Raw genomic sequence first — 247224 nt, forward strand, 5'->3', positions numbered from 1 at the left:
AATCAAATTAATTTACTCTAATCATTCATCAGAATAGTTAGATTCATATTACACTTTAAGTGTTATAAGACGTTTTCATTATGTAACCTTTGGCTTAAATGTCTAACTGCATCAGGTTCCCTTCACTGATGGAGATTGATTCTTTTGTGTGGGATGGAGCTGGTGAGAACTTGGGAGAAGAAAGACCCTACTTTTCTGACTTCCACCTTGGAGAGAGAGAACATGTGGTTTTATCATCTCTTCAGATCTGTGAAAAACTCAGAGAAGAAACTCACATGAACAGCAGCTGGCAACCTTGATCATATCTTTATCTCCAATTTATTACACTATGAGCATCATGTAATTTCCCTTGGGGTGAGATCTGAAACTCACTTTATTGAACTGGGTGACCTCATTCTTAATGAGAGAACTCATTTACTCTGTATATTGTCTGGCTTTTTTTAAAGTTACCATTTATGTATATTTTCTCTGATTTCTGTTTGCTATTGATTTGGAGAAATGAATTTATTTTCTATTCACTACATGTGTTCATTGTGAAATTGGCATCTGGTGGGAAGGGAGTCAAGCCTTGAATATAAAGCGTGGAGTACTCTTTCACTACTAAGGGATGGAGATCCAGAGCACAGCTTGAACCTAAAAATTATTTTCCCTAGTCTAACAATATTTAAGGAAGTAGACAGATGAAGTTCTAGCTTAGTACCCTCTTTCTCAGAGGACAGCAGAATGTCAGGTCTCTGGCCCTAACCTCCTGCTTTTTTTTTCTGTCAAGAATTAAAGTCTCCCTTGGAGAAATGTAGTGCAGGAAGAGATATCTATTCTTGCTTCCCTTGGAAACACACCTAAACAGACCTATGTGGATAACCTACATGGCAACAACCACATCACACCCACAATCCTTCCATTCACTAAAACGCTGTGAAGTAGGTAGTAAAGTATTAAGACCATTTTAGAAATGCAGAAATAGAAGCTCAGGGAAGTATGGCTTGGTTCAAGCAAGCTATTAAGTGCTATAGAAGACAATATAGTCCATTCATTACAAATTCTGCCTTCTTAGAGAAATTCAATTTACACAAGTTCTCCTGCCTTCTTCCTCAGATACTCTAACTTTCTAGTTCTTCAGCCTACTCAGTTTCCATGACCTGCCCCTCCATCCACCTCAGCTCTACACAGAGATATCCTTGATTTTGCTGTTATCCATCTATTCCTTTATAAATCATAATCTTTTATCATTCCATGTTTTCCTGTCTTAGTGCTCCTAAAACTGGTTTTCATCCTGACCATGACTTTCAAAAACTCCACCCTTTATTTCTTTTTTATTTTATTTTCATTTATTTATTTCTTTATTTTTTAAAGCCTTACCCTACATCTTGGAATCAATACTATGTTTTGGTTCTATAACCTCCTCCAGTTACATATTAATATTTTCATGGGTGGACACCTGAGGAGATTGGAAACTGAGGGGAAATGGATAGAGGAGAGAAAGAGAGGTTGAGAGAGAGAGAGAGAGAAAGAGAGAGGGACAGACAGACAGACAGACAGAGAGTAAGCACCTGTGACAAAGGAATAAAGTCTCAGAGACAAGGAATTAAAAATATAGGCCCCTCTGATGGAATTGAGAGAGGGTTCTACATGTGTCACCTAACTTTTATTGGAGAGTTTAGGAATGTGGAGGGGGAGGTAGCTAATGAACATGTGACATGGCATAGCTTTTAACATTGGCTCAATTGACAATCACGTAATCAAAGAGGAAGAGGTTAATCAAATATGTGACTTGGTAAGGAATGTGGTCTAACAAGGTGGGAGCTTGGACCCCGTGGCAAATAATGTCCTGCTTAGGAATTCTTTTGTCCTTTGGACTGAAGATTTGGAAATACAATAATCATGACCATGAGTCTGGTGTATGAACACATAAGATACAATATCAATACACCAATAATACTTTCAAGATGCTAATATACTTGGTATGCTTACAGGTTCCAAGGCAGAAGAGTGCCAAGGGCTAGGCAATGGGGGTTAAGTGACTTGCCCAGGGTCACACAGCTGGGAAGTGTCTGAGGTCAGATTTGAACCAAGGACCTTCCATCTCTAGGCCTGTGCTCTCTATCCACTGAACTACCCAGTTGCCCCCAAGGAAAGGGAAAAGCCTACAGCATCCAGTATTCCTAGGTGGTTTCCCATCCAAGTACTAACCAGGCCTGACCCTGCTTAGCTTCTGAAATCAGACAAGATCAGGCGCATTCAGGGTGGTATGGCCATAGACCCTTCATTTTTTTCATAAGCCCTAACTACAGCATGCTCCCCACCCTCCATGGCAACCCCTTGGTAAATTAAGTTCCATTCTACATGGTCCTTAGCTACATAATCCCTTGTCCCCCATCCTATCACTTATTATAGTTTACCTGAACCTAATCTGTGATTGCTTCCACCATCCACCTCCCTCCCTCCTCCTATTCATATGCTGCTGAAGGGAAAATCATGAAACTGTTGATTGAGTCCACTGCAAATTTATACCATATAGTCTCAATAGGCCTTCATCACAGCAAGGCAATCATTTTATCCTCCCTTATTAATCTGCTATTCCATTCATTTCAAAGGCTGTTCAAAAGCTTTTAATACCTCAAAACTTCTTTATTTCTTCTCTCATAAAATTGAGATCATTCACTGAGAGACTCCTCATCTACCCTCTTCTTCATCTTGAATATCTCAGACATTTTACACCACTATGTCCTCCTTCAACTGTCTCACCCAGAAAGAGGTGACCCTCCGTTCCAAAGCAAACCTTTCAATATGCATTTTTGATCTCATTTTTTTCACTTGAATTTTCCAGCTTATTGTCCCTCTATCATGCTCACTAATCTTTAATTTCTCCTTATCTACCGGTTCATTTTTTGCAGCCTATATATATATATATATATATATATATATATATATATATATATATATATATGTCCACATCTCCCCCATCCTTAAAAAAAGCCTTACTTTATCCATTTATCTATCTCTGCTAATTTTACTTCTTTATTTCTCCTCTTTCCCCCGGCTAAACTCCTTGAGAAAGCTACCTATAATCAGTGTCTCCACTTCCCTTCTTCTAAAACTTTTATAGTCTGGTTTCTGGCTTATTTATTCAAAATTGAAATAGCTTTCTCCAAAGTTATGAAAGAATCACCAAGTCTAAGGACATTTTTTCAGTTTTTATACTTCTTAACCCTTCCGTAGTCTTTAATACTATGACCTCTCCTACTGAATGTTCCCTCTTCTTTAGGTTTCTGTGACACTGTTAAATTTCTCTTCCAGCTGTCCTGATCCCAACATCTTAAAGTTTGTAACCCATCAAAGAGACCACTTTAGTGCTTCTCAAGGGAGTAGGTTGGCTTTCTTGGAGACCTTTAGTTCTCAATCTCATGGTAGAGTTATAATTCTAGAGGACTGTGGGACCTTTTGGTCAGCGGAGTATAACAGAAGAGTCAGATGTTTGATTTCTGATCAACTCTCTTTTCTTTCCCACTTTACTTTCTTAATTTTTTTTTTTACCAATTACATGTAATAACAAATTTCCACATAAGTTTTCTGAAGTTATATGATCCCATTTCCCTGCCTTCCTCCAGGACCCAGGGTAACAATTTGCCTTTGTTTTCTAATCTGTAAAATGGGGATAATGATAGCACCTACTTTATAGGATTGTTGTGAAAATTGAAATTATAACCTTTTTCAGTTATCATCTACAACTTGATGTTAAAGTCTTTGATAACAAATTCATCCAATGCAAATCTATGCTTCCATACCATTCTAGGTGTTTGTGTCTGTCATAGTTATGAAGTTGGAGTTTTATGCTACAAGTTTAGGAGTTTGCTCATTGTTGAATTATTTGTTCTTCTGCTGGAGTATTTTCTTTTCTACCTAAGACTAGTCTTCTTTCTCATAAGGTTTTGTGTAGTATGTTACCCTACAGAACTTCAACTAATCTTGGTTTCACTGTTAGAGCATGAATGGCATTTGTTATGTTTTTGAAGTTAGAGAATAGAAGCAAAATTGTATATATATCTCTCCTCCTCCAGTTCTTAATATGTTCCATGATATCTATCTTCCCATTCAAAATCTGTATCTGTACAAGCCATGTAATTCAACTTCTCTATAAAGTCATCTTCATTATCAATCCCTAATCTTGCATAAAGTTCTTCTAATGGTATGCAACTTGTTCTGTGCCCAAAGAATATCTCATCATTATAATCTTGATAAGATTTTGATTGTACTGGTTTCAGGTATTCAATTTTCTCACTTGTGTCTCACATATCCCCTTCATCTACCTCTTCATAAAGCTTATAAAACTGGTAAGGCATTTGTTCTAAATCATCTTGATCCATTATTATTACACCCTCTGGTATTCCTTCTGATTCTGTATCTGAATCAGATGAATCCTGAATTTGAATCACTGAATCCAATCACTATGTTATTCTTTGGATTTTGTTCAATGCCATGTAAACTCATGTCAGATTTTGCTAACTCTGGCTTTGTGTGTTGATCTAAGACTATGTCACTAGCCTTTATATTTCCTAAATCAGTTTCTGATTGTTTCTCACTACTGAGCTTTGGGTTTTCATTTTGAATTGGTAAACTTGATGGTATGGAGTTAGCTTCTTCTTACAAATATTCTATATTGTTACTAATCATAGGAATTACTCTATCACCAGTCTGAGGTTTATGTTCATCTTCACTCTCTTTTGACTGTGTAGAGATAGAAATGTCTCCCTCTAAGTTATTATTTTCTTCAGGGAATAAGTTCAGTACATCTGCATGTTCCCCTGCATCATCAATAGGATGTGTGCCTTCATTTTTTCCTACAGTACTACATACATATGTCTCTGGCTGTGTAGCTAAGGTGTTTATAGTTGCTAAGTCATTGTTCTTTTTTTCTTTTCTTTTCTACCCTCTGACAGCTATACATATGAATCAGTTAATCCTTTTTGATTCTAATAATTTCCTATGCCATCTGCATTTGAGGTTGAAAGTACAATATCCTCAACTACATTGGAACATGAATTTAAATCATAGTTGTTGCTTATCTCACATAAGTTTATTTGGCCATATTACCCTCTGCCATTTAGAATGTTGGCTTCAAGTCTGCCATTTGAATCCTTGGTAGTTCTTTCAGTTACTAAAACTTCCATTCCATTCCTGTTCTCAAATTCAACTGTCATGTCACCTCTATTACTTTGAATAAAATTATTGTTTTCAAATGTAATGTCAGCTCCATTTTCAGTTAATTTTATATTTTCTAAACCAAGCATTGCTGGATGGAAGGTTTCAGCTTCTGTATTCAAATTAGATTTTTTTTCTAAGGGTATCTTAGCCACAAAACTATAGGAAGAATTAACTGAGTATGGTGGGATGCCATGCAATTCTGTGAATGATTTCAAAGCATTGATATCTCTAGCAACAGTAACCTGTAGGGAATTGAAATTTTGTTTCTCTGTATCTTTCACTAACTCTTGCTTGAGTTCTTGTGACTTTGTCTTTCTTTTATTTCTACAAAATTCAATCCCTTGGCCCAATCTACATAAAAAAAAGTTCTCTAATAATGATTTGACTTCATTTGCACTTTTTTCTTGTGTGGTTACTATACACCCTTTTTCAAAGTCTCTTATCTCAGATGCTATTTGAGAAATTATTTCTTTTATTTCTCCATCTATCTCTCTTACTCGTTTCTGCCTTTCTCTTGATTTATTGCATGTACTATCATTCCCATACTCACTTTCTTGCACTAATCTTTCATTGTTTCTCATCTTTTTCTTCCTAATTTTTACATCAGCCTCCATTTCACTATCTCTTCTATCTCCATGTGTCACACTATATACCTTATAGACCTGGCTTCAAAATTCTTTCCTAACCATGTCTGAATACTTAGGTTTGGCTCCAGAATTAATGGCATGTTGCATTTCTTGCAAATCATTTGCTTGATTACTGGTTTTTAGCTTGCAATGAAAACAGCAATTGGCATTTTGTTTTTTGTATTTATTCTGTGTAGTCTTGTTGTCATTGACTTCATATTTCTTCTTCAAAAAACAATTTTTTATAAGGTGTACTTTCTTATGGCAAAAAAAAGCATTGCCTAGTCTCTCTAGTTTCTCTCTGCACTGATTTGGGTTTTGTGTAACTAGATTCTGTGTAAGTCCTAACTGTGTTGAGTTTCTTGATTTCTTCTATCTCCTTTTCTCTAAGATTTTTCTCTGTAATCTCTAATTTATCTTTTAAGTCTTGCATTTGTTTGTTTTGTTCTGAATGATCATCATGGAGATAACTAGCTGTTTCACGTAGTTCAATGAGACTGACTGTGTCATATTTAGGGAAATAATACTTAAAGAAGTTCTTTAAATGAGGTGTGTAGTCCCTCAAAAACTGTTTATGAACTTGACTAAAAGACTCTTCATTATTAGCTTCTAGACCCAATATTGATTTTGCTATTTCTGAGAGACTATCACACAACTAGAAAGAGTCTAAGGCCAAATTTCAACCCAGGACCTCTCATCCCTAGACTTGGAGCTCTATGCACTGAGCCACCTAGCTGTTCCTAAATGTTGAAAATATTTTAACATAACATACTTTCATGATAAATATTTTTGAAAACAAAATGCTTTGATGAGAAGAGGCATTGTTTTACATTTTTGGAAATCTGTCTAATATCTGACTAGATTCTCATGTCTGTTTCTGCATTTAATTTGTTTTGCTATTTTCTTTTAGTTGAAGTATACAAAGAAAATCTAGCTTTATGGGTTAAGAAAGGAGTATTAAAAAAAACAAACCCTAACCTTAGTCTTAGAATCAATACTGTGCATTAGTTCCAAGGCAGAAGAGTGGTAAGGGCTAGACAATAGAGGGTAAGTGACTTGCCCAGATTCATACAGCTGGGAAGTGTCTGAGGCCAGATTTTAACCTAGGACCTCCCATCTCTAGGCCTGGCTCTCAATCCACTGAGCTACCCAGCTGCTCCCAAGAAAGCAGTATTTTAATAAACTTTTCTCTTTTTGTTTTTTTTTTTTAACTCTTACTTTCCCAAGGCAGAAGAGTGGTAAGGACTAGGCAATGGGGGTTAAGTGACGAGTCCAGGGCAACATGACTAGAAAGTTTTACTTAGTTCATTTTCTATAAAGTGTATGCCAAATATCCAGATATGTATAGCTATAGTTTGTTTGACATAAAAAAAAATGATGTTCTTTGAAAAAGTAGCTAATTCAGCCTGTATGTAAAAAAATAATAACACCCCCCCCCCAATTACATGAGTTCTTTTACTTGGTATAATCATCACAATTCAATATGAAGCAAAAAGTTTTAGGTGGATTTCCCATTTTGACATACAAAGTATTAAAAATTATGCATGTTATAAGGTATATATTCAATAGAATTAATAACTTTCATTGCTTTATTAAGGACAGTCTTACATGAATCTGGATTTTTTTTTAATTGCAAGCATAGGTAAGTGAGTAATACAGTAATTACTGATACAATTTAATGCCACTCCTTTGATTCATGCTAAGGCACCAGGAGTTAGAATCACCATTGCTTTTGTAACAAAAGTGCAAATGTCAATAAATTTGTTCCCAAATAAAGCAAGGAATTAAAAAATGTATCATACTTCTGACTATTTTTACGCCACTTCCACTTGTTACTAAGTATTCACACAAAATAAGATGTTTGATGATGATACTGGTGATGCCACAAAAATAAAGTAAAACTCTAAGTCCAGCTATGTATGTAGATTTGTCCAATTTTAAGGCAAACTTTTATTTCTGCAGATGAGATGATTTTTGAAGCTAAGTCTTTAATTCATTGGTCATCTGGAAAACTTGAATTTACATTTATGAGAGAATGGGAATGAAAAAGGCAAATAACATTTCAGTATTACAAAAATAGTTTTGACCTAGTAGCTCCCCTGAATACATCATAGAGAATTTCAGAGAAGCATCCTCTGATCATATGTTGAGATACTGCTCTAACTCATGATCAATTTCTATAAGGGTTTGAGGTTAGAATGAAATGTGGTACTCAGATATCATTCAACAGTTTAACAAAAAGATATTTACTCAGACATATGAGGAGAAGGATATTTAACAAGGATACATTAGCATGAGCCTTGAGTAGTGACCTTCTTTGTTTCCATATGGAGACAAATCTTGTTAATATTCATTCACTCCCATGGCCATGGAACATACACTAAGTTTGAAGAGTCAAAATTTCATATAAATGCCTTTATATGCCAATGAAACTACTTCAACATAGCTTTAGTTGATATAGGCAGGAAGTTGCATCCAGGAAGTTGCAGCTTGAGTCTTGCTCCATTCCCTGGATCTTAAATGTCTCACTTTGTCACTTTTAGGAAAAAAAAAAACTAGCCTAATCTATGTTGTCAGGAGGAGGAGATAAAGGAATGAGAAAAGGGGCAGAAAGAATCCCAGCACATATAGGATATCATAATATACAACCTATAATGTCAAAGTCCTAAAAATCTTCTAGAGCATATTCTACCATTTTAATGCATACAGAGTTTATTGAAAATAGAAAAAGAAGAAGAAAAATTTAGAGCCCCTCTTGAATGAGTCACCACAAAGGGATAGAAAGAAAAAAAAATTAAGTGAAAAGGGAAAACCAAACCAAACCCAGAGATATCCTAGGATTTTCTTCAAAAGGACTAAATCTTGGATATCAATAAGATAGGCACTAAGTCTAGTTGCATATGTGTTTCTCATAGTAAATGGAATATTGGCAAACCACACAAAATGACACTCCTTTAAAGCCAAGTGCTTATAGAAAGGGGGGGGTCATTGGTTGGAGGAAATGGTCTGAATTGAAGGCCCCAGACTCTGGTAGTTGCCTAATGGTGAATGATGCTAATTCTGGAAAACAAAAAACAAAAAACACACCAAATGTAATTTTGGATGTATAATTTGGTTTTTACAACAGAAACCTTTTATACCATTTTTTTCAAGGAGCAATTTTGTATAATTCACAATAGATAACTTTGGGGAAAAGGTGATTTCTTGGCCCTATATCATTTTTTTTTTTCAGGAGCAACCAGAATCAAGTAACAAATAACCCAATCTTTTTTAAAAAATGATATAATGAGTGACCTCTTTGAGGAATATGAAGCTCTGGAAGCCTAACTGTTACTTAATCTGGTCACCCTTTGGTGGTCAAAATCTCCAATCAGCTTGGTATTTATGGATAGAGATTTTGTTTTATGGTTGAGTTCATTTCATTCACATTCAGAGTTATGATTACTAGCTGTGTATTTCCCAGCATTTGGATTTCCACTCCTAGTCCTGCCCTTCTTTCACTATTTCCTTCTACACCAGTGTTTTGTTTTTAATCTGTCTTCCTAATTCCCACCCTTAGTTTACTTTCCTTTCTACCTCCCTCCCTTCTTATTCCCCTCTTATTTTCTTTACAGTCTTTTAAAACTACACTCTCCCTCCCTTATATTGCTTCCCTCCCTTCCAGTCCATTTACCATTCTGCTTCTCTATAGGGCACAAATCAATTCTCTGCCCCAATGGATTGGATTGTTCTTTCCTCTTTGAGTCAATTTCAATGCACGTAAGAGTTGGGTATTTCCTATCTCCAACCTCTTTACCCTTCCAGTGTATTGATGTTCTTCCCCCTTCCGCCATGTGCTTCTTTGTGACATATAAATTTACCCTATTTTGTTTTTTTTCTCATTTCTCTTAGTATTAACCTATTTTTTAAACTCTAGTTATATATATATGTATATATATATATATATATTAATGCCTATACACATCTATATACATATTTATGTCTTGGCATTTCATCCTATACAGTTTGTCACAGTTCCCTCTAAGTATAATTCTTCTAGCTACCCAAATGATAATAACAATTTTTAAGAGTTACCAATATCCTCTTTTCATGTAGGGATACATATCATTTTAATTTATTGGGTCCCTTAAAAAAAGATTTTTTGTTGTTGTTTTGTTTTTCTTTTTTGTCCCTTTCTTAATTACCTTTTGATGATTCTCTTGAGTTTTGGGTTTGGGCATTAAATTTTCTGTTCATGTCTGGTGTTTTCTTTACGAATACTTGGAAGTCTATTTTATTACATGACCATACTTGTAATTCTGTTTGTTTTTTCCCCCCCTCCCCACCCCTAGAACTTTTGTATTTCCCTAAACTTGACTGAGTAGACTGAGTGGATTTTCTTAGGTTTGATTTCCTACCTAGTGTTCCTTAAATTGGCCAACATTTGATTTACTGCCTCAGTCACTTACACACATCATGTGGTCCAATCAACATTATGTCATCAATTTTGGAGTGTATGTCACTATCCACTAGAAGGAAAGCCTCTTCTGTTCAGGAATTTTCGAGATTATACATTAAAAGCATATAGGACCTCTTCTTAGTTGAAAGCAAATTTCTCCTCTATTTTCAGCTACAGGCATAGAAAAAAGCAGTAGTGAGGACAATACCACTCACCTTGGTTCTGGGGTACTCAGTTTAAATCATTAATCATGTAGGAAGCAGTTGTAGTGATAGGAATGATGACTTTAACTTTTCGTAGTCTACTGTAAGTTTACAGGTGTCATCTGCTTTCCTTATGTGCAATTCAGAGTCATTTTAAAGGGAACTGGTATAAACAAACTCTTGGTATCCTATATCTCCATCATTAGAGAAGAAATATCTTTTACCTCCCCAAGGAATATTATTTGGTGTTAACTACACAGGCTGGTTCAGGTAACTCCAAAGATTTCCATTTGGCTCTACCCAGAATAACCTGAATAGAAGCTACTTAAAACTCTAGTACAGATTTTGATTCCCAAGAGCTCATGATGCCCCTTCACTCCATGGTCTGCCCTCCATAACCCATGCTAAATGATCTAAAAGGGGGAAAGGGCTTTAAAAGATGCTTTTAACTTGATGGAGTAGAAGGGCATCTGTTGGTCTAGTATTAAATTTCTCTGTAAAGATTTACTAGTACCCCAATATCCTGACCATCATTGCTTTCTTATCAACCCCATGGTTCAGAAGTCATATCCAAAATTTCCTTTGGGAAAGATTGTCATCATATCCTCTGCCCACCTATCATGGTAGCAGGCTCTGTGCACCCCCTCCTCCCCTCTTCCCCCAATTTTCAGAGCACTTATTTGCAATAAGAGCAACTTTTTTTCAAACCAAGGTTGTCCTGTTTTCCTGCTCAAATTTCATTTGATAAGCCTATAACCATAGTTTTGTAGTATGGGAAACCCATAGTTAAAAGCTCCATTTAAAAGGTGAGATAAAAATACTCATAATCAGTCTGATCATAGGACATGGCAGAGTGTAAAGCCAATATTTTAACCCATTCTTTTTTTTTTTAAACCCTTACTTTCCATTTTGGAATCAATACTGTGTACTCGTTCCAAGGTAGAAGAGTGGTAAGGGCTAGGCAATAGGGGTCAAGTGACTTGCCCAGGGTCACAACAGCTTGGAAGTGTCCGAGGCCAGATTTGAATCTAGGACCTCCCATCTCTAGGCCTGGCTCTCAATCCACTTAGCTACCCAGCCCTCCCTTTTAACCCATTTCTTTTAGGAACTTCATTCCTTTCTTTACTGACCTCTATTGTGAGCCAGCTTCAATGGAAACTTTTTTTTAATGTGCAATCTTTTCAGGTTCTTGGTCATGAAACACCTCCCACCTTTTCTCCCACCTCTGAAAAAATCTGTAGATAACTATCTCAGCATTCTTGATTTGGTGACTGGTAGCAGTACCTAAACAACCAACTTCTCAGATAATTTTTATGATAGCAGTTTACTTTCAATCTTAATATCCTGACAAAATAAGTTCTTCATGAATATTAACAGCAACCTGGATTTGATGCTTTTTTTACCCTTCCTAACAATTTCTCCAACACCCACTGAACTAATCAGTCTGTATAACTGGGGGGTGGAGAATATGTTGAATAAACTCTCCATACATTACCAGAAGGACCCTTAACACAGATTGCCATGGTATCATGTATGGGCATCTGATTATTTTAACCTCCATCTCTGCAATGCCCTTCCCCCAATTCAACCATGATTTGAGCCACAGGTCCATCTTGTTCTAGTTATTGGAAACATTAATGGTAAGAGTAGGAGGCAGCTAGGTGACTCAATGGATTGAAAGCCAGGTCTGGAGATGAGAGGTCCTAGGTTTGAATCAGGCTTCAGACACTTCCTAGCTGAGTGATTGTAGGCAAATCACTTAACCCCCATTGTCTAGCCCTTCTTTCTCTTTTGCCTTGGAATCAATGGATTCTGGAATTGACTTGGAGCCAGTACTGATTCTAAGATGTACAGTAAAGTTGTTGTTGTTTTAATGTTAAGGGCAGACCAGAATCAGGTCACTCCCATTAGTTCAATGACTAGACATGACCCACTTTGTTTGTAAGCAATGCAAGCGTGATGATTCACTTGGTCTTAAAACATTCATCAAATCTGAATAGTTCCTTCCCACATGGATAGTTCTTCTTATACCTTTACGTTACCAGGAAGCCACCTCACTATGGCCAGATGCTGTTAGGAAACTGTATCCAGGAAGGCAGAACTTGAGCCTTTCCCTATGCCCAGGTATTTTTCCATGGTTACATGATTCATGCTCTTTCCTTCCCCTTTCCCCTCCCCTCTACCAGAGCCAACAAGCAATTCCACTGGGTTATACATGTATTATCTATCACTTTATACCTCTTTCCATATTATTCAAAGGTCAATTTAATCTTGAATTTGATCTTTTATGGGGCAAAAAAGCACAACACAAAAACCCTTCTCAGCCTAGCTAGCCTAACCTATATTGCAAGAGTTGGGAAATTCTGTTAGATATTGGTCCCATCACAATGGCTCTTTATGTTATTAAATTCTCCTTATAAGAAAGTAAACACTTTATCGTTATTTAGTTCCTTGTCATGGCTTACTGGTACTTATTGCTTTTACATTTCTTTTGACTCTTGTGTTTTTTCATTAGAAATACCTGGAATTATCCTAATTCATTAAAAAAAATCTTTTAAAAACTCTTCCCTTTTGTCTTAGAATCAATACTGTATATTGGTTCCAAGGCAGAGAAGAGTGGTAAGGGCTAGACAATGGGAGTTAAGTGACTTGACCAGGGTCACACAGCTATGAAGTGTCTGAGGCCAGATTTGAACCTAGGACCTCCCATCTCTAGGCCTGGCTCTCAATCCACTGAGCTACCCAGCTGCCCAGCTAAATCATTTTACCAGGATAATGATTCTAAGTTTTGCTGGGTAAGTTATTCTTGGTTATATCTTTCTTTGCTTATTCATTCATACATCCTCATTTCCCAACTCTGAACTTTACCCTCAATCAAACTGCTTTGGGTCCACTGAAAGCTTTCAGATCCATAAACTGAGCTGTCCCTGAAATTCTTGAATATCACAACATTCAATACCCAGAGAAAGCAGAAGGGTCCAAGATAACAAAACAGGATTAAGCAAATCTCATGCATTTCTTCCAGAAAAGAGCCTCTGGCCCCAAAGTAAAGGCTGATACCTGCTTTCCTTATATGAACTTCTCAAGTTCTGGACCTTTTTGAGTCAGAGGCACACAATAGTTCTTGTATATGCCTGCTGGCCTTTGCCAGCTGGCTGGAATGCTCTATAGGTTCAGAATAATAGTACATCTGTTGCCCTTTTGGGGTGTGCTCTTTGCTCTGATTATTCCACTGAAGGCTTCAGACAGGTCTTGGAGCTGGACCTGAGACCAGTCTGCTCCTGGGGTCAGAGCCATGTGGCTGTTCTACTTCTGTTTCTTGGCCAGTACATAACTATGAACCATATACTCCTTGACCTAGACTGCCATCTCCAGGGGCAGGTCTTGAGGACAGCTCCTTACCCTGGTCCATTACCCATATGTACAAGTATTCTTCTCAATCAGGACAGGATCTATGACCCAAGTCTAGGATATGAAAAGCAGATCTTCCAGTTAGGATCTGTTCTTGTTTTTCTGAACAAAATCAGGCCCCTCTGTGCTGGATCTAGGATGTCTTCTTGCTTTAGTGGATAGATTCAGGTTCTCATTTAGTCCCTGTGCTGGAACACTCCATGTGGCACCCTTCTGGTTATATCTAGTTCCCAGTGTCTGAAGGTTCCCCCAATTCCAAATTAGGACTTAGTCTGTTGTGTTTTCTAGGTCCTTATAAGATAGTTGTGAGGGGGAGCTAAGCTGTCCTGCTTCTTCCTACTCTTGCCTTCATAGCTAGTGTCTTTTGATGTTTACTTCTCAATGTAATTTGGCCAACTTTTTCTTGTTTGCATTGCCATTTATATACATATATATATAAATATAGTTATATTCATATGATTTACATATATATAAATATACATATCGATTGCATATATGTATATATGTGTATATATACATACACATATTTATATATATACATATCTATTTATATATCACAATTCCAGAGGCAGTTAAGTGACACAGTGGAGACTCATCTTCCTGAATTCAAAGCTGGCCTCAGACACTTATTAGCTATTGTGAAGATAGGATTTAGCTATCTCCTGATTGTAACAATGAAGATACTTAGCTCTTTCTTTATTGTGAAGATAAAATTGTAATCTCCTGATTGTAACAATGAAGGTACTTAGCTCTTCCTTTATAGTGAGGCTAGAATTGTAAGCTACAATCTATTTTTAGATTTTAACTACAAAAAAGTGTTAAGTAACCCAAAAAGATATAAACTAAACAAAGAAGGTGAGAACTCAATAATGGGCATTCCTGGAGAAAACCTTCTGCTGTGATTGGTAAACGTGAAAATTTAGAGGAGGTGGCACAAGAGAAAAAGGTCTTTAAATAGAGGAAAAAAAGACTTAAGAGGACAGTCAGTCAGCCGGGCTTGGAATGAAGGATCAGTCACTCAGAGCTGATGGGAAGATGGACATTTCATTGGAGATTCGGGCACTGACTCAGAGGAGCGACCAGAAGGCAGACACCCAGACTTCTTTAAGACTGTCTCCATTGGTGAGTGAAAAGCTGACTTTGTGACCCTGCCTTTCTGGAGGTGTGAAGCCTCCAGGAAAGGCCCAATTTCTTGAGACTCTCTTCTCCTGGATGGGGCTTAGAAATTCTAACTGGTATCAGAAGAAACCAGAGTTCTCTCTCTCTCTCTCTCTCTCTCTCTCTCTCTCTCCCTCTCTCATTCCTTAACATCTTCCTTCTATTGTAAATATTGTAAATAAACTACCATAAATTCCATTTACTTTAGTAATTTATTTTGAGATTTAGAAATTAAATCCCTGGAGACCACCTAATTAATAATATATTCAAGTCCAACCCAAATTAATTTTAACACTAAGTAATCCTGGAAAAATCCACTAACCCCATTTACCTCAGTTTCCTTATCTTTAAGATAGGAGAATTAAGGTCTGCATTGTTTTAATTCCCCTCCCACCTCATATTCTGAAGAATAATTCTATTTTTGGTCTGGGTCAGGTTCTTAACCTGAGGTCCATGAACTTTTAAAAAATATAAAATATAAATATTTTGATAATTCTAATTTCCAACATAGTTGATTTCCTTTGTAATCCTAAGCATTTTATTTTATGAATTGAAACACATTATTCTGAGAAAGGGTCCATAGGGTTTACCAGACTGCCAAAAGGATCTATGACACACAGAAAAGGTTAAGAATCATTGTATCTAAGAGACTCACCTCAGTAAGGGGAGTGAATGTCAAAACGGTACCCAGAGTTGAGAGTGCCTAAAGCACTCACCAAAAGGTTAAGTGACTTGCCTAGGGTCAAGCAGCCTTGCCAGGGAACCTAGATCTTTCTAATACCAAATGTATTTATTATGCCACACTAACATTTTTCAATTTCAAAAAAATAATCACTTAAGTAGCAGAAATGGTAGGACCTCTTTTGACGCTTTAAATGTATTAATGCTTATTTGCTCTGCTGGTAAATTCCTAGAAAGCAGAGGTCTGAACTTAATGTGTTAACAATATCTACTCCTTTGAGAAGGAGCTCTTTGGTGACGATTATGATGAGGATGATGGTGTGCTGGGATAGCAACCAGGTTTCACAGAGAGAAGGAAATGTTGCTTAGCAACTAGAAGTTCCAGGCAGGAAAATTCTTAATTCTACAATGAGAAAATAATAAATGTGAAAGGCATTGAAGCATGTGCTTAAAAAATTAAGGATCCTGAAGTGCCATTTTTGGTGAGTGAAGCCCAGGAAAATATTTGGTGCTTATTATTATTTTTTATTTTGAATGAAAATTAGGCAGCATCTTTATATGCATAAAATTAATGGAGTAGCTTGAATAATCTGTTTGCTTCTGCCATGTGAAAGTTTTCTGTATATTTGCTGCTACAGTATTTTTTTTGACTCTCTGCATTTATTGGACAGTTTGAATCATGAAAATTGCTAAAACGGGTAGATTGTCCATGTTGGGGCTTATTTATCTAAAACATATAACTGTAAACTTGATTTACAATGATGAATTCTTTGATATTAATGTGCAATAATTTTAAAACCTGACTTTAATATGATGAAAGTCTTTGTGCTTTATGACAAAATTTATTGAGAAGGCTTCTAACTTATCCCCATTGCAGATGATGCTTGCTGATGGTTTCAAATATATACTGTTTATTATTTTTAGGTAAGGCCCATTTATTCCTATACTTTCTGGTGTTTTCAATAGGAATGGGTATTGTATTTTGTCAAAGGCTTTTTCTGCATCTATTGAGATAATAATGTGATTTCTGTTGGTTTGGTTATTGATGGTTTTCCTAATATTAAACCATCCTTGCATTCCTGGTATAAATCCCACCTGCTCATAGTGAATAATCTTTGTTATGACTTGCTATAGTCTCTCTGCTAGTTTTCTATTTAAGATTTTTGCATCTATGTTCATTAAAGAGATTGGTCTGTAGTTTTCTTTCTCTATTTTTGGTCTTCCTAGCTTTGGAATTAGTACTATATCTATGGTTAAGGAATTTGGTAAAACTCCTCTGCTCATTTTATCAAATAGTTTGTATAGTATTGGGATTAGTCATTCTTTAAATGTTTGATAGAATTCTCTCATGAATCCATCTGACCCTGGGGATTTTTTCTTAGGGAGTTCCTTGATAGCTTGTTCAATTTCTTTTTCTGAAATGGGATTGTTTATTTTATTTCCTTTTTTGTGAATCTAGGCAGTTTATATTTTTCTAAGTATTCACCCATTTCACCTAGATTGTCATATTTATTGCCATATAATTAGGCAAAATAGTATTTAATAATTACTTAATTTCCTCTTCATTAGAAGTGAGGTTACCCTTTTCATCTTTGATACTGTTAATTTGATTTTCTTCTTTCTTTTTTTTATTAGATTAACCAGTACTTTATCTATTTTATTTGTTTTTTTTTAAGTACCAGCTTCTAGTCTTATTTATTAGTTCAATAGTTCTTTTCCTTTCGATTTTATTAATTTCTCCTTTCGTTTTTTAGGATTTCCAATTTGTTTTTTTATCTGAAAATTTTAAATTTGTTCTCTTTCTAGTTTTTTTAGTTGCATGCCCAATTCATTGATCTCTTCCCTCTCTGAGTGCATATTCAGGGATATAAATTTCCCCCTGAGTACTGCTTTGGCTGCATCCCATAGATTTTGATAAGTTGTTTCCTCATTGTCATTCTCTTCAAATGAAATCATTAATTGTTTCTATGATTTGTTCTTTAACCAACCAATTTTGGAGAATCACATTATTTAATTTCCAATTATTTTGATTTGCCTCTCCATATACCCTTACTAATTATACTTTTTATTGTGTTAAGATCTGAAAAAGCTGCATTTACTATTTCTACTTTTTTGAATGTGTTTGCAATGTTTTTATGCCATAGTACATGGTCAATCTTTGTATATGTGCCACATGCTGCTGAAAAGAAGGTATATTCCTTTTTATCCCTATTTATTTTTCTCTAGGTATCTATTAGCTCTAATTTTTCTAACATTTCATTCACTTCCCTTATTTCTTTCTTATTTTATTTTTTGTTTGATTTATCTAGTTCTGATAGGGGGTGGCTGAGGTCTCCTACTAGTATGGTTTTACTATCTATTTCCTCCTTAAGTTCCTTTAATTTCTCCTTTAGAAATCTGAAGCTATACCATTTGGTGCATATCTGTTGAACTCTCTGGAGGCTTCTTTTCTGCACTCTTGATAAACTGGATTAAGCCAGTTAAGCTGATCTGCAGAGGTAAATATGCTCTGAGGCCAAAATTTCCAGAGGCAGAGGCTCAAGATGGAGGTGTGGTTGCTGAATGCTGTGACCAGCCTGCCCTCTTCTCTGCTTCTCTCCTTTAGCTGCTTCTTTGTCATCTGTGGTCAGAGCTTCTCGTAGTTGAGGTAGCAAGACACTCCATCTTGGTTGAAGCCCTCACCCTGAGATCCCACCGATTGCCAGAGTCTCAGCACAGTATGTGGGGGAAGAGCCCTGGGACCTTCCTTCTTTCTTTTCCTTAAACCTGAGAATTCAATCTTCTCTGCTTACCTTTTAAGTTGAATCGAGCAGCAGAGTCCCTCAGTTCTGTCTTCTTGTTGGATTTGGTTTTCTGTTCCCCTTGAATCACTTTGTTTTTGATTGTTTTGATTGACTTTTGCCTCTTCTAAGCTGCCATCTGATTCCCTTTATGACAAAATTTAAAGTAGAATATTTTAAATCTTAAATTTTGAATTTTTCTTGGTAAAAAATTGTTCAGTAATGAAGAATTCCCCCCTTTCAAATTCTTAAGTCAGAGTTGTTCTTCCCCAAAACATAATTTTTGTTTAAAAAATAAAACAATCCTCTACTAAAGCTTATACATCAAAAAAGGCAAGAACACTTAATATTTATTATATTAATCTGAGAAATTAGAGTAAAACAGTGGCATTAATAAGCAAAAAAGATAGAATAAAGAAACAAGAAATATTTTAATGTAAAAAGAGTAAGATATAGACTGTACTTGAATAGAAAAATAAGGGGATGTAAATATAAGAATATGGAAATGCCTGACAGAAGCCAGACTAGACAGAAGAACAAAGTCTACATTTACATGGTAAATCTAACTGGAAAACTAAAATCCATATTTAGAAAGTGTAGAGGTTCATGTGTGTCAAATAGATTTAATACCGATTTTCAGACCAGGTTTTAGAAAGAATTAAGAAACAATGATTGAATTTTGAAAACTACACAAGGTCTCAAAGCCCATTCTCATGATTAACAAATATTAGCTCAAAAGCCAGCTGAAATTCATCTGAAAATGGTTAACTCTTGGCATCATTTTGTCCAAAACAAGACAGCATATTTTGTGTCAGAAAATCCATCAATATATCTGTTTTGATGTCTGTAGGAGTGAGTCAGGGCATCCCTGAACAAGTCAATTAGTAATTATTCTAGTAGAATGAAAGTAGAGGAGTATAGAATTTCTTTTACACAAGGAAAGTAGCTCTGAGTTGGTTTTTGTTGTTGTTGTTTGCTTATGTTTGCATATCTGGAATGAGTATGGGAACTAGATGAGTAATGACTAAATCCAAGAGTGATTCATTCCAGTCTTTGGCATCCTCTCATCTGCTGCTAAGTTAGCTATGCAACACAAAGATCTTTCAATGAAGCATATCAGTGTGATAAAGAACTGTGACTTTATCCTTTACACCAGTAGTTTTCATACTTTTGTGTTTCAGAACTTTATACTTCTGAAAAAGTCCTCCCAGACTTTTTTGGCATGTGAATTATTATATTGTTATTTATTGTAAGAAATTAAACCATCTTAATAGTATTCTGAAAAGTTTTGACCTCAGGGAATCCTTAAAAGGGTTTCAGGAACTTCAAGGATCCCCAGGGATACCTGGGCTACAATTTGAGAACCACTGCTCTAAAGAGATGAGTTGAGTAAAAAACTTTTTTCTCTTGAGGAATATGTATCTGCATGAAAAATTTTGTCTTGGTGATAATAATGAGGAAGGGGATAATAATTTCAGTACTTGTTGAATGATTTAATTGATATGGATATTTCCTCTATTAAATGTAGCCCCTGTCACTATAACCCCTTCTATTCTCAAACATATATATATATATATATATATTTTTTTTTTAATTTATGTTGATTTTTATCAACAGCAATTCACAAAATCAACTACTAAGACTTTGCCAGGGTTATTGGCAAAGCCTTAGCAGTTGATTTTGTGAATTGCTGTTGATAAAAATCACTATTACCTTATGATTAACCTTCTGGTAATTGAATTTTTCCAACATCTCAGCTTGTCAAGAAGTCAATCAACAAGCATTTATTAAGTACTTACGACATGTAAGACAATGTGTTAAATCCTCTGAAAAGAAAAGAAAAAAGAAAAAAGTCATCTTAAGGAGTTTACATTCTGCTTGGGGATACAACATGTTCATAGATAAGTCAAATATAAGGTAATTTCAGGATGTAGAGGAAAATTTAAATTCCCTTCAGGGAAATCAGGAACGGTTTCACCGAGGAGATGGCATCTGATTTACTTTGATGAAAGACAAGGATTCTAAAGAGGCAGAAATAATTGGAAACAACTACATTGATTATCAGTGGTTGGTTTTTTTCTTTTTTTTCAGTCAGGTAGGATCTTCAGAGATCTGCTGTCATAACCTTATAGAACTCAAAGTCCTTCTCATAGTATGATAAGGCATTGGTAAGAGAGGATTCTAGTGACACTTGTAGCACCAAACTTTTAAAAGTAGAAACATTATGTCTTTTTCTTTTTTTATCTTAAAAATTTTTTTTTTAAATTTGATCATTTCCAAACATTATTCATTGGAGACAAAGATCATTTTCTTTTCCTCCCCCCCCCCCCATAGCTGACATGAGATTCCACTGGGTATCACATGTGTTCTTGATTTGAACCCATTTCCATGTTGTTGGTATTTGCATTAGAGTGTTCATTTAGAGTCTCTCCTCAGAGATGTCCCCTCAACCCTTGTAGTCAAGCAGTTGCTTTTCCTCGGTGTTTTTACTCCCACAGTTTGTCCTCTGCTTGTGGATAGTGTTTTTCTCCTAGATCCCTGCAGATTGTTCAGGGACATTGCATTGCCACTAATGGAGAAGTCCATTACATTTGATTGTACCACAATATATCACTCTCAGTGTATAATGTTCTCCTGGTTCTGCTCTGCATCAATTCCTGGAGGTTGTTCCACTTCCCATGGAATTCCTCCATTTTATTATTCCTTTGAGCACAATAGTATTCCATCACCAACATATACTAAAATTTGTTCATCTATTCCCCAACTGAAGGGCATCCCCTCATTTTCCAGTTTTTTTGCCACCACAAAGAGAGCAGCTATGAATATTCTTGTACAAGTCTTTTCCCTTATTATCTCTTTGGGGTACAAGCCCAGCAGTGCTATGGCTGGATCATAGGGCAAACATTCTTTTATCTTTTATCGCCCTTTGGGCATAGTTCCAAACCTCCAGAATGGTTGGATCAATTCACAACTCCACCAGCAATGAATTAATGTCTGGACTTTTCCATATCACCTCCAGTATTCATTACTTTCCGTTGCTGTCATGTTAGCCAATCTGCTAGGTGTGAGGTGATACCTCAGAGTTGTTTTGATTTGCATCTCTCTGTAAGAGATTTAGAACACTTTTTCATGTGCTTATTAATAGCTTTGATTTCTTTAACTGAAAATTGCTTATTCATGTCCCATGAAGGGAACTTTCTAAAGGAAATTTTAGAGAAAGCCATTCATATTTTTACCAGATTCCAACTGCAAGTTAGATCTGTTCTACTCCCAACAAAGGTTGTCTCCTGTGTCAAGATAGGAAAAGACTTTCCTCAAAACTTCTCTACATTTAGCCTTGCTAAAGACTTATGTCAGGTATAGGCAGAAAATTACTTAGCTGTCTGCATGAAACACCTAATATTTTTGTGCTTGCCTCTCAACAGCTGCACAGAAATGATGAAAGAAGTCATTAGGTAGCATCACATCACTCTACCAACTGAAGAATTAGGGTGGGAGAGGGGCAGTGTTTGTTTCTTTGTGTTCTATTCCCTGAAAAGAGGGGGAATAAACTTTGTATTCAGAATGCTGGCCTTCCATTTACCTTAAAGCAACTTTCATCTCCTGATGCCTGCCTATTCTCCCATTTGGGAGGTGTAGAACTGGGGCAAATGCAATCTACACTAATCTCCTCTCTTGAATCCCTAGTCCTTTTATATCACTGATTGGGCCAGGTCTGGCCAAAACCCAGCCTTTGTTTCCCCACATTAGCTGCTGAATAAAAGTGGCGAATATGATTCAGTTCTGATTGAGTCCACTACAGATTTATGTTACACAACCTCAATCCCAACAGATCTCATCAACTCATTATTCCACTCTCTAGAGTGGCTCTTCCAAAATTTTGCATCCTTTCTTAAACATCCCATGACTTCCCCTCCCCTCACTCTCTCAGCTGAGAAACTTGCCTCATATTTTACAGAAAAAATTGAGGCCATCTGTCATGAAGTCTTTCTCCCTTCTTCCTCAGACTCCTTCTGTCCCTTCTCCTGTTTCACATATATTGAGGTGGCCTTACTTCTTACTCTCTACCCATTTGTTATCCCCTTCTAATCCATATCTTTCCTCCTTTCATTTTCCTCAGTCTTTCACTTATTTTCAATCTTTCCCTGCTTTCTGGCTCATTCTTTAATGCTTACAAACATGCTCATGTCTCCAGCTACCCTGAAAAAAACAACTATTATTTGGTCCTTCCACCTGCACATCCTATCATCCTCTATCTCTTCTGTCCTTTGTAGTTAAGATCTTCTAAAAGGCAGGGTACAATACAATCCAGCTTCCCAGCTTAACGTTCTACTGAAACTTCTCTCTCCAGAGTTTCTAATGATCTCTTGGTTGCTGGATCCATTGACCTCTTCTCAAACCTCATTCTCCTTGAATTCTCCATAGCCTTTGGCACTGGTGATCCTCTCTCTTCCTTGATCCTCTCTTTTTTCCAGATTTTCAGGACACTACTCTCTCCTCGCTCTCCTCCTATCTAGCCACTCTTCTGCCTCCTTTACTGGTTTGTCCTGAGCCCTCTTTTCCCTTCATTTGATGATCTCATTAGCTCCAGTGGATTTCATGATTATCTTTATGCTGACGATTCTCATATCTACCTATCCTGCCTCAATCTTTCTGCTGACTCCAATCTCTCATGTCCTTCAGACTTCTTGAACTAAATTGCAGTAGACATCTTAAATTCCAAAATTCTTCCCTTTCTTCCCTCTCCACTTTCCTTATCACTCTAAGGTCAACACCAGCGTCAGTCTCCCAGGCTTTAAGCCTGAGTTGACCCCTTACTCTTTCAGCACTGATCAATGCCCCTCCCCCCCATCTATGGCTAAGTCCTATCAATTTCACCTTTCCATCATCTCTAACAACTGTCTTTTTCTCTCCTCTGACACTACCACCTCTCTACTTCATTTCCTTATCATTCCACACCTGGGCTGTGTAAGAGCCTGCTGGTGAGTCTGGCTGCTTCAAGTCTCACCCCATTTCACTCCATCTTCCATATAACTACTAAAGTGATTTTCCTAAAGCATAGATTCCATCATACCCAACATACTCTCACGCACCCTACCCCACTCCTTTAATGCTTCCCTATTGCCTCTAGGATCAAGAACAAAATGCTGTCTGGCATTCAAAGCCCTATATAAGCTAGCCCCCTCTACCTTTCCAGGCTTCTTATTCCTTGCTCCTTCCTCACCATGTACTCTCCCATTCAGCTTTCTGGCTGTTTCACAAAGAAAACACTCTAATTCTCAGCTTTGGACTTTTTTTTTTTTGGCTGACCTCCATACCTGGAATTTTCTCCTTCATCTCTGCCTGACTTCCTTTCAATCCCTATGAAAATCATATTTCCTGGAAATGTTTCCCAAATGCCTTCCCTTTGACAATTTCATATTTATCCTGTATATAACTTGCCTATACATAGCTGTATATATTTGTTTGTCTATTTGTATATTATCTCCCCATTACATTAAGCTCCTTGATGACAGGGACTATTTTCAGCATCTTTTTGTATTCCTGCTGCTTAGCATAGTACTTAAAACATAGAAGGTATTTAATAATAGAAAATGATTGATTGCTTTCTATAAAGACAAGAATTTGATTTATCTAAATTCATAGATAATTTATCTTTACAAATGAATGTGATTTTCAATCCTTAATCTGTAAGGCAATGAATTGAACTGCTGGCTATATAACACAGCATTTCATAATCTCTAGTTTCTGTATTCAGAAAAATAATCCAAAATACAAATGAATGCAAAACATAATATTACTGAATTTGTGAACACCACAAATAAGCCAATATTTAAAAATAAATATAAGAATGATATTTCAGTTAGTTATCCCTCACTCCATTACCACTCCATAATTATAGTAAATTTGTCAAAAGACAAAAAAAAAAACAACAACCAACTATTCTTGCCAGTGGATCAGGATATCTTTCAATCAAAGTATAAGCCAAAGACTAGGGGGAATGAACTAGGTTTATGCCATTGATATTTTCAGAGGGGAGTAGATTTTGACATTATGAAGATTAGTGAGAGTTCAAAGGAAAGTCATAGAAAGAGAATAAAACCTGGGGTGGTGGGATAAGGTGGGAATGATTTGGTATTATTTATCCAGGGTAAGAGAAGGCTGGGCAGGGAGTAATTTAATAATTGTTTCCATGTATTAACTAGCTATTCTCAGTACTGTATATCCAAAAGAAAGAAGGCTTTTAATAGAAATATGAGAGATTTAGGTTCAATCAATATATGGAAGAATTTCCTGATTATGAAATTTGGATATACTTTAGATTTGGAATATACTTTAGAATATGTCTCAGTGGAATATTTTTCTCTTCAGGACTTTAAAATGGTGGATTTTTCTTTATTTGGGACACAATATAAGTAGATCAGTTTGAAGCCTGGGAGTTACACTAGTTCCTGTGATTCTTAGCCATTTCTGCAAGGCAATGGTGATGGAGTGCACAGGGTAAGGAGAGGCCCTAGAAATATCCCAAGGGGGAAGTAACAGCAGCAGAATCAGGTCACCTTGGTCTAAAGTCCTCCTTCAACTTGGGTAAAGGTGAAGAGGAACACTGTCCCTTAGAGTGGGGAGTGGCCACTACCCTTCCACTACCTCCCAGGCAAATGCCTAGTCAGCTGGAACAGGAGAAACAGAAAGATATTTGACAGGTGATTAGTGGTAGGGACCCTACTACAGGAACACAGGGAGAAAAGAGAATTACTGGAGAAGAGAGGAATGAGCTCTGGCCCACACATCAGTACCAGAGGGTTCCACCGTCCAGCTTGTATCTCCAACGCCATTCTGGCTTCCTCTGAAACTGTAGTGTCAGCCCTTCAGTGCCTTATACCTGCGGGAGAGTGGTTGCTCCTTTTACCAAGTGTTTGATCCTGGGGTTCATGCAAATCACTGCCACTACTTCCTTCAATGGAGGAACAGAGGGAGGGAAGGAGGAGAAAAGGGAGAGATGGAGGAATGAATGAATGAAGAAAGGAAGGAAGGAAAGAAGGAAGGAAGGAAGGAAGGGTGGAAAAAGGAAGTGAAAAAAAAAACTTTCCATTCTTTTCCTCCCTCTTCCTGGTCTCTGCTGTCTTCCATCTCTCTGCGCTTTCTGTTTCACTCCCTTCTCTTCCTCCAATACCGCCACCGCTTCAGTCTTGATAACCGAATTTCTCCTCCTCTTCTTCCCCCTCCTCCCCTCCTTCTCTTCTTCCTCTCCTCCTCCCCTGGCTCCCCCTGCACCCTTGAACACCAGAGAGGAGCTGCTGCTAGAGTAAGAATAGTGTGTGGGAGAACAGGAGGAGGAAGAGGTGGCTGTGGTGGGTGTGGGTGTGTGGAAGGACACAGACTCGCTTCTCGTTCTTGCTCTTGCAGTCGGCGAGGAGAACTAGTGAGAGGAGACAAGGAGACCTGGTGAGCGCCAGAAAGCCGAGACCTGCTAGGAAGATGCTGAAAGTCACCGCGCCCACCTCCTCTTCCTCTTCTTGTTCCACCGTACCCACCGCTACTGGGGGCACCTCCGCTGCTACCGATTACTGGATCGACGGCTCCAATAAAGACTCTTTGAACGATTTCTTCGAGGTGGAGACGGAGCTGGGACGGTAAGAAGGAGGAAGAGGAGGAGGGGAGAAGAGGTAGCAGAGGCGGGAGAGCGGTCGGGCTGCAGAAAATCGGGTATTCTGTCTCTCCTCCTAGTCTCTGTTGGCATCTCTGGTTGCAATAGCTTAGCAAAACTAGACAATCCACTCCAGGCTGTGTGCAGGTAAACAAATGGAAGGGAGGGAGAGTGAGAGTGATTCAGAGTGTCAAACTGAAGGAGCCTTTAATGATTTTTCTGGGACACAGACTTTCCCTTTCCTTCACCCGTCCTCATCTCTATCTTCATCTCCATCTTCATCATCATCATCCTTATCCTCATCCTCATCCTCATCATCATCAGCAGCAGTAGCAGCAACAGCAGCATTTCATTTTGCTGCCACAATAGAATTAACTAAATTTCCAGTGCACACGGTCAAGGTTGTCTCCATGGAGAGGAAATTTAGGGTTGTTGTGATAGTATGGAGCATCCCTACGCCATCCTTATTCTTCCTAGCAACCTTCAGACCCAGCCTCTTTCCAGGCAGCTTCTCCTCCACTTTTGAACCCCCTTCCATCATCCACCCTACTTCAAATCATCCAGGACTACAGACTACTTGAGAATCCTTTTGTCTAGGGTATGGGAGGAGCGGAAATATGACGAAAATGATAAAACTTGATTCCCCTCCCCCTGCCCCATCTTGCTCTCTAAATTAAGTGACATTGGAAACTAAACTTAAATACCAGTTTTCTTGCAGTGGCTGTTCAAGAGTAGATGATAGAATGACTCACTTAAAAGAGCTTGTGGCAGAATAATAAGCTAGTAATGCTTTAAAGAAAAAAGAGCTCAAAGGATTTAGATGGAGTGATCATCAGTGAGAAGGATCCTAGGAGGATCCTTTCATGTACTGTAATTATTTGTTTAAATTATGTTCTAAAATGCAATGTCCCCTGGACTGCAAAATTATCCCTACCAATTTGAAGTGTACAGTGGCCTAAGATTTTGCTATGGAACTCTGTTTTTACATTCTTCATGCTTTTTGTATTTCTATTTACACATGGAGGAAATTCTTTCTAATTACTTATTTAAGGTTCAGATTCTTTATTGTGGGGGAACCTAAAGATAAAATGTCATTTGTTGGCTTCTTTTGGTTTTGAGGGGGGCAGTGTTTAGCTTAAAGATATCTTTTTTCCATTGTTAAAAGTTCTAAATTAGATTTTGTAATTCGAATATTGTGTGCAAGTGTTCAGAGGACCTTTTTTCTTATTGCTTCTTTTTAATTTTTTCTCCTGTCTCTCTTTTCCTCTCAAACACAATTGAGTTGAGGAGCTGGATTATATGACTAACATGCAAATCATTTGAATTCAAAGTGATAATTATATACCAAATTTTTCCAAATGTTCAATATTATACAAATGAAACTTCTGGGTCATTGATTGAATTTTGAATTTTTTATCAATAATATGAAAGGTAGAAAAGTGAAGTAGAAAGAGAAATCTGATTTGAGATAGTAGAGGTTTCTAATTGTGTCTCTGGTACATGAGAGTTCTGTGACCCTGAGAAAGTCATTTAACTTCTCAGTGCTTTAGGTAACACTTTAAAACTTTTACAGATGAGGGAGCTTCCACATTGGGAGCTTATCCACTGAAGAAATAACAGGTAGAAGGAACTTTTTTTCTACTGATAAAACCCCAGGACTCTTTCCCCACAACCCAAAATGATGAAAAATGTATATAAAATGTATTTTCCTTTAAGGCAAATAGAATAACAGAAAATATGGTAAATAGGATGATAAGCTGTGTTGTGTGGACTGAACTTTTAATTAAACAGTCTACTTTAAATTTTCTTTCTTTGGCATCAGGAATTATTATATCAGTAAGGAAGTTCCTGTAATTAGGTCATAAGCCATTTCCTGGAAGTAAACTTACCTTTCTGATTACTGTTTATCTTAAATCTGTCATTAATCTACTTTGAGTACCATGTGTGTGAACACATGCAAGGGAATCTTAAGTCTAATATAAAAAATACAAGAATTTTGAAGGTTATATAAAATTTATATGCCAAAAAAACCCTGTATTGATTAATAGGGTAAGTTTCTGGTACATTAATTTAATTGTAGCTTGAGAGAACATGGAGTAGTAGCTTAGAGAGCTGACCTCAGAGTCAGAAAGGTTGAGTTCAAGTTTGGCTTCTAATATATATTGACTATTTCAATCTGTGCAATTCACTTAACCTCTCAGGGTCTAGGAAACCCTTTAAGAGTATAAGTCCTGGGCAGGTAGGTGGTTCAGTGGATAGAGAGCCAAACTGGACTTGGGAGGACCTAGGTTCAAATGTGATCTCAGATACTTTCTAGCTGTGTGACCCTGGGCATGTAACTTAACCCCATTTGTCTAGCCCTTGACCATCTGTCTTAGAATTTATACTTTTAAGACAGAAAGTAAAGGTTTTTTTTAAAAAATATATTTTATTTTATCATTTCCAAGCATTATTCGTTAAAGACATAGATCATTTTCTTTTCCTCCCCCCCACCCCCCATAGCCGACGTGTAAATCCACTGGGCATTAGAAAGTAAAGGTTTTAAAAAAGAGTATAAATTGCTTCCGAGATGCCAGTGGCACTGGTAGAGGAAATTCCTTTTAAGGAACTTTCTGTAAGTCAAAGCACAGATTCAATCCCTATCCTATTCTGTTCAAATTGCTTTTTAAGCATGTTATACATTGTTCTCTTAACAGATACTAATAATACTATAAATACTTTACCCAAGATTGAACTATATTAAGACCTAAAGATTTAAAATCATGAACTCTTTATGCTCATCAGTAAAAACTAAACATCTATAGATTGCAATAATGATGCTATATTTTATGCATCATAATTTAAATACTAATTTTGTGATCCAAGTTTTTTCTAATTAATAAATAGAAAATCTTAATTTTGGGGCATTTAAAAAATGTCTTCTGGGGGCATCTGGGTGGCTCAGTGGATTGAGAGCCAGGCCTAGAGATGGGAGGTCCTAGGTTCAAATCTGGCCTCAGACACTTCCCAGCTGTGTGACCCTGGGAAAGTCACTTGACCCCTATTGCCTAGCCCTTACCACTCTTCTGCCTTGGAGCCAATACACAGTATTGACTCCAAGACAGAAGGTAAGGGTTTAAAAAAAAAGTCTTCTGCCCACATGTTTTTTTAACTTTTACCTTCTGTCTTAGAATTGATACTAAGTAATTGATTACTAGGAGCAGTAAGGGCCAGGCAGTTGAGGATAAGTTTCTTGCCCAGGGTTTCACAGCTAGGAAGTAGGTAAGGTCAAATTGGAATCCAGGTCCTCTATCTCTAGGCCTGGCTTTTTATCCACTGAGTCACCTAGCTGTCCCACCCCATATGTTTTTTTTAAATCCATTAATAGTTTTTTTAAAGAGCAAAAACTTCTAATAATGTTGTAAACATTCATGTGACAAATTTCCTTTTTATTATGCAGTATCTCGAAAACTTAGAAAATTGAAGTGGAATCAACCAGTTCCAAGCCCTATTCCAACTTTTTGGCCATAATGAAGTGGTGCACTTCATAAAGCGAATCTGGATACCCAGAATTTAATTAATGGAATCAATATTTGTTTATTAATCTATTGATTAATAATACATACCTATCTGGCCAGGGCAGACTTCCTAGTGAAAACTGAGCTAAGGCAAAATTACAGACAGTTTTTATAGGTTTACATATGTGAGAGAGGTGAAAAGGTAAAATGAACTCATACAAGGCTAATGAAGGATATATGGCTTTAAGTAAAATGTGGCCTTAATGACTGGGGCAGACTGACCAGGGCAATCAAGTCTTAGTGGACACAGGCCAGATGTACCATAAATTGGGAGGATGGACCTTCCTTTGTATATCTTATCCTACACCTGGTTTATCCCATCCTTAAGGGGGCATCCCCTAGTTCTCTTGACCATCTGTTGTTACAGCCTGGGAAATTCATTCCTTAAGCCTGCTTTCTATAAGGGAAAGTATACTTATTGATTACCACCTTTACCAATCAATCAGGGATTATGTTTTACTCTATTTCAATAACTAGATGACTCCATCTTGGAATTAGAGATCACTTAAAGTTAACCTCTAACATGTAGTCTTTATTGTAAAGTAGTTTGAACACCTTTCCAAAAGCCCTACCCTCCAAAACTTTTCTTAATATATTCCTTACAAGAGAACTCCTCATCAGTAAAGGTACCAGGAACAGAGAAGCTGATTTTTGGAGGCTGCATTCACAGCAGCAATCTAGAACTCTCTGATTCTTTGCTATCTACTTTAATCTAGGATGGCAGCAAAAGAATGTTATTTGGACAGAATAGGATAGGGAATGGGCCTGTGATTTGACTGTTGTGGGAAGTTCCTTAGCAGGAATTTCTTCTACCAGTGTCATTTGGCATCTCCTAAGCAACTTATCTTTTTTTTTTGAAGCCTTTACTTTCTGTCTCAGTTCTGTTGTTTGAATGAAGCTATATAAACGTGAAGTAGCAATGAAGCTTGTTTTGTCTTTTTAAGAAGTGTTAGCACATCCAGACAGTAAGACTTCGTATGTGCTAGGCACTGTGTTCTCTACTGTGAATACAAAGAAAGGCAAAAACACAATCCCTGCTCTTGAAGAATTCACATTTTAATGGAGGAAACAATGTGTCAATAATCATACATAAACCAGATATATACAGTGAAGGTAATTTCAGAGGAAAAGCATAGGGAGCAAGGGGAGGGAAAAAAGGGACAAGAAAAGACTGCCTGGAGAAGGTGAGGAGATGAAGTAAGGCAATACAAGAAACAGGTGAGGAGGGAGAGCATTTCAGGCATGGCAGACAGAGAGTGAAAAGGTCTGCAGCTGTAGTATTGTGTTTGAGAAAACACCAAGAAGGTAGGCATTTATTGTATACACTATAAGCAATGACAAGCAGGATGATTTCAGAAAAACCTAGAAAAACTTACTGTGGACTGTTTTCCTGGTTCTGCTCATTCCACTTTGTATCACTTCATGTAAATCTTTCCTGGTTTTTTGTTGTTTCTGTGTATAGTGTTCTTCTGGTTCTACTCCCTTCACTTTGTATTAGTTCATGTAATAGCAAAATTGTACAATGATCAACTGTGAATGACTTAGCAATTCTCAGCAATATAATGATCCTAGACAATGTCAAAGGGCTCAAGATGAAAAATGCAATCCACCTCTAAAGAAATAATTGACGGAATATTATTTCAGATAGGAGCATACTATGTTTCATTTTATTTTATTTGTCCATTTAAAAATTTTTTTCTTCTTCCACAACATAACTAATATGGAAATATGCTTTGCATGATTTCACATATATAACCTATGTAAAATTGCTTATTGTTTCAAAGAGGTAGAAGAGGAGGAAGGGAGGAAGAGTATTTGGAACTCAAAACATTAGAAATTGAATGTTTAAAACTGTTTTTACATGTAAATGAGAAAAATTAAATATTACTAAAAAGAAAGATGGGTATTGCTGCATTGTAAAGTACATGGAGGAGAATAAAGTGTGTGAAAACTGGAAAGATAGAAAGAGACAAGTTTGTGAAGAACTTTAAATGACAAATAGTATTTTATAGGTAGCAAGTGTTTCCCCAATACCTCCAGGTAATACTCTTTTATACCACTTAGTTCTGACAGGGGTTGATTCAATTTAGCTCAGATCCTTGATAACATTGGTTCCACCAAGTTCATGTCCAAAGGTGGCTTCTCTGTTGGATGAATTCCTTCCTTCTCTGAAAACTTTGGTCAGTGGCTTGGAATTACAGAACTTTGACTTGGAATGCTTTGTGGAGGTAATTTAAATAACTATATTTACCCATTTTCACCCCAATAGCCTGCAGGACTTCTCTTGAAATAAAAACTACTCCTGTTATGAGTTTGTTATGATACACACCTGTCTTATCTACTCTTTGCATTCTGCTTCTGCCTGATACCGCAAAGATAAGTTTCCCTTTGGTAGTTTTTTTGCTTAGATGTCCCAAGTTAGGAACTAAAACAACACACACTTGCCTCTGTGTTTATATATTTACCTTGATTCCCTTCTTGTTGCAAACTGATCAAAGATGGATTGAAGTTAGGGAGTGTTACTTGGAAAATCAAGAGGGAGAATTCATTTTTCCACTACAAAGAGGGAGCCAATGAGAATTCTGTAATATGGTAATGTGGAAAAAAAAAAGATTATTTTCTTTTATCTTGGCTGGCAGACACTTTCTTGAGATGACAAAGTTAGAGTAGCTTTTGGGAAATAATAAAAGTAGGGATATCTTCCCAGATTTTCACAACCATATGGCCACAAGCCTTGATCATACTAACCGTTTGTTTCTCCATCTCTACATTATGATAACTACTACCACTGTCTTGAAGATGTTGAAAAGAATTGTATGTAGTTATATTGTCCAACTATACTGTGCCTTTGAGATGGGGCAAGATACATGTTAAACTTGCATGTATGAAGTGCCATTATATAATGTTAACTACAAAGTAAATGTTGTAATTTGGAAACAGTCTGGGCAAAGGGGTTTTTAAAAGTCAAGTCTATTATAGCATCATTTTGTTGAAACACATTCTTTTCCAATGCAGAAGTATTATTATGTAAAAAATAACTTCAACTGAAAACAGAACCAGGTGCTACTGCCTGATGTTATTATACACACTGTTCTAAGGAACTTCCTTTGAAAAAAATACCTTCCACACTAACCACAAGATAGCTTCATAGCACTTTATTCTTATAAACACTACCCATAAAGCTAGATGTGCAGACTATGTATCTGCAGTACCCCGTAGGAAGAAGTTGTGGGTGGTAGTCAGATGAATTAATTCCATTACCATTTTTTGGGAGGGATTCTTTTTTACTTTCTTCTGGTATATGTAAGAGAGGAATTTAACAATGTGTGTAAGGAGAAATCTCTGACAGAAATCAGCTGCAGAGAGAGAGCGGGAGAAGTGCATGAAGAAAAAATTCAAGATTCCAGTCAGAGAATCAGAAGCTTGGAGAACTCCTTCGCTTCTTCCAGCTAGGAGCCAGGGAGAAGAAGCAGCTCTCTCAGGCTAGGAAGAAGCTTGAGTCTTTCTGGAGATCAATTGTTCCCTGTGAACCCCTGGATATCTCTCAATCAGCTCTCAACAACAGCTCAGAGTCATCAGTGAATATTGTAGACAGGGACTTGAAAAAGCCGCCCACTGAGATCCCCTTTTCTCAAGGGTCTCATTTCCATCTCTCTTCCTAATTTGTTCCTAGATTCTAGTACTCAAACTAGTTAGCTCAGGAATAGGAACCAAGCCAACAGCTGGCCAGAAGAGGGGTCAAGGATGAGAGCCTGAACCCTGAGACCTTGGGAGGGAGTCAGTCTGCCAGAGGGGATGGATGAGTCAATAGGGTTTCCTGCTCACCCACTTCCATTACCTGACACCTTTACCTCTCCTCTCCCTGTGTGAACCCAAATAAAGTGTCTACTACTTAGAATTAGGTCTGGCTAGTTTCTTATACTAGGAAAGGGGGCTGAAGATTTGGGGAGACCCATACCTTTCCCCAAAGAGGAGGGTTAGCTCAGGATCCCAGGGATCCAAACAACCAGACCCAAGGAGCAACCATCTCTCCTGGGCTGTGGAGTAATCCAAGGTCTTTGGGGGGAAGGAAGTGGCAGTTGGTATACTTGAGGAATCCAGAGGCAGAAGAGTCCATCTTGCCTCTCAACAATAGCTTGGACCAAAAGGGAAGCAGTGTGTCATCTTACCAATGCTTATCCCTGCAGCTATTATCCCCCATCTCCCAGAACCATTCTTTGAGGAGACATACTCCTTCTCTCAGGGAGACAAGACTGGGCTACCTTCACTTAAAGCAGTGGTTCTCAACCTTTCTAATGCCGTGACCCCACAATATAGTTCCTCATGTTGCAGTGACCCCAAAGCAAAATATTATTTTGGTGGTTACTTCAAAACTGTAATTTTGCTACAGTTATGATTTGGAATGTAAATACCTGATATGCATTATGTATTCTCATTGCTACCAATCAAACATAATTTAAACATAGTGATTAATCACAAAACAATATTTAATTATATGTTGAGAAATATTAATCTAGCAGGTGGCAGCCTGAGTGCTGGGGTGGGAGGTAAGTCCTGCCTGGGGAGGGGGTCCACAGATGCTGTCTTCTTCCTGTCATCTCCCTCCAGCTGAGGCTTCATTTTGCTGGGGTTACTCGGCTCCGTTATCTGCTCCAGGAGTTATCTGCTCCAGGACTTGTTCTTAACCCCTCTGGAGCCAGCGGGGGGGGGGGGGGGGGGGGGTAGGGGTGGGGTGGGGGGGGTGGGGTCGGTGCTCTCTCTGGGTCTCTGTTTGAGTCCGGTCTCCAGGCAACAGGGTAAATCCATTGCCCCTCATAGGGGGAGGGCTGCTGATAGGTAACTAATATTAGTACAATGTGCGAGCAGCAGGGTCCCCATTCTTTCCGAGATCTTGCTGTAAAGTAGCGCGATTTCTCAGTGGCTAAAGCCATCGGAAATATGTATTTTCTGATGGCTTTAGGCGATCCCTGTGTTTTGGTCATTCGACCCCCACCGGGGTCGTGACCCACAGGTTGAGAACTGCTATCTTCAAGGGAAGAGAGGGGAAGGTCAATCTTGCCCCTCTCCATCCTCTCAACTCTCTCTCACTCTCTCTCCATTTCCCCTGTGTGTTTCCCTTTAGATCATTCATTACATATATCTAACTAAAAATATAGCATTGCATTTTATTTCAGCATTAGATTCACATAAGCAAAGTTGCAAAAGTGAATTTCAGCAATTATTCTGAATTTATTTTGATTTATTTTAGACCCCCAAAATTTTAGACCCAAACCACATTTACCTGGAATTCATAGGAATCATGGATAAATGACCTAATTTATTATTTCTATGCTTGTATATAAATAACTAAAGAGATTGTATCTCAAAAATAAAATATTAAAGTTCCAATTTGTAGGTTAGATCTAAATGTTTATAATTCATTGTTTATATATGGAATCTAATGAATCAAGTTTCTAAAAGCCTTCTTCCTATCTGTCTTATGTATGTCATGCACAAGCATACATATATATATATATATATATATATATATATATGTATATCACTTATAGTTAGATGAGTTTGTGCTACTGTCAGAGAATAAAAGAACATTTATCAGCAAATTACCTGGGCAGGTTCATACTATTATTAATAGTAATCAGTTGGTTTGAAGTCAGGCCTCCTGACTTTTAAGTCATTTTACTGTTTGTCAGCAAATGTTATATATGAATAGCAAAGAATATCTTATTTTCTATTAGGAGTTCAATCTCACAAAATATATTTTAAGGTAATGATAATAGAGATTTTGTTTCCTAGGCATTGTTCTGGGTCCTTATTGCTACTATATATTTGATTTTTGCTCTGCCAGTGAAAAATTTCCTTAATTGAGTGAACTGTCACTTGTGTGGTCCACTATTGCCACATTAAAGTCACATTAGGACACAGGGTTCAGCCCTTCTTGACCTTTATTTATTTATTTTTTTAAATCCTTACCTTCCATCTTGGAATTAATACTGTGTATTGGTTCCAAGGCAGAAGAATGGTAAGGGCTAGGCAATGGAGGTTAAGTGACTTGCCCAGGGTCACACAGCTGGAAAGTGTCTAAGGCCAGATTTGAACCTAGGACCTCCCATCTCTATGCCTGGCTCTCAATCCACTGAGCTCCCTAGCAGCTCCCCTCCTCCTCCATGGCCTTTAAAAGAGCCTCTGGTCCTCCATATTTAAAGTACTACTCAAAGATTGATGTTTGAAAGGCAGAAGAACTGTAGCCAACCAACCCTGTAGTAAGCTCTGCCTCCCCCAAGGACTGATTCTGTTTTCCAGACTTTTAATACTACCCTGGAATTTAGAAGTGAGTCTCTCTCTCTCTCTCTCTCTCTCTCTCTCTCTCTCGCTCTCGCTCTCTCTCATTCATTCAAACACTTAATTGTTAAACATTAAAAATTTTTTTATTTACAAACCTAAACGAGACAAATATTTCCATATATAAAGAAAAAGAAAGTATTACATAAATGATATCAGAGATTTTCTATAAGGTTAACTTATTTTTCTTCATATCTTCATTATAGAGCCTGTCCACTAGTGTCCCAATCCCTCCTACCTTCCCCACATTACATAAGATATCATCATGGAGGCCAACATGTTCATATAAATTAAATCTTTCCTAATTTATCTTTCTGTTCACTTTCTGGAGGTAATTTCTCAGTTCATTCTTCTAATACTAGTTCTGTAACTGTGTTTAATATTCTCCTGGTTCTACTCATTTCACTATTCATTATCTCATATGGTTCTTTCCAGATTTTTAAAAATCAGTTTGTTCATTGTCTTTTATGGCACAGTAGTGCCATCACAGTCACAGCAGAATTTGTTCAGTCATTCTCCAATTGATGGGCATCCCTTCAGTTTCCAATTCTTTGCCACCCCAAATTGCTGCTATAAATATTTTTCAATATATGAGTTCTTTTCTTCTTTCCCTGATCTCTTTGGGAAACAGATGCATACATGATATTTATGGCTGGATCTAAGGGTATGCCCAGTTTTAAAGCTCTCTGGGTGTAATTCCAAATTGCTCGTCAGTATGGTTGGATCAAGAATTGAGCATGTCATAGAGAACAAATCCCTTTCCACTGAGCCTGTGTGGTCTATATTACTTACTGTATTTAGTGGAGAATGTGGTCCACATTTATCCTCTACATTGTGGTTTTTGACTTTATAGTTCCTTGCCTCTGGTTTTTGCTTGCTTCAAAAATTCCTTCTGAACCAAATGGTTCAGAAACTCAGTGTTGGCCAGAACTTTACCTCTTCTCTGTAGGAAACCCTGGTCAGAAATTTGGCCCTGTCTAGGAGTTTTCCACTTCACATAATTTCCTTTATCCACTGGCATCTTTGAGTCCAAATGGTTCTCTGTAGGGGTCTCACAGATACACAAGTTTCCCTTCTCTGGGAGAATTAGTTGCATAATTTTGGTGCATAGCCTTTCCCTGCCTCCCTATCTCAGCTGGGATTCCTCCTCTCTGTTTAAAGGCTATGTCCAAGTTTAACAGCCCAAGGCATATACAATGGTTAAAATCAGTAGTTTTGAATGTGATATCAGTGGCCCTTGAGGCCCTAGTCTAGGGCAATGAGAACCCAAGATAATACCTAGACAGAATCTTACTTTCCTAATAATAAATCTATAGGTTAATTATGAGCAAATAAATAGTTTAGGTTGTAAGTTTCTTATAAGAAGTGTCTCTGTCAAATCTGCCTTTGTAAATGAATGAAAAAATTTACGTGACATTTTGACGTTTTCAATGTACCTTCCTCACAACAACCCATTGACACCAACGATGTAAGATTTATTACCTCCATTTTATAGAAGAGAAAGCTGAGGCTCTGTGAAGTGAAACATCTTGCTTGAGGTCACATAGTTACTAAGTATTTGAGACAGAATTACAACCCAAATCTTCTACTGCAAGTCTTATCTTAAATTGCTTCTTTCCATCACGTGTATCACCCAAGTCAGAACCTTGCACCTAATAGGTATTTAATAATAATGGTAAAAGCAGCTGACATTTCTATATCCCTTTTAGGTTTGCCATTTTTTTTCACCTTGTCATCCCATTTGGTCTTATTTTGATTGTTTAGACAAGAGAATTGAGGGTGAGATGAAAAGTGACCCAGTAGTCTCAGGGATGTTTTGAATGTGAGTCTTCTTAACTCCAAATCCAGTACTCCATCTGCAATGCCATCTAGCTGTTTAATGAATGCTTGTTGAATAGAAATTGAACTGAACTGTGCCTTGTTGATATACATTAGAATACTACTGCATTCTTGAGAGGCTTTTGTGCCACAAAAGCCATTAAGCAAATAACTATGTACAGCATATTCTCTGGGTTGACTCTTCCAGTCCTCATTCCATCTGTTTTCATTCATATTGCCAAGTTTGGTCCCCAATGGGAAATTGTTATTTATGCCTTCTCTCAGGGCCCTAGGAGTGGTGCAGATGAATGGAGGGAGGGTGGCATCTTTATAATTCTATAGTTCACAAGTCCCCAGAATTGTGCTTTCTCCCTATATTATCAGCTAATATTGTTTCTTAGCCAGACTTAATTAGTTTAGAAATGGGTATTTTGCTAATGAAGAATAGTTGGCACAAAATATTTTCCTGAAAGTCTATGACATACTCTTCCTCCTGTATATATACAGATCCCTCCTGTATATATTCCTCCTGTATATATAGAGACCAGGGTTTCCCCTGGGGGATTGAAACTTATGAAGCATATGTGTTAAAATGGTCATTTTAAAGCTTCTATTCCTGTGTTTTCTCCTTTTGTGGAATCTTTGTGAAGTTCCTTTTAGGTATAGTGATTTTTTTCCTTGGGTCCTTTTAGAGTCCTGAAGCTGCCTTTTCTTAGTGTGTCTAATTTATTCTGTGCTCCCAAAGCTGATACTACTTCAAACCACTGCTATTTTGAGGATAATGCTTGGGCTCTGATGAAAACTGTCCAAATTTTTTGGACTTTAGAAGTTTCTAAGTTTCTCCAAGCCATTCATTGACTGAGCACAACAGTGAGAAAACTGAGACTGAGGTGCTCACCTTGTATACCAAGAGATTCCTTTTCAGGAAATTGGCTGGAAATCTACCACTAAAGGGCCAAATAGTCCAATACTTGGATTCTGAATTGGCTTGCTATTATAGAAATTCATAGAATATGAACAAGTATCCTCAACTAATCTGAACATACTTCCTGTGCAACTTTATTCCATTTCATCCAAGGAGTTCTTAATTAATCAAAGACTTTTCACACGTAATCACAAGTCTTTGATTCAGTAGAGACACAGAGGTCTTATCCATACCTAGTTTGCTTTTCTGATTTGACTTAGTGGATCTGTTCTTACCTGGCAAAGTTATCATCTTGCCAGTTACTTTAAATTGGGTAGCAGCAATTTGATTGGTTGACTCAATCTACCCCCATTCTTATCCATTCAGTCCAAAAGGGACAATCCATACATAAGGTCCATTACTACCATCTACTAATAGTTTCCAGTCACTATCTGGCATGAAAGGTTCACCTGAAACATCTATATTATCCATAATCTCATTGCTAACCATTTCTTTAAACTCTAAGGCAGCCTGGTATAGTATAAGTTAATAAGCATTAAGTGCCCAAATATGTGCCAACATTGTAAATGTCTTATTTGATTCTAATAGAAAAGGAAATGGATTTTGAGTCCAATGAGGGGTATGCTTTTAGACAAACCATATCACTTCAGTGGACCTTGAATTCATTATCTGTAAAAAGGAGGAACTCTGATTAGATAATTTCTAAAATCCTGTTCTAAATCCTATGATTCTTGGCCAAAGAGGCTAATCCTTTTCCCTTCACTCTCATAGTATGTACCTCCCTTGGACCAGATCTTCACCCCCCCCCCCCCTCCATGCTCTTAACCTTTCCTGGTTCCTCCCCTTCCTTTTCAAAGATTGATATGTCCTTGTCCTGTATCCCGTAATCCTGGTCCCTGTTCTCTAGGTCTTCTAAGGTGAATGTAGTAAATCTGTGCTAATGTGACCAAAAGAGAGGGTTTGAGTGGAAACCAGCAGCCAAATCTGCTTGCTTTTAATAATAGCCTCCAAACACAATTCTGTCCTTTTTGGTCTCTCCTAGGCTTCAGGCCAAGAGGAGAGGAGTGGTGCCAACTGTGGCCCATATGGGAACTCTGTTTGGACCTTCAGTATTCTTGAAAGTCTTCTGTATAAGTGGCCTACTTTGTATCAGTACAAAATCAGATCTAGATGTTTCTCTTCTTCATAAGATGGTGTCTTGTCCCACTGGCACCTTGATATTTTCTATGTTCATCATGATTCATCATCTGTGTTCAATTTCTTCTGTCGTACCATCCCCTTAGTCACACCTTTGTACATCACATTATTTCAGTACCTGTTGGCTTGAAAAATGTCATTACCTGCCAACTCACCACTTTTTACTTCCTTGTCATCTGGCCTGAGATTTTTTCAGTGCCAACTTGAAGGTTCGGCGATGAAAAAAACAACAAATTGGTATTTCTTTTGTGTTCATATGGTCTCCTCAGGTTTCTGGATGCACTTTAAAAAATAACCCTTACCTTCTGTCTTATTATCAATTTTTTTAAACCCTTACCTTCTGTCTTAGAATTGACACTAAGTATTGGTTCCAAGGCAGAGGAGTAATAAAGTCTAGGCAGTTGGAGTTAAGTGACTTGCTCAGAGGTGTCTGAGGCCAAATTTAAAACCAGGATCTCCCATCTCCAGGCCTGGCTTTCTCTTCTCTGAGCCACTTAGCTGCCTAACTTTAATACCTTTGTATTAAATTCATGGACTTGTTTAGTACAATAATAGTTGAATTTCTTTCGCATATGCTAATGTCCTTAAGATTTCAGAAGGCAAGATCATATCCATTAACTTCCTATATTTAATTCTTCGAAAAGAGCAAAGTTAAGATAGAAAAAAATGCTTACTTTTTCCAGTGGCAAAGAGAATTTAGAAAGGCAAGAGTGATTGTGTAGATTTTTAGCAGGGGAATGAGTTGGTAGAATCTTTTCTAGAAGGGTAAAGTGAATTGTCAAAGGTCAAAAAGGTATGTAAAATTATGTATTCTAACTCCAAAAATAGTACTATGTCTTGTACATTATTTGGCTTCTCTAATGACTTTTATGTTATCTTCTAAGATTCTATGATATGAAATTTGTTGAGAATGGGATTTTAGAAAATTTCCCCTACTATCTCAGTCTTTGTCATAGGGATAGTCCAATTCACCTTCATTAAAGAATTCATCTTTTAGTGGGAAATATGCATATATAACAAAGGACTGTGAGACACATTGGTGCTTTGACTACATTTGGGATTCTGGAAGTGCAAGTATTGGTTATTCTTCTAAGCCAGATTGTCTTGTTGGGTTCAGAGGTCTCCTCAAATTTATATATAAGGTAATTTTTCAGTGCTTTCATTGATTGATCAATAGTATAGCAAAATGTTTCATTTAGAATATATTTATTTCCATTCCTATTGTATTAAAGTTAATTACTTATGTCATTAACTTTTACACTTTTAAAATTTCTGCTTCAGGTGTCATTTTCAATTTTGTGATCTAGAGCAGAATTTTAGTTTCTCATAACCTCTATGCTGAAAATATCAGGGTTTTTTGTTACATTTAAAAAAAATTTAATGCAAGCCTAACAATCAATATTAAATAGTTAATTAAGGAAAACATTTCTAAATAGGTTTGGATAGAATGTATATGATCCTGATGGAGTTTTATATTTGCAATCTCTAAACATATTCTATATTATCTTATGCAATGAAAATATTATATTACATACTGTACAGTTTTGTTGGGGTAACTTAAAAGATTTGATATATATGTGGAGGGGCATCTTTATATTTTTATAGACTGCAAGGAACATAGGAAGAATATTAATTAATGTTAATGTTAATTTTTAGGCAGTAAACATTTTTATTAATTTTAAGATCTTGTGTATGATAGATTTAATTCTCTGGACTCGTTTCAATCATTTCTCTTAGGAAGAGTGATACATCATATTATGTTAGTTCTCTATGTTGCCATACTGTCTGGGTTTCAAAAATTGAGATAATTGGGATCAGATCAATCACTTGGGATATAAAAATAAGATACAAATGAATGGTATCTAGGGAGTATCATAGTTACTGAAATTTATAATTTAATAAATATATGTGTATACCAAGTCTATATGCATCTCTCTCTATATAGTAGTAGTAGTAGTAGTAGTAGTAGTAGTAGTAGTAGTAGTAGTAGTAGTAGTCTCTTGGTAACCGAGGATGACAATAGTCTTTGTGCGTTTTCATCTATGATAGATGAGTGTGCACAAAGACACTTGTGCGTGAAGGAGATTTAAGTGGAAAAGTCGATGCACAGAGACAGTCCCACTCTCTCTGTGTTGGAAGCCTGGGTCCAGTGGCATGAAAAGTCGTTACACCTGGAGACTTCCTCAGCTGCATTGGATGGCCATGTTGTCCTTTGTGCTCCAACACGCCCTAAGCACTCCACAGTGCTTTGCTGTGTCGCCCTCTCAGCCGTTGAACCTTCTTATTGGTTTCTTCCGTCTGTTCGGCTGAAGCAGTCTTCACATGCTGGGTGAGCAAAGCCTTAGTTCACCAGGGGTTGACGACCCGATGGCTACCCTCACAAGGTTTAGCCGGCCTGTCGAAGCCATTGCCCGGGGTGTGGCTGCTGCCCCATGCTAGCAGCTACTGGGAGCCACAAGTGAGAGCTGGGTGTCAGGTGAAGGTCAGAGGCTGGAGAGCTGTCCTAGGAGGGCACGACAAGCCCTCCATACCAGAGATACTACCCCTCCCTGAGCACCCCATACACCCCTCTCTATATATATACATAAATAAATCACATAAAATAATTTTCATGTTTAGCTTAGGATCCACTAGTTAAAATTGTAAGAGCTCATTTTTCTTACTTTGTTTATATATGGCAGAGTGGAATCTGGTTTCGGATTTCATTAAAAATTTCTCCTTAGAATAATTTCCATTTCAAACTAAGTGACTTACCCAGGGCCACACATCTACAAAGTGTGTGAGATCACATTTGAACCTAGGACCTCCCATCTCTAGGCCTGGCTCTCAATCCACTGAGTCACCTAGCTGCCCCTTTATCTCACTTTCTTTTTTTTTTTTATAAACCTTTACCTTCCGTATTGGAATCAATACTGTGTATTGGTTCCAAGGCAGAAGAGTGGTAAGGGCTAGGCAATGGGGGTCAAGTGACTTGCCCAGGGTCACACAACTGGGTAGTATCTGAGGCCAGATTTGAACCTAGGATCTCCCATCTCTAGGCCTGACTCTCAATCCACTGAGCTACCCAGATGCCCCCTCTCTCACTTTCTTCTTAACCCTACCTTCAGATCTCATCATGCTACTACGTTATCAATGATTTGATAATTTTTATTTAATTAATTAATTTAGAATAGTTTTCCATGGTTACAAGATTCATGTTCTTTCCCTCCTTCCTCTTACCCCACTCCTGTAGTCGACACACAATTCTACTCGGTTTTACATGTATCGTTGATCAAGACCTATTTCCATATTATTGATAATTGCACTAGGGTGATCATTTAGAGTCTACATCCCTAATCATATCCCCATCAACCCATGTGATCAAGCAGTTGTTTTTCTTCTGTGTTTCTACTCCCAGAATTCTTTCTCTGGATGTGGATAGCATTCTTTCTCATGAGTCCCTCCGAATTGTCCTGGATCATTACATTGCTCCTAGTAGAGAAGTCCATTACATTCAATTGTACCACAGTGTGTCAGCCCATGTGTACAATGTTCTCCTGGTTCTGCCCCTTTCACTCTGCATCAATTCCTGGAGGTCGTTCCAGTCCTCATGGAATTTCTCCAGTTCATTATTCCTTTTAGCACAATAGTATTCCATCACCAACATACACCACAATTTGCTCAGCCATTCCCCAATTGAAGGGCATCCCCTCATTTTCCAATTTTTTACCACCACAAAGAGTGCAGCTATTCTTGTACAAGTCTTTTTCCTTATTATCTCTTTGGGGTACAAACCCAGTAGTGCTATGGCTATGGATCATAGTTCCAAATTGCCCTCCAGAATGGTTGGATCAATTCACAACTCCACCAGCAATGTATTAATGTCCCAATTTTGCCACATTCCCTCCAACATTTATTATTTTCCTTTGCTGTCATGTTAGCTAATCTGCTAGATGTGAGGGGATACCTCAGAGTTGTTTTGATTTGCATTTCTTTAATTTGAAGAGATTTAGAATACTTTTTCATGTCCTTATTGATAGTTTTGATTTATTTTATCCAAAGTTATCAATGATTTCTTAATAGTTGAATTCAATGACCTTCTCTTAACCCTCCTTGACCTTAATCCTCTTTGACCTTTCCCTTGACATTGTTTTTTTCTGATACATTCTTTTATTTATTAATAAAATTTATCTACAGGTATATCAGTCCCTATCTCATCTCCTCATTCTATAGAAGGCATTGTCTGGCAACAGATATGGATATATGGATTATGTATTTTATGTTTCTGTTTTTCATTCAGTTCATTATCTGGAGGTGAACATTCACAAATTATTCTTCATATATTAATTTGGTAGCTGTATATAATGTTCTCTTGGTTCTACTCATTTCACTCATTATTACCTCATATAGTTCTTTCCAAGTTTAAAAAAAATAATCTCAGTGCAGAAATATTCCATCACAAACATATACCATAATTTGTTTTGTTTAGCCATTTCCTAATTGATGACCACCCCTTCAATTTTCAGTTCCTTTCCCCCATGAAGAGAGCTGCTATCAATATTTTGGAATGTATGGGTTCTTTTCCTCTTTTCCTGATTTTGAGAAATAGACCCAGCAGTAGTATACACAGTTTTATAGCTCCTTGGGCATAATTGCAAATTGTTCTCCAAAATAGTTCTATCAGTTCACAGTTCCACTAACAATGTGTTAGTGTCCCTACTTTTCCATACCCCCTACATCATTTTTCATTTTGCCCTTTTGTCATTTTAGCTGATCTGATGAGTATGAGTTGCTACCTCATAATTGTTTTGGTTTGCATTTCCCTAATCTGTAGTGATTTAGAGCATTTTCATATGGGTTTTGTTCATATCTTTTGTTCATATCTTTTGCCTGTTTATTGAGGAGTGGCTCTTATTCCCATAAATTTAACAAAGTTTTCAATATTCTCTATCTGAGAGACTGACTATGAAAACTTCCTCCCAATTTTCTGCTTTCCTTCTAATCTTAGCAACATTTGTTTTATTTGTACAAAACCTTTTCAATTTAATGTACTTAAAATTACCCATTTTATATCTCATAAATTGATTCTAAGACGGAAGGTGAGGTTTTTTTTTTTTTAACAAATGGTATTAGTTGTAAAAAAAAATAGAAGTAGGTTAATGAAACACTAGACAAAGATTAGCTGGAAACACTGGAACTCAACAATCTAAAGTATGATAAACTAGAAAACATAAATTACTTAATAAAGGATGCTTTATTTGATAAAAAACTAACCAGAAAACCAGAAAGTAGCCTTGCAGAAATTAAACTGAGAACAATGCCAAATTCTATAATAAATTTTAAATGGATATACAGCTTTAATATTAAAAAACATATCATTAAAGATTGGAAGAGAAGCAGATTATATACCTTTTATACCTATGGGTAAGGAGTAAAACAAAAATGTTCATTATCACCAATGTTATTTAATATTATATTAGAAATACTAGCAACATCAATAAAAGAAGAAAAAGAAATTGAAGGAGTCAGAATGGTCAAAGAAATAAAAACTTTTTTTTGAAGATGATATGATGTGGAAAATTCTATATATTGAACTAAAAATTTAGCTGAAACAATTATTTTTAGCAAAGTAGCAGGTTATAAAAATAAACCCACATAAATCATCAGCATTTCTATATATAATTAATAAAGCCCTAAAAATGAGATAGAGGGAAGTGCCCCATTTAAAATAACTACAGATAGAATAAAATACTTGGGAATATAGATATCACAACAAACTCCAAAACAAACCCAGGAATTACAAGAACATAGTTATAATACATTTTTATACAAAGTTAGATTTAAGTAATTAGAGAAATATTAAATGTTCATTGGTGGGGGGCAGGTGGGTAGGTCAGTGGATTGAGAGCCAAGCATAGAGATGGGAGGTCCTAGGTTCAAATTTGACCTCAGATACTTCCTAGCTGTGTGACCCTGGGCAAGTCACTTGACCCCCATTGCCTAGCCCTTACCACTCTTCTGCCTTGGAGCCAATACACAGTATTGACTCCAAGATGGAAGGTAAGGTTTTTTAAATAAATAAACAAACAAACAAACAAAACAAATAAATGAATGAATTAACAAATAAATAAATGAAAATTTAAAAAAGTGTTCATTGGTGGACAGAGCCAATATAATTAAAATGACAATCCTACCTAAACTGATTGATTTATTTAGTGATTTATTTAATGTCATCACATTCAAGTTTACCAAAAGAAATTCTATTGAATTAGAAAGAATAATAAAATTCATTTGGAAGAACAAAAGATCAAAGATATCAAAGGATTTAATGGGGGGAAAATTTTTAAAGGAAGGAGTTTTAGTAGTACCAGATTTTAAACTATTATAAATCAGTAATTATCAAAACTGTCTCATACTGGCTAATAAATAGAAAGGCAGATCAGTGGAACACGGCAGACATAAAGTGAACAATAGTAAAAGATTATAATAACCTTGTATTTGATTTTTTTTAAAAAGCACAGATTCAGGGGGCAGCTGGGTGGCTCAGTGGATTGAGAGCCAGACCTAGAGAGGGGAGGTCCTAGGTTCAAATCTGGCCTCCTCCACTTCCTAGATGGGTGACCCTGGGCAAGTCACGTGACCCCCATTGCCTAGCCCTTACCACTCTTCTGTCTTGGAACCAATACACAGTATCGATTCCAAGATGGAAGGTAAGGGTTTTAAAAAATAAAATTAAATAAACAAACAAATAAATAAATAAAAAGCACAGATTCCGGTTTCAGGAGTAAGAAATCACTCTTTGGTAAAAATTCCTGGGACAACTGAAAAGTAGTCTGGTAGAAACTAGGTATGAACCAATATCTTACACCATTCACTAAGATAAGATCAAAATGGATACCTGGCCTGAGATCTGCAAGCTCCTACCCTGGGTTTGGGTTTGTACACTTGTGGAGTTTTACCAAACTCTGTCCCATTAGCCAGCTAGAAAACTCTGTTGGTTTAAAGTGCCAGAATTTAAAGTAGGCTTCCTCTTTGGTCAGAGTTCCTTGCCTTGCTTAGTCCTCTGAAGATAGAGTTAGATGCTGGAAGTGAGACCCTACACTGAGCTTGGAGCCATGCTACTTTTGCTGCTGGCTTCTGAATTTTGCCTTTTCTCCCCACACTGCCTATGGCCTCCCCACCTGGGAAAGGTAACCCTTCTTACTCTAGGTCCCCTTCTGATGTGCCTCTGATGGACAAAGGTGCCAGCTGGCACTTGTCCTCATTGCGTTGCCTCAGTATTATGGGTCTTGGGGATATCCTGATATTCTAGGATTTCCTTTTGTGCTATAGACAGCTTCTTCCTGAGTGCAGGAGTCATCTACTCATAGTGTGCTGTTTCCTCAACCTCTTTCCCCAATTACTGCGGACCTCTCTGTGTGTCTCTTTGTGCTGACCTTGGCCAGACAAAGAACTGATGTGACTTTTTCTGGATTTCTCGACCAGAATTTGGTCTGATTCATTTTATAGATCTGTGAAGGGTCCTTCAGCTGTATTGCTTCTTTTCTACTCTGCCATCTTGGCTCTCCTCTTAAGGACTCCTTTCTCAATCCCTTGTAATTGCCTGTGTAATTGTAAAATTTGGGTTAATTATTTTGTCACAGGCTATATATGGTTTTAAAACTTTTTCAGTGTGGCTTACCTTCACTTGTCATCTATGGCTTCTGCAAAACTTCCCAAAAATTCCCATTAAATTTCTTATGCTGATCTATGACATAATGAAATGATGAAAAAAGTCATGTTATAGAAAAGATACCTGCACTTCTAAGATTTGCTTATTACTTATTTTGATAAAGAGGTTCACTAGCCATTCATAATTGTGTGTGTGTGTGTGTGTGTGTGTGTGTGTGTGTGTGTGTGTGTGTGTGTATGTAACCAAATTTAGTGAGAGCAAGCTAAGTTTAACTCCTTTTGGGAGGGATCAGAGAAAGGCCTCTTCATTTAGAACCTTTATCATACTTTTGTATTGGAAAGATCACCTCTTTTTTTTTTTAAGCCCTTACCTTCTGTCTTAGAATCAATACTGTGTATTCTAAGGCAGAAGAGTGGTAAGAGCTAGGCAATGGGGGTTAAATGACTTGCCCAGGGTCACACAGCTAGTAAGTGTCTGAGGCCAGATTTGAACCAAGTATCTTCCATCTCTAGGCCTGGCTCTCAATTCACTGAGCCACTCAGCTGCCCCAAAGATCAAAGGGTATGGGTCCTGCCCGCCTCTCCCCTATTAGTAGTCTAATACAGGTGGTGAAGGATCTTGCTCCTCACAAAGATGGACATTGCATTTTCCCTTGGACACAAGGTGGTCCAAGTCATGGATCAGATATTTACCCATGCCACACATAAGCCAGATGTTTTTATATTCTATGCCCCAATCACTCATATTCTATAATAAGGCTTCTTTTCCATGTTGGAGATGTTTGAGTACCTGGAGTAAAGGCATAGTGAAGACCTTTCAAACTGAGTAGTTAAGGAAAGAGACAAGCTGCTTAAGCTGTTGCTTCTTCTCCAGCATCTAAAAGGGTTTTATTTATTTATTTATTTTTTACCACTCTCTCCACTTGACTATCTGGGTACTTTAAGGAAGGGAAAAAGGAGAAGGTGTGTGAAGTAGAGGAAGATATATGGTTTCCTGGCTTTCTCACCAACAACAGGTTTAAATGCAGGTGCTATTCTACTCTCACTCTTGTTTTGTGCTTACTTTGCCATTTGTATCTTTGAAATCAAGATAGGGATGCTCTTGCTAATGTAGCATCTAGCATCTTGTGGAAGTGGTCAACATTCAGTAGTCATCACATAGTTTCACTATTTCCCATCCTTCTAGCCCTCAGCCCAGTGGTGATCAGGAAGAATTTCAATCATAAAGCTGGGGAGAGAGAAAAACAACCAAGTTAGGAGTCTTCCATCTGTGCAGAGTCTACAATTTCCGGCTGCCACCCAATGGCTAACCTCCTCAAAAAAGATCTCAAACTGCATTCACTAGTTACTTGGGCCTTGAGTCTTCTGTTTCTTGCTATGCACAGTGTGTTCCCTGAGGAAAGGCTGCTAGAAGTAGAGCCAGGCATCTTCCATCTTCCACAAAGCAATCATTTCCTTCTGTATTGGCTAGAGGGAGAAGTTACCTTGTGCTTCAATAGGTGGAAGTGATTGTCCTCTCCAGATTGGGATCTAGGGAAGCTCTGGTGCAAAAAAGCATTATCTTCCATGTGACTTCAGGTATCTCATCTTCTGTGGAGCCTGTCATTTGATTGTAGAGGAATAATGCTCTTCACTCAGTGCTGAACATTTTCACATCCAGTCATATGGTTCAAATCCCAGCAACTCTTAAAGCTCAACCAAGCCTCATTCCATACCCCGCCCTTTTTAAAAAATATTTTATTTGATCATTTCCAAGCATTTTTCATTAAAGACATAGATCATTTTCTTTTCCTCCCCCCACCCCCCATAGCCGACATGTAAATCCATTGGGCATTACATGTTTTCTTGATTTGAACCCATTGCTATGTTGATAATATTTGCATTAGAGTGTTCATTTAGAGTCTCTCCTCTGTCATGTCCCCTCAACCGCTGTATTCAGGCAGTTGCTTTTCCTCGGTGTTTCTACTCCCACAGTTTATCCTCTGCTTATGAATGGTGTTTTTTTCTCCTAGATCCCTGCAAATTGTTCAGGGACATTACACCACCACTAATGGAGAAGTCCATTACGTTCGATTATACCACAGTGTATTAGTCTCTGTGTACAATGTTCTCCTGGTTCTGCTCCTCTCGCTCTGCATCACTTCCTGAAGGTTGTTCCAGTCTCCATGGAACTCCTCCACTTTATTATTCCTTTTAGCACAATAGTATTCCATCACCAACATATACCACAATTTGCTCAGCCATTCCCCAATTGATGGGCATCCCCTCGTTTTCCAGTTTTTGGCCACCACAAAGAGCGCAGCTATGAATATTCTTGTACAAGTCTTTTTGTCCATTATCTCTTTGGTGTACAGACCCAGCAGTGCTATGGCTGGATCAAAGGGTAGACATTCTTTTGTTGCCCTTTGGGCATAGTTCCAAATTGCCCTCCAGAATGGTTGGATCAGTTGACAACTCCACCAGCAATGAATTAATATCTCTACTTCACCACATCCCCTCCAGCATTCATTACTTTCCTTTGCTATCATGTTAGCCAATCTGCTAGGTGTGAGGTGATACCTCAGAGTTGTTTTGATTTGCATCTCTCTGATTATAAGAGATTTAGAACACTTCTTCATGTGCTTATTAATAGTTTTGATTTCTTTATCTGAGAACTGCCTATCCATGTCCCTTGCCCATTTATCAATTGGAGAATGGCTTGATTTTTTGTTCAGTTGATTTAGCTCTTTATAAATTTGAGTAATTAAACCTTTGTCAGAGGTTTCTATGAAGATTTTTTCCCAGTTTGTTGTTTCCCTTCTGATTTTAGTTACATTGGTTTTGTTTGTGCAAAAGCTTTTTAATTTGATGTAGTCAAAATTATTTATTTTACATTTTGTGATTCTTTCTATGTCTTGCTTGGTTTTAAAGTCTTTCCCCTCCCAAAGGTCTGACATGTATACTATTCTGTGTTTACCCAATTTACTTATGGTTTCCTTCTTTATGTTTAAGTCACTCACCCATTTTGAATTTATCTTGGTGTAGGGTGTAAGGTGTTGATCTATTCCTAGTCTCTCCCACACTGTCTTCCAATTTTCCCAGCAGTTTTTATCGAATAGTGGATTTTTGTCCCAAAAGCTGGGATCTTTGGGTTTATCGTATACTGTCTTGCTGAGGTCGCTTTCCCCCAGTCTATTCCACTGATCTTCCTTTCTGTTTCTTAGCCAGTACCAAATTGTTTTGATGACTGCTGCTTCTATACCCCTTTTTGCTTGTTTTCTCATTCCTATTTTCCTTAACCCTTCCACATCAAATTTTCAAAGTAACTTCATGCTGTCCTTAAATTGTTCCCTGTAGAATTCCTGTTCCATACGCAACAAACTTTTCTTCATTTAAAATCTTTTCCTTTCCCATTCCTTCCACCTACTAGTTCTCACTGAAACCTGATTTCTCTCTGATGACATAGCTTACCTGGAAACCCTTTCCAGTACTGGATGACATTTACTCATTCTTTCTGGCTTACTGGTTGAAGTGCAGTAGGAGGAAAATACCTGGTTCTCCATTGGCACTTTCAGGTTCTCTTTCCCCCATCATTCAGTTGCTTCTTTTCTTTTGAGGTTCATGCTATTCATATATATTACCCAATTTAAATCCTTCTGGCTGTTTGTTTTTAAATTTTATTTTATTTATTTAAAGTTTATTTTATTTTTTCCATGATTATATGATTTATGTTGTCTCCCTCCCTTCTTTCCTCGCCCCTCCTGGTGCTGATAAGCAATTGCACTGGGTTATACATATTTTGTCACTTGATATTGATTTCCATATTATTCATTTTTGTAACAGAGTAATCTTTTAAAACCAAAACCCCAAATCATATACTCATATAAACAATCATATGCTTTTCTTCTGTATTTCTATTTCCACAGTTCTTTCTCTAGATGTGGATAGCACTCTTTCTCATAAGTCCCTCAGGACTGTCTTGGATCATTGCATTGCTATTAGTATCAAAGTTGATTACATTTGATCATCCTACAATGTTTCACTTTCTGTGTATAATTTTCTCCTGGTTCTGCTCATTTCACTCTGCATCAGTTCATGGAAGTCTTTCTAGTTCATCTGGAAATCAGTCAGTTCATCATTCCTTATTGCACAACAGTATTCTATCACCATCATCATATACCACAATTAGTCCAGCTATTCCCCAATTGAGGGATACCCCTTCATTTTTCCAATTTTTTGTCACCACAAAGAGTGTGGCTATGAATATTTTTGTACAACCCTTTTTTATTATCTCTTTGGGGTACAAACCTAGTAGTGGCATTGTTGGATCAAAGGGCATGTATTCTTTTAAAGATCTTTGGGTATAATTCCAAATTGCCTTCCAGAATGGTTGGATCAATTCACAACTCCCTGGTGATTGTTCTATATAGACCCCCTAGGTCATTTTTCTTCTTTCCTCAATGAGTTTAATATTTGACTAATAATTTTTCTTTCCTGTCTAACCTATTCCTTCATGTTAGGAGACTTAAACATATATGTTATGTATACACATGTTACATGTATATGTGTATTTCTATCTGTCTATTTAGCTTGATTCTCTCAAATACCCTAAATACTCAGTTCCTCAACCTCACCTCCCATCAGCTACTCTTCCACCCAACCTCATTTGAATGCAAAGATGGTTATATCCTCAATCTTGCCATCACCTACAAATATATCATCTCTGTGTTAAAGAATTCTGAAATCTCCTATTCAGGCTTTTCATTTCTCCTTCTATCTTCCCCTTAAAATCCCTACTCTTCATCTGTGATCTCTAATCCCTTGATCCCTCAATTTCCCCCAAGGCCATCTCTCCTGCATCAGTCAATCTCTCCTCTTCTTGCCATCCTGACCCCACTGGTGAACCAATTCAACTCTATACTATCCTTCTCTCTTGAATCCCTACTGCACTTATCACATCACTAATTAGGTCCAGTCAAACAGCATATGGTGTGAACAAAGATGGAGGAAATCACACAATGATTCTGACTGGGTCCATTACAAATTTATGTTATATGACTTCAACTGGACCCTTATTATTGCTAGACAATCTTACTTTACCTTCTTTATCAATTCAATATTTCATTCTTCACAGTGGTTTTTCCAGATCTTTTCATCCTTCCTCAAATACCATGGTTCCTCCTTCCCCCACTCTCTTAGATAAGCACCTTGCCTCATATTTTGGGAAAAAAATAAAGGCCATTCACTATGAACTTAGTCTTCCCTCTCTTTTTCATCTCCTGTCAATCAGATGCTTTTTCCCCGTCTTCTACTTCACCCCTATCTCACATACTGAGGTGACTTTATTTCTTACTAAGGTTAACCCTTCTACCAACTTAAGTGAGCCAGTTTTATTCCATTTCTTTCAGCAGATTGCCCCCTCTTTCATTCAGTCTTTTGCTGCTATTCTCTACTGCATATAAGCATATTAATCCTTTTGTTTTAGCTATCATCCTATATCCTTTCTGGCTTTTTCCAGCTGAACTCCTTAAAAAGACTATCTGTAATATATGCCTTCACCTTCTCTCTTTTTACTCTCTATTTAACCCTTTAAAGTCTGATTTCCATCTTTAATAATTCCATTAAACTCACTATCACCAAAGTTTCTGGTGAGCTAATAAATCCAAAAGTCTTTCTTTTCCCAATCTTTATTCTCCTTGACCTTTCTGCAGCTTTTGACATTTCTAATCACTGTCTCCTCCTTGATGTTCTCTTCTCTCTAGGTTTTCAGGATATTCTCTCTTGGTTTTCCTTCTACTTGTCTGACTTTCTCTTCTTTGATTCTTATACTGGATCTCTTTTCAGATCACACCCTTTAACCATAGGTATTCCTCAGGATTCTGTTTTGGGCCTTCTTCTCTTCTCTATACTACTTCACTTTGGGATCTTTCACTCCATTGATTTAATTACAATCTTTATGCTGATGATCCTCAGATCTACCTATCTCAGCTTAACATCTCAACTGATGTCAATCTGGCATCTCCAATTCCCTCACAGACATCTTTTTTCCCCCCTTTTTTTAACCCTTACCTTCTGTCTTGGAGTCAATACTGTGTATTGGTTCCAAGGCAGAAGAGTGGTAAGGGCTAGGCAATGGGGGTCAAGTGACTTGCCCAGGGTCACACAGCTGGGAAGTGTCTGAGGTCAGATTTGAATCTAGGACCTCCAATCTCTAGGCCTGGCTCTCAATCCACTGAGCTACTCAGTTGCCCCCTCACAGACATTTTGAACAGTAGACATCCTAAACTCAACATGTCCAAAACAGGACTCATTATCTTTTCTCCTTAGCCTCCTCCTACCTTTCCTATTACTGTTAGAATGCAACACGTTCCTCCGAGTCCCTCAGTCTGCCAACCTAGGAGTCATACTGAATTCCTTCTCATTTTACATATTAAATCTGGTGCTGCCTCTCAATTTCACTTGGACAGCATCTTCCTAATGATATATATCTCCTTCTTTCTTCTGATATCACCACCACTTTACTTCAAGCCCACATCATCTTATGTGTGGATTATTATAATAGTCAGCTGGTAAGTCTGTCTTCCTCAAGTCTCTCCCCACTCTAATACATCTTCCATGCAGCCACTAAAATGATTTTTAAAAAGTACAAATCCAATCATGTCACCTCTCTACTCAATAAACTATAGTAGTTTCTTATTACTTTCTGGATGAAATACAAAATATTCTGTCATTCAATATATTTCTTTTTTCTCCTACTTTTATCTGTTTATGTAATTCTTTCCTCCACTTTTTTCTTTCAGTTTTTCAAGTAGATTCCCCCTACTCTGATCCTTTTCAATTAGTACTGCTCCTTAATTTTTATAAATTTCATTCTTTTGCTATCCCTTTGCAAAAAGGATTTCTCTCATTTTCTTCATCATCCATTCTCTCTTTATGTTTATGCTAGATCCTCATTCTATAATCTATAACCTCTGTAACTATATGATTTCTCTCTTTTCTTAATATTCCTCATGCAATCAAATATCTCAAAGTATACTTTCTGGGATTTCCTCTCTTCCACTCCCTTATTTATGGATTCTCCCTTTCCATTGTGCCTTAGTTCAGGAAAGATGACAGTTATTGTAGGTATGTGTCAAATAGGACAGTCTTCCATGGTCAAGCCCTTTCCCCTTCATATCCTTGATTATATAGCCTTCTACTAATCTATACTCTCCTTGGTTATCTTTTTTCCTACATTTACTTTAAAAATATCCCAATTGCATCCATGATTTCCTGGCATTCTATCCCTACCTCCAATCCCATGATGAATATTTTTTTTTCAAGGATTAAAATTCGTAGGCCACACTCAGTATTAAATGCCCATCAAATCTTTCAGTATCTTAAAACCAACATTGTCATCCCTCTTCTTCAGAGTAAACAGAACACACCATTAGATTTCTTATCTCATTTTTTGTAGCATACAAGGACACAATCTATTCCATTCTATATCCAATATTCTCTACATCAAGCAGGAAAGACTAGATATAACAGGGACAAAAGCAAAATCAGGGCAATGTCTCCTGGCTTTGTATTAACTTAGATATTTAGTCAGTCACTCTCTCTTTCTCAGTGGGAGTCTTAACAGTAGCAATTCTCAAATGTAGCCAGGCAGGAAAGAAGAAAAGACATATTCAGGTCAGTTCATAACTTTGAGTGAAAACCCAATTCTAGAAACTCAGTCAATCAAAAATCTGTTTTTTCAGTAAGTGGTTAGTGTCCTAGAAAAAGTTATTGAATGAATATACAAGCTTTGAAGTAAATAGCAGGGGCTTCCTATAATATGTTATCACATACTTCCAGAAAAAATTCATCAAACCTCTCCATGTACTTGCTGCATGTGATCTGAGTATGGGGCTCCCATTATCTAGTCCATGTTAATATTTATTTCCATTTCTAATATATTTTGCTGTGAAAACTACTGAAATTCATATGATCTGGTAAGATATATAGCAAGATAGATAGAAATCAGTTTACTGGAACAATCTATATTAAAATGCTCACATTATTTCTAGCTCATAGATACCCAGACACCACAATTATTATCTAGGTAATCAGAATTTTTTTCTCTTAAGGATCTAAAATTTTTTGACCTTCATCTAATGAGAAGTCTTCTGAGCAAGATAATTATGGCCTTAAACTTAGTCCTGGGTCCATTTTAGGCATTCTAGAGTTAAAGACAGGGTATGGACAATTTGGAAGCTTCAAACACACATCCACATCCTCATGCCCATACACACAGGTAAGCTAAAGTTCTTAAGAGAAAAAGTAAAAATAGTATATTCTGTTTACTCTGAAGAAGAGGGATGACAATATCATTTTAAGATATTAAAAGACTTGATTTATGAATAATAGTAACTATGTTTTCTCTTCTTTAGAGGTCAGATATAGATTAGATACATTTCTGTGAAAATTTGGGGTATATAGAAAGTAATAACTTTTTGATTATTTGATTAAATACTCTGGTTTTAACTATATAATGTTATAGAGCCTCCTTCCCTGGAATTCTGATAAGATAAATGCTTGGTATGTCTTAAATGTGATTCTCCTTTAAAGGCAGGTCACTACAAGCCAAAGAATCTATGGAGTAGATTCTGTCTTAAAATCTAAGATGCATCTCATTAGTAATTGAATTTATTAAGTAACTTTTAGTTTCTGTAGTAGATTAAAATCAGTTGTTTCAGATGATGGCTTACACTGAAATGATCATTTTAATAAAATTGTTAAGCTTGTGTTATGTTAAACACGATATGTATTCCCTTTTTTTTAAACAAATAGATCTTTAGTTTCTTAGACTACAAAGCCATGGTACATAGATCATCATGAGGATGGGGTCATTATTTATTCTTTAGAGCTGCTGACTATTGTGGCCAAATACCATTCAAGCCAGAGTGTGATAGTGGTTAGGAATAATCCTTGGCTTATTGAAATACCAGTACTATATGGGCACAGCATATCATAAAGCATCAGAAATGTAACAAAGCAAAGAGGTTCCCCAAAATGGATTTTCGGGGATGGAAAGTTTCTTTTCTTCACAAAGTTGCTTGGAATTTGATTTGCAGTGAGTTTTGGTATAATAAAAACAACTTTAAATGTCTTTGAAAGTGTTAGGATATTAGGCAATGAAGTGCAGTCAACATAGCATCTAATTCTTTCAAATTCATTCAGAGATTTTGAAAGATCTGTGTTTTTATCAACATATGCATTTCTTCCACTGAGCAGATCTATGTCTCAATACCATTTCATCCTGTGTGAGTCTTGTCCTTATACATCTTTATGAAGGCACTACTCAAGACATTTCGTGCCACTGGACCCAGGCTTCCAACGCCAAGAGAGTGGGACTGTCTCTGTGCATCAACTTTTCCACTTAAATCTTCATGCACAAGTGTCTTTGTGCACAAAAACGCACAAAGAAATTCGTCATCCTCGGTTACCGAGAGACTACTACCACCACCACCACTACCACTCGAGACATTGTAGGTCTTTAAATTAGAATATTGAAGGGCACTAAAGTTCCTCTTTAAAAAAACCAAAAAACCAAACAAACCCTTTTCTTCTGTCTTAGAATCAATACTAAGTATTAGTTCCCAGGTTTAAGAGCAATAAAAGGTAGGCAATTGGTGTTAGGTGACTTTCTCAGGTCACACAGCTAGGAAATGTCCAAGGTAAAATTTGAACCCAGGTCTTCCTATCTCTAGGCCTGGTTCTTAGTTCACTGAGCTAACAAACTGTGTCAAAAGTTTTTCCTTTTTAAACACTTACCCTCTGTCTTAGTGTAAATTCTAAGACAAGAGTGGCAAGGACTAGGCAATTTGGGGTTAAGTGATTTGCTCAGGGTCACATAGCTAGGAAGTGTCCAAGTTTAGATTTAAACCCAGGTCCTCTGGACTTCAGGCTGGGGCTCTATTCATTGTGCTGTTCTTAAAATTCCTCTTAAGCTATATAGATGTTATCTGTGGTTTTCCTTCATATATTGTCTTAATTACATCTTTACATTTTTTGGTTGATAGGATTTGATTAAATTCCTTCCTTCCTTCATTTATTTATTTTTTAAACCCTTACCTTCTGTCTTGGAATCAATACTGTATATTGGTTTCAAAACTAGGTAAGGGCTAGGCAATGTGGGTCAAGTGACTTGCCCAGGGTCACACAGCTAGGAAGTGTCTGAGGCCAGATTTGAACCTAGGACCTCCCGTCTCTAGCCATGGCTCTCAATCCATTGAGCTACCCAGCTACCCTCTTCAATTTATTTTTTATGCCTTGCCTGATTCTTAAAATTATGAATCTGATAAATACCAACAAACATGAACAAGCTTCCCTCTCTTTATGTACACCGACCTGTCTTTTCCAGTAGATTGAATATTCAATTTCTCTTCTACTCTGGAACCTTTCCCAAATTTGTTCCTTTTCTACTGATTTAAAATGTCTAAATGTAACAGCTTTTCTGGCAAGATTGGCCTACCTGCCTACACGGAGACATCTGTCTCTGAATACTCTAGAAATCCTCTTTTTTCCAAAAGAATCCTAGCATGAGGATTGAAGAGTGCAATTCCAGATATCTAGAATTTGAAAAAGTTCTCTATAGAGGAGAGTTGGAGAGAGGCAGCAACAGAAGGATGACTTCTCAAGAGGCTGGGAAGTCTCTGAGTGTTTCATTTTCCTGGCTCATAGTTTGGCTTATTAATAGAATATAACAGAGAGTGACTGAATTCTGGCTTCTCCCTACTTCTGGGACAATAGTGAATCAAGAAAAGTGAAACCTTTGCCCCCAAATTCCCAAGAGCTAATTTCATTATTTCTTAGCCAGCTGACATCTTGGTATCTGGGTTTCTGAATTTTGTTTAGTTTTCTTCAACCCTTATAAGAGAAGGAGAAGTAGTAAAGACCTTAAGAGAATATACCTGAGTCAGCCAAAATGACCTCTGCTGAGCAACATAAATATTAGCCATCCTTGGAATCAGTACCATATTTATGTCATAAAAGGAATTTGGTAAAACTCCTTCTTTGCTTATTTTGTAAAATAGTTTGTATAGTATCAGAATTAGTTGTTCTTTAAGTGTTTAATAGAATTTACTTGTGAACCCATCTGACCCTGGGGATTTTTTCTTAGGGACTTTCTTGATGACTCATTCAATTTATTTTTCCAAGATGGGATTGTTTAAATATTCTATTTCTTCTTTTGTTAATCTTGGCAATTTATATATTTGTAGATATTCATCCATTTAACCTAGGTTGTCATATTTATTGCCATATAATTGGGCAAAATAATTCTTAATAATTGCCTTAATTTCCTCTTAATTAGAGGTGAGGTCACCCTTTTCATCTTTGATATTGTTAATTTGATTTTCTTCTTTCTTTTTTTATTAGATTAACTAATTTATTTGTTTTTTCAAAGTATCAGCTTCTAGTCTTTTTTATTGGTTCAATAGTTCTTTTACTTTCAATTTTATTAATTTCTCCTTTCATTTTTAGGATTTCCAATTTGTTTTTTATCTGGGAATTTTAAGTTTGTTCTCTTTCCAGTTTTTTTAAGTTGCATGCCCAATTCACTGACCTCTTCACTCTCTGATTTGTTGATATATGCACTCAGGTATATAAATTTCCTTCTGAGTACTGCTTTGGATGCATACCATAGATTTTGATAAATTGTTTCCTCATTGTCATTCTCTTCAAGGAAATCAGTAATCATTTCTTTGATTTGTTCTTTGAACCACCAGTTCTGAAGAATTAGATTATTTAGTTTCTAATTAATTTTAAATCTGCCTTTCTACAAGTCATTATTGATTATGATTTTTATTGCATTCTGTTCTGAAAAAAATGGTATTTATTATTTCTGCTTTCCTACATTTGTTTACAATGTTTTTATGCCCTACTACATGGTCAAACTTTGTATATGTGCCATGTGCTGCTGATAAGAAGATCTATTCTTTTTCCATCCCTATTTATTTAATTTCATTCACTTCTTTTATTTCTTATTTATTACTTATTAGTTCTGATAGAGGAAGGTTGTGGTCCCCCACTAGTATGGTTTTACTATCTATTTCCTCCTTAAGCTCCTTTAGTTTCTCATTTAGAATTCTGAATGTTGTACCATTTGATACATATATATTGAGTACTGATATTTCTTCATTATTTATACTGCCTTTCATCAAGATGTAATTACCTTCTGTATGAGTTAAATTAATGTCCAATAGTTCAAGTATTATTTTATAAAGTTTATTACCCAACAAAATAGAACCATGTGACTAAGTTTTTTCTACCTGCTTAAAAAGTTCACTCCACCAAAGCCATAACAGAAAGACAAGAGCTCAAGAGACGAAACTCCACGGAATTCATATCCTGTCTATGTCAGCATGTAATGACAGGAAGAGAGTAGGGTGCTGGGAATCATAGTTTTTTGAGTGTAACAGATTCTAATTACACAATCTCCCCCTGCGATCCTTTGGGAGACTAATCTCCCCAATGGATTATATAAACACAATATTGCAATAATTTGGAGATAAAAGGGAAAGAGAACAAAATCAATGATTGCTAGGCAAATTGATAAAAATCCAATTAGGGGGCAGTCTCCTTTCGCCTAAAAGTGTACATTCAAAAAAAATACATCCAACCCTCCACACTTCAATTTCACTACATCCCAAAGTTCATTCTGCAGTTTGAGGTTTTTGCAGGCATCTCCATGGCATCTTCTCCAAGCAATTAACTTCCTGGATTCTGGAAAATAGCAAGTTTCTTATCCTAAATTACCCTCAAACAAAAAAACTTTTACAAAACTAGAATTTTATGACAATTATACAATCTCCCCTGAGGAGGGTATTGACAAACACACGGATCAACTCAGAATACATTAATTTTTACTAAGAAAATGGCTTTATAAAAAAATAGTATAGTAGCTAATTCAAGAAAACCTTTTGGGTCTAAAATGTCACCAAGAATCTAGATCATTCTGGTGGAGATAGATTAAGCTGAAGAGCTAAAAATCATCCAGAAGCTACTTAGGCTTCATGGGAAATGCTCCCTCTTGGGAGCCATTCAGGGGTACCATGCTTTCTAGGAAAACCTTCCCAGCTCCTCTAGTATGAGACTGTAACAGCTATAAAATGTCTTTATATGTCTCATCCATTGCATTTTTATAAATGTGGAGATGGGGATTAGTACTATAACACTTCACTTTAACTACTAAATGGACCCTTACCTCTTGTTACAAACAACTCAAAGGTACTTTTATAATAATATTTTCTCTAGTCAAGTCATATGGGGAGGTACAAATAAAGACAATGTACTAGTACATATAGCTAATTGTCAAAACACAGTAACTTAAAATGACATAGTGTAACAGAACTTAACAAACAAAACAAAATCTTAAAACAAGTAGTCAGCAAATACAATATATGTGACAGGATACAGGCATTGAATTCAAGAGGCCTTTTTTCCAAATCTGATACAGAGACTTCCATAAAAAATGGAGTCTGAAAAGACTTACAAATTTCACCTCCCAACTTTTTAAGGTTTCTTCCCCTCCCCAGGATCATTATTTATTTAGGTTCCTTTTGTCACATGTCTGGAATTTTCCATAGTAGGGAGAATTTTTATGCTGAACATAGTGTGGAGGAATCCCATGTTGGAGACTGGGCAGGCCAGAATGGTAAGGTATAATATAATGGTAATGAATCTTTCCTCACAATCGCAAGAACTAGTATACCCAAGAGCAGTAGGAAGAAAAGACATTCTAAAACTGGAAGCTGTTTGAGATAGGTAATGTACTGCTCTTTCATAGAGTGAGTCATGCTTGCAATTCTACTTCCTATTTGGAAGAGTAACCTTCCTTCCCCTTCACCCTAGGGGTAAAACACCAGGGAGCAACTTGCTTCCCCTGCCATGTGGACAGAGAGTTAAAAGGGTAAAAGCTCTCCTCAGGTAAAAGTCCTTTGGGAGACTAATTATTGCCTAAGGGAAACATACCCAGGCTTCCAAGGCAAGGAGCTAGCAAGCACTCAGCTGTTGGCAATTTAAGGAAAAGAGGGATTTATACTTTCCCAGCTTCCAGAGAGCAGCTCCAATCATCATCATCATCATCATCATCATCATCATCATCATCATCATCAGTAGCAGCAGCAGCAGCAGCAGCAGCAGTAGTAATGGCTCTGAAAGGATCACCCAGGCAGGGAGACAGAAGTGGCAGGAGCAGATGTCTGGGACCACCCAGGGAGTTAACAGCAGGAGGCAGGATCAATAGCAATAGGTGGCAGCTCTGAAGAGAGTTCCTCAGGTGGGGGTGGTGTAGCAGGTGAAAAGCTGTGGCAAGAGAAACATGGTTTCTTTTCAAACTAATTTACTTAGAGAGAATTAAGGGTTATGAACCCCACTTCTGGTCACCATAAATGTAGGATTTAAATTAATGTCCAATACTTCAAATATTATTTTTATAAAGTTTATTATCTAACAAAATATAACCATGTGACTAAGTTTTTTTCTACCTGCTCAAAAAGCCTATTCCACCAGAGCTAAGATAGGAAGACAAGAGTGTGAGAGACAGAACTCCACAGAATTTATATCCTGTCTATGTCAGCACATAATGACAGGAAGAGAGTGGGGTGCTGGGAATTATAGTTTGGTTTTTTTAGGGTAACAGATTCTAATTATATACTTCCTTATCTCTTTTAATGAGATCTATTTTAGCTTTAGTTTTGTCTGAAATCACAATTGCTACTCTTGCCTTCTTTGTCTCAGTTGTAGCCGAGTAAATTCTGCTCCACCCTCTTATCTTTATCCTGTGTATGTTTACCTGTCTCAAGTGTGTTTCTTGTAGACAACATATGGTAGGATTCTGGTTTTTAATTGATTCTGCTATCTACTTCCTTTTTATGGGTGAGTTCACCCCATTCACATTCATGATTATGATTACTGTCTGTGTTTTCCCCTCCATTTTCACTATCTCCTTTGATTCTTTGTTTTCTCTTATCCCTTTTATCCTCCCTTTCAACTTTTCGCTTTTAGTCAGTCTCCCCCCTTTCCTCTCCCTAATGTTGCTCTCCTTCCTACCCCCTCCCCTCTTATTTATTCCCCTCTTACTATAGTGAGTTATAAATGACCCCCCAACCTCTCCCTCCATTGTATTGATCCCCTCCTCACTGGCCTGTTTATTACCCTTCTACTTCTCTATAGGACACAATACAATTCTCTGCTCCAATGGATCTGACTGTTCTTCCCTCTCCACGCCAATTCCAAAATGAGTGTAAGATTTAAATATTACCTGTTGCCAACCTCTTCTACCCTTCCATTTTATTGGTCTCTCCCTCCCTCTTTCTCCCCAATGCCATTTTTTAAAAACCTTTACCTTCTATCTTAGGATCAATACTATGTATTATTTCTAAGGCAGAAGAGTGGTAAGGGCTAGGCAATGGGGGTAAGTGAATTGCCCAGTGTCACAAAGCTAGGAAATGTCTGAGTCCAGATTTGAACCCAGGACCTCCTGTCTCTAGGCCTGTCAATCCACTGAGCCACCCAGCTGCTCCCCTCCATGCACTTCTTTATGAAATATATATTTACCCCATTTTTATCTCTTTTCCCATTTCTCTTACTATAATCCTCTTTTTTCACCCTTGGATTTTTATTTAATTTTTGACATATCATTCTATCCAGTTTGTTACTGTACCCTCTAAATATACTTCTCCTACCTACCAATAATAACCATTTTTAAGAGTTACCAATATCATATTTTCTTATAGTAATACAAATCATTTGAACTTACTGGGTTCCTTAAAAAAGATTTTTCCCTTTCTTAATTACCTTTAGGTGATTCTCTTGGATTCTGTGTTTGGGCATTAAATTTTCTGTTTAAATCAGGTCTTTTCTTTAGGAATGCATGGACATCTATTTTGTTAAATGACCATACTTTCCCCTGCAAGAATATAATCAATTTTGCTGCATAGTTAATTCTTGGTTATGGGCTCAGTTCTCTTGCTTTCTGGAATATCATATTCCATGCCTTCCAGTCCTTCAGTGTGGATGCAGCCAGGTCCTGTGTTATCTTAACTGTGGCTCCATGATATCTAAGTGGTTTCTTTTTAGGAGCTTGTAGTATCTTTTCCTTGCTCTGGAAGTTCTTGAACTTGGCTATAACATTCCTGGCATTGTCAATTTGGTATTTAATGCAAGTGATCTGTGGATTCCTTCAATCTCTACTTTAAATTCTCTTGTTCAAGAATTTCAGCGCAGTTTTCTTGGATAATTTCCTGTAGAATGATGTCCAGTCTTTCCCTTTGGTTATGATTTTCAGGTAGTCCAATAATTCTTAAATTGTCTCTTCTGGATCTATTTTCTAGGTCTGTTCTTTTATCAATGAGGTGTTTCATATTTTCCTCAATTTTTTCAATCTTTTGATTTTGTTTTATAGACTCTTGCTGCCTTGTGAAGTCATTTGCTTCTACTTGTTGGATTATACTTTTTAAAGACTGAATTTCATCCCTGGCTTTTTGGTCATCCTTTTCCTTTTGATCCGTTTTTCTTTGTAGGTTATTTTTTCATTTTCTTTGCTTTGTTTTCAAGCTGGTCAATTTTGACTTTTAAGACCCTATTTTCTTGTTTTAGTTCATGTGTCTCTGTTTACAGATGACCTATTTTGATTTTTAAGTTCTTTCCCCAATTTTCTTTAGCCTCTCTTAATTGTTTGGGGTTTTTTTTTTTTTTGGTAATTGTTTTGAGTTCTTCCAAAACCTGTGTCCAATTCCCTGGAATTCTTGAGTTTTTGCTTGGTGTTTCTTGGACTTCCTCTGTTCCATTTGTTCTTTATTTGTGGATAGAAGCTGTCATTTGTTTGTGAATAGAAGCTGTCAATTGTAACTTTTTTCTTTTTCTGTTGTTTACTCATATTTTTTTTCCTTCTTTACCCCTCATCTTGACTATATTCTTACTCATCTGTTTATTTTCTGGATCCATGGGTTTGGGTTATTCTGTCTTGAAGGGGATTCTTCTCTGCTCTGCTGATTAACTGGATTAGGCTGATGGAGCTGACCTGTTGTATTAATGAGCCCAAGGCCAGATCTTCCCCAGCTGCTAGCAGAAGCTGAAAGTGAAGATGTGGAGGCTGAGGGTAGTTACCCTCTGTCCTCCTCTCTTTATTTCTGTCAGCTGCCTCCCTGCCAGCTGCCCTATCAGAGCCTTGAGCTTCCTGTGGTGGTACCAAGGTACTCTGTCATGATTGCAGCCTTTATCCTGGGATCCCCATTGCTGGATTCCTACCACGGGTCTCCACACAGTAGGTGAGGGGAGGGTTGTTGGAGGTTGGGCTTCCCTGCCCTCTGATGGCTTCTTATTTGCACCATTGCTAGACTGGATTAAGCAGGCTGCAGGCTGATCTGATCTGCAGAGCTGGATGTACCCTGAGGCCAAACCCTACAGAGTCAGAGGCCAGAGATGTAGGAGTGGTGGCTGAAGGCTATGATTAGGCTGCCCTCCTCTCTGCATCTCTCCTCCAGCTGTCTCCCTGTCAGCTGTGGTCAGAGCCTTGAGCTTCACATAGCTGTGGTAGAAAGTCACTCCTACAGCTGGAGCCCTTGCCCCAAGATCCCAGGAACTACCTAAGTCTCCTCACAGTAGGTGGGAGAAGGGTCCTGGAGCCTTCCTTCTTTATTTTCCTTAAATCTGAGAATTCAACCTTCTCTGTGTACCTTTTAAGTTGAATTGAACAGGAGGGTCCCTGGCTCTGCCCTATTGTTGTATTTGGTTTTGTATACCCCTTGAAGTGCTTTGTTTTTGATTGGTGTGGAAGGGTTTTCACAGAGGGACTCAACTTTTGCTGTTTCTAAGTTGCCATCTTGATTCTATTTCCTGGCCATCCTTGAAACAACCTTTTCACTAGATCCTACTGTATTCTCAAGCTATTGCCTTTCCTCTCATTTACAGCCAAACTCATTGAAAAAAAAAATCATCTACATTTGATTCATTTGATTCCTCTACTTCTTTTCCTCCTTCTCCTCAATTTTTGTAGTCTTGCTTCTGATCATTCAACTGAAGCTGCTCTTTCCAAAGTTACCTAAGGTCTCCTAATTACCAAATTTGATGTTTGGAGTTTTTTGGTTTGTTTGTTTTTAAGATTGAATCCCTCTCAAACTGTCTACTGCATTTGACACTATTAAACACCCTTTTCTCTAGCATAGTCTCTCCTCTTTGGGTTTTTGTGATACTACTCTATTCTGGTTTCCTTCTACCTGTATAACTTCTCCTTTTCAGTTTCCTTTCCTGCCTTATCATCCACATTATATCCCTAAATTGTAGGTTTCCTCTATGTTTCTGTCCTCCTAATGTCATTTTATATTTCTGATAATCTCATCAACTCCCATGGGTTTAACTATCACAGATGACTCATAGATAGATCTATCCAGTCTCTCCCATGAGCTTTAAGTCACCAATTCACTACTGGACATTCCAAACTGGATATCCTGTAGACATTTTAAATTCAATATGTCTAAGACTGAACTCATAATATTTCCCCATAATCTCCTGAACTCCTTCTAAACTTCTGCATGTGTGTCTGTAAAAGTTAAATTAGTTTCTCTACTAAAAGTTATTACATTTTTTAAGGTTTATTAAAGATTATTAGAATTAAGAAATAAAGAAAATACAAAATAAGAAAAGCATGTGTCTAGGGCACATTAGCCCATTCATAGCCACTTGAGAGGTGCATGTGCTTAAAAGTGGAAGCAGAGAGTGCTCTTGGGAGGCAGAGAGCCCTTTAAATACTAAATTGTGTTCTTTCACTCAGGTGATATTATAGGGCATTCTGGGAAGTACCAAGGACTTCTGGGGATTGAAGTTTGGGGTTCAAATCTCCATTTTTACAGTCAAAAGCATCAATACTCTTCAAGTCCCTTTAAAGCTCTAAATAATCCAGCCACAAGCTATCTTTTCAGTGTCAGTGGAGTTAGTTTCTCTCCTTAATTCTATAATCCAGCGAAAGTGGTTTTCTCCTTCTTTCTCACACAGGGCAGCCCTTATGCCATCTTGCTCCTTTGCCCCGGCCATTCCCCTTCCTTAGCTTTGTTTCCTAAAGAGTTTCTCTTTTTCTATGATATGGCGTAGATGCTATGTATCTGACTAAATATTTCCTCTATCTTAATCTTGCTTTGCATATAAAAAAGTAAAGGTTTAGTTGTAGATACACAAAAATTTAAATTGGAGCAAGGAGCCAAACCATTGTCTAAATTTTAATAATTTTCCTGACTAGTAATTCTGAGATATTAAATTAATCAACCAATCAACTGTTTATTAAAAAACCCTGGAGATCCAAAGAAGGACAACAATAGTGTCTTCTTAAGAAGTTTAAAGTAAAAATGGGTAAGAGAACATGCAAACAACTATATATAAACAGGAGACATATAGTAAGGGATTTGCTAGTCATTTTATACCCGCTCTTCCTCTATCATTAAGTTTTTAGTGTGAGTATTAGAAATGGAAAAATGCTGCAATTTGCAGCTTGACTTATTTTGTTGATTTTCTAGACTTAAGAAAAGTATTGGAGGGGCAGCTGGGTGGCTCAGTGGATTGAGAACCAGGCCTAGAGATGGGAGGTCCTAGGTTCAAATCTGGCCTCAGCCACTTCCCAGCTGTGTGACCCTGGGCAAGTCACTTGACCCTATTGCCTAGCCCTTACCACTCTTCTGCCTTGGAGCCAATACAAAGTATTGACTCCAAGATGGAAGGTAAGGGTTTAAAAAAAGAAAAGAAAAGTATTGGAGAAAATGTTAATTAAGTAGATTAAACTTAAAAATGTATCCTGTATGCATTTTTTTCTAGAAAGCTAGTAACGAAACTTTTACCAGAACTCCCTTATATATAATAAATAAGAAATAAAGGTACTACTGACTACAAACATGCCTTTGTCTTTCCTATCCTTAAAGAATCTTCACTTGATCCATACATCCCTGCTACCTATTGTCTCCTATATCTCTTCTTTCTTCTGTGACTACACTTGAGAATGTCATCTATAAAAGTTGTCTTCATTTCCTTTCCCCTCACTTCTTAACTCTACAATCTGGCCTCTCACCTCCTTATGTAATTGAAATTGCTCTTTTCATAGTTACTAATAATATTTTATAATAACCAAATTTAATGACTATTTTTTCATTACTCATTCTCAACCTATCTGCAGCCTTTTTTCACTATTCATCCCCTTCTTTTTGGTATTCTTTTCTCTAGGTTTTCATGATACTACTCTCTCCTGGTTTTCCCCCTACCCATTTGACCACTCCTTAGTCTCTTTTACTGGTCTTGATCCAGGTCACACCTGCTAATTATGGGTAACACATAGGGCTCTGTTTGGGATTCTTTTCTTTTATACTGTTTCACTTGGTGCTCTCATCATTTCCCATGGATTCAGTTATCATCACTTGTACAATCTTAACCTCTCTGCTAAATTCTAGTCTCACATGTGATGTTTCATAGACATTTAAATTCAATAGGTCCAAAACTGAAGTCATTATCTCTTCTCAAAACCCTTACCCCTTTCAAACTTCCAGGTTATTGTTAAGGGAACAACCATTATCCCAGTCACCCAAAAGTCTAAAGAATAAATCTTGATTCCTTATTCTCTTTCTCCTCCCTATTTCCATATTCCATATTAAATACAAATCATATTCAATGCCCTGCCAAAGTCTGTTGGTTTTACCTTTGTACATCATTTTTTCCTTTTTCCTACCACAAGTTTCTCCTCACTCCAAACCATCCTCCATTCAGCTACCAAAGTAATTTTCATTTCATTTTAATTTTCATTAAATTTCATTTCAGCCACCAGATTTTCAACTTTTACTTTGATTACCAAATTTCAATTTTCACACGTGGTCAATGGTGGTCATTCCTCTACTTAATAAATTCCAGTGATATTCTAACCTCCTTATTGTTTTTCACAGCAGACATTCCTCACCTCTCCAGGAATTTCTATTAGTTGTCTTACATGCCTGAGATACTCTTTTTCCTCATCTCTATCTTTTCTTTGGCTTCTTTGGATTCCTTCAAGTCCTAGCTGCTATAGCAAGCCTTTCCTTATCCTACTTTATTCTAGTACCTTCCATCCACTGATTATTTTCAGTTTATCCTATATATATGTTACTTGTTTAGAGTTGTTTGCATGTTGTCTTCCCCATTAGACCATGAGATCCCTGAGAGAAGGAATTATTGTTAGGTGTTAAATAAATGTTTGTTTACTGACAAAAATAGCAAGGAGGTTACTGGATAGGGCCCAGGTCATGAAGGGCTTTAAAAGACAAGGATTCCATGTTTGATCCTGAAGATAATAGGGAGCCACTGGCATTTTTTCAACTGTCAGCAGAGGAGGCAATATAGTCAGACCTGACCAATATCATAAGTAGTATGATTATGCTACTACCTTTTTATCTGATATAAACTCTAAAAAATTGCTGAGGAGGGAATCTTATGAATCTGAACTCTATTTTCTGCCTTATTGAGTAGGGATGAGACTGAAAAAAAGTTAACTAGAGATCTTGTTTCATTACATAGCTAAGAAGGACTTTTAGTCACTCAACAGAATTTTAAACTTTTTAAGGATAGAAAATAGAAGGAGGAGGTCTGGATATCTAAGCAGGAAAAATGAGATTTTTACCTACTCTACTAAGTTTAAATACTTCTTTAAAGTATACTAGCTCCAAAGAAAATTGTCAAAATTATTCATGGCATTTATATCCATTTGTACTGACTTTAAACACTGTCTAAGTAGTCTTTGGTGGTTGGAGAGCTGCTTATTTTGCAACTAACCCTAACTAAGGGTTGGGAAGGTCCCTGTGAATTTTTTGCCTGGGTTTATTGGGTCCAAAATTTAGCCTAATGTAATTAAGCTAGAATTTTTCTTTTGTTTAAGTTGCATATGAGGTATATCCTGTTTTAGTTTATTATGCTCTCTACTTTTCCCAAACTACAGAGATGGGGCCTGGACATGTGATTTCATGGGTATAGGGTTCCTGGATGGGAAGCTACCAATGCTTACCAAAGCAGGTTGGCACCTTATCTGAAACTATTGGTGATACAGGGAATTGATTTAGTCATTTTAGAAAGCAGTTTGGAACTATGTCCAGAAAGTTACCAAAATGTACATGTCTTTTGACTTAACTATAACTAAGCTTATATTTCAAAGAAATTTAAGAAGAGAGAGAATGAGAGCAAAAGTGAATGAGAGATTTGTGGCATCTAGGTGACTCAGTCAAACCTGGAAATGGGAAATCCTGGGTTCAAATCTGATCTTAGACACTTCTTACCTCTGTGATACTGGGCAAGCCACTTAACCCCAATTGCCTAGCCCGTACCACTCTTCTACCTTGGAACCAATACACAGTACTGATTAAGATAAGACAGAAGGTAAGGGTTTAAAAAAATAATAGAGTGAGTGAAATAGACAAATAGACAAAAAAAAAGAAATAGACAAAAGATTGTGGAAGAGGCATGAAGGAAGAGAGAATGCATGCAAGACAAAAAGTGAGGGACCTCATTTGCCAATCAAAAAGTGGCACTCCAGGTGGAATATTCCCAGGAAGAGGCAGTTGGAAGCTAACCTCACAGTGGAACTGAACTAAGTCTCTTGGCTTTGGAGAAGAGGAGGCAAGAAGAAGGTTTTGTGTGGCTGATGGTGGTAGTTGAACCTGAAGAACTGATTGTATATCTGAGACTTGAGTTGTAAGGAAGAAGAAAGAAGATTAAACAGTTGTCCTCCCATCTCCCTGACAGACTTTTGTGTCACAATTGTGACGGGACTGACATTTCCCAAAATCCTCCTAACCCTCCTAATAGATTAGGGATAACCCTATCCCTCTCACCTCATCTTCCATTCTGTCCTACCTTTCCCAATAAACCTCCTTACCTGAGAAAGAGAATAAGAGTATCTTCTCTAAACCTCACAGCTCACTTTTGAATTACTTAGAAGGGTGGCTGACTAACAGGGGGGAGGGGAAAGGGAGGCAGGAGGGTGTGGGTAGAGCACTTGGAGGTGAAGGATGGAGGGTAGGAAATATCTTGAGCTATTAGCCATCAGTAGTGATCAATAGGTAACCCCAGAGTATCCCCTCTAGTAGTATCTCTCTAGTCACTCCAGAATATCTCTCTCCATCACAACTAGGCACCCTCAGGTTTCCCCTAGTATTTCTCTAGTCAGCCAGAGTATCTCAGTTATTACAACTAGAAATATCTCCAAGATTATCTCCTATTTATTACAATATGTAGAAAAATTTATATTGGCTCATTTTGTGGTAGCTATGTTGTAGTTTCCAAAAATTGGAAACTAAAAGGTTGTCCATTCAGGAATGACTGAAATAAATGTATGCCAGGAAATGTATCAAAACTTACTTTCCCTTGTAGATGGGAGTTATGCCTTGAATCATAATAGCATTTACATAGTGCTTACCATGTATCAGGCATTATACTTAATGCTTTATGAATATTATCTCATTTGAGACTCACAAGAACCTAAAAGAGGTGTAGGCACTATTACTAACCCCATTTTACAATTGAGGAAATAGGCAAAGAGATGTCAAATGACTTGTTCAGGGTCACAAAGTTAGTAAGTGTTGGGGACCAATTTGAACTCAGATCTTTCTGACTTCAGGCCCAGAGTTCTATTCATTGCACTATCTAGCCACCTCTAAAAAATGTTGACTGACCTTTACTTCTACCAACTATTCAATAGCCGGTTCTGAATAGCCTCAGTTCCAGTTCACTCCAGCTACATGCCTCAATCTCCAGTTTATGCATAGAGAAGAATTTATGTTGTCTGAAATTTAAAAAACAAGGAGAATTTGACTCTACAAAGTATAGGACAACTACGTTGGAGTCTATTTGTGGAAGAATTCAGAAACAAATTATTATTATTATTATTTCTTTCATTACTTTCCATCTTAGAATTAATGCTGTGAATTGGTTCTAAGGTTTCTGCTTGAGTGTGGTAAGGGTTAGGTAATGGGAGTTAGGTGACTTGCCCAGGGTCACACAGCTAGGAAGTGTCTGAGGCCAAATTTGAACCTAGGATCTCCCATCTCTAGGCCTAGCTCTCAATTCACTGAGTCATCCAGCTACCCCCTCAAAAAACATTAAAGGAATTGTTTGTGAGCACTTAGAAAAGGGAGTAGTGATTATTAAAAGCCAGTACCAAGAACCAGGCCATGCCAGATACTCTATAACTATACTTAACAATATTTGCGAACATTAGGGGTTGAGCCCTATTAAAAAGGCATAGAGGAACACAAATACACATGCATATATATATATATATTTTTTTTTTGTCAAACATCCAGCAACCAAAAGATCAGAAAGAAAGCTTTGATGTAGGAAAAGTTCAAGTTTTAGTAGCATAACATTTATAAATAGAAAGATGCTAGGAGTTTAGATAGTCCAACCTCCCTCTTATAGATAAAGAAACTGAAGCCCAGTTACTTTATTTAAGGTCACACAGGTAGCAGATAGCAAAGTTGGAATTTGATCCTAGGCCTTTTGCTTGCAAATTCAGCACTCTTATTAAGTCTCATCACATTTTATAAACTAATTAATGTTAACATCCTTATTAATGTAAACTATTTTGAGATACCTTCTTAATGATTTCCTAATAGTCTGGTGAATTAGCTATTCTAATCAGAATGTAATTTAGATATTAGAAACTTAAATTTGGGGAGTACCTTTCTTGAGAAGTACTCAAAACATATACACAAATATACACACATATGCATATATGATGTGTATATGTATATACACATGTTTAAATCACATACATACATTTTGTTTATTTGGACTCTTAGCATTTCTATAAGGCGTGTCAGAAAGGGAAGAGGCTAAGCAAATTTCTTAAAGTCTTAGAGAAACCATGGAAAACCGGTGTATCAGAAGTTGTCTCTTACTTTTTATGTTGCAGGAATGTTTTCCAATAGACAATACTTAATTATTCAACCATCACATTGCATATAACTAACTAGCTGTGGTGTGGAGGTAAAGTCTGACATTAATTGGAGAAAAGAAAAGTAAAGAAAGACATGGTAGCTATCTTGGATTTTTTGAAAAATTTTCATGTGAAAGAGGAGAGATTAGATTTATTCTATATAGTCCTAGAGAGTAGAACTAGAACAAAGAATAGAAATTACTTGGAGACAAATTTCATTTCAAAATAAGGAAGAACTTCTTTTTTGTTTAAGCCCTTACCTTCCATCTTGGAGTCAATACTGTGTATTGGCTCCAAGGCAGAAGAGTGGTAAGGGCTAGGGAATGGGGGTCAAGTGACTTGCCCCGGGTCACACAGCTGGGAAGTATCTGAGGCCAGATTTGAACCTAGGACCTCCCGTCTCTAGGCCTGGCTCTCAATCCATTGAGCCACCTAGCTGCCCCTGAAGAACTTCTTAATAATTAGATATGTCCAAAATTGGAATGAGCTGCCGTTTGAATCAGAGCCTGGGTATGTTTCTGCCAGGGATAGTGTAAATGAGATTCATGTTTAAAGAATTTACAGAATTGGTTTCAAGAATAAATAAAACTATAGGATTTTGGACACCCCTCTCACATAGGTATATTTAGATGTACCTAGAATACCCCATTTGGAATTTCTAAGAAGACTATGATCTCTACTTTTGCGAAGCGTAGGACAGCTATTGGCATGGGCATTGCACCCTCAGAAACTCAGGCAAACTATGATCAGGGAAATTCCTTTGCTCCCTTATATTCACGTGACTCCTAACACAAAACAGCTGACCCTGAGAGGATTATCCTCCTTTAGATTTAAGATGGACAGAGATGCACCTCCAGGCTACACCTCAACACTATTGGGCTGTATCTTAGACATCTGTCTGTTCCCTAAAACCAGGGGTCCCCAAACTTTTTACACAGGGGGCCAGTTCACTGTCCCTCAGACTGTTGGACGACCTGACTATAAAAACCTAACCCAAACCCTAACCAGGCAGCAGTATACGCAGTGCAGACTCCCCTCTCCTAGATCACTGCTCACCATGCTGATGTCTTCCATTGTGCAGCCACATAATCCGTTGTGGGGCACCTCATTCTAAGGTGCCATGCAAAGGATTATGCCACTGGAAGTAGTACTGTATGTGAGTGACGCTGCGCTTTGTGGTGCCGCCACATTCAGTGCTCCTCTCACTGACCACCAATGAAAGAGGTGCCCCTTCCAGAAGTGTGGTGGGAGCCAGATAAATGGCCTCAGGGGCCACATGTGGCCTGTGGGCCGTAACCTAAAACTCAAGAATCTTTTATGAGGGTCATTCCCTATGTCTCCAGGCAGACCCCAGTCAGATGACCAACCTCTTCCCCCCCAATGTCTGAGTGGTTACCACTCTAGAGTCACGGCCATACCATGACACAGCATCTGTTGTAAAGAAGGTAAAATCCCCAGAATTGATGTTGTCTGGGGGACAGCTTTTCCATCCATGCTGTCCTCCCAAGCTCTTCCACCTGTACTATCCTCCTGGCCATTCTCAACATTACTTTCTAAATTAATAAATTTCTCTTTTTATTTTTAAGCTGTTTTGAGGTATCCTTCCCGAACCTCAGGGGTTCACCGCTACAACCCCCACAACACTATGACAGTAGTAATTACTGTTTCACCACCTTTATCAACACAGTAGCATATTCACGCATATACATACACTTATAACTTACAAATAATTAATATATGAATTCAGAGTGTGTACTCAAATTTTTTTTTTGATAGGATACACTATCAAGAAAAGTTTGGAGAGTACTAGTTCAGAACATAACAGGTTTTTTGTTTCTTTTTTTCCTGTTTATCCTTTCTGTCTCTTCAAGGGGTGCTACATCAGTTGTGTACAGATGTATGCAGAAGGGGACCCAGAAACCTTATGCTCTCAAAGTGCTAAAGAAAACAGTAAGTATATTTAATTATATACATACATATAGTCTTTCTAAGGTACTGCAGAGACAGGAGGATTCTGGGGTGTGGACTCAAAATGATCATGGGGAAAGACAATTTTCTCCCTGGTTGACTGTCATCTTAAAAAGCAATAAATATTTTGTGTGATAGGAATTTCATGGATCTTTGAAATGAATTTGTAGTCTTATCTCTGTTTTAACTAAAGTGATATTTAAATCTTTGGCATGGGGAAAGAAGCAGTTTTGTGTATGTAATGGAGGTTGGGGTCCCATCCTCAGAAAATGTACAATGTGTTCTGCCTGTTGCCAAATTACATGGGGAGGCTTAGTGAGCCTGCTACTTGAATTTCATGATAGCATAATAATCCACATGTGTTCAGACAGTCTGAATGTTTCTAGCCTATTATCCATGAGATAAAGAAACTGATTTTTTTAATTAACTGTTGAACTAGAAGTGGAAATTCATACAAAATACTCTGATAGGGTAAGTTGGCCCTTTCCCCACCTTCCTTTATATTACATCTAGAGAAAAAAGACTTGAATTGTTCCCCTTTTGTATTTATATTCTACCCTGAGTTAGTAACAAATCAAAGAGGTCTTTTCTTCATACTGGGTCAGTGGAAGGAACAGTCACAGAACATTTGTGTGTATTTCAAAATTCATTTGAGGGATTGCTTTAAGCAGAACATGCTAAACATACTCGTATGAGTTGGTCTCTCATTGGGCAGCCCTCAATTGCACTTAATAGCTATGATCCTGAAAATTTGTATATGGAAGAGTGAGGCAACCTAGAAAAATATTCCATTTCACCTGAAGAAAGCGATAAGATATACTAGCCCCCCTCAATTATATGCATACACACATAGATGCCTAAAACCCAAGGTGAGATGTGTGTCAAAAAATCAACAATGTAAGATGTTTCCCAACTGAAAAGTCTTTGAAATCCATTGGATATAGTGAGTGATACAAGAGGCATCCTCTAATGGTCTGAGAAAATCTGGTCATACCCTGAGGGTAATATATAGAATATTGAGCCAGTTCTCGAACTGAGAGATTTAAGCAAGTTGTAAACTAGGAGAGTCTACAATCTGGTTAAGTCCTTGAGAAGTATTCAGTAAATGCATGTGTGTGTGTGTGTGTGTGTGTGTGTGTGTGTGTGTGTGTGAGAGAGAGAGAGAGAGAGAGAGAGAGAATTTAAGACCTAGACTTTTTCATTAGCACCTAGAATAAAAGCTCATGCAGTATCTGTATTGAGAACCAAGAATAGAATCAGTTTGATATTAGAAGTTAATTTAAAGATTCTACAAGGAAGCAGTAGGAGCAGAGACTAGTAAGGATATCAAAGTGGAGGAAATAGTATAGCTTAGTTCTCTAAACTCTAGCAAAAATTTCAGAAGCATGCGAAACCAAGTAGTGATCAGCAATCTAAAAAGAAACAAAAATGTGCCATCTTTCAAACACCAGATCACAGTTTAACCAAAAGATAAGTGACTTGGGCAGGTAGTATGAAACAAGATCTGCCAGAATCACAACTAAGATTCTGGAACTAAGAAGTAAAACAATACCATACTATTTTCTTTCTAATTCTAGATAGATGATTGGGATCTTTGACTCAATTGCCAAATAAAGAAGAAAGCTGTATATCTATCTTTCTGACCAAGGAAAGGCTATCTGAGATTCAGTTACTGAGCCCAGGGTAGAGAACTATTGCTCCAACCCAAGAAAGAGATCTCAGAGCAAGATCTCTGGAGTAAGAGTCAATGCACTGTCACTCAAACCCAGGAGAGGGGATCTTACCTCAGAGCCATACCCTCAGATTAGCACAGAAACACAGTGCTGTTGATCTGACTTCAGCAATAAGACACCATTTAAGACAGGCCAAACCAGGACCATACAAAACTACAATAGACACAATAGAAATTTATAGAGTTTACCCTCACGTAGTAAAGAGAGTAAAGGCCCACATTTGGGAGACGAGTGTGGAAGAGTGAGTATAGGAAGAAAAGAATTAAGATTCTAGGGATATCTAGGACAACAAACCCAAAAGAAGAGAAAAACTCCAAAGCACATACAAAGTCCTGAACAACATAGATTGCTCAAAAGATCAATTAGAAGTTCTAAAAGAAACCTTCATGGACTGATGCAGAGTGAAATAAGCAGAACCAGGAAAACATTGTACATAGTAATAGCAATATTGTGGAATGATCACTGTAATAGACTTAGCTATTCTCATCAATACAATGATCTAGGACAATTCTCACAGACAAAGAACTCTATCCACCTCCAGAGAAAGAATTATTGGAATCAGAATTCAAATGAAAGCATATGATTTTTCAGTTGTTTATTTGGGTTTATGTTTTTGGATTTTGGTTTCATAAAATTACTCACATAAAAATGAACAATATGGAAATAGGTTTTGCATGATAATACATGTATAATCCAGATTGAATGACCTGCTAGCACTGGGAAGGGGAAAAGGGAGGGAGATAAGATTGATCATATAACCAAGAAAAACTATGGAAAATTCTTATTGTTTATAATTGTTTTTTTAAAATGTGGAAATTTTTTACTGCATGTAATTGGTTAAAAAAAGTAAAAATTTGAAAAAGTATATGAAAAAGGAAGTCCCAAAAGAAAAGACATAGGGATTTTAAAATGATTTTACAATTAAAAAGAGAGTACTAGAGGAAAAAATTGGAAAGGAAATAAGATCTATGGAGAAGAGTTTTAGAAAGAGAATTAATGGGTTGATATAAAATATAACCTTAAAAAGTAAAAGATTCCCATGAAAATTAGAATGAACCAAACTGAAGTTAATGTCTTCATAAGAAAATGAGAAATTTCAAAAATGCAATCTGAAAATTGAAAAAAAAAGTTAAGAAAACACAAGATGCCTTATATAAAAACTAACTGACCTGGAAAACAGATCATGGAAAGATAATTTAAATAATTGGACTACCTGAAAGCTAAGGCAAAGAAAGGATGCCTAGAGATATTTCAATGAAAGAGAACTGCCTACATTGATTAGAAATAGGAGGTAAGTTCTAAGTTCCTAAGGCTGTTCAAGTCTATAGAAGCAGGGACTCATTATTTGGTAAAAAATACTTTCAGAAAAAGATAGCATTCTAGCATAAATTAGGAGGTTTGGACCAGTATCTCATAGCAGGTACCATGAGAAACTCAAAATGAATATATATATATATTTACACACACACACACACACACACACACACACAGAGTAAGGATAATTTAGGGTTGTGACCTAATCTAAATTTAATTTTTGGTCGCCAGGGGATATCCCAAATAAAAATACCGAAGTCAGTTTGGAAATATATGGTGGTTTAATCAATATATAGGGAAGAAATCAAGAGAACCCTGGCCTGTGCCAGGGGGAGTTCAATATCCTCCACCACAAGGTTTCTGAAGGAGACTAGAGGCTTCTAAGTGGACAGTGTTTGGAAGGTAAAAGAGAAAGCATCAGCCTAAAACTCCGAGAGATCTCAGAGAAGACGCCTCACCGAACTAGGTTACTAGGCTTCCTCCAATATGGTATCAAGGAAAATTAACCACTAAAAACCAGACAATAGCAGCCGCCACGCCAAGATGCCGACACGTTCAGCCAGCAGCCAGCAGCCACCTCTCCGCCGTCCAAGAGACTAGAGAGAGGAAGTGACGCCAAATATATAGATGGTTTTACATCATTTTCCTGTGTCTCACCTGTAACAATGGTAGCTTAAGCTTGACTTAGGACAGCCCAGGGGTCTGTCAGCTGTTTCTGATTTGTCATTTGCCTAGCATATGCCTCTCATAGGCCATCCTCCTAAATACTTAATCCTTAAGTATGGGTGTAGACATTCCTGATTTTGTTAGACTAAGTAGGGTGGAGTAATCTAAAGTTCACAATATATATACACATGTACACACACATACATCAGCATGTGGGAGAACATGATCAGAATTATTCCATTCTGCCTAGAAAAATATAATATTGAAGCCTAGAAAGAGTGAAAATTTGAAGGACTTTGAATACCAGGATCTGGAGTTTGTGCTTTATTTGTTAGGCAGTTGATAGATTTAAGGGTTTTGTTAACCAGATCAGGATAGTACATTAGGAATATTACTTGATCAATAGTACAAAAGAGTGATAAATAAACTAGATTTGAGCTATTCTATAGATCAAATGAAAGGAGAGAAGGACCTGAATGAAGGTGGTTGCAATGGGAGCTGAAAGGAAGGGATAAATCTGATTTATATTGTGGAAATATATTGTCAGGATTTAGTGACTAAATGGATGTATGAGGAAAAGGCAGTATCAAAATATATAACTGGTGTCTTAGAAAACTGGTGGTACTAGAAACAGAACATTTAGTTGCAGATGCTAGTAACTAAATAAACCAGACATGACTATTTAATTTTAAATGTTTCTTCATGCCCTTGTCATTCCAATGCTCTTTAATGTTTTTTCCATTTAGGTAAATTAACCTTATGTAAATTTATACTAAGAGATGTACATAATATATGCAATTTTAACATACTCTTTTGATCACAAAAAATATGAAAAATATGTGAATTATATTTAATTCAAATGAAAATTCAATTGCAATGTGTATTTGAGGATCTGTGATTTCATTGGTGTGAGTACCATCTCTCCCAATAATAGGATTATAACTATATTATGCCTTAGTAGATGGTCTTCATGAGTTATGACTAAAAAAATTAATCATTTAGTGGTTAATCTTTTCTCCAGATTTAGCCAGCTGATCTTCGGTCTTTGTATGATACACATATAACATATTTAGATACAAGAATCTTCATCTCAACATTTTCAAAACAAAACTCATGATTTTTCTTTAAAATTTATTCTTCTTCTGAACTTCCTATTTTTGTTGAGGGTATTTCAATCCTTCATAGTTAATAAATTTAATGTCATACTTGACTCACTCTCCTTCACCTCACATGTCCAATTAGTTGCTAAGTCTTCCTAAATCTATCTCCATGGTATGAATTTGATCCATCCTCTTTTCTCTACCCACACCATGTTTCAGGCCCTAATCACATTGTGAATAGATAGCCTCTTCAGTAGTCTTCTTGACCTCTCTTTATTTACATAACTGTCAAATTAATATTCTTGGAAGATAGGATTGCCTTATCATTTCCCTTCTCAATAATTCCATTGGATGATGATGAACTCTGGCATTACATTTTTAGAATTATTATACATTATTCTCTTTCATGAACTCTTTGGTACAGATAAAGGGGCTGTATTGTTCCTGACATACAATTTCCTTTTTTTTAAATTCATTTTTTGGATTATCAATCTGCCTTCTCTTCTTCCTATCTTTCTCTACATTCCTAAGAGAAAAAAGAAAAAAAAATCCTATTAGAAATATATAGATAAGTAGAACACATTCCCATATTGATCTTGTTAGAAAATTCATGTCTTACTTTGCATTATCTACTCCATCACCTCTCTGTCAGGAAGTAAGCAGCATTCTAAATAATCATTTATATGGATTCATGATTGATCATTCTGATCTTCATAGTTCTTAAGCATTTCAAAATTGCTTTTGCAATGTTATTGCCATATGTATTATTCACTCTGAAATAGTTCAAAGTAATGTTCAAGAGATCTTCTCCCTCACCCATTTCTACTTTGTATAAGTTTCTACTTTTGCCACCCTGTAATGTAAGATTAGTCCCTCTCATTCATCCTCTTCGCTTCCCCACTTTCATTCAATTCATCTTGCCTGCCCACGTCCTGGTCCTTTTTGGTTTGGGCCCAGAGCTGAGTCTGTGTTCAGCTCTGAAAATTCCCCACTTGGAGTACAGGCTTCAGTTGATTCACAAATTCATCATTTTGGTAACCCTATGTATGTTTTGGCTACATAACCAAATATGAGTGCAATTGAGTTTCAAAGAGCAAAGAGAAGATAATGATCAAATAACAGATGACAGATGAAATAGGAAGCTAGATGTTTAGCACTGAACCGGTAGTTGATATCTTAAGCTGTATTTTGTGGACTCTAGCTCACTATATGACATGTTCATCTTATGGAAATGGCAGTAAGAAAATTGAGTTCCTCCCTCCAACTCTGGTTGTGGGTCACATAATATGTGTATTTCCCAACACATTCTTGTATATCTTATTGATTTCCTCTCAGCATACCTTCATATAAGATTTTGGCAGGCTTTTCCATAAACAGTATTAGTTGAACATAGCAGGAAAGCAAAATTACTATAGTAACAATTATTAAGATTATATAATATAGGATATTTATAATTTCCTTTATCCAGTCTGTTTCTGGCAGCTCATCCCAAATGTTCCAGTCAGATTTTCCTTCACATTTCCTCCAGATGCTTTCCTTACTCCCTAATCCAATCTAGGTGTTGGGTGATATTGCACATATGTGCAAAATTCAGTTAATGCTCATTTAAATAACTGACTTCTTATTCTGTTGTCTTAGATTTAGCTATTTCATGAAGTCTTCTGCTTCTGAGGACCATTTTCGCTTGGGAAATTCATGTCAAAGGGATGTTGACCACTATTCACAACTTGTCTTTTTGATCTACTCATACTTAGAGATCTGTATCCCTGTCTCAGCATCTCAGTGTTTTTAATTGAAGTGACAGTAGTCATTAGTATTTAAAATGAACCTTTTCATTCATTTCATTTCATTTCATTTCAAAAAACCACTATGCAAATAAGTCTTTTCCTAGGACTAATTTGCAGAGTGTTTTTTTCTAGTAAATTGATTTTCTAGGTTTCAGGACACTTGTGGATGTTTCCTGAGCAATGCTGCTTAAACCTACTAATTATACAACTTAGTATATTTTAGTAGGACCTAACAAAAATATAATTTCTGTAGTCTTTCAGTATTTGATCCATGTGATGAGAATTCATGGATATCTTATGGTGTTAATCTTATGACTTAGTATTCATAAGGTATAGGAAGAATGTCAAATTAGGCTACCTATATAACTCATCTGAAAGTTTAGAGTGTTTCAGCATTTACATAAAATTTGTTCTTTCTATTTTAACTAAACCCTGCACATGGTATGGATACTGCTTCCTATAGATTAGAAAAATAATCTTTAAAAAAATCCTTCAGGATCGGATTTTGTAAAATAGGTTGTTCTGTCTCTTGATATTATCAGAAAAAGATACCTCAAATAGAAAAATAAATACATTTAAAAGTCTTTTTTTTAACAATTAAATAAAACAGTTTCATTTGTGAAAGACAAACCAATTTGAGACTTTATCAACAATTACTAAAACATATTTAAAGACAGTAACTAAAACATATCCAAAGCCAGTGTGTTTATGCTTTTGTATAGATAGGCATCTGCATATATTTAAATGGACCTAAAAGAAGTTCAGTAATTTCTTATTACTTCCAGGATAAAATTTAAAACATATTGCTTAGGACTATCATTTTAACTTCAACTTTTCCATTTTTCCATTGGCATAAAATCAAAAGTTCTCAGGCTACTAGTGTAATTATAGCTACCAAATGTCCTTTAAGTTTATCTTTTACTCAGTGGAAAGCATATGGAAGCCAATCACATATATAGGAATCACACATAACTAGGAAATTCTCAAATGGAATCAATCTAATCTTGTTGGTTTTCCCTGTGAAGTTTCCTTATCTATTAAAATGAAAACTTTTACATTTTATAATTTAATGTAATCAAAATTATCCATTTTATTTCCTAAAATGCTCTCTATATCATGTCCTCATTTTGACCTTATTTTAGTGTATGGTGAGAGATGTTGGTTTATATCTAGTTTCTGCCAAACTGCTTTTCAGTTTCCCCAACAATTATTTTTGTCAGATAATGAGGTCTTGTCTTGTCCCCAAAGCTTGGATCTTTGTGTTTATCAGACACTAGATCACTATGCTAATTTACTAATATATATTGTATATCTTATCAATTCTAGTAATCCACTCTATTTCCTAGCCAGTACCAGATTGTTTTGATGACAATTGCTTTATTATACAATTTGAGATTGATTGGTGCTAGGCTATCTTCCTTCATTTTTTCCCCCATTGATTCTCTTCATACTCTTAACCTTTTGTTCTTTCAGGTGAATTTCATTATTTTTTCTAACTCTGTGAAATAATTCTTTGGTGGTTTGATTGATATGGCACTAAATATGTAAAATAATTTAGGTAGAATTGTCATTTTAATTTTATTGACCTAATCTACCTACGAGCAATTACTATTTCTTCAATTATTTGGATCTGACTTTGTGTGAAAAGTATTTTGTAATTGTGTTCATATTGTCCTTGAGTTTTGCTCAGCAAATAACCATTTTATAATGTCAGGCAGTTTGTCTTAGCGGGAAGACTTCCAAGTACTTCACATTTATATATTTTATATTATTTTATTTATGTAAATATATTTTGTATTTCATTTGCCTTTTTTTTTTTACTTCAGCTAAAACAGAATAGATTCTGGTCCAGGCTCTAACCTTTATTCTTTATGTGTCTCTCTACTTCAAGTGTGTTTCTAGGAAACAACATGCTATTGGATTCTGCTTTTTACTCCATTACACTATCCTTTCCCATTTTATGTGTGAGTGTATCACATTCACAGTAATGATTGCTGTGTTTCCCTCCATCCTATCTTCCCTCCTGTTTACCCTCTTCTTTCTCTTACTCTGTCCCTCCTAAAAAGTCTATTTTTATTCTGTCTACTGCCTCCTCTAATATACCCTCCTTTCTAATATACTACCCCTTTCTTTTATGTATTATCTTACTTCACTGTAGCATAAAATTGATATATATATATACTGAGAGTACATATTATTTTACTCTGAGTCAGTTCCAATGAGAGTAAATTTCAAATGTTACCTCCTGCCACCCCTTCTTCCCCTTCACTGTAAATGATCTTTTTTGTGTACCTCTTTTATGTGAAATAATTCCCCCCATTCTACCTCTCTCTTCCTACTTCTCCCTATGCATGAGTCATCCTCTCATAGTCAATTCACACTGATTTTCACTGGGCCCCTTATTCACAACTTTGTTTTCCATTATTTCAGTTATCCACAATCAACCTAGTTTGGAACATGTGGCATCATGAGCAATGCACTCGATAAGTATTCATTAAGAACATAGAACTCTGCCAGGTTCTGACAGAGGTTCTGTGTTAGGTTCTGGGGATATAAAGGAAAAAAAAAAGAAATAGTTTGTGTCTTCAGATGACTCCCTTCTTGGAGCTTCAAGTTCTTCATATGTAAGACAGGGATACTATTTTGCAAGAGGCTTTCAGCTCAGTATAGGGAAAAACTTCCTAAAATTAGAGCTGTCCAGATGGTACTATAAATAGGCTATGCTTGAAGGCAATATTCTCCATCATGGAAGACCTTCCAGCAGGAGCTGGATATCCATTAGATCCTTTCTGAGATTCTTTCCAGTATTAGGATTCCTTGAATCTGTGATATCAGGAGAAACTGCTGAGAGGATAGCTTCTGTAGATTTAAAATTACTATACCTTGGTGTTGTTATCAGTTTTACTATATAAGTTTCAAATGGCACAAATCAACATTCAAGTCATTAGCAACCACTTATTAAATTCTTACTTTGTACCAAGTACTAAAAGGAAAAAATTGTTTTTGTTCTCAAGGACATCACAATATCATGGGGTAGAAAACATTCAAACTATCATGTACAAATAAGATATGTATGCATATATATAATATGAGAAGGTGATTAGTATTAAAGCTGAATTTTTCATACATTGAAATTTTTTAAATTTGAACTAGACATTATTCTCCTTATTCAGGAATCATGGAAATAAAATAAAATACTGTTTCACAGTTGTAAAGAGTATAGTAATATCACTCCTTTAGAATGGCTGTAGGACTCTTTGATATCCAAGAATTTTTGTCATGTTTATATTTGTTGAGACCTGGCATCTTCTCTGGGTAGTTTTGCAGAGATGGAGTAAAAAATGTAGATATAGGGGAGAGTCACCTTATTTTAAGCTAGTAGAGCTCTGCTGCTCATTTTAATCATCGTTTTCAACTCATCTCTAGAGGATGCCGAGTTCTAAGAGCAGTCAGTAATGAGAGGTCACATTGATAGAAAATGAATCTTGGAATCAGAAACTGAGAATCAAGCCCCATCTTCAACATATTCTGACTGTGACCTTAGATAAATCACTTATTTCTCAGTGCCTCAAGCAACTCTAAGAATGTAAGCTGAAGAACAGTTCTGACCTACATTCTTTCTTTTTTAAAAAACTCTTACCTTCCAGCATCAAAATTGTGTATTGGTTCCAAGGCAGAAGAGTGGTAAGGGCTAAACAATAGGGGTTAAGTGACTTGCCCAGGGTCATACAGCTAGGAAGTATCTGAGGTCTGATTTGAACCCAGAACCTCCCATCTCTGGGCCTGGCTCTCAATCAGCTGAGCAACTCAGCTGCTCTTCTTGACCTGCATCCTTTATCAAAGGAAATTCTTTGCCCTAATGAAATGAAAGATTTTCACCAACTCCCATTTTCCCCCCTAAAAGTAATCATACAAGAATATGACTTAAACCAATGATCCTGAGATATTTCAAATAATTAACACTAGATATTTCTTAGTAAAGCATGCAACCCTGATCATATACATTACCCTTACCCTTAAGAGAGAGAGCACATTGGAACTTTATCCAGGTGAGGGGATCTTTCATTATGAATCTTGCTGTCATCACTGTGGATGTATCTTTGTTCCCTTGTAAAGTTTGGCCATACTGACTTTGAAACCTCAAAGCATTAGAGTGTAGTAGAGGGGCAGGACTAAGGGCAGCTTTCCCCCCAATCTCTGATTTCTTCCTTGGAAGATACACTGTATCCTCTTGAATCCCAAAGGAAGATGCCTGTGCAGATAGATCTCCCTGTTCATTTACCCTAGTCTTTAGCCTCCTCAGATGTTTTGGATACAGTAAGGCACATATGAGCCTGATCACGATAGCCATGAAATCTTTCTTCCTAGCACTCATTTTATGTTTTAGTAAGATAAGAAGAGATCTCCTTTCTGGCAGTGTTACAAGTACCATGTGTTAGGAGGAAGGAGAAAGAGTTAGTTTGTAATAATCTGGATGTGCAGATTGGGGGAAAGCAGTAAATCTAGCTAAACTTCCAGTCTGTTTTCTCCATAAAGCCTGCATTATAAAGCTAGATTTTTCACCTAAAGCTCTGGAAGAGGTATTAGTCTTTAAATAAATCCATTTGTAGTATATGCACAACATGCTTCAACCTTGTTTAGGCCTTGAAAAAGCCCAGCTCTTTAAGTTTTAGAAAGGAGACATTTATTCTAGCAACCATTAGTGCCCATAAAATAGAACTCTAAAAAGCTGGTATAGGTTGAAGGTCTGAAAATTATGTGGGCAATCAGAGGAGTCTCTATTAATCCTGAGCTGGAGAAATCAGTCACCCCATTTCCTATAGCCAATATTTACTCTAGCTCCATCAGGTTGGCTCTAAACTTAGGAAGTTTGTCTTTTTTTTTATGGTGTGCTAATCTATTCTTTGTCTATATTTTCTCTCTTATCCTTTCTTTGATACCTTTCCATTCTTTATTCTAATTTTCCATTTTCTAATCTAGCTTTCTCCTTGTCAGTGCCTGCTTTTCTGAAATGTTATGATATAGCCTACTGCCAATTTTTTGAGTTATTCTAATTTCAAATCTTTTTTAAAAATCACGTAGAAAAAAAGGATTTGTTTCCAGTTAGAGAAATGGGGCAGTTGGTGGTTTTAGTGGGTTTAGAGACTTGAGTTTAAATCTAGCCTCAGATACTTCCTAGCTATGTGATCTGGGTAAGTTGTTTAACCCTTTTTGTCTGAATTTCCTTAACTATAAAATAAACTGGAGAAGGAAATGGCACACAAATCCAGTATCTTTGTCAAGAAAACCCCCAATGGGGTCATGACTGAAACAACTGAATGACAAGAAGGGAGTAGTGTAAGGTATGGGGGAATAGGCAGAAAGGACCATAGATGGGGCAACCTTTAATGCAGGTAGCCTCCTGTTTCAACCCTGCATCTGAAGAATGAGTATTGATGTCGTTTCCAGAGATCCCAATTTGAATTCTCTGTTTTATTCTGTTACTTTGATTGTCACTTGAAGTTTATTGGCTTCAGTTTTCTCCTCTGTAAGATAGAACTACCTACTTCCTAGAGTTGTTTTCTGAATGCACTATGGGAAGTATGCCCATAAACTAGCCCTAATCTAGCCCTAAAGAGATCTAATGAGGTAGACAATGAACTTTTCTGTGTTCTATACTGCTAGGACATCTATTTTTCAGCTAATATCCTTAGAAGAAATAGCTCTGATTTTGGAGTAAAAGGATCTTAGTTCAAATTCTGACTCTACTACTTGGGATTTGTAATTTCATAGAACTAGAACATACCAAATTAATTCAATTCATGATTTGTAGATGAACAAATTGACGCCCAGAGAGAAGTGACTTGCTCAAGATGTAGAGGCAAAACCACTCAAAACTCTCAATACCAACAAAATCACCTGTACCATAAATAGATAAGAAAATTAATGTATTAAATGCATGCCAGTTATTATTGTTCTTGAAGTGTTTAAACCTTTTCAAAGCATTTCCCTCATTACTCTGTGGTATAGAAAATACAAATATTATTATTCCCCATTTAGAGATACAGAAACAGGTTTAAAGAGGTTAAATAAATTATTGGGTGCTTATGGGTTGGAAGCAGAATTTGAATTCGGAGCTCTAAGTCTATCACTCTTTCTACTATAATATGTTACTTTCTTAAATAGTAACTAGACTATTTCTTCACAAGAGCCAAAATGTTGTACAAGTAAAATAAGGTTTGATTTGATGGTCATAAACAAAGTTTTTTATTCACAGATCTGTCAGAGAAGCCTTTGGATTAAGTATTTTCCTCTCCTTTATCTAACTTAGAATATACCCTTCCTGCAACCCAAGAGTAATATTAGTTATTAGCTAATATTTATTAGCATGCCTTAATGTTAATTTATCAGTTACTTATCAAACTTGGAATAAACTGAGGTCAGAGTTAATAGAGAGGCAGTATGTTTTATTGGAAAAGAGTAGTGAATCTAGAGTTTAAGGGTTTATAAACCCCAGTTTGGCTAGTATTAACTATGTAAATTTGAACAAGTACTTCCTGCTGCTAGGTCTCAATTTCCTAATATTCTAAATGAGGGGGTTGGTTTAGAGAATTTTTTTAAAACGTCTTAGACTTGGTTTCAAGGCAGAAGAGCAGTAAGGGTTAGGCAAAGGGGGGTTAAGTGACTTGCCCAGGGTCACACAGCTGGGAAGTGTCTGAGGCCATATTTGAACCCAGGACTTCCTATCTCTAGGGCTGGTTCTCAATCCACTGAGCTTTCTAGCTGCTCTGGATTAGATGACTTTTTAAACTATTGGATGACCTTAAAATCCTAGGAGCTTCAATCAAGCCCTCAGATTTCATCTGACATTTGAGAAAGATGGCATTGTTTGGAATCTGTGTTTATTTAGGTTTGTAAAACTTGTATTGTGAAAATAGATTAGAATGTCACAAACTCTCTGTGAGGTTAATGAAGGCTTCCAGTTAATGAAGGGTACGGTTAGATTAATATCAATAGAATTTATTATGATAAGTGAAATTTGAAAATTCAGGACTTGTTCAAGTTATCAAGATACAATTTGTTATTTTGCTCTGCATTGCATTTTCTACTTGTACATATGAAAAATATGAACTTGGGGCTTTTAAACCTATGAGGATTTATGCCATTGAATTTTTAAAATCTGAATTTTGAGTAATTTTCTTTTCATCAGTATGTTGGTACTGATGTATACTTACTGATGTGTGTTATGAGGAGAAGGAATGCTAACTACAATAGTAGCCAACCAGAGATAAACTATAATAAAAATTAAAAGTATTCATCTTTGTCATGATGTCTTGGGGTAACATATCTTAAGATTCAGCCGATAGGGAGAAAAATAAGATAAAATCCTTTACAAAAGAAAGGAAGGAAGGAACAACAAAAAGATAAAGCAGAATGTTTTCTGTAGATAATTGCACTCTCTATATCCACTGTGATAGAGCAGAATCCAAGTTGCAAAGAAATTCCCCTGGATGACAAGGTGCTTTAGTTCTTTATGTTTGTGGATGACATGATGCTGGCTATATCAAACTTCACAATATTTCAAAACCTTCTGGAAAATATCCATAACCAATCAAAAATGTTTGGCTTGATCATCCCATTTTAGTGCTTTTCAATAAAAATGTACCTCTATGCATGTCCATCAGTAGATACATGTGGAACATAGTAAGAATGAATGAGATGAGTCCAGAATCAATCGAGAGTGCTATATTGCCTTTAGGAGAGTTCTATTAATAACTCACAAACATCTAGCAACAAAGGTCCATATTTTTAATACTAATACTTATACATTGTATTATATTGTGCATATATTGTAGAGTACCATGGCATGGAATGCAAACCCATCTTCAAAAAATCAAAAATAAATATCACACAGGATATAAAGGAGAGGTGTGTGATGAGTGTGAACTGGTTGTGATGTATAACAAAAAGGAACTTGAAGAACAGGAATAAAGGAAGTCCTCAGGGAAGGATGATAATGTCATAAATATTCTAGAAAAAAAAAGATGGGGTAGTCACATGAAAAAGACAAGGGATAGCACATAACAGCCTAAATTCACTATTAATATTCATGTAATGTCAAGGCAGAAAAGCAGTGAAAACCTCCAGCATGTTGGGTAGATTGCCAATGGAGAACTTGGGAAAGAACATATATAAGAATCACACAAAGGGTAGGTACAGACAGATAGGTTGTGATCTATATTGTTAGAAGGAATGTTCAAATTGATGAGATCACAGATATATCTGAGAATCTGACATTTTATTTTTTTCTATTATTAGTCAATTAATCAAGTACATATTAATTATTTATTATATACCAGACACTGTACTAAATATTGCAGATACAAATAAAGACTAAAACATTTCTTGCTCTGTAGATATTTATATTCTAATGAAGGAAAAAAGATGTAAATAGTTAAGAATTTACAAGATATATATATGTACATACATATACACATATCATATATAGTATAGGTAATGCAATACATACTTTAAATATGAATATATACAAAATAAAAGTAACATACACTTGAATTATTTTTTCTTGGAATGTTAGTACCAATGTGTTATTGATGATTTGTAAGAAGAGACAGGATCCTAACTCTAGAAGTAGTAATGCATACAAATATTTCATTTTGTTTGTTATTTCATTAAAATAATACCCAAGTAATTTCCACTATTCTAGAGAAACATAACCATTTGATTTCAGAGGTGAAACTGGGACCAATTTTTAGAAATTATAGGGACAAAATAAGAAAGTATTAAGAACTTTGGAATAACGTAAGCTAATAAAATAATGGAATCAACTTCACGATATAGTGAGTTTCCTATCATTGGAAATTCTGAAGGAGAGAATGAATGAAGATTGAGATGTGTTGTAGAGGGGATTAATTTGCTGGAAAGGGGAGTTGAATTATATATTCTTCCATCTCTAGGTTATTGGGAGTAGTATTATATAGTGGAAAAAGTACTTGATTTTTAAATCAGTAAAGCTGGGTTTTGAACCTAGCAATGACATTTAACTTGCTATGTGATTGGGTTGAAATCACTTTATTCTTCAGTTTTCACTTCTGGAAGAAGAGTATAATAATATTTATACTATCTAATACAGAGAATTGTTACAAAGAAATCTTTTTATATCTCAAAGTACTTCATAGATATAAACAATTTTAATCTGTGGAGATTTAAATGCCTTTTATTTTTGCCTTCATCATTTGCTCCATCAGGGGGTTACTATATTCTTCTTTAAGGTTGTACTTTACTTCTGTAAAGATTAATATTAATATTCAATACTCCAAGTATTGTCTTAATACTATTTATTAAAATCCACTTAGAGCAGAGAGAAATTAAAAACAACCAGAGAAATTAAAAAAAAAAGAGAAAAGCCAAAAAGCCGCTCTCTCCTTCACACCAGCCCCAGAGACTGAATGGGCTGAAAGAGAAACTCAAAATTCAACCCACAAAAAGGAAAAGGATTGTGGGAAATGTAGTCTCTAGGGTTCAAGATTCTAAATCAATATACCTCATTCACCAGGATGGTAAGTGAAGGAAAAACTGAAACTAGACCTTATTAAAAGCCACTCCAAGCTCAAAAGCTGTACAATGATAATTTCTTAGATATTGGATACCAGACCTGTATTTTTTCCAGATAAAAAGCAGAAAAGTAAACATTTTCTTGTTTCAGTGATATGCAATGTTGAATGAAAAACTCTGCTTTGTGGGCAATAAAAGAGTAACCCTGTGTTTCAGTTGCTAAATATTGGCCTATCCTACTTAGACATTCCTCATAAAAATCCAAGTATGTGCTCTCAACCTGAAAATAACAAATTAGTAAGGAAATATATTTCCAAAGTTTAAAATGCTTATTAGCAAGTAATGGCAGGGCCATGGCGTATCTGAGAGCTCCTTTTGATTTCTAAATAAAGGTAGATTTTGTTCTTATGCTTCCAGTATCACTGCCAAGGTGGCTTGAGAAAGTCTACTCTATATTCTTCCATATATTACTTATGGTGACATTAAGGAGCCAGTGGTAAAAATTACTTTAGAAATGGATCCATGAACTTTGATGATTTGTTTGTTAAGTATTAGGTAGAGAAATACCCTTATTATATATTAGGTAGGGGAAACATGGACAATTAGGTAGCAGAGAGGATAGAACACTAAGCCTGGAGTTAAGATCTGAGTTCAAATATGACCTTAGACACTAGTTGTGTGTCCCTGGGCAAGTAATTTAACACTGTTTGCCTCAGTTTCCTCATTATAAAACAAGCTGAAGGACATGGCAAACCACGCCAGTATTTTTGCTAAGAAAACCCCAAGTGGGATCACAAAGAACAGGACATGATGGAAATAACATCAGGGTTACAAGGCTTTCTTTGGAATTTTTCCATCAAAGTCATTGGTAGACTCTTCTCTGATCAAATGAGCATCCAAACATCAACTCTAAAACCTGACTTATAGAGGATCATAAATGTATGGAACCTTAGAAGTCATGAAGTACACTCCTTTCATTTTACAGATGAAGAAACCAAGGTCTAGAGAAGTTATATACCTTGTCTTAAGTCACAAAGGTAGTAAGTGACAGCTGCAATTCAGACCCTGGTCTTTGAATTCTAGACCCAGTTTCATTGGTATACCTTTTCTATATTCCATTAATGACAGTTAAATGAAAAATTAAGGGTCCATCCAAAAAAGAGTCATTACTTGGTAGAACATGGTAGCTATTTTTTGTTCATATATACTCAGAAGAGCTACGTTATAATTACAACTCTGCCATATATGTGAGTTGTGTCATCTTAGGCAATTCCCTTCTTAACCCTGAGTCTCAGGTCCTGCCTGTGGAATAAAAAAATTGGACTAGATCAGAAATTCTTAATGTGGAGCTAACAAAATTCCAAGGAGGTCCATGGATAGATTTCGGGGGGGGGGTGTCAATCAACTTGGATGGGAAAAATTGTAATGATCATATTTTAATATAGTTTTCTTTATAATCTTATGCATTTTATTTTATGCACTTAAAAGCATTAGCCCGAGAAAGGATTCATAGTCTACTAAGGGATCCATGACACAAAAAATGTTAAGAAATTCTGAACTTTAAAGTCCCTTTCAGCTCAAGATTTATGATGTTATGAAGTCCCAGGCACAATAAAATATTTGATGCTCTATTGTAGCCACATGAGATAACATTAATGGAATAGACCCTTCAAAGTTTTGACACAGCTCTGATCTTTTTCTCAGGAATGTTTTTTTTTTTTTAATCAGAGATCTTTTCTGTTTCATTAAAAGTCTGTTTTCCTCCTGCAATTTTGCTGACCGAGTAAGTTATACTTAGTTATTCAGGATATATTATGCTTGGCTGTAAGCCTATATCCTTTGCTTTCTCTAATACTACATTCCAAATTCTCTATTCCTTTATTACAGTGACTGTTAACTGGTGTGATCCTGACTGTAACTCCTCAATTCTTACTTTTTGGATGTTTGTGCTTTTTCTTAGTTTGACTTGGAAATTCTGAATTTTGACTATAGTGGTCTTGGGTTTTCTTTGAGGAAGTAATTGGTGCATTCCTTCTTTACCCTTTATTTCTAAGAGATTTGGGCAAATTTTCTTTTTCTTTCTTTTGCCATTGCTTTCAGTGATTCTTACATTTTTTTCTTTTCAGTGTGCTTTCTAGGTTAATTATTTTTGTTATGAGATGTCTTGCATTTTCTTCAACTTTTTAAGGCATTTTGATTTTGTTTTCATATTTCTGGATATTTCGTGGAGTAATTGGCTTAAATTTAATTCATTTAAATTTTCTAGGAGTTTTTTGCTTGGGCAAGCATTTGTACTTGTACTAAGCTAGTAATTCTCCCTTCCATTTCTTTCTTCCATAGCTCTCATTTCTTTTAAGTTTTTCCTCTAGTGTTCTCATTTCATTTAGGAAAAAAATATTTTAAACTCTTTTTAAAAAAATCTTCATTTCTTGCAAGAATTCTGATTGATTACTTTCTCTCTGGTCTCTGATCTTCACCTGAATTTGAGAGTGAAGAACAGTAAATTGCTGCTGAACTTGGCCACTATCATTCAGCCGGTTGACTATGCTGCTGAAGACTTTTTGTCTTTGATTTCTGTCCTTATTCTTCTTCGTGCTTCAGACCAGGCTGAAAGCTGGAACCTTGTTCCAATCTTGAGAAACATAATTGATACTTGCTTCAGAATTTGTTCCTTGTAGGTGCAGTTCCCCGGCCAGGGATCCATGACTTGAAACTACATAGTGAGTCCCCAAACTTTTTACACAGGGGGCCAGTTCACTGTCCCTCAGACTGTTGGAGGCCCAGACTATAAAAACTTAACCCTAACCCTAACTCTAACTCCAACTGTAACCATAACCATAACCATAACCATAACCTTAACCCTAACCCTAACCCTAACTGGGCAGCAGTATTCCCAGTGTGGAATCCCCTCCCCCAGATCACCACTGACCATGCTGACGTCTTCCATTGTGCAGCCACATAATCCTTTGTGCAGTGCCTTATTCTAAGATGCCACACAAAGGATTATGTCATCAGAAGTAGTACTTGCCCCCAGTTCACAGCCTCCTTGTGGACACTAGCCTCAGATTTATAGCTCTGTATCTAGTCTGCAGATGTCTTGATCTAGCTCCCTATACTGATCTGGACTAGAAAAATGATTTACTGTGCTTTTTTCTTGGATTTCCTTATCAGGATTCACTCTGGTGTGTTTTCTAAATCTATCTGAAGAAGGTATAGAATGGAATGGTTTCAGAGGAATGCTGTATTGCTTCCATTTACTCTGCTGTCTTTTGGATAGAGTCTCCTTGTCTCTTAGCCTTTAAATTTACTAGAGCCTTCTGGAACTGGGAGGTCTGGCTGTGTGGAATGAAAAAAAGGAAACTGACCAAAAAAAAGCATAGCTCTGCTTTCACTTCTCAAATTCAAGATGTCTGTGGGCCAGAAATTTCTACCATTATTTTATTTCCTTTTATCATTTTAACTATTTTCTTTCTTGCCCTTACTATATATTTCTTGAATAGAATGCATTATGCATTCCTCACTTATTTTGCCTTCACCTTGTCTTTAGAGACAGATGATAGGGCAATAGAGTGCCAGGCTGGAATCAGGAAGGCCTCAGTTCAAATATGGCCTTAGATACATTAATTATGTGACTTTGTGCAATTCATTTAAACTCTATTTGTCTCAGTTTCCTCAACTGTAAAATGGGAATGATAATAAAATCTACCTCTCAGGATAAACAAATGAGATAATATTTTAAAAAATCACTTAACACAGTGCTTAGCACATAACAAGCATTATAGAAATGTTTAATTCCTTAATTAATTTTCCTTTAATTCTTGCAAGCAATCTTGCAAGCAAGATTGGAGGATTTTGTTTTCTTATCCAATGTTAACTCCTTTTAATTTTGAATTTCATAATCCTTATTAATCTTTCAAACCATTCAGGAACCTCTTGCTGTAATTCCATTCTCTTTTATAGTTCCACAGTGTCCCTTGTTTCATCAGATATTATTTCATTTTCTTCTACTTTACAACATCTATTCATAGATGTTTATTTAGCTAATTTTTAGCTAATTTAGCTAATCTGGAGAGGCCATATTCTTTTTATCCTCAAGATCTTTGATTGAATTTTTTTCCTTTTGAGATATTTGGTAATTTTAGTCTTTTTTCTTTATATTCCTTTATTCTTTATTTTGTTTCCTTTCCAAAAAAAAGCTTTTATTTTTCTGAAAGAAAAAAAAAAGACAACTGAAAACTGAAATTTTTTTTTATTCTGGACTTCAAAACTCAGCCAACTCCCAAAAACTTGAAAAGGGCAATTAGTATTTCACTGGTTTAGGCTTCTGTCCCAGGTGACTTCTGGGTACAGACCTAGTTTTAGCTGGATGCTAGACTGCTTTCCCTCGGGCTTAGTGGAATTCTGCTCCAGTTACCTCTGTTCCTCAGTTCTCCAGCTGAGTAATATTGTAGTGGCCACATTGCTGTTTTCTCTAGAGCAAACTTCTGTCTTTTAATTTTCTGTGACGTTGTAAGAAAGATATTATTGAATTCTTTTGAAGGCCAGCTTGTTATGCACTGAGAGCATGGTCCTATGCCTAACTTTTTACATTGAATACTTTCAGGGCACTTACTTGGTTTGAGGGGAACTCTCTCTCAGTTGAGCTGAACTATCTCTTTCCCAATGGGAGAGTTCATTTACTTTGTGTACTGTTTGGTATATATAGTCTCATCTGGATGCCTTCTCTGATTTCTGTTTGTTTTGAATTTTGATAAATAGATCTATTTGTATAGTCTTTGTGGAATTGATATTTTATGGGAGCTGAGTTAAATATTGAATTTATAGGTCAAAGAAAACAATAATACAGTTTCTTCAAAAATAAGGACTTAAAAAGAGAAAGAAACAGAGAGACAGAGACAGAAAATATATGGGAGTCATCTATGGGAGTCACGTGTCTGGACTTCAAAGTTTCTTCATAGCTCTATTACTTCCATCATGAATACTTGTAAGTTTCATTAAGCATCTATGTTTCCCCTCTTACAGATTATATTCAGTTTTGCTGAATAAGTTATTTTGGCTCTATATTTATATTATCTTTTGCTTTCTGGAATATCATATTGATAGCTCTCTATTCCTTTACTGTAGTGGCTATCAACTATTTGTCATCCTGAATGTGATTCCTTAGTACTTGAATACTGCTACTTCGAGTATTTTTTTTTTTAACCTGGAAGCTCTGAATTTTGACTCATATTCCTGAGCATTTTCATTTTGAGGTTTCTTTCAGGAGGTGGACATAGTATTCCTTCTTTACACTTTCCATCTGGGGAGTTTTCTTTTAATGTCTTGAAATATATCTAACTCTTTTTATTTATTTATTTTTTTGGTCATGGCTTTCAGGTAATCTAGTAATTTTTTTTTGCCTTGATCTGTTTTCCAGATTAGGTTTTTTTTTCCCATCTGAGATACCTTAGAATTTCTTAAACTTTTAAAGATTTTTTCACTCTTTTAATACTTCTGGATGTCTCATGAAGTCATTGGCTTAAATTTGATCCATTCTAATTTTTTAGTTTTTTGCTTGGGAAAGCTCTCTCTCTCTCTCTCTCTCTCTCTCTCTCTCTCTCTCTCTGTCTTGGGTTCTCTCTATTTCTTTGTATTCATACACACATATATAGCTAATATTTCTGCATTGACATATCATTTCCATGTAGACTGGAATGCCCTTGAAGCTTCCTTAGAGAAAAACAGAACCCCACCCCCCCACAAATTTATGCAGTCATTTGTTGCACTGAAAAGAACTATATATCCTTTCCAGAGAGGACTGAGGAGCTGCTATATGACCTCAGGTAGGCTCCGGAGTAGTGTGGAAGAGACATGAAGAAAGAGAGGTTTTGCAGAAAGAAAGAATATGAATACTGGAGTCAGGAGAACTGGTTTCAAATTCTACCTTTGACACTCATCTACATGACACAGGCAAACTAATTAATCTCTATAAACTTCATTTTTCTTATTTTTAAAATGAAAGTTTTTTATTAGATGACCCCTGACATCTCTTTCAGTTCTAGTTCTATGATCTTATAAAGTGATCTGTTCACTGAAAACATAAATGTTGGATGGATTGATTGATTCAGTCAAATCACTCCATCTCACTTAAGGTAAGTGAAAAAATAATGACACCTTAACCAGATGAAAACATATGAAAATCAATCTCAATGATAGGCTTTAACTTCAATCAATAAATCAATCCTAAGCTTCAGGATATGTCAAAAGTTATTGGATCTGAAGTGATGTTACATAGGCAATCATGTTTGGATAGACAAAGGAAACTCAATCATGTCCTAGTGATCATCTATAAATAGACAATTAGTACCAGAGAAATTCAAGATAGATTAGACACAACATTCTACACAACATTGAGGGGGAATTTCTTTTCTGGGGAGGAAGCTTTGACTTCAGCTTAAGCTTTGACCTAGGTTTCCTCCTTTTCCCCCTTCTTACTCCCTCTCCTTACCTTTACTCTGTGTGCATCTACCCATCTCAAATGTGTTTCTTGGAAACAACATATTGTATGATTCTGGTTCTTAATCCAACCTGTTAACTGCTTTCATTTTATGGGTAGGTTCATTCTATTTACATTCACAGTTATGATTACCATCTGTGTATTCCTCTCCATCTTTGTTTCTTTTTCGATTCTGCGCTTTCGTTCTCCTTTCACTCTGTCCCTACACACAAGTATTTTGCTTTTAATCACCTCCCAATTCCCCCACCCCACCCCACTTTTCTTTTTAGCCTCCTACTTTTCTAAAGGGTGAGATAGGATTGTATACTGTATTCAAAGGGTTGTTTAGTTGTAAATGAGGGGTTCAATCTTTCAGTATTAAGAGGGGGAAAGAGAGGAGACCTCTCTTCTCAAAACAGGGTTCAGGGGAAAGAGCTGATGTTTAAGGTTGGCTCAGAGAGAGGAGAGGTGGTTTGAAGATTTTCTCCCATCTGCCTTCCCTCCTTGGCTAAAGCTACTCTCCCAGATTCTTCTGTCCCTCTTGTCCCCCCTCCATTACTTGAGACCAAAGGGTCTCCTCTTGATCTGTTCACTCACACTTGATTAATAGCGTGGGGAAAAGATAACTATTTTAATGTCAGCTTAGGATAATACAAAGGAATAACTAACAGGGAAATAATGGGAGAGGAAAGTGTGGAAAAGGGGGACCCTATCTCTATCTAAACCTGTTCCCCTCTTCAAGTTTTGGGGGAACTCAGGCCTGAACCCCATGAGAGAAAGTCAGGTTGACTCACCCTGGATTTGGCCCCTTGACCACAGTTCAGACTCAGAGCAACAGGAGCTGAAATAAAGTCGGACAGAGATTTAAAATGTCTTTCTCAGGTTTCCTCTTCAATAGTCCTTTCAATTGGGAAATGTTGGGGGGGGAATTTCCAATCACAGAGAGGAAAAAGTGATTAACCCTCAGGAGAAAGTCTTTTTCAACCTTCTTTCTTTGGCTTCTCTTGACTGAGAGACCAACTCCTCTACCAGCCAGAGTCTTCTCCTCCTCCAGATTCCAAACTCCTGGAGTTCCTCCCCTGTCGAGGTGATCAGTTCCATATACTCTTCAGCCTGGTACTTTTCTTATGTGCCAGCCCAGAGGCTGACAGTTCACAATACCCCAACGAATCTGGTAGTTATTCCCTCTCTGAGCCAATTCCAATGAGAGAAAGATTTAAGTATTGCCTGTCACCACCCTCATCTTCCCCTCCATTGTAATAGTTTTTTTTTCATGCCTCTTTAAGTGATATAATTAATACCATTTTACCTCTCTTCTCTTTTCTCTCAGTGCAAACCTCTTTTTCACCCCTTAATTTTTTTTAATATTATGTCATTCCAAAGAGCTTATTCTCTGTTTATGTATACAGTCTAATTGCTCTGCTCTGCTAATGATAAAAATTTTGAATTACAAATACCATTTTTCCAAGTAGGAATATAAGTAGTTTGACCTTGTGGAATCCCATAAATTTTTTCTTTCTTATTTGCCTTTTTATGCTTTGCTTGAATTTTGTATTTGGACATCAAATTTTTTGTTTAGATCTGGTCCTTTTTATCAGGAATGTTTGGAAACTTTTATTTTACTAAATGACCATCTTCCTCCTGAAAGAATATAGTTAGTTTTGATGGATAAGTGATTCTTGGTTGTAAACTTAGTTCCTTTGCTTTATAGAGTATCATATTCTAAGCTGATTCTTTTTTTTTAATAAAAAATTGTATTAGAAGCATTCAGAATGTCAACAAAACAGCTGCAATTTTTTTTTTTTTTTGCAATTACAGAGTGGTATTCAGTTAACAGAACAACAATTATTTCTGCATCAAAGAAAACTGAAGATGAAAATGAACTACATCCCCATATATAACTAATTTGTGCTGTGCACCAACAAGAACCTGCTTTAAATTTCCATGCCAATTTACAACCCCCATACTGTACCAGGCAACGTTAGTGGCTATTGAAAATACCACTAAAGGACAGGGCTATCTAAAGACACATTCGGTAGTGTGTTAACTATACAAAAAAAGACACTGTACAATTTAAAAACAAATCTTACACAGCCTTACATTTCAATTTTTTTTCTTTAAAAGGAGTGAGTTGTGTACAGGGGGGTTAAATACTTTATAGGCAAGAAAAAAACTGCTCTAGAACAAACTTATTCATCGTCATCATCATCTTCCTCCTCTTCCTCATCTTCTTCATTATCATCCTCATCTTCTTCTTCTTCCTCATCTTCTTCCTCCTCCTTCTTTTTCTTGCTCTTCTCAGCACCTCCCTTTTTACCCACATCAGGTTTTCCTTTAGCTCGGTATGTAGCAATATCCTTTTCATACTTTTCCTTCAGCTTAGCTGCCTTCTTTTCATAAGGTTGTTTGTCATCTGCAGCAGTATTATTCCACATTTCTACCAATTTTTTGGCCACAGCTCCAATAAAAAGACCAGGATGCTCCCCTTTGATTTTTGAATGATACTCAGAACAGAATAAGAAAAATGCTGAAGGAGGCCTCTTTGGTGCATTGGGATCTTTAAACTTCTTTTTTGTTTCTCCTTTAGGTGGTATGTAGGTCTTCATTTCTCTTTCATAACGAACCTCATCAGTTTTTGCCATGTCCTCAAATTTTCCTTTCTCTTTAGCTGACATTGTCTTCCACCTTTCTGAGCATTTTTTAGAAAATTCTGAGAAGTTCACAGAAGCATCTGGGTGCTTCCCCTGCCTCCCGGCAGGTTTGCACAAAGAAGGCATATGAAGACATTTTCCCTCTCGGCTTCTTAGGATCACCTTTGCCCATTTTTGATTATTTTCCCTCAGCGCCGCACAGAGTAGCCCAGTGCCCGTCTGGCTCTTACTTGCCCCAGCACTGTCTCTATGGAGCTCAATGTACTGCCTGTCTGATTCTTTAAAGAAGAAGCTGCTAAATCCTGTGTAATCCTGATTATGGCTTCATGATATGTGAATTGTTTCTTTTTGATTGTTTGCAGTATTTTCTCCTTGATCTGGTAGCTCTTGAATTTGGCTATAATATTCTTTGGAGTTGTTGTTTGGGGATTTGTTGCAGGAGGTCATCAGCAAATTCTTTCAATTTCCATTTTTTTGCCTCTTGTTCAAGAATATCAGGGCATTTTCTATGATAATTTCTTGTGATATGATAACTAGACTTTTTAAAAATCATGATTTTAAGGTAGTCCAATAATTTTTGATTATCTCTCCTGGATCTATTTCCCAAGTCAATTGCTTTTTTCAGTGAGATATTTCATATTTTCTTCCATTTTTTTCATTCTTTTGATTTTGTTTTATTGTTTCTTAATGTCTCCTGAAGTCATTGGCTTCTATTTGCCCAATTCTGATTTTTAAAGAATGATTCTCTTACATGAGCTGTTGCACCTCCTTTTCCATTTGGCCAGTTCTACTTTTTAAGCTGTTACTTTATTTTTGTATTACTTTCATTTCTCTTCCTCGTTTTTCTTCTACCTCCCTTATTTATTTTTGAATTCCTTTTAGAATTCTTCCAGAGCCTGAAACTAATTCCTATCTTTCCATGGAGTTTTGCATGTAACTGCTTTGATCTCATTTTTCCCCAGCCTTTTTTTTTTAACTTTTACTTTTATCTTAAAGGTGGATTTTGATCTCAGGCTAGAGTATGTACACTCTTAAACTTCAGTTTTTCCCTTGCTGCTACCCTTACTTAGTTATAGTTCTGATTTTCTTCAAGTTTCAGTTGATGATAGGATGGCCTATGGAGTGGAAGCTCTGAAATCTAGATCCAAATCTAATCCCTCCCATACTGTCTTCCAATTTTCCCAGCAGTTTTTAATCAAATAGTGGATTCTTGACCCCAAAGCTGGGATCTTTGGGTTTGTCATAGACTGTCTTACTGAGGTCACTTACCCCAGGTCTATTCCACTGATCCTCTTAGCCAGTACCATATTGTTTTGATGACCACTGCTTTATAGTATAGTTTGAGATCTGGTACTGTGAGGCCACATTCCTTCACATTTTTTTTTCATTATTTCCCTGGATATCCTTGATCTTTTGTTCTTTTAAATGAACTTTGTTATGGTTTTTTCTAACTCAGTAAAAAAGTTTTTTTGGTAGTTCAATGGGTATGGAACTAAATAAGTAAATTAATTTGGGTAGGATTGTCATTTTTATTATGTTAGCTCATCCTATCCATGAGTAATCAATGTTTTTCCAATTGTTTAGATCTCGTTTTAGTTGTGTGGAGAGTGTTTTGTAGTTACAGTTCCTGTGTTTGTCTTGGCAGATAGATTCCTAAGTATTTTATATTGTCTAGGGTAATTTTAAATGGAATTTCTCTTTCTAATTCTTGCTGCTGAGATTTGTTGGAAATATATAGAAATGACTTATGTGGGTTTATTTTGTATCCTGCAACTTTGCTAAAGTTGTTGATTATTTCTACTAGCTTTTTATTTGATTCTCTAAGATTCTTTAAGTAGAGCATCATATAATCTGCAAAGAATGATAGCTTTTTCTCCTCATTGCCTATTTTAATACCTTCACTTTCTTTTTCTTCTCTAATTGCTAGTGTTTCTAGTACAATGTTAAGTAATAAAGGTGATAATGGGCATCCTTGTTTCACTCCTGATCTTATTGGGAAGGCTTCTTGTTTATCCCCATTGCAGATGATGTTTGCTGATGGTTTTAGATATATACTGTTTATTATCTTTAGGAAAGGCCCTTCTATTCCTATGCTTTCTAGTGTTTTCAATAGGAATGGGTGTTGTATTTTGCCAAAAGCCTTTTCTGCATCTATTGAGATAATCATGTGATTTTTGTTGGTTTGCTTGTTGATATGGTCAATTATGTGGATGATTTTCCTAATATTGAACCATCCTTGCATTCCTGGTATAAATCCCAACATAATGAATAACCCTTGTGATCACTTGCTACAGTCTTTTTGCTAGTATTCTATTTAAGATTTTTTCACCTATGTTCTTTAGGGAGATTGGTCCAGTTTTTTCCCTCTATTTTTGAACTGCCTGGCTTTGGAATCAGAACCATATTTGTGTCAAAAAGGAATTTTGTAGAACTCCTTCTTTGCTTATTCTGTCAAATAGTTTGCATAATATTGGAGTTAGTTGTTCTTTGAATGTTTGATAGAATTCATTTGTGAATCCATCTGGTCCTGGGGGTCTTTTCTTAGGGAGTTTGATGGCTTGTTCAATTTCTTTTTTTGATATGGGGTTATTTAGGTATTCTATTTCTTCTGTTAATCTAGGCAATTTATATTTTTGCAAATATTTATCCATATCACCTAGATTGCCATATTTATTGTCATATAATTGGGTATAGTGGTTTTTAATGATTGCCTTAATTTCTTCTTCATTTGCAGGTGAGGTCTTCCTTTTCATATCTGATACAGTTAATTTGGTTTTCTGCTTTCCTTTTTAAAATTAGATTGACCAGTACTTTGTTTATTTTATTTGTTTTTTCAAAGTACCAGCTCTTAGTCTTATTTATTAATTCAGTAATTCTTTTACTTTTGATTTTATTTATTTCTTTAATTTTTAGGATCTCTAATTTAGTTTTTATTTGAGAATTTTTAATTTGTTCACTTTTTAGTTTTTTAATTTGCATGCCCAATTCATTGACTTCTGGCCTCCCTTTCTTAGTTGAACAAGATTAAGAAGGTCTGCACCAAACTCAAGGATTAAGTAGCTGAGAAAAATGGCCTTCAACAGACATGTGCAGAAAAAGCAGACAGACCCCTGGGCTGTCCTAAATCAAGCTAAGTTATAATTGGTACAGAGGAGACACAGGAAAGTGACATAAAACATCTATATAAGGCACGTCACTGCCTCTCTTCACCCTCTTTCCCTGGAGAGGCAACTCTGGCTGGCAGTGTGCTAAGCATTCCGGCATCTTGGAGTGCTGGCAGTTATTTGGGTTTGGGGGTGAGTTTGCCTCAAGATGATTCAGGTTAGAGCATCTTGGCTGAGCTCCTTTTGGAGTTCAGACTGACTTCTTCCTCCTTTACACTCCAAAACTTTACTTTTTTACTTACTTTTACTTTTTACTTACTCCTTTTCCTTCTTCCTTCTCCTTAATTTCCTCCACTATCAATTAAATTACCATAAAATTTCCAGCTGATTTGGGTATTTTATTATTTGGAATTTTCTCTGGCAACCATTTAAATTTAGATTTAAGTCACAACACTAAAATTATCTTTACACCCTTATTATTTTTCTTATTGCATTATGATCTGAAAAGTTTGCATTTATTATTTCTGCTCTTTTGCCCTTGTTTGCAATGTTTTTGTGCTCTAGTAAATGGTCAATCTTTGTGAATGTACCATGTGCTGCTGAAAAGAAGGTGCATTCCTTTTTGTCCCTATTTGTTTTTCTCCATATATCTATTAACTCTGATTTTTCTAAGATTTCATTCACATCTCTTACCTCTTTCTTATTTATTTTTTGTTATGTCTAGATCTGATAGAGGAAGGTTCAGGTCTCCCACTAGTATAGTTTTGCTATCCATTTCATCTCTGAGCTCCACTAATTTCTCCTTTAGAAATTTGGTACATACACGTTGAGTACTGATATTTCCTCATTGTCTATACTGCCTTTTATCAGGATGTAATTACCTTCCTTATCTCTTTTGACTAGATCTATTTTTTACTTTGTCTTTGTCAGATATCATGATTGTGACTCTTGCCTTCTTTTTCTCAGTTGATGCCCAATAACTTTTGTTCCATCTGCTTACCTTTACCCTATATGTATCTACCTTCCTCATGTGTATTTCTTGTAGACAATATATGGTAGGTTTTGGTTTCTAATTCATTCTGCTTTTTCCTTCTGTTTTGTGTGTGCGTTTATGCCATTCACATTCAGAGTTATGATTGCTAGCTGTGTATTTCTGAACATTTTTGTTTCCACTCTCCATTCTGCCCTTTCTTCTTTCACTATTTCCTTCTACACCAGTGTTTTATTTTTAATCAGTCCCTCTATTTCCCACCCTTATTATATTTCCCTCCTTCTACTTATTATTCCCCTCTCATTTGTCTTTAGAGTCTTTTTAATCTAAGCCCCACACTCTCCCTCTCTTGTATTAGTTCCCTCCCCACCAGGCCGTTTGTTACCCTTCTCCTTCTCTATAGGGCACAAATCAATTCTCTGCCGCAATGGATCTGATTGTTCTTCCCTCTTTGAGTCAATTTCAATGCATGTAAGAATTAAGTATTTCCTGTCTCCAACCTCTTTACCCTTCCAGTGTATTGGTGTTCTCCCACACTCTTGCCATGTGCTTCTTTATGACATATAAATTTACCCCATTTTGTCTTTTTTCCCATTTCTTTTAGAATTAACCTCTTTTTTTAACATCTAGTTTTATACATAGTATAGTATAGTAGTAGTCTCTCGGTAACCGAGGATGACAATTGTTTTTGTGCGTTTTTGTGTACAAAGACACTTGTGCATGAAAATTTAAGTGGAAAAGTCAATGCACAGAGATAGTACCACTCTCTCGGCGTTGGAAGCCTGGGTCCAGTGGCACAAAAAGTCTTTACACCTGGAGACTTCCTCAGCTTCATTGGATGGCCGTGTTGTCTTTTGTGCTCCAACATGCCCTGAGCACAGTGCTTTGCTGTATCACCATCTCAGCCATTGAACCTTCTTGTTGGTTTCTTCTGACTGTTCCGCTGAAACAATCTTCACATGCTGGGTGAGCAAAGTCTTAGTTCACCAGGGGTCTACAACCCAATGGCTACCCTCACAAGGTTTAGCCGGCCTGTTGAAGCCGTTACCCAGGGTGTGGCTGCTGCCACATGCTAGCAGCTACTAGGAGCCACAAGTGAGAGCTGGGTGTCAGGTGAGGTGGAGAGCTGCCCTAGGAGGGCACGACAGTTTTATACATACATATGTGTATATATATATGTGTGTATATACATATATATATATGTATATATATGGTTTTTTCCCATCTTTCTTTTTTTTTAATTTTAAACATTATTTTATTTGGTCATTTCCAAACATTATTCACTGGAAACAAAGATCATTTTCTTTTCCTCCCTACCCCCTCTCCCACCACCTTTCCCTCTCCCATAGCCGACACACGATTCCACTGGTTATCACATGTGTTCTTGACTCGAACCCATTTCCCTGTTGTTGGTATTTGCATTAGAGTGTTCATTTAGAGTCTCTCCTCAGTCATATCCCCTCCACCCCTGTAGTCAAGCAGTTGCTTTTCATTGGTGTTTTTACTCCCACAGTTTATCCTCTGCTTGTGGATAGTATTTTTTAGATCCCTGCAGATTATTCAGGGACATTGCATTGCCACTAATGGAGAAGTCCATCACCTTCGATTGTACCACAATGTATCAGTCTCTGTGTACAATGTTTTCCTGGTTCTGCTCCTTTCGCTCTGCATCACTTCCTGGAGGTTGTTCCAGTCTCCATGGAATTCCTCTACTTTATTATTCCTTTTAGCACAATAGTATTCCATCACCAACATATACCACAATTTGTTCAGCCATTCCCCAATTGATGGGCATCCCCTCGTTTTCCAATTTTTGGCCACCACAAAGAGTGCAGCTATGAATATTCTTGTACAAGTCTTTTTCCTTATTATCTCTTTGGGGTAGAAACCCAGCAGTGCTATAGCTGGATCAAAGGTAGACAGTCTTTTATCACCCTTTAGGTATAGTTCCAGATTGCCCTCCAGAACGGCTGGATCAATTCACAACTCCACCAGCAATGAATTAGTGTCCCCACTTTGCCACATCCCCTCCAGCATTCATTACTTTCCATAGCTGTTATGTTAGCCAATCTGCTAGGTGTGAGGTGATACCTCAGAGTTGTTTTGATTTGCATCTCTCTGATTATAAGGGATGTAGAGCACTTTTTCATGTGCTTATTAATAGTTTTGATTTCTTTGGCTGAGAACTGCCTGTTCATGTCCCTTGCCCATTTATCAATTGGAGAATGGCTTGATTTTTTGTACAATTGATTTAGTTCTTTGTAAATTTGAGTAATTAAACCTTTGTCAGAGGTTTTTATGAACTTTGTTTCCCTATTTGTTGCTACCCTTCTGATTTTGGTTACATTGGTTTTGTTTGTACAAAAACTTTTTAATTTGATGTATTCCAGATTATTTATTTTGCATTTTGTAACTCTTTCTAATTCTTGCTTGGTTTTGAAGTCTTTCCCTTCCCAAAGGTCTGACATGTATACTATTCTGTGTTCACCTAGTTTACTTATAGTTTCCTTCTTTATGTTCAAGTCATTCATCCATTCTGATTTTATCTTGGTGTAGGGTGTGAGGTGTTGATCTAAACCTAATCTTTCCCACACTGTCCTCCAATTTTCCCAGCAGTTTTTATGAAATAGTGGATTTTTGTCCCAAAAGCTGGGATCTTTGGGTTTGTCATATACTGTCTTGCTGAGGTCACTTGCCCCCAGTCTATTCCACTGATCCTCCTTTCTGTCTCTTAGCCAGTACCAAATTGTTTTGATGACCGCTGCTTTATAATATAGTCTGAGATCTGGTATTGCAAGGCCCCCTTCCTTTGTATTTTTTTCATTATTTCCCTGGATATCCTTGATCTTTTGTTCTTCCAAATGAACTTTGTTATGGTTTTTTTCTAAATCAGTAAAAAATTTTTTTGGAAGTTCCATGGGTATGGCACTAAATAGATAGATGAGTTTGGGTAGGATGGTCATTTTTATTATATTGGCTCATCCTACCCATGAGCAGTTAATGTTTTTCCAATTGTTCAAGTCTAGTTTTAGTTGTGTGGAATCCCCTCTTTCTTAATTACCTTTTTGTGATTCTCTTGAGTTCTGTGTTTGGACATCAAATTTTCTGTTTAAGTCTGGTCTTTTCTTTATGAATGCTTGGAAGTCTTTTATTTTATTAAATAACCATACTTTCCCCTATAAGAATATAGTCAGTTTTGCTGGGTAGTTGATTCTTGATTATAGACCTAGTTCCCTTGCTTTTTGGAATATCATATTACATGTCTTTTGGTCCTTCAGTGTAGATGCAGCCAGATCCAGTGTTATCCTAACTCTGGTTCAATGGTATCTGAATGACTTAGCAGCTTGTATTATTTTTTCCTTGTGTTCTGATAGTTCTTGAATTTGGCTATAGCATTCCTGGGTGTTGTCAATTGAGGATTAATTACAGTGGGTGATCTGTGGATTCTTTCAATCTCTACTTTTCCCTCTTGCTCTAGAATATTGGGGCAGTTTTCTTGGATAATTTTCTGTAGAATGATATCCAGGCTTTTTCTTTTGTTATGATCTTTTGGTAGTCCAATGATTCTTAAGTTGTCTCTCCTTGACCTGTTTTATGAATAAGGTGTTTCATAGTTTCCTCAATTTTTTTCATTCTTTTGATTTTGTTTTATAGTTTCTTGCTGCCTTGTGAAATAATTTGCTTCTAGTTGTTGAATTCTAGTTTTTAAAGATTGAATTTTATCCCTGGCTTGTTAAGTATTTCCTTCTCCTTCTGATGTTTCATCTCCTTTGTCTCATTTTCAAGCTGGTTAATTTTGGCTTTCAAGACATTGTTTTCTCATTTTAGTTCAAGAGCCTCTGTTTCCAGATAACTTATCTTGCTTTTAAAGTTCTTTTCCCAGTTGACTTCAGCCTTTCTTAATTGTTTTTTGAATTGTATTTTGAGTTCTTCCAAAGCCTGTGTCCAATTTGCTGAAGTCTCTGTGTTTTTGCTTGGTGTTCCTTGATCTTCCTCTGTCCCATTTGCTCTTTCTTCATTGCCTGGATAGAAGCTGTCAATTGTAATTTCTCTTTTCTTTTTCTGTTGTTTACTCATATTTTCCCCCATGCTTCCCTCACCCCCTGCAATTGCCTGCAGTCTTGCTCCTCTTAATAGTTGATGAATCCATGGATTTGGGCTTTTCTGTCCTGAAGGGCCTTTTTCTCTACTCTGATTATTAATCGAGTTAGGCTGATGGTAATATGATGGTATTATATGATGGTATTAGGCTGAGGTTAGACCTTCCCCAGCTGACTGCAGAAGCTGAAAAGGGGCTTGGCTTCTCACTTGCCTGTATTTTGTTGCAGCCTTTGCCCTTGGAGCTTAGTCAGCAAGGCTCTCAGATTAGTCTATGGGAGAGGGGTGTTGGAGTTTGAGCTTCCCTGCCCTCTGATGGCTTCTTATCTGCCTTGTTGATAAGATTGAGCCAGGGCAGGGTTGATCTGCAAAGTTAGCTATGCCCTGAGGCCAAAACCTCAAGAAAAGGTGAGGGGCAAGATGGAGTGTCTTGGCTGTGCCTAGGCTGCCTGCTCTGACCTTCTCCAACTGCTTCTATGCCCCCTGTTTTCAATGCCCTGAGCCTGGCACACCTGTGCCAGCAAGATACTCCCTCTCAACTAATGCCCTTGCCCACCCAGAAATTCCAGGCCACTGGAGGCTCAGCACTGTAGGTGGGGGAGGGGTCCTGGTACCTTCCTTGATCCTTTCCCCTAAACCTGTGTGTTCTAGGGTTCAGGTTTTTTTGGGGGGAGGGCATAAGGGTACTTATGGTGCATCTCTGTGGTGTAGTGTACTGATATGGCTTGGCTGCTTTGAGGGTTGGAACCTGGGGGCATTCTAGCTGCCTTGGTGGTGTCTATGAGTTGGGACTTGGGAGAGTTCTGTATAGCTTGTTGTGAGGAGGTCTGTTCCTGATTTGCCAGAATGCAGCCTGAACTAGATTGTGTTTCCCCTCTTACTTCAGTGAAATGGATCTCTCTTGTTGACTTTATACATTGTCTTGGTTTAGAGAATTGTTTTATCCCATCTTTCTGTTAGTTCTGCCACTCCAGAATTTGTTTGGGGGTATTTTTGTAGTTGTTTAGAAGTTAATTTGGTGGACTTCAGCTTATACTTCTATCTGAGGTCCACACTGATCCTTTAATACAGTAAAACATTTCTATGACAGGAATTTCTTTTAACTTATATTTATTTTGTCTTTTAGGTAGACAAAAAAATAATTCGGACTGAAATAGGTGTCCTTCTTCGCCTTTCACATCCAAACATCGTAAGTGATTTTTAATTCTTTTATAAATCTTGAATTATTTCCAAAGCCTTAATATAGATTTGTCCTTCACCTTCTATTATTAGAGAGGGCACTTGAGTATACTCATAGAAGGCCTACTCTAGCTATTTTTTTCTTTTGACCACCTGATAACTAAAAAAATCAATCGCTGAAGGAGTCTTATAGTGGTGGTATATATGACTCAGGGTGGTATATATGACATATTCTTGTTCATTTATTTTAAGTGCACATTTCATACCTTAAATTGGTTTTCTGAGATGGATAATATGTTACCATTTTAATCACTGAGCCTTTAGTGGGTGTGCTTTTTTCTTCTTCTAGGAGTCACTTTATTTCTTTAGCTCCATACATTCTGAAACCCTAAGCAAACACTCTTATCCTCAAAACATCCACTCACCTTTTGGGGTGATAAGATGGAAGGCACACTGGACTAATGCTAAAAGAACATGAGTTCTATTTCCAGAATTGCCTCTTACCAGTCATGTGATTTGAGATATATCATTTAACTATGTGAGCCTTAGTTTTCTCATTTGTGAAGCAAGTGGGTTATATTAAATTGCTTTTGAGTTCTATTTCCAACCCACTGAATTTATATATATATATACACATATATATATGCATATATATATTTAGTGTGCAGATGCTGTATACACTATAAAGTTCTACATAAATTTGAGTGAATATTTATCTTTTAAGAATTTTTTTCTATTGGACTTATGTTAAAAATTATTTTGGGATGAATAATCTTTCTATCATTCCATTATCTTAATTGTGCTATAGAAGATTGCACTGGTATATGAAGAAAATTAATATTATAAGTTTGATTCTACTTTATATTATAATGGAAACTATATCTGCCAAAAATTACCATTTTTATGTCATTGAGTTGAGCTCAGGAATTTAGATTCTCCTCTGAGTTAAAGTTGGAATTAAAAGAAAAGTCATTATATATCATACTGGTAGTCTCTTAAGTACTTTCAGGGCATCTGTTTATTATCTTTAAGCCCCTTGGTACCATTCCTAAAAGATAGATAATTTGCCCTTGTCTGTCCTTATTGGGAGAGGGCTTTTTTTTTTATCTCTTCCAAGGAGATAGCAAGTCTAGTAGTTTTGATCCCCTAGTAGATTATAAGATGCAGATGAATCCCATAAAACAAAACCTCAATTTGTCAGAGGGGGACAATGATTAGCTTCACATGAATGCCAGCCCATCTTTCTTAGTATGGCCAGTTGTAATGCTCTCGACCTAACCCTACAACTTATCACTTTTTTTCTGTGCCTACCAAGACCACTTCCTTGTTGTGTGTCAATAAAGGGAGTTCTCTCTTTCTCATTTTGGTCATTGATTTTATTTATGTTGTCAGTCTGTCCTTCTTTATACATGTCAGTTATATTGTTATACACATTATTGTTAATAAATTGATTTTGCTCCAAGCTTAGTACTTCAGTTTTCCTTTATTAATTTTACTTTCCATGTGGATAAAATATTTGCTTTTTGTTGAATGAAAATATTAGGATATAAGCTTATTCTCTGTAGAGTCATTGAAAGAATCAAGTAAGCATCTCACTGAGATCTAGTACTTTTGAAGATCCATAGAAGCAAAGAATGGGAAGGAACTTCAAAAGCCAGCTAGTCTAACTCATACCAGAATAAGAATCTCTTCCATACTATCACTGTCAAGCATCTCTTGAGATTTAAATGTCTCCAAATTGTGTTAAACTGTGTCTATTCAAAACTATTGACTTAGACAATTTGGTGGTAAGCTTTTTTAAGGCCCAAAAGAATTTGTGCCATCAATATGCTGAAGAATTTGCCATAAGGATTTTTTTCTTCCTGTGTACTGAGACAGCTATGGTGCCTGGAACAACTGTTTGGTTTGCTTAAGGCAACTAGCTAAGTGCTTAAAGGCAAGTCATTGTTTTGACATAGCCATTCATTTATAAGGAACTGTCCAAATTGAGATTTGCCACTTATATCTGTCAATTTCTAGATATGATTCAGGAAACCGGGGTGGGTGTGGAGGGAGAATAAACTTTTAAAACTGACTTGACTATCTTAAAAGAGGTAAATTTTATTTTTCTTGGAAACATTTTAGTTTCACGACCTCCAAGTTTTTGCTTTCAACATGTTTTCAGGTCATTATATAAGCAGAGATTTTGTTTAGTTTTTGTCCATTCTACTCTCAGTCTCTATAGGCTTTCTGATTTCGAAGAAGGCTTTTGACTCTCTAAAACTAGCATGGCTTAATATAATTTGAAATTTTTTTTATTGTAGAGGAGTTCAGAAATTGGGTTGTTTGTTTAAATAAAGAAGGCAATTGAAATTTCTGATCTTCAAAATATCAGGTAAAAGCTTCCCTCTGAAGATAAGGAGAAAAGAAAATAATAAGCAATTATTAACAATGGACTATGTGCTAGATTAAATGCTTTACAAATATATTTCATTTGATCCTCACAACAACCCTATGAAGTATACGTTATTATTATCTCTGTTTATGGATGAGGAAACTCAGGCAAAGGTTACATGGTTTGGACAGAAACATATAGCTAGCATGTGTCTAAGGCCAAAGTCTGATTCCAGTGACAATATTGACTGTACTATCTTGCTGTCTTTGATAGAACTCAAACTAACTTCACTTTATTTCAATCAATTCTATTGTAAGGAAGTGGCAAATAAATTCTGTGTGACAAAACTGAAATTCCCATTGACTAATCAATTTCTTCTGTTTTGGTGTTTATAGAATGCTACTTTAGTTTAGGTTATTCACCAGCATACAGTGTTAGGAAAAATGAGAATAATGAACTTGTGACTTTTTAATGCTTCTTTACAGATAAAACTAAAAGAGATATTTGAAACACAAACAGAAATCAGCCTGGTTTTGGAATTGGTCACAGGAGGAGAACTGTTTGATAGGTGAGTGGTCTGTGGAAATCAAATCCCAGGAAGGTTTATATTTTGGACTATAAAAAAGTATTTAGAGAGATTTTTTCTCTGTTCATCTGTCTATCCATCTATCTAATATTTATTAAGCACTACAATCACAGTGATAAGTCACAATAATATATAATTAATTTATTAGAGAGACGCAGAATAAAATGTTCTATGAAGTTTGTGTGGCAAGCTTGTTGTAGTAAGGAAAATATAGACTAATTAATTTATATATCATTTATTTGGAAATAGGGAAGTTTTTAAAAAGATACTTCTGCTGAAATAAATTCTCAAGGGGGAAAAAACACCATTGCATAATTGGTAATCAATAGACTGCAAAGTAGAATGATATAGTAGACTAAAACCTGCTGCTTGGGCAAAGAGAGAATATTGCAATGTCTATACTTGCAAACAATAACTGAATTTATAGTAATGCATATTACTGTAACTCAGAGGAAAAAAATTAGGGTTCCTTGTATTTTATGATAAAAATGTTATATAATAAAATGAAAGAAAGTTCTACTGTTTATCAATATTCTATATTTATTACAACTCTAATGCTGGATATTTGTCTACACATGGCACTTCCTTTAAATCATATGGTTAAGACTTGATTTTTCTATGCAGCAATTTTCTTGGAGTCCTGGTCCCAAAGGACTTCAAGTTTCCTATTACAATATATTATCTAAATATGACTAATTTTGTAAAGTCTTTTTTTCCCCAAGGGTAGTTGACTGTTCAGAGTGAACATTGTCCCACTGAAATGTAAACCTAACTTAGCATACTGAAAAAATGCATCTTGCCAGCAGAACTTTAATTCTGCCACTACATAAGAAAACAACCTTATACTTTGATTATTTTCTGACTTTTTTTTTACTAATCCAAAAAATTGTCTCTATCTTTTCCTATATCCATGGCATTTTAAACATATGAACAAAGTGAGATCCTATAACATAAATAGATCCATATGATAAACACATAGTCATTTGCTTCACTTTTTAATTTTTATTAAAACCCATTCACATCCACATTTTCTCTTATGTAGAAGGTAGTCAGTTGATTAATTTAAGCACTAGACTTGAAAGTAAATACATATTAAAGAACTGATATTATTTTCCTAATTTAACATTTAAGGATTATCTTACCATATCCTATTTCCACCTTGTAGAATTTTTCTGATTATGTAGTTCTTGTCTTTTATATTTCTTAGGACCCAAATCTGAAAGCATAAAAAGTTTACTGTACCTCATAAAATGCTTGCATGTAGTAGACACTTAATAAATATTCATTCTTTTGAATTGAATAAAAACAGAAATTAGATAATAATCTATCTATAGAAATTATCTACTTCCATAACTACCTATTGTCTATGTTTCTTTGCATCTATTATCTATTTCTTTATTATCTTTCTCAGTAAGATTCTTTGCCTATCTATGTATGTCATCTATATCTTATCTAGTCCTTTTATTTGTTTCTCTGCCTATCACCCATTTTTAGCTGTAGCAGTATAATGAAGAGGAAGGAATATTAGATGTTAATCAGAGAGTTTGGAATCAAATCTGTTCTGATGCTTACTAAACTGTGTGACCTTGGTTCCTCTAAGCCCCAATATCTTCATTTGTGAAATGAAAGATTTGAACCAGATGATATCTAAAGTCTCTTCCAGCATTAATGAAGTTGTTTCTATAAAATTTGTATCCACTTCATAAACATTTTAAGAGGAACAATATTTTCAGATAGTCTCTTAGCTAGGCTAAGTTTTGTAGACATAGATTGACTCTATTGCATCCTATGTAGGCTAATTTTCCCTTAAAGAGTATTGAAACTATCCTTGAGATTTAATTGACTCAGGGAACTAAGACTTAATTCTTTTTTTTTTTTCTGGTTGCTAATATAATTTATCTATTTTTATTTTTTTTTAAACCCTTACCTGGCTCCAAGGCAGAAGAGTGGTAAGGGCTACGCAATGGGGGTCAAGTGACTTGCCTAAGCTCATATAGCTGGGAAGTGTCTGAGGCCATATTTGAAATTAGGACCTCTCGTCTCTAGGCCTGGCTTTCAATCCACTAAGCTACCCAGCTGCGCCCAATTTATTTATTTTTTATTTTATTTAATTAGTCAATTTAGAACATTATTCCTTGGTTACAAGAATCATATTCTTTCCCTCCCCTTCCCCCACCCTTTCCCGTAGCCAACGTGCAATTCCACTAGGTTTTACCTGTGTAAGACTTAATTCTTGATGTAGTTTCCTGACTATTTAGGTACAGAAAAGCCATGAAAAACTTCAGCTGGCTCCTGAGAATTTGGACCAGCAAGAACATCAATATGACCAATATTGGATAATTAACTCAGGGAAGCTGTGTCTTACTAAATCAACTATACCATCAATGAATATCCATTTCTTCCTCTAAATGCTCTTCCCCTACTAAGTCTAAGTAAACTTACTTTATCTAAGTGTTAGGTAAATTATTAAGTGTTTTGTTCCATTCCAATATTGGATCTGAGTCATCAGACCCTCTTGGTCAGTTTTAACCTAACATGTTTGCTTTGATGCATGGTAAAGGATCAAGGCTGGTTAGTTGGATTAGGATATGGTTTCAAGTAGACTCCAAATAAAAATAGAGAAGAAAAAGTTGTTTAAATACAGTGCTTATAAGTTTATCAATTATCATGTAGAATGACACCTTACTATTTAATGGAAGACATTTAAAGAATGGTTAATAGCCAGTAAACCCTTCCACACAGTCCCTAAAGTCTTACTGGTTTTCATGAATGGGATCTTTTTTTTTTTCCCAAATGAAAAAATTGCCAAAAGTGCCAAAGAATTTCCAACACTGGAATAGACTTGGTTCTTCCATTAAAAGGCTGAATTTCTTCTAAGTTTAAAAAAAATTTTCTTTGGGCTGAAACTATACCCTGGATTAGAACATAATCTTGGTTCCTCTCTCACCTCCTGTTCAAGTTAAAATTATTATGTTCTCTGTGTTTTGTTAGTCTCTAGAATCCTATTTTAATTCCAAACTGAATTATTATGATTACTTGCATTTCTAATCCTTTATAGTGATTATCATCTCTATACTAACAATGGCCTTGCTCAATCCTTATTAAACATTTATACATAATAAAGATGATACATTGTAATATGTAAGAAGAAAAATTTGTGCAGAAATACTTTATTTTTTAACATTTAAAAAATTCTTACCTTTTGTTTTAGAATTGATACAAGTATCGGTTTGAAGGCAGAAGAACGATATAGGATAGGCAACTGGGGTTAAATGACTTGCCCAGGGTCATACAGCTCTGAAGTATCTGAGGCCAAATTTAAACCCAGGTCCTTCCAACTCCAGGCTTGACTCTCTATCCACTGTCAGCTCCTGCTAAACACACAGGAAATAAAACATAACACTAGGAGAAATTATATTTTTTGGGGGGGGATTACTTTTACAACTTTATAGCCAGGTTTGTTTATAATGTAATAATACTATTGTGAAATGATGTTGATTAGGGCCAAATTTATATAAAATTTGACTATAGGCAATTTGTTATTTCAGTTAACATGGGAACTTTTGAAAGCCACAAAGTATTGTTATCCTTTCCCTTTCTATAGTAGAAAAGGTAACTTAGTATATAGTAGAAAAGTGCTGGTCTTGGTATTAGAAAGTTCTGGTTCAAATGCCACCTCTGACACATGCTAGCTCTGTGACAATAGATGGGTTTCTAAAGCAATATGAACCCTAGTTTCTTAATCTGTAAAAATGATAACAATAACTGGTGTTGTTGCATACATGTTGATGCCCTGATACTGAAGAGGCTAGGACTGGTAGATTGCTCAAGTACAGAAGTTCTATGCTGTAGAGGGCTAAATTGATCAAGCTATTGGCACTGAGCCTGGCATTATATGGTAAGCTTCTGGGAGCAAGAGCCCCACAGGTTGCCAAGAAGGAGGTAAACTGGTCTGGGTCAGAAATGGAGCAGGTTAAAGCTCCTGTGCTTATTAGGAATTCTTCAGGGGCCACTGTGTTGCTAGCCTGAGCAAGATAGGGAGAAAGTCTTTAAAAAGAAGTGACAAAAGGTCACTTTTGTGTCTCTAGGTATTAACCTAGAGTACCTACCTCATTGAATTAAAAGCTCAGATGAAATAATGTATGTATGAAAGCATGTTGCAAATGTTAAAATACTAAATGCATGTCAATGATTATTACATGGAAAGTGAAGAATTGTTTCAGTTGCCAACTCTGCATATATTCAAAGTACACTGATATTCCTGATTAAAGACTCAAGGAATGCTTTCTTATATATTGGATTTCTTCCAAAGAATGAAAATTTCCTAGAGATGAAAAACACTCAGAAGTGAGCCAAGATGAAAAAGATGAGGAGAAGAAAGCTTGATAATTGAAAGAACATGATGTAGCTGAAAAAAAAAAGAAGGGTTTGAAATACTGACCAACCAGAACTATGTGATAACCATAAAACTTTTCACAGAGGATAGATCTGGACCTTCTAAGGAAGAAGCATGATTTTATGTTACCATGGAATTGGAAGTGGACTCATAGGTGGTACCAATAGGTTCAAAAAATGTCTTAAGGGTTTTAGAGGAAGAGGAACATGAAGTTGGTGACAATCTTATTTAGGCTAAGGATGTGTCCATCTGTAGGTGTATCATGGTCAGACAGATGAATTACTTTCCGGGACTGTATATCAAGAATGTCATGCATGAGCTGCTGAGTCACAAAACCTGTCAGCTAAAATTGTTTGCTGATTTCATGTGGAATTAAACCTAAATAACACAAAGGTAGGAAGGAATGCTAATTGGCTGTATGGCAGAATTAGGGTCCCAAAATATCTCCACAAGCTAGAAATAGGGTGCTGATATAATAAGATGATATTTAATAACATTAAGTGCAAGATTCAATGTTTATGAAGTAAAGGGATGAAAACAGGCTGAGAGGCTTTGGTCGACTGTAAATTTAACGGAGTCAGCAGTTTGATTTAGCTATCACGAAGGCTGCAAAGCAGTACAGCTTCCAAAGCAAAGAACATAACCTATTTGTCCATTCCTTTGTCTGATAGTCAAAGCCTATCTAGAATATTTTGAGAGGATAAAGAGAGCTTTGATGAACTAGAGCAGAAATGTCAAACTCCAGCAAAACTTGAGGGCAGCAAATTAACAAAATAATTAAAAACACAGTGCAACATAGTAATGTTAATTTGTGATTTTCTAAGTCAATGTGCACCCAGCTGAGATCTATTTCTATTTGTTTGACACCATTGAACTAGAGGACTTCCATGAGAAGATGAACTTGATGAAGAAGATTCAAAATCATATCATATGAGTAGCAGTTAAATGGAACATATTTAACTCAGAGGATTCAATCAAACATTTATTAATAGCTTACATTATGCAGGGCACTATGCTAGATTTTTGCAATGATTCAAAGTTTATATAAGACAAAGTTTCTGAAGTCCTCATGGAATTTATAATCTAATAGGAGAATTTGTAATCTAAGAGAAGACCCATGGAGCACATGATAGCTTTCTTAAATATTTAAAGGTTTGTCATGTAGAAGACTCAAATTAAAGTTATTCTGTATGTCCCCACAGAACAAAACTAGGACCAATCAGTGGAATTTATAAGGAAGGAGATTTTGCCTCAATATCTGCTAAAGGGATACTCCAATGCCTTATGCTTGGAGATGATCCTGGGTTCTTTGAAGGAAACACCAATGAATAACAAGTTCTGGCAAGTCCTGCCAAGTTGAATGGATTTCAAGTCAGGCACCTATGATGGAAATATGTCTCCTGTCTGAAGACTAGCTTAACTAAATATGGAGAGGCTTGTCACCAGGTTGGCTGAAGGGTGGTGAATTTTTTTTTTTTACCACAGCACCTCTTGAAGACCATCTACTAAGTCACAGAGGACTTGTTATCTGTATTAGTGGAGGGAATAACCACAACAATTAAATCATGGATATTTGACATATTGACAGGTAAGAAAGAACTTTCTAACATTAGAGCTGTCCAAACATTGAATAGTTTACATCATAAGGCTATGAGTTCCTTGTCATTGGAAGTGTAAAATGAAAGGTTAGATGACTTCTTGTGGAAGATATTTTTTACAGTGAATAAGGGCTTGCACTTGATAACTTCAAAAGTTATTTCCAATTCTTAAGATGCTAGAAGAATTTGTGAGAATTCAAGCAAAATTTAATTATTGAGTTGTTTCATGCTCAATTTAAATCGATAATTTAATAATGTCAACATCACTAACAAGTTTTCTTTAAAATTATGCTATGGAGTTTGTACACAAAGTAAGTTTAAAGGATGTTTTTCAGAAACATTTGATCATATTTTAAAATAGCACATACCTTAGGGACCATATTGTCTTGGGGAACTACTCTTTATAACATTTATTTACCAACTCACAACTGGCTAACATTTTACTTACGGTGTTACCCCCAAAATAATGTTGAATAGTTAACAAAATTATTGCATTATATATAAGAACAAATACAGTCCAATGTGTTAAAAGTTGGGGACTAGACAAGGATTGGTTTTGATCTTGCACACCGTCTTTGAATCTGTTTTCTGATTTTAGACTCGGTTTCTGGGCAGCATAACCTACATCTTTGATTAAGTATCAGGGAGAGGTGATTCAGTTTCCCAGTCATACAGTAAGGTTCAAATAATCCAATAAGATTTTCTCCTGATTTCCACAATTGAATAAAGTTTTCTAATAAGACAGAAATTGAACCTAGACCTATAATTGCATAGAAACCAAGTTCCAGAATTAGATCACAATATAAGTCAGTATGGTCCACTCATTTCCCACAATTAACCACTTGCTCTTCTAATCCCCTCAATTTCTCACACTTATATCATCGAAGGTTCTATTGATAATGAGCAAAGCACCTACCAGACCATAAGTCAGGGCTTCAGTCAGTGACCAAGGTGAGTTTCTGATGAAGTTGGGGAGAGATTGAGACAGAAGTAGATGAAAGTTCAAGGCTTAAAGTCAGGATATGTTATTCTCTAGGTGTGAGGAGAGATGTGAAAATGTTCAAAGTGATGTTAATGTAAAAAATCCTAGCAGCTACTTCAACTACGTTTGTCCCTGACTGTTTCTGTTTTCTGGAGTAGGGTTTCCATTCCTTCTTTACCTCTCCCCAAATCCTGACCCAAACATTTTTGTCCCCATTTGAAGATGTTATCCTTACTCACTTCCTATGACACTTGATATCTAAAATACTCTTATGTAGGATATCTAAGCTGTGCTCTCTAATGGAAAGAAGCTCAGATTCCTTGAGGCGTGGTTTCTCTTCATCATCACATTAACACACAATGCCAATTATCTTATGTGTCTACTTTCTGTCAGATCTCTACATGTGAACAGGCAGCATCTATACTTGAACAAGTGTTCTATTGGCTGTTCACTATTAGTAGTGGAAACACATTCAATTTATAGGACTTTACTGTTAGCAGGGCTGTTTCTATATAATTTGTGTTATATTCTGTTGTAGTTTCACCAGGGTCTTGACACAGTTTCTATTTTGGTAAAGCCAATTAGAAAAGTCATGAAGTGATAGGGATAATTATATCAAAAATTAATCCCTGATGTCGCTAAAATAAATGGCTCTAAAATCTGACTTCTCCAAAGGAGAACTTCAGGTAGAACAACAAATTATTCCATCCTTTCTCCCCTCACTCAATATATTGCTAAAGGGAAACTAAGATAAAAAGCACCTTACAGGGACAGATAGGTAGCACAATGGATAGTTGCTGCCATTTATACAACTCTTTAAGATTTACAAAGCACTTTAACTAGCCCTTGCTGCCCTTCTCTCTTAGAATTGACATTAAGACAAACAAAAGGAAAGGATTTTTAAAAAGAGAAAAAGAAAATAAGCTTACCGATCAAAGTTATTAGGTGAGTAAAGTTTTTTAATTCACAAACTTAGGGTTGTAATAAGAGAAACCTGCTAAGAGAAGTTATGGCCAAGTTTAGCTGTATCCTGGTTAGAGAAGCCAATGTAAGATATTCATTCCCTTACTAATTTTGCAAGTGGATCAGCCCTAGAATGAGAGAATCAGGGTCAATTTTTACTGCAGTCTTTATAATTTTGATATGATCATATATTTAATGCTTATTCAGCTCATTTTAGAGATGAGAATGTGAAGCTTAGAGTGGGTGACTTCTTCAAAATTATTTAGCTAGTAAGTGGTAGAGGCAGCATTTAAAATGAGGTCCTCTGACTCCACTCTACATTGTACCATGCTGCCTCAAAATGTTATAGTAATATATCAAATAATAATAGCAAGTATTGGACCAATTTGTTTTTTCTTTTCTTTCCTTTGAATCTAGCCTCATTCTTCTTCAGTTAATTGCTTTATTATTTTATTCTGTCTCCCATTTGCAAAAAAGAAAAAAATTGTTTTAGTTACCCTCTCTGGGTAAAGTACATGCACACCTTCATAGAATTCCATCATTGAAAGGGACTTCAATGGCCATATCGCCAAGTTAATATTTGAAAAAGACCTTGACTGACCATTTTCATCAAAGGATTGAATTTGATCTTTTCTTATCTCCCCCCTTTTAAATAATTAACTTGTTTTCTTCCTCTGTTCCGTTGCCCTCTACTTCTTATCTTTGAATATATTTGAAGAAAAAATAGTCATATCTTGGAAAGAGTCATGGGCTCGAGGAACCAAGACCTATCTTTAAATCTCATCTGTGCCATTTTCCTGTATGAGCAAGTCTCCCATGTGCAATATAAAAAAAAAATATATATATACATATATATATAATATATATGTATATGTGTATTTATGTGCATTTTAAAATTTTAGCCCCTGAGAACTTCATTTTCTTTCTGTAAAACGATGGGCTGAAACAAATGACTTTAAAGGGCCTTTCTCCCTTTAGATCTATGATCTTTAGAGATTTATTTTTTTTCATTGATTGTAACGTAAGGATTTTTTTCTTTTCTGTTTCTTAGCCAGCTTTAACTTAGACCTTTTCAGCTGTTATTTTCTACCAAGTTGGGCTGCCATAATCTCTGTGCCAGGAAATACTAATTTCATTTTAGGGGAGGAAGTAATTTATATGAATTTAATATTGTACTGCTGTGTGCTACCAGAGCTAACTTAATTTGTAGCAATTATTCTAATATAAGTAAACAAGGTGGCCCTTTTAAAGAAGACCAGGAATAGTTAATGTGCTTACCTTTTCAATACCAAATTTTAAAATTATGATAAGGAAAATGGGCAGATGTGGCCCTAAAGCAAGGATTGGGGGGAGAATAGATATTATCATAGTTCAATAGGTCATTAAGTAGTGAAGTCAAATGGTATAAACAAATATGTTACAAACATGTTATATATTCATATTTTATAAAAACATAATTATGTACATAATATAAAACAATATACATTATTATGTAAACAATGTATTAATGTATTAATACTTATATAAATAGCCACTATTATTTTAATGTTTTATTATAGAAATAATATATTGCTCATGGTATATAAGTATACTGTATGCAATATAATAAATATAAATATGTTTTATATGTGGCATAAGTCTATATTTACATTTATATTTATGCCAGTCAACTTCATAGCTTAATAACCTATTCAAATATGATGACATAAAATTTCCTTCAGTTCTTTGTTTTAAAGCTGTATCTGCCCACCTCTCCATTTCTCTTATGATTTAAAATGTATATATATATATGTATATATATAAACATTGATATAAAAAGAGTACCTGTTTTTCTCAATTGATATATATATCTGCCTACAGCACATTAGGAGTCGAAGGAACTTAAAGGGGTTTTGTGATACCTTGTTTTTTCTGGGTTGATCAAAGCAATGATTAAAACTAGCTAAGTAGCATTGAGCTCATCTGTAGGTGACTTACAAAGCACAGGAAAGGGTGTGCCCCACACAGGACCTGCACACTCTAGAGCACAGTTTTGCTGTTTACAGATTTATTTATGTGAGCTGTGGGATTCCTCTAAGTGTATTTGTGTGCATAATGTACCATTTCCTGCTGTAATTGGCATTAAATGAACACCTCGACCACAAAATGGAATTGAGATACACATGTCTTCTCTTCCCATGAAATTACTTTTAATTTCTTTTGTATGTGTTACATATATATATATATATATATAAACATGTTATTTCTCTTGAGAGAATATAAACTTTGTGAAGTCAGGGACTATTATATTTTTTGGCTTATCTTCAGCATCTAATACTTTGTACAGTAGACATTTAATAAATGCCTTTTGGATAAAGATTGAGTTAAGAATAAATAGCAGCTACCATTTATATGCCTCTTTAAGATTTGCAAAATACTTTACAAATATTTTTTCATTTTATTCTCACAACCCTTGGGAGATAGGTGTTATTCTCATTTTATAAATCAAGAAACTGAGGCACACAGAAGTTAAATAACTTGCCCAGGTTCACATAGCTAGTGAATACCCTGCGACAGATTTAATTCAGATTTTCTTGACTCCAGGAACAGAGTTCTATTTACTGTGCCAAATAGCTCTCAACAGAGAGTAGCTACCAGCACTTTGAAGTCAATCAACATTTATTATTATTGCTATTATAATATTTATTATTATATAAACAAATAATATATAAATAAAAATGTAAATAAACAGGTATAATTAAGTATAATTATAATAATCATTATTATAATTGCTACTATATTAATACAATTATTATTATGCCTACTCATTGTTAGATAAAGTGCTAAACACTAGGGATACTAAGAGATAAAACACATTCCCTGCCCTCAAAGATCTTATAATCTAATGGAGTTTTAGAAATAGAAATCTTATCAATTCTAATAATTATTTTCATACTATTCCATATTAGAACGATTTTTTGTTTGCTTGCTTGCTTGTCTTTTAGAGTCAACAACTTGCCTCTAAGGAAATTAGATGGCAAGGAAGAATGGCATCTCAGTTGAGTACTAGGTTTAGAGTCAGGAAGACTTGGATTTGACTCTTGCTCAGACATTTACTAATTATGCAATTGTGGGCAAAACACTAAATCTCTTTCAGTTTCTTAAAATATAAACAGGGATAATAATATATGTAGTGTTTCATAGTAAAGTTGTGATAAAAAATTGGAAATCTATATAAAGTATTTTGCAAACTTAAATCTGTTTTTTATTATTATTGCTTTATGCAAAAGAGGTACTGAATGGGGGATAGTAGCTCTAGTTACTTTCTGAAATATAGAGAACTAGGTTCAAGTCCTGCCTCTAACACATAGTGAATTTATGATTTTATTTTTGCTTTTGCTGAGCTCACATTCTAGTGGTGGGGAGACTATGTAACAAAAAAAATCTATATATAATATATGCAGTGTAAATGAAAGATAATCTCAGAGGGGTACCAGCATGGTGGAGGTAGGGGGAAATTAAAGGAGTGGGAAGGCCAGTAATGAATGACTGTGAGATCTGAGTTGAATCTTGTAGGAAGCCAAGAGGTAAATGAAAAAAGAATATTTATAGGCATAGGAGGCAGACAATATAAAAACATATGGTTGGGAGATAGACTGTCTGGGGAACACAATGAATAGGATGGTATCTCTAGATCAGTTATGGTGAACCTGTGGCACAGGTGTCAAAGATGGCATGCAGAGTATTTTCTGTGGGCATGTGGCTGTCCCACCCCCACCCCCAGTTCATTACTAGAAAGGCAGAGGGACTTGGATGGGCCTGCTCCCCTTCCCCTCTCCACTGCACCTGAGGACATTTTTTCATATCCCCAGGCCCTCTGCCAAGCAGCCCAATGGGATTACATAGGGGGTAAGGTGGGCAGGTCACAGGTGGCAGAAATGGAGCAGAGTGCTGGGGCCCCTCTCCTCCCGCTCTCTACACTCACTAAGGACATTCCTCACTTCCTCTGCCCAGCAGCTCAATGTGAGTGCTTTCTCCCTCCCCTGTGTAGGGTAAGGGGAGGCAGGGCACTAGATCTCTGGGGTGCAACACTCAATCTGGGGGTGTGTTGGGGGCAGGGCTCAGCACTCCTTCTCTAAGAAGTTCACCATTACTGTTCTAGATCACAGAATTTGTAGAAAGGAATTATAAAAGGGCTTTAAATGCCAAAGAATTTTATATTTGGTTTTGGAACCACTCAAATTGATTACATTTATTAAGTAATAAAGTAACACAGCCAGAGCTGAGCTTTGGCAGACAGGCAGAGTTGGATATAGAAAGCTCAGGATCTATTACTGGTTTCAACTCTACAAAAGACCTGAGAGTTAATGTTTCCTCTCATATAGAAAACAAGAATTTAGAAGGGTGGGAACTTTGAAATAGGAGAAAGTGATTCGAATGTTTGTGAGTCTTAGAGTGAACAGGGATTCTGGTTCCAGAGAAATAAAACTTCCTATTGAAACCACATGAGGGCCTTTAGACTTAGTCTTGGATTTTAAACTGGAAGGATCCTTAGAGATAATATAGTTCAACCGTTTAATTTTACAGATGAGATGAGGTCCAGAGAGGTGAAATTTCTTGATTTTCAAAATATAGTCTTTGCACTTCATAGAGCTAGAGGTCTCTTCTAGCTCTAAATTCATATTTCTGACATGATGAGAATGTGTAGAAATGTAACATTTATAGACGCTGGGCTTAGTGACCAGCGTGTCAGTCCAAGACTAAGACTATTGTTTCATTCAGTGTTCTGGAGGTAACCTTGAAGGAATGAGTGGAAGTAAGGGAGGAAGCTTTATCATGAGAGCACTATATCCTCCACCTAGTGTATTCCCCCATTATCAATCACCAGTTACAGATTTTCTCTAATATCACCCAAGTAGTGATTACTGCCCCAATATCAATTAATATCAATTAGTCACTAAATCTGCTGCTCTCCCTGGAGTTAGTTCCATTGAACTAAGATGCCCCTCCTTGTATAAACTCATCATTTCTAATCTCATTATTTGTTCAGCTGTTGTCCTCTTTGTGATCCCTTTGGGGTTTTCTTGGCAAAGATACTGGAGTGGTTTTCTGTTTCTTTCTCCAGATCATTTGACAAATGAAGAAACTGAGGTAAACAAAGTTAAGTGATTTGCCCATAGGTAGGGGGGCAATTAAAGGAGTGGGAAGACTAGTAGTGAGATTTGAGTTGAATCTTGTAGGAAGTCAAGAGGTAAATGAAAGAAGAACATTTATCTTTCTTAGCTAAGGTCAAATTTTAACTCAAGAAGAGGGGTCAGAAAGACCCTTTTCACTCAGAAAGACTCCAGGCCTGGCACCCTATCCATTGTACCACATAGCTGCCCATCTCACCTCATCATCAGGCTACTGACTTAAGTGTTGATTGATATCACCTCCCTCAACTTCCACTCTGGAGAGTGGAGTACCAAACTCTTTCCTCTTTATTGAGGAAAAAAATTGGACTTTTAGCTCATTCCACTCTATATCTGTATCTCTACTGAACAAGATGTCCCCAGGCCAGATACCCCCTAATGTCTCCTCCCCTTTATTTTACTGCCTCCTTTTGTGTGCTATCTCCCCCCAATAGATGATAAATTCCTTGAGGGGAGGGATTATCTTTCTTTTCCTCAGTTGTATCCCTAGTATTTAGCACAGTGCCTGGCATGTAGTAAATGCTTAATAAATATTTATTTAACTGAATTTGAAAAACATATCAAGAACTGAAGCACAAAGACCTCTGAAACCAACAGCTTATTCTTCTTTATTGCTTCATTCCCCATGTAAATAGATTCAAATTTAAAACCATTAATAACATTTCTCCCCCAAGTTCACTTCTGGGGGCTTCATGATGATGCTTTGTGGCTAAACTCCTTGAGAAGGCTGTCTGAAATTGGTGCCTATCCTTTTTCTCCTCTCCATCTCTTTTTAACCTCTTACATTCTAACTTCCAACCTCATCATTCCACTGAACCTGTTTTCTTTTCACTGGTCTGCTTTCTCTTTCATTTATGTACATGTTTAGGAATATAAAATTTCCTCTAAGTATTGTTTTGGCTTTATCCTACAAATTTTGCTATGTTGTCTCATTGTTGTCATCTTTAATGAAATTCTTGTTTTTTTCTATGATTTATTCTTTGACCCACTCATTCTTTAGGATTTGATTATTTAGTTTCCAATTAATTGTAATCTATGCTTCTAAGGCTCTTTATTGAAGGTAATTTTTATTGCATTATGGTCTGAAAAGTGTGTTTAATTTTCCAGTTTTTCTGAATGTTTGTGAGGTTTTTGTGCATGTGGTCAATTTTTTGTGAAAGTACTGTGAATTGTTGAGAAAGTATACAATTTTCTATTACCATTCAGTTTTCTCTAGAGATCTATTATATCTAATTTTTAAAAATTCTTCTCATGTCCTAAACTTTTTTCATTAGATACATATATAGTTCTGAGATGAGAAAGTTAAGCTTCCCCACTGGTATAATTTAATGTCTATTTCCTCATAAATCATTCAAGTTTTTCTTTAAGAATTTGGCTGCTATTTAATTTGTTGCATTTTTGTTTATTGATATTACTTCATTGTCCATGATACTTTTAAATAACATATAGTTTCCCTGATTATCTCTTTTAATTGGGCCCACTTTTGCTTTTGCGTAGTCTGAGATCATGATTGCTATTTGCCTTTTTTACTTCAGCTGAAAGTCTTTCTATTTAAAATACGTTCCTTGTGAACCACATATTGTTGAATTCTTGTTTCTAATCTATTCTACTTTTTACTTTTATGGGTGAGCATCTCATTCACTTTCATGGTTAAGATCACTAACTTTATATTTCCTTGTAACCTATTATCTTCTCTCTGTCTTTTAACTCTATCCCTCCTCAAAAATCTGTTTTGTCCTGACCACTGCTTCCCTTAATCTTGGGTTGACAAACTTATGGGACATGTGTTGGAGTGTGCCAGAGGAGGTTCCTACCTTCCCCCTCTCCATGTGCACTTGAGGACATTTCTCACATCACCTGCTCCTCTGCCCAGCAGCCCAATGGGAGTGCTTCCTCCCTCCCCTTCTGGGGTAAGGCAGACGGTGCCATACATGTGGTGTGAGGGTTGTAGTTAATCTGACCTCTCTTTTATTACTCTCTCTTTCTCATACTTCTCTGTGGATAAAATAGATTTCTCTACCCAACCGAGTCTGTATATGAAATCTTCCATCTTTGAACCAATTCAGATAAGAATGAGGTTAAGGCAATGCTGACTCCCCCCATGACCCCCAACAATTTCCCCCACCATTGTAAAAGCTCTTCCTTGTATGCCTCTTTTATGTGAGATAATTTTTCCCATTCTACTTCTCCCTTCCTCCTTCTCCCAATACATGTCTTTCTGTCCCTTATATTTTAAAAATCATTCCAACATAAAAAACTGCATTCATGTCCTCCTTCTAACTACCTGAATAATGATAAAGTTCCAGTGTTACATGTATGACTTTCTCATATAGAAATGTAAACAGATTAACCTCATTAAGTCCCTTATGATTTCTCTTTTATGCTTACCTTTTTAAAAAATGTGTTTCTTGAATCTTGTGTTTGAATGTCATTTACTTTTCAGTTCTGGTCTTTTCATCAGGAATGTTTGAAAGTCTGCTATTTTACTAACTATTCATTCCCTCTCCCTCCCCCCTGAAGAAGTATGTTCAGTTTTGCTGGGTAGGTTATGCGTGGTGGCAATCTTTTGCTGCTTTGCCCTCCAGAATATCATATTCCATTCCATCCTCTCTATACCTTTAATGTGGAATTTTGTGTGAACACTACTGTGGCTCCATGATATTTGAATTGTTTCTTTTTCCTTACTTGCAATAATTTCATCTTGCTCTAGAAGCCTTGGAATTTGACTATATTTCTGGGAGTTTTCATTTTGGGATCTCTTTCAGGAGATGATTAGTGTGTTTTTTTTCAATTTCCATCTTTTTCTTTGGATGGAACAGTCTTCCTTGATAATTTCTATCTAGGGATTGTTTTTTTTTTAATCATGGCTTTCAAAAGTCTAATAATTATTAAATTATTACTCCTCTGAATGTTTTCCAGGTCATTTTTTCAACAAGATATTTCATATTCTCTTCTGTTTCCTCTTTTCTTTCTTTTTTGACTTTTTAAAAAAATTACTTCTTGTTGTCTTTTGGAAACTTATAAACTTCCAGTCATCCTATTCTAATTTTTAAGAATTTTTTTTTTCAGTGAGCTTTTGTCCTCTTTTGTCATTTGGCCAATTCTGTTTTTTTAAGGTGTTATTTATTTTCTTTGATTTTCTTTGTTACTTCTTCCATTATGCTGTTAATTTTCACACATCATTCTCATTTATTTCCCCAATTTTCCTCTGAAGAAAAAATATTTTTCTTCAGTTCTTCTAGGAATTCTTTTTGGGTTTATGTCCAATCTGTGTTTTTCTTTGAGGCGTTGGTTGGAGCTGTTTTCATAAAGTTGTCTTCTGAGCCTATGTTTTTATCTCAATTGTCATCATAACAGCCTTTTACAAGGTTTTTGTTGTTATTTGCCCATTTCTCAGCCTATTTCTTGACTTTGAACTTACATTAAAGTTGGGCTCTTCTCACATGTTGGAGATGGGGAGGTGTGGAAACTCAAGTTTCACGCTTTTTCAGGCTTCTGTTTTCACAGCTAGATCAGAGGTATATAAATTTTCAGTGCTTCCCAGCTAGTTTGCTCCAGAGAGAGGTTTGTTTGGTTGCTGCTTTTCTGGTCTGTGCTCTGTCCTTACTCAGGAAAGATCTCTTTTTTTTTTTTTACAATCACGAGCACTCTTCAGGAAATAGTAAACCACTTCAGTATCTTTGGCAAGAAAGCCCCATGGACTGCATGATCTACAGGGTCTTCAAGAGTCAGTCGCATGACTGAATAAAAAAGGAATAACAGCAATCCAATGTTACAGGGAGGAAGGAGGAAGGTTATGCCTAAGCCCCATTTTTCAGAGAAAGACTGGCAGGCATTGGTCTAACCAAAGCAATATTAGAGATCCAACAGAATGGGAGATAGACTGATACAGCACATTCCCCTAATTTATCACTTACATGATAGAATCTATTCTAGTATTCCAAATAGAATTTAGGATATTGATGTTCCTGACTCGACAAGGTTTACCCCCCTAGATATCCCTTTCTTCTTGATTGAGGCAGCTTGATTTCTGGGTAAAGAAAAATAGAGAAGAGCTTCTCTCAAAAAGTACAGATATGAGGAACTAACTAAGAGTATGATTTCATGAGTCTGAAGAGGGAAGGAAAGGGAACAAGCGTTTATGTGTATATGTTTATGTATAACACACATGTATGCACATATACACACATATATACATATAGTATCTACTATGTCAGGCACTGTGCTATTTGTTTTTACAAATATTATCTCATCTGGGATGTAGGTGCTATTATTCCTAATTTATAGATGAGGAAACTGAGGCAAGTGACTTGCCCAGAGTCATATAGCTAGTAATGTCTGAAGCTAGATTTGAACCAACTACTTCTTATCTGCAGACCCAGTACTTTATCCATTGTATCACCAGCTGCTTGAAGTTATATAACTTCTGTGAGGGGGTCTGGTAGAAAATTAACTTCTTAAATTGGCTCTGAACTGGGGATTTAAAAGCTTAATATAGTTTCTGACCCAGTTAGAATCAGAGTAGGCCTGATTACACAGAAAGGAATTTAAAGCTGATACAATGAAATAAAACAACTAGAAAAGGTAAAGCTGAGCTCTAATTCAATTGAATACAGCAACTATTTATTAAAGTACTTACTATATGCAAACCAATTTACATGACATTGAAAATCTGGAGGCCTATTTTTGATTCTTTCCCTAGTAGTTAGTGCTTTTTCCTGTATCTGCTGAAATATCTTTAAATTTACTTAGTATGTATATCTTTTTAATTTTTTAAATTTAATTTTAAAATTAATTTTATTTATTTATTTTATTTTATATATTATTTATTTTTATATGTGTAAATGTTACTTATTTTTTATAAGTGTATATGTTATTTGCCTGCCACCCAAGGGCAGGGATTGTTTAATTTTGTTTTTTTTATAGCTTGAGTAACACAGTACTTGGTACTATGAAGTTGATTGGTTCATTTTATCATAATTTGTTCAGTCTTTCTCAATCACTGATTTATTATAACAAAAGTACTGCTAAAGATATTTTTGTATGTGCATATCCTTTAAAATTTTTTTCTTTGCTTCTTTGAAATATATGCCTTCTAGAAGTATTACCAAGATTGACTATAATTACAAATTAATTTCCAAAATGGTTGAAACAATTAACAACTCCATTGACTGCATTTGTGTGCTGTGATGGAGGAAATAGGCAAAGACAAGAAATGAGAGAGAGAGAGAGAGAGAGAGAGAGAGAGAGAGAGAGAGAGAGAGAGAGAGAGAGAGAGAGAGAGAGAGAGAGAGAGAGGCAGGCAGAGGCTTGAAGAGGCTTGAAGACTGACCACTCTCTCTGGCCATTACCTTTCTACCTTTAATTTGAAAATTCTAATAGAGAGGGAATTTAGTGAAAGATAATAAAGGAAATAAAAGATGTTACACCAGGAAGCACTCTGAAGGAAGGAAGCTGAATTCAGAGCACCTCCTTCACTTCCTGTTCTATCCACTAAGCAACCTGATGAAGTTTGCATCACAGATGGTAAGTCAATTTCTCCCTCTAACTACAACAACCTTCAGGACAGTTTTCTTTAGTTTAAAAGATCTATTTATTCTCTTGGGGAAAGGAGATAAGGAGGGAAACTGGGAGAGAGGGAAAATTCTAATTCTAATTTATCACTTATTGAAAGCTTTGAATGTCTCTTCAAAAGGAAAACCTTCTTCATCTGAGGGAAAATAGCAGTAACCCTGCTGTGGTTTTTTCTGGGCAAGACTATCTTTTTCCTTCAGTTCAAATTAGAGTTAGAAAGGTAATGGCCAGAGAGAAGATGAAGCGGTCAGTCTTCAAACCACTCCCAAGCAGAAGTGAAGACCAGTCAGCTAGGGTCCAACTGTCTTCTCCTTTAAGCTTCCATGGGATTTTCTCTCTCTCTCTCCTCCCCCAATGGGTCTTGGTTCCATGTGTTCTTGAGCTTTTCTTGCTTTGCATTTCATTTCTTGTCTTTGCCCTTTTCCGCCAACACAGTGCCTGTCCTTTAACATCCCTTCTAACAATGATCATTTTCCATATTTGTCTCTTGACCATTCTAATAGGAGGTGGATAACATTCCTTAGTTTGTACTTTTCTTAGTGATTAGAGCATTTAAAAATATGATTGTTGATAACTTGTATTTCAGTTATTGAGAGTCACTTGTTTATATCTTTGAATATTTGTTAATCTACTTGGCAATAATTTTAATTATTAATTAAAAATAAATTCCTTACATATATTTATCAGAAAAATTTACTGGAGAAACTTCTCCCCTCCCAATAAACTTTCTCTTCTAATCTTAATTGCATTAATTTGGACAAAGCCTTTTCAGTTTGATGTTATTGAAATTTTTCATTTGATCTCCTATAAGCCTCTCTATCTTTTGTTTGATTAAGAAAACTTTTTCTCTTCAGAGTTGTGAAAGGAATTTATGTTCCCTTTCTTCTAATTTGCATATGTTATGATCTTTCATAATTAAGGCACTTATCTATTTTGAGCTTTTTGTGGTATAAATTATATATTGCTGGAAAACCAAATTGCTGCCAAATTCTGCCAGTTTTCTTTGTTTTATTGTTGTTGTTTAATGGGAAGTTTTTATAGTAATTAGATATCTAGAGTTTATCTTGAAACATCTAAATGGAGTTTCTAGAATCCTCTCTCAGAAACTTGTGTTTTGGGACAAGTCCTAACCACTCTGAACCTCCATTTACTATAAAATAATAGCATCTATCTAACAGGGTTGTTATAAAACTCAAATGAGATAACATATATAGAGTATTCTGGAAACTTAAAAATACTAGATAAATGCCAGTTGTTGTAAAATGTTCTATTACATTTGGATGTTATATACCCAATATGTTATACTGATAAATATTTCTATTTTTTTATTTCTACCAAGTCATTTTAATGATTATCTTTTTGTAATCTAACTTGAGACCTGTTATAGTCAACCCCTCTTCCTTCTTCACTTTTCTGGGAAAAAAGAAAAAATCCTTATAATATGTATAATCAAACAAAATAAATTATTTCACTGTGTCATATATACATAGATATATACATATATTACATACTATAAAAATTAAAATTAATGTCCAATAACTTAAAATATTATATGTTATAATATTTATTAATAACTAGAAGTAACAAAATAAAAAGGTAACAGAATAAAACCATGTGCCCATGGCTAATCTACCTATTCAAACAGTCTCCACAGTCGCCAACAGGAAGGAAAGAGAGCTAGCCACAGAAGACCACCTTATTTACTCTCCTGTCTATGTCAGTAATGACAGGAAGTCAGTGGCTCCAGGGAATTGTAGTTTTTAGGGTAACAAATTTCTAATTACACAATACATACAGATAGATAGATAGTGCTGCACCCTCAATCCATTACCTGTTTGTTAAGAGGTAGTAGATAGCATGCTTCCTCAATCTTGAGAATGATTTGTCATTAAGTTGAATAAATTCTTATAGTGTTCAAAGTTTTTTGTTTTTTTACAATATTGTTTAAATCACTTTTTTTTTCTTTTGTTGATGAAAGCTTTTAGAAAGAAGTTTCCCCTTAAGAACTACTTTGGCTTTACACCAAAAGTTTTAGTATGTTGTCTCTGTTGTTTTTATGTTGGGGAGTAGAGAGGGAAAGTTGGGAGGGGGCAGGATAGGAAAGGACACCTATTTTTTAGAATTCAATCTTTATCTAAAGAATGAATAACATTTTCTGCAAATGGCATTTGTTGACATTTTTATTGTGTTGTTGTCAATAGTGTGTTTAATTTTTCTACTTTTCTACCTTTGATTATGAAATTGATTTTGTGCCCTAGCATATGATTTTTCTATGCCCTACCATAGTTTTTGTAAAGATGGCTTTTACAAAGTATGTACAGTCCTTTTTTCCTTCTGAAATCAGCAGAGATTCCTAGCATATGTAGGGGTTGGGATAAGGATTAGACCTATGATTTCATTGCTATAGTAGCATCCAAGTAAGCAAGTTCCTTCCTTTCTCCATAACATAGAATATTAAAGAGTTCCCTAGACCATTGAAAGGTGAAGTGACTTTCCCAGTAGGTGTCATTTCATTTCATCTCAGGTTTTCTCAGTTTTGAAGTCATTTCTCTGATATAGCATATTGCTTTTTAATACAACATATCTAATTTTAGAACACTGAAAGAACAAAAGAAAAAGCATTAAGTGCCTAGAATTCATTATATGCCAAGTACTATGCTAAGTGCTGGGAATACAAGTGAAAAAAAGTTGAGGCAGTCCCATCTCTCAAGGATCTCATATTCTAATTGGGGGAAATAATATACAAAAGAAAGTTCAGCTACAGGAAGAATGGAAAGCACCAAAAGAGGTCAGTGGTTTTCCAGTATGAGAAATTGCAAGTCCTAAGGCTTCTTGGGGTTATATCAGTGGGTTCCAGGCACCTAGAAGACAGATAAATCCTGGAAGATCTCAGGAGGCAAGGGCAGATAAGACATGATGATCCTTCATTTTGCCAGAAAAAATTAGTGTTGGTGATTCTCATCTCATTCAAAGCTTGTAAGTTAATAATTAGTCTAGTTGCTTTCTTGATAGCTTAATACCAAGAAAGATAAAGGGGGAGGGAAAATGGGAGGGAGGAGGAAGGATTTTGTCAGTAATTATAGTTCATTTCAATTCCTGACTTCTGAGTGAGTTTTGTATGACCCACGGCCAGGGGAAAGGTAAGGAAGTGAAAGGGTACCCAAAGTAGTGGCAGATAGATCACCTAGGCCATCCCCAATGTGTTTTATTCACATCCTTAAATTCTTTCTTATATATCTTTTTGTTAGGGTCCTTTATTGGGATGGGGCATATAGTAGTTTTCAAGTATTAATAGTCTTTCTGCCTACTGTAATTCTATTGAGTTTTTCTCTAGATATTATACCCTTCAGTTCATATATATTCATTTCACACTATCAATCCTTTAAATTTATCATCCCTTCAAGTATATTATACTATAATATATGACTTTATTATTTTCTTAATTATCTTTTTTACGTCTTTTTATTCTTGATCTATTGAGATCATGATTGCTCCATCCACTTTTATAAATTTACTTCAAGCACAATAAATTTCATAACATTGGATATTCATTTTAACTTTGTATGAATCTTTGTTTCACTTTTGTCTCATAAATTATATAATGCATTCTACTTTCTAATCTATTTCATTTTATGGAAGATTTTATAACAACTCACATTCATTTTTTAAACTTATTTTTTTTTTAATTTTCTTCTCATTTCTATCATCTGTCCCAGTGGGGGTTGAGGATAGGGAATAAAAATGAAATCTACGTAAGAAATACAGAACAAGACAAACAAAACAAATTACCATACTGTTTCTGCATATTAATCTACCACTTCTTCATTAGGAGGTGGGTGATTCTGACTGTGATTCTTTGGCATTCAAACTCATTTTTCCTGGCTGCTGGCCATATTTTTTATCTTTGATTTGGGAGGTCTGGATTTAGGAACTTTAAGTTTTGGGTTTCTTTTAGAAGTTGATTAGTGTATTCTTTCTGTTTTCACTTTGCCCTCTGGCTCTAATAAATTTGGAGAGTTTTCCTTTATGATTCTTTGACATATGGTATCCAGGTTTTTTGTCATGGTTTCTATGGAGAGTGATAATTTTAGAATAATGTTTCTTCAAATTGCTTTCTACGTAAATGTTTTTAATAATAGTACTTTATATTTCCCCCATTTTCCAAACTTTTGATTTTTAAAAATTAGTTATTTTTGTCTGATGTGGTAGTTGAATTTTGATCACTTCATGCTGTTTTTTAGGGAATCTACTACTTAGATACCTTTTCTATTCTGTCCTAAACTATTTGTCTTCTCTCCATTTTTTGTTCCAGAATTCTAATTTTATTTATTTTTGACTACTTTATTTCTTCTAGCTACCCTTCTAGTCCTTGTGGCTAACTAATTTCCCCCTTTTAGGTTCTATTTGTCTTTGCTATGGAGCTACATACTTATTCTGGACTTATTTCTTGGGCATCTCAAACTCATCTTTATATATGTCTTTATTTTATTTGGTGTTTTCTTCTGTTTACTCTTATTTCCTAACCTCAGTTCTTAAATTGGAACATTATGCCAAGGCCTTAGTTCGCCTTCCCCAACTTCCTTGGATGGGTTAATTAGACTTTCTTTGCCTGATCCTGTGAAGTCTAGATACCATTATCACTGTTGTTTTGAATGGAGTTGGTGTCCTCTCTCACCTCCTGTCACACTTACTTTAATCCTGGTTTCTTCCTATAGCATCACTTAGTATTGGTACCTCATTGCTGAGTTGACCCTGTCTCTGTTATTTTCAGGAGGGAACAGCTGACCTTATCTCCCTGGACAAAGATATGCCAGGGCAGGTTCTATCCTTCACTTCTGTTCTAATAGACCAGAGCTGAGAATGGGATTAACTACTTTTTTTTTGTATTTGTTGTCCTATTGGCATTACACTTATCACAGCAAGGGATCACTTTCATGATAATGGACTAATTCATATTCCAGAGATACCCTCTTTGATTTGGCTTTTAAAAGGCTGAGTAGGAAAAGTGATAGAGAGAAAAAGTAAGGATAATGGATAGACATAAATACAGACTTGAAGAAGGCTTGGGCTTCTCTCTGAGACCCTCAGATAGAGCAGGCCCTGAAGAAGAAGCAGCAACAGAGAACTAAGTAAAATTAGTCCCTGTGTAATGGAGGTTTGCTGTATGTCTAAAAAGTTAATATGACATCATCCTGGTGAAAGAAGATAGGGATGTGAGAGTAGAGAGTGATGGACTGGAGCATATATATGGTTCTGGACCCACCTACAAATAATTGAGAGCATCCTTTTTCTATTCATAGCATAACTAGAATTGTCATCATTTTAAAAATAGCCTTACTCATTATCTTCATGGCTTTTATGACACTCCCACCTGAAGGAACCATATCATACAGAAAGGGGAGAGAAGATCTGAAGACTTTCTTTCATCTTCCACTCCTACTTAGATCATGTAATTTTGAGAAATAGGTGTAAGTCTTTGGCCTTTTTATTTGGTCTTTTTTGTTCTAGGTCCAGGGCATGTGTGATTTGCCCAGGTGTTTGAGCCACAAGGATCCCAGAGTTCAAGAATCAAGACTTGCCCAGGGTCACACAGCTAGGAAGTATCTGAGGCCAGATTTGAACCCCAGGACCTTCTGGCTCTGGGCCTGGCTCTGAGACTGATCCAGCTAGCTAGCTGCCCCCAAAATAAAATCCTGGTTTCCAAATTGTGTGTGTATGTGTGTGTGTGTGTGTATTTTTCCTAGAGATTTCTTGTTTCCTCTCTGAGAAAATGAGTTAATATAGATAATGAAGTAGTAGTTGTATATGATCTGGAAATGAATGCTATACTTTTCTGAGGAAGCTATTATAATGCATAGTACATTGTTCAGTAATTCTCTGGTTTTCCAAAAGTTCAGAGTAGGTGCTGTATTCCTAAATTGTCAGGGGAGTAAAAAAATCTAGTTCAGTAGTGGTGATTAGCAGAACAGAGTGCTGATTTCAGTATAATATTTTTACAATGAAAACTGTAATGACCACAGCCTCCTATCATAGCCCCTATTACAGCCATACTGACAGTTAATGAAAAATGAATGTCTTAAAGAACATCTTTGTTCAAGGCAACTTGCTTAGAACAGCACTGAAAAGAAATTCAAGGTTTTATTCTTAAACCAACTTTCATTATCTATTCAGTAAAGAATTTTCTCATCTGGAAAATTGAGCTAGTTGTAAAGATAATCTTCAAGGTCCCTTCTGCTTCTAAATCCTATAACCTTTTAACTTTCCTCCACATTCTAATCTCTTACAGGATTACGCTGTGATATAATGGCTAGAATTCTAGTCTCCGAGTCAGGAAGACTTGAATTCAAATCCAACCTCTGATATATATATATATATGGACTATAAAAAGCTGTCTGTTCTTTACTGCCTTTGTTTCTTTCCTTTCACTCTAACAATCTTTTACAATTCGGCTTCAGAACTTATCACTCAAATGAAAATGCTTTCTCTAAAGTTTCCAGCAATCTTTTAATTGCCAAATCTGCTAGGACTAAGGACTAGTGTTTCCTAGTCCTCTATCTCCTGGACATATCTGCTTTATTTCATTCAAACACCCTCTCCTCCTATATAGTCTTTCTTCTTTGGGTTTTCTCTCTAAGTTTTCCTCCTATCTATCTGACCATTCTTCCATCTCCTTTTCTGGCTTTTGATCCATATTTAGTAAATTTCTAGACCTATTATTTTATCATAAAGCCAGATATCTTTCTCCCTCAGGATTCTAGGTCCCAAGGACCTGGAAGGTGGAGGTTTTTTTCTCTGATATGCTCTTGGCTCAAACTTCCCATTCCAATGTGTGTTATCTATTGTTAGCTGCTAGTAATCTATACTCCAGCTGCATTTAACAAATTAATATAAATAAGTTTTTTAAGGTATATTTATTTCAAAGGTATAACAAAAACAGAAGTAAAAATATGTTCCCCAAATACCCAAAGGAACATTCCCTGTACTACTTAAGTGCTAAGGCTTAGTCTTAACACAATTCACACAGAGCATTTGCCCCACTGAGTTTATTCCCATGGAGCATAGTTGATAGATGAGTCTGTATTTCTGATTGAGCAGGTTTCTTATCTAGCAGCAACTCTAAGCATGAACTCCAGTCCTGGACACTCTGCCAATCTTCTGAAACTCATAAAACCATAGTCATCTCTAGTCTCCTTCACTTAAAATCAGAAACAGAATCAGGTTTCATCTTCTAAAGTTCACAAAGCCATAGTCATTTCTAATCTCTTTCACCATAGACAGATTTCATAGGGGTGCTTGGCAAGAGAAGGAAGGTGCCTCCCCTACTCAGAGGCTTTTAGCATCTCTTCCTTCATGAATACTAGCCGGGTTAGAGAAAACCAGATTCTTGTCACTCCTGCTCCTTTTGGCGTTGGGCAAGGCCCTCTTGGAGTTTGGACATAGAGTCCTTGACTAGCCCCGTATGATCAGCATAAAAGCAAAATTCCTCTTTAAGGCTACACAGAGGCCACCTTGCTGCAGAAATAGGAGGTCTAGTCCTCACCTGTTTTGGAGTACTACCTCTGATAGGGAGGTAAGAGATTTTTTCAAGCCTCAATCCTAGCGAGATTCTCATTTTCTGCTGTTCTAAGTGCTGCCAGACCCTGGTGGTGCAGGGTGAGGGAAGCTATCCCTCTCCCAACCCCGGCCAGGCCAAAGATAGCAGCCAATGTTATGGCCATAGTGGGTTCTCTTTTCATTCAGTCAGGGGTTTGGTTATCTGATTGGGGTCGGCCTGGAAATATAGGGAATGACCCTCATAAAAGATTCTTTTGTTTTAGAGAACAGACAGATGTCTAAGATACAGCCCGATAGAATCGAGGTACAGCCTGGAGGTGCATCTCTCTGTCCATATTAAATCTAAAGGAGGCATTGGATGTTTTAGACTAGGAGTCACGAGGATGTAAGGGAGCAAAGGAATTTCCCTGATAATAGTTTGCCTGTTTCTGGGGGCAATGCCCATGTCATCCCCCCCTCTCCAAATATGTAAGGGAAAAGGGGCGATGGTCTCAGTCTTCTGTAGCTTCTTCAGAGCTGAGAATGGTTGTAGAGCTGTCCCTTCCTGTTGTCAGGAGAGAGAGAGGCATTGACTGTAGGCAATGTCCAAGGCTTCAGGCTGGGATGGTTGCTGAGGTTACAGTGGCATCTGGGTGACTCCCAGGAGTGCTTCTACCCTAGAAGCATCTAGAGAAGTGACAAGGTTACAAATGCAAGGTCCACATATCCCACAGGGGAGTAGCCAAAACTTGAACAGGGAGGGAAAGACTATAGGCACAGGGTCTGTAGGAGTGTGTCCTCAGTAAATGCCTGGGTCCTAGGTAGATGGGGAACTTCTTGGAGATCTGAAGGATGTCCAGCCACTGCTTCCCCCAATTGGCAGACAGGTCACAAGGGGGAGAGTCAGCCCCTAAGATAGAAGTATAGAAACCAGGACTGGGGCAAAAACTAGAGCAACAGATATAAACAGAGAAAATTAACACAATAGAAATTGATATTAAACATTTGCATTTGGGTATCTTAGCCTACAGACTTCTTCAGAAATCATCTTCTGACAGGAATAGATCCCTTTAGGATATCGGATTCCTGAGTTGTTTGCAGAATTGGTATGTGGTGTTTCTGTTAAAGAATATCCTTTTTCAAAGTACACATTAGCTATTAACATCTATAAGCACTTGAATAACTATATTTTACAGATTAATTTCTTTTACCCCAGAATCTAGGGAAAATTCAGAAGGCTTTGGGTCATATTTCCAATCTCAAGATCCAAACTTTAATTGTGGTAAATTAAGGCTGCAAATACAAGCCATCTATTAATAAACCTCACCTACTTCCCAAAGTATGTTCCCTAACAATTTAAGAATTTTCAATTATTAACCTAATAGGTTGTTTGGGGAAATGGAAACTTTAATTTTACAATTTGCATTATGTGCCGATTCTGAGAATTTGTCACAAAGGAAAAAGCAGACGGGGAAAATATTTCCTCATGTCACAAAGGACACAGTGAGTGGCTTCATGTAGAAGCCAAGGCTGTCATTGGCTCATACCATTATTGTTTCACTCAAGGATTAGCAGCCTAGATGGTCAGGAAAGTCTAGTCCAAGGTGAGTCTTGGGTTGCCTTCTCCAACCATTCTTGGAGTACTTTGTTGCCATTGGATCCCAGAAACCTTTTTGCCCTAAAAGACAAGTCTTACCCATTTCAGCTGAAAGAAGTTCTGCTTATCAGCAAATAAGAATTTCCATATACCTCAAACAAGCTCTTCTGATAATTTGCTCTCTTTAAGGATTCCTTAAAGTCTATGAGCCTACATTATAGCAGTCATTCTTACATATTTTGACAATAATTAACTTATCACACTTCAGTCACAAAACCTGAACAGGAGTATTGAATTTATTAGCTCTATAGTAAATATAAATCAGGGCTAGATCATATCCTGGCTTTAGGCCATCTGAAGGAACTAAGACAAGATCAGTCAGGAATCTCTCTAAGGAAATTTCAGAGAAATTCCAGAATTATTTGTGATTTTCCAAAACCACATACATCAATTCTAGATATTATCCCTAAGTTAAGGATCCAGTTATGAGAGCAGAACATCTATCTGTTCTCTTTCACCGTCTCTCTCTCACTCTCTGTCTCTCTGTCTCTCTCTCCCCCCCACCCCCATCTCTCTGTCTGTCTGTCTGTCTCTTCCTTCAAAACCCTCTGCTTAGAAAGCAGATCACAACTTCCATTCTTCCTTCACAAACCTGCATACTCAAACTTTAAGGACTTTAGAGCAAAGTCCCTCTTTCTTCTGAATTCAAACACAACATACTTTCTCCACTTTCTCTGACTTGCTTTTATCATCATAAATCAAACAAACATTCCCTTGGCATCATTTCAATTGCTAATCGGTAACCCAAAAGAATTCTGATTTAAAGGATTACATCATTGAACCACTGCATCTTTAGCATAGTACTGATCAGTTATAAATTTCAGTTCATAGTACAAATTGGCAAACTGAGGTAACCACTGAGTATTGAACAAAATTTATGGTACAGTCAGGTTTACAATAAGCTTTTGTTTACATCCAAACAATTCTTAAAACACATGCTTTAGCAGCAACTCACATAACATATTTCAAAACATTTCATAAAGCATTTAGTATAACAGGATCTATTTTAAATTCAGATATTTGAAGTGTTTTAAGACCATAAACCTGAAAGCAAGGCTTTTGACAAGCAGGCTGATTATCTGTTTTTGAGACCAAGAAGTTAAATGTAATAATAAAGTTAGTCCAACTTTAATACGCTGGATGAAAATCACTTGATAATTTTAAACAAAAATCCATTTTTGGTAAGTTTAAACACTTAAAACCCATTTTTTGATGATGATGATGATGAAAATAGATAAGTCTTCTTGAGGCTATACTGCTAAAAATACCTGTTTTACAAAACTGATCTGTGACTTTTCTATACAGACTGAAATTTTACTGTCTGAAAAAATTAAAATTAGGATGTTATTTTCTAAACCCATATATACACATGGTCACAATTTTGAAATAAAATACCAATAAATAACTCTAATAGAGAGATTTAAGCATTACTTCTTTCTGGCTAGCAGACAAAGGAGATTTATTAGGACTTCTTATCTATCCCTGTTTACCTCAAAACAGAAGATAATTAATAGGTTGTTCTACAAGTTGAAAAACACCTTAGTTTTAAAAATGTAAGACATTTAAAAATCCAAAAAGGAGGGGTGTCTCACCAGTTGTCTTTCTGTTCAGAATCAACCTTCTTCCTCCCTGCAGCAGAGGAGGAAGGCATATCTGATCAATGAACTGATAGCTTCCTGGTCCCCTCCCCCCCCCTTTTTTTTATCATCTCTGCCTGGATTTCTCGGTGGATCATTGGCTCTAAATAGCTTGGAAGAAAAAAACACAACTAATTTATTTTTGTAATGTTGAATGACCATGTTACACCTTCAATAAGTGAGAGGCATGGCATATCCATGGCACACTAAAATCGTAATACCATCCTCTACTTGGGTAGTGACTGTGCTGGACTTCTCCCTTTTCAGTCTGGGAAGTCTCAGGTGTGGACTGGCTACCAAGCCTGAGGTCTGAGTCAGATAGGGACTAGCCAACTCAATTAAGACAAAGGGAAAAACATCCTTGAAGGCCCTTCCTGTTGGGAAGAGATCAAATCTAAGTAGCCTGAGGGAAAATTCAATTGGGTTTTTTCTTTGCTTGTTTGCCTGTTTTCCTCATGTTGCATAACTGAGCAACATCAAAGGAAAAAAATGAAGAAATTTGCTTTTTGATACCCTAAATTCTAACACCAGGTGGCAATTGGACATATTTTGCAGGAAAGAGGGAATATGGACAGAAGCTTTATCCCCTCACTAAGCTCCCAGTTCTCCAAACTCTACTCTTTACTTGGATTTTAAGGCAAGGCAAATTCCCCAATTATAAACATCACTGGAAGAAAATGGCCAATATTGATATACTCAGGGCCCACCCGGAACTGTGGGCCCAACGACCATGATGGGGAGAACAGTGGTGGAGGTGGGCTCCTGAGGTTTAGGGGTACATTGTCTGTCCCGGTTATGAGTGCCATGAGCTGTCCCCCCACCTTCTGACTCGTTCTTGGCCTCTAAGTGAGGGCATAAGGGGGCAGAAGAAGGGGATGGCGGTGGCAGGTCCTGGGGCTTGGGGGCTGACTCTGGTAATATGGGTGGGGCCGATGCCTCTGGCTCAAAAGATGTCCCAGCGTTCCTGCACCTCTTTTCCCTCACATCCTCTAAGAGGGTCAAGGCCTTAAGGGCTCCCTTTGAAGGAGTACAGGGATCTCAGGGAAGAAAGGATTGGAGCCACAACAGGGGGTCCAGGACTAGGCCTTGCCAGGTAAGAATATAAGGAATCTGATAGGGATGGTCTTGTGGGCCAGGATCTAAAACCTGGGCTCGGACTTTGGAAATAACCTCTAAGTTGAGGGTCCCCTCCTTGGGCCATCCCAGACCAAATGTCGGCCACTCTGAAGAACAGAAGGTAACAAGTTTATTCTTTTTGATGGACTTGGAGAGATTGTGGGCCCTCACCTTGAAGACAGAGAAATGGGTAGTCATGAGGGAGAGCAGAGTGGACCTCTGGGGTGGACTCTTCCTGTCCCATAATGTCTTATAGGATGAACGGAGTTAGTAGGCTATACACAAAAGTGGTGAATACGAACACAGACAGGGCAGTATGTGATGGACTGGACAGCCAAGACAGACACAACAAATATGAACATTGGATTGGATGTGCTCCTCTACTCACCCAAGGGGCTAGGGGTGAGTGGTCCCAAAAACAGAGCAGTATGGCCAGGCTTTCCCTGGGGCCACACCCCCTTCCTCCAGTGGATCCACTGGGTTTTCTAATTCCAACTGGGGGGCCTCTAACCATCCCTAATTCCAACTGGGGGGCCTCTAACCACCCTGAACCGGGGACTCAAACCCTGGGCAAGGGCCTTTAATCCCTGCAGTGGAGACTCTAACCCCACAAATAAAGTAAAATCAAGTGGCCAGAATACGTTGTTTAAGGGAGTCAAGTCCGAGAGGTCCTTCCCACAGCTCATCCAAGGGAGAGGGAATCGGTGATCCTTAGATGAAGGTAGCCAAGAGGGGTGTAACAGTATTTGTCCACATGCTTCCCAAGATTTCTGACCTATCCCCTTGCGGTAAATAGGAACTGCATATTTTCCTAGTCCACACTCAGAAATAGGTGGATGGTTCTCTGGAATGAGTCCAACTTGGCAATAGGCTGTCCCCATACAACCTCCGGGCCCGGTGACCAGTATATAGCCACTTAAACATATGTTGATGACTCAGGAGACCTTCCTCCCTCACTCTCACACAACATTCTCTACACATTCATTCAACACCTCCAGAGGCTACTCACCGAACGCTACCATCTTCCACCGAGATGTGACGTGTTCTGGACCATGTTGTCTTGAGTTGCCCTGGTGACAGGGGTCCCCTCCTTCTTTTGGTCAGACTCTGCTTCTTTCATGGGATCCCGGACAAGCCCCCATGAAGTACCAGTGAATCGATCTCAAGGATGAAATGATAACCAAAATGATAGCCAACCAACCAACAATGTAACACACAGGAGGGAGTTTATTAAACAAACTGCATTTTGGGCTTGGCACTCAAAAAAATGGCTCAAGTCCTGTATTCGGGGCTTGAAGGCTTTTTTATACACTGGAGTGGGTGGGAACTTCTAGGGTTGGGGTTGTTATCAGCTCCTAGCACATTCCAGGGTGTGGTAACTGGTTCTTCATTAACTTGCCTGCAGGGGCTCTATTGGGTCAGGGAAGGGGGTATACAGGGTATGGTAACTTGCCTGCAAGGGTACTAGGGGCGAGGGGGCCAGGGAAGGGAACAGGAACTGGTTCTTATCTATCTATCTATCTATCTATCTATCTATCTATCTATCTATCTATCTATTTCTAGTCTCTTCCCTGAGCCTCAGTCTCACATTACCAATTACCTATTGAATATTTCAAAGTCTGTGTCCTGAGACATCCCAAATTCAACAGGTTCCAAAGTGACACCCTTATTTCTCCCGCCCCCCCCCCCCAAGCTCTCATTTCTCCCAAATTTCCCTATTTCTGTTGAGGGTATTAACATCCTTCTAGTTTCCAGACTTATAATTTTGGTTTTATTACTGACTTCTCACTTTGCTTAACTCCATGCACAATCAGTTTATAAATCTCACATTTTCTAATTATACATCTCTCATATCTGATCCCTTATTTTCACTCACCACATTTATTTGGGCCTTTATGATTTCTTACCTAGTTTGCCACTTATTGTAATTGATCCTTAAATGATTACCCTTATTTAAATTTCTCTCCATCCTATCCCATCCTTCACATTCCTGAGAGAGAAATTTTTCTTTTTTTTTTTAAAACCCTTACCTTCTGTCTTAGAATCAATACTAAGTATTAGTTCCAAGGCAGAAGAATAGTAAGGACTACGCTTACATGACTTGCCCCGGGTCACATATCTAGGAAGTGTCTGAGGTCAAATTCAAATCCAGAACCTTCCATCTCCAGGCCTGGCTCTCCGTGCACTGAGCCATCTAGCTACCCCATAGTGATTTTTCTTAAATTCTGTTCTGGCCATGTTGTTCCACCACTCAGATAATTCCAATGACCCCCTATTGCCTTGAGGGTAAAATGTAAACTCCTTTGTTTAGGTTTTATAGCCTTTAAAAACCTCACCCCAACTTATTTTTCTAGTCTTGTTGGACATTAACTCCCCCATCCATTTGCTCAGATCTAGCCAAACTGGCCTTCACTTTGTTCCTCATGTATAACAATCCATCCTGTCTCTTTACACTAATGGTTACCATGCCTGGAATTTATTTCCTCCTTATCTCTGCCTCATTGAGTCCCTCTTCAAAACATTGCTCAAACACTGATCCCTCTATCTGCTAGCATTTTCCCTTTCAAATGAACTAATTATACTTATTTTTATTTATTCTGCATATACTTCTGTATGTTTGTTGTCTCCTCCATTATAATGTCAGCCCCACATTAGTAGTAATTGTTTCATTAATTTTATTTGTATCTCCAGCACCTATACATGCCAGTAAGTATTTAATATGTGTACTGATTAATCAAAGTTGAAATTAACTCCAGTGGTTCAGATTACAACCTTCTCATCCTATTTCTATGTCCTTATGAGGCACTACTCATTGGACTAAGGTGTTTTTTTTTTTTTCCAGGTCTCTTAAAAATACATAAATACCAGTGAACACATAGGCTATCTTTTGTTACATGACCAACCTTTCTTCTTTTCTAAACACTCACCTCTATAGCTATATTTTTGTTACTTTGTTGGTAAATCCTTTGTTGGTAAAACCTTGCAGTTTATTCATGTCTATCATTTCCTTTTGGGTTACCTACAATTTTATTTCTTCAGAAAATATGGTATTCCTTGATTTATAAACATATGCCATCAGCAGAAGATTATTAGTATTTTTTGTTAGATAATCATTAAAACATCGCATAATTTTCCAAGTGCAAAAATAATAGCAGACTCACATTTATATAACACTTAAAAACTTGCGAGGCACCTGTTCCTTTGTTATATTTAAATCTGAGATTAATTTAGCTAATTATGTAATAGTGTGGAACTGTAATATCAAAGTTGGTTAGTCATATTGGTCCCTGCATTTTTCTTTCTCTGAAACTTAGAGCTAAAAATACCAAATCATAGAATAAGAGAATTAGAACTTAAAATAGAGAAACCTTAGAAGTCATCTAATCCAGCAACCTCATATTACAGCTGAGAAAACTGAGGCACAGAGGTGACTTGTCTAAGTTGGTCTAAGTCTAAAATGGTAATATAAATTAAAGTATCAAATTTAACTTATCAAATGCCTACAAGATACTATGCCAGGCACTGGTGATACATAGACAAAAATGAGAGTCCCTGCCCCTGAGTAGTTTATGTTCTACTGAGAAGAAACAGTGTGTACTTAGAATAATAAAATACAATACTGAAATGGTATGTAAGAGTCAGTGTAATAATAAATATGGCCAAAGTGGCACCAGAAATAAAGGGAATAATAAATACAAAGTATTTGAGGATGGGGAGACACACCTAAGGATAATATACACTGAAGATGGCGAAAGAGGATAAGCAGGCAAAAACTTGTTTTCCTTAAAGACATTCATGTTTCCTCAGGGCCTGCCCCCTATATATCTTTCTAACCTCATCTCTAACCAATCTCTTACCTCTCAATATGATCTCTTTGATCAAGTATAACTTTGGATCTAGTTCAGATACTTAAACCTTCAACTAAGTCTTAGGGAGTTAAGAAATTTACTGTTCTATTTTTTTTTAGCCAGATATAATAGAGCTAGAAGAAGAGTTTACTTTATAAAACATTCAGAGTTCAGTAGCCATATTTGAAAAATTCAAATGGGATGAATGAAAACTCAATTTTCATTTTTTTTTTTTTTTGCTAAACACTTCTTTTAACAATGTCAATCGAAATGAATCAGAAAAAACTTCTGGGTTTCCTGTTTTGTCCCCTACTCTTATAGTCCACCTTCAATACACAGGATTTTGCTCACTGATTTTCCCTATTAGTTTGTTGCTGTAACAAACTTATCTTTCTCTGGGTTCTGTCATTACAAGATTCTCCTCTGAAAGAGGACATAGGCTTTTCCCATCTCTGTGAAAAGTGCCTATAGATAGGCTATATATCTTTCAGGTTTTTTAAGTGGTCTTAACTACAAGATACTCTAGGGGGGAAATTATATATAGAAGTATAGAGAACTAGATCTTTTAAAAATGCTTTATTATATATTTTAAATATTCTTTTTAAATTTTGAGTTCTAAATTCTCTCCCTGCTTCCCACCTCTCCCCACCCACTGAAAAGGCAAGCAATATGTATGTGAAATCATGCAAAGCTTATTTACATATTAATCATATTGCCAAAAAGTAAAAATAAAATGCAAAGAGAAAATTATACTTTAATTTGTACTCAAGAGTTCATGAGTTCTCTTTCTGAAGGTGGATAGCATTTTTTAAAAATCATAAGTCCTTTTGAATTGTTTGGGATCCCCGAGTTAATCCAAATTAATCTGAATTAATCAGAGCAGTCAAGTTTTTCAGTTTGATCATCAACATTGGTATTACTGTGCATAATGATCTCCTGGTTCATTTTGTCATTCATATAGGTCTTCACATATTTTTGTGACTCACCCCCATAATTTCTAAAAACATAACAATTCTCTTTCACAAGCATATGCTTGTTCTGCCACTCCCTAAATGATCAACAACCTCCTAATTTCCAGGTCTTTGCAACCCAAAAAGAGCTGCAATATTTTTTACATATATAGGTCCTTTTCCTTTTTCTTGGATCTCTTTGGGATACAAATCTCAAAGTTTGTTGAGTCAAAGAATATACACAATTTTATAGCCCTTGGGCATAGTTCCAAATTATTCTCCAGAATGGCCTGATCAGTCCATAACTCCACATACAGTCCTCCATCAGCATATATTCCCTCCAGCATTCATCATTTCTGATAGGTGTGAGATAGTACCTCAGAGCTATTTAAATGAACATTTCTCTCATGAATAGTGATTTAAAGCATTTTTCATATGATTCTAGATAGCTTTGATTTCTTCCTCAGAAAATTGCCAATTCACATTCTTTGACCGTTTATCATTTGGGGAATGGCTTTTATTTTTATAAACTTGAGTCAATTCCATATCTTTGAGAAAAGAGATTATCAGAGAAACTTACTATAAAATTTTCTGATATTACTTGATTGTCTGTGGTACCTTTTAGCAAAAATTTCCCTGATTATCTCTTTTAATTAGATATATTTTTGCTCTTGTTTTGTCTGAGATCATGATTTCTACCTTTCTTCTTTAGCTGAAGCATAATTGATTCTGTCCCAGAATCCCCCCCCCCCCCCACTTTAACTCTGTGTGTGTCATTCTGTCTCTTGTAAAAACTGTTTTGTTGGATTCTGGTTTCTAATCCATTCTGCGATCCACTTCTGTCTTATGGGTAAGCTCATCCTACTCATATTCACAGTTATGATTATTGTGTATTTCTCTTTATTCCATTTTCTCCTGTTTTTTATCCTACTATTTTTCTCTTTATTCTGTTATGCCTCAAATTTGAGAATTTGAGGAATTTGAGAAACTTTACTTCTAACCACTGCCTCCTATTATGGAGTACTAAAGTTGAAGCCCTGGGGTTTGGGAAGGATACCTTTTATAAGAATGTAAGACTCTGAAGCTTAGCTTAAAAATAAAATGAGAAATTTGTTAATTTAGAAAGTAATGTTGAGAATAGCAAGGAGGATAGCAAGATGGAACAGCAAGAAGGGGAACTGTTCGTTGGGAGGACAGAATGGATGGAAAAGCTCTCTCCCAGAAGACATCAATTCTGGGGATTTTATATTCTTTATAGCAGTGTAGACATGATACTGTGTCATGGTGACTCTAGAGTTCATTCAGTGGGGGGTTTGGTTATCTGACCAGGTATACCTGGTGACATAGGGGGTGACCCTCATAGTTTAGATGCATCTCTCTGTCCATCTAAAATATCTAAAGGACAATCCAAGGAGGATGATCCCCTCAGGGTCTTATAAGAGTTATCAAATGTTTGGGGTTAGGAGTCACAAGGATGTAAGGGAACAAAGGAATTTCCCTGATAAGTTTGCCTGAGTTTCTGGGGGTACAATGCCCATGCCACTCCCACAGTAAGTCCTCCCTTTTATCATCCCTCCTGTTCCCATATCAGTTATCTCCTTTTCTCATTTCTCTATTGAGATAGATTGAGAAAAGATTGATTTTTATGCTCTATTGAATGTGTATATATATTCTTCCCTCTTTGAACTGATTCCAATGAAAGTGAGGTTCAAGCATTGCCCACTACTCTACCTCCCATTTTTCCCTCTATTGTAAAAGCTTTTCTTTATGTGCCTCTTGTAAGAAACAGAAATAACCAAGAATGTTAATAGCAGGAATGCTAGTAGAGGAATGTTAAGGGGGAAAATATTTCCTTTACTGCTCGTAATAGATCAGGCAGGTGGCCAATAGCTTGTGGCTAATGAAGCTCCATGTAACAGTTTTGGCCTGCACAAGGATAACCAGTAGAGGCAGATGTAAAAAAGTCTCTATTTAATAACTATTAAAAGTTAAGGATGTCAAATTTTCTATCCAGGCTTTTCATCAGGAATGCTTAAAACTCCTCTATTTCATTAAATATCTTTTTTTTCCTCTCAAATATTATATTCATTTTTTAGTTATTCTTAGTGGCAATTCTAGCTCCTTTACCTTCTGGAATATTATATTCCAAGCCCTTCAATTCTTTAACATAAAAACTGCTAAATCCTGTATGGACCTGACTTTGGCTCTATAATATTCAAATTGAGTATTTTCTTCTTGACCTGAAAACTTTGGAATTTGGCTATGATATTCCTAGGAGTTTTCATTTTGAGATCTCTTATAAGAGGTGATTGGTTTATTCCTTTTCATTCTGGTTTATACTTTAGTTCCAAGGTATCAAGGTAGTTGGTTTTTTTTAAATAATTAAAAAATTAAATGTTATCTAGATTCTTTCTTTGATCATGACTTTCAGGTAATCCAGTAATTTAAAAATTATTTCTCCTTGGTTTGTTTTCAGGTCAGTTGTTTTCCCAATGAGATGTTTCACATTTTCTTTTAATTTATTTAATTCTTTTGACTTTATTTTATTGTTGCTTGAAGTCTCATGGAATCATTTGCTTCTACTTACTCAATGCTAATTTTAAAAAAAAATTATTTAAAAATATTTTTCTATGGTTACATGTTCACTTCTTCCCCTCTTCCCTCCCCACTCCAGGAACTGACAAGTAATTTCACTGGGTTATATATGTATTATCACTAAATACCTATTTCTATTAATTTTTGCAATAATCTTTTAAAACTAAAACCCCAAATCATATATCTATATATACAAATGATAAATCATATGTTTTCTTCTGCATTTCTACTCCCACAGTTCTTTCTTTAGATGTGGATAGCATTCTTTCTCATAAGTCCCTCAGGATTGTCCTGGATAATTGCATTGCTATTAGTAGTAATTGCTATTATATTTGATCATCCCAAAATGTTTCAGTTACTGTGTATAATGTTCTCCTGGTTCTGCTCATTTTACTCTGCATTGGTTCATTTTCAATGCTAATTTTTAAGGAATTATTTTCTTATTTTTCCATTTGGCCTATTCTATTTTATAAGAAGTTCTTTTCTTCAGTGAATTTTTATACCTCTTTTTGCATTTTGCTAATTTCTGTTTTTTTTAATGTTGCCTTCAGAATTTTTGGTGTCTCTTTTTACCAAGCTGTTAGTTGTCTTTTCATAATTTTCTAAATCTCTCTCATTTCTTTTCCCAGTTTTTCCTCTACCACTCATCTCTTTTAAAAGAGATTTCCAGAAATTCTTGTGGGGTATGGGTCCAATCAGAATTTTTCATTGAAACTTTGCTTGTTACTGGTTTCATATTTTTCTCTTCTTCTGAGTTTATGTCTTGGCTTTCCCTGTCACTGCAGTAGCTTTCTGCTAATTGTTTTTGTTATTTGCTCTTTTTTTCCCAGCCTATTTTTTTTTACTTTGAACTTTATATTAATGTTGGGCTTTTTCATTCTGCTCTTTTCAGAACTAGTTTTGGAAGTCTGTAAATTTTTAGTGTTTCCAAGGTGGTATGATTCTGGGAGAGGTATAGCCATTGGTCTCTTCTCTGGTTCTTATCCAAGAAGTGCCCCTGTTTCCCTGTAGCCAGGAGTACTAGTACTCCTCTTGGTCCTGCAATTGTTATCAGATCCCCTGATCTCCTGCAGCCACAAACACTAGTACTCTTCTCTGCTTTGGAACTGTGACACTTGTTCCCTTGTGACCAAGCACACTCCCTCTTGTCCCTGTAACTGTGACTCAGATCTGTGAATGAGCAATACACTGACAGGTTGTAAGCAGGCTTGGGAAAGAGACTGTAGCCAGAGTCTGGGGTATCAGGGGAGTGTTCTACTACTATGGATATGAAAAAGATGGTTCCTGTCTGCACAGATCTTAGTCTTCTTGGGAACATACAAAGGAGGAAAACTAATGGGACAAAAGGGTACTTAACATTTGATTAGGCCTACTAGCTCCACTGGAGCTGGGATCATCAAGTACTTTAAGGTCTATTGCTTCGTCTGAAATGGATGAGTCTGGGACTTCCCTTGGGGTGAGTTCTCAGGGGACAGGGGCAAACTCTGAGCTCCCAAAAATAGTTGACATTTCAATAAAGAAAATTTGATGAAATGCAGGACTAATTTATGTTAAAAAAAATTCTTAGAAGCAAAGGTATTGGAGCAGTTAGGTGGCTCAGCAGATAAAGAGCCAGGTCCGGAGTTAGGAGACCATTCTTGGATCTAGGGCAAGTCATTAACCTTAATTGTATAGCCCTTGTTGTTCTTCTATCCTAGACCTGATATTTGTGAATTTTAGATTTAGTCCATATGTAGTATCAATTCTAAGGCAGAAGGTATGGATTTGGGGGAAAAAAGGCAATTTCATTGAAGTTACTTTCATAATATAAAGAAAAATATATATTTAAAACCAGAGCAAACAGAAGAAAGGGCAATTATTATTATCCATCATCACCATCATTGTCATAATATTTATATCTAAAATACATTATATATTATATTTCATGATGATTATTTACCAATTGCTTTTTTATGTAGCTATAGAAATGCAATGATACGAGAGCAATAGCAAAAGAAAAAATTTTTTAAGGCTTAAATTCCTTTGGCAAAAAAAAAAGTCCCTAATGTAAAAGCAAATAAATCAGAAAAAAGCATTTACATTGAAGATTTTATTTTTATGTTATATATTTATTATATTTATTATGTATTTTATATTTTATAACACATAGTTTATATATGCAATATAAATAATCATATATATTTTATTATATATTATATTTACAACATATCAAACTGTATTACAAAAACTATTTGGTACTCACTAAAAAAGAATAGGTCAATGGTACATAATAGATAGATAAGAATTAGAAACAATGGAACCTAATTAGCTCAATATTTGATAAATCCAAGAGCATAAATTACTTTGGGGGGGGGAAAGAATTTTTTTTGACAAGAGGTGATCTGAATACTTTGACCAAAACTAAATTAAAATTATGAGCTTACATCAACTATAATAAACTCAAAATGGATATGCAACAATTAAAAAAACAAAGCAAAAAATATTAAAGAATAATATTCAGAACCTTTCATAACTATGTTAAGGAGAGAATTGTTGACTAACAAAATCATAGAGGACATCATCAAAGATAAAAAGAGATAATTTGGATGCTAAAAGCTTTTATGGTAATGAAATTAATGAAGATAAAATTAGAAGAGAACAAGTGAGTGGGAGAGTATCTATATCAGATATTACTGATAAATGTTGGAAAACAGAAATATACAGGGAATTGAAGCAAATGTCATTCAACAAATAATTATTAATACCTACTATTTATATATAACAATAAATATCATTCCCCAAAAGATAAATGGCTAAAGGATATGAAGAATTTTCAAAGGAAGATTTAGAAATTATAAATGAAAATATTTTCCAAATCAGTCATAGTAAAAGAAATGCAAATGAAAACAACTCAGATATTCTATTTCACATCTTGCAAATTAGCAAATATAACAAAAGATACAAAAAAAGTGTTGCAGAGACTTTAGGAAGATAGACATAATGATACACTCTTGATTAAACAGTGATGTGTTTTCAATCACTTTCTCTGAGAAAGTCAGAAAAATTTAGGATGAAATATATGAACTTATGCAAAGCAAAATTAGTAGGACAAAGAGATTAGTATACACAATAATTAGAACAATGCAAATTTAAAAATCACTAGAAGTTGAATTTTGAGTGATTGAAAAACAAATGAAAGTTCCCTAGAGAAGAAAATGAAACATACTGCGTAATGGTAGCAAGGTATGGATTACTAAAACAAAATATTTTTTAACATTATCAGATATAGTCTCTGAGATGTTTTTGCTTCATTGTTTTTCTTTGTTTTAAGCAGGATCCAATGTTCATGATGAAATGACTGTGTTGTAAAGACAAAAGGCATCATTAAAACACATATTTAAAATTTTGAGGAAAATGTGCCTTGCCCAATATTCTGGTTACTGAATTACATAGATCATTCTAATCTAATAAAGCTTCCTCATCTTTCCTTTTTCCTGATATTTTGTTTCTTCAGTTTTCTAATTTATAATGAATACACAAGATTTCAGTTTCATGCTTTATTATTCTCCCTGTGAAAATTAATCAGAAATTGGAAAATTTTGTGCATTTTGGTATTTTCAATGAAATAAAAGAATTTAGTTGGTTTTTATTAACTACAAAAATAAATTCATTTTATGTCCTCCTTTTGATGAACTTGAACCTGGTGAATTAAAGTATTGACCATAAGAGTAAGAGGTGATTTTATTCTTTTGATTCTGAATCTGAATAAACAAAAGTTAATTTTGTTTTTTCAATGTTACTAAATTGCCAAAATAATCTAATTTTAAGCATTATAAAAATATGTACATATATTCAGAATTAGCTTTTTTAAATATTCCATATTCTATATGAATATTCTCACTCTATAGGTCTCTTCATATTCATGCTAGCACTTATTCTCTGGTGAAGTCTGTTACCCAAGCATCATTCTACCTTGGTTAGAGAGGCTGATTTTATAAGACTGGTTGGCTTCAGAGTGATAAATTTCTCAGCCACAGCTATTCTCCAGAACTATTGTTTTGGTAGAATATTTTTGATCAATACTAATGAAAGAAAAATATCTACACTGACAAATCAGACTTGAAATATTGAGAAAGTAGTAGTACTGGTAGTGCCAGTGGTTGCCATGGTGGTGATGGTGGTGGTGGTGGTGATGATGGTGGTGGTGGTGGTAGTAGTAGTAGTAGTAATAGTAGTAGTAGTAATAGTATCATTGATACCCATATAATGTCAAGAAATCTAAAAGTCCCCAAACACATTAGGCAAATTAATGTGAAGTAATTGAAAGACATGGATATAATGTCACACGAGTAAAGAGTGTAAAAATTAAAATTAATGTACAATAATGTAAAATATATTTTAAAAGATTTATTAACAATCACTAGAAATAAAGGAATAAAAAGGTAACAAAATAAAACCATATGCCCATGGCTAATCTACCTTTTCAAAAACCCCACTCCACCATAGTCATGATAGGAAGCAAAGAGAGCTAGCCACAGAAGACCACCTTATTTATCTCCCTAAGTCAGCACTAAGTAAGGACAGGAAGTCAGTGGGCTCCTGGGAAATGTAGTTCAAAGGCACAAGATTTCCAATTATACAAGAGGGCATGAATGAGTTACTAGTCTTTGTCATTGGATAAAGTATTCAGTAGATGAGACCACATATCTATCAAAATGTTAGTATTACTATATCAGTGGTATCCTATTACACAAACACTAGAATAAGACTTTAAAAATGCAAGTTTGTACCCAAGTGCATTTAGTAGTAGGTTGACAGTGATTAAATTATTTAATTCAAAGTGTATATGACAACCCAGTCTAACTGTTTGAATGATTCTAGATTTTGATTAACGTTCATCAGACTACATCATCCCATTTGAATCCATATATTTCCTTAATTTCTTTTAGAATTGTGGAAAAAGGCTATTACAGTGAGCGGGATGCTGCCCAAGCTGTTAAGCAAATCCTGGAGGCAGTTGCGGTAAGTATTAAATAATGGTTAAGTAATTAAGTATTGAGACATAACCTTTTTCTTTCCCAGAGTAATTCTTAATAATAAAATGGTCATTACAACAACATTATTTTTATAGGAAATAATATGAAAATATGTTCTTTTTCTTTTCTTATTGATTTCTTTTTTCATTGATACAAATAGCCTTGAATGGCACAACTAATCACTAAACTAAATTCTCTCATTAGGCACAGATTTCCCAATTAAAGAACTGCATGTTAGCTTTGAGTCCCCCAAACCCCTTTTCTTATTGTTTTCTTTTTTTAAATCTGTTTTCCCCCCACCATGATAAACACATATCCTGGAGTTAGAAATTTATTATATTAACTTTTTTTTTTCCTGATTGGACCAGAAGTGCACAAACTGGATATCAGAATGTGGCAGTTTTAGCTTTGGAAAGGAAACAACAATTCTGCATGCATCACATATCAAGATAGATTATTTATAGAGGTAAAAATATGTTGATGACTGTTTGCTAGAAAATATTCTTTCTTGAGCAGCTTATTTCAATAAAAAAAGAATGAGACGTTCCACAACTAGTGAGACCTTACTAGTGAAATTCTTTCAAATGTATTCAGAAAGGTGAAAGCTGGTAAAATAAACATTTTTTTCAATTATTGAATATGAACTCAGAACAAATTATTGTCCAAATAAGTAGTACAGATCTCAAGGGAAGATGCTTAACATAATTGGTTCAGTGTACCTTATTAATTTAAAGGATAGGTATTCAATACACTAAGAAACCAGGCTTGACAGACAAGTGTACACTGGCCTGACAGTCACATTGTAATGAATATTTTCCAGACAATTTGAAATAAAATAGAAGCAAAACTCTAAGACAATAGGTTGATTGAGAAAGACAGGTATTTCTTAGCAAAACTGGGTAATTAGATTTTCATCCCAACCTAAAGCAATTGAGAATTTTCTCCCTATTTTATACTCTAAAATTACATCATTCAAAATCTCACCCCAATAGTCTACCATCAATCCTACGTCTCAGTGAATGAGTGATACAGTTAGAGACAATGGGTGGGAGATATATTTTCTAGCAATAGTTGGGTGCTGTCTCCTCAAAGAGGTGCCTCAACTTCTTATTGAGTCTTGGTTGGTTGGGATGGTCTTCAATCTGATATACTAGCAATGACCCTTAGCCAAGGGGGTCAGCATATTTCCAAGTGTAAAAATTAAATTAGTATCTAGTAATAAAAATATTATATTTTTATGAGGTTTATTAAGAATTATTAGAAATCAAGGAATAAAGAAGATACAAAATAAAAAAACCACATGCCCATGGCTGATTAGCTCATTCAAAATCCCCACGCTTAGCTTAGCTTACCACTATACTTCCTACATCATTGCAATGGTAGAGAGAGTGTGGTAGGCGTTACTGCCAGTTAAATACTAATTGTGATCTTGCCCAGGTGGAGACTCAGGTGAGATTATAGAGAATTCTGGGAAATACCAAGTACTTTGGGGGATTGAAGTCTAGGGTTCAAAATCTCCATAGTCTCTCCGATGGGTCTTGTAAACATACCAACTTTAAAATGACAATAATTTGAGGATAAGAGGAAAAGAGAACAAAAACAATAATTGCTAGGCGCATTGACATAAAGCCAGTTAGCAGGCATATCCAGTTAGCCTTTGGCATAAGAGTATACACAAAACAAATGAAATAAAACCCCACACAGTTCAAATCACCACATCCCAAAGTTCACTCTGGATCTTCTGGTGCAGTGTGTGGTCTGTGGAGGCATCTTCATGGTGTCTTCTCCAAACAGTTCTGGATTCAGAGAGGCAGCAAATTTCTTAACCTAAAAAAAGGAATTTAAACTTTGCAATTTAAAATAATAATAATTACACATTCTCCCACTGAAGAGGGTGATTGAAAAACACAGGGATCATTTAGGGATGCATGGCTAAGTTATGAGATGTATGAATCAATTGGCAAGAGAAATCAAAAACATCAAAAAAATCCAAATTAAAAAAAGATAATTTCTGGATGAAATATAGACTATCAAAGTCTTATGTGTAAAAATTCTAATTATAGGAAAAATAAATCTATAACAGGTCATTGAATCAGGGCCCAATTTAAATGATTTAAGCAATGATTCATTTACCCAATCAGTAGCCAGTACTACAGAAAGTTTGCCACACTATGAAAGACAGAAAAGGGACTAGATTATAGGAGCCATGTAGGAGCCAAATTTGAGATACTTGGTAGACTGTGGAACAAGGAAGACCTGCCTTTAACACATGTTAAACAGTTGCAACCTCGAACCCCAAACATGTTCAAGTCCTTTTGTCATGACTCAAAATTTTCATCAACCCCATCGGTATTGGTTGGTCTCTTTGATTTTGTGCTCAATTGGCACTATGCAATTTAGCTTTGTGCTTCTTTGGCACTGTGCAATGGCTCTTTGTATTCTCTTGTCCTGAGATCAGACAGAATCATTAAGCAAAGTCCCATAAATTTTTTTAAACAATTAATGGCATCATTTTTTTATAGTCTCAAGCTTTTGGGGCATGCATTGACATTATAGCAAATATATTTTAAACTTATATTACTGAAAAATCAAAAAAATTAAAGAAAATCTTAATACTGGTGACATGTGCTTCAAATATAAAAAGGAGAGAAAAAATTAAAAAAAACTGAAATAGTATATTTCACATGCAAGGAAATATAATAAAAGAGTTTTTAAAATATAGCTTATAATCACTGACACACTGTGTCAGCTAAGGAAATCTAGAATACAAAGTTTCTCACCAAAAATGAGATCCATTTCCTCTTCATGCCTGGCAATGATCCACTGTGAGTGCAAAGCAAATGATTTTCACAAAGTAACAGTTTTTTATAAAGAACAATAGTACAACAAGTAATGCACATTCCAAAAGTACCAAAATCCCCAAAGTTATAATAGCCTATTTAATTACAATAGCAAACAAACCCACTATCATATTTTACATGAATCTTTTGTATGACATTTAAAGAAAATGGATACTTGTCATAAGTTTTTCAGGTGTAGCAATGTTTCAACCTTGGCTGAGATATTTAAAAACAAAGTAAAACTTATTTGGGTCTAGAACATCATCAAGAAATCTAGATTGTTCTGGTGGAAGTAAAGTGAGCTGCAGAGTTATAAATGAGAGATACTCCCTTTTGGGAGCCATCCAGGGGTATCATGCCCTGGGATTAACTTCCCAGCTCCTTTGGTATGAGACTGTAATGTCCCATCCATTTACATTTTTATAAATGTGGGAGTGGGGATTATAATTGTATTTCACTTCAGCTACTAAAATGAACCTTACCTCCCATTAGAGGCAGGCAAAATGATCAGAGTTGTTGGAAAAAAAATCTAAAAATCATGTCTAAAGACCCCTTAAAATCAATTTGAGATATTTAGCTCATTAAATTTTCCAAAAGTTGTTATATAATTGTAACCAGTTTTGATGAAGTCCATCCATCCTCTATGTGACAATTTACAAAGTCAAAATAGAAAAAAGGCTGTTTTTTTAAAATATGGGCTTATTCAATAATATTTGTTCAGTATAGTTATAGGGGAAAAGCAAAAGAATATAACAGTAGTTTAAAATGATTCAGTGTAACAGAATGGTATTGAATACATTAATATATGAACTTAAAACCAACAAAATTAAATCTTAAACAAAACAATCAGCAAAATGCAATAAAATACAGATTTTTATAAAACATTGGAGTCTGAAAAACCTTAAAAAATAACCTCCAGTCTCTTTAAAGTTCGTTGGTTTTTTTTTATCCATTTAGATTCCTTTTGTCAGTACTGTGGGATCTCCCATAGCAAGGGTGCGTTTTAGGAATCTCAAATTGGGCAGGCCCAAATGGCAAAGAGTTGCAGGGAGATGAATTTCTCCCCTGAATCTCAGGTAAAATAAGTAAAAGGATTAGTGCACTCAAAAAATATCCTTTGAAATACAAAATACACTGCTCTCTCATAGAGTATGCCATATTAGTAATTAGTAATCAACTTCCTGTTTGGAAAAGTCTCTTCCTTTTCCTCCTTCCCCTCCCCCCCTGAGGTCCCCTGCTGTGTAGAGGCTAATTGTTGCCTAAGGAAAGAACACCCCAGTTTTTACCAGTTGGTTTGTGATTCCGAAGACACAGGAGCAGCTACCAGCAGCCTCTGTCCTGGGGCTGGCCTGGGGCGATCTGACTTGGAGGCAGTAGAGGATGGCTGGAGCATAGAAGCAGGCAGCAGGAGCAAGCTGAATCAGAAACTTTGCGAGGGTAGGCAAAAAGCCTTGGCTGGAGAAATGTGGCTTAAAAATATATATATATCTAGGCTATCTTTTAAAAAAAATTGAGAAGTTCTCATCCAATCTTGTGGTTGCCATTAACTGTAAAAATTAAATTAGTATCTAGTAATAAAAATATTATATTTTATGAGGTTTATTAAGGATTATTAGAAATCAAGGAATAAAGAAGATACAAAATAAAAAAACCACATGCCCATGGCTGATTAGCTCATTCAAAATCCCCATGCTTAGCTTAGCTTACCACTATACTTCCTATATCATTGCAATGGCAGAGAGAGCTTGGTAGGCATTACTGCCAGTTAAATACTAATTATGATCTTGCCCAGGTGGAGACTCAGGTGAGATTATAGGGAATTCTGGGAAATACCAAGGACTTCTGGGGATTGAAGTCTAGGGTTAAAATCTCCATTTTTACACAAGGCTCCTACCACTCATTATTGGGACATGCCTTATGTGATTGATAAGTTTTTTACTTACTTGATGAGTCACAATTGCAAATGCTGGCTTATGAAGAAAGAGGAAGTAGCTAGGTTTATTGAGTAGTTTAAATTTTTATCTTTTTAAAGTATAATTACTAGAATTCAATTAATATAACTATAATTCTGTTAACTTTTGTCTCAGATTAATCACTTCTTTTGGCTACATACTGATTGATTCTATCAACGGGGGTATTATTTAAGGAAAGAGTCAGGGGGTCAGGGATTCTTATTATCTTAAAGATATACAAACTCACCTAAAAGGAAGTCAAAAACGACAATTTTTAAATCAAAGAAATTAAAAAAAACTTTACAATCTCTGCAAAGGAATAGTAAATACTTTTATACTACTCCTGATAGAAATAGTAAAAGTGTATTGAGTAAACAGAATTCAGCTTTAGTTAGTTTTATAGATTTATCTGCCAAATTTATATTTGTTTTGTTATTGGGATTTTTAGAAGGGAGTTGGATATAAGGGAAGAAGTATGAGGAAATCCCACAGACTTGCTTTTCATAATTTCAACCTTTCTTTTCTGTTCCTTTTCTGTAGTAATTACTTACTGAACATTTTTTTTTCCTGTGAAAAAATGTTTTATGTACAGTGAGAGCCAAAGAATGTTTCTTTTGAAGCAATGTGGTGCAGGTCTAAGTAAAAACAAAAGAATGAATCAAAGAAGAGGGTGGGTCAGTGTAGACGAGGCATTGCCGTAAAGGCAGAGCTGTAATGGTTAAAGCCTCCTCTTCTCCCTGCTTGGGCTGCATAGTCAAGGTCGTGGGTTGAACTGTGTACGACCTGCCCAGCTGCATGCTCAAGGTTGGAATAGTCAGCAGAGGGAGGATTGATAAGGTTTATGAGAAATTGTGAGAGACTGTGGGAAACTTGTTTCTCTTCCCTTGTTTGGAATCCTCTTGGTTCTTCCTTGTGCTGGGTGGTAACATCATATCTTCCTGTGGGTCTTAACCTATATATGCTTTGTGTGAACCCAATAAAGCTTTGTCGCTATGCATTTCATATAGCGTCCATTATCTGTTTCAGGGAAGGTAAAAATGACAGGTGAGCTACTTTCCTTGTATACTCCTGCCTTGTAATTAACATTTGCATCAACAAAAATATTAGGTCCTGATACCGGACAATCTCTTAGAATATGAGAAAAAACAATAGGATATTGTGACAAAAAAGAAAATAAGTCTTGTGGAGTGTAGGTGGTAATAGCAATAAGGTACACTAATAGTAAAGACCATTCATCATGACTTTGTAAATATTTCTGTATTATATCTTTAGCAATGGGTACCCAGATTTCATGAAGATACTATCCTAAACTTGAGATCACATGTTCTATGCCTTTCCCGTTTTGCTTTTAGATTTAAGCATTCAATGACTTTTTGTTTCTCAGTTCAGGCACCTGTTGGTAACATGAAAGTTGAAAAAATAATCACTTCCACGGCTAATTGAGGCTGATAGTGGTTGAGTGGAGCCTGATTCAATTTGTCTTCTACTATCTCTAAAGCAAGAGAGGCCTCAGGTATTAAAGTTCCAGGGAAATTCAAATCAGAACTCCCTTCCAGTATTTTGAATAACGGTTGAAATTCAGTTGTAGTAAGAAATGAATATTATCTAACAATTTCTGATTATCATTAAGGTATTAAAGCAGTCCTTTCTTAATTATATTTTTGAGGCATAACAGCTGTTACGTATAACTGAGCCCCTGAATAGAGTATGGGACTTGTTTTTTGAATCTTTTCTTGAGCAATAACTAACTGGTATTTTTGCAAGGTTTTCGTAAGGCTCAGCGCCAGGGTCGGCCAGCCCTGTGTGACCTTACTTGGGGTAACGAAATGAAGAGTAACAAATGGATGCTATGTGAAATGCATAGCAACAAAGCTTTATTGGGTTCACACAAAGCATATATAGGTTAAGACCCACAGGAAGATATGATGTTACCACCCAGCACAAGGAAGAACCAAGAGGATTCCAAACAAGGGCAGAGAAACAAGTTTCCCACAGTCTCTCACAATTTCTCACAAACCTTATCAATCCTCCCTCTGCTGACTATTCCAACCTTGAGCATGCAGCTGGGCAGGTCGTACACAGTTCAACCCACGACCTTGACTATGCAGCCCAAGCAGGGAGAAGAGGAGGCTTTAACCATTACAGCTCTGCCTTTACAGCTCTGGCTTTATGGCAATGCCTCGACTACAGGTCAGTGGATGGGAAAAGAATGCTTCACTCATCATCTTTCTACCCCCAAATATACCTTAATAGATACTGTTTCAAAAGCCAAGAAAGCTAGAAGGAGAGGGAGGGATCAAAACTAGTGGGGACTTGAGGTAAACAATGATGACTTCAATGACAACAGAAGGGGAGGGGAAGAAAAAGTGGTTATTGCCATTCAGTCTGTCTTGGGGATGCCAAAGCACAAGGTGTTGATGGCATAATTCTGGAAGGTAGATGTGGATAAATATGAAAAGAACAATTTCATGGATGAGGAGAATGAGGGTAAGGTCCAAATTGGACTCAACTAGGATGACATAACAAGAAGTTCTGAAAAATTCTCTAATAAACACTAAGAGTCAGACTGTTAAGAATGGAGGAGGCAGCATTGTCCTGAAGGTGCTCACCTCTTTTAAATCTCAGAATATTGAAAAGTCAGTTCAGTCTCTTGACAAGAATGATATGGATCTTCTAAAACATGTATATATTCTTGTGGGCTTTGGAAATCCCTCTGAAAATAGCAGTACTATGTTATTGCAGGGGCATGAAATGGCACTTGCTGCTGAAGGAATCCTTCATGTCTTAATCACCAGGAAAATGGTTTATTCCAGTAAGTAGTGGATGTCTGCCATAGGTAGTGTTGATTGTCAAATGCTACTCAGCTTTGCTTTTGTGCCTCTTTTTTTCACATATATGAAGAAGAATAAAAGCATGTCATGTTTCTTTTGAGTTAAAATTGGGGTAATGTAAAGGTACAATTTTTTTCAACAAGCATATTTGATGCTTTCCAAACCTTTTCAGTGATGTATATAAACAATAGAAAGAAATGGTCACATGGGGAAAATGTTTACTTTGTTAGATAAACCAAATTGATTTTCTAAAAAATAATAAATGCTTTGGAAGCATCTGAATGCACATGACCAGAAGGGAAATATTAACATCTAAAATCAGGTAACATATTGATATCTTTTATGAAAACTGATACAGACTTTCAGAAAAATTTTGCTGTTCTTGATGCCTGCTTTTTCTTTAAAAATGTTCTGAAAACCAATTGTCTTATTAGGTTGACAGAGAGAAAAAAAGTCTCTACTTGGGGCTTGCCAATATGGGTTTAAACTGGGGGCCTCAATGGTACAGAAAAACAAAAGAAGGGCCAGATCTAGTAAAGAGTAGCATGAGGCTTTCCAAGGAGCACAAACAGGGTCAAATAGAAGTTCTTTCACTTCTACTCCAAAGATAGGTCATAGTCTTATGGGTGAGAATAATCCTAATTCATGAGAAGTCCACACCTAAGCAATTACAAGGTACCCCGATAAATTTAAGGAGATGTGTTAATGAGATTGATGGCCAGGAGGCAGGTTGAAGGTAGAAGTCTGCTTCTCTGAAGTACAAAAGGATGGCACTTATAAGTGTTTCACAGGAGAGCTGGTTAAATGACAAAAAACTTGGAGGGTAAGAGGCATGTGACTTCAAGGACAAGTGCCTTTGGGGGAAGAGAGACTGTAGTTGACATGTGACTTCCAGGACAGGTGACTTTGGGGGAAGGTTGACAAAATAGTGAGCTATGCAAACATGAATGTCATCTTTATTCATTTATCAGTGGTTATCAGGGACAGTCCTCTCTCACTAGACTGGCCCTAAGTTTAGAGAAATCTTTGAGGTGTCTCCCGAATTTTTGGGTTTCCTGTGTTCCACTATATTCCCCCCTTTAATTTTTTTGGAGAAAAGGGTTTCCCCTTCTTAAAAGCTCAGGACCTTAGAAATCTGAAGAGAATGGGCAAGGGTCTCAACTCTTGTAACTTCTTCAGGCTGAGTTGGGATTTTATACTGCCCTTTGTGGAGTCTGTAAAGAGGATTGATGGGTTTGATCCAGGGGGTGAAATGTGGTTGCAGGTGGGATGGCAATGGATGTCATCATCTAAAATCTAATCGAGTGTAACTAAGAAGAAACAAAATTTAGTGATTTTATTTAGGAGACAGGGATGAAAAATCAGAAGGAGAAATACTATCAATAAAGGAATCAGGAGGGAGTCTAGGATGGACAATAAACAGAAGCTCAATAGAGATCCTGAGTTTTCAGTTATCTAGTCTTTTGGCACTGCCCTGACTTATAGTGAGTGGGTCTTACAAGATGATATGGATTCAAATGAGAGCCTACAGGAAATTTTGACAGTATGGATTAGATTTACCCCATTCTTCCTAATGAACAGTGAACCTCTGATCTCCCTTTTGCTTAATTTTGTTTCAGTTAGGGACACTATGTTTTGCCATTCCCCCTTTTGTCTTTGTTGCAGTAGAAAAGAGGTAAAGGCAAAATATCAGGCCAATGGAAATGGATTTTGGCCTAAGGTGTCATTATCCTGACCTTGAATCCCCTGTTCATCCTTTCAACCTGTAAATAGTAGAAATCAGTATAGTAATACAATAGCAATCAACAAATTAAATAACATCAGGTTTCTTTGCATTTTAGTTTATCCCCAAAACTAACATTTCAAATCTTAGATGTCATATATAGTTTCTGAGTTAAAGAAAGAAAACATTCTTTGACAGTCAGAGATAGGTAGATTTGCTTATTTGAGTACAAATGGTTTTTAGAGATCCTTTAGATTTTTCTGCTCAAATATTTTACAAAGTAGATTTCAGGGGGCAATTGGGTAGCTCAGTGGATTGAGAGTCAGGTCTAGAGACAGGAGGTTCTAGGTTTAAATCTGACCACAGACACTTCCTAACTGTGTGACACTGGGCAAGTCATTTATTCCCCATTGTCCAGCCTTTACTACTCAATACATAGTATTGATTTTAAGATGGAAGGTAAGGGTTTAAAATAAGAACAAAGAAAATTAAAGCAAATACAGATTAGTACAGCCATTATGAACACATAGGCACCAACCTTCTTGCAGATGGATTTCTCTGCCCCAAGTTCTGTAAGAAATACAGAAATGTATGGGCTATAATTCTGAGCTTAAGATCCAGGCTTCAATTGTGATTAATTAAAGTTGGAGGTCCCGTTGGTTTCCACAGCTGTTTCTAAAGGTTTTTGACAGCTGATACAAATAACTTATTAACAAAAAATCCCACTTACTTAAATTTTGTTAGCTAACAGTTAATAGATTCTAGTTTTATTACTGATTCTCTTAGACAATAACTTTTAAGAAGAGCTATAAAAGTAAGAAAAATTGTCTCTCTGGGTCATATAAGATCTTAGGACCCTGTTATTGACATAAATTCCTAGGAAAGCAAATACCATTCACTCTATAATTACTTCAGTGATCTTTATGCAGAATTAGGATTTGTCAAATTGCATACTTAGCATATAAGAAACTCTTAAGTTATTCTTGTTAAGCACATTCAGATTTTAAGGACTTCAACTACCAATTCACTTGATTGTTTGTGATATGGAATGACCACACATTAGATTGAAAACTGGAACATTTTACAACTTGCATTATGTTTGTGTATTCCATTGACCACTTGCTCTGATTATAGACATTTATCATAAAAGGAAAAAGAAGGAAACTGATTAAACAACATCAACACTGGTCCTTTAGGCATGAACCTTCAAAGCAAGAGTGTTTTAACTCTGTTTGATTTCAGATCAGAGTCAGAGCTATCAACCAAACATATAATAACCATTGTACTTCACAGCCAAATTTAGGAATAATAAGAATCAGGGGGGAATGTTTCCCTCCCCATCAACTCAGAAGTTGGGCTGGGATTGTCCTTTCAACTTTTATAAGGACCTGCACCTGTAACAATTCACCTTCATTTGAGTATATTGTGGCTTTTCTCTTGAATAGTGTATTACCATAATGATCCAACTATACCTGAATTAAAAACTCAAAATAATATTAGTTGAGGTCTCAAGAGCTTTTATCTCAAATGGCAAATCTCACCAATCACAATTTAAGAGCTGAAAAGTTTACATTCTCAGTAATCCATTTTCATTGTCTTGAAATCCCATAACCCAAATAAGCTCTTTGTTTTGCAAGGCTGCTGATTCTGCTCACACAGACCAAAAAGTTAAAGATAAAGGAAAATTAGCAAGGTTTTTTTCTTAGTTTTTCTACCCAGTGATTATCAGTTTTTCTTAATTACAAAGTAGATAGAAAATACATTCATCATACAGAAATATTCAAATTTATATTCAAACAATAAACCATTCTTACCCTAAAAACATATAATTTAATAGCATTCCATGTAGCACTTAGTTATATTCCATATAGCCTTTAATAGAATTCCAAACTAACTGATAGATGTTCCATCTTAAATTTATAGATTTAGAACTTTTTCCTTTTTAATGCTATTATTTTAACTTGTGAGCACTTTCCCTAGAATATGAAGAATTGTAGTGCTTCATTGTCTCTTCCTTCTATAAGAATGGTAAACAAATTTCTGATATTATAGATTATTGAATTATTGCATCGAATTAATCAGTCATTAATTCAATTTTTCTCTCTTCTATTTACTGATCTATTAGTTGCTTGTTGACCTTCAAACAAACTTTATAAATAAAAATTAATCTGGAGGCTTATTACTAAATTTATAAGAATTTATTAGTAAAGAGAAAGAAAGAGAGAAATAGGTTTCAGCCCTTCTAACTTTAGGTAAAAATCTGATTCTCCATTGTAGCCGGTTTCTGAGCCACGGCTTCTGAGAAAAAAGAGAGCAAGTCCAGAGACAGAGTTAGTTCAAGTCCAGTCTGGAAAAAGAGAACTCTTCAGCTTTCCCCACTGGCTTTTCAACCCTAAGCTCCTTCTTTTCAACCTGGATCTTTCCATAGGCCAATGGCTTATAGTCTGGCTTCTGTCACATCTGGATGCTGGTGTTGACACTGGCTGTGCCAGGATGCTGTCTGTGCTGGGATGGGAAATAGAAGTAAACTGAGGGAAACTATTTCTTCTTGAACTGACTGCTGTCCTTGAAATAGAAGTGGTAAATTGGGGGCTGCTGGGTAGAGCGGCGGGTGATAGGAGAAATGTCCTCAGGCATAATGGAGAGGGGGAAGAGAGCAGCCCCCTCTAGCATAATGTGCCATAGGTTCACCAACACAGCATAGACCCTTGATCTGTCCCCAAAGAGATTTTGTCTCTGCCAGGTACTCTTAGTGGGGAGGTAAGGTATATGTTACAGGAATCCTGCAAAGGGGCTTCTGTCCCTTCACCCTTTATTTCTGCAAAATGAATCCAATTGAAAAATGCTTTCTAAGACATATTGCCAGCTATATATTAATAACAATAGGTTATTTTTCAAACTGTTTAAATCAGATTTTTTCCCAATTGACCCAAATACAACTGAGTGGGAGATCACACAGAATACTTTTCTCTCTGTCTCCTACTAACCATCTTGATGGATGAAACCATGGTAGTTTGGTTAATCACTTACCCGGTAGTGATCAATCCCATGTCTGAGAATGATGCCAAGAAAAAAATACAGACATTTTTCAAGCCAGGATGTCATCTGACTGACAGAGAAATGGAATTACCAAACTTGGTCTGACCTTGAGTCTGTGGGGGGCCAACCCAAACACATCTGAGGTTCCTGACAGAAAGGATAAAGCACAGTGAAAATCTTAACTTGGAGAGTTGGAGTGGCCAGGTACACTCCTCTTTACCTGAGTGGTGATCTTGTTCCCAGTTTAGGCACCAAAAATGTTATGAGTGAGAGTGATCCTGATAAGCAAGGAGTCCACACCTAAGGAATTACAAAGCACACCAATAAATGTAAAGAGATTTATTAGTGAGATGGATGGCTGAGAAGTAGCTCAAAGGTAGAAGTCTGCCTTTTCCAAAGTATAAAAGGATGGAGCTTATTTCATAGGAGATCTGATTATATGACAGAAAACTTGGGGGGAAGAGGGTATATGATTTCAAAGACTGGTGGCTTTGGAGGAAGATTGACAGAATAGTCAATGCAGATCTCAAAGTATGGAACATGAATGCCATCTTTATCCATTTATTGGTGGTTATTGGGGGCAGTCTTCCCTAGTCAGACTAGATCCTGAGTTTGGAGAAGACCTTGAGGTTTCCCCTGAACTTCTGGGTTTCCTGCATTCCACTCCAATAGAGCCATTGTGAATTGAGAAGAGGACTTACACCTAGGGCATGGATCAGAAGATCAAGGTTATATCATGGGAAAGGAAGATAATCAAAAGGAAGCTTCAATTCTATATCTCTCATCCTAGGAAAGGGGCAGGGGCTCTCAGATTCAACCTCTAATCCAATATTAAATCTGAAGTGGAATAACCAAACCAGGGAACTAAGACCAAAGGGAATCTACAGTTCTATCACTTGAAACCTGGAGAGACTAAAAAAAACAACCGACTTGGAAAATGGATTAAAGAGAGAAAATTTAAGAATCATTGGATTACCTGAAAGTCATGACAAAAAAAAAAGGTACCTATATTTCAAGAAAACAAAATATAAAAACTTCCTGTAGACCATTAGATTTGGCCATTAAAAGGTCATTGGTAACCACAGAGAAAAGTTTCAGTTGAATGATGTGGTCAAAAGTCAGAAAGGAGAGAAGAAAAGAAGTAGAGGCACAGATTGTAGATGACTTCTTCAAGGGCTTTAAATACAAAGGGAGACATAACAGGATCACAGATAGTCGGGATGGAAGGATGAAGTGAAAGTTTTTTGAGGATAAAGAAGGAAAAAAGTAAAAAAATATAGTAAGAAACAAAGATACAACTTTTCATAGTCCCCCAATTAAATCACTTCAGAACCTGGAAAAAGGAGAAGATTAGGTTTACATCTTAACTTACAAGTTAAGTTCTGAGTCCAAGGCACCTTTGGGCTTTTGTCCTAGGACCCAGGATTCTCAGGGTTTCTCTGATGAACTGATCTAAAGTTGCCATGGCTTGAGCTACTGGGACTAAAGACTCTATTACCTGGACCTGGACCCCAAAAAGACACACACACACACCCATGCACACACACACACACATATGAACACCCCCAAACCCATTTCTTGGGGCCAAAGGATGGAAGGGAAGATATAGTCTTTCACACTAGCTCAGTTCATGATTCCCATTCTGTTGATTAACAGGATCTTTTACCCCTTGGACATAGCTGGCTAGATGGAGTGAGTGATAGTTTTAAAGATGCAGCCAGTTCTAGCTACAAAGCCCCACATTTGACTACTTCAGGATCTGGGAATCTATTCCTATCTATGTGTTTAGGAAATGAAGAGTATTTCTGCCATTTCCCACATCCTCTTAGATGATTCGCATAAGTGGAACTTCTGGTTATAGAAGCATTTCTGAGACTTAAGAAGACCTTAGAAAGGGCATTCAACTTTAGATAGGGTTTGATATTTAAATAGCTCATCTACATATGAAAATGTCAAAAAGAAAATGAATTTGTCTCAAGACACAAAATGATTCAATATCTTTATCCCCAGTCACTCACAAAGTCCAAATGGAGTCTGGGAAATGTATTTGGAGTGGTCATCATAAATAAAAGCCAAGTCTTTCAATGACAGGTGATAAACCTCAGAGGTAAGGCCCTGAGGGAGTCAGAGGAAACATTGCAGGCAGTTCTGGGCTGTCATTGCTCTTGCTAAAAAGTGCTCTTTAACTAAGCAAGGGGATAGGAGACATGGGGAGAGAGACAGAATGAGAGGGAGAAAGAAGACACAGAAAGAGACAGAAACACACAGACAAGCAGAGATATTAGCTGCCTCATATTACTGTTCAAAATACTTGAAATTTGGCCCTAAACCTGTAATTTCATTGGCAGAGGGAACTCCTTGTTAAGAAACTCTCCAAATACTAATTCAGTACTCTGCGGTACAACTAACTTAGTGTCTTAGTTGCTTGGAGTTGTGTCAGAGGCAAGTACTACAGAGTCAACATAGCTATTAGTATTAGACACTGTTGACTATGTGACATTCTTTTATATAAAAGTGGCTGTTATATATTATGGTACAGTGAAAAAGTGTTGGCTTTGGAGGGACTAAGTTCAAATCCCATTTGTGTGACTTTATTAAGTAAGTTACTTAACCTCCCTGGGCCTCACTTTCTTCATCTGAAAAATGAAGATGTCTCTTCTAATTCTAATTCTATAATTGGTCTTGTAATTGATTGTTGTCAGAGAGGTCAACTTTGCTCTCTTAAGAGATACCTATTTTAAAAGTTAAATACCATTTAGGTACAGTCTTCTTTGTGGTCATGCTTTTCTCCCACACTTCAAATTCATTTCTCAAAAACTATTTTTTGCTAACCAGAAAGATAACGCTAATGCCACCAAAAAGAGTAAAGTTCAAGATAATATCCATGTTAGACATAGATTATTAGGTTGGTTTAAAAAGTAACAACTCTATAAGTATAGTTCCTAGATTGTTACTGTGCCACAATTCATTTGTGGAATGACTAAAAGAAGTAAAAAGTTGAATTCAGAAAAGTTAAGGAAAATTTAATAAAAAAACAGGAAGAAGGATCTATCAGAATTCAGTTCTATATTGTTTATGCTCATAGTACTATTATATAAGCCAAATCTGAAGCATAGCATGTCATTTTTCTGAATTGTACACTTATTGTATTTGCTTATGAAAATGACATGTTTAGAAACCTTCATCACCCCTCTTTTGGATAGGAATGAGAGCAATAACAGTTATGAGGGAAATTATCTGGGTTGCTTCATCTGGTAGTAAAGTCTTAGTGATTCTGGAACCTTTATGGATGTCAAAGCTGTTAGCCATTGTTGTGGTTGAAATGAAGGTAAACTGAACTACAAAGCTCCAAGCACAATCAGTTTATTAGTAAAACTTGAATTTACCAATTAATAGGATCTTAATGTGAAAATTTAAAATTAGCTTGTACCCCTTTTGTGGTACCCCAAAGTTGTGGGAGAGCTGTTTTTAACTGGTTTTGAAGGGTGCTGACCTAAGAATTATCAGCCTGGAACCAATATTAGAGAATAAATAAATTTGTTAGGAGAGACAGTCAAATGGAATGCAGGTGGAATTTACCTTTCTGATGGGTGGGGTCAGGGTTTTTATAAATTGGAGAAAAAGTGATTATATGATCAACTAAAAGTTTAAAGAAAAGTGAGGAAGGGGACAAATGACGGAGATTCAGCCACATTATTGTGTGAGGTACCTTGATACCTGGGGTCCAACATATTTATAAAGGTATGCATCTGTGCTAAATCCCTCATCATAAAAGTATGTGAAATGCATATCTAGATGAGTCTATTGTTTATGCAGCTTTAATTGCACCAGTGTCAGTCACCCACATATTCCTGGGGTCAAAGTTGGGGAGTCCTGCTCTGCATGGACTGCTTGGGGTTCAGGACAGAGGAGTTCTCCATGTTCTCTCTGGCCTGGGGTCTCTCTGGTGACTTGGGATCCCTAGAGGACCCTGCACCTCACTATAGCAAGACAACCCTTGTATTTTAAAGAGGAAAAAAAGTTTATTCTTAAGACTAAAGCTACTGTGTGCTTTGTTCCTCCCCCTCACATCTTGCTGTATAGGGGTGGAACAAACTCCTTGTTTTTCTGTAAAGAAGCCTCTTAAGATAGTGTAAGCAGAGAAAAGTAGAAATGTGCATTTTAAAGGTCCTTTGACTCCTGGTATCAGAAAGACCAGTGTCCTGTCCAGAGTGAGGTCAGAGTGATGTCACAAAGAGCATAAATTAGAGTATCAGGAGAAGTGGGAACTTTTTTCCTTGGAACCCCATTGTGAGTAGTTGTGTGGTCATGGCCTGGATCTTGGAAGGGAAGATGGCCAGTCACATGTGGCTGATGCGTTCTCTTTCTTTGGCCTGCTTTTTAAAAATTATATAATAAATAATTCTAAATTAAGATACAAACTCAAGAGAATTTTAATTATAACATTAGCTTCCTCAGAAAAACTAAGACCACAAAGTTAGGCAAGCCAGCATTTTTGTATTTTTTCTGGGAAGCACAGAACAAAGAACAAGACTTCAAAGGCAGGAAACATATTGTGATAGCTTACAAAGCCTAAATAAAATAATATGATTGGTAGTATCATAAATGTGGAAGACAACATGATTGGCTAGAAATTTGGAATGTGGTGCTAGTAACTACCCCTTCTTGTCAGTAAGGAATGTTGATTGATATGTGGAGCCCATCTGCATTGTTACAGGGCTTTTTAGTGGAACAGAGATAACAGACTTCCTGGTGCTCACTTGTATTTTGCAAGGCTTGTTAGCAAGATAATAAACCTCTCTTAAATGAACACTTGTATAAAAGGCTTGTTAGTAAAAGTACAGATCTCTTTTAATTGTGAATGGGCAGTAAGATGTGTAGAGATAATATATTTCTTTTGATTAAAGATGATTGATATATGAGACAATTTATCTCAGAGAGGAAGGTAGAACTTCTGAATATATAAACTTCTTACTTTGAGGCAAAGAAAGGGAATAGATAGTTCTGCAAAATACAGCATAAAATCAACTACAAATAGAATTAATTACAAAAATTGAATCAATTTTATTTCCCCACCATGTTATTTTTAACATACAATTTTGTTATTTCTAGTTCTATTCCTAGCATCTTGAAGATCACGTTCTTCCATAACAAGTTCTTCCCTTTACTTACATAACTCCATTTTGTAAAATCCTTTGCTTTGTTCAAGACTTAACTCAAAAACTACTTTTAATATGATATTTTCTTGATTCCTCCTAGAAGCTAGTAACCTTCCTCCCTAAACTATCTTGTCCTGATTTTGTATTCATTCTGAATATTGTTTTCTTCACCCATTGAATGCATGTTCCTTGAGAGCAGGGAACACTTCATTTTTATCTACAGGACCTCTCACAGTCTGAGGCATCTGATAGAAATTATTGTTATTGTTTGATTCACACTGAATCATAGACAGAGCTATAAGAGACCTTAGTGGTCATCTAAGCCATTTATACAATTGGACTCTAAGGCTTAAAATCAAGTGACTTACCCTAAGTCACACTGTTTTGCAAATGTCAAATCCAAAACTCAAATCCTTGTCTCTTGACTTCAAATCTATTCTCTTTCAATGATTCCATCCTACTTTCAAGTTCAATCCACGTGAGGACAATTGCTTCAGAGTCAAAGACAGATAATACAATGAAATGGGGTTTCTTTTTCTTTTTTTCTTTTTTAAAATCTTTATCTTCCATCTTAGAATCAATAATGTATACAAGGCAGAAGAGTGGTAAAGGCTAGGCAAAGGGGATCAAGTGGCTTCCCCAGGATCACACAGCTAGGAAATGTCTGAACTCAGATTTGAAAACGCAAGACCTTCTATCTCTAAGCCTGGCTCTCAATCCACTGAGCCATCTAGATGCCTCCAAAATGTGGTTTCTTATTACAAAGAAAAAGTGGTTGACAAACAATGTGACACTGATGCAATAAGGAATAAGTATAATGTATTTTTCTTATTATATCATCTAGGATTTTATCTTAAAGTGGCAACATCTAGGAAGTGGGAGGAAAGGCATTCTTCCATGGGGGAAAGGGAAGAATGGACTATTTTCTTTCTCTGATGAGTCTTTGACCACCTGTGACCTGTTGTGTTTCCTCACCTGACATCACCAATAATTTCCATATGAGTATCTCATCACCATACCACTTCTTTCATCTCTGGGGCAAATTCACTCATATTAGTAAGAAAATTATAAAATTTAATATAGACAGACAATTTTGCCTGTTTCAAAGATTGGTATATAAACTTTACAATAGCTATAAATTTAACATGTGGCCATAGTAGTGACAATATATTTCTTTTTCCATCATTTGATTAGAGAATTAGTTTTCCAACTGTATTTGTTTTATGGACTTCTTTGGAAAGTAGACCAGATTTGTGTTTGTTTAGTAAAACTGCACTTCATCCCTCACTGAATTTACACCTGGTGTAAGAATTCCTCCTTATGCCTCTGTTTGCAGTTAGATATATGGAAATATCTTACTAGTGATTGACTCTATTGCTGTTTTGTCCATCATGAGCATGGAGTCAGGTACATAATAAATATCGAATGAGTTTTCACATAATGAGGCTGGACTATTTCCCAAACTCATACTGTCATTTCATGCCTTTGGCTTCTCTATCTCCCTCCTTGGAATGCACTCATCTTTTCTCACTATTTCTGCCTATCAGAATCCTTCCCTGTCCTGTAAAACTTAGTTTAAAAATGATTTCCTCCATGACAAAAACAATATCTTGTTCCTTAGATAATTCATAGCACTTTATTAAATGTACATTTTCTGGGAAATTTAATATCTAATTATTATTGTAGTTATTTATATCTATCTCTATTACTATTTTTATAAACCTCTTGAAGGCAAGATCCATTTCATTTATTTATTTGTTAAAACCCTTACCTTCCATTGGTTCCAAGGCAGAAGAGTGGTAAGGGCTAGGCAATGGGGGTTAAGTGACTTTCCCAGGAAGTATCTGAGGCCAGATTTGAACCCAGGATGTCCCATCTCTGAGTCTGACTCTCAATCCACTGAACCACCTAGCTGCCCCTCGTTTCATTTATTTTTGTATGTCTCCTATCACCTAGAAGATGTCTTCCATGTGAAAAATGTTTCATAAATATTTGCTGTTTTTATTAAATTGAAAGTGTGTTCAAATTACTTATATTTGATTTCAAGTATGACAGATTTGATAGCTTGATTAACTTTAACTGTGACCCATTGCATAGAAACAGAAGAAGTGGTTTAGAGGTGAGATCACTGGACTGGATGTCAGGAAATCCGAGACCATGTATTAGTTCTGTTTCTATCTTGTTATCTAATTTTAGATCTCTGAAAATTAGGTGCTTCATGTGGAAAATAAGCTGGATTAGATGTATCTTTAGGGACCCTTCCCTTTAAAAAGTTTATTATTTATTTATTTTTAGCATTCTTTTCACATTTTAAGTTTCAAATTCTCATCTCCCCCACACTGAAAAGGCAAGCAATATGATATCAATTATATATGTGAAATCATGCAAAACATATTTCCATTTCAGTTGTATTTTTTAAAAAAAGCAAGAAAATTATGCTTCAATTTCCACACCAGTTCTCTTTATGGAGGTGGATAGCATTTTTTCATTCTGAGTCCTTTGAAATTGTCTTGTATTATTGCATTGATCAGTGACCGAGACTTTCACAGCTAATCATCATTACCACATTACTTTAAACTGTGCACAATGATCTCCCAGTTCTTTTCACTCTACTTTGAATCAATTCACATAGGTTTTGCCATGTTTTTCTGAACTCTGCGCCCCATCATGTCTTATAGCACAGTAGTTTTCCATCACACTCATATGCCACAATTTGTTCATCTATTCCTCAAGTGATAAAGTTCTGTGACCGCGAAAATGTGGGTTTCAAGACTGTGAATTGTGTAAAAATGGAGATTTGAACTCTGGACTCCATTCCCCAGAAATCCTTGCTCACTTCCCAAAATACCTTGTAACCTCACCTGGGCCGAGAGTGAGATGGGGTATTTAACCTGGTGGTAAAGGCTACTGGGTCCTCTTTCCTACTTCCACTTCCTAGCAGACGTGTCTTTTTCATGATGTAAGTGAGGTTGTCTAGGCCTCTCTGGGCCTAGACGTGTGCTTTCTTATTCTGTATTTTCTTTAATCCTTAACCTTTAATAAACCTGTAAAAAATATAATACTCCTTGCAGAGAGTAACTAATTTCTACCTGCCTCAGTTTGCCCCCCCCCAAATTTTAACTAACAATTGCCCAAACTATAAAGATAATTTTTAGCATCTTGATTTTATATCAAAAATAAGTGGTCGCCATGGGAAAAATTCCCAAATAGGAAATACCCAAGTCAGCTGGGTTTTATGGAGATTTTAATTCATATAAATGAAGGAATTAAGGAAAGGGAAAGAGACAGAGTAAGAGGAAATAGTAGGAAAAGGCTAGGGCTTAGGCCTAAGCCTTTCTCTTTAAGAGAGAAACTAAGTCAGTCTTTAATCACTCACCACAAGATCTTTCCAAGCAAAACTCTAGTGTTCAGATATCCAGCAGCCTCCTCTGACTCCTGACCTCCAATTGAGCTACCAAAGCTGAACTAATTTGAACTACCTTGAACTGACAGCTCCTTTTAAAGAGAATTTTCTCTTGTGTCACCTCCCCTAAATTTTCACGTCTACCAATCACAGTAGACACTTTTCCTAGGACAGCCCATTCTTAGTTTTTAGTTCTCACCTTCTCTGGATAGATTATATCTTCTGAGTACTTCATGCCTCTTTGCTAAGCTTGCCCCTTGCAATTTGCCTGACCTTTTAGTTATTAATTTGACCTTCATAGGTACTTAGTACCCTTTTGTATTAGATCTAAAAATAGACCTAGCTTAAGGTTTTGGCCTCACTATAATATAAGTATGGGTTAAGAACTTTTTCATTGTTCAGTAAGGAGGTTACAACATTATCTTCCCCTAAAGTATGCCTAAGTATGGGTGGAGTAATGTTAGAGTTCCCAATACATTCCTGACCAAGTACCTCCATTGTTTAAATGGGGAATAACCTTAACCATAACCTTAAGATAATGTTCCAAGGTAGAGTCTGAGAAATTTTTAGATTCATAGTTCCCTTAGATTTATAATTTTTGCCACTACAAAAAAGAACTGTTTTATATATATATATGTATATATATATATATATATATACATATATATATGTATATATACACACACACACACACACACACATATGGACCCTTTCCTTTTTTTATTTAGTCTCTGAAATACATGAATCCAGTCAATTTAATCTTTTGAATTCTTTGTTTTCAGACAGAGAGTCAGTAATGAGATTATTTGAAAACGAGTTCATCATAGGATGTATGACCTCAATCTTATTCTAGATGAGGTAGAATTACTGGATTTAATTATGACATTCAGTCTCTGTAGGCTTATTAATGGACCTGCTTCTGAATGACCCCCAAACCCCCAACAGAGGTAAACTAAGTCTCACTGGTATGATAACAAAAGCATTTATTTTCTGAAAGCACAGACTTGCATGTGGAGCAGAGAGAGCATAGGCTCAGCTGCTTAAAGACAGGGTGTGGTAGCTCCATAATTATAGTGTCTTTGAGGAAATGGGGGTTTGGGAATAACAAAGTCAAAGAAGGGCAAGGGGGTTCCTGGGTACAGATGTTACTTGATTCAGATCACAGATGTAAACCTCAGAGCAGCATGATGGTAGGAAACATCTGAGGCTAGCTGGGTTGGCTCAGTGATTGCAGACATACTTCATTCTTCTATGGTCAGTGAGGCACTTTCTCAGGAATTGCCATTGTGCTACAGATATTGTTCCCCCTTCTGATTCAACGGTTATTGAATTCTCTTCCTCCTCAATATCTTGGGAAAAGGCAGCTCAGATATAAAGGTAGAATCTCCATTTTTGCCATAGCCTCTTTTAATTAGTTAGTTATTTTTATTAGTTATTAATAATAATTATTATTTATATATAATATATAATAATAAATTAATTAGTTAATCCTCCATATTATCAATTGTTTTCAGCCAACTTGTGAATTCGAGGGCAGGACTAAAAAAAGACTTTCTGAGTTGTCTCACTTGCTTTAAGAACAGTAGCCTGTAGCCTTCATTATATATTCTTCTAATACTTTTATGTCCAATAGCCTCATTCTTAGGGTCAAAGTTCACTCCTAATATTAATTAGACATCTTTGCTTTTCAATGGCAAAAGTAAGACTGCCCCTCAATCACCTTTGTTCTCATTGTTTCTAAATATTACTCTATTTGTGTCCATATTAAAACACAAATATTAACGCAATTAATAAATAAAATGTCAACCCATTACCTTCCTAGGTGTCTAGCCCCATGGACTAGAGTTGAATTTGAGTAAGAGGCACCAAGAACCAGAGGGAAAAGGCACAGGCTCTTTTTATTATATTCTTCTTAGGAGACTGCAGGCATGGGAGAACTTGCCTGAGAAAAGGAGCCCACCAGTTATACTACTAGCTAGCTATTATTGCTCAAAGACCACCATAGCTCAGGGGGAAGGGTGTGACAATTATTGGAGTGGTCCTGGACACTCCTAGGGAAACGGGTCAATAACAATAGTTTTATCTGGAAAATCTCTGAGGTTGCTTTTAATTGAAATAATGATTGCTTTACCTGAAAAAGTCACTAAGGCTATTCCCAGTTCAAGCTCAGTTGGTCAGGGTTTATAGTGGTCCCCATTTCTCAAGCTTAACTTACATTTGCAAAACATTATTGTCATTTCAAGGTTCAATAGATCAGAAACTCCTGTAAAAAATGGGTTTGAGCAAATCCAGCTAATTATAGTCAGTATTCCTTTCATTTTCACAGTACATGAGAATATTTTTATTTAACATCCTATTGGGATGAAACCAAGCAAGTTTGGATAAACTTGTTATGCTTCCAAAAAACCAATAAGATAAAAATAAAATTATGTTTAAAATAATTTCAGGATATAACCAGTGTTGTGGGAGAGCTTAATATTATCTGGTTCAGGAGGGCACCCATTTAAAAGAATTACTAGACTTTGACAAATCTTTAAAAATAGAGGATTTTATTGAGTGAATGGCAAGGAGACAGATGCTGCCTTCCTGAGGAGAAGAGATCCAGGATTTTTGCTGCTTAAAGTAACAGACTGACCCAGAAAGAAAGGTGGGAAGGGGGACAACCATGGAGAAATAGGTGACATTCCTGTGACTGTGTGACGTGGTGTCCAGGGTAGAAGCACAGGTATACATTGTTTATGACATATAAACCCTTGATCATAAAGGAGAGTAAGTTGCATATCTCAGAAAATCTAGTGATGATTGAAATGCAAACAGAAGCTACATGTCCATGCTAAAATCTTCCTCATAAAACTAGAGGAAATGCATCTAAAACAGAAGGAAATGTACCCCCCTCCCCACGAGAATCCTTTGTGTATGCAGTTGTCTCTATGGTTGCACCAGGGCTGACTTTCTTCCACCACCAATATCCCTGGGGTCCAGGATCATGGAATTCCTCACACACTCCTTTGACCTTGGATTCCTCCAGAGACCTGGGATATTCAGAGAGCCCCACACTCCCATTCCAGGAGCTCAAGCAAAAGGGATAGTCACAGCTCTCATCCTAGGAATTTCTAATATAGTGAACTGTAGATAACCGAGTTTGCCAGCTGTTCTACATGTTGGCTTAAACCTAGAGTTTTTCTCTCCCTTCAGGGACTTGAAAAGAATATCTGTGTTTTCTCCTTTAAAGCTGGAAGCCAGAAAACGAGGCTCTGTCTTCTCTCCAGTTATCAATTTACTCCACTCCTCAAGTAGGCATTGGGTATTGAAATCAATCTCCACCAAAGAGGAGAATCATTCATAAATGGGCTCTTGAGTCAAGGGTTCAATGCAATGGGATGCTATTGTGCAATAAAGAAAAGACAGAGTTGGCATCCTGACTGTTTTAGGCTGAAAATAGACCACTGCCCTCTCTTAATTTGTTATATTCTCAGGTAGTCACTAGCCTTCTTGACTTCCATAGAATTAATTATCAGACATGAAGCACAGATAATTTATGAGCGAACATTCTTTACAGAAGGCAGAAATCCAAAGAAATAGAACATCAGGGCCAGAAGTATCTGGGAACAGTTAACTTTTATGGTTTTTATCTTGATCTTCAGTGAGTGGTCACCTTTGTTATGGGAGAGCAATTCTGTTTCCCAAGGAGTTTCCACCTAAGGAATTAATTACATGGCACCCCAATAAATCTTAAGAAAGTAAAAAAAAATTATTAGTAAGTTGAATGGTCAAGAAGCAGCTTATAAGAGAAAGTCTGCCTTGTCAAAGTAACAAAAGATGGAGTTTATATGGGTTTGACACATGATGGAGACTGGAAAGGAAGGGGCCTGAGGTTAACAATGTTGTCTATCAGTGAGATGTGCAGATTTTTAAAAGTATGGAACACAAATGCCATCTTTTTCCATTTGTTGTTGGTTATCAGGGATAGTCTTCTCTGGCCAGACAGGTTCTTGGGTTTAGAGAAGTCATTGAGGTATCCCCTAAACTTCTGGATTTCCTGGGTCCCATTCCATCTTTAGCATCTCTCAGATTCCCAATATCTAGTCTCCCCCCCAAATTATTATTATTTCCTCTATATTATTCCCCTATATTATTATAGGAGTAAGCCTATAGTACTTAAAACCTAGTTTCCTCTCATTATCATCATCTTTGCTACCCTTCTTCTCAATGGAAATCTTCTATATAAATGAGTAGTAGAAGAACTCTGCTGCTGCCAATCTTCATTAAAAAACTTCAGGTGGGGAGAACAAACCTGAGATTCAAGACTAACAGGAATCTTAGTCTTTCTCAGAGAGAGAAGAAAACACTATCCAAGAATACAATCCCCAAATTTCAAAGTTAGATTTCAAAAATTTTTCCCTGCTGTCAAGAAAAACTTATATGAATACCTAGTTATAGTTGTATATAGAAATGTTGATGTTTATTGGTGTTTGGCAAGATCATGCTAATTTTTTTAAAAGTTTAATCTAGTTAAATTCTACTTCACTAATTATTCTTGAAAACATTTGGGAATTTTATTAGGAATCAAAATCAAACTCATGGCCTATAGTTTTATTGACTCCATTCTCATCACTTTTTTGAAAATGGAGAAATTTCATAGTATGTGCTCTATATTATCATGATATTTATGATTTAATAGAGTTATTATGCTATTTAAATGATAACTAAGCTATGCTTATATTCTTTTATGGCCATTGAATTCCTTACACTTTTTTCTTTGAAGATGGTAAGTAGTAAGTGCTGTGTCTTAAAAGTTATTATTTCAGTCTACCTAATTTGATGCTATGCTCTTAAAACTGCCTTCCACATTCAGGAAACCATTTATAGTGTTGAGTCCTGAAAGAAATCAAATTCACACATAAAGAAAAAGATGTATTTCATTGAGATTGAGGGACCTGCACCTGAGTACTATTGATATGCACTGAGAAAACTGAAAAAAAATCTTTATGTATTCAGGAGGAAAGGAAAGGGGATCATATGAGGTTCCAGTTCTCTCTGGCAATTTTTAAAAGAAAAACCCCCTCTTCATTCTAGTCACTTTCTCCTTCATGATCCAAGTAGCCCCAAACCTTGATGAGGGGAACTAGGGCACGTGAGTCACTTGTGGTATAAACAGAATTCAGATTCTCAAGGTGGCACCCAGCCCAATCTGTTTAAGGATAAAATGCTTTAAGGGAGGCAGCTGGGTGGCTCAGTGGATTGAGAACCAGGCCTAGAGACGGGAGGTCCTAGGTTCAAATCTGGCCTTAGACACTTCCCAGCTGTGTGACCCTGGGCAAGTCACTTGACCCCCATTGCCTAGCCCTTACCATTCTTCTGCCTTGGAGCCAATACACAGTATTGACTCCAAGATGGAAGGTAAGGGTTTAATTTTTTAAAAAATGCTTTAAGATCAGGAATGGGAGTGGGTCAGAGGGGTTTCTCTTTAACTTATTGTCAGGACAGCCTTTTGACAGAGGATAAAATATTACAAACATATTAATAATTAAATGATAAAACATTAAAATTCTCATAGTCAATAATTCTATCATTTTTAAATTTAAAATTTTTCTCTTTTTTAGGTTGGCTTCTTCACATTATATGAATATAGTAGAATTATTTATTCTTAATATAGATTTATATTCTTGCATGAAACTATATCATATATATCATAAATACATAATAAATACAATTTTCTTATATGTTTTTTCCCATCTAGTATCTACATGAAAATGGAATTGTTCATCGTGATCTTAAACCTGAGAATCTTCTCTATGCAACTCCAGACCCAGATGCACCACTCAAAATAGGTAAAAAATATCCCTAATGGATTACCCTTCCCAGTTTGATAGGGAGATTAATGTTTTGAGTAGGAAGTAAATTATTTCTTCTTTCCAGAATAGTAGTTCCTGGATTATTTTGAATCCTAAAAGGAATAAAAAATACATTATGTCTAAAGGTTGTGCTCTGTATTGTGGCATTAAATATAGAAAACCGATTCCTGTAGTAAAAACTTGATTCTAAGCAAAGAATTCTACCTCAAGGTTACTTAGTCTGGTCCAAAAAGGAGTGAATTTGTCATTTCTGAGTGTTAATTGTTTTCCAAATAGTACTCTGTATTAAAAAAAAAAAAAGCTTGGTAGTGCAAAATTGTTTGCAATTAAACCTCCTTGAATATTGAAACAAATTGTTATTACTTCTTACTCATATGCTAAATAAACTTCTCTCAGTTTTGTTTTGTTTTTCCTTACCAAAGAAGATGTTGTTCTTAACACAATTATCACATGCTGTCCCTCAGATACTTCTGATTGGTTCAAAAGTAAAAAGAAAAAAAAAACACACAAGAAACCAAAAGCTAGGGTGATTTAACTTCTGTTAAATTAAGCCCTAGACAATAATCAAGAATGAAACATGAAACCTAAAAACAACAATATGTTCCTTAACTACCATTGTGGTCTCAAGTGGTCATGTGATGTCTTTGTATTTAATCCATGTGTCTATCTCTGTCCAAGTGAAAATGAACTCAAACATATGATAGGGTCCATTTTATAAATACACACACTAAAGAAAAATTCTGAAAATGGTAAAAGTCATCTAGAATTTGCTGTAGATAGCCACTAGAAAAATAGTGGATTTCAGGGGAGATCCCATTTTCCTTGACTGCTTTCATAAATGTTATTTGAAAATAAGTTTATCAGAAGATGGATTAATAGATAATTTATGCAATAGATATTTTCCTTCTAAAGTATGTTCACCTATAGGAACCAGTAGTCACATTTAGTGGGAACATAGTTTTAAATTTAAAATGCCAGGAATTCCACTCTGACATTTAGAAGTGAAAGATTTCTAGTGAAAAGTGCTTGATGTGTTTCCTGAGTCAGATGATTATAGCATGACAGCTGTTTCAAAATGATTGCAACTTTGCACAATGCTTACCTTGAATGATATTTTTGGCTGAAAAAAATATTTTTAAGTTTGAAAACCTATTTTACTTTCCTGTTTGATATCAATTGATTGTTAAATACTCATTAAGAATGTGCTATCTATATTCATAGATATTTCATATTTCTGTTCATTAATGACCATTTTCTTCTCCCAACTTTGTTATGAAGTTCATTTGCTTTACACTTCACTCATTAAATAATTCAGAAGTTCTGAATTGTTCTACTTCTCTATTTTGTTCTTGGCAATAATGTAAGGACTGGTAAAAGGGATTTTTAAATTTTTATTTTTGTATTTTATTTTATTTTACTTGTACTATTTTATTGAAAGAAAGAAACATTTAATACATTGGCTTAGACTGGGTATTCTTAACTTGGGGTCCATGAACTTAAAAATATTTTGATAACTGTATTTTAATATAATTGGTTTCTGTTGGAATTCTACATATTTTATTTATGCCCTTAAAAGTGATCACAAAATTTAAAGTTAGAATTTACATATCATTTAAGGTTTGCAAAGCACTTGACATATTAATTTATTTGATTATTGAAGTGTTAATTAATTTAAAATTATTCTGAGAAGCAGTCCTCATCATATTGCCAATAAGATCTATGACACACAAAAATTAAGAACTCCTGCCATAGATGATCATAAGATTACCTTTTTTTAATTGCCTGTATTACTTACTAAAAGCCTCAAACTTTTCCCCTGGTAATCCTTTCCTTCATGTCCCTAGCCTCCTACTGACCAAAACATATTTTTTAAGGATTATGAGCACAAAGAATAATCTGTCAATGCATAGTAGATGAGAAAATAATGAATTGCTTTGTGATTTCCCCCCTTCATTTTCCCAGCTGATTTTGGACTTTCTAAAATTGTGGAGGATCAAGTTACCATGAAGACTATATGCGGAACCCCAGGATATTGTGGTATGTCCTTTAATACAGACTTCCACTGTTCTTTCTATTTACAACCTAATTTGTGTGTTCTGCAATTTGTATCTATTCTAAAATACTGTCCCTTCTGGATACAAGTGGTTGAAATTTTTTAAAAATCCAACAAAACTAGGACATCATATTAAGGTAGCACTCTTTTTTGAGTTTTTCCCAAAGGAAACAACCTCTGACTTTTATGAAAATTTGAATGGACTAAAAGGAATGCTACTTGAATTCTTTAAAAACAAATGTAGTTTGCTTTAAATAGTAAACATTTATTAAGTGCCTACAATCTGCCATGCACTATTATCCTAAGAACTCAGAATACAAAGGAAGGCAAAAGACAGTTCATACCCTCAAGGACTTCATAATATAATGGGGAAACCACCAAAGATGTATGCATAAGTTATATTCAGGATAAAAGTGGGGGATAAAGAGAGACAAGGCATTGGAAATTTTATTCACCACTTAGAAGTGGAGTCTACTGGAGTTTATTGACATGGGTGACATAGTCAGACCTGTGTTTTAGAAAAATCACTTTGACAATGAGAGTGGGAAGAGACTTGAGGAAGGCTGACCATTCTTTCAATGGCAGGCTATTACAGTCTTCTAAGGGTGATAAGAACCTGTATCAGGGTGTTTGTAGTATTAAAAAAGAAAAGGGGAAAATTTGAAAGACATTGCAAAAATGAAACTGGCAAGCCTTGGCAATATATTGGATATAGTGAGGGAGGTGGTAGAGATAGTGAGGAGTTGGGGCTCACAGGTTTGCATCATGGGGCACTGGGAGAATAGTGTTGTCCTGGATAATAATAGGGAGGTTTGGAGGCAGGAGAGTTTAAGGGAAAGGTAATGAGTTCAGTTTTGGATATGTAGAGTTTAAGATCTCTTCATCTTCTTATCCCTTTAGTTTGGTGGGCAAGTTGTTCCTGGTTGAAATCATAATCCTTTTGTCTTTTGAAATATTATATCTTAACTTTGCTCTTTTATAATGGTAACTGGTAATGTCTGTATAATACTTTAACTCTTATTCCTTGGTACTTGAATTCTTACTTTTAACTGTTTGTAGTATTTTTTCTTTGATTTGTCAGATTTAAATTTTAACATATCCAGTGTGATATTCCAGGCTGTTTTCATTTTTAAATTTCTTTCAGAAAGGAAGTTGAAAGACTGAAAGAATAGGAAAAAATATAAGATATTCTTTTTTTATTCTTTTAATTCTCACTTTGTTCTTTGATTCAAAGAGGGCTGATGTGAAAGAGAATTCTTTACTCTATTTTCTATCTTGAGTTAATACTAACTTAAGTATCCTGACTAAGTACTTGACTAAGTACCTCACTATACTGAAGACAGGATTAACTCTCCTTCTCTACTTTTAAATTGAATCAACAAAAGATTGAACACCCTACTTAGTACTAGGTAAGAAGCTAGCAAGGTACTTAGAAAATTCATACCCTTAGGTGTGAATCTTTTTTTGATGAGAACATAACCTTCAGAAGGTGAGAAGTCTATCCCACAGACAATTTGGAAACTGTAATTGACCCCTGTGAAGAGAGGCAGAGACAAAAAGTCACCATAAAAGCAAGCCTGAACTCCCTCAAAGCAGATTGTCTTTGAGAAGATAATCTGAAGAGATTATCTTCTGGAGATAGTCTTCTGACTAGGGAGAGTCTTCGAGGGAGCTTCACTGGAGACTGTGGCTTGGATTGTGTGCTTGGAGCTCGGCTTCAACTTGGATTCTGACTCCTGGTCTACTTTGTTGGGTGAATGAAAGACTGACTCCTTTCCTAGTTTCCTAAGAGACTAGCTTCCATCTTGGAGGAGGCCTTGTGGTTAACTCACCACCAGCCTTCCTGGTTGAGAGCTAATTATTCTCTGCCTGGATTAAGCAGACACAGAGTAAACATTTAAGTTGATAACCTCTTCACATTTCTCTGCTTTATTGTTTCCTCTCCATTTTGTAAATGTTTGTAAATAAATTTCTGACTTGAGATATAATAAATATTGGTGACTACATAATTTCATAAAATTATTGTCCAACCATTCAATTACCCTTACCTTACATTGACCTTGCCCTTACCCTTACATTGACATTCTTTCATGATTTCATGAAATATGATATCTAAACTTTCTGTCTTTCTGATCACATAGCTTTCAGGATTCCAGTGATTCTTAAATTATCTGGCTTTGGTGTTTTTTCCAGGTCAAATGTTTTCAGTAGGAAATACCTTATATTTTTTCTATTCTTTCAGTCTTTCAATTGCTTTAATATTTCTTCTTGCTTCATGGAGTCATTTATTTCTATTTAGTTTATTCTTCTACAATTCTCACTTCTTTCTCATCCTTTCCTCCAGCATTTTTATTTCTTGCTTTATTTTTTAGGATTTCTAGTTGGAATTGTGCTCAAAAATTATCCTTTGAAATTTTGCCTACAGATCTTTTGGAGTCATTCTTTTCTGGGTTTATATTTTGACCATCCTTTGCATCCTAATAGCACTTTGTGGTTAGGATAATTTTGCTGTAGTTTTTGTTGTTGCAATTTTATTATTTTTCTAGTTTTATTTACCCAAATCAGACTTTGAATTTGGGTCAGGATTTGGGTCACTTCTGAAGGGAATGTCTATACCATATTCAGTGTTATTTTACATTCTGTTTTTTTCCCTGCTTCTCTAGATATTAAGTGATATGCTCTTTAAGGATCCCAGGAACAATTTAGGCAGTGGACCTGCAAAGTTTCACTGACTCCAAAGCTGTCTCCTTGGTCTGAGTTTTGTCAGTTCCTGACTGGTGTTTGTGTCCAGGAAACTTGACTGTGGGTTTGCCTCTGGTTGGACCTTCAGTAGACTGCTTCTTGCTCTAGTCACAGTTAAATAGTGTAAGGTTCTTTAGATGAATCTAAAGATTCTGAAGTGTGATAGAAGTATAAATTTCTTTTTGGTCTGAGCTTTCTTCCATGATTTATTAGCTGCAGATTTCAGATTAGGCTTGCAGATAGATCTGAGATTTCACTGCTCACTTCTCTCCCTAATCCTTATTTAGTTACTAATCCTTGCATGTGGCAGAACCTTTTTTGGGTTTACTAATTTATAGAACAATTCCCTTCCCCAGTTCCTAGTGGATATGAAATCCACCTCTGGGGTTTGAGAGTCAGATCTGCCAGTAAACATCAAGACCCTTCTTGATGCTGTGTAGGGAGCAAGAAAACGTGTTTACTGGCAGATCTGTCTCTCAAACCCCATTGATCTATCCTTTTGTTGTTGTTGTTCAGGAAAGTATCTAGGGCCAATCAATACTGTGTATTGGGTCCAAGAAAGAAGAGTGGTAAGGGCTAGGGGTAAGTGACTTACCCAAGGTCATACAGCTGGGTATCTGAGGCCAGATTTTAACCTAGGACCTCCTATCTCTAGAACTGGCTCTCAATTCACTGAGCTACCCAGTTGCCCCTTTAAGCTGATCTTTAAAGAAACTAGGGATTCTAAAAGGATGGAATAAGAAGGAAATACATTCTAGGTAGAGAAACTAATAAAGTTGCAGAGACAGAGGGGGAATATGTTATGTGAAGAAAAATGAAGTTGGTTTGGCTAGACTATACCATCATGAAAGAGACTAATATATAATAGCCTAGAAATGCAGGTTGAAGCCAGGTCTTGAAGTGCTCTGAATGTCAAACAAATGAATCTACGTTTGTTCCTAAAGGAGGGAGTGGAATGTTAAATAGGAGAGTGATATATCCAGATGTATGCCTTAAGAATGTCACTTTTCTAGCTATGCAAATTATTGGAGAGGAGAAAAATTGTATACAGAGACACCAATTAAAAGGCTATTGTAAAAGTAGAGATTAAGGGTGATAAGGAGCTGAATTAGGGTGATGATTGAGTGAGAGGAGAGGAGATGACAAATACGAGAGATATTAGAAAGGTAGAATTAACAAGATATGACAAATGATTTTGGTGTGTGGAATGCAGGAGAGTGTGCAGTTGAGGATGATTCTTGTTAAGTCTCATGAGTGGAGAGGTCAGTATCTTTAAGAAAAATATATTGAAAACAAAGAAAGAAAAATATGTTGTGAAAATAGGAAAAGTAATGGATCTGAGGGAAATATGTTTTCTTCTCTCTGAGACATATCGAGTTTGAGATGTTTATGGACATCCATTTAGAAATATCTAAAGATCAGTTGGTGTTAGAACTCAAAAGGCTAGGTATAAATATATAGATCTGAAGTCACTTATGTTTTTGGTAGTTTAACCCATGGGATAGTGGAGTCACCAGAACAGAAAATATTTAGAAAAAAAGGCCTGGTTAGGTGATCATATAATAATACAACAAAAGAAACTAAAAAGGGATGAACATAAAAGTAGGAGAAGAGTAGATAGTATCTAGTTGAGGGTGGTTAAAAATGTCAAATATTGTAGTAAAAATAAAAATAATAATGATGGTGATGATAACTAGCACCTACTTTATGCTAGACACTGTGCTAAATACTTTTATAAATATTACTTCATTTTCTCAGCAACTCTGCAAGGTAGTATATTATTTTATCCTAATTTTGAAGTTGATGAAACTGAGACAAATAAACATTAAGTAACTTACCCAAAGTCATACAGATACAGATAAGTAAGTGTCTGCGGATATAGTTGAATTCAGGTCTTCCTGACTCCAGATCCTGCACTCTATTCTCTCAATCAAAGTAAAGAAATGGGAAAAAAGACCATCAGAATAGTGATGAGGTCAGAAGCCAAATTTTAGTCATTGAGAAATACGTGAAAATGTAGGAAATTCATGTGCTATTTTTTTCTTTTAGAAGTTTTCCTTTGAAAGGGAAAAGTGTAGTATAAAAGTTTTAAGGGATGGTTTAAAAAGGACTTAAAATGACATGGAATTGAAGTGGGGAGGAGCTGAGGAATTTTTGAGGAAAAGAAACAGTAGATGGTAAGTGGGGATATTGTGGATGAGCCTGCCATCTTCAATGTCTGACCAATCTCTAAGCACTCCATAGCACCTGTCTAAGCCGCCTAGGCTGTTGGAACAAATTGTTCTCATCTACCTCTTCTGCTGGAGGAAGCCTTCACACATTCCCCTAATCCACTGATGGGTTTGAGGCCTATCACTTACCATCAACCTGATTTAGCCTGTCTGCCAATATGGTTTTACAAGTGTGTGACTGATGCATATGCTTTTCGGAGGCCCAAGAGAAAGTTGGGTAAAAGGTGGACACCAAGGGTTGATGGGTGGTCCTGAAAAGGGCTCAGCACACCTTCACACTAGAGGTGCTAGTCCTCCCTAAACATTCCATATATCCTATTTCTCCCTATAGAGAGATGGAATGATAGGAGTCAAATAAATTTCAGAATTCTTGATCATAGAAGTAGAATATTTGAGGGTAATGGCCAAGATTAAGAGTACCCCTGTCTCTCCATGTGGGTGAAGTGGTTTGAAGGAGCAGGTGATGATAGTTGGCAAGGCTGAGGTTGGGGGTCAGGATGTTTGAGAGAATATCTACATCTATGTTGAAGACTCTTAATATAAGGTTAGGTATTGAGGCTGAAAGGAAGATGTATATACTGTATTCCTTGAGAAAGAATGGGAATGACACTAGGGTCAATAGATAATTACGGTTAAAGTTATAATAATGTGACATATTTCTTTAGAGTGATCCTCAAAGGAAGAAAGATTGCCATTGCTATAAAAGGTCTCCTATACATTTGTTATTGAATATATTTTTGTATTTAGATTGTATATTCATTTGAAGCTTCTGTAGTCTTATTGTGCATTCATTTAAAGATTGTTATGAAATACTGGTAAATCTAATTTTGGCCATTGCTTTCCTACTAGTTTACCCACTAGTTTTCCCAGTAGTTTATAGATAATTTAAAAAATAAGAATTCTAGTCATAGATAGCCCTATTAAATATTTTATGAGATTTGCTCATTCTTTCAGTTTATATTCATATTTTTGGATATAATTTCTGTTACCCAGTGCATTTTTTTAAAATTTAAGTATGCTTATTTTTTAAATTCAATTTTATTTGATTTTCATGACCTTCCTTCTCTCCCTTCCTTTACTCTCTGCCTCCATTCATTAAGAAAGCAAGAAAAATAAAACCCTGTTAAAAGCAGGAAAAGTCAAGGAAAATAAACCCTGTGTTGGCCATTTCAAAATCTATTTAATCGACACAAGTAAGCCATCACTATCATATTATCCAGAGGTGGGTAGCTTGTGTCATTTATTGATCATCCACCTCCATTTTTGTGTCATGATAAAATTTAAGCCTGAAATAAAATGATAAACACATTAAGACCAAAGACTATGCTCTGAAATATGAGAAATCTGCCTTCCAGCATGATAGGTATCATTCAATTGACATTCTTTGTAAGAAGGTTATTATACCAGCTAGAAATCTAACTTCCTCTTCAATTTATTCCTGAGACTTTTTTCTCTTTCCACATTGTTAGTCCAATCATTCCCATTCTGTGAAAGACTAACCAATTACAGAAGTAAAAGATAAAGGTAATTAGCATGAGTGATTAAAAAAAAAAGAGCCTTAACACTGTGCACATTCAACTAGGGCAGTGATGGTGAACCTTTTAGAGTCTGAGTTCCCAACCTGCAACCCCCATGCCACATGTGAACCACTTCCTTACCCCAGACAGGAGAGGGCAGAAGTGCTCCCATTGGGCTGCTATGTAGAGGGGTGAATCATGTGAGAAATGTCCTCAGGCATGGTGAAGAAGGGGGGGAGTGCGGCCCTCTCTAGCACGTGTGCCTTAGGTTTGTCAACATGGAACTAGGGAGTAGTTAGTAATGAACATATTTATTGGGCTATACAATTCCAGAAAAGGACAATTTCTAAGGGAAGAAGGTAGAAGATTTGGAGGTGTACAAACAGGTTAAGAAACACCGAGTAATTATGGAAGGAATTTAGAGGAAAGGTGGTTTATTGGAAGTAGAAAATAAATCATCTTGCAGAATGGATTTTTCTTTCATCCTCTGAAAACCCTATTCCAGTATTCTAGTCAACACATCTCTTCTTTACATTTAGAGTCTGTACCAAACAATTTAATAATTATATACTCTATTAGTTCTTTATATCTTTCCTACTCTTCAAGGGCAGAGATGGTCATTTTTGGTGGATATAATAGTGAGGGACAGGAAGCAAAGTCCTTATTTCTTGTTCTTTTACCTGACTTTATCTTTTACCTGTTGCTTTGGCTATAGAGACTATATCAACATTCTTCTTCTTTTTCCAGGAGGTACACTGGAGGTACCTTTTCCCAGGAGGTACACATAAAGAAATGCCCTTTCTTTTTCCCAGAAGGTTTTACTTAATCTTCCATCTTGGAATCAATGCTTTTTATTGATTCCAAGGCAGAAGAACAGCAAAGGGGGCTAAGTGACTTGCCCAGGATCACATGGTTAGGAAGTGTCAGAAGCTAGTTTTGAATGTAGGATTTTCATTCTCTGTGCCTGACTCTCAGTTCACTGCTACCCCCTTTTCCAGAAGTTTTGATGCTTAAAATCTTGGATGTGGAGATAGTCTTTAGGATGATTTCTGTCCAAGAAAAATTGATGGGGGGCATAGTTTATATGCAAATTTAATGTATCAACAGTATAATATATCAAAAACCTAGTGAAATTTTCATACCATTTGATATCCATTAAAAGGGTAAGTTTCCATTAATGAGGTGATTGCCATTCTATACATTGACCTGGCTGAACTCTGTCTAGAGTATCACATTCACTTCTGGGCACCATAACTTAGGAAAGACATTACTAAGCTACAGATCATCTTGGATAATTTTGTTTTGTTTTGTTTTTTAAATACATTCTGTCTTAGAATTGATACTAGGTATTGCAATGCAGAAGAAAGGCAAAGGGTAGGCAATTGGGGTTAAGCAACTTCCCCAGGGTCACACAGCTAGAAAGTATCTGAGACTGAATTTAAACCCAGGATGTCCCATTTCCTGGTCTGATGCATTATCCGTTGTGCTACCTAGTTGCCCCAGATTTTCTTGAACAAGGCAACAGGGATGGAAAAAAACCTCAAATTCATATCACATGAATATCATGGGAAAGAACTGGGAGTACAAAGAAGAGGAAACTCAAGGAGATATGTTAACTTTCTTCAAGTACTTGAATGTTTGCCACAAAATAGACATTTGATTTGTTCTGCTTAATTAAGGAAGACACAAACAAGAGCAGAAATAGGACCAATGTGTACACATTTTAAAGTTCAGTTTTAGGATTTTCCTTGTTTTATACAAGGGGAGAGAGAGACAGACAGACAGACAGAGAGTCAGAAACAGAGAGAGAGAGAGAGAGACAGAGAGAGGCAGAGAGAGGCAGAGAGAGAGAGAGAAGTAGAAAAAACAGTAGCAAGTGATGAGTTCCAATTCACTAAATCTTCAAAGTCTGGATGATCACTTATCTGGTATGCTGTAGAGGAAATTCTCTTTTGAGTATTTGTTGACTTGTGGTTCCAACTAGTTTTAAAATTCTATTTTCCTCTAGGAGAAAAAATGCATTATTAAAATGAGAAAAATAGTCAGGATTTTGGAATTTTTGGAAATTCATTTTGGAAATTTTCAGAAAAAATTGAATTTTTAAAATGTTGTTTTGTTTTGACTGATGGTCCTTGTTTCCATTGATGTAAAAAGCATCCATTTCATTAAAAAAATAAAGCCCTTACTTTTTGTCTTAGAATTGATATGAAGTAATAGCTCCAAGACAAAAGAGGAGAAAGGGGCAGGTAATTAGAATTAAGTGATTTGCCCAGGGTAACAAGGCTTAGGAAGTATCTAAGGCCAGATCTTAACCCAGAATCCTGTTTCTAGGTCTGGCTCTCTATCCACTGAGCCATCTAGTTATCCCTCTATTTCCTTTTTAAAGCATTGGACCATTTAAACAAAATATATAGAAATTATAGATATTGGATCATTCAAACAAAATGGCAGGAGACAGAGGGTGAGAGGCTATTGGACATCCAAGGCAGGAAGCTCAGTACTGCTTGTTATCAGGAGGCAGAGGGGACAGAATGTCATCAGTAGGTCAGGTCTGAATTGGGTCCACCTCTGTGTTCTGTTTGATCACCCCTGTTGCCCAGATTATGTCATCAATTCCTAGATAAAAGGTAGATCGTTGAATTTAAGACAATTAGAAATATTTTCGATAATTCCAATTTCACAACCAGAATTCAAATCTTGGCTCAGATAGTTATTTGGGTAAGTCTTGTAACCTTTGTCTGACTCAGTTTTCTCATCTGTGAAGTGGGGATAATAATAGCATCTATCTCACAGGGTATGAAATTAGATAATATTTTTAAAGCACTTTGAAAACCTTAAAATGCTTTTAAAGCACTAGTTATATAGAATGAAACTCTCGGAGGAACAGTGGGGCATGGGTAGACATTCTGTTTCTTTTTTTTTTTAACCCTTACTTTCCATTTTAAAATCAATACTGTGATTGGATCCAAGGCAGAAGAGTGGTAAGGGCCAGGCAATGGGGATTAAGTGACTTGCCCAGAGTACTGATTCCAAGATGGAAGATAAGGTTTATTTAAAAAGTGAACCAGAATATAATGACTACATAACAATATGCAGATCTCATCTGATAATATAAGAAATATTCATTGCCCATATTCACCTACCTCTACAAAAAAGAGAGTGAGGTATCATGCTGCCTTGCCATTGTTAGCATTATAAGATATCCTAAGGTCATGCTGTTCTAATTAGTGAGAGCTCATCATATCTATTGATCCCCATCAATCTGATCAGATTTCACTGCCATTTTCCTTCCATTACTTCTGCTGCCAGAGTACCTTCTCAGCCATATCTCTTGTTCCTGCCTTGGAACTGTTCTGATTGATGAGATCTCATAACTATTTAGCCCCAGACATTGCTCTGTTTCATTACAATCATCCTGCCTTTTTCCTTTTTTTCTTTCTTGCTCGAAGAACAGCAATTAAGTCAATATAACCCTTGCTTCTGGAAAGGGCATGTCACATGATTCCCCATATGGCTTCATTCACCATTCCCAGAATAAACTTGCCTTCTCTGGTCACCAGTTTTCTATGGCACATGTAGCTACTTTTCTGTGTAGTGTTGTCTTTGTATAAATTATTCTTGTTCTCCTCACTTCACTCTTTATCATAGAGATCTTCCCAGTTCTCTCTGAAATTAGGTACTTCATTATGTTATAAATAAAAATCAATCATTGGGATTTTATACTAAATTTATAAGTATTTATTAGTAAAGAGAAAGAGAGAAACAAGGTTTCCAGATTATCTAACTTAAAAAGTCACCAGCCAAATTACTTCTGCTCCATCAGGTCCTAGGTTCTCCATGGGCCCTGGTTCATTTCACAAGCAGGTAGCAGGGGACCAAGCTACCCACATGGTTGGGCCAGACAAATTAAGGCCAGCCAAGGAACAGGCTTGAGTACAGGAAGGGACTGGAGCCTAAGAACCTGAGTTCCCAGATTCCTAGTCTAGTGTGGTCCCATATAGATAAGCACTGGGAAGGCTGAGAGAAAGCTCCTTTCACAAGCCCAAAGAATGGCATGAGCTTGCTTCACACACTGGCTTTTCAAGCTCAGTCTAAACATGTGATCTCAAACTTATGGCATACATGCCAGAAAGGGCATGCAGAGACCTCTCTGTGAGCATGTGTTCTTTGGCTGCCAGAGTTCATTACTAGAAAGGCAGAGGGACGTGGGCTGTGCTGCTCCCATCTCCCTCTTCACTAGCTTGAGGACTTTTTTTCACTTGACCTGCCCCTCTACCCAGTAGCCCAATGGGAGCACTTCATCCCTCCCCTGTCTGGGATAAGGTGGGTAACTCATAGGCGGCAGAGCTGGAGGGGAGCAAAGAACTCAGGTCACTCCTCTTCCTAACCCTAACCTTAAATTTATTTCTAACCCTAAATTTGTTTTTAACCCTAGCACTAATTTCGTTTCTAATCCCAACCCTAAATTTGTTTCTAACCCTGTGGACATTTTTCACTTTATCCATCCCTCTACCCAGCAGCCATCCCTCCCCCATGGGGAGTAAGGTGAGGAGGGGTCAGGGCAGAAGTTTGGCACTAAGTCTGGAAGGAGCAGGGCACAGTACATGGTTTCTAGATGGGGTCATGGCATGGCACATGGTTTCTAAAAGGCTCACCATCACTGGTCAAAACCCTCCCCAAGATCCTCCAGTTGGCCACAGTTTTACTTTAGTCCCCACACCACAATGGCAAATTAAGACACAAGGCTCTGTGATTCCTATAATGTAAGATTTGTGGGATCTGATGAACTCCTAGATATTTAATTCACACAATTCTTATGGTATAATAATATTCTATTACATTCATATACAGTCTGTTTAGCCATTTCTCAATAGGTGGATACCCCCCCTTAGTTTCTAACATTTGACTAGCATGAAAAGAACTATGGTATTTATTTTTGCGCATATTGGTCCTTTTGCTTTTTCTTAATCTTTTTGGGATGTAGGCTTAGTGGTATAGCTGGGTCAAAGTGCATGCACATGAGGTAAATTCCTTTGCATAATAACTATACTAATTAACAACTCCAAAACAGAGTACCAGTGTGCCTATTTTCCTTCAGTCTCTTCAACATTTGCCTTTTTCCTCTTTTTAGTCTTATGGGGATGAAGTAGGACTTCAAAGATTCCTTAATTTGGGTTTTTCTCTTTATTAATGCTTTAGAACACTTTATGTCATTATTTTATAATTTATATTTCTTTATTTGAAAACTGTTCACATACTTCAAACATTTATTGAGAAATGAATGTTATTCTTACTAATTTAAATAAATTCATTATGCCTTAAAATTAGACTTTTACCATAAAAATTTGTGGAATATATTTTTTCCTTTACCTGATCTTCGCTTATAATTAGATAGATATTATTTTCTATGTTATAAATTTATTTATCATAACAAGGATTTCCTAATTTAGAATTTTTAATAAAAATGAGTTCTGAGATTTATCAAAAATCTTCTGGTAATCTATTGATATCATCGTATGGTTGTTATATTATTTATATTATTGATCTAATTTATTATAATTATGATCTTCCTTAAGTTAACTCTGTCCTAAATTCTTGGTATTAATCTAAAGTAGTTATATCTGATGTTTTTAATCCCTTTCTTAATGTTTTGTTTATATTTTTTTGCATCAGTGTTTATTAGTGACAAGTCTAAAGTTCTTTCTGATTTGTTTCTTCTTGGATTTGATATCAAAACCTTATTTATATCAGAACTATATTGGGAGATTATCTTTTCTTATGTAAAATTTATGCATTAGAAATAATTGTTTTTTGAATATTTGACAAAAGTAAATTCAGTTTCTCTTGGCGTTTTCCTTATCCCCTACTTTGAGGAATTCAGTTCAATTTCTTCTTCTGATATTTGGTGATTATTAGATTTTACAAAACTTCATACTGGGTTATTTTGTTCAGAATTGCTCTCTGTAATAAATCACCCTTTCATCCTTTGATAGATGTGAACACTCCCACTAAAATATATTTGGCAGTTCACTTATGTCTTCTTAGCCTATGTTTATGTACTTCCACAGAGTCTCCTTGAAGAATTGACTTCCTTAGGTTGTTTTAATATTTTGTGAACACTAATATATTTGCTTACCTAAGAACAATCTGATTCTAGGCTTGGTTGTATTAAGGTATTGGATTCTCTTTCAGTTGATCTATCTTTTCCTTCAGGAAAGAGCCACTGCCACTACATAAGAAGAATTAAAAAAAATATATTAGAAATCACTGAATCTCATGAAGCAAAATCTCTCAAGGAGCTAAAATAGCATAATTTTAGTTAACAGTATAATAATAATAGTGTAATTTATAGTATACCACATACATAATATTAATAGTAATAATAGTATTAATTATATATCTGTATATTTGTATATATACATACACATGCCTATATATCTATATGTGTATCTATATTTATGTCAAATTAGCATGAGTTATATAGAAAGAGGGTTGCTCAGAAGAACATGATCCAACTGATAAAGTTAAAAGGATGAGGCTATTGTTTGGAATATTGATTTTATCTACCCAAAGAGAGTGTGAGTATGTCCATTAAACCTTTATTATGTATATATGTTTTATCTTTCAAAAGCACAATATATTTTAAAAGGTTTGATTCTGTTCAATATGTTAACAGGCTTTTAGATCTTTTCGACTTACCCCATCTTTTTGCCAATTATCTGTTGGTTATGCTTCAATACTTCAAATTAATTAGGGGCCAATACTCTTTTTTATACCTCTTTTCAACAGTGACTGCTAGGGCAACTAGTGAACTACAGCCCATGAGATGAATATTATTTCTGTATGCTTGTGTGTGTAAAAGAGAGACAGAGACAGAAACAGAAATTTAGTGAGGACAAAACCATGAATTTCTTAGCCTTAAAGATGGCAGCCATGGAAAGGGAGCTACATAAAGGAGTTGTATTTTTTGTAGTGTGCTTTCTCTATTGTTTTGCATGCCATATCTGTGTTGTCAAAAGGACAGAGACAGTATATTTATACAAAGAAAAGAGTTATATAGACTCAAAGAATGTAAGATATCTTTACTGTGATAGGTGCATTTTTTGATGATGCTTGATAAGATTAGCAAAATAACTTTGCTTTAATAAAAATGATTAAAATATATGTATGAAAAAACAGCTTTTAGTTAGGATTTGAACAGGTTTGGGAGTGGGGAATGAACTTTGATTTAAATATATAATTCTGTCTCAGCTTTGCACTATGTGGAGAGTCAGACCAGGACTTTTATTATTGATTCATTGATACCGTGAATTATCTAAACTTATTGCATGTACCTAAGTAAATAGGGTGAACTCTATAATCTCAAGTCCTTCTCCTTTAAATAGTGAGAGGATTTAACTTCAACATAGTTCATTTCAAGGTAGGATACATTGGTAGAACCTCAGGGAGATGGGAAGTCATTTCTAGTGTTTATGGGCCTGAGTTAGAATTCTTTGTACTTTGTAATTTTTACCAGGTTAAAAAAAAAAAAAAACTTTTTCAAAAGAGAAAGACATAGGGATCCATAGGAGTTTAGCACCACCTAAAGGTGTGGTGGTAAACCTATGGCACACATGCCAGAGGGGACACTCAAAACCCTATCTGTGGGCACATGCACATTGCTCCAGCACAGAGTTTGCCAGAGTTCATTACTAGAAAACCAGTGGGAAGCATGGCTGGGCTGGTCCCTTCCCCCTTTCCATATATGCCTGAGGACATTTCTCCTATCACCCACCCTTTTTTCTTTTTTTTCTTTTTTTTTTTTTTTGCTATCACTGCCCTAGTGTATAAAAAGAGGCAGTATGCCATAGCTCTGTTGGCAAACCTATGTCATGCATACTGGAGGGGGCTGCTCCCCTCCCCTCTCTATGTGCACCTGCTGACATTTCTCACATCACCTGCCCCCCTGCCCAGCAACCCAATGGGAGTGCTTCCTCCCCTGCCTGGGGTAAGGGGGAGGGGTTCACATGCAGTGTGAGGGTTGCAGTTTGGGCACTTGGTCTCTAAAATGTTCACCATAACTGACCTAAAACTTCAGAGAGAACACAAATGTATGTTGCCCTTTTCTGCCCTCTTTTGGGTTTGAGAAGAAAAAATTGATGGAGGACAAGACTACTGTAACTCTCCTAAGAAATGCTGGATAGACTGATTTGCTTTGTTCAGAGAGTCAACCTGAGTTGATTGTTGTGAGATCTATTCTAAATGGACAATGCACAATCCTAGTGAATGGATAACTGGCTGATATATATATATATACCATACCAGCTGATATATATATATATATATAAAATAACTAATATGACACATATAATACTTTGGGATAATTGTAAGTTCAAGGGTGTTATTATAGGGTCAGTAGTCTGGTTTGGAAAGGGTAGGCAGGAAAAGCCAGACCCTGAGCTAATGAATACAGACACTGTATAATAACAGGACAGTTAAATTTAATAACTAAGGGAAAGGTAAAAAGGATTTGGAATATCTAAACTAAAGAACATAAATAACAAACAAAACAAGCTGACAACCTCAGAAAGATGGTATCTATACTGTCAGTTACCTCTCTACCTAAAAGTCTCAGTTCCTATAATACAATACACTTCACTAACCCCAATCCCCCCCCCCCCCCTTCGATGGTGATAGAGGTAGTAAGGTTGGAAGGTAAGCAGGACCAGGGCTCAAAAGGATAGTCTCACTGACAGATGGCTTTTGGTGTCTTCAGCAGCTCTGTAGGAATATCTTTCAGCATCAATAGGTTCCACAGGAAAAGGTAGTTGGTAGATGTATCACAAAAAGCCACAGGAGAGAGACTAGACAGAACCACAACCTCCCTGCTTTACTGTCTCTTAGAAGAAGCAATACACCTGTCACTTCTCCAGAATTATGGAACCTTCCTGCTTCTGCCTTTGCAGGATCTGCTCATTTCCTTATAACTATAACTATAACTATAACTATAACTATAACTATAACTATAACTATAACTATATCTATATATTCTGAAGATAGTGATCTTGATGAGCTTTGCAGTTCTTCAGCATAAAGGGAAATGCTATTTACATTAAGAAGTAATACTTCCTAAAAATCCCATTTAAAGGTAAATTGTAAATTGAAATAACTTTTAAATGTTATATTCAATAAAATAAGAGGATTTGCCCTTTATACAAATTGTATATCTTTTTCCATGTGGCCATTTCTGCTTTTTAAAGTTCTTTTCTGCAGTGAATTTTTGTGCCTCACCATTTGTCCTATTCTGTTTTTTATGGTATTATTTTCTTTAACCTGGTCTGTGAATGACCACAAGCATTCTTTTCTCCCTTGGAACTATGACCAGGATCTCTGCTTCCCTGTAGCTGAATGCTCTAGGGTTCTAGTGCTCCTCTTTTCCAAGACTGTGACCTGGATCTGCAGAGTCCTTCACCCAGTGCCAGCAAAGGAACCCCTGTAATCTCCTTGGGTCAGAGTAAGTCTGACCCTCTTACTCACTGTGGGCTTAAAGCTGTGGAAATGTCTGCTGCCAATTTGGTTGCCTTCAAGGCTTATTTCTGGCTTGCTGGGGTGAGGCCTCCCCTGGCATGGTTTGCCCTGGACTGCTTTCCACTCTCATCCTGGCTCAAGGGAGTTTTCCCCTGCCAACCTCCTAAGTTGTCTTGGGATGGAAAATTCTTTCACTTCATCTTTTTTGTGAGTTGTGCTGCTACAGATTTCATTTTGAGACCTTATTTTAAAGTTGGTTGGAAGGGTATTTAGGAGAACTCAAATGAGCCTTTTCTCTGCCATCTTGGTTCCATTCTCTATAAACATTTAACAACATTGTTTTTAATGTTGCCATTTTGAATATTTGTCTTTCCCATATTACATGAAATAAAAAAAGACTGTCAAAATATGAGTGGAAGGAATCCATACTAAACGGGAAGAAAATGAGGTACATATTATTCTGTCCAGTACTATTGACCTGATGATGCTCTCAGTAAGGCTATAGAAGATAACACAACACTTTCTTTAAATTTACATAAAACAATCATCTTATTCACTTGCACAGTGGTTCCTTAGAATGACTTTTCTTCCAGCTGTTTCTTTCTGAATCCCATTGAAAAATATAAGAATAAGGTAATAATTACAACTCACATTTATATGGTTTCCTAAAGTTTAGAAAGCACTTTATTTACAACAACCCTAAAGGATAGGTAGTATAAATATTGTCCCCATTTTACAAATGAGAAAACTGAGTGCCACAAAGGGCAGTGCTATTTACCAATGATATCTCAACTAGTAAATATTGCAAGCAGTTCAGTACTTTAAACTTTAACTCCAGTGCTACCTTTCTTAATATGTCATTACATGATAGGCATAGTATCATCACTTCCAGGATTAAAGACACAGAAGCATAGTAGAAATAAAGCAAAGTGAGTATCAAGTCTACTTTTATCCCTAATCCACTTAAGGCAAATTACTTTCCAACTCTGGACCAGTTTGCACATCCATAAAATGAAAAATTCAGACTAAATAGTGAAGTTCTATTCCACTATAATGTTCTATATCTAGAGTATTTACTTTTAAATGCCCCTAAACACTTTTCCCCCTCTCTTATATTAATTCAGGAACCCGGGTCATTACGCCTATTGGCTTAGCAATTTAGTTATTATCTAAATGGAGAAAATCTGGTACAAAGTCATTTCAATTTATAAGGTGGGAATCATGCTCTTTTCAATTCATTATATCTAAAATGTGAATTATAAAATAACTTCTTGTGTGAAATAATGTATTATCATCTCTGCAGCACCTGAAATTCTTAGAGGATGTGCCTATGGACCTGAAGTGGATATGTGGTCCCTGGGAGTAATCACCTACATCTTGTAAGTGAAGAAAGCAAAAAAGTTCATTGGGCTACAACATTCCTTAGGCCACTAGGCCCCTAGGCCCTATCAGTTTGGATCTGCTGTCCCATAAAGAAATCTTTTGTTACATGTTTATGTAGCATAAGCATACTGAATGAGAGAATTTTCTGTAAATCCAAATTTTAACCCAAAATTTAATAAGCACTGAACAACAGGTCAAGGAAATATGGACAAGGTCTTTTAATATGTGATTTCCTGAGGGCTAAACTATCTTTTTTGGTTTGTTCTTCCTGCTGTTCAATATTGATCAGCTTTGGGGGTAATCATTTAGTACTGAAGATAATAATTCAAATTTAACTCAAATTGCTTTTTTACCCTAATAATGCTTTACTTTTTACATCTCTCCTAAATTAATTAATTTGGTAGACACTCTCTCATGCCTGGAATTTATTTTCTCCTCATTTCTACCTGTAAAAATCTTTTTCTTCCTTCTAGGCTTGGATCAAATACAACTTCTATGAAATTCTAGTATCCTCCGAGCTCCAAGAATTCTTTTCCTCTTTAAATTTTCTTAAAAGCATATTGGCTATCTCTTCTTTGTTTCCATCATTCTTATCTTATAAAACTGTTCATAAAACATTTGATTCTCTTTAATCAAATGAGATATCCTGAGGAGGATTTGGGTCATAAATTGAGAGCTGGAAAGGATCTTCAAGACCAAATCCAAAGCCCCTTTCCAACCCCTGGTATTTTTTGAAGAAGAGGAAATTGAGAGATTAAGTGACTTATTTAGGGTCACCCAACTAGTGCTTAAAACAATGTCTAATTGTATATCCTCTGAATACAAATACAGTGTCTTTTCCACAATTTTATGCTACCTCCCAAAAAGCCCAATAAACGTTATTTGATGAAGTATTCTTTTTTTTCACTTATACTGTGAGAATATATCTATCATTTCAGACATTTAAAAATGTTTTGATCATTCATTGACAACATTCCTCTTCTACTTATCCTAATTTTTAGTAATTTATTTGTTGGTTACTTTTATTACTTTTTCCTAGAATAAACTACCAACAGAAATTATATTCAAATTATCATTCTAGAGTTTGATTTACCCAACTCATCTTATTTCTTTTTTAAAATAAATTTTATCAATATCTTTTGTTTTTAAATCATCCAAATTCTTCCTTGGTTCCCTCCTTCTCCCTCTTCCCACAGTCATCTCATAAAATAAAGACTATTTTCAGAAACAAAGAGAAAGACAACAAGCAAAATCTACTTATAAATTGAACATGTGTATGATGCCTCATACCTGTGGACCTCTTACCTCACCCCTCATGTTATTTAATTTCTTTTAGTCCTTCATCAAACTATTCTCCTTCTGAAAGTCTCTGTTCCTACAACAAATGGTTTATTCTGTTCATCCCTTTAGCACAGGCAATTGATGGCAAGAGCTTGACCTGTTAGTTCAAGGAGTCAGGGAAAACAATATAGGCTAATTTTATTTTTGCCTGTCATGGTGACCACAATCATGAATGTATTAAAGCCTGACAAATCTCCTACCTTGTCATGACCTAGCAGTTATGCTCTTAAACCAACAACTAGCATCTAACTTGCATCTTGGGCTTTTACCATCTGGAGTCCAGACAAAAGACTAATATTTTTAAATTAAAATTTGTTACTTTTTCTAGCTGTTTAATTAGAGAACCCTACTGGCTCCATATCTGATTCCTGCCAATGTAATAATTTTCTGACACCTTATAACATCCAATTGCCTTAATACCATCATGTCCCAGCATGAATTTGTTTTATCTCTGTTCCAAGTAATACTAAGGTCCTAACACAACCAGTGATAGGGGAGAATCATTCAAACATTATTCCTCCTCTATTTACTATTTTCCCTCTGTATTCTAGTAGATAGGAAGCTACTAAATCATCTTGAAAGATGCATATGTGTTTGTCAAAATAAAAGCATAACACAGTAATGAACTCAGTCATAATCCTGCCAGTGGATAACAAAAATATTTTAACTTTAGTACTCAGAGAAGCATCTCGCTTTGCACAGACTCTTGTAAAGGGTGGCTGATGGCCAAAAAAAAAAAAATATATATATATATATATATATATATAAATTTAAGAAATGTTGAAATGAGATGATATTACTCCCATCCTTCAAAGTCCTTTCCTTTTCTCCCTACTATGTAATTAATGCTACTGGATGCTTCTATCATCAACTATAGAATGTATAATAGTTGTTTGGTCTTGAATAAAGAGACTTCTCTGTCCCTTCCCTCTTCTTCCATTGCTCCTACCCAAGACTATATTGCCATAGTAGTGACTTTACTGCATGTAGGCTGCTATAACAAGAGTTCAAAGGGATTTCTTGACAGAACCTCAGATGATTTCCCCCCTCCTATTCTCAATACCCACAGGCTATGTTTCAGAATACTTTAGAAGTACACAAAAACATATCCACTCTATGTTCTCATCTCCAGAATGGACGGGGATCTTATTTTTCCTCCCCCACCCCCAACACAGTATGTGGTTTGTAAACCTTAAAATTCCTTAGACTTATAAATGTTGGAATTTTCACCATTGGGATATTTCATACTTGGAAAATTTCTTACTGATAGTCTATTGGAATGGGAACCCCATTGGCATGGGAGGTTCCTTCTCTTCCCTTCTTCAGATTACTTTAGGACAGAAACCTTTTGCTGAACAATGGAAAGGACTTTGACCTATGCTTAAGCATAGAACAGGAATTTCTTTGAGTCTTGATTGATTTTAGAATTGATACAATGGAGATACTTGGAATCAATCTCCACCCTATTCAGTCCTAACAGGATTGAGTAAGGGCTGCAGCCTAGATCAAAATTTAATTATTCCAATCTCTACCCTACTCAGGTTAACAGGATTTAGAAAGGGCTGTAGCAAAGGAGCAAAGATTTAATCATTTGAAAATATGACCTTCAACAGACATGTGCAAAGCCTCTGGGCGGTCCTGGGTTAAGCTAGAGCCTCCATTGGCACAGGGAAATTGATGGACAGGGATTGGTAGATGTGAGAACTGAGGGGAGGCAACTTGGATGGTTTCCTTAAAGATCAGGGGGGTCTGGAGACTGGGGGTGGTGGTTGAGGAGTTGGTCGGAGTGGTGGCAGTGTACTCTGAGAAGCTTGCTCTGAAGGAAGCTGAAGGTGGGGGCCTCTGAGACTGTTTCTCCATTTTGGTCACGTGAGTAATAGGGACTGATCTCTTTTCTTTGCCTCAGCTATCTAAGGGCTTGGGCCTTTTGGCCCAGCCTAAACAGAAGGGGTATTTAAGCCCTATTCCCTTCTCTCCCTTTTTCTCTCTCTCTATCTCTAATTCCTTTCTTCCTCCTATTGAAATTAAACTCCATAAAAGGTTGACAGCTGACTTGAGTTTTCATTTAGGAATTACATAGCTGAATTCCTTGGCAACCTTAAATTAATATATATCAGTCTTTTAAAGTGATTCCCTTGTCACAGGTTGCCCCAACTAGTGTGATATAATTTTAAAAAATGCTAGATTTGAGTCAAGAAGGACTTTAGTTCAAATCTCATCTTTTGACTGTGGACCTGAGCATGCCACAATTTCCTTGAGGCTTTGTTTTCATATCTGTAAGATGGAGATAATAACTATATTGCTGCACAGCATTACTATTAATATCAAACAAAATAGTGAAATATAAAATATTTTTAAGTCTTAAAGTTATACCAAAGATAAAAAAGATTAATTCTTATTATAAGTAAGAATGTGGAAGATAAGCACTCAGGGAAAGAATTAAGCAAAATTAGAATTCTTTACTCTCTTATTCTAATTTTTATTAATTTTAGTCTTAGGCATTGCTGATGATTTTTTCCCCACTCTTTAATTCATTTATTAAATTGGAGGAGAATATGAGTATCTAAACCCAAGTTAGATAGTTTTCTATAACAAAAGCTTTGTCTTACAGTAGTTCACATTTTTGTATTTATTATGTATATGTATCAGCAGTAAATCCAACAGCTGTAGCCAGCCAAAATATCAACATCCTAAAACATAATTTATATGATTTTGAAAAAGTCACACAAATATTGGCAATTGTTTTGGGTCAGTTTCTTTTTAATACTCTTCCATGCCATTCTTCATTTTTATAGGTCTCTATTCTTTCAGTGGTTTTTGAAATGGAGGAGTAACTTTTGTGTGGCTGATATTTTAACCAATTAAACCAATTAAAATCTCTAAAATTTGGAAATTGGGATGAATGAAAATGTTTGAAAAAGTTTCACTTTCCCATTGGTTAGATTCTTCTCTTCTCAAAACATTTTCTTTTTCTTGTGTTCTGCTTGCATACCCTTATGTCAGGAAATATAATGACTTCTCTTTCCCTTTTTTCATTTCCTGAGTAAAGTGAAAATATAGCTCCAGGTTTGAGAGCTAGGCCTAGAGATGGGAGGTCCTAGGTTCAAATCTGGTCTTAGACATTTTCCAGTGTGGAAGAGAGAGAGGAAATTCTCTCTCTCTCTCTCTCTCTCTCTCTCTCTCTCTCTCTCTCTCTCTCTCTCTCTCTCTCTCTCTCTCTCTCTCTCTCTCTCTCTCTCTCTCTCTCTCTCTCTCTTTTTCTTCCACACAAGCTGTGTGATCCTGAGCAAGTCATTTGACCCCCATTGCCTAGCCCTTACCACTCTTCTGCCCTAAAACCAATACATAGCATTCATTCTAAGACAGAAGATAAGGGTTTATTTTAAAAAATCTGTTATAGAAATATGTATAATTGAATTCCTACATGTATTTCATAAAAGCTCATAATCTCTTTTATAAAGTTAGAGTTTAACAAAGTAATATTTCACCTATCAGAAGTTTGCTTTCTCTGAGGAAAACACATTTTAGAAGCTATTAAATAGAATGGGGTGGGCATTTCTGCAGGAATGAAATATACATAACTATTTAATAAAGTTGTTCTACATTTCTTTCCTCTTTAGACTTTGTGGATTTGAACCATTCTATGATGAAAGGGGCGATCCGTACATGTATAAGAGAATTCTGAACTGTCACTATCGCTTTGTCTCCCCCTGGTGGGATGATGTGTCTCTGAATGCCAAGGATTTGGTAAGTAGGACCAAAAAAAGGGTGGATGGGGAGAAAGATCACTAAAAAAAAAATCAAATTAATAGGGGAAATAACATATTCTTTTCGGCCATCGTGTAACATCTCGCTCATGTGTATTCCATATAGGGTTTTTTAGTAAAGCAATTTTAGTATGAGTTATTAATGTTTCTTATTGATTGCTTGGAGGAATTCAGGAAGGCAACAGCAGAAAGAGCCAAATAACCAAAAGAGACCTGTTGTCTTATTCAGTAACAGCAGTTAACTGTGTTATTTTGGGCAGTCTCCCCACTAGGTTCTTTGTGTTTTAGTTTCTCCATCCATAAAGTAGGGGATAAAATGTTTCTCTTATTCCCTTCCAACTTTTATTATTTAATATTGAAAATAATTCTGAAAATAAAAGAATAGCAGTTTAAGTGAAAAGTATAGATATTTTTAAGAACATTCAATAGTAACTCAATGTTAACAAAGTTCAAGAAAAATCCTTTAGTTAATAGACAAGGAATTGTATTTAGCTAACATATTGATAATTCATATTCAAATGAATATTTATGAAGAGTGCTTCAAGGTCATTAAGGCTTCTCTTCAGTAACTGAAATATTCTCTGAGCACTGCTAATTTGTTAAGGAAAACTTTTCATTTTAGATAATAAAAAGGATACTTAGTTCAGGCTCATCCAGATTATCATAGATTCTTTATTAGTACATTTTTAATGTAGCCAGTTCTCCACTCTACATACTGAAAGAAAGAAGTCAGTGAACACATTCATTTAGAGTAGTTGAAGTTCCTTCTAGAATTTAGTTAGGTCCTAGTTGTACTACTTTTTACTTTATGAGTCTGGACAAGTCACTTAAATGTTCAAGGCTTGTTTCTTAATATGAAAAGGAGGATAATTGTACTAAAAGACTATTATAAAGAGCTTTACATTTTAAATGGTTAATCTTTAATTATTTTCACTATTCAGTTATACTTTAAATCATACAAATAATGCGGTAGAAACATAATTCATCCATTCACCAAGCATTTATTAAATGCTCACCCTGTGCCAGGTACTGGGGATCCCAACAAAGAAATATTTTGAGGGCCATTGCCCACAAGCAGTTTACATTATACTGAAGGTAAACAACTTGAACACAGATAAGTAAATATAAAACATATAAGAAGTAATTTCCAGGCTATATGTGGAGGTATGAAAGATGAGTGCCTAGAGGACTTAGGACAAGCCTCTAGAGAGTAGCATTTGTATTGATCCTTAAAGGCAACTACATCATATTCCAGGAGTTTGAAGTGAAAGCATTCCAGGAATGGGCATAGAGATAAGGAAATAGATTGGGTTAAGTGAACAAACAGTATGTTGACCACTATAGATGGAATGTGGAGTGTATGAAGGAGAGTAATGTACTATAAACTCGCAAGCTAGATCCAGATTATGGAAAGCACTAAAAGATAGTTTGGGGGGCAGCTGGGTGGCTCAGTGGATTGAGAGCCAAACCTAGAGTCAGGAGGTCCTAGGTTCAAATCTGGCCTCAGATACTTCCTAGCTGTGTGACTCTGGGCAAGTTACTTAACTCCTATTGCCTAGCCCTTACCACTCTTCTGCCTTGGAATTAATACACAGTATTGATTTCAAGACAGAAGGTAAGGGTTTAAAAAAAGTTTGCTTTTTATCTAAGGTGCAAGAGAAAGCCTTGAGAGCTTCTTGGGCAAGATAGTGAGGTCTATACCTTATTGATGTCAATTTGGCAATTACAAAGAGGATAGTCTGATATAAGGATGATATCAGAAAATAAGTATTGCTTTATTAGTTTAGGGATAAGAAATAAAGTGGCTGGCTTGAGAAAAGTACTACTATTGTTTTATCATGTGCATATATGATGATCACATGTTTGGCAGTTGTGTTTAAATATTTAAAAGCAAGCATCAAGCAAGCTACTTGCAAAGAGTGATCTAATGTTAAAAGTGAATTATATAGAGATTAAACTAGATAGAATGCAAACTCAATATGAGGAATTACTTAAGGCTATAGGGACAATGGCAGAAACTAAAGAACATGATGCAACTAAATTAGAGGGTGTAACTAAATCAGATAATCCAACTAAATTATAAATGGAAACTGAAGCATTAGAAAGAAAACCAGCTCATATGTTTCCTCTAAGCGAGGTACCCATAGAATCCCCAGAGCATGGTATAGTGAATCTCATGTGCCACAAAAAGTTTACATAGATAGTTTTAAGAAAAATACTCCATTATATGAAGAAGAACCCATGGGTATTGTAAAACAGTTCAGGTGCTTAGTTAAGCTTTACAGTCCTTCTTATTTGGACTTTGACATCCTTATGGATGAATTATTAACAAAAAGGGAGAAACAGCAGATTATACAGGACACTAATAATAACCCGCTAATTGCCGATTGGCCAACCCAGGATTCTGGTTGGGGAAATAACTCTTTTGTGGGGTACAGAGACTTAACTACAGCCAGGGAGGCAATATGTGAATAAGTATTGTTTTATTAGTTGAGGGATAAGAAGTAAAGTGGCTGCTTGAGAAAAGAACTGGAGTTTGAAGCAGTGCTGAGAAAGCCTGTTAATTTCAGATGTGACAGTTATAACTGTTTTTTCTATGTCAATTACTGTCTGGCAGTTGGAAGTTGGTCTCTGGCAGTGGGCAAAGACACACACACTCTGAGACTCTCTCTCAGGTCTGGAAGAGGTAACATCTGTACCTCTCTCTGTCTGAGGGAAAGATCTGAAGGAGCTCAGTGTTTTCCTTTCCCAACTTGGGAAACACTATTGAATGTCTATTGTGGGTTTTTTTATAAATTAACTCTGAGAAGACCAAAGAAAAGCCTGGTCTTTGGTTTGGACTCTGAGTCTTAACAAACTTGTTTCTTGTTGAGACTCAACTAGCTAGCCTTTGCTATTTTATAATTTGAAGCTGAAGTTAAGATTTATAAGGATAATAGTAGCAGTTGTTATTTAGATAGTATAAATTTGGGTTAGTCAGATCAGGGAGGATTAGTGTAGCCTGTGAAACACAGGAGAAGCAGTTCCTTGTGGAACCTGAGAATTTATTTGGGTGGATTTAGAATCCCTTAGAATTAGAAATCCTTTATTTATCCTTATATATTTCAATAAACATTTTATTTTTATAATTGGAGTCTCTTTAGCATACTTATGCCTGGCCCTGAAGGGAAGTTTACATTTGAGCTTCACTTCATCACTGAGGATATTTTTGACATCAAAAGTATCTGAACAGTTTTGAACCTATATTGGAGCAGTTTTTCTATCTATTTTGTGTAGCTTGCTATTATTATTATTTTTTTTTTACACTGGAGAGAGGAGAACCTGGAGGTTAAGAGGATAATTAAGAGGCTACTGTTATAGTCTAAAAATAGCTTTTAATAAAATTAAAGAATGATAGAAATATTAATATTTACTCATTCTATCACTAATATGTTACACCACTTCAGAAACAGGCTCCATATTATTTACAATGGATTTTGTAATTTTATTGATTATATTTTGCTTAGATTAATATAAAAATTCATTTGAATTCATCAAGTAAATTAGCCTCAAATCTGATAATAAAAGAACAACTGGGAAGATGGTTCAGGTGTTCTAAGTAGAAGAGACACTAGCATAGTATTGAAAAGTTTCCCCATGAGTTGTTTATGAAAGGAACTACACACTTAAGAAAAATCAAGACTTATAGAATGGTAAGTAGAATATTAGAGTTGGAAGTTACCTTACAGATTATTCAGTTCACTCTTCTCATTTTTCCAGATGATGGAACCAGAGAGATGAAGTGGGTTTTCTGGAAATCACAGAGTTAGAACCCAGGACATCTAGTGAAGAATTTTTTTCATGTCTGCTTCTGTAATGAGAAGGAACTAATAATGTTAGGCTTGTTAGAATTCATCCAAATTACCTGCATTTTAGTGACTGCTCATACCTCATGAATAATGCCAAAACCTCAAGGAAGAAGATGTTCCTATAATTAAAATGAATCCTAGGTCATTGACTAACAATACTTCTTTTGTCTTCAATGGATGTTTTACTTGTATGTAGGATTTAAGTCAGAGATGATAGATGCAAAACTAGGAGTCCTTAAACTAGACTAAATCCCTCATTTTGCAAATGAAATAGAGACTTGTAATAGTGAAATGACTTGCACGTAGCTGTACTTCTATACCATCGGCAGGCTCATTAATTTTTAAAAATTTTAAAATGTTCTCATTAGTAATGATTTATGTAGGTAGGCACTACACAGAAGAGAACTACATGGGTGTGGTTTTGACTTGAAGGAACTAATAATATAATTTAACATGAAATGATATGAGAAAAGACATAACATAATACAACATGACATAACTACACAATATCACACACCACATTACATATTATAATAATGTAACATTATATGATATACATTAATTTAATTTCAGTGGTAGTCAATTTCTTTGACCCCTAGAGGAGAAATAAACAACAGTGCTACAACCCTGGATGGTACCCACAACTTTTGCCACAAGGTGTTATTTTAATATCTTATATGATCCCTGAGTACTTAACATATTTTTTCTCTTTCTTTACCCAGATACTTGATAGCTCTTTATTTTATAGATGAAAGACCTGAAGCCTTTGTTCCAGGTCACATCAGTATTATAGGCCAACCCAAGATTCAAACTTAAGTTTCTCTGACTGAATCCTATGTTCTTTCCACTCTATTACACTTCCTCATTTTGGTACTCCTAGAGGTATGGCCAGAAGTAATGGGCAGGCCTTTGGTATTTGCAGTCCCAGTAGCATGACTAGGTGAACACACAGCATTTGAAAATAGATTATTGTCCCTCCTCATATTTATTTGGGAATGATCATCTCCATCATGCTCTTTTTCTGTAGGTGAGGAAACTGATTGTTTTGGATCCTAAGAAGCGTTTGACCACCTTTCAAGCTCTGCAGCACCCTTGGGTCACAGGGAAAGCAGCTAATTTTGTACACATGGACACTGCCCAAAAGAAACTCCAAGAATTCAATGCACGGAGAAAGCTTAAGGTAAGAAATCATGAGTGGAAATGATTCATTTTACTGGAAAATTCAAGGGTCTGCTAATAAATGAAATGCAGAAATTTCAACATTGTTCACCAAATATTATATATGAAGGCATTTATAATATGTCAGAGTTGGAAGGGAATTAGACCTTGTCTTATGTAACCCATTCATTTTACATTTGAGAAAAATGAGGTTCAGAAAAAGAAAGTGATTTAGCCAAGATTTCACAAAAATTTTGTGTTCTTACTGTAGGATGTTAGTCCTCTCCCTCTACTACACCTTTCAGATTACTGCTTAACAATGGGAAGTTTTTCCTACATTCATTTTACTGAGGACAATTTACTCCAAAAATCCAAGCAGATTATTTTTATTTTTCATATACCAAAAATTAAGAAGAATGGCTTAAACAACAAGATATAGGTAAATAATGTTTATGCATAATTTCATAGTCATTTTGGGGATATGTATAGATGAGTCAAATGTAACTTTACTAAGCAACTGAAATTAAAGATAACCAAAATGCCATAAATCACCTTGGGGAAAAAAATCACACCCTAAATTGCATTGAATCTTAAGACAACAGTTTCTTATATTCATTATTCACTAAATAATAATTTTATAAATGATTTGCAAGTCAAGAGGTTGATGAGGAATTGTCATAATGTTGCAGAGATGGTCTCAACTCAAAACCTGCTATATCCAAGTGTGAACATGTGTTTTGTTGTTGTTGAGTCATTTTTCAATTGGGTCTGACTTTTAATGATCCCATTTGGGATTTTCTTGGCATAGACACTAGAGTAATTTGCCATATCTTTCTCCAGCTCGTTTTCTAGATAAGGAATTAAGGCAAACAGGGTTAAATGACTTGACCAAGATATTACTAAGTGTCTGAGGCCATATTTGAATTTAGGTCCTCCTGACTCCAAAACAGCACTCTATCCACTGTGCCATCTATAAGTAAATATACCATATATGATATCATATATATTCTCTATCAGCTATGACTATATTATGGAAAAATAAATGAGATATATAGATTTTTAGAAACACTGAACAGTTTCATTCTTCTGAGTGAGAAGGGAAAATTCTGAAAGAGTCCTAAGGATGAGCAAAGAAACATTTTGTAAGAAAAACCTTTTATAGGTGTATGCCTTTTAAGTGTAAGGAGCACAACTATGATGACAAAGGTTTTTTTGGTTGACCAGAGGAAATCAGCTCTATTTGAATGCATTTTCAAAGTTCTGAGTTACAGTGGAGTGGAATTCAAACCAGGATCTTCCCTATCCAGAATTCTCAGAGATATTGTATATATGTATAAAACAATAAATATACATATACACAATCTTCCTAAATACATATATACATATAAATACATTAGAAAAACTATTCTAATATTTGAAGCTGGATTCCAAAAAGGTTATACGAAGAAATTTAACAGGCTTTCAGAGATTTAGAAATTATTTAAAAACATCTTTGAAATTTAATGTCTGATAAGCCATGAAAACATAAATTACTTAGAAAAGAATTCCTTATTTGACAAGAATTCCTATGAAAATTATTAAGTAGTCTGGAAGTAATTAGGGTTAGACTATTACTATTATTATTAGACCTATAAATTCAAAATGGGCACACAATGTGAATATTAAATCATACTATTAAAAAACCAGAAGAAAAGCAGATCATAAATCTTTCACAATGTTAGCTGAGAAACATAATCCAGAACGAAAATAATTTATTGATTTTTATTTTATTTTTAAAATTAATTTATTTAGTCAATTTAGAACATTATTCCTTGGTTACAAGAATCACATTATTTCCCTCCCTCCCCTACACCCATTCTTCCCCCACAGCCAACACACAATTTCACTGGGTATAACTTGTGTCCTTGATCAGAACCTATTTCCATGTTGGTGTTTGCATTAGGATGTTCATTTAGAGTCTACATCCCCAGCCATATCCCCTTGACCAATGTATTCAAGCAGTTGTTTTTCTTTTGTTTCTACTCCCACAGTATTTCCTCTGAATGTGGATAGTGTTCTTTCTCATAGATCCCGCCGGGTAGTTCAGGATCGCTGCATTGTCATTAATGGAGAAGTCCATTACGTTCGATTGTACCACAGTGTATCAGTCTCTGTGTACAATGTTCTCCTGGTTCTGCTCCTTTCACTCTGCATCAGTTCCTGGAGGTTATTCCAGTCTCCATGGAATTCCTCCACTTTATTATTCCTTTGAGCACAATATATTCCATCACCAACATATACCACAATTTGTTCAGCCATCCCCCAATTGAAGGGCATCCCCTCATTTTCCAAATTTTGCAACCACAAAGAACACAGCTATGAATACTTTTGTACATGTATTTTTCCTTATGATGTCTTTGGGATACAAACCCTGCAGTGCTATGACTGGATCAAAGGGCAGATTGTTTTTTAGCGCCCTTTGGGCATAGTTCCAAATTGCCTTCCAAAATGGTTGGATCAATTCACAACTCCACCAGCAATGCATTCATGTCCGGACTTTGCTACATCCTCTCCAGCACAGAACCAAAATAATTTAGAAAGAAGTTTATAAAGTTGTTTTTTGGGGGTAGAGCTGAAAAAGGGGTGCCATGGAATCTTTAAGTTACACATACAATAGGATTCAAGCAAAGGAACATGGAAACAGTATTCAATTGGCCAACTCAGAGATAGTTTCCAGATAAGATGTGTTACTTGACATGTAAAATGGAAGAAGATTCCTCACATTCCTTGCATCAGTCTTTGGAGGTGATTGGGTTCCTAGTTATAGTTTAACTTAGTTCCTCAGTTAAACATTAAACCAATATGGTCTCTAAGCAAAAAGTCTAATTTCTCATCCACATAGTGCTAGATTAAAACAATGCAACATGGTTTTCCTATACCAGCCAAGGGATAAAGGTAACTACAAAAGATAAAATAGCTAATTTTGTTTACATGAAATTGAAAAATTTCTGAATAAATTAAAAAAAAATTTTAAAGCCCTTACCTTCTGTCTTGGAATCAATACTGTATATTGGTTCCAAAGCAGAAGAGTGGTAAGAGCTAGGCAATGGGGGTTAAGTGACTTGCCCAGGGTCACACAGCTGGGAAGTATCTGAGGCCAGATTTGAACCAAGGACCTCCAGTCTCTAGGCCTAGCTCTCAATCCACTGAGCTACCCAGCTGTCACCTGCATAAACTCTTACATTAAGCTCCTACATTAAAAACAGCACAAGAAGGGAAGTGATTAAATGTAGAAAATCTTTTTATCACATATTTTATTTTCAATCCAAGATTGCCTATAGGCAATGAACAGAAATATAAAACAAATATAAAATCAATGGATTTGTGGTCAAAAGATATGAATAAACAGTTTCCCCAAATTATAAAAAATTAAAAACCATATGTAATGTTCCTAATAACAGAAAAAAATAAAATCAAAACAATCCTGAAAATTATTTAAATAAAACTAGAGAAACTTGACCCTAAAGAGAAGTTGAGAAAAATGTACCCCCTCTCTTCTTTGCAGAGATAGGAGACTATAGGCATGGGTTATTGCTACAAAAGATGGCTCACAGGTAGAGAGAGAAATATTCAGAAATTAATATTAAAAACAAAAGGTTTGATAAAATAAGATCAATTTAAAATAACAAAAGAACAAACCTGAGATTTCATCTCATACCTAAAACATAAGCAAATGTCAATAGATAGGAATAGTCAGTGTTGGAAGATTTTTGGAAAGATAGGTAGACCAATACATTGTTGGTAGAACTATGAACTGGTATAGTCATTTCTAAGGTAATTTGGAATTATGTGAAGTGGCTAAAATGTCTATGCTTTTTGTTGTTGTTGTGTTATTTTTATTTTATATATATTTTTTCAAGATAGCATAAAGATTCAATTTTAATAATAGTTTTCTGGTTCTTTGTGATCCATGTTCTCTCCTTTCCTTTCTCCCTTACCCACTCCCTAAGACAGCAAGTAATATGATATAGAGTACTATCTTGTAATACATATTTCCTTATTCATCATGTAAAAGAAAATATATTTTGTACTGACAAGAAAAAATTCACGAAGGAAATAAAGTGGAGAATTGTATTCTTCAATCTATATTCAGACTCTATCAGTTCCTTCTACAATGGCAGATGACTTTTTCATCTTAAATCCTTCAGAGTTTTCTTGGATCTTTGTGTTGCTGATAATATTTAAGTCATTCACAATTGATCTTTATACATTATTGTTGTTACTTCATATAACTTTCTCCTGGTTATCACTTCATTTTGCATCACTTTTCAAGGTTTATCACAAGTGTTTTTGTACCAATAGGTTCTTTTCCTCTATCTCTGATCTCTTTGGGATATAGACATGGTAGTGGTATTGTTAGTCAGAGGGTATGCACAGTTTTATGGCCCTTTGGGCATGGTTCCAAATTGCTCTTCAGAATGGTTAGATCAATTCATAGCTCCATCAACAGTGTTATTAGTAACATTTTTTCCACATCCCCTCTAATATTTATCATTGTCCTTTTATATCATGTTAGCCAGTCTGATAGACATGAGGTGGTACCACAGTTATTTTAACTTGGATTTCTCTAATTAATAGTAATTTGAAGCATTTTTTCATATGACTAAAGATAGTTTTAATTTCTTCATTCATATCCTGTGACCATTTTGACTCAGTTCTCTGTATATTTGAGAAACGGGGCTTTTTTTAAACCCTTACCTTCCATCTTAAAATCAATACTGTGCATTGGTTCTAAGGCTGAAGAGTGGTAAGGACTAGACAATGAGAGTTAAATGACTTGTCCAGGGTCACACAGCTAGGAAGTGCCCAAGAACAGATTTGAACCCAGGATCTCCCATCTCTGGGCCTGGCTCTAAATTCACTGAGCCCCCAGAAATGAGACTTTTGTAAGAGACATTAATGACAAAAAATTTTTCAAAGTTTTTTGTTTCCTTTCTAATCTTAGTTGTATAGGTTTTGTCTGTTTAAAAAAAAAGTTTAAATTTAATGGAATCAAAATTATCCATTTTGTATCTCACAATGTTTTAGATGTCTTTATTTGATCATAAGTTCTTCCCTTATCCATGTCTGACAAGTTAACTATTCCAGGCTCCCCTAATTTGATTATGGTATCCATTTTGACTTTATCTTGGTAATTGGTGTGAGATGTTGTTCTATGCCTAGTTTCTTTTATACTATTTTCCAATTTTCCAGCAGTTTTTGGCAAACAGTGAAATCTTCTTGCAAAAGTTTGCACCTTGGTGGCAGCTAATGACTCCGTGGATTGAAAGCCAGGCCCAGAAAGAGGAAGATTTTGGATTTAAATCTAGCATCAGACACTTCCTAGCTTCCTAGCTGGGCAAGTCATTTTACCCCCATTGCCTAGCCCAGGGGACCCCAAACTTTTTACACAGGGGCCAGTTCACTGTCCCTCAGACCGTTGGAGGGCCTGACTATTAAAAAACTATAAACAAACCTGTATACTGTTCTCTGGGATAGTGGAGGCTGCAGCACTGGCTGTGATGGGCCTGTCACACCTTGCACAGACCCATCACCACCACCACTATACCAGACAGCAGTATATACAGTGCATAATCCCCTCCCCCAGATTGCCATTCACTATGCTGACGTCTTCTAGTGGGCAGCCACATAATCCTTTGCAGGGCACCTCATTCTCATTCAGTTACTCTCAGAACAAGGCTCCATGCAAAGAATTATGTCACCGGAAGTAATGCTGGATGTGAGTGACACCACGTTTTGTGGTGCTGCCACATACAGTGCTCCCCTCACTGACCACCAATTAAAGAGGTGCCCCTTCCAGAAGTGCGGCGGGGGCCAGATAAATGGCCTCAGGGGGCCCAATGTGCCCCATGGGCTGTAGTTTGGGGACCCCTGGCCTAACCCTTGCTGCTCTTCTGCCTTGTAACCAAAACACCGTATTGATTCTAAGAGAAAAGATATAGGTTAAAAAAAAAGTTTGCATCTTTTTACTTATCAAACACTAGGTTACTGTGGTCATTTACCATTCTTTGTTGTATACCTAATCAATTGCTTTGATTTGCTATTTTACTTCTTAGCCACCATACTATTTTGATGATTCCCTTTTTTTGAGATCTGGTATGGCTAGGTCAACTTCCTTCATATTTTTTTTTGCATGAATTCCCTTAATATTTTTAACCTTTTGCTATTCCAAATGAATTTTGTTATTCTTTTTCTAGCTCTAGTAAATACTTTTTTGGTTATTTGATATGGCACTGGACAGGTAAATTAATTTAGGAAGGATAATCATTTTTATTATATTGACTCATGATACCCAGAAGCAATTAATGTTTTTCCAGTTGTTTAGATTTGACTTTATTTTGTGAAAAGTGTTTTTATTGTGTTCATATGGTTCCTGAGTTTATCTTGGCAGATGAGATTTCCAAGTATTTTATATTGTCTACAGTTATTTTAAGTGGAATCTCTTGCTGTAAGACTTTATTGGATTTGTTGCAGATGATTAATATTAATATTATTTTAAATCCTACAACTTTGTTAAAGTTGTTAATTGTTTTGGTAAGTTGGTTGATTCTCTTAAGTATATCATCCTCAAAGAATGATAATTTTGTTTCTTCATTTCCTATTCTAATTCTTTTAATTTTCTTCTTTTATCAGTAAAGCTAGAGCACTCTATCTATCTATCTATCTATCTATCTATCTATCTATCTATCTATCTATCTATCTATCTCTGTCTGTCTATCTATCTATCTATCTATCTATCTATCTATCTATCTATCTATCTATCTATCTATCTATCTTTATCTAGAATCAATATTGTGTATTGGTACCAAAGCAGAAGAATGGTAAGTTGTTAGGCTGGTATGCTAGGCTTTTGCTGATAGTTTTCCTACTATTGAACCAGCCCTATGTACCTGGTATAAAACCTACCTGGTCATAATGAATGATCCTTGTGATATATTGTTATAATCTCCTTGCTAGTATTTTACTTAAAATTTTTGCATCAATATTCATTAGGGAGATTTATCTATAGTTTTCTTTTTCTGGTTTTGCTCTTTCTGGTTTAGTTATCAGCACCATATTTGTGCCATAAAAGAATGTGGTAGAATTTCTTCTTCACCTATTTTTCCAAATAATTCATATTGCACTGGAATTAATTATTCTTAAATGTTTGGTAGAATTCACTTGTGACTCCATTTGACTCTAGGGATATTTTCTCAGAGAATTTACTGATGTCTTGTCCAATTTCTTTTTCTACAATGGAGTTAAGTATTCTATTTAATCTTTTGCTAATCTGGACAATTTATACTTTTGTCATCTATTTCACTTTGTCAGATTTATTGGCATATAATTGGGTGAAGTAATTAATGATAACTGCTTCAATTTCTTTTTCATTGGTTACATATTCACCCTATTATTTTTGATATTGGTAATTTGGTTTTCTTCTTTTTTCTTTTTTTTTTAAACCCTTACCTTCCATCTTGGAGTCAATATTGGCTCCAAGGCAGAAGAGTGGTAAGGGCTAGGCAATGGGGGTTAAGTAACTTGCCCAGGGTCACACAGCTGAGAAGTGTCTGAGGCCAGATTTGAACCTAGGACCTCCCGTCTCTAGGCCTGGCTCTCAATTCACTGAGCCACCCAGCTTACCCCCTTCTTTCTTTTTTAAAAATCAAATGAACTAATGGTCTATTTATTTTGTTGGATTTCCCACATAAATCCACCTACTAATCTTATTAATTGAATGGTTTTCTTATTTTTTGTTTTATTAATCTCTTGTTTGATTTTGGGGATTTCCAATTTATTGGAATTTTTTTCATTTTTTATTTTAGTGATTTTAGTCTCGTCCCCAATTTATTGATCTGTTCTTCCTTTATTTTATTGATGTACTCATTTTGAGATATAAATGTACCCTAATTGCTGCAATGGCTACATTCTATAAATTTTGTTATATTGTCTTCTTGTAATCATTCTCTTTAATAAACATATTGATTATTTCTATTATTTGATCTTTGACTCATTCTTTAGGATAAAATTAATTTCCAATTAATCTTTATTCTTTCTGCAGTCCTTTTTTAAATGTAATTTTTATGGCATTATGGCCTGAAAAGGATGTAACTAATATTTCTTCATTTGGTTGTGAGACTTTTATGCCCTATTTCACAGTACTTAGAAAAAGCTATATTCTCTTATGATTAAAATATTTCTGAGATTGGTTTTAGGGTAAGAATATCAATCTTTTGATTAGGCTAGTATATAACCAATATATATTAATTGACAAATGGGCTCAATCAGTACCCCATTCAATGACCAAAAATTCCTAATGGTCTTCCAGGCAGAGTTTTAGGTTCTCATTATTCAGCCCATCCATTGAACATCCTAAGACATCTCTAATTAGGAGGTAGTCTATCAAACTCTTAACCCCTTGTAATTTATGGTGACGGGGGGGGGGGGGGGGGGAAGAAAATCATTGTCTCTTTTGCCTATTAACCAGGTTTTGTTAAAAATGAAAGCATTTATTGTAATTCCTAAGAATAAAGAAAATTCAAAGGTCCTCAGACTAGTTAGAGCCCATGATTGAAGACCTGGACATAGGAATTCTCTCTAATGTACTGGAATTAACACAGTTCATAAAAAATAAATTCTCACAGTTCCTTTCTCTTTCCATTTCTCCAAAGATCTATCATATCTAACTTTTCTAAAATTCTATTTGCCTCCTTAACTTCTTTCTTGTTTGTTTTTTTTGGTTGGATTTATTGAAGTCTGAGAGGGAAAGATTGAGGTCTCCTACTTGCATAGTTTTATGTCTATTTCCTAAATTCTTTAGGAATTTGGATGTTATACAATTTGGTGAGTATATGTTTAGTGTTGTTATTACTTCATTGTCTCTGGTACCTTTTGTCAAGATGCAATTTCCTTCCATATCTCTTTTAATTTGATCAATTTTTACTTTTGCTTTATCTGAGATCATGAATGCTCCTTCTGTTTGTTTGTTTGTTTGTTTGTTTGTTTGTTTTTTTCCCCTTTCGCTAAAACATAACAAATTCTGCTAGGGATCCTTACCTTTACATTATGTATGTCTCCCTGCTTTAAATCTGTTCTTGTTAACACATTGTGCAATTCTGGTTTTTATTCCACTCTGCTATCCTACTCTTGTGTGAGTTCATCTCATTCATGTTCACAGTTATAATTACAGTCTGTTCTCCTCTATCCTAATTTTACCCTAGTTTTCTTTCTTTCTCTTTCCTTTTAATCTTTATTTGTTTAAAAATGTTTTGATTCTAAAAACTCTCTTCCTCAATCAACTCTTCCTTTTGTTCATTCCCCATCTCTTATTTCCCCAAGTAAGATCAATCTATCTAGTTTCCTAGGTGTGGATATTATTCATGCTTTGAGCTTAATTCTGAGGAGATTAAAATTCAAGTATTGCCTGCCACCTCCCCTCATTTTCTCAACCACTACATTAACTTTTAATTTACCCCAATATATGTTCTTTTCTCTTCTCCAAATTTGTCCCTCTTTTTCACCCTTTAGCTTTGTTTTGTTAAAATATCATCCCATGATATTCAGGAAAATATTAGGGTAGTTTCCTTGATGATTTGTTGTAATATAGTGTCCAGCTCATTTTTTTTCTTGTGGCTTTCAGGGAGTTTAATAATTCTTAGATTATTCTTGGATCTGTTTTTGAGGTCAGTTGTTTTTCTAACGAAATATTTCAAGTTTTCTTCTATTTTTAAAAATTCTTTTGATTGAGTTTTATTGTTTACTAATGCTTTATAGAGTCATTAGTTACTACTTGCCCAATTCAAACTTTTAGGAAGTTATTTTTATCATTTAGCTTTTGTACTTTTCCATTTGACCAATTCTACTTTTTAAAGAGATGTTTTTCTCAATAGCTTCTTGTATATCTTTTTAAAGCTATTTACTCTTTTTCTCATTTCTTTTCCCAATTTTTATTCTCTCTTATTATTTGATTTTTAAATCTCCTTTTGACACTCTTTTATAAGTTCTTTTGGGGCATGACACATCCTTTCATACTTTAATTTGTGGCTTTTCATGATTCCATTTTGGTACCATTGTCCTCTTCTGAGTTTGTATTTTGATTTTCTTTTTCACTAAAGTAACTTTCTAAGGTTATGTTTTTTCTCTGTCTTTTGCTCATTCTTTCAGTCTTTTTTTGGTGATATTATGAAATAGAATTCAGCTCTGTTCCTAAGTGCAGTGAGTACTATCCTGAGGTTTATATCCCTAGTACAATTTAGTATAGATAACAATAGGATAAGATAAGCATAAGATTAAGACTATTTTGTTTTAGGAAATATAATAATAATAAGGTTAGGTATAGTTTTAGAATTACATAGAATAGTGAGCATATGGGAGAGATATTCTTTATATTTTTTTATAGTCCTTTGGGCATAATTCCAAATTGCCCTCCAGAATAGTTGGATTAGTTCACAGCTCCAAAAGCAATACACGAGTGTTCCAATTTTGGTATGTGCCCTCCAACATTTATCATTTTCATTTACTGTCATATTAGCCAATATTTATTTATATCACCCTTTATGTCTAAATCATATATCTATACCTAATTTCTGTCATACCATTTTCCAGTCTTCCCAGCAGTTTTTGTCAGATAGTGCATTCTTATCCCAAAAGCTGGAAACTTTGGATTTATCAAATGCTAGATTGTTGAGGTAATTTACCCCTAATCTATTCCGTTAATCCACCCTTCTATTTCTGGGTCAGTAAGTAATCATCAGATTGTTTTGATGATTACTGCTTTCTAGTATAGTTTAAGATCTTGTACCATAAAGGCACCATTCTTTACATTTTTTATTAGTTATCTTGATATTATTAAGCTTTTGTTCTTCCAGATGAATTTTGTTATTTTTTTCTAGTTCTATAAAACAATATTTTGGTAGTTTGATTAGTATGGCACTGAATTAGTAAATTAATTTGGGTAGGACTGCCATTCTTATTATATTAGCTTGTCCTAACAGTGAATAATTCATGCTTTTCCAATTGTTTAGTGTCCAACTTTATTTGTGTGAAAAGCGTTTTGTAATTGTGTTCATATAATTCCTGTGTTTAGCTTGGCAAATAGATCCCAAAGCATTTTATATCACCTACAGTGATTTTAAATGGAACTTTTCTTTCTTCCTAACTCTTGCCACTAGACTTTGTAGGAAACACATAGAAATATTGGTGATTTATATGGGTTTATTTTGTATCTTGTAATTTTGCTAAAGTTATTAATTATTTCAATTACTTTTTAACTGATTCCCTAGGATTTTCTAAGTATATTGTATCATCCACAAAGAGTGATAGTTTATTTTCTGTTTGCATACTTTAATTTCTTCAATTTCTTTTTTTTCTCTTATTGCTAAGAACATTTCTAGTATAATATAAAATAATAGTGGTGATAATGGACATCTGATGGACTACTGATCTTAAGTGAATTTCTAACTGAGGCTACTGCAGATGCTTGCTGATGGTTTTAGATAGATATTACCTATTATTTTAAGGAAAGGTTCATTAATTCCTGTGCTTTCCAGTGTTTTTAATAGGAAAGGGTGATGTATTTTTCAAAGGCTTTTTCTGCATCTATTGAAATAATCATATGATTAGTTAATTTGATTATTTATATGATCAATTATGCTGATAGTTTTCCTAATATTAAACTAGCCTTGTATTCCTGGTATAAATTCCACCTGGTCATAATGAATAATCCTTATGATGTATTGTGGTAGTTTCTTAACTTATTTTGTCAGTAGTTTATTTATATAATATTAAAATAAATCATTCTTTAAATATTTGATAGAGTTCACTTTTGAATCCAGCTGGCCCTGGGGATTCTTTTTAGGGAGTTCATGGATGACTTGTCCAATTTCTTTTTCTGAGATGGAATTATTTAAGTATGCTATTGTAAATATTCATTCATTTCAACTAGATTGTCAAATTTGTTGTCATATAATTAAGCCAAATAGCTCCTAATGATGGTTTTAATTTTCTCTTTATTGGAGGTGAATTCACTGTTTTCATTTTTGATACTACTAATTTTATCCTCTTTTTTCCTTTTTTTAGTCAAATTATCCAGTGCCCTAAATACCAATTGTTCATATTTATTTCTTTAATCATTCTTTTACTTTCATTTTTATTAATTTCTCCTTTGACTTTCTTACTTTTAGAATTGTTGATTTAGTCTTCTATTGAAGACTTAAAATTTGTTCTTTTTCTAGTTTTTTCAGTTGCATGCCCAATTCATTAATCTGCTTTTCCTCTATTTTATTGATATATACATTCAGGGATATTCATTTCCCCCTTATACTACTTTAACTGTATCTCATAAATTTTGATATATTGTTTCCTCATTGTCATTCTTTTTAATGAAGTCAGTGATTATTTCTATGATTTGTTCCATGACCCACCCATTTTGAAGAATTAGATTATTTAGTTTCTAATCAATTTTTAATTTGTCTTTCCATGAACCCTTATCGATTATAATTTTTTATTGCATTATGATCTGAAAAAGTTGTATTAATTATTTCTGCTTTTTTCCCCCTTTGGTTTTGAAGTTTTTATGCCCCAGTAACATGGTTGGTTTTTGTGTATGTGCCATGTGCTGCTGAAAACATGATATATTCTTTTTTTATCCTCATTTAATTTTTTCCAGATATCTATTAAATCTAACTTTTCTAAAATTTCAATCACTTCCTTTACTTCTTATTCAATTATTTTTGTTATATTTATCTAGTTCTGATAGGGGAAGATGAGGTCCCCCACTAGAATAGTTTTACAATCTGTTTCCTTCAACTCTTTTAGTTTCTCCTTTAAAAATCTGGAGGCTATATCATTTGATGCACATATTATTATTACTTCATTATCTATACTACCTTTTAGTAAGATGTAATTGCCTTCCTTATCTCTTTTAATAAGATTTGTTTTTGCTTTAACTTTGAAATGATGATTGCTACTTCTGTTTTTTTCTCTCAGTTGAATCCCAGTAGATTCTGCTCCACCCCCCCCCCTTACCTTTACTTTGTGTGCCTCAAATGTATTTCTTGTAAACAAGATATCATAGGATTCTGTTTTTTAATCCACTCTGCTATCCAGTTCCATTTAATGGGTGAGTTCATCCGAATTACATTCAGTTATGATTACCATCTTGTTTACTTCCATCTTGTTTTCCCTCTTTTAATCCTGTATTTTCTCCTTTCACTCTATCCTTCCATGCTGGGAGCTGTCAAGGCACAATGTCTTGACACGGTCACATGTGGAGGCCAGGAGTTCACAAAGTGGCTCCTTGGAAGGATGGAGACACCTTCTAGCCCCCCTTTGTGTGACTTCTCTCATTAACATTCCTTACTAATGGAATTGCTATGATTATTTTTCTCTCCCCAGCTTTAGGAAAAATAATATAAGAGCAAATACTTGCACACTATTCCCTCAGAATACCACCAAAAGATCATACTCACAAAACCAGACCCAAAAGACTATCATGGGTTAACTTTTGATTAGGCATATAACTCCTAATAAAATCTGTGCCCAGAAACTCCCTACTCCCATGCATAGAAACAAGTTCTCCTAAGCCAATACATAAATTATTATAGGGAGAGGCTTGTACACTATGCCTTATTACATCATGCCTCAGTGACTTGATTTCTAAACCAAAATCCATCTTGGAAACTCCTCAATGAAACTCTGAAAAATGATTAGTCTAATATATTAAATATGAATTGTGTTTCTAGTACCCCTTTGACCTCTCAACTTGACTACTATGATTGTCAACTATCTCTAGAACTTCTGGTTGATTATTTTTATTAAAAGTAACAAATAATTTCCTTTGGTTGTTCATAAGCCAAGCACCTCACAGGTTAATGAAAAAAACTGACCTCTATTATGCCATCTGTGATGAACTCATTTATCTTTTATAAAACCTTTATGTGTCTTGTCAAGAATCAATAGAAACAATATAAGTGTATGGAATGATTACAGAATGTCAATCAGATTTGTTAAAAGTCACTTATCCAACTATCTGCATTTGAACATGTATGTTGAATATGTATTCATTGGGGTATAAAAATAAACCAAACCTGGGCATAGTCAAAGCAGTTTCATGCAGAGCTTGGCCTCAGGCTGACACAAACATCAATCATTTATGTCTTCACTACCACACCTGGCTGGGAACCCCCAAAGCTGTGAGCAAGGCAGACCCTGAGCTCATGGCACTTCCATACAAGTGTTTTGCCTTTAATCATTCCCTCCATTCCTCCTCCTTTATATTACTCTCCTTCCCACCACCACTCTTCTTATTCTCTTCCTACTTCTCCATAGAGTCTTTTAATCACCCCCCAAATTCTCCCTCCCTTATATTACTCCAGTCTTATTTTCCCTCTACTTCTCTATAGGGTAATATAGGTTTCCATATCCTAAAGAATTTAGCTGTTATTTCCTCTCTGAGCCAATTCCAATGAGAGTAAAGTTTAAGTATTGTGAATCTTGAAATTTCTCAGACTTGTGAATGTTAAAAAATTCCCCATTGGGGAATTTTTCATTGGGACAATTCCCTATTGGGAAAATTCCCCATTTGAAAAATGTGAGAACTCTACTTAGATCAGAAATGGGAAGACCTCTACTCCACCCGTACTTAAGACTGCTTTAGGGGAGAAAACTCCTTGCTGAACAATGAAAAATACTTAAACCCATACTTAAGCCATGCCTATTTTTAGAATTAATACAAAGGGGTGCTAAGTACCTATAAAGGTCAGGCAACTTGTGAATTTACAAGGAACAAAGAACTGGGAAACTTACTCAGAGCTTTCCTGGTGTGAATTACTCAAAAATCCACACCTTCTTAGGTGTGGACTAAGAATGAATGGTCTGTCCTTTGAAAAATGTCTCCTGTGATTGATAGATGTAAGAATTTAGGGGAGGTGAAAAAGGAAAATTTCCCTTTATAAGGGAAGGAAAAGCTGAAAAACATCTCTCTGGAGCTCTCAAAAGACAGTCTCTAAGGAGGTTGTTGAGAGAAGGACAATCTCTAAGGAGGTCTCTCAAGAGAGGCTGACTCTGGCTGGAACTCCCTCTGGGGAGACTCTGTCCCCCTGAATCCTCGCTTGAACAGATCTTATGGTGAGTGATTAAGGACTGACTGATCTTTTCTTTTAGGGCTTAGGCCTGGATTGGCCAGGGCTGCCTGGGCTGGCCTATTCTTTTCTCATTTATTTCCTCTCTCTCTATCTCTCTTTCTTTAATTCCTCATTGTATTATTAATTAAATTCTCTATAAAACCCAGTTGACTTGGATATATTCATAATTGGGAATATTTCCCTGGTGACCGCCTTATATTTGATTTAAAACAAGACACTGTAGTGAAAACATATTTTCTGCGGTCACAATTTACTCACCCACTCTTATATCTATCACAATTTATATCTTCTACTATTTTACTCACTACAATTTACAACCTCAACCATTTTAACTCTTACAGTTTATGGCATCCACTCTTTTAAAATGTTACAGTATTACCCAATACCACCTTCATTCTCCCCTCCATTGTAATAGTTCCCCCCCCCATACACCTCTTTATGTGATATAATTTACCATGTTTTTCCTTTCACTATTTCTTTCAGTAAAATCCCATTTTCCAACTTCTAACTACTATGATAATGATAAAAATTTTAAGAGTTATAAATATTATCTCTCCATGTAGGAATATAAACAATTTGAACTTATTGAGTCCCTTACATTTTTTTCTCTTACTTACCTTTTTTATGCTTCTCTTGAATTTTGTGTTTGGACACCAAATCTTCCGTTTTGGTCTAATTTTTCTTCAGGAATGCTTGGAAATCTATTTTATTAAATAACTATATTTTCTCCTGAAAGAGTACAGTCAGTCTTGATGGGTAGATGACTCTTGGTTGTGAATCCAGTTCCTTTCCCTTCCAGAATATCATATTCCAAGCCTTCTGAACCTTCAGTGTGAAAGCTGCCAGATCCTATGGGGCTGACTGGGGCTCCATGATTTTTTTTTAAACCCTTACCTTCCGTCTTGGAGTCAATTCTGTGTATTGGCTCCAAGGCAGAAGAGTGGTAAGGGTTAGGCAATGGGGGTTAAGTGACTTGCCCAGGGTCACACAGCTGGGAAGTGTCTGAGGTCAGATTTGAACCTAGGACTTTGGTCTGTAGGCCTGACTCTCAATCCACTGAGCCACCCAGCTGCCCCCTAACTCCATGATTTTTTAATTGTTTCTTTCTGACTGCTTGTAGTATTTTTCTCCTTGACCTAGGAGCTCTTAAATTGTCTATATAACATTCCTGGGACTTGTCATTTGGAAATTTACTGTAGGAGGTGATGTATGGATTCTTTCCCTTTCTATTTTACCCTCTTGTTCAAGAATATTAGGGCAGTTTTCTTGGAAATTTCTTAAAATATGATGTGTTTTTTTAAAATAATTTCTTATTTCTTAATATGATGGGGGGTTTTTTTGGTCATGATTTTTCATGTAGTCTAATAATTCTTAAATCGTCTCTCCTAGATTTATTTTCCAGGTCAATTTTTTTTTCAGTGAGATAGTTCATATTTTCTTCTATTTTTTCATTCCTTTGAATTTGTTTTATTGTTTCTTCATGTCTCATGAAATTATTTGCTTCTACTTGCCCAATTCTAATCCTTAAAGACTGATTTTCTTCCATACTCTTTTGATCCTCCTTTTACATTTGGATTACTCTATTTTTCATGGATTTTTTTCTTTATTGGATTTAAACCCCTTTTTTCAAGTATGTCAATTCTGTTTTTTTTAAGACTTTTTTCTTCATTGTATTTCTGGGCTTTTTTTCCCCACTTGACCAATTTTTATTTTTAAATTCTTATTTTCTTTTCCTATTCTTTTCATTTATTTCCCCATTTCTCTTCCACCTCTCTTATTTGATTTTTGAATTTCTTTTTGAGTTTTTTCAATGCCTGAAACTAATTTCCATTTTTTCTTCCAAGTTTTGCATGTGGTTCCTTTCCTCTCACTGTATTTTTTACAGAGACAGAAAAGTAGTAGTGCCTTGTTCTTCTTTGTCTCTGCAAAATTTTTCTATGGTTAGGTGTTTCTCTTTGCTGTTTGTTCATTTCTGAACATGGGCAAGTAGGCATTTGTTTTGCTTCACTCAGCATATTTCTTCAAAGCTTTTGTTAGTTTTGTGTTTTCAATGTGGGTGGGGAAAAGAATTGGGAAGAGAAGGATTTTAGGACATATAGAATTACCAAAAAAAAAAAAAAGAATGAAAAGTCATTGAAGTTATTTCCCCAAAAAAATGCACCAACGGGAGAAAATCAGAAGGAAATACAAAAAAAACAGGACAACTTTGAAAGTTACATGTTGAGTTCATTATATACTGAAAAGGGAAAGCAAGCTGTTACAAAATAAAAATTTGTGGTTTTATGTTAAATCTTCCCTTTTTCTATTCTACTTTACATATAGAGATGCTTGTTTGTTATGGGAAAAATAAGACTTTGACAACTAAAAAAAACAAAACAAAACCAATATGCCACTTTCCTACCTATTTGAGAAGACTTTGAAATTTCATTTAATTTCTCTGAGCCACAGAACTAACAATACTTAATTACTCCAAAGGGTTGCTGTGAAGAGAACACTTCTAAAGACAATCTAAATAATGATAATTATTAAGTTGTCTTTTTCCAAAATAATGTTTACAAATTTGAATTCATGTCTTCAATACTTCTTGAAAAAATGAATGAATATTTACCTCCAGTATCAAGATTGATCTATTTTCAAAGGAAACTAAAACTCTTGTTCTCTTTTCCATTAGGCTGCAGTGAAAGCAGTGGTGGCCTCCACCCGACTGGGGGGTGGTAGTGGTCACAGCTGCCTTTCTGTCACCTGTAAGACTTCAAAACCAGATGAAGAAAGTGAGAGTAAACAAAATGAAACTCGGAAGGAAGAGAGCGAGTTTGTGTTTGCAGTAACAGGAGCCCAACTTGAAGAAGAAATAAGAGACAAAGTGGAACCTGGAATAGAACCTCGTCCTCAAGCAGAATACTTTGCTCCAGAAGAAGCCCTAAGAGTGGCTGGAGAGGAAGAAATACAACAGTGGTTCCCAATACAGGGCTGAAGCTAGTCACTTTCATGCATGGACTAATTTGTTTTTCAGTCAGGAAGATTTGTAAGCATGATCTTCACTGTAGTGGTTCTATTTTTGAGGTGCAAAACAATGTGTAATAATATGTCAGCTGGTGACCCTAACTCCAATGCATGTGATTGCTTATGAATTGTAGTGTCCTCTTTGGCATGTAATGGATTACATGTAGTGTTATCTAATACCAGCAAGTGAAATTTGACAATGAGCAAACAGCCTAACACTTAAACTTCATGTATATTTGCAGAGGGCAAAAGTTAATGTTCGAAGTGAATCATATTTATAGTTTCTGTTTTCAAAAATTAGCCTTCTGAGGGAGTTATTATCTGATTTCTTTGGAATGGTAGTTATTTCAATTGGCATACTGACCATCTGCTACATGTTGTTACCATGAAACTGTTTAAATGCGTTTTAAAATTCTTATATAGAAACTGTTTACAAGAAGATAACAAATAGATGTCTAGTATATGCAAAAACATTCCATAAATTCTGGTAAGAAATTGAAGCATTACTTTCAAGGGCCATGAAGCTATATGCCCCTCCACTTTGTGTTGAGAATGCCTTACTGTACCTTTAACTGTTTATACACACTCTATTACTAATAACCAAAAAGCCCTTTCATAGAATTCTGCCATTTCATTATCCTGGCAAATTTTCAATACAACTGGGTTGGTCCCTGTATTCTTCCCTTCCAGATTCTCACTTTCTCTTTCATAAGAATCCTTTTGAAGAAAAGTTCTTTAGGGGATAGAGGGTGATGAAAATTGGACATGTATAGAATAGTGCAAAAAAATATTTAGGATCTTTGTCATTTTCTAAGATATAATTATACTTACCTAGTAGTTTATAAAACCATAAAGCTAAAAATAGTTTTTATGGATAAAATCTGTAATTACAAAGTTACTTAGAAAAATCTTCCAAGGCTGAATGTCATGAAAGTAATTTTTCAAAATAAGTTCATTATCAACTTTGCTATAATTTAGGATATTCCTTTGCCATTAAAAGTCACTTTCTTCCCTTGATTGTTAAAGTCATAATGCTAATGAACTAAAGCATATTCAACAAAGTACTTTGTGTGTTTTTATGCTCCAAACTAGTAGTTCCTTAATTTCATAACAAAGTATTTTTAAAGTATCTGTGTTAGATATATGTGACAATGTCATTTTATTTTACTTTTTTATTGAAACAACCTTAAATTAGAGAATTGGGATTCTAATATTCTTTTTATTCTTATTTGTTTTAATCTTAAAATAAACTCTTTTGGGGGGTTTAATAGTACATCTTTCCTTTTTAACATAGACTCTAGTGATTCACAGAAATCAGCTATTAAACATATGTATGATTTTAAAGTTCAAATTAAAATTTTTATCAAATCAATCCTTTTTTATTAAGTCAAATGCTTGTATATTTTATAATTTCATTTACTCCAGTCTATAATCTTTCTGGTAAAACTGGAAAATTAATTGCAAACAACCAGAGCAGTTATGAGACATTTGTCTTTCCAAATAATGGTTTAGAAATTGTTACCCCCTACCCAATACATTTCTACCATTCACTAGTGACTTTGAGCTTTCTTGTTAGCAATACAACTTACTATGAAGTAAATCCCTAAAGGAAAAGCAAAATTTTATGGCATTAAGAATTTGTATTTATAAAAAATAATATTAAAGTGCCTCTTGCTATATCCAATTTCATATTTCACCTTAAATGGCTATATACCTTTCCTATTTTTAGCTTTTGGTTCTAACTACAACTTTTAAATCTTCATTGAATAATCAAGTAAGTTCTCTAGTGTACAGAATTTTCAATTCTTTTGACATTTTCCTCTGAAACATACACTGGAAAATAAGAGTACTTCACTTTCTGAAGATCACTAGAATATTACTGAAGATATGCTTCCAAAGTTCTTCCTTTTTCCCTTCTTCCACTGGGAAGAAAAGGGTACTTATTGTTTAAGCACTGAAATAGGCAGTGTGTCCTACAGGTAAAAGTAGTTCTATTATTTGCTGCTTTTTAATTTAATTTGACTTGACAACCCAATCACATGACAAAGAAGACTCACTATTTTTTATTCTGGATGAATTCTAGTAGTCAACATCACTGGACAATAAGAAAAACATTTCTCTGAATTTTAGAAAGACCAGATAATATCTGGAAAATGACTTCCTAATGGTTTAATCTAAATAAAACTTATCTAACAGAAATATCATATCCATTCTACATTTCAAGGAGCAATGGTCACTTAGGGCATCAAGTCAATAAATTAGCCTGCTAGAATCAACACCATTCATTTCTTTAATCATTGTTATTATATCATCTAAATATAGCCATGCCCAAATACATGTTTATTCACTCTCCAATCTTAGCCTTAAAATAGCCCCTTAAACATACTGGAGTTTATTATATTTGGCCCTCGATACTCACTTATATGTGAGATAAAACTAAAATTGCAAGACCAAAATTATATCTAGTGATACATCTTTTAAGTATAGTTTACAGATCCTAGTTTATCGATTGTTTTTAATTTAGCCTCTTCCCATTTAAAATATTTTCCCAAGACACTATCTAAATAATTTCTAAGCAGCCAATGTCAGTTCAGAAAAACACCAAAAATTCAGTCAAAATAGTTAGTGATAACACTATATACATGAAGCTTGGTTTAGGTTTTTTGAAAATATGTGAGAATGAATGGTTAAACTTTCTTTAAACTCCTAAATATAATATAATGAAATCACAACATATTACATATATTCCTCTCAAACTGTCCCTTAGTCAAATAATGTTTGACTAGTTGGAATTCTTAATTTAGGTAAAAATTATTGACAAATGCTAAGCACACTAAAAATTAAAATTATTTAATTTTGCAAAGTTCAGATATTCACAAGGCTATTCAGTCTTAATAAGTCAAGAGTTATTGTTACAGGACATGGATCACAAGTAAAACTCGTGGTACAAAAGATTTACAATTGATGAATCACTAAACATTTATTTAGTGTCTACTATGTGCCAGGTGCTGTACTAAGCACTGGGCTACAAAAAGAGGCAAAAGACAGTCCTTGCCCTCAGAGTTATCTAAGAAGGGAGACAACATGAAAAGATACTAATGGACTATAATTTCCAGTGAATATTTTGTTTTTAAATTTTTGTTTTCCATAGGTATAGCATAGTGCTTTAACCACAATGAACACTTAGGTGAATTGAATTAAATTAAGTATTCTGGTTCTTGAATGAGAGACACAATCCAGCCCCATATCTTAAGCCTTTCAAGTTTGAAAGGTCTTTCATGGTCTTTAAAAACCCAGGATCAGCATGGTCTGATGGGGATATGATAAGGGATGTAGACTCTAAATGATCACCCTAGTGCAAATATCAATAATATGGAAATAGGTCTTGATCAGTGACACATGTAAAACCTATTGGAATTGCTCATTGGCTATGGAGGGGGATGAGAGGAGAGGGAAAGAACATGAATCATATAACCATGGGAAAACATTCTTAATTAATTAAACTTATTTAAAAAAAAAAAAACAGGGTCACTTCCATGTTGTGAGAAGGTTTAGGAAGAGGACTTTCAGTTAGAGAGCCAGGCCTAGAGATGGGAGGTATCAGACACTTCCTAACTGTGTGACTCTGGGCAAGTCATTTAACCCCTTGCCTAGCCCTTACTATTCTTCTACTTTGGAAGCAGTACTTAATATTGATTCTAAGATGGAAGGTGATTAGTTTTTTTGTGTGAATTTAAGCATCAGTCTTTCCATGGCTATCAATGTTCTCTTCTAGGGGAATTATTTCCAATTTCTTTCTGGTTCTTTCTCTTTCTGAAGATGGAACAGACACTATCAGCCTTTGAAGGCTATTAGAATCATGTAGCTGGAGGATATTATTGTACTTCTTATACTTTACAAAGGGAGTGTGAAGCTTCACAGACTCACTGTAGGAAGTCAAATAATATAGCTGCTTGAGATCCAGAATGCTATTATGATTCTGCACATTCTAGAAGGACTTGAAGGATACTGACAAAAGCTATTACAGAATAAAGAAATCTTTTAAAAAGTTTTAGGAAAACTAAGGTAAACACTTGGACTCTAGAAATGATAGGTGTAGGATAACTAAGGAAAAATAACAGTGTTAATACTCTATTAATATGATGAATCATCAGTGTAAAGTGATAGAAGATATTTAGGTACATCAAGTCTAATTTTTATTTCTTTGAAACATTTCGAGCTATTTAAGAAATGATCTTCCAGGTTACCAGATATTGTATATTTAGCTAACTTAGAATTCTTTCCTTCCTTCCGACTCTGGTCCTTAAGGTGGCAAACAATTTGAAACTAGGTTTTATATACATGTAATCCTGTGTTGTGGGAAAAGACTCATAGAAAACAACAATAAAATGAAGAAAGGAAAGTGAAAAATGGTATGATTCAATTTGCATTCAGCCTGTCAGTTCTTTCTCTAGTAATGGAGAGCATTTTTTGTCATGATTTCTTTGAAACTCTTGGATCATTGTACAGATAAGAATAAGTCCTTTATAATTGATCATCATAATGAGGGAGGCCATATTGACCAGCCTTGAAAGTTCAGGAAGGCCTGAACAGGGAGCTGGCTAGCCTTGGGAGTTTGTCAGAACCATAAATATGCCAAAGACCCCAGCTGCAGTGGGTACCAGATAAAGGCCAAGAAGACCCCAATAACATAAAATTGTCAAGGTCCCAAGAATAGTATGTAACCTATAAGGGCTGAGGGGAGCCATACACGCCGGCAACGTTCCAACAATGGTATGTAGCAGATAAGGGGCTGGAAGGGGGCCATACATGCTGAAAAGTACTTAAGGCCCAGCCTTTCAGAAGCAGCTCGGAACTCTGATGGTAAAGGTTCCCACTGGTGCGCGTACCAGTTCCATAATAAATGGCCTTTTTCCTTGCCTGATTGTAGTGTCCGCCATCTTCCTTGGTGGTGGGTGAAATCCTGGGTCTTAACAATATACTATGTGTAGTGGTTTCCTGGTCCTATTCACTTCAGTTTGCATCAGTTCATGTAGATCTTTCCATGCTTTTCTGAAATCACCTGCTTTATCATTCCTTACAGCACAATAGTATTCTATTACCACTGTCAACTAGAAAAAAAACGCAGAACTATTAAATAGTCAAAATCACTCTTTAATCAAGGGAAAAGGTGTTAGTGCTACTAGGTTATGACAACAGAGCTTCTGCAGACTGCACAGAGTCTGGACGCCCTGGTCACTGACCCCTGGGAGTGCCACCAACTCAGGATGGACTCCAAGGAACCAAAGAATTTGGGGAACCTATATACCATTTGGGGAGTCCAGGGACAGGGAAAGATGATTGACATCACTATAGCTACAAGGAAAATGGGAGTGTTCAAACTACACTGACAGGATACAATCAAGCTTAGGAAAAGAATCATGGCTAGAGGCTAGGGTGTAAGAGAAGGGGCTGCTTACAATAGACACTGAAGGATGGTTCCTGCTCAGGTGTGGATCTTTCTGGGAAAGGTTCTAATACAATAGGGGAGACTACCTAAAACAAAGAGGGTCCTTAGCATATGCTTATCTCACCCAACCAGGATTGTCATTTCCCTGAGGGTCCCCCACTCAGTCTGAAACTTCTAATTTAGGATTCCCTTCAGGGTAGATTCCCAAGGGAACACGGAACAAGTACAAGTTTTGGGGTCTCCAATCTACAAGCTAGTCCTGAAAATTGGGATTCATCAGATCTCACTAGGTAACAAGTTTGGGATTCCTAGATTCCATGTTGATACCACCATATACCACAATTTGTTTGGTCATTCCCCAATAGATAGACATCCCTTCAGTTTCCCATTCTTTGAAACCACAAGGAGAACTGCTTTAAATATCTTTGTTCACATAGATCCTTTACCCCCCTCACCCCAGTTAAAAAAATTCTCTTTGGAATACAGACCTAGTAGTGGTATTTTTCCCTTGCCTAGGCACCTGTGGACCTCCCCACTCGACCCCACTTCTGGAACCACATCTCCCAGGTCTGTTTTCAAAGATGGACAAGCCTCCCCAACCCTGTCTGCCCCACCATATGCCATAGTCCTCTCCAATTAAAGAATTTTAAAGCTAAACATTGCCTTAGAAATCACTTTATCCAATACCATCATTAGACATATAAAAAACTAAGGCACAGAGAGTTGAAGTGCCTTGTCCAAGTTACTCCCCAGTTGGTAAATAATGCTTGGACCCAGGTTTCTAAATTCCCTACCAAAGGAATTTTATTTAAAAATTTTTTTATTTTAAAAATTAGAATTGCTATGCATTGGATTGACATTGTCAACATGGAATCTAGGAATCTCAAACTTGCGTCCTAGTGGGATCTGATGAACCCCAAAGTTTCAAGACTAGCTTATAGGTTGGAGACCCCAAAGTTTGTACTGGTTCCCTGTTCCCATGGGAGTCTACCCTGAAGGGAATCCCAGGCTAGAAGTTTTAGACTGAGTGGGGGACCCTCAGGGGAATGACAATCCTAGTTGGGTGTGACTAAGCATATGCTAAGGACCCTCTTTGTCTTAGTTAGTTTCCCTTATTGTGTCTGACCTTTCCCAAGAACCACACCTGGGCAGAAATCATCCTTTAGTATCCATTGTAAGCAGCCCCTTCTCTTACACCCTAGCCTCTAGCTAGGTATAGTTTGAACACTCCCATTTTCCTTGTAGCTATAGTGATGTCAATCATCTTTCCCTGTCCCTGGACTCCCCAAATGGTATGGAGGTTCCCCACATTCCTTTGTTGCCTGGAGTCCATCTGCCGTGGTAGCACTCCCAGGGGTCAGTGAGCAGAGCGGCCAGAGTTCAATCCTCACTCTGTGCAGTCCTGTGTAGCACACAACTCTGTGTTGAGGCCTTGAACCCCTTTTTGCCCTTGATTAAAGAGTGATTTTGACTACTTAATAGTTCTGTGCTTTTCCCAGTTGACATTTTGGAGGTCCCACCAAGATCCGAAGTCCCGGCTGCCTTGAGCCCCTCTGCTCATGAGGACCCCAAGATGTGAAGTGCCCCCACAGCCCATTTGAGGTTGAGTCAGGAGTCCAGTTAGCAGAGGGCCAGGTAAGTGGTTCTCGGAGGAAGGACTTGTGTGTATTTGGGAGGGACTCACTCTTTAATGAAGGGATTGTTAAGCAGGAGTCTGTGAGGTACACAGGGAGCTGCGTCATCCAGAGCTGCTAGATGTGGGAGACAGCTTCTCTGTGATAAAAAAAAAAAGAGGTGGGGGAAGCCGGCAGCCCGAGGAACCACCTCATCATACAGCCATATTTAAGGTTTGGGTCTGATACAGGCAAAGGTTAGAGAAGATGAGAAGATGGCAGAGTCTGGCCCCAATGCCTATTGGACAACACGGAGTCTAGTTCAACCTGGCTACCATCTCTGAGCTTAACTAGATTTTCGGGGTGTGTGTTGGTGCCTGTGTGAGGGCAGCAGTGTTTGTGCTAGAGGTGAAGGCCAGGAGAGTGTTAGGGTCTGGGTTTTCGCCCACCACCATGGAAGACCAATAGACAGTGCAATTAGCAAGAGGGTTGTTTATTGAACTGGTACACACCAGGGGAAACTCAGCCACAGAGTTCCCCCGTAACTCCTGACCACTGGGATTATATACCCTCCAGCATGTATGGCCCCCTCTAGTCCTCATCTGGTACATACCATTGTTGGAATGTTGCTGGCATTTATGGCCCCTAAGTTCTTATCTGGTATCTGCTATTGGGACCTTTGACATATTAATTTCCAAGGCCCGGCAGTTTCCTGCTCAGGCCCCTAAGTTCTTATCTGGTACCTGCTGCTGGGACCTTGACATATTAACTTCTAAGGCCTGGCAGTTTCCTGCTCAGGCCTCCCTCATTTCCTACTTCTTTTTCTCTTAGGGGGCAGAGGGAAGGCCTGCCTGCTGAGACAGCTCATAGCCCTCAGCCCGGGGCTCAATGGTGGCTAGGGGTTGATACTGTTGTCGGAGGGCCAACACCTGGATGGCATCCAGCCAGCCTTTCACAAACCGAACAAGGCAGTTGAAAATGCAGGGGCCAAATGTTAAGAGTAGGGTTAAGATTATAAGGGACATGACTAGGGTAGTAAGCCAGGGAGAAGAGCTAAAAGGGGGCCAGCAGCTTCTCTCTCCTATGTGTGGTGTCATGTATTCTTTTTGTTAGCTGTCTCCCCACTGCATAGGGGAACCACACAGCCTTCAGGTGGGCCAGAATCTCAGGCCCCACCTGGTTCAGTGCCCCCTGCCGTCCTATCCCCTCCCCTCTCCAAGTATCTAAGGGAAAAAGGGTGAAGGTTCAAATATTCTGTAGCTTCTTCAGTGCTGAGAATGGGTGTAGAGCTGTCCCTTCCTATGGTCAGGAGAGAGGGGGAGGGAAAGGCTGCAGACACAGGGTCTTTAGGGATATGTCCTCAGTGAATTCCAGGGTCCCAGGTCGGTGGAGAACTGCTTGGAGATCTGAAGGGTGTCCAGCCACTGCTTCCCCCAATTGGCAGATATGTCAGCCCCTAAGATAGAAGTGTACTGGGGCAAATACTAGAATAGCAGATAGGAACATAACATTAGTACAATAGCAATTAACATTACACATTTGCATTTGGGTATCTTAACCAACAGACTTCATCCTCAGAAATCATCTTCTGACAGGAATAGACCCCCCCCCCCCCCGGAAATCGGATTCCTGAGTTGTTTGCAGAGCTGGTATGTGATGTCTCTGTTAAATAATATCCCTTTGCAAAGTACACATTAACTATAAACATCTATAAACACTTGAGTAACAGTATCTTACAGACGTATTCCTTTATCCCAGATTTTGGGGAAAATTCAAGAAAGCTTTGAGTTATATTTCCAAGCTCAAGATTTAAACTTCAACTGTGGTAAATTAAGGCTACAAATACAATCCATCTATGAATAAACTTCACCTACTTCTCGAAGTATGTTCCTAACAATTTGAGAATATTCAATTATTAGGGTTTTTGAGGAAATTGAAACTTTAATATCACAATTTGCATTATGTGCTGATCATGGGATATTGTCACCAAGGAAGATATTTCATCAGGTCCCAAAGAACCGAGTAAGTGGCTTCACATGCAGGTAATTAATAGCCTAGATGATCAGAAGAGGTCCATCCCTAGGTGGGACCAGAACATGCCTCTGTAACCATTCCAGGACATTCTCTGTCCGTGGTACTTTGTCACCATTAAATCCTAGAAGCCTTCTTTTGCTTTAAAAGACAAGTCTCACCTATTTCAGCTGAGAGAAATTCTGCTTATCAGCAGTTCAGAAACAAATCTCCATACCCCCAAACAAGCCTTTGATATCCCTACAAGGCTGATCACTCAATTATTCTCATGTATTTTGTCAATAATTTACATATCACACTTTAGTCACAAAACCTGAAATAAAAAACATGAGTGCTGAATTAAGTAGCTCAATAGTAATATAAATCAGGGCTTTATCATCTCTTGGACCTAGGCCATCTGAAAGACTAAGACAAGGCCATACAGGAATCACTTCAGGGTAACTGTCCAGAGAAATTAAAGAATCATGTGTGATTTTCCCACAACACATACATTACTTTTATATATTATCCCTAAGTTAAAGATCCAGTTATGAGAGCAGAACATATATCTGTTCTCTTTCACCTTCTCTCTCCCTCTCTGTCTCTCTCTCTCTCTTCCTTCAAACCCCTCTGCTTAAAAAGCAGAACACAACTTCCATTCTTCCTTTACAAACCCACATACTAAAGTTTTATGGACTTTAGATCAAAGTCCCTTTCTTCCAAATTTAAATCCAACACACCATCCCACCTTCTCTGACTAACTTAAGTCAAACAAACATACTGATGATATCACTTCAATTGCTAATTGGTAAACCAAACGAATTCTGATTTAAAGGATTGAACCACTATCTTTAGCATAGTGCTCATCCATTATAAATTTCAGTTTATAGTACAAATTGGTAAACTGAGGTAACCACTGAATATTGAACAAAATCTATGGCACAGGTTTACAATGAGCTTTTGTTCACATCTAAACAATACTTAAACACATATTTTAGCAGCAACTCACATAATAATAATAAAATTCTGAGCAAGCATTTTTCACATATATGCCATTTTTAACATCCTACCCACTCTTTGGCCACTGTTTGCCACAAGTATATTTATACAGATCAAAAATGTAATCCAAGTATCAACCAACAAATCCCCAGAACTCATATGTGGTAACTTATAAATTACATATCATTCAACTCATTTTATCACTCTGGACCTGGAATGTTTGCATTAGGATTCCACAGCTCCAAACAAGCTACTTGGTCAGACAGGGCTGGCAACATTTGCTTGCTGGAGCACTCCAAAATACACAATTAAAATATACCCATCTTTAAGTTCTATCACACAGTGATTGTCAACCTTTTGAGGTCCCTATTTCAGTCCCTAAGTATCAGTGTGGAACAATTATAAGCACTTCTTTCTCCTTCCTGTGTGCAAGGAAGGGGTTAATAGCTTCTGAGCAATTTATCCTAAAGCTGCTTGGCTTGATTTAGATTTTATTACTTAGCAACCTTGGTCCATCCTTCTTTAACCAGTGAGCTCACTATAATGTAAAAGTATGAATGTATCAAATCTCCCTTCATAATAATTTACTCTCAGTGGATTTCAGTTTGAACTCCACACTTCCAAATAACTCTGATTAAGGCCTTTAGCAATGTTTCAGTGTAACCAAACTGAAGTGCAAAGCATTTACCTGTATTTCTCTCAAACCTGTCTAAAGTAAAATAGAACCTTCTGTTTAGTTTCTTTCTAGCGCAAAACATTGCCAAATTTCTAATTTAAGTCCATCAACATTATTACAATTTATAATTTGTTATATACTTAATCACTTTTCCCTAGTTAGCTACATGTTACCTGGCATTCCAGCCTGACCTCTTTGATATATCTGAAGCTAGACTGTATTTAATCCTCATGACAAGCCCTCTTGATTTCAGGGCTGGTTAAATTTGTCTTGTTAAGGACATAGAGTTTGTATATCATATACCCTTAACCTATTTAGGCGGAACTCTGAATCTCTTCATAATACAAATGCATACATATTTTGCATTCACTCAGCATTACTAATTTCCAGATTTTCATGTGCTTATTAATAGTCTTGATTTATTTATCTGAAAATTGTCTATTCATGTCCCTTGCCCATTTATCAATTGGGGAATAGCTTGGTTTTTTTTGTACAATTGATTTAGCCCTTTATAAATTTGAATAATTAGACGTTTGCCAGAAGTTTTTGTTATGAAGATTTTTCCCCCAATTTGTTGCTTCCCTTCTTATTTTGGTTGCATTGGTTTTGTTTGTACAAAACCTTTTTAATTTAATGTAATCAAAATAATTTATTTTACATTTTGTAATTTTTTCTCACTCTTGCTTGGTCTTAAAATCTTTCCTTTCCCAAAGATTTGACGAGTATATTATTCTGTGTTCACCTAATTTACTAATTGTTTCCTTCTTTATATTCAAGTCATTCACCCATTCTGAGTTTACCTTGGTGTAGGGTGCGAGATGTTGATCCAAACCCAATCTCTCCCATACTGTCTTTCAATTTTCCCAGAAGATTTTATCAAATAGTGGATTTTTGGTCCAAAAGCTTGGATCTTTGGGTTTATCATAGACTGTCTTGCTGAGGTCACTTACCCCAAGTCTATTGCACTGATCCTCATTTTTGTCTCTTAGTCAGTACCATATTGTTTTGATGACCACTGATTTATAGTGTAGTTTGAGATCTGGTACTGCCAGGCCACCTTCATTCACATTTTTTTTTCATTATTTCTCTGGATATCCTTAATCTTTTGTTCTTCCAAATGAACTTTGTTATTTTTTTTCTAATTCAGTAAAAATGTTTTTTGGTAGTTTGATGGGTATAGCACTAAGTAAGTAAATTCATTTTGATAGGATTGTCATTTTTATAATGTTATCCTACCCATGAGCAATAAATGTTTTCCAATTATTTAATTGTTTAATTAATTAAGTTTTAATTGTGAGAAAAGTGTTTTGTAGTTGTGCTCATATAGTTCCTGTGTTTGTCTTGGCAGATAGATTCTTAAGTATTTTATATTGTCTAGGGTGATTTTAAATAGAATTTCTCTTTCTACCTCTTGTTGCTGAGATGTGTTGGAAATATATAGAAATGCTGATGACTTATGGGGGTTTATTTTGTATCTTGCAACTTTGCTAAAGTTGTTGATTATTTCTATTAGCTTTTTAGTTGATTCTCTAGGATTCTTGAAGTAGACCATCATATCATCTACAAAGAGTGATAGCTTGGTCTCCTCATTGCCTATTTTAATACCTTCAATTTCTTTTTCTTCTCTAATTGCTACTGCTAGTGTTTCTAGTACACTGTTAAATAATGGAGGTGATCATGGGAATCTTTGTTTCACTTTTGACCTTATTGGGAATGCTTCTAATTTATCTCCATTGCAAATGTTGTTTGCTGATGGCTTTAGATATATACTGTTTATTATTTTTAGGAATAGGAATGAGTGTTGTATTTTGTCAAAGGCTTTTTAGGCATCTATTGAGATAATCATGTGATTTTTGTTGTTTTGCTTGTTGATATTGTCAATTATGTGAATGGTTTTCCTGATATTGAACCATCTTTGCATTCCTGGTATAAAGGCTACCTGATCATAATGAATGACCCTCATTATCACTTGCTGGAGTCTTTTTGCTAGTGTTCTATTTAAGATTTTTGCATCTATTTTCATTAAGGAGATTGGTCTGTAGTTTTCTTTCTCTGTTTTTGATCTACCTGACTTTGGAATTAGTACCATATTTGTGCCATAAAAGGAATTTGGTAGAACTCCATCTTTGCTTATTCTGTCAAATAGTTTGTCCCTTTTCATCTTGGATACTATCAATTTGGTTTTCTTCTTTCCTTTTTTTTTCATTAGATTAACCAGCACTTTGTCTATTTTATTTGTTTTTTCAAAGTGCCAACTTCTAATCTTGTTTATTTCTTCAATAGTTCTTTTACTTTCAATTTTGTTAATTTCTCCTTTAATTGTTAGGATCTCTAATTTAGTTTTCACCTGAGAATTTTTATTTGTTCACTTTCTGGTTTTTTAATTTGCATGCCCAATTCATTGACCTCTGCCCTCCCTAATTTGTTAATATATGAACTCCAGGATATAATTTTCCCCAAGTACTGCTTTGTCTGCATCCCATAGGTTTTGAAAGGATGTCTCATCATTGTCATTTTATTCATTGAAATTATTAATTGTTCTTATGTTTTGTTCTTTAACTAACTGGTTTTAGAGAATCATATTATTTGATTTCCAATTAATTTTTGATTTACATCTCCATGTACCCTTACTAATTATTATTTTTATTGCATTGCGATCTGAAAAGGTTACATTTATTATATTTTTGCTCTTTTGAACTTGTTTGCAATGCTTTTATGCCCTGTATATGGTCAATCTTTGTGAGTGTACCATGTGCTGCTAAAAAGGTTTATTCCTTTTTTTCCCTATGTATTTTTCTCCATATATTTACTATTTTTTTTCTAAGTTTTCATTCACTTCTCTTACCTCTTTCTTATTTATTTTTTGGTTTGATTTACCAAGTTTAGATAGAGAAAGGTCCAGGTCTCCCACTAGTATAATTTTTCTATCTATTTCATCCTTGATCTCCACTAGTTTCTCCTTTAGAAATTTGGATGCTATGCCATTTGGTGCATACATGTTGAGTACTGATATTTCCTCATTGTCTATACTGCCTTTTATCAGGATGTAATTGCCTTCCCTATCTCTTTTAAACTAGGTCTATTTTTACTTTGGCTTTGTCAGATATCATGATTTTGACTCCTGCCTTCTTTTTCTCAGTTGATGCTCAATCGATTTTGCTCCATCTGCTTACCTTTACCCTATGTGTGTCTGCCTTCCTCATGTGTGTTTCGTGTAGACAACTTATGGTGGGATTTGGGTTTCTAATCCACTGTTATTTGCTTGCATTTTATGAGCGAGTTCATTCCATTCACATTCAGTGTTATGATTCCCAGCTGTGTATTTTCCAATAATTTGATTTCCACTCCTAGTCCTGCCCTTTCTTCTTTCACTATTTCTTTCTACACCAATGTTTTGTCTTTAATCAGTCCCCCTATTTCCCATCCTTATTTTACTTTCCTTTCTACCCCCCCTTCCCTTCTTATTCCCCTCTTATTGTCTTTAAGGTCTTTTTAAACTACCCCCCCCCATCTCCCTCCCTTGTATTGGTTCCCTCCCCAACAGTCCATTTGTTACCCTTCTACTTCTATAGGAAGCGAATCAATTCTCTGCCCGAATGGATCTGATTGTTCTTCCCTCTGAGTCAATTTCAATGCACATAAGAATTAAATATTTCCTGTCTTCAACCTCTTTACCTTCCAGTATATTGGTATTCTCCCCCACTCCTTGCCATGTGCTTCTTTATACATATAAATTTACCCATTTCGTCTCCTTTCCCATTTCTCTTAGTATTAACCTTTTTTTAATAATGTCTTTGCGTTTCATCCTATACAGTTTGTCACTCACCGTTCCCTCTAAGTATAATTCTTCTAGCTCCCCAGGTGATAATAACAATTTTCAAGAGTTACCAATATCCTCTTTTCTTGTAGGGATACCAATCATTTTAACTTATTGGGTCCCTTAAAAATTTTTTTTTGTTTTTTCCCCCTTTCTTAATTACCTTTTGGTGATTCTCTCGAGTTCTGTGTTTCGGCATCAAATTTTCTGTTCAAGGCCATTCCTTATGAATGCTTGGAAGTCTTCTATTGTATTAAATACTTTGCCCTGCAAGAATATAGTCAGTTTTGCTGGATAGTTGTCTTGGTTGTAGACCTAGTTCCCTTGCTTTTCAGAATATCATATTTCATGCCTTTCAGTCCTTCAGTAGAGATGTAACCAGATCCTGTGTTATACTAGCTGTGGTTCCATGGTATCTGAATGACTTCTTCTAAGCAGCTTGTAATATTTTTCCCTTGGTCTGGTAGTTCTTGAATTTGGCTATAACATTCCTGGGTGTTTAATTGAGGATTACGTACAGGGGTTGATCTGTGGATTCTTTCACTCTCCACTTTTCCCTCTTGCTCTAAAATTTTGGGGCAGTTTTCTTGGATAATTTCCTATAGAATGATGTCCAGGTTTTTTCTTTTGTCATGATCTTTTGGTAGTCCAGTGATTCTTAAGTTGCTTCTTCTGGACCTGGTTTCTAGATCTTCTGTTTTGTGGATGAGGTATTTCATATTTTCCTCAATTTTTTCAATCTTTTAATTTTGTTTTATAGTTTCCTGCTGCCTTGTGATATAATTTGATTCTAGTTGTTGGATTCTGGTTTTTAAAAACTGAATTTCATCCCTGGATTTTTGATCATCCTTCTCCTTCTGATCTTTCATCTTCTTTGCCTCATTTTCAATCTCGTTAATTTTGGCTTTCAAGACACTGTTTTCTAGTTATAGTTCAAGTGCCTCTTTTTCCAAATGACTCATCTTGCTTTTTAAGTTCTTTTCCCAGTTGTCTTCAGCCTCTCAATTATTTTTTAAACCTTACTTCCCCTCTTTGAATCAATACTATGTATTCATCTTTTCCCCTCTTTTTCTCCTATAGTCTTGCTCTTCTCATTATATGCTGGATCTGTGGGTTTGGCCTCTTCTATCCTGAAGGGGCTTCTTCTCTGCTCTACTGATTGAGCAGGTTAGTCAGATCTTCCCCTGCTGACAGCAGAAGCTGAGAAGGAGCTGGGCTTCCTGCCCTGATATCAAAGTTGTTGCCTACAGTCTGTTGCAACCTTTGTCCTTTGGAGCTTAGTCAGCAAGGCTCTCAGATCAGTCTGTGGGGGAGGGGTGTTGGAGCTTGAGCTTCCCTGCCCTCTGAAGGCTTATCTGCCCTATTGATGAGATTTAGAGTGGAGTTGATCTGCCAAGCTGGCTGTGTGGTGAGGCCAAATCCTTGAGTGGGGGTAGGGAGGGCAAGATGGAGTGTCTTAGCTGCACCTAGGCTATCTGCTTTGCGCTTCTCCTCTGGCTGCTTCTATGCTGCCTGTGTTCAATGCCATGAGCCTGGCACAGCTGTACCAGTAAGGTACTCCCTCCAGATTAGCTCCTTTGCCCACCCAGAGATTCCAGCCACTGCTGGAGGCTCAACACTGTAGGTTGGGTAGGCGTCCTGGTACCTTCCTTCTTCCTTCCCCTTAAACCTGTGTGTTCTTGGAATTCAGGCTTTTTTTTGGGGGGGGGGAGCATACCTTTTAAGTTGGGTCTAGGAGGAGGGTTCCCTAGTTCTGTCCTGTTGTTAGATTTGGTTTTCAGTCCCCTCGGAGCATTGTGTTTTTGATTCCATGAGGAAGGGTTTGCAGAGGTCTGAGCTATTGCTGTCTCTAAGCTGCCATCTTGACTCCGCCTCCTCTCCTTGCCTTTTGTAACCTCCTTCATATAATTTAAAACAATTACAGCTGTGAAGATGAATGCCAGTAGCCATTTATTCTTTGCATATCTCCTAAAACAAAAATGACTTTAAGCAATATTCTATATTCCCGTAGCTGTAGAAGTTACTTATATTTCCTCCAAAAGCTCTGGCCACCTTGAAATAAAAATCCTTCCTAGATGAATGGGAGATAACCACCTACCCAGGGATCTTTTCAGTGGCACTAAAGCACAAAATACCTTGGGCTTTAGAAACAAGTCATTTTTTATAAGAGGAGTAAAGGGGAAATAAGTAGTTCCTAAAAGCATAGATCCAATCTCTACCCAAGCTCTTTCACCTCACAGTGAAGGATTTCTTCTTGAGAATTCACTCAAGCTACTCTAAATTCCTTATCTCTAATACCCAGAAAACACAGCTATCTCACTATCCTACTATAGTAATTAGTATGGATTATCAAAAAGATAATGAGGAAGGACTCCCAGATGTACTTGAGCCCTTATCTAAAGCCTGGGATTGTTCCTAGGTATTCTGAATCCCAGATGACCAAACCCTGGGTTTTAAGGTCACCAGGTAGATTTCTGACAGATGGATCTCAGGCAGATGGTCTCTGTGCTTGAGGGAAAAAGCAGTATACTCCAAGGCAAATTCTCAAACCAAGAAATCACTAATCTTTCCACAAGATTGGGATTTCCAAGGGAAAATTGCCAGAGTAATCCTTCTAGCTCAGCCAAAACAGGAGTTACAGTTAATGGCAGTAAAAATTCCCACAATCCTTTTCTCCTTGTCAGAAACTTCTCAGGGCTTGTATCCAAATTCTCCCCCTTTCTTCTTAAAGCTAATTCATGGAATTTACTCTATCCCTTACTTCCTACAACTTCTTTCCAAGAGAACAGATAAAACACACTGGTAAAAGCTTTCAATTTTGCCAAGTACTTTGTGGCACAAAACCATACTAGGGGCAGGTCTGAGTAGGTATCCTTTGTTACTTCAACCTAGTCCCACTGCCAATGATAGTCTTTACTATACTGATTGAGTTATATGCCTTTGTTTCCTCTGGTGTGCTGA

At 36.1% G+C, this 247224-nt stretch overlaps 1 protein-coding gene and 2 pseudogenes across 8 annotated transcripts; 1 reads left to right on the forward strand and 2 right to left on the reverse strand.

The window, feature by feature from the left end:
• Nucleotides 1-2141: 2141 nt before the first annotated feature.
• Nucleotides 2142-2260, reverse strand: LOC130458664 (5S ribosomal RNA; annotated as a pseudogene).
• Nucleotides 2261-16059: 13799 nt separating this feature from the next.
• On the forward strand, nt 16060-231071 carry CAMK4 (calcium/calmodulin dependent protein kinase IV). Of its 8 annotated transcripts, XM_016431362.2 has the most exons (13): nt 16108-16201; nt 24872-25000; nt 25907-26133; nt 74445-74523; nt 109139-109201; nt 112051-112133; nt 155100-155172; nt 181874-181964; nt 183951-184025; nt 201342-201417; nt 206383-206509; nt 211405-211557; nt 229368-231071. In XM_016431362.2, the coding sequence occupies exons 3-13, from the start codon at nt 25979-25981 to the stop codon at nt 229668-229670; spliced, it is 1278 nt and encodes a 425-aa protein (XP_016286848.1). In that variant the 5' UTR covers nt 16108-16201; nt 24872-25000; nt 25907-25978; the 3' UTR covers nt 229671-231071. The 8 variants fall into 8 exon arrangements, with proteins under 8 accessions (XP_007486662.1, XP_007486665.1, XP_016286848.1 ...); XM_007486600.3 differs by lacking the exon at nt 24872-25000 and having other exon boundaries at nt 16060-16201; XM_016431363.2 differs by lacking the exons at nt 16108-16201; nt 24872-25000 and adding an exon at nt 17739-18217.
• Nucleotides 98935-100072, reverse strand: LOC100012954 (high mobility group protein B1-like; annotated as a pseudogene).
• Nucleotides 231072-247224: the final 16153 nt, after the last annotated feature.

Source organism: Monodelphis domestica, chromosome 3, assembly GCF_027887165.1.
Source record: "Monodelphis domestica isolate mMonDom1 chromosome 3, mMonDom1.pri, whole genome shotgun sequence".
Taxonomy (NCBI): Eukaryota; Metazoa; Chordata; class Mammalia; order Didelphimorphia; family Didelphidae; genus Monodelphis; species Monodelphis domestica.

Excerpts from the sequence above, each read along its gene's own strand:
- CAMK4 (XM_007486598.3), top strand. The coding sequence starts at position 25,512 with ATGAATGAAGAAAGGAAGGAAGGAAAGAAGGAAGGAAGGAAGGAAGGG. Across the intron at positions 26,134-74,444 it reads GTGGAGACGGAGCTGGGACG|GGGTGCTACATCAGTTGTGT; the intron begins GTAAGAAGGAGG and ends TGTCTCTTCAAG. Across the intron at positions 184,026-201,341 it reads CGGAACCCCAGGATATTGTG|CACCTGAAATTCTTAGAGGA; the intron begins GTATGTCCTTTA and ends TCATCTCTGCAG.